Here is a 288,358-nt window from a genome sequence, read left to right on the forward strand (position 1 = left end):
GGTGTCTGGCTTGCAAGTTCATGCATCGTTTCACTTCTGTAGGTATTGACAGAGACATATATATACACATATATATGTCCCTGGTATTGAGCAGTGTACACGGCCAATAACTTATAACTCTCCAATTTGAATTATCAGGTGTATAATATACATCTCTGTCTTGTGTGTCCGTAAGTGATATAATATACTAGTCATTACCAAACTCATACGCTTGTTTATAAAAACATTACAGGTGTAAAGAATATTATTTATAGAAACTTGTAACAAGCAAGATTAGATGAATAAATATTATTATGTTGTTAAAAAAAAGAAGAATATTATTAATAAAAATATAAATAATACCAAAAAAAAAAAAGATTTGATGAAATAAAAATTTATTTACCCTCTTTTCCAAGGTTAAATATGGGAAGATGTAATATATACTCGAAATCGTTGTCAATAGTAAAGGACAGATTGGAACATACCAGAAATATTGATTTAAAAAAAAAATTACGCACTTGTCGACGATTCGTTTCTACGCCTGGATAGAAAGTTACGGAGCTATATCGCAATTTAAAATATATACACGTATGCCAACAAGTATGTACCGGTAATCATCGAATTTGATAGACTATTGTATACCAAAAGAAGAATAGGACAAATTTGATTTAAATACAAGTCGATATAATACTTGCTTCGGTTCATCAAAGTTATGAACATAGTAAAATCACAAATTTATAAATCAATTAGATAGTTCTCGAATAAAGGAAGAAATTCGACATCATGACATCACAATTGTTCCGACATTCATGTAAAATATATGCAACTGGACGTACACTAATAAACTCCAAGGGATGTGAATATTTTCTAGAGGCTATTGAGTATTTAAGTTTCAAATTAATTTCGGGATTTATTTTCTTTCTTGATATTCAATGACAGCAATTTAAAGAACAAACTGCTTGTCCGCTTTATGGGTATTCTTGCCAGTTGAACAGACTTAGTATTACCAGAGACATATGTATATATGACATATGTATATATGTCTCTGCTTAAGTTTAACTACACATTCAACATTTACTAAGTGTCACAAATTAATACACATTTTATTTCCACAGTACAAGCAAGTGAAAATGTTTGCTGGAATGAAGCAAAAAGTTCAGAATACAAACATGTAATTTTTAATACACTATCAATCGTTTCAGTTTCATATATTTGTTTAAAGTATTTGAAGAAAAAAATCATAAAAATGTTCTATTGTATTATTTACTTCAAATTACTAGAATTCGTACACAAATCCTACAATCTAATTTGAAAAGTTGCATGGCTATCACTTACTTTTCGTTGGTTAATAGCTACACCAAATGTTGTTGATGCGCTTTAAATAGCGTAATTAGTTCGTTAACAAACAAGACTTAAATGAGATTAATTTCACTCCCAGCATGCTCAAAGACTTGTAACACGTCACATAAGTCAGGAAGTTTGAAAAAATAAAATTAATTATTCCCAATTTTCTTCTTTATTACTTTTCACATCGAAATAAAACTTGGTGAATATGTTTTTTTTATGGTATTATGAACATAATAAGATTAAAAGTGAAAAATCGCGAATTACCCCTTTAAATACATCATAAAATATTAAAATGTAAAAAAAGTGCTTGTTATCACTGAATGGTAAAGATTGTTTTAATTTATCAGTTGGTAGTAAAAGTGAATATACATTGTATATTGTATAAAAACAATGATTTAAGTTGATTCAACTACTATTCTTGACAAAGAAAGATAACTCCAATTGAAAATTTCTTGCTATTGCACAATATTGTGCAATTAGATATTTCTTGCTATTGCGCAATACTGTGCAATTGAAGATTTCTTGCTATTGCGCAATACTGTGCAATTGAAAATTTCTTGCTATTGCACAATACTGTGCAATGGAAGATTTCTTGCTATTGCACAATACTGTTCAATTGAAAATTTCTTGCTAAAGCACAATACTTAATATAATAATTTTGGATCCTGATTTGGACCAACTTGAAAATTGGGCCCATAATCAAATATCTAAGTGCATGTTTAGATTCAGTATATCAAAGAAGCCCAAGAATTCATTTTTTGTTAAAATCAAACTTAGTTTAATTTTGGACTCTTGGACTTTAATGTAGACCAATTTGAAAACGGGACCAAAAATTAAGAATCTACATACACAGTTAGATTTGGCATATCAAAGAACCCCAATTATTCAATTTTTAATGATATCAAACAAAGTTTAATTTTGGACCCGATTTTGACCAACTTGAAAACTGGGCCAATAATAAAAAAATCTAAGTACATTTTTAGATTCAGCATATCAAAGAACCCCAAGGATTCAATTTTTGTAAAAATCAAACTAAGTTTAATTTTTGACCCTTTGGGCCCCTTAGTCCTAAACTGTTGGGACCAAAACTCCCAAAATCAATCCCAACCTTCCTTTCATGATCATAAACCTTGTGTTTGAATTTCATAGATTTCTATTTTCTTATAATAAAATTATGGTGCGAAAACCAAGAAAAATGCTTATTTGGGCCCCTTTTTGGCCCCTTATTCCTAAACTGTTGGGACCTAAACTCAAAAAATCAATCCCAACCTTCCTTTTGTGGTCATAAACCTTGTATTTGAATTTTATAGATTTCTATTTGCTTATACTATAGTTATGGTGCGAAAACCAAGAAAAATGCTTATTTGGGCCCCTTTTTGGCCCCTTATTCCTTAACTGTTTGGACCTTAACTCTCAAAATCAATCCCAACCTTCCTTTTGTGGTCATAAACCTTGTGTTTAAATTTCATTGATTTCTATATACTTACATGTATACTAAAGTTGCGAAAACCAAAAATAATGCTTATTGGGCCCTTTTTTAGACCCTAATTCCTAAACTGTTGGAACCAAAACTCCATAAATAAATCCCAACCTTCCTTTAGTGGTCATTAACCTTGTGTCAAAATTTCATAGATTTCTATATGCTTAAAGTTATAGTGCGAAAACCAAGAAAATGCTTATTTGGGCCCTTTTTGGCCCCTTATTCCTAAAATGTTGGGACCAAAACCCCGAAAGCAATCACAACCTTCCTTTTGTGGTCATAAACCTTGTGTCAAAACTTCATATATTTCTATTCACTTTTTCTAAAGTTAGAGTGCGAAAACTAAAAGTATTCAGACGACGACGACTCCAAAGTGATACCAATATACGACCAAAAAATTTTCAATTTTTGCAGTCGTACAAAAAGCATGCAGTACAGTACAGGGTGTAAAGAAATCCGTCAACTGTTGATGACTATTTTGACATCTAGATATCTTGTTTGAGGGGTACCAGTCTAAACTTTTCAATTGTCTCTTACTTGCACTTTTCTTATGGGGGACTCTTTGTAAAGACAGAAAAAGGTTGATTACATATAGTTCTTGTTTTGAGGAGCACAAAGTTTAAGCCTTAAATTTAAACCAGATTGAAAATTGTGTTTAATCTATAAACAGACAACAAAATAGTCTTTATATTCCAATTCGTGGCACAATTCATTGGATTTAGGGGAATGATGATGTGCTATTCTAGGATTGTCATGTGAGATTCCATACTTACTGAGCCTTTAACAACTTTCATAGATGGCATGCAAGCATACAGCAGCTGGTTTTACTAGTAGGGGTCAAATCGTATTTCAGAACAAACATACTGACTACAAGCTACCCTTAATTACCATCTTGTGCAATGTTTAAAGAATTTAAAACAAAATATTTAAACAAATATTGTTACATGTTTTTCATATATTAATCAACAATTAACTTTAAAACAAAAGTACATAATAAATCTCAAATAAAAATAAATATTGTCTGTTGATTCTCTTTATATCATGTTCTTCTCCGGAGCTTGTTTATGTGCTATATATAGAAATCCTATACTGGACAAGGCACTGACCAAGAATATCACATCAAACCATCGGTGATAAAAATTAAACTGTAAATCTCCTAATACCTGTGTTATAATTGATCTGAAATTGAATTTAAATAACAATTTTAATTCTTTTAGTCTTTAAGGGTTATTTCAAATTTTAAACATGTACATGTTGGATTAAATAAACATCACTTGGCCATTTTATTTACATGTATTGCTCTTTTTTTTTTTATTCTTTTGAGCCAAACTACAAGAATCTTAAAATATGTGTTTTTTTCTCACAGAATGGCATTATTTTTTGATTTGTAATTAAAGTTTAATCTTATTGCTTTATATGTTGTCTTTTTTAATTTCAAGTCTTAGAAACACTGATAAAAACATCTGACATATTTAGTTGTTTTTTATTGTAACTAAAATTTGGTTTAAGTATCTAAAATTCATACCTGTATTCTAATGGCATATTCATTCTTATTAACAAAACTGATGACACAAAATACATCCCCTGTAAATAAAAGTATACTTTCATCTTTGTTGTAAATTTCAAAAGCTTCCAGCTAATTATGATAACATTGATAATTCAATATAGAATCATTATATAGTTAACTCTTGTTGTCTCCAACTCAGTGGACTCGAAATTTCGGCCAAGTCGAAGTTTTACTGTGGTTTGAAACTTTGTTCCATATAAATGATGTATTTTGACTCCTGATGAGTTGAAATTGGATGAGTTGAAATTTTGGTTGACTAACTTAAATTTATGATCACCATGATAAATAATTAGTGGTTCATTGTTAAGAGTTTATGAACAATTAACTGTAATAATACAGTAATAAGATTGTTTGTGTATTGGGTAGGGATTTAGACTTTCGTTGATAATCAACTGAAAAACTACTCAATAGGCCGTTAAAAACTTTTTGTTTTTTACTCAGATTTTCTTTTGAGTCAAACTACAAGAATCTTGAAATATTCCCTGGTCCAGCAAACTTCCAGATAACAAGAATCGTATATCTAACTTAACAGATAACAAGAATCGTATATCTAACTTAACAGATAACAAGAATCGTATATCTAACTTAACAGATAACAAGAATCGTATATCTAACTTAACAGGTGACTGCACAACTATTTTGAACATTTTTCCAAGGAAAGATATTTGAGAAACAAAATGTGAAAACAAACTATAATAATTGCATGTAGTCATCTGTTAACTTAAGTATTTTTTTAGAGGAAAGGATTTTTAAAGTTTACAATAAGACAACACATGCAATTGATTGAATTTTCTTATCTGAACATTATTTTAGTGTATTCTATTGAATTATAAGAAATAAAAGTTATTTTATATTAGAATAAACTCTGCCTTTCTCTCACTAACTTAAAAGTCTCTAAAGTTTGTGAGTCAGTCAATTTTACACATTAATGACCACTTTCAAAATAACCATAATTACTATAATAGGTACTAAGAATGGCCTTCCCTCTGCACTATGCATGGAAGTTATTTTGTTGAAACTAAATAATCAATAAAATTAGACATTTTCTTCACATACCATGATTTCAGCTATAGCAAGTACAATGATATTTGATGATTTACTGCTGGCTATGGCATAGAAAAACTGAAATATAATATATCATTTGAATTACATGTTTATAAAAGTGAAAGAATTAGTATAAAACCTGTAAGCAGAAATCAAAAGGAGATAAATTTTTACAATGCAACAAGGTACAGAAGATTTTTATTGAAATACAGTCCATTTTAAAGGGGAAGTAGGAAACACAAAGTGCAGGCAGACAAACATAAGACAGGAGAAGAAGTGTTTGTTTTGACACAAACATGTAAAAACACCTCATCAAAGATACCAGGCTGAAAATTGTGCATGCCAGACACATTTTTTGTCTATGAAAGTCTTAGAAGTGATGTTGAAATAAAAAAATTAAAGGCCAAATGTGTATGAAGTTGACGAGCATTGAGGACCTAAAATTGAGAAAGCTTTTACCAAATGAAGCTGTCCAACTAGAAAAGGACTCCAAAAATCTTAAAATATGAACATGTTCTGATATCAAAACCTATTCCTTAATATTTCCCCAACAAGTAAAAAAAACATATCCATAAATTGCAATGGAAATGGAAAAAATCAGTATCAACATAAATTAAATAAGTTATTACTCAAGAAAAATGACTAATTTAATTTAAAACAAGAGGCTGTCAGAGCGACGCCAAACCTGATTTATTATTATCTATTTTTCAATATCACAAGAACCATAACTCCTGAATGGTGAAAGTGAAAATCATCAACATCAAATTTGACCTCAGTAACAACATATCAAAATTTGAAAAGCTTTGATTAAATGGTTCATAAGTAAATGCAACAACATGACTGGAAACACCATTTTTCAATCTTTCAAGAACCATAACTCCTGAAGAGGAAAAGTGAAAATCATCAATATTGAACTTGACCTCCATTTTGTCATCAGTAACAACAAACTAAATTTAAAATGCTTTGGTTCAACAGTTCATGAGTTAACACAAGACACGACTGGAAACACTATTTTTAAATCTTTCAAGAACCACAACTCCTGAACGGTAAAAGTCAAAAATGTAATTATTGAATTTGACCTCCATTTTGTCGTCAGTAACAAAATCTATTTTTAAAAAGCTTGGGTTGAGTGTTTCAGGATAAATGCACTGAAAACATTTTGCTGCCATCAGCACTGACCTGCCGTCTGCCATACATCCCCAAATCAATAATCAACATTTTTGTCAAAAATCTGGTTAATAAAATGAAATACAAATGCAACTGTTGTTAAACTGAATAGGAACGAATCTTTCTAAAAAATATATAAACTTACCCTAGTAAGAGTCAGTAGAAATCCTCTAATAGATGTGATGATGATAATACCAATCAGAATAAAAGATATCTGTTGGGACCAAAATTTTATCTGAAAATAGATCAAATTAAAAAAAATATGCTTTCATGTAGTTTCATTTGGGATAATATAAAAGTGTTGACAAGGTATCGTTTGCATAATTGATTGATTGGTATTTAACTCCATTTCAATACTAATGTTTTATTTTCATGGTGGTCAGTTTTTCTTGGTGGAGGAAGCCAAAGTCCCCGGAGAAAACCAAGACACACAGAAGAAAAATTGACAATCCTAGTCAATTATAACTGCAGTTGAGCACACCTGCAACCTGTGGGATTTGAACTCACAATAAACCAGCTAGTGATATAGTTGATAATCAACTAAGAAAACTCCTCCACCGAGGTACCCTATTTCATATGAAGCTCATCCCTTAAAATGTGTGCATTACTTAAATAACACACAACTTCAACAGCACTTTTTAATTCAGTAGCCCTTCAATTTCTTTTCGATATCAAATGTTCCAAATCATTTATTTAGTGTTAATTTTTGCAGCAACTAAATTTTCAAAATAGCTCGTAGTATATGCATTGTCTAAACTGAGTATGAGAATTTTCTCGGTTTAATTATTCATATTTAAAATCATTTGAAATTATGTTATTTGATGTGTTTTACCAACTGCCATAATGTGACTCAATCATTTGTTAATATTTTTATTACTTACATCGAAATCAAATCCAAAATAATTGACGACTATGTCTATTCCTCGAGTTATAGGATCCACTTTTCCTACTCTGTCAAATACTATGTTAACTGTTGACTGTAATATAAATATATACAGAATAATTCTTTTGTCATATCAAACAAAAAATCTTTTTGCAATGATATTAGACGTGTTTTTTTATTTCTAATAATTGTTTGAGCCTATCCATTTGTGACGCTTTGAAGAGCAGAGGACCATTGAAAAAAGGAGCCAAAACAATGAAGTTATCGAATGTTTGTAAACAAATCAATTTCCTAAGATTTTTTATGAGAAAATAGGGATTATTGTTTCACCTGTAGACTCTGCATCATAAACATTTTGGGGTATAGAAAGTTGTGGTAATTGAATCTCATATTGTACCTGACAATAAATTAAACCATGTGCGTGAAAATATCATAACCTTAAAAAGAGCAACATACATATCCAAATTTACTATAGGGAGATAGGAATTTAAAAACATGTTACTATAACCTACTTTCTGAAATAAATTACACATATATTTTCTTTAGTTAAACTTAAAATTCTATAATTTAAATAAATATTCATTAAAAAAATAATTCAAAACTTGATAATGTCTTTGACAGTGAATATCCTCAATAAATGCTTTTTATAATAATTGGGTTACTGATTTAAAAAAAAATATATATAAATAGAGTTACAGCAGTGAATATGAATAAACGTATATATGTCATTGAGAGAGCAATCCAAAATCAAAGACCACAAGCACATAAATCATGTGAATAGCTATTGAACACTCTTCAACAATAGACAGGTGTTTAATGTCAAGATCTAAGTCTCACAAAAGTTGTGAAAAAGTTTAACAGAGGCAAACAAAGATCTACGTGTACCATTAAAATCCAAAGCCCCAAATAATAAATCAAAGAGCTGTAAGCACTGTAGGCAGTTAACCAAAAACCAAGGCAAACATAATTATGAAAACTGTGGCAATGTTGCTTCAACTTTTTTTAAAAAGATTTAAAAGAACAAACATTAAACATTTATATATAATTCTGCATTAATGTTCATTTAATGAATTAAACATTAAGGCAAATAATTCATATTTCATCAAGGTTTTCAATAGCAACGCACATGACCACGAATGAGTCTTTCATGAGTCAGCAGTGGTACAAATTTGCAATAATTGCAGTTCTTCTAGTTGAGCATAATTGTTCGTATTAGTTGACTGTTAGTAGTTCAAGTTGACTTTAGTACGAGCTTGTAAAAGTATGAATGGACTTGCTTCCCTGGAAAGAAAACTGAGTTTGTGTTTTACAGTACAAAAGTTATGAGACACAAATCAGACAAATGTTTACTACTACAGGGATCAATGGTGAGGTCTGACTGACCTGTCCATAGTAAATATAAATGACTCCCACCTTCACCCCAAGTCCATGATGTCTAAGTTTGGAATAAAATGACAGGTGTTAGGGTCTAGCAAAGTGGTATGCATATGTGTCGCCTATGAGATTGACCTTGTATGTCATTCAATCTTTTTGAAATGAAAAACAGGAATGAATATGGTTTAGGCGTTGGTATCTAAATCTTTTACAAGTTCTCAAAACACACACAAGAGGGTGTGGGGTGACCCTAGGGACTACCCCTATTTTTCATTTGATTTTTTATATTGTGCCATACATGAATATATATGGTTTATGGGTGGGGATCTCGACCATTATCAAGTTTTCAAACAGGAGGGGTGGGGGACCCCAGTGACTTCCCCTATATTTCATTTGATTTGTTAAATTATCCAATACATGAATATATATGGTTGAAGGGTGGGGATCTCATCTGTTTCTAAGTATCAAACAGGAGTGGGTAGGGTGACCCTAAGGACTCTCCCTATATTTCATTTGATTAGTTCTCATACATGAATATATATGGTTTAATTTAAAGGTGGGGATCTCGACTGTTTCCAATTTCTCAATCAGATGACTGCAGGGACTCCCCCTATATTTCATTTAATTTAGAGTTGGGGATCCCAACTGTTTCAAAGTTCTTAAACATGAGGCGTAGGGTGACCACAGGGACTTCCCCTATATTTCATTTGATTTATTTAAGAAATAATTCATGGGGGCTTGAATATATAGTGATTTTACCACGGGTTGGCCCTTTATGACAAATATTTTACCCTGAGCGATAGTGAGGGGTAAAATATCGGCATAAAGGGACAACCCGTGGTAAAATCTAGATATATTCAAGCCCCCATGAATTATTTCGATTCTAATAGGTCAAATACGGCAATTCTTTTGGAACGATATTTGCCATTCCCAGAAATAAACACACTTTTAAATTGGAGTAAAAGAACGGAGCAAACTGAATTAGTGACATGCTTAAACTACTATTTAAAATAATGTATATAAATAGTTTAGAAATAGTTTAAATGATAATTTACTTATATGTCTTAAATGTTTAAACAAACATGGCTTATAACACATTTTAGCATCGTTTGTTTACGTTTCCATGTTGTGATGATTTTCGTTAATACAAGCGTGTATTTTCCCGTAAAATGCTCATATTCGTACGTCATCGTTTTATGACGTCGCAAACTCATTCATACAAAAGCATATGACGTGGGAGTACGATCGGAACAGCCCATGCAATATATTCAAATTTTACCACGGGTGTATACTCAAAGCGTTTGAAGGACGTCATGTTAGAATTTATAATCTTATACATGAGTATATATGGTTAAGGGGTGATGATCTCGAATTTTTCAAGTTCTCAAACATAAAGGTGTACAGTGACCAAAGGGACCCCCTTATAATTTATTTGATTTTTAATATTGTCCCATACATAAATATATATATTGTTTAAGATTGTGGATCTCGACCGTTATAAATTCTCAAACAAAAAGGGGTAGAGTGGCCCCACGAACTCCACCTATTTTTCATATGATTTGTTATATTGTCCCATACATGAATATATATTGTTTAGGGGTGGGGATCATGACAGTTACCAAGTTTTGGTCATTTTGGTTTCTTGTGGATAGTTGTCTCATTAGTAATCATACCACATCTTTTTTTTTATATATAAGAAACTTCAGCTATTTTAACTGACCTATTAAAATTGAGAAGAAAAAAATACCCCTTGAAATTGCAGTAATATGTTTAACTTGAAAAGCATTTAACATGCATTACCAACATTTATCACTGATAAAAAAATATAATGTTACTAGGAAAGCATATATTGTTAAATAAACTGTTCCCAGCTGTCACTTGTATTGGATTTTGACATTAAAATTGGTGTACAAAATATTTTCTTTTTTTTCTTTCTTTTAAACAGTTTTGATTTTCAATTCTAGTATTTATATTTATTTACCATGCATAGCTGTATTTCATCACCTGTCTGGATTTCTTTAGTTGATAGCCCCAAAACCCTGGATTACCCTTATCCGCTTCCAGAATCGGAGCCAATATTGTAATCTCGCGGCAGCCATTTTGTTTACAATGTTGTTTTTGACAGAAAGTGAGATACGATTTTACTCGGATTTACACATTATTTATCCGCGATTTTCTGTATAAAGCTAGCGGTTGAACGATTTGAACATAGCTGTCATGAATAGTAATGATAGAAATAGTTTGAGATCGTTTTTTAGAACTTGGTAGACATGTTTGCAAAGTTATTTTTTTGTTTTCTTTCAAGGACCGTCGGGCGTAGCTAGTAATTAAGTAATTAAGTAGAAAGTCCGACTGCAAAAGTGGAAGGTCACAGACCCCGGATCACCACTAATTTGAACTCCTGCGTCCAAATTAAAAAGATACGAAAATTTCGTCTTCTAATTCAAAATTGCCGCCAACAGCGTGATTAGTTGAACTTATATACGTAGTTGACTACGTATTGACGACAACCAATATTCCTACGAGTTTTGCAATTTGGGAAATCTTAACTACTTGTCTTTAGAGATTTTCGGCGATGAAATATTTCATACATTTGTTCTTTGACATCTTAGCCAAAAGCTCAGGGGATAATAAACTACATAAAGATTCCTCATGTGCTCTACTTCCTATGTGCAACTTCAAAACTTTTGGGAAAATCAACGATCATTTAAGTTTTTTCCGGTCATATTTTTTGTAATCCAGAATGTAAAGTATGAAAAAACTGATAAATAAGTTATAAATAATATAGTAGCCAGCTAGATGATAACAATGACACGTAGATCAGCATTTATTGGGTAGCACACAAATCCAGGGTGCTCGCATAAGGCAGCTTAACTGCCTAAAAATCCTTAACTATACTTACAATAAATATTTTCCAGATACAGTATCCAGAAAAGAAATATCCCAAAAAGTTGAAATATTTTCCTTTAAATGTAGCAGCATAGGCTATTCTTTCCTGTAAACAGATAGTTATAATTATGACGTCTTGTAAGGCTATTTTTATTTTTTTGCTGTGATGCTTTCCTCTGACAAGTAAACAGACAAAATAATTTAAATGAGACATATAAAGCTATCCTTCCATCTAAAACAAAAAACTCTGCAATGATAATACTGAAAATGTCAAAAACATTTTTATTTCATTTTATAATTTAAAACAGCATTTCTATGTCCAAATGATATGCTCTACTATACTAGGCATCATATACACAAAATGACAATTGAATTTCTTATTTCTCTCGTTTGGTCTTTTTTTCTATGACGGGAACATAATAACATCTTCAAATTGGTCATGAATTAGATATCATCAGTAACCAAACACATGTACTGTCAGTAATAAATATTCCGCTAAATATATAACATACGGCCTATATCATCTTCATACAAATATGCTTATTTCATTATTAAAACTTTCTCGTTTGTTTTTTTCAAATGAATTCTTGTAATTGACTTTAAACAGATAAACATTTATGGAAATCATACTAAGAATTTCCAGGTAAACTAAACAATGAAAAGTTACCTGCATATTATGCAAATCTGCTGATTCCAGAAATAGTTGTCTACTTAACTCTTCATAAGCCTCTACCTCCTGTTTTAACTGACCAACATCTTGTAAATTATTAAGGAATTATTTGTCAATCAGCAATGTTGGTTTACATGAATAGTCATATTTCAGTGATAAGATATTCAAGAAGAAAAAAACAATCGACAGTATAGATAAACACCCTAGACGGAATTACATACCGGTAATTTGTTTTTAGTTATGAAAGTTCTTAAAATCAATTTTCATGGTGTTTAAATTACATGTAAATCTAATATGGTTATGAAACTGCAATATATTTGAAAACTTCCATAGTCTAATAATAAAAACCTGAATGCACAATTTATTCATTGGTAGGAATATGCCCTTAAGTGTTGTCCAACTTGAAACAGTGTAAAGTTCAAAGAAAAAAAATAATTTGCTTAAATAAAAACAACCCAGAATAAGTGATTCCAGCAACATTGCCAAATTAAACCTTTTAAAGACTGTCTTTTTTATAAACTACAAAATACTAGGACATAGACAAAATAAAAGATATTTAAACTTATTTGTTTCAGTGACAATACAAGATACAGAACACAAATTAAAACATTCGTAGAAGACCTACATAAAGCTACTGGAATCAGCTATAAAATATATAGAGTTTTAGGATACTTTCTGTTGATCCTGAGCTTGATCCAACATTCCTCAACATTCCCCAGAATCCTCCTTGATTCTTGGTTAAACTGGCCTGCTTTAAACTTTCTCTCTTGGCTATGGCAATTCTAGATAATAAAGTTGTTACCATGTAAAATAATACAGAATACTTTCAATTAGTAGTTTTAAATTATGATGGGATTCTTTTATTTAACTATATTATAATTTTATTCATCAAATTTTGCTTGTTACAGAAACTATCAAGATTCTAAGCTTGTTGGAATTCTTATGGCATTTATCAATACTCAATTGAAATTGTGAGTTGAATTATCTTCCATTCATATTTCAGAAATGGTTTATTTGTGATTTTGTTACTATAAAAATTGAGCTATTTTGTCCTCATTAGAAGGAGTAAAATAGTTTGTTATTATTGCATTTTCATTCACAGTTTTTTAGATATGTTATTATTTGTTCACATAGATCAATTGTTTTAGTGGATGTGTGTGGTTTGTGTTTGCACAATTGTTGTCAGCAGTTTCTATCTAGTAGCATTCATTTGCAACTTTTGCTCCTGAGTTTTGGCATTGTATATTTGAAGCTTCAGTAAAGTTAAAGTTTAGTTCTACTAAAAGCTTGATGGGTCAGTTAAAATCGTTTCTGTTAAGGTCATATGTTACAGTTACAGGGAAGGTAATGACGTTGCTTAAGGTAACACGATACCGAATGACGTTACGCCACGAGTTATCGTTCCTGACGTTATCGAATAACGTTCACACTTACAAGTCAATGCAGCAGGTTCTGACTGCAATCACAAAGTGATTAAATAATAATAAAAAATATTTTTTTGATAACTATGTGACATTTTAAACGGTAATATTTGCCGAGAGTTTTAATGCAATACGTTACGGTTAACAAACTTTCCAATGGTGATGATAGATGAACAATTGCTTTATCGTTTTCCGGCAATTTTTCTGCTCATTGTTAACCATTTAAAAAATGTATTACTTTACTTTTATTTATATTCTGGTTCTTTAATATTTAAGCATCTGCACGATTTATCTTTATAATTATGTTCTTATACAAAATTATAGACTGAGTTTTATCACTTTTATTTTATTCTTAGTTTATTTATGCAATAAATACTTTTGCATGATGCACGCCGTATTCCCACGAAATTTTGTTTTGAAAATAGAAATCTTATATCTAAAGAAACTTAGGATGATGTGTGAAAAAACGGGGAGTTGTCCAACTATCAATTCGTGTGAATATGCTAGGGCAAAATGAAAAAAGGAAATTTATCTGGATGAGAATACGGATAGAATAAGGCGTAAAAAGCACAATACAAGCAGACTTTGAAACTCATATATATATACAGAAAATAGTTTGTTAGTATAGAATGAAAAAAAGGGGTTTAACTTGGTTATTTTGCAGAAAAACATTCCAAGTGTAAACAATCTCATTGGTCTGTACAGAGTAAATCCGATATAGTTTCGGAAACATTTAAAAAATAAAGTGCTAGCTTTGTAATAGTATAGACTAAGTCTACACGGGACAGACAGCATAATATATATACCCTCATTTTTCAGTGTCAGTCCAAATTTTCTTTAACATTCGTCACTTGAAACTTCATTTGTTAAAATTTAAATCATTGCCTCTAAATTTCAAAGAAATTGACAAAGTTTACGAATATTTACGCCATTCGAAATATCTACGTTACTACTTGCTAATTATGAAAGTGGGGTAGCATGAGACTTTATTTGTAACAGTACAAGTACAAATAAAACAACAAAAAATAGTTGTACAACAGTTGGCTGTCAGAATGATAAATAGAGATATGGGGTATGTATTTAACGACATCAAAACCAAAGACATCAAGCAAATTGTGACTTATTGTAATTAGACGAATATCTTTTTTTTCTAATTTGTTGTTTTAGTAAACGTTGGTCCCCTAAATTGGAAAATATTTCAGTCTCCTTGTACATATGTGTTAAACAATGTTAAAGTCCTACAATCTTTTAAAAATCTGTTCTTCTAGAGAAAATTTTAATCATAATGAAATAAGGAGGTGCGTTGAAATTGCCAATTAATCAACTTTCCACCAAAGACAAAATGACGGAAAGGTTACCTTACTACGTCGTTATGTTTCATTTTAGATCTTTAAATTACCATTCCGTTATATGAACTGCATATTCAAAAATACGTATGTCACCATATTGTTTCATCCGTGTCTGTTCTACCGCCAAACCCGCACTTGGCGTATATAGGCTTTATACGGCTTTTTTTGGAATACAGTCTTTTTGCGTCAGGTTTAAATTATGTACATGGTATTACTACTCATATTAAAGGTGCACATATTGTCTGGATTTTCGTCATTTTTTGTTCATGACAGGTTGCTGGATAAGGCGTTTTTAAAAATATGAAAGGCACACAGACTCCGACTTACATCTCCTACGTGTGGCATTTTAAGCTGGAACTTTTATATTTCGTATATTTCGTCTTTGCAGTTTGTTTTACTTATAAAGAATGCAAGATTTGTTTCGTAAATAATTTTCAACAAATGACACTGTTGAACGTTGTGAAATTTTGAATACAGTTTGCATGCAAGGTTTGTCCCACTTGCTGAGCAACCAACTCATACATTTACAACTCGCAGACAACACTAAATTAATGTATATAGCAAGTCAAGAAAATGACGGCTGTTTATCATTTTTTTATATGTATTCGTCATTTGATAAGTGACTTTTAAATTTTGAATTTTTCTTTGAGTTTTTTTTTAAGAATGTGTATTTTATCAGGATCATGATTTTTCCTCACAATATTCACAACTTACAGAATCTTAAACCTTTTTTGACTGATGCATCAAATGTGTCTTTTATTTTAACAACTGTTTCCAAACTTGTATTGTATCGTTCCGAACATGCATGAACTATTCGCCACTGAACGTTAAACAACCATAAAAAACCGAGCAATTCTAATTCTAAATTAATAATTCTAAATTCTAAAATTATTTTTATGCCCCACCTAGTACGATAGTAGAGGGGCATTATGTTTTCTGGTCTGTGCGTCCGTTCGTCCGTCTGTCTGTTCGTTCGTCCGTCTGTCTATCTTTCCGTTCGTCCGTCTGTCCCGCTTCAGGTTAAAGTTTTTGGTCAAGGTAGTTTTTGATGAAGTTGAAGTCCAATCAACTTGAAACTTAGTACACATATTCCTTATGATATGATCTTTCTAATTTTTAAACCAAACGAAACTTTTGACCCCAATTTCACGGTCCACTGAACATAGAAAATGAAAGTGCATGTTTCAGGTTAAAGTTTTTGGTCAAGGTAGTTTTTGATGAAGTTGAAGTCCAATCAACTTGAAACTTAGTACACATGTTCCTTATATGATCCTTCTAATTTTTAAACCAAATTAAACTTTTGACCCCAATTTCACGGTCCACTGAACATAGAAAATGAAAAGTGCATGTTTCAGGTTAAGTTTTTGGTCAAGGTAGTTTTTGATGAAGTTGAAATCCAATCAACTTGAAACTTAGTACCCATGTTCCTTATGATATTATCTTTCTAATTTTAATGCCTAATTATATTTTTTATCCAATTTCATGGTCCATTGAACATGGAAAATTATAGTGCGAGTGGGGCATTCGTGTACTTTGGACACATTCTTGTTTTAAAGTACTATATTTCTACATGGATGAAGCAACGACACCATCATTGTCTTAAATGATGGAGTTAAAACCTCAGTAGTTCAAAGGAATCACACGTGAAATTTTTCATGTTAATTTCACATGAACTTTACAAAAATATGAAGGTATTTTTCATGATTTTAATGAAATTTTAGAATAAAGATATTATGTGAATAATCTTATTTTAAAAATTTGCGTATACTTAACGTGTACCAAACTCCGGTGATTTATGCATGAACTATTATCGTATATAAGATTCCCGTGGAACCAACCAGTTCAAGATCGTTTGGTGTAAAAATCAGACGAGATTAATAATGTTAATTCATGTGAGTGAAATTTCCAGATGCAGGAAGAAATTGATTATATCAGCAAAATGCAAATTGCATTACGGGCATTACTAGGAAATTTACGAAACCAGACAGCGGAAATGAAAATAAAATAAACACCATTCAGATCCGGACACATATTTTTTTTTTCTATATCTCTGATCATCTCTGAACGTTACATTCTGCATTCAACAACGTCCCACATTTTCGGTCCATTTCTAAGGGTATCAATCTACTTTGAAGCCATTTATCTCAAAAACAAGGATGGTGACCTATGAGTTTCTATACGTGTATGGATTCAGTATGCAATTCTGGATATTGTGTTAGTTTTTTGTTTTTCTCCGTATATTAGAACATAGCCATTCATTGGAAAATATAAAAAGGAAAGCCGAAAAAAGGGCATTTCCCCTATATAACTAGGTAAAATTCACGCCAGAACTGACGTTTTCTTATGAAAATACCAAGAAAACAAAAATGGTGACCCCCATTTTTTATTACATATTCCGATGTAACTCGATAAAAAGAACACGTGTGCCAAAAAGTTTGGAAATCGGGAGATATGCCATTCGGTATCGTGTTACCTTAAGTAAAATGTTATTTTCAGGACGTCAAACTGTGACATACTGGGAAAAGATGCTTTTTTTGACTGATTTTTATCATTCAAACTGATTTAGTTTTTAAACGAGTTTATAGACCCCTCTTTAATGTCATTTGGTTTGATTACATATGAAGATTATTTGTACCTAATTTCATGAAAAAGTCAATGATGCATTTTTTTAAAATTTGATGAATATACAGCAAAAATGGCATTTTTTCTTCATTCATGAACATCTGATAAAGAAGTAGGTCCAGTAAGACCCCTTTTTGGCCCCAAAATATAGCAGTTTTACAAAATTGTTGAAATGTAAAGTTTTAGTTATCTAATGGACAGTAGAATGATTCTGCTACATTATGATATGGACTGTTTTTGACAATACAATGCACATATATCAGGTACTAGCACCAATAAGTCATGCTAAATTACTAAAATCTTCATAATTCTAGCTTTTTAGTTAAATTTTAGACGGTTTCCGTGTAAAACGAAAGTGGCCGCATTCGTGTTCATCCAAAATATTGAAATGTTAGTTGTATTTGATTATTATACATAACATATATAAAGGTTGAGGATGAACACGGATGCGGCCCACTTTCATTTTTGACTAAAAAAACGTAGGAAAAGTGACACTTTTCGGCATATTTGGTAGATTTTTCATATTTAAGCTTGAATTGGAACATTTTAAATGACTAAATTAGTTAAAATCTTCCACATAAATTAATTGAATCAAATGAAATAGGCACTTTTAAAGTGTTTAAAAAGTGGTCAAAATCTTTCGTCATATGAATCTGAAATTTGAGGCCAAAATCGGTCCTTACCTTTTATTTATTTAAGAAATATATCGTGATTTTACCACGGGTTGGCCCTTTATGACAAATATTTCACCCTGGCATAAAGTAGCAAACAGAATAAATGACATGCTTTAACTATTTTCAATAACATATTTAGATAGATTTGGATGAATGTTAATGATAATTTACTTATATGTCTTCTAAGTATATTATATAACAAGTCAAAAAGGGTACAACATCACCATAAAATAACTATAAAATATACAAATATTAGATATTTCAGATAACAGATATCCTTCTTCAATAATAGCACGATGTCAAATGAATCTTGTCAATTCATATTGAGGCTCTATCAAAATCTTGATTTATACAATTTAAGCGAACGCTGGAACAATTTTAAAATTTCCAAAAACACCGCAAAGACTACAGAAATATGCCAAAAATAAAAATAGTTATTTACGTTGTGAAATGGCACAACTTTAGATTTCCAAAGGATGTGACAGTTGAGATGTAATAACTGCATTGAGGGCAGTCCTCAAACAAAAAATCAAAATAATCAAAAATGTCCTTACCGATCCAGGATGGTATAAATTAGACAACGGTAGGGAAATTACAACGGAAACTTCATATAAAAGCCTTCCAAACGAATATCAGTCTAATAGTGATTGATAAAATAAGTTTTGTATAATGAGGTAAAATAATTGAACGTGGCAACATACTTATACATCATCCCGAATCAATGAAAACCTGTAATTTAAACGGTTATTTTAAAAATAATTTCGAACTGTAAAGCCAGTACTAAATCCGGCGTTGTTTGAAACAGGTGGTCACAGGAAAATGAGGGACTCGTTCTATGTTTTTTCATTTATGCCCTCTGGGGAGACTGTCCGTAACTTTCTTATCCAAAATCTTTCCCGAGCGACTCTGTCGACCTTCGACCAACACTCGTTGTGGTCTATGATCGTAATGGTAAGGTTTTTGAGATCAGCTTGTTTGTGTCCAGGTGATCTCAAATGACGACTTACGGGTAGGTCGGGCTTGCAAGTGTAGTCACTTCGATGACCATTCATGCGTTTGTTAAATGGCTGCTCTGTCTCGCCAACATACTGCATGCCTAAGTATATTATACATTCATAAATTTATAGGATACTCATATAAAAGAGAACTTATAAATAATTTAACAAAAACAGCTTGTGTTTTTCTTTTAAAACAAAAAAGTTATGCATTTTAGTCAGGCTGACAAATACGTCCACTAATCCGAATTTTCAGCAAATATCTGAAATTTTCTACCTCATTTTACTCCAAAAGAGGCACACAAAGGTATATTATTTATAACATATTTGATTAAAGAAGGTTAAAAATAGCCTATAAATTTCATAGGAAAAAATTCTCACAGTAAGAAATAAATCGTTGGAAGGTGGTACAAAATACCTTGACTAAAATTAATTTGGCTTGTTTAATTTTCATAAAATTTTGACAAAATATTTAATTTGACCCTTTGACAAAAAATATCTTTAAAAATCTTGAACCACTATTTTATCATAAAATTTAATTGGATATGTATCAGTTTGATATTGAGAAGCCTAATATTTCCTTAAAAATAGTATGTGATTAAAGTGTTCAACTGATTTTTACAGAGTTATCTCCCTGTAGTGTTGTATTCAACCTTAAGTAAAAATGATTGTTTGCCTCTACATTATTCATTCTTTTGATGAATAAATGTCTCATTTGGAATCATATCCCATGTTTATGTATTTTTTTTATGTACCTTGTTCTTTACAAATGAATACAAATTATTAAAAATGATTAAAGTTTACAGAGTTATCTCCCTTTAGTGTTGTATTCAACCTTAAGTAAAAATGATTGTTTGCCTCTACAATATTCATTCTTTTGATGAATAAATGTCTCATTTGGAATCATATCCCATGTTTTTGTATTTTTTTTATGTACCTTGTTCTTTACAAATGAATACAAATTATGCATAGGACAGTTTTATTCTAGCTTTGTAAAGTAGTCATCAAAGGTACCAGGATTATAATTCAGTATGCCAGACGAGCGTTTTGTCCGCATAAGACTCATCAGTGGCGCTCATATCAAAATATTTATAAACCCAAACAAGTACAAAGTTGAAGAGCATTGAGGATCCCAAATTCCAAAAATTTGTGCCAGGGATAAGAAAATCCTTCGTATTTCGAAAAATTCAAAGTTTTGTAAACAGGAAATTTATAAATGTAATGAGATCCATAAAATTTTTCTTTTAAACATACAACATATTACTAATAAAAACTGGTAGAAATATCTCTGCACTCTCCAGATAATATCACTTCCAATATTTCCTACCTTTTCTTTTTCATCAGGATCATATCCATGGTCTGCATCAGTCTTTTCTCTATACTTTGTATATCACTGTCCTTAACATCCCTGACAATAGAAAAACATTGCAGCAATGTACTGTATGGTGACTGGATTAGGCTATTTCATCTTGTCGCATTTTAGTGTTTTCTCTTTTTACTTTGCAAACCGGAAATCGGAAAATCGATAAAGCAAGAAAGCGAAAACAAGAAATTGAGAAATTGGGAAATAGAGAATAAGGGAAATCTAGAAATTGGGAAATTAAGAAATCAAGAAATTAAGAAAGCATAAACACTAAGCAAAATCGCAAACTGAATTTCTCAATTTCGCTTTCTCAATTTCTTGATTTCTTGATTTCTCAATTTCCAGATTTCCTAATTTCTCCATTTCCTGATTTTTCATTAGAAAAGTGAAAGGAGAAAATGTGAAACATGAAAGGGGAAATGGCCGCATCCAACCACCATAGTATGTACATGCACAAATGATTTTTTTTCTAATCAGTGATAGCAATGATTTTTTTTCATACAGAATTTTTTTTAAACTTATAGAAATTTTAGAAACAAATGAATAAGATCACATTAAACTTTTAGGAATAAAACTTTCAAAATTTGAATATTAAGAAAACATTACAAAATAGTTCAGTTGTATAAAATTTTGACTTGTTTAAAAACACTGGTTTTTTTCATGGCCCATCTTTAGTGAACTATATTTGTTGTCTTGCATTGTTAGATTGTTGACTTGTTTACATTTACTAGTAATCTTTTATGTTTTACCTTATGAAGACAAACATAGATGTATATGGATAATTTACCTTATAAAAACAAACATAGATGTATATGGATAATTGACAGCACCAAATCCTGATAACAGAGCCATGATAGTCACACCAATCACACCTATTCTTCCTATACACTGCTCGATGTCAAATATTCCTGTCAAATAAAATAAATGTCATTGTAAATTTCTGATTCACCATCACTTACAACTCCCCTCAGTGCCATGTGTTGCATAGGGCATGAATGATTCACCATGATAATCATTAATAAATATTTTAACAAGAACTTTCATGTTTTTTAAATCTCTTGGAAAGAAAATGTCTTTCATATACTGAGGACAAGGGACTCTTAAAATATTTATTTTTATTGTGTATATTAATGATCTTGTTGTTATTTTTTATTTTCATTTTGTATTGTTGTATCACATACTATAAATATGTAGTTTGAGGGCAATAAAGATTTGAATTTGAGTTTGAAAAGTACAATATGGTTTTATTGGAAATTCCTGTGATGATTATATGAACTGCATAATTTGTTATCAAATTTATAGTACACCTATTATTTTGATGTTGAGATTTTGTATTAAAGAAAAAATCATATATTGGTTTTGCCGACTAGGTGGAGTCTACTGAATAACCAAATAAATCAAACTTGAAGGTAAATTTATAAAGGTAGAAGTCAATAATAACTGACAAAGTCAAACTTGAGGCTTTGTCAACCAATCTATCAACAGAAAAACAACTACATAATCCTGACTTGGTACAAGCATTAACGATTTTCTTTTTAAAAGCAAACTTACCATGTTTAGGACTGAGAATAGGAAATGGATCCCCAATCTTCCAAAAGAAATAAGTAGATATACACCAAACAGCAAATGTCAATAGTACTCTCACGTGTTGTTTCTGAGGCACTGAAAAAAAGATATCATAATGTGATACAGGTTCAATTAATAGTCATACCTGCCAACTGTCACTATTTGCGGGGGATTTCCCCCATGGAGGCTCCCAAATTGAAATTTTCAAAGAGCATTTTTGTCCCCAATTTTAATCAAAACAGTTAATTTTACAATGCCATTAGGCTTAAAAAAAGTATGAAGAAGCAAAAAAACAACATTAAAACGTATTTGAAGGCCCCCTTAAAGGGTTTTAAGGACTATGACAGCCATCTTGCAAGCAAAACCTCCATGGGCATTTTGAAAAGTTGGCAGGTATGAATAGTTGTTTAGAATGGTATATTGTGCATATTCAATATATTTATAGATTATCATGGATCATCTCAACGAGATTGATTATCTCGTTTGAGCCAGCCAGTGGTTAAAGTGAGAAAAGCAATAGAGTTGAGATGAATAATGATTATCTGTTTATTACTATTTTACCTATGAGAGCTTTGTAAATTTCATGTCAATTTCATTATCAACGCCACCTGTTTCCTTAGTTTCTAGCGATAATTTTCAATCTCAAGCAAGTAGCATGATATGAAAAATTATCACAAAAAAAGATCAAAGGAAAAATGCACAAAATAGCAATATATAGTAACAAATTTAATTCACTTTTGTTGTAACCATCTTAGCACTCTTACTATATATAGGTCTGGAAATACAAACTAAAATCTCTTCAATCTGATTTTTCTATTTTTTAAGACAAATTATTTTGTCCCCTCCTGTCGCCCCAAATAACAAAAAAAAATTATATTAAAAAGTTTAAAAAAATATCTAAATATTTCAGTCAAATGTACAGAGCTGGTTTGATTTTCATAACATTAGCACAGTGGTGAAATATTACTAATATAAAAGTAACACACTTATGCGTGAGCTAAAAAAATGAACAAAATTGTGTACTAGAAGTAGAAGAAAATATGATTAGTTTATCTTCTGAGGAATTAGTTTAAACATATTTATTTATAGTGGATTGGGAAACAAGTTTTGCAACTTATATTAATCCCTCTCCACTTTGCGGGTGCGAGTGCTGCCTTGTAGCGGCATATTAGCCTACTCTTTTTCGAAATCTACAAGGGTGTCTTTAGCGTGCAAGAGATGTGGCTCTCTCTTCACACGGGTCAGCCATTTATCGTCCCCGTCCGACGGACTATCATCGTTTCCTCAAGACCATAATCGCAAATGGTGTCAACGGAGAGCCGAAAATTGAGTTCCTGAAATTTTCATCCCAAACGGGAATCGAACCAGGAACCATTGTGTTAGTAGTCCGATACACTAACCACTACACCACGGCTCTATTCTACATAAAGTACAATCCAATACAGATAAACACATAAGGATAACATTCTATATCCATTCCAGTATTTCTCAATACATATACTGTGGATTCTTTATTATTTGTTGAATACCAATTCTCTGGAGTTTATCAGTTACAGGTTAACCACAAATTCAAATATTCAACGAATTTCAAGTTTTTTATGGGCTTTGGCAAAACGAAATTTCCACCAAATTGTAAATTTTCTTCAATCCACAAAAATTGATACCCACCAAAACAGTACTCTAATAGATTTTCTAAGAGTCCATATTCTCATTTTGATATTTTTCCCCCAGGAACCCAACTAACTATCTATCAAGCATTCATCAATCAAATGTGTAAGCACTTTTACTTACCAAATCTTAAATTACAAATGATGAAATAAGCAATATAGAATGGTAACACTACAATCAACACTGATAATATGGCATAGAGTCCTAGTTTCCAATGGAAATATCTGGAGCTGTAATACACACACAAAAAATCTGTATTTTTTCCTTTTAAAACATGAAATATATTTAAGATATAAAAAAGAAGATGTGGTATGATTGCCAATGAGACAACTGTCCACAAGAGACCAAAATGACACAGATATTAACAACTATAGGTCACCGTACGGCCTTCAACAACGAGCAAAGAACGTATTTGATGCAAAGTTTAATTGTATACAATGATCTGTTATTCAATTTTCATTCTAGTCAATAAATTCCTTTCTTGTGATGTGTATATTATTAACCATTGTGTTAAGTGGTAACAATGGGGCATCAAATGTTTAGCATTCCCAAATAGTTATCTCCCCTTCAAAATCAATTACTATTGCAAGTAAAAAGATTAAAAATAAGGGGTTTGTTTATAGGTAAATTTTGAAAATTAGCAGAACATATATATGGTTATATTATGGTACACAATACATTTCATGGATTTATTTTTCACCAATCTGATTTTATATTTAGTCTGACTTGCACATAATTTTTTTTACATTAGATTAAACAGTACATGAAGAAATAATAGATCTGATTTTTTGTCAAGACTTACCCTGCATCAAGTACTCCAAGAATTTCAAATATGATTAATTCAAACATGGTACAGGATAACGAAAATGTCACTGAAAACACTAGCAGTACTACAGAGTGATGGACCTGAAACACACAATAATAGGGACAATAAGTTCTTGGTTCTCCGGTTCTAGGTTGTCTCATGTGCAATCATACCATACCTATTTGTATATAACAACAATACAACTAAATGATGGACCCTATGTCGTATTATCAAAAAGATACTAAATGAAAGATTAATTTTTATATGAGTAAATCAAATGGCGTATATGAATATTAAAACCAAAATGAAGCTACATGTACAAATAACACTAGCAGATATGTCAACTTGTGGTAACAAACTCTTTTCTAATGACAATGTGTGTGGTTACAACATCTGCAATTATGTCAATGTGTGTGGTGACAAAATAGGCAATTATGTCAATGATTAAAGTGACATAATAGGCAATTATGTCAATGATTATAGTGACATAATAGGCAACTAAGTCAATTTATGTGGTGACTAAATGGACAATTATGACAATGAGTGTGGTTACAAAATGGCAATTATGTCAATGATTGTAGGGACAAAAAAGGCAATCATGTCAATGTGTGTGGTGACAAAATAGGCAATTATGTCAATGATTGTAGTGACAAAATAGGCAACTATGTCATGATTGTAGGGACAAAATAGGCAATCATGTCAATGTGTGTGGTGACAAAATAGGCAATTATGTCAATGATTGTAGTGACAAAATAGGCAACTATGTCAATGAGTGTGGTGACAAAATAGGCAATCATGTCAATGATTGTAGAGACAAAATAGGCAATCATGTCAATGTGTGTGGTGACAAAATAGGCAATTATGTCAATGATTGTAGTGACAAAATAGGCAACTATGTCAATGATTGTAGGGACAAAATAGGCAATCATGTCAATGTGTGTGGTGACAAAATAGGCAATTATGTCAATGATTGTAGTGACAAAATAGGCAACTATGTCAATGAGTGTGGTGACAAAATAGGCAATCATGTCAATGATTGTAGGGACAAAAAAGGCAATCATGTCAATGTGTGTGGTGACAAAATAGGCAATAATGTCAATGATTGTAGTGACAAAATAGGCAACTATGTCAATTTGTGTGGTGACAAAATAGACAATTATGACAATGAGTGTAGTGACAAAAAAGGCAACTATGTCAATGATTGTAGTGGAATAATAGGAAACTATGTCAATAGTGTGGTGACAAAATAAGCAATTATGTCAATGATTGTAGTGACAAAAAAGGCAAGTATGGCAATGATTGCAGTGACAATGAATGTTATTATGTCAATTTTTGTGGTGACAAAATAGGCTATTATGTCAATGATTGTAGTGACAAAAAAGGCAAGTATGGCAATGATTGCAGTGACACTGAATATTATTAAGTCAATTTTTGTGGTGACAAAATAGGCAATCATGTCAATGATTGTAGGGACATTATAGGCAATTATCTCAATGTGTGGTGACAAAATAGGCAAGTATGTTAATGATTGTAGTGACATAGAAGACAACTATGTCAATTTATGTGGTGAAAAAATAGGCATTTATATCAATGAGTGTAGTGACAAAATAGGCAATTATGTCAATGATTGAAGTGAAATAATAGGCAACTATGTCAATGATTGTAGTGACATAAAAGGCAATAATATCAATGAGTGTAGTGAAATAATAGGCAACTATGTCAATGAATGTGGTGACAAAATAGGCAATTATGTCAATGATTGTAGTGACATAATAGGCAGCTGTGTCAATTTATGTGGTGACTAAATGGACAATTATAACAATGAGTGTGGTTACAAAATGGCAATTATGTCAATGATTGTGGTGACAAAATAGGCAATTATGTCAATGATTGTGGTGACAAAATAGGCAATTATGTCAATGAGTGTAGGGACAAAATAGTTAATTATGTCAATGATTGTAGTGACATAATAGGCAACTATGTCAATTTGTGTGGTGACAAAGTAGACAATTATGACAATGAGTGTAGTGACAAAAAAGGCAACTATGTCAATGATTGCAGTGACATAATAGGAAACTATGTCAATTTGTGTGGTGACAAAATAGACAATAATGTCAATGTGTTTGGTGACAAAAAAGGCAATTATGTCAATGATTTTATAAGCAATTATGTCAATGATAGTAGTGACAAAATAGGCAATTATGTCAAAGTGTTTGGTGACAATATAGGCAATTATGTTAATGAGTGTAGTTACAAAATAGGCAATAAAGTCAATGTGTTTGGTGACAAAATAGGCAATTATGTCAATGAGTGTAGTAACAAAATAGGCAATTATGGCAATGATTGTAGTGACAAAAAAGAAAATTATGTCAATGTGTTTGGTGACAATATAGGCAATTATGGCAATGAGTGTGGTGACATAAAAGTCAATTATGACAATATATTTGATGACAACATCTGCATTTGTGTAGGTTCAGTTAATTTGATCTAAAAGCCTGTGTTAACATGACTTGTAACCATGTCAATAAATCTGGGGACAACATCTAGACCACATTGGTGTTAATGTTTTAGGTGACAACATCTACTCATATGTCAAGATATTTAGTTATACAGCAATCAAACTTATGTCGATATATGTTCCAGGTGACTATATTTACCATTGTGTTGCTTGAGGTTATCTGTTTGTCACTACTGACATGTTAATAATGGGTGAAAGAAAACAGAGAGTTGAAAGATTGTTTCAAAAATAGCGCTGCATTAAATCATATCTTATTCTTACCTCATAGTCCTTGAATAATTGCTTTAGAAAGAAAACCCAGCCTCCACCAAAAAATAAGACCTAAAGAAAAAAGACATAATATACAAAACATTAAAATTAACATAAATACAAGTAACTGTATAATGAGTTTTTATTTTTAGTAACCCTTACCATGTGGGGACTTGGCCAAGAAAAAGAATAAAAAAACAAAATTGACAATTCTTGCACCAGATGACTAAGTCACACCCTAGTCACATCTCCTTTTTTATATAAACTGCATATATGATAATGACAATATTACCATAATCATGATAATCTTTATTGAATAAAATTACTTTTAAAGACTATTTTTTGGACAACATATACACTAAAGGTCTTTCAATGCTATGAGTATGAAGTGCATTTTGTAATAGAATTCTTTCTTGTGATTCATACCACATCTTCTAATTTACATAAAAATATATATCTTAAAATCGGCCTTTAATTTTTATTATTCCAGCCTAACAGATGAGTTTTTAATTAGATCTTAAAATAAAACGAGCATTTGTGGTTAAAAAAAATTTAGTCAGGTACATCTACATGTTGGATGAGTTTATTGGTCAGTGGTTGTTACCTTGAATGACCAAAGAACACTATTATTATTTGAATAACACTTGTCATGCTTGTAATGAACAAATAACAATATATGCTCATATTTAATTATTCTGATAATAAACATGCAGTGTTATCATTGGTTATTCAGTCATTCATGTTACCCATCAGTGGTTGTCATCTTTAGAGTCTATTCAATTACACTTTTTTGGCCTTTTCAGCTACTGGTAGCGTAAAATTGGTTAAAATTTTACCATGATTCCTCAAAATATCCTTATCAGGATTCGTCAGGGGTCTCCAAAAATTATCGTTCCCGTCATTTTCCAGGAAAAGTAAATGTCATTCATCAAAATCAGTCAATTTTTAAATCGTCTAAAAAAGTGTACATTTTTTATCGATATGCACGGAATACACCTTACATGCCTTATTGCTATTTGTCCGCCATTACTGGTATCACACAGGTTCCCGAAAAATTTTGACGTCATAAAACAAAATGTCTGACGCCACAATGGAAAAGTGATGGTTGTATGCGTCAAAAGGTCAAGCGGCCGGGTCAGCCGGCCGAGTAGGCTAGTAGCAATAAGGTGTATATTACCGTTAACATCATTCAGCAAGAATTTAGACCGTTATTCGTCATTAAGGTACCACCATTACCATCCTCTGGCATAGATTCTAGTCCATATAATTATGACAGCATTCCAGAAAAAAAAAATAGCCTTGCAAGACATCATAATATTTGGACTAGCATAAGTGATCATAAGTACATAATTTTTCAAGTTGTGATGTACATTTTGTAATCTATATTCAATCAACAAGTGTAAAGTTTTATCATAAAGATACTTGTAACCTGTGAAAAGAACATCAGACAAGAATCCACTAAAAAAGACATGATGCTGTGGCTGTAGACTTGGGATCTCCCCTCTGTTCCAACGTCAACATAAACACGTGTCTTTGAACGGTGACACAAGAAAGGTTCCGAACGGTTTAATTATTCCAAATTATAGGAATAACGCAAATTGTGATTGGATATTGAGCGAACGTCTTATCATTATCCTTTTCGTGTTGTATTTTATTAAAAATCGTCGTTTAAAGAACAATTTGTGTTCGTTTACAATAGAATTATTTTACTTTAAGGTGAAGATTTGAATATAAATAATTTAGACTCTAAAAAATTCAGGAAATTCATATTTTTCTTTGTTTCGCCTTAAGAATATTGTCCAATGAAAACATGTCTTTCAAAAGAATCTAAGCATCCATTTGGGGAAGCCCCTACAGCAGCCATGATAATCACGATGGGAAACTTGCGACTGTCAACATTGGACATGATTTAATGCATACATGTTTTATGAGCCAAAACTATATATTTCATTTGAAAGAGATTTATTCAATATTGTTGTCCTATTGTACAAAAGATATTTCAGTAACATTAATGGGGAATTAGCTGAATGTTTTGCTGTGTCTGAAAACTTGAGACAAATTCTTGTCTATCAGAGGCAAACTTGAGACACACGTGTGAACTATGACAGTGAAACAACCACCATTGCCTCAACCATGTCATTCACAGGTCAGGAGTTTTTTCAGGAAATCTTACTTTTTTATTGAATTATATCAGTAGAGCATGCTCCTCCTTATCAAATTATAAGGAAATTAACAACTTACCTCTATGTGATTATGGCGTCATATTTATCTATGATCCACTCTCTAGCTAAGGTTAAAAAGTGCGTTACTAGCTGACTGATTATGGCTGGCTAAGTATCTATTACTCAAGTGAATCCGGTCACGCTTTCCCCTTTTCCCACCTGGAGCAGATAGAGTCATTCTGCTATCTGGTCTGTTCGATCCCAAAACATTTTTGCATTCGCACTCTACATGTTCAGACCTGCCAACTATCCTGATTTTCGTGGTATCATCCCGATTTTTACCCCTCAACCCGAATCCTGATATCAGGATTGTAAAATTAGCCAAAATCCTGATTTTCAACAAATATACCCGAAAAAATTATTGTTTACCGATTTTGAAGTTTTTCTGATCAATTTTACCTGGGGACATATTATGACAAGTTAATGACCCTATGCTAATCAACAGTCACAACAGGTGTCATAATTAGTGGTTGAATGTAATCAGATTACCTAATGGGTCGTAACAATCCTCAAAATTAATTTGTATAAATTTGGTCAAACAGCCTTTCAATTTTAATCAATTTATCATACAAGGACAAACTGCAACATTTGACGTAGTTCCACAGCAAAAACATAATTAATTGAAAGATGAGAACTGTAAAGAACTCTCAAGAAAACATCGTTTATCTTGAAATTTGTTTAATTTTTGAAACCAGACATCGTGTGTCTGTTCCATACCTGCCAACTTTCACGATTTAGGCGTGTACTACACGATTTTGACCCTTTGACACGATTGCACGATCGTGTTCCTGAAAAACCCTCTAAAACACGATTTGGTGAAAATCTACACAAAAAATATTGTTGTTCACGATTTTGAACTGTGTGCAATGGAGGAAAATCGTGTTCAGCCAATCAAATTGTGTGTTTCTCATGATCAAATTAATCAGCCAATCAAAAACGTTTTCTCTCAAGATTGTTTTAACATGCTAGATATTGAACTTGTGTTGTATTCCACTGTTTGTTGATGTAAAAACGTGAACATGGCAAATGATTTTTCAACTGCAAGGAGGTTCTTACACAGAATAAGAATACAAGCATGGCTGATTGACAAACTTTAATGATGCAGTACTACCATGAATATAATAAATAGTAGTTTATTCACTAATTTATTGACATAACAGTAACTGTTGCTGTAACATAATTTCATTAATGTATTCAATCATTTAAAGTATATATAATGTACTATTTATTATTTTTCACATAGACCCCCCACTCACATCAACATGAGGAATCCCTTAAGGTGGTACCTAACACTACAGGGAGATAACTCTGTAAAATCAGCTAAACGTTTTAATTACGTTGTGTTGTCAAAGGAAAATTAAGCTTCTCAATGATCAAAATTGATGTTTGTCAAACTGCTATATAACCAGTGTAATTTTTCCGACAAAACGGTTGGTTAAACATTTTCAAAATTTTTATATTTTTGTTAAAGGGTCAAAGTAAGTACTTTGACAAAATTTTATGAAAATTAAACGAGCCAAAATAATTTTAGTGCAAGTGTTGGGTACCACCTTAAATGAGGGACTACCCTTAGTCAAGGGGTCACTCTTGTAAAAAATAAAATAGAAAAATGTAGATTTATTTACTTTAAAATGGGAAATTCTGACATTATATTTGGAACAGCTTTTCTAAATGAAGAGTCCTATTATTATGAATAATAAAGAAGATATAAGGCCAAGAACATATCAAAAATTCTTGGACATGTGTTGATCATATAATACCAGATAGATCATAAGATGTATAGTTCTTTGGGAAAAGTTTCTTCAAATAATATGCATATGAATGTGTGCTCATTTGTACTTAAAAAGTGGGTTTTAATGTCCTAACATTGAGGGGAAATCCCTATGTGTTGTTCCCAACCTGATAAAGGTCCTTCTTTGTGTATAATTTTAAATTGGAAAAGTCAACAACTATTTAGTATCCTTACACATGAAAATAATTCCTGGTCTTAAAGCTACATGTTCATATTTTCTGCTGATATAATAACTAGAATCATGCAAATAAACTTAAAAAAAAGGGATGTAAGCTCATCTTACAAATCATGCAAATATGACACTTTTTCTAGACTACAAAACAGCAAGCACAAAAAAGTCGTCGCAAAGAATTTTAAACTTTGAAATTGTTGTCGCGCGCTAAAACCCCCATGGGCATTTTCAAAAGTTGGCAGGTATGCTGTTCATCTTAAATCGACGCCATTTTGTTCACATTTCTACTGTGTTACCTCCGCAGGTAAGAGCACCTCTGAATACAAAGAAAGATAAATCAAATTTAATCCATTTTCTCATTGATACTGATATAAAGACCATGAGTAAGAATAAATCAAAATCTGTCTTCATTCTTCTTACTTTAGGACATGTAGTTTTAGGTGTTTTGAGTCAAGGTTCATAGATGAGAAGGTCTTTGGAGGGGGGAAAGGGGGGTCTTTACTTTGAATCCTTTATTTTTAATGCCATTTTCTCTATTCCTCAGTTATTTTGTCAATTTTTAATTAAATATTACAAGAATCATGCAAATAAAAGTAACCAAGGCCTACAAGCTCATCATTAGTATACCAAAAGAAAAAAGAAGAGAACTTAGACTATTTTAGGACTAAAAAACAATGCTCACAGAAAAGTCGCTAAAATTGTAACCCTTAAAAATCTTGTTGCGCACTAAATCCCCCATGGAGATTTTCAAAAGTTGGCAGGTCTGCATGTTCGCTCCCAATTTTAGTTCAAATTCCAGTTGAATAATTGGAAATCATGATTGTTGTTTTAAATTGCTTAGGTTTAAATACTGAATGTATTTAGCTTGGTATGAGTAAAACATGATACAAATTATTCAGCACACAAAAAAAAACTTATTCAGAATCTCACTATATTTTGAAACAAGTCTATGATTGAAACAAAGTTATAGCGATACACTTACCAAAACATGATTAAGAGCTATTCAACACGAAATAAAACGTTGACAGAATCCCACTTTATTTAGAAAGGATTGTCATTTTTTTAACAATACACTATCCAGAACTTAGATAAGATTTATTCAACACAAAAAAAAAAATGCTGTCTCACTTTATAATGAAACAATGACAACAAAAATATATTTATAGGAATACACTTGCCAAAACTTGATTACAAAGTTATTAAACACAAAAACAAAACAAAATGGACGTGAACATGTAGGGTGCGAACAGACTTTGGGTGCGAACATGTAAGGTGTGAAAGTCAATGGGCGCAAACAGACCCGGATTCAGTCATTCTGACCTTAGGCAGTTCCAAATCTGCTGACACTTATCATCAATTATGCACCAAAGACTTTCCAATTTGTACACTTCCCCTTAAATATCCTAGCTATGTCTAAATGTTTAAACAATTACTTCAGAGGCGGATTTAGGGGTGGGGTGGGGGTAGAGGGCCCAGGTCCCCCTTTTTGAGAAAAAATTTGGTTGCTTATTAAGGGAATCACTGGAGCGGGCCCCCTCTTAGGCAGTCAATGGGCCCCCACCTATGAAAATTTCTAGATCTGCCAGTGAACTTCACAGTTAGACCTCTGGAACACATGCATTAATGTACTTAAGATTCATCATAACAACTGGACAAATATGGCTGTATTTACATGCCACAAACTACTCTGCGTTCAGACTTACCTGTGAAGTTGGAAAGTTAATGTCTAGCATCCACTAGATATATTAACGCATTTTGTGATTCAGAAAGATAAAATCTTGTTTTGATTTTGATGGGCATTTTTTTTCCTTTATGCAAAAGGTGTCAAAATTAACTAAGTTGTGGTGCAACTTTGAGATGCTCCCTCAGGTAAAAAAACAGTTTGTATTGTTTTGATTGTCCTTAATTGACATGGACAAGAGGTATCTTCACAATTATAGGTGAGTTAAAGATTTTATCTGAGTGAGTGGACAGAATCAATGTTATTCAGGTGTTTGTTTATTTTTACACCTTCTACCAAAATGAAAAAAAATGCCTATTAAAAACCAAGAATGATTTTGTATTTTTTAAACACAAAATGCATTTAACTTTTATATATCTAGTGGATGCTAGGCCTTAAAACTTTCCAAACAGCACAGGTAAATCTAAACACAGAGTAGTTCTTTAGGTGAAAAAGGCCATATTTGTCCATTTGTCATGCTGAACTTTAAAAAAAACAGAACTCAAACCATGAATAGATATCATCTTTTACAACGTATACATATACTAGTATATCCACATCGTTGTGTACATCTACATTGTTAACTTGTAGACATGGTAGAGGGTTGTTGCCCCATGGCTCAATTAATGTTATACTGAAATAGTTCATAGTTTCCCTTTATAGCACTAAGTATAGTACCAAACATCATATTACTGAGAAAAGTTGCTCCCTGCATGATGAATAAATAACCCTTACCATTATTATTATTATATTGCAGTGAATCATTTGTTATTAGTATCAGACTTGGGGTCAATTACATTGGAATGTAATTAATTAAATTACACATTACATTGCAAAAATAGTCAATTACACTAATTACACATTACACAGATTTTGAAATGTAATTCATTAAATTACAATTACTTTACTAAAGTAATTAATTAAATTACACATTACATTTCATTATGTTATTTTTTAACAATATTTTACATGTTTATATAATGCATGTGTAAAATATTCATGTAAGCATAGTTTAAACCTTGCATTTGATAATCTTTAAATATAGTTATTTTAAGGTTTTGTCAGTAATAGTCTGAATCTTCTGGTCTGAAAACAGCAATTGTGAATAGTCTTTCGACAGGATCTAATGTAACATGTGCAAGATATTGCTCGATCACTGGATATGGAAGTTTTATGATTAGAATATCATTATATTGATAGGAGAGGGAATTTGTTCCTGTGAACTTGCCAATACATCAAGTGGTATTTTGACATCTCAGAAATGAACTCATTTGAATTAAACATAATATGAATAAAGAAATTATAAATGAATTTAAAATATTTTTTTATTTTACTTTAAAAATATTAAAAAGTGTGCTTGTCAAAATATTCAAAATAATTTTTAGTACAAACAATGTATATGATGTCTAAATATAAGCAATATTTTGCTAATTAGATAAAATACATGTAATAGTGACATTGCCCCTAGATATTTTAATCTGATTAATTGCTGTTTGTTTTTACAGCTGTTAATCTTTATTTCTATAATCCTTTTGTGTATACTAATTTCATAAAATGATTGTATGCAGTGATTTTAAATTCTAAATGAACTGTCTCAGAAAGTTGTTTCACAGTGACACATTTTATTGTTTTTGTTTAACAAGGTGTTTATTACTTATCGATCTATTTAGTTAAAAATCTTTCTTAAAAACTAGAACAACTCCTTTAAATGATTATCACATTTTTTATACGACCGCAAATTTTGAAAAAATTTTCGTCGTATATTGCTATCACGTTGGCGTAGTCGTTGTCGTCGTCGTCATCGTCGTCGTCGTCGTCCGAATACTTTTAGTTTTCGCACTCTAACTTTAGTAAAAGTGAATAGAAATCTATGAAATTTTAACACAAGGTTTATGACCATAAAAGGAAGGCTGGTATTGATTTTGGGATTTTTGGTCCCAATATTTTAGGAATTAGGGGCCAAAAAGGGCCCAAATAAGCATTTTCTTGGTTTTCGCACTATAACTTTAGTTTAAGTTAATAGAAATCTATGAAATTTTGACACAAGGTTTATGACCACAAAAGAAAGGTTGGGATTGATTTTGGGAGTTTTGGTTTCAACAGTTTAGGAATTAGGGGCCAAAAAAGGGCCCAAATAAGCATTATTCTTGGTTTTCGCACAATAACTTTAGTTAGAGTAAATAGAAATCAATGAAATTTAAACACAATGTTTATGACCACAAAAGGAAGGTTGGTATTGATTTTGGGAGTTTTGGTCCCAACAGTTTAGGAATTAGGGGCCAAAAAGGGACCCAAATAAGCATTTTTCTTGGTTTTCGCACCATAGTGTTAGTATAAGTAGATAGAAATCTATGAAATTTAAACACAAGGTTTATGACTATTAAAGGAAGGTTGGTATTGATTTTGGGAGTTTTGGTCCCAACAGTTAAGGAAAAAGGGGCCCAAAGGGTCCAAAATTAAATTTTGTTTGATTTCATCAAAATTGAATAATTGGGGTTCTTTAATATGCCGAATCTAACTGTGTATGTAGATTCTTAATTTTTGGTCCCGTTTTCAAATTGGTCTACATTTAGGTCCAAAGGGTCCAAAATTAAACTTAGTTTGATTTTAACAAAAATTGAAACCTTTGGGTTCTTTGATATGCTGAATCTAAAAATGTACTTAGATTTTTGATTATTGGCCCAGTTTTCAAGTTGGCCCAAATCGAGGTCCAAAATTAAACATTGTTTGATTTCATCAAAAATTGAATAATTGGGGTTCTTTGATATGCCAAATCTAACTGTGTATGTAGATTCTTAATGTTTGGTCCAGTTTTAAAATTGGTCTAAATTAAAGTGCAAAGGGTCCAAAATTAAACTAAGTTTGATTTTAACAAAAATTAAATTCTTGGGCCTCTTTGATATGCTGAATCTAAACATGTACTTAGATTTTTGATTATGGGCCCAGTTTTCAAGTTGGTCCAAATCAGGATCTAAAATTATTATATTAAGTATTGTGCAATAGCAAGTCTTTTCAATTGCACAGTATTGTGCAATGGCAAGAAATATCTAATTTCACAATATTGTGAAATAGCAAATTTTTTTTGAATTAAGAGTTATCTTTCTTTGTCCAGTATAGTAAGCAAGAAATATCTGCAAGAATTTTTTTTAATTGGAGTTATCTTTCTTTGTCCAGAATCAACTTAAATCTTTGTTATATACAATATACAATGTATATTCACTTTTTACTACCAACTGATAAATTTAAATAATCTTTACCATTCAGTGATAACAAGCAGTTTTTTTACATCTTAATATTTTATGATGTATTTAAATGAGTAGTAATTGTTGCAAACTCCATTAGAATATTTTAACTGAAATTAGTTTTGGAATAAGGGAAAGGGGGATGTGATTAAAAAATTGGGTTCAATTTTTCTCATTTGAAATTTCATAAATAAAAAGAAAATTTCTTCAAACATTTTTTTGAGAGGATTAATATTCAACAGCATAGTGAATTGCTCTAAGAGAAAACAAAATTTTTAAGTTCATTTGAATACATTCATTCTGTGTCAGAAACCTATGCTGTTTCAACTATTTAATCACAATCCAAATTTAGAGCGGAATCCAGCTTGAATGTTGTGTCCATACTTGCCCCAACCTTTCAGGGTTCAACCTCTGCAGTCGTATAAAGCTACGCCCTGTGGAGCATCTGGTTAAACTATAAAATATAAATAAAAAATCTGTAGGTCAAATAAATGATATAAAACTTCAGAATAAATTACAGACTTCATATATTAAAAAAGTATGTGATATTAATATTTGAAAAATACATATAATTTTACAATTTATATTATTTAACACAATCCTTAACTGTAACACCATAAAAGTACATGTAATTGAAATGTAATTCAAAAGTAATTGAGCATTACATGCTTTTTTCAATGTAATTAATTAAATTACCATTACATGTAATTTAAAAAAATGCTCAATTACACATTACATTCAATTACATGGAATATTGTAATGCATTACACATTGTTACACTTAATTACCATTACATTTTTAATTACCCCATCCCTGATTAGTATACTTTTTTTTTGGTAATTATCTTATATTAATATTTATATAACAGTTTAATATATATAGCAGATCTATTATTCCGCATGTGTTTACACAAAATTTAGGTATTCATGATTTATTACTGATATATATTTCTAATGGCAAAACATTTCCATATCATTTATTTAAAAGACTAAGTTCTAAAAGCTACATTATGTACTATACAGTGCATTATAATATATAAGATCACCTGGTTATGTGACAGTGATATCAGTGTACATGTACAAATGTATCATGATAATAGCCAGTTTTTGTGTATTTCAGGGTAGAAAGCAGGATGAACTTTTGACAGTGTGTAACCAGATTAAGGAAATTACAGGAATACATGATGAAAAAGTGATAAAGAGAGCCATTGATGCTTGTCAAGATGAAAATGGACAATTTAATGTAGAAAATGTGGTGGCAATGTTAGTGGCTGAAGACAGCCACGTAACCAACAGTCCTCCTAAAAAAGTAAATATTTATAAAAAACAAAAACATTTTTTTGTAATAGCTGTTTTGTTTGAGCCAAGGGTTTGTATTGAATACCTTATTCTGACCTATATTGGTTTACTTTTACAAATTGTGACTTAGATGCAGAGTTGTCTCATTGGCATTCATACCACATCTTCTTATAGCAATTCATATGTTCATAGAAACTTAACATTGGAGCATAAACTTGAAAGAATTTGTTTTGACTATCAATTATTTTGAAATACAATAGTTGTTCCTGTTGCATACCGATAATTAAAAAAATGATAATGCAATTTTACCACATAAAGGACTACATCAAAAAATCAATGAAGGATAAAAAAAACTTAATTCAAATAGTTAGGGGGTTGGGGGTCAAAATTGCTGCAACTTTTGTTTCATTTACATCGACTTTACTCATATCCTTATTGGTCAATCAATTTTTCCTAAATTAAGTTAAGAGTTTGATGTCGCCCCTAATTACTATCAGTAAATGTTAACCAATATAACAAGTTATAACATATATTCACGACTTTCTTTATACTTTAATTGCAGTCAACTGTGAATCCGTTACCTCCTAGGACAACAGCTGCAGATACACTAGATGCTAAAGGGAAACCAGGCACTGATACTACTGCTACACAGTCAACAGAAACACAGTCAACCAGTACAAATAAAAGTCAAGGTCAAATTAGCTTCATTTTGTTTTGTTATTCAAATTTTATTGATTTCAATCAAAAAATTAAAAAGGAAATTAATATATAAGGTACACATCTAATTTATTAGAATTCTATTGTGTTATTGAAGAAAAACAAAGCAATTAACACCATGCAATAGAATGGTGGAGAGAACGATATTTTTAAATACTCATGGACTAGCACAGCCATCACTTATACATGTGCTAGCCATTTCTGGTAATCTCTAAGCAAATATTTGTTTGTCTGCAGGACTGTTAGTTATTATAAATGACTTTGACAAGAAAATCTTAAAACTTCTTATAATTAATAAAACTTCTTCGAAAGTCATAAAACTTCTTCGAAAGTCATAAAACTTCTTCGAAAGTCATGAAACTTCTTCGAAAGTCATAAAACTATCAAAACTCTGAAGTTTCCAAAATTGGGGTGTTCAGTTAGCTATGCAATCTTATTAGCTAATGTTTTCTTATAATAAAGATTTTTGATAGGTGTACATCTAGGAAAAATATTAAACTTATAAAACAAATTACATGTACCTATAGTATGAAGATGCTTTATTGTGACATATATATTTGATTGTGAAATCTATTGATAAAGGTAATATGATTAGCAATTAATATATCTTAGAATATATAGATTTATATAACACTAAATTGGTATGTATATGTATACCAGATTTACAAAAATATATACATGCTTTGAATTTAAAACTCTTCTTGAAATTCAGGTGTAATAGACTTGACAACAGAAACAAATGAAAGTGACGAATTACAGAAAGCTATAGCTGCCAGTCTTCAAGATACACAGGGAATTCTGGGAGGTCAGGTGTCGAAGGAAGAACAAGATATTAGCAGGTTATTTATGAACTGCAGCAGAAATCTATTATTCAAATAGGAAGTTAGGTTGCTGTCTCTTTGACACATATGTCTCAAATCTCTATTTATTCATTCTTCTCATTATAACTGTAAATTCAGAAATTATTGCATACAATTATTATCGCGATTTTTCAAGAATGGACAAAAATGCATGTTTAATGATCAGGAATTCGAACAAAAAATGCACTGATCTAAGTTTCAGTTATCCGAATTTGAGTTCTTATAATGGTGATACCCATCCCACCTGTAATCTGTTGTTGTTTTGATATGAATGGTAAAATCTAAATTTCAATGGATTCTTTTTAATAGCAAAATGTTTACATTGAATACTGAAGTTATTAGATTGAAGAAACCTGTGTATTGTAATAGTTTACATGATTCTTTCTTGTATTTTTTCAGAGTGTTAGAACAAAGTTTGATAGAAAGTAAAGCTGGGACTAAAAGGAAGAGAGGTGATATATGGTTTGTTGATCCACTTAATCCACATGAAAGGAAGAGGCTAGAAGAATGTCCTGTTGGTTTAAAGAATGTCGGAAATACGTGTTGGTTTAGTGCTGTAATACAGGTAATCATAGTATGCAGGTTATCATAGTATACAGGTAGTCATGGTATACAGGTACAGGTAATCATGGGGTACAGGTAATTATAGTATACAGGTAATCATGGTATACAGGTAATTATAGTATACAGGTAATCATGGTATACAGGTAGTCATGGTATAAAGGTAATCATAGTATACAGGTAATCATGGTATACAGGTAAGGTAATCATAGTATACAGATAATTATAGTATACAGGTAATCATGGTATACAGGTAGTCATGGTATAAAGGTAATCATAGTATACAGGTAATCATGGTATACAGGTAAGGTAATCATAGTATACAGGTAATCATGGTATACAGGTAAGGTAATCATAGTATACAGGTACAGGTAATCATGGGGTACAGGTAATCATGGTATACAGGTACAGGTAATCATGGGGTACGGGTAATCATAGTATACAGGTAATCATGGTATACAGGTAGTCATGGTATAAAGGTAATCATAGTATACAGGTAATCATGGTATACAGGTAAGGTAATCATAGTATACAGGTAATCATGGTATACAGGTACAGGTAATCATGGGGTACAGGTAATCATGGTATACAGGTACAGGTAATCATGGGGTACGGGTAATCATAGTATACAGGTAATCATGGTATACAGGTAATCATGGTATACCGGTAATCATGGTATACCGGTAATCATGGTATACCGGTAATCATGGTATACAGGTAATCATGGTATACAGGTAATCATGGTATACAGGTAATCATGGTATACAGGTAATCATAGTATACAGGTAATCATAGTATACAGGAAGTTTTGGTATACAGATAATCATGGTATACAGGTAATCATGGTATACAGGTAATCATGGTATACAGGTAATCATGGTATACAGGTAATCATGGTATACAGGTAATCATGGTATACAAGGTTATCATGGTATACAGGTTATCATGGTATACAGGTTATCATGGTATACAGGAAGTCATGGTATACAGGTAATCATGGTATACAGGTAATCATAGTATACAGGAAGTCATGGTATACAGGTAATCATGGTATACAGGTAATCATGGTATACAGGTAATCATGGTATACAGGTAATCATAGTATACAGGAAGTCATGGTATACAGGTAATCATGGTATACAGGTAATCATGGTATACAGGTAATCATAGTATACAGGTAATCATGTTATACAGGTACAGGTAATCATGGGGTACAGGTAATTATAGTATACAGGTAATCATAGTATACAGGTACAGGTAATTATAGTATACAGGTAATCATGGTATACAGGTAATCATGTTATACAGGTACAGGTAATCATGGGGTACAGGTAATTATAGTATACAGGTAATCATAGTATACAGGTAATCATAGTATACAGGTAGTCATTGTATACAGGTAATCAGGTTGGAATTTGAAAATGTCTGAAATACTTGTTGGTTTATTGTTGTAATACACATATTCAGATTATACAAGTTATTTGTCGTGAAATCTTTCTTTCATACCTCTACCTGAATTGTTTTTTGCTGTTCTTTAAAAACCTTCGGATCTTGTTTGTTATCTGCATGTTTAAAGCATTTCTTTTGCTTTCCAGGCTTTCAGCTCTTACCAATTTAGATGAAGATTTATCTAGGAAACCACATGAAAAACAAAGAAAAAATTTCAGACATTATTTTACAACAAAAAAAATGCAACCTTTTACTTGAATTGTCTCAACTTAACATTTTGAAATATGAGTGAGAATAGTTAACATTATTCAATATTGTATAGAGTTTTGAGTATTAATAAACCAGAAGAAATAAACTAGTCACTTTTTCACTGTGATTAAGTGAGGGATAAAATTTGGTAACACCAACATGGTTGTATTCAACATCCACATTAGGAAGATCCAACTGTGGGAGCAAAATCCACCATACAGAAACGATTTGTACTCTGGAAAGCTACTTAGTTTAATTTCTTATTATTAGTATGAATAAAGTGATAGAAATATATTCATTTTACTATTTCAGTCTTTATTTAATCTTAGAAGATTTCGACATTTGGTGCTTAACTTCAAACTACCTAAAGATCCTGCACAGGTAAGGCCACAATTAAAAATATTTTGGTTTGCCCAAACCCTACCCAAAGGTTGAGACAGTGGGTGGGTAGGTAGGCATTTTCTTTTTTTTTTTCAAAAAGAGAAATTGAAGTATCAGGTGTTTATTATTCTTCATGCCTATTTGATTAAAAAAAAACTTCTCCAAATCAGGACAATAAAAGAATTTGAGTAGGCAGCTTTTTTCTGGGTAGGTAGCGTTTGGGCAAACAAACCTATTATTTATTATGGCCCAAGACAATTGATTATGAAATCATAATGGGAATCAGTCCTTTCAAAAGGGCTAGTTAAAGATAGAAATAATTAAAGATTTATTTAAGATATGAAAAAAAAATAGATGCAGATGTTTTGGATAAGAATAGTCATATATCACCTTTTTACCTTTATTGGCATCGTGTTGACCAATCTCTAATAAAGTGCACATGTTATTCATTCTGTAGTTGTTTCAAGATCAAGAAAAATATATGTGTTTATCCTTTTACAGAACTTAAAACATTGTAATTAATGACTAATGTGAACTATTTTTCTCTATTTTACAGCAGGAGACAAGAAATGTGAGATTTATGTGTGAACTCCGACGTTTGTTTGCATTAATGGTTGGTTCTAAGAGAAAATATGTAGATCCTTCTAAAGCTGTAGATATTCTTAAAGAAGCCTTTGCTGCTACAGCAGCTACTGGTGTGGGAGACAGTCAACAGGTAACCAGTCATTTATTTTGAATGAAAGGAGATATTTGGTGTAGTCTACTGAAGCAGCAAGTTAAAAACATGTTGAAAAATTAATCAAAAAGTTTTTGTTTTGTCTAAAAACTAAACATGCAGTACTCTATATTTAAGATTACAATTGTGTCTATGACTTAATAAAATTAAAGATGCATAAACCATGAAAACCATAAACTACAGCCTGCACTTTTACAGTGATGAAATCTAGGTTTGTACTGATGTCATTTATACTATAAAAAACTATATTTTACATGTTAAAACTTTGCAAATAATAGTATTATGTCAATAAAGAAGACAATTATTTTCAACCTTGTAAATTCTAAAAAGTGATGTTCTGATTTTTATTCATGTTTGTAATTACAGAAATTTTGATAAGAACTGACTTATCATGCATTCAGGTACACACATTAGAAGTAAAGATTTCTCAAACAAGGTGTGCATTATACATGTTTGCCTTATTGTTTTTATGTTCTATAGGATGTCAGTGAATTCCAGCACAAGTTATTAGAATGGTTAGAAGATGCATTTAAAACAACATTCAGACCTCCATCCCCTGAAACAGGGTAAGTCAGCTGATAGCTATCACACACTAGGCTAAGTAAGATTCATTGTAATATGACCTTGAGACAATATCACTTGAGGGACATTTATATGACAATAATTTGTGAAGGAACAAGATAAGAGACATTGAGGATGTGGCAGTTGCTCTGGTTTATATAAAATTAAGTACCTAACCAACTGACAACAAGGGAATGGACTCTGTGGAAAATTTATTTAAATGCTGACATCAACACCAGTTTTCTAACTGCATTAAAACATGAGACTTTAATAATCTACTAATAAGATTCCACTTGACATAGGTATGGCAGATATATTAAAACCTGAATCATTAATATCACCAGTGTTTGGATCATAAGAAAAAACAAATTTACAGTTAAAGTCATATTATTTTTAATTTTTCTTTGTATCAGTCTGGGATTCTTTAAAGTTGTAAAAGTAGGTACAAAAAAAATCCTTTGAAAGCATTTATGTTTTCTGCAAGTGATTATGACCCTATTTAGTAATATGTTTTTTTTTATTTACATTTTGGAAATATCAAATTTGTAATAATATATGGTTTTTAATTGTACAGGGCTGGAGAATCTGGAGAAACAAAAAATCCAATGGTAGAGTTATTTTATGGCCAATATAGAGCTGAGGGTGTCAATGAAGGTATGTTACTGTGTTGCAGACTTATTTTTTCTTCCTTTGCAATTGACCAAGTTTTCACTACCAGGCTGTAGAAAAAGACATAGGTATAGGAAGATGTGGTATGAGTGCCAATGAGGCAACTCTCCATCCAAATAACAATTTATAAAAGTAAACCGTTATAGGTCAAGGTAGGGCCTTCAACATGGAGCCTTGGCTATAACCAAACAGCAAGCTATAAAGGGCCCCAAAAATTAGTAATGTAAAACTATTCAAACGGGAAAACCAACGGTCTAATCTAATGCATACCAGTTCAAGAATTGAAAGTTTTTTGAAGTGTCAAATATAGATATTGCATGTATTGGTAGGTTGGCTTTTAATTGCCTTAGCTTTATGTTCAATTTGCTAAATTTTATCAATAAGAATTTGTATCTTTTTCTAGGTAAAGGTTTTAGCAATGATGAGAATTTTGGTCAGTTTCCATTACAAGTAAATGGTTTTCGTGACATCCATGAGAGTTTGGAGGCTGCCACAGCACATGGAGCTATAGAAACAGTCAGTAATGATACTACACAGCAATCAGGTCAAGAGGTCAGTGTTCTGTCATTCAAGTGTTTGTACTTTATTTTACCTTCTCTATAGGGCCAATAGGAGAGTTAATGAAAAGTTGTGGAAAATCCATTTGAGGGTTGAAAAAGTTGTATCATGTGACATTTTTCTATGCATTGGCTTAATTTTGGGGCACATGAGAATTAATCAATTTGAGTATTTTTTAAAGATTTCCACTTATAGATATTTCACCCTGAAGAAAACCTTCTGTAAGGTAACATCACTCATAAGCTGATGTTTATATGCAGACAACATGGAAAATAATAAATTTGAGAAAAAACTACTTATTTTGGAGTTATTGTCCCTGAAATATAACATTTGTTGCTTTATTTCAGTTGTGGTTTACTAAACTTCCTCCAGTGTTGACCTATGAACTTTCCAGGTTTCAGTTTAACCAACAACTTGGACGCCCTGAAAAAATTCACAACAAAATAGAATTTCCTCAAGTGATATATATGGATAGGTAAGCCAAGATTATTTGACTCATTCTATTATTGTTGGTGAGGTTTTTCAAGTATTTAATAACCTTTTCCTACATGTGAAAAATACTTTGCTGAAAATACATTTTCCTGATTTGAATACTTGACCAAATTTAGTTTCTCAAAATAACATGGCTAACATCTGAGATTTTTTTTTACAATTGTACAGACGTAACATGCAATCATTAAAATCATATTTTCACTAATATTAAGAATATTGATATTTGAATAATATCGCACTGGATGAAGATTCTTTTGTTATATGAAAAAATAACATTAGCGTTATATTTTTTTTTCTTCAGATATATGATTGGTAATAAATTAGAAACCAGGCAACGAAGAGAACAAGTGAAGAAATTACGAGAGGAATTATCTGTGTTGTATTCCAAGTTAGATAAGTGAGTTTTAGTGTCAACTGAATAGTAGAACAAATACAAAGTGATCAGTATCCAGTGGCAAGACCTACCTATTGTATTTATTGTGAACTTGTTCTTGTCCTGAATATGCATGAAATATTTGCCACTGGACGTTAAGCAACCAACAATCAATCAATCAATGTAACAGAAGTTTATATTTTCCAATAAAAAAATACATTCGAACAAAGTTGTAAAATTGCAATTTTTTAGGGCCAAAAAAGGGTCTTACTGGACCTACTCCTTTGGACTAAAGGCCTATCAATGTTTCAAAAAGCAATAATCTACGGAATACAGGCTATTATTTTCAATTTTAAAAGATATGTGATTAGACATTTAATCAGTGGAATTGAGACCACCAATTTAACAAAGTTGATTTGATTATTTCAGATTTAACCATTATGGCAGTGGTAGTAAGAAAGTTCCTCTTCAAGATGTTTTATCCTATGCTTTAGAGTTTGCCCAGAGTAAACCTGAAACCCAGTGTCTTTCATTAGATGTAGAAATGGAATCTCCTAAACCTCATACTAGGTAATGTTAAATTTGTTCTATATTCAGAATAATTTCACATAAAAAATAAAAAACCAACAGTAAATATAGAATTGTGAATATCAAATGTGAATTCTATGTGATATTAGACAGTATTTAGGAAATAATCTTTATGCAATTATGCTATATAATCAAGAAATTTATCTTAATTTTTTATATGAATTATTACACCAGAATAGTTCATCTCATAGCAGAAATGTAAATTTCTGTACAGAGTAAAAAATAAAATAAACATAACTTCTATTTATTATTAAAATCTAAAATTTCTATTATTTTATGGTAAACAGTGCAAAAAAAGTGCCATATTTTTTGTTTTGACAACCATCTTTGTTTATTTGCAGTATGGTAACCGATACACCGACAGATGTTCCTATGACATCAACATCACCCCTGTCATCATCACCAGCCAAAAAAATAGCCACACCCATCAAACCTCATCGGACAAATGTCTTAATTAGTAACCCTTCACCTAAACATGTAGAAGATTCAGAATTAAAAGTTTTACAAGAATGTTTGCGGAGATGGCGAACTGAAGTAGAACAGGATGTAAGAGGTATGACATAAATTGAGAATGGAAATGGGGAATGTGTCTCATAGAGACAATTATTCAATGAATACTGATAACACTGGTTTTATTTACTGAAAATCAATTTTCATTTTTTGTACCACTTTTCTTTGATTGAAAAAAATCTGTTCTTGGATAATAGATTTCGTTGTTCAACTGTACCCATGAAATTAAAGTATATTAGTATCCTACCAATAATTATGTAGCCAATGAAATTCAAGTAAATTAGAATCCCTTCAATTAAAATAAAGCCAATGAAACTCACAAAAATTATAGTTTTCAACAAATAACAATGTAGCCATAGTATGGGAAACAAACTTGGCATTGTTAGATAATGTATACATTCATTGTAGATACAGATACATCCCACGTCAATCCGACAACATTCTGGACTATTTTGATATGAAGTATTTAGTAAGATTGGAAAAGATTTGGTTTGACATAATAAAACATATTCACTACATAAATTGTAAATGTTGTGTATATTTTCCCCCAAATCTTGCTTTTTTATCCCTGTTTTATTTTCATCGTATGTTAAACAATTGAAGAACTAATTTATTTGGAATATTTGTAGGATTACAAGAAAACATAAATTCCTTAGAAGAAGCTATAAATAGACAGTATGGTGATGAGGCCATGAGAAAGGTAAATTACACAATTCTATTATTGAATTATTCAGATGACAGTGCTTAAGGAAAGGAATCAGGTGCCTATCTGGTACTAATACCACCAATAAAAAACAAATCCTTTTGTTTTGGAAATATTAGGAATGAAACTTTCATAAAAACTTGAATTGAAATCTAACCTATTTGAATTATTTGACATTTGATCATGATCATGATCTGATAATAATGTTGAGTTGATAGTGTTACCCATGTTTAGATCTGCAAACTAGGCAGTCATTTCCTGTTTGACAGGAACTTTTTGTCAATTTATAATAATCAGTGGGGGTTTACATTGCTCGAAGTTTTTAGCCATATTGAGCCTGCTAATTTAGAATGCACATTTTATTTTTCAGTGTCCTTATCATTTACATGCTGTACTCGTCCATGAAGGACAGGCTGCTTCAGGACATTACTGGGCATATATTTGGTCGTTAACAAAATGGTTGAAATTTAATGACATATCAGTTACTGATGCATCTTGGGACGATTTAGTGAAAGAAAGTGTGGGTGGATTTCATAACGCTAGTGCTTATTGTTTAATGTATGTGGATAAATCAAAATTAGAGGCAGAAGGTAGGATTCTTAATTGTAGAACCTTTATACATAAATACTAAGACATAGGAATTATAAGTTTTACTTATTGACAGTTTAAAAACATGGTAAATTGGTACAGAGAGCATGCTAATATAGCTTAAAAATGATAAATTCAAAAAAAAGTCAAACAGTTAGATGTCTTTCAAGAATCAATATAAAAATAAGATGTGGTACTATTGCCAATAAGACAACTATCCATCAGAGTTTAAAGGAAGTAGATAAATACAATTGTAGTTCACTATATGGTCTTTAACAACTGATAAAACCAAAACTGTATAGTCAGCAATAAAAGCCAGACATAAAAAATGTGAAACCATTCAAACCAGAAAAATAACCACCTAATTTATATCAATACAATTTATAACAAAAAATATAACAACCCCTGAATAACAGGAAGCTAACTTGGTACAGGTATATATAGAAACTTGTGGGGTTTAAACTTATTTATGAGTGCTCAACCCTCTACAAACTGTGGACATTTGTGTAACAGCACTGCATAATAACACTTAAATTTTGGTTTTCGTTCTCTTACTTAAGTTTGCTTCAACCAAATGTAATGAAACTTATACACAATGCTTATTACCTCAAAAATAAGATCAATTACAAATTTTTATAGCGTCACTTTTACAGTTCTTGAATTATTTTCTTTTATTACAGTATATATTTTATATATGCACCCTGGGCATAGTCTTTGTCCTAAAATTGATTAGAATGTATTGACCTGGCCTTACAACTAATGCTCTTATTGTGAATATTTTTACAGAAGAAAGCTGTGATAATGATGTTCTACCTGATGACTTAAAGGAACAGGTGTTAGAGGACAATAATAAGTTTGACCAGGAAATAGACGACTGGGACAAGGAACAGGCCAGAAAAGCTCTAGGTGCTGGTGATGGGGATTGTACTATAACTGGGGAGACAAAACCTGGTATGTACCAAGGATAGGGTAGAAATTATTTCTATAATTGGGGAAACAAAATTAGGTGATGGGGAGGATAGAAAATATCAAGGAATTGGATATTCTTTTTTTAAACTACAACTAGGGAAACACAATCTGATAAGGTAACAGTGACAGGCTAAAAAGTTGAAGGTGATTGGGATGCTTATTGCACTGTGACTAGAAAAGTCATTTATAACAGAAGAAAACTTGATAATTGTCAGGAACAAGCAAGGAAATAAATGTTTGCTGTTAAAATATCTTATGAAACAAACATTATATGCATTTGTATACATTAAGGATGTAATTGAGTTTTTTTCATCCCTTCCAGGTCCCAGTACCAGTTCAGTAGCGACACAGACTCAGGTTCCTAGCAATAAAAATTTTAACCAGGAAGTAACATTAGCTGTGACTCATGCTTTTTTATCAGCGAATGAAACATACCAGGCTGCAAACACAGCCTTAGGTCAGGAACCCATTCAGTTTGATGGCCCAGCTGTTCTTACAATTGTAAGTTGATATACTGATCCTAGTATGTTAGGAATCTGATTAACAGACTGCATTCCTGTTCAGATGAAGTAATAGTAAAAGCCTCAAATAATAAGGGAGATAATTATGATAGTCTCCCTTTAAATATCAAGTAATTGATATTTAGGGTGCTATAAACAGTTTCGTATAAAAAACTAGGGGTTATTCCCCGACTAAAAATAACCATGGAGGGAAACCCCTGTTTATTAACTCTATTGGTGCAAAAGTATCATGTTTTTTGTGTTTGATTGTAAAAAATAGTTAATAAGCTTTCAATTAAAACAGGTTGAATGATTGAAATAATTTTAAAAATTATATTAACTTTACATGTTTTGAGGGGAGACAACCTTGTAAACATCCTGTTTTTTTGGCAGTGAAAATTGAAAACTTATTTGCAGCCACTGTAGCTCTTTTCGGAGCAGGAAACCGTACCCTGAAACAAGATTTTTTTTAAAGGCCAGGTAAAAACCTACAAATTTCATACAGTTTCGATAATGAAAAATGTGCATGGATCATGTCTTCATGGCTGTGCACATGACCTGGTTTCAAGTTTTTTTCTGTCAAAATTAGAACTTTTTCCCCCCATGTTCATTGGATGGAATGTTTTTAATATATTAAAACTACACATTATTTTTATTTCATTATAAACTAGAGAACATTCTGATTCCAGTGATATCTAGTTTTATACAAGTATCTTTATTAATCAGTCCACCACTAAGGGTCACTTATGCATGGTCCCTCAAAATGTGACGTCATAGAAAAAAACTGTTGATTGCACCCTTAAAGGGACAAATATATATTATAGTGATGTTTTAGCATAGAAATGTGCATGCGAATGGAGTAAAATAATTCTGAAAAATATTGTACGGCATGTATACTTGAATTTAAAAGCATCAGTTTGGTATATTTAATGCAAATATTACAGATTTGTACATAGCAACCAGAAATGAGAAAACCAGACTCTGCGCGAATATTGAAGTTTTTTGCATCTTTTTGCGACGTCATGATATTTTATTTAATCTCTCATATATTTGGAACCAAAGGTTGCACATGTAAAGTGTAGATTTTTTCTACTTTGACCTTTACTACTGATCAGTGTGACATAAATTTTAATTCATTATATTATATATTTGGTACTTTTTATAGTCATATAAGGTACATGTGCCATTCCTAAGAAAAGCACTATTTCCATATTTTTCTCAACTCAGCTATAACTTAGTTCACATAATACTAGGGACAAAATATATTTCAAGTAACTTTATTCATGCTTATTTCACAGTTTTTATTCTATTTATTCAAAAGAAACCCTATTTTATGAATTATTTTCTTTGTAAAACTGATGAAAATGAGATACAGGAAATGTTTGGAATTTGCTGGTTAAACTGTTTGCCACTGGCCAATATGCCAGTACTACGCGACATGAGAAAAGAGCTGTATTTTCACTATTCGTGGTCACAATCCTTAAAGTAAGACATCATTTTAATCGGTATAGTGTACAGATTCAGAAAAGCTAAAAAAAAATAATATATTGAATATAAAGTTTTGCCTTAAAGGGACAAATATATATTATAGTGATGTTTTAGCATAGAAATGTGCATGCGAATGGAGTAAAATAATTCTGAAAAATATTGTACGGCATGTATACTTGAATTTAAAAGCATCAGTTTGGTATATTTAATGCAAATATTACAGATTTGTACATAGCAACCAGAAATGGGAAAAACCAGACTCTGCGCGAATATTGAAGTTTTTTGCATCTTTTTGCGACGTCATGATATTTTATTTAATCTCTCATATATTTGGAACCAAAGGTTGCACATGTAAAGTGTAGATTTTTTCTACTTTGACCTTTACTACTGATCAGTGTGACATAAATTTTAATTCATTATATTATATATTTGGTACTTTTTATAGTCATATAAGGTACATGTGCCATTCCTAAGAAAAGCACTATTTCCATATTTTTCTCAACTCAGCTATAACTTAGTTCACATAATACTAGGGACAAAATATATTTCAAGTAACTTTATTCATGCTTATTTCACAGTTTTTATTCTATTTATTCAAAAGAAACCCTATTTTATGAATTATTTTCTTTGTAAAACTGATGAAAATGAGATACAGGAAATGTTTGGAATTTGCTGGTTAAACTGTTTGCCACTGGCCAATATGCCAGAACTACGCGACATGAGAAAAGAGCTGTATTTTCACTATTCGTGGTCACAATCCTTAAAGTAAGACATCATTTTAATCGGTATAGTGTACAGATTCAGAAAAGCTAAAAAAAAATAATATATTGAATATAAAGTTTTGCCTTAAAGGGACAAATACATATTATAGTGATGTTTTAGCATAGAAATGTGCATGCGAATGGAGTAAAATAATTCTGAAAAATATTGTACGGCATGTATACTTGAATTTAAAAGCATCAGTTTGGTATATTTAATGCAAATATTACAGATTTGTACATAGCAACCAGAAATGGGAAAAACCAGACTCTGCGCGAATATTGAAGTTTTTTGCATCTTTTTGCGACGTCATGATATTTTATTTAATCTCTCATATATTTGGAACCAAAGGTTGCACATGTAAAGTGTAGATTTTTTCTACTTTGACCTTTACTACTGATCAGTGTGACATAAATTTTAATTCATTATATTATATATTTGGTACTTTTTATAGTCATATAAGGTACATGTGCCATTCCTAAGAAAAGCACTATTTCCATATTTTTCTCAACTCAGCTATAACTTAGTTCACATAATACTAGGGACAAAATATATTTCAAGTAACTTTATTCATGCTTATTTCACAGTTTTTATTCTATTTATTCAAAAGAAACCCTATTTTATGAATTATTTTCTTTGTAAAACTGATGAAAATGAGATACAGGAAATGTTTGGAATTTGCTGGTTAAACTGTTTGCCACTGGCCAATATGCCAGTACTACGCGACATGAGAAAAGAGCTGTATTTTCACTATTCGTGGTCACAATCCTTAAAGTAAGACATCATTTTAATCGGTATAGTGTACAGATTCAGAAAAGCTAAAAAAAAATAATATATTGAATATAAAGTTTTGCCTTAAGGGTGCTATAAACAGTTTCGTATAAAAAACTAGGGGTTATTCCCCGACTAAAAATAACCATGGAGGGAAACCCCTGTTTATTAACTCTATTGGTGCAAAAGTATCATGTTTTTTGTGTTTGATTGTAAAAAATAGTTAATAAGCTTTCAATTAAAACAGGTTGAATGATTGAAATAATTTTAAAAATTATATTAACTTTACATGTTTTGAGGGGAGACAACCTTGTAAACATCCTGTTTTTTTGGCAGTGAAAATTGAAAACTTATTTGCAACCACTGTAGCTCTTTTCGGAGCAGGAAACCGTACCCTGAAACAAGATTTTTTTTAAAGGCCAGGTAAAAACCTACAAATTTCATACAGTTTTGATAATGAAAAATGTGCATGGATCATGTCTTCATGGCTGTGCACATGACCTGGTTTCAAGTTTTTTCTGTCAAAATTAGACCTTTTTCCCCCCATGTTCATTGGATGGAATGTTTTTAATATATTAAAACTACACATTATTTTTATTTCATTATAAACTAGAGAACATTCTGATTCCAGTGATATCTAGTTTTATACAAGTATCTTTATTAATCAGTCCACCACTAAGGGTCACTTATGCATGGTCCCTCAAAATGTGACGTCATAGAAAAAAACTGTTGATTGCACCCTTACCCACATGTTTGCAAATCAGGGATCAGATCACACTTCATATTGATATAAATGTATTTTACTAACCATTTACAGTGGGGATTATTCATGAATTTTATATATCCTGATATGAAATAAAATAGAACCAGTCTGATATTATGTGCTTACCACAATACTAAAAAAGTTCCTAATATATAAAAGAAGACAGCTCTCGCACAAGCAAAAAACCCTTAACTGTAAAAAAAATATAAGGGCATACACTACAGGCAGCATGTTTTATCTTGGAGTATACCAACATTATTCCAGTAGTTAAGGAACAAGCTATTATTTTCAGTAGTTATTCATATTGAAGTTACAAGCATTTCATAAAAAAGAACTGACACATTATTTCTTTCAGTTGGTCAAAATTTTATATATTGCACAAATATTTTTTAGTTGTTTTTCCACAAAATTGTGAATTAATAAAATAGACAATTGAAAAATGATTTAATGATAAACTCTTTTATTTTTAATAATCAGATGTGATTTAAAATACATGGCAGTGTAGTAAATCAACATATTAAATGATTTGTAAAATTTGTCCAACTTGTAAGACTTGATTTTATTGCATCAGTGATAAGAGAAATATACTATACCACACATATTTATTTCTATATTAAAAACTTGTATTAATTTTGCAGGTGATAGAAAATGAACTGCAAAGACTTGATCAAATAGTAAAACAGTTACCCAAGTTGTTACCTAAAGATGATCAACGATTATTGCATCCTGTGATTTACCTTAAAGCATGCCATGCCCCGAGGGACGTGGTACACAAATTTATGCTGGAACAGTTTTCCCTTTGTACACTTTTAACACAAAATGATAAGTAAGTTTGAAAAAATTCCTTTTTATACGACCGCAAATTTTGAAAAAATTTTCGTCGTATATTGCTATCACGTTGGCGTCATCGTCGTCGTCGTCGTCGTCGTCGTCGTCCAAATACTTTTAGTTATCGCACTCTAACTTTAGTAAAAGTGAATAGAAATCTATGAAATTTTAACACAAGGTTTATGACCATAAAAGGAAGGCTGGTATTGATTTTGGGAGTTTTGGTCCCAATATTTTAGGAATTAGGGGCCAAAAAGGGCCCAAATAAGCATTTTCTTGGTTTTCGCACTATAACTTTAGTTTAAGTTAATAGAAATCTATGAAATTTTGACACAAGGGTTATGACCACAAAAGAAAGGTTGGGATTGATTTTGGGAGTTTTGGTTTCAACAGTTTAGGAATTAGGGGCCAAAAAAGGGTCCAAATAAGCATTATTCTTGGTTTTCGCACAAAAACTTTAGTTAAAGTAAATAGAAATCAATGAAATTTAAACACAATGTTTATGACCACAAAAGGAAGGTTGGTATTGATTTTGGGAGTTTTGGTCCCAACAGTTTAGGAATTAGGGGCCAAAAAGGGACCCAAATAAGCATTTTTCTTGGTTTTCGCACCATAGCGTAAGTATAAGTAAATAGAAATCTATGAAATTTAAACACAAGGTTTATGACTATAAAAGGAAGGTTGGTATTGATTTTGGGAGTTTTGGTCCCAACAGTTAAGGAAAAAGGGGCCCAAAGGGTCCAAAATTAAACTTTGTTTTGATTTCATCAAAATTGAATAATTGGGGTTCTTTAATATACCGAATCTAACTGTGTATGTAGAATCTTAATTTTTGGTCCCGTTTTCAAATTGGTCTACATTAAGGTCCAAAGGGTCCAAAATTAAACTTAGTTTGATTTTAACAAAAATTGAAACCTTGGGGTTCTTTGATATGCTGAATCTAAAAATGTACTTAGATTTTTGATTATTGGCCCAGTTTTCAAGTTGGCCCAAATCGAGGTCCAAAATTAAACATTGTTTGATTTCATCAAAAATTGAATAATTGGGGTTCTTTGATATGCCAAATCTAACTGTGTATGTAGATTCTTAATTTTTGGTCCAGTTTTAAAATTGGTCTAAATTAAAGTGGAAAGGGTCCAAAATTAAACTAAGTTTGATTTTAACAAAAATCAAATTCTTGGGCCTCTTTGATATGCTGAATCTAAACATGTACTTAGATTTTTGATTATGGGCCCAGTTTTCAAGTTGGTCCAAATCAGGATCTAAAATTATTATATTAAGTATTGTGCAATAGCAAGTCTTTTCAATTGCACAGTATTGTGCAATGGCAAGAAATATCTAATTTCACAATATTGTGAAATAGCAAATTTTTTTTTAATTAAAAGTTATCTTTCTTTGTCCAGTAAAGTAAGCAAGAAATATCTGCAAGAATTTTTTTTAATTGGAGTTATCTTTCTTTGTCCAGAATCAACTTAAATCTTTGTTATATACAATATACAATGTATATTCACTTTTTACTACCAACTGATAAATTTAAATTATCTTTACCATTCAGTGATAACAAGCAGTTTTTTTACATCTTAATATTTTATGATGTATTTAAATGAGTAGTAATTGTTGCAAACTCCATTAGAATATTTTAATTGAAATTAGTTTTGGAATAAGGGAAAGGGGGATGTGATTAAAAAATTGGGTTCAATTTTTCTCATTTGAAATTTCATAAATAAAAAGAAAATTTCTTCAAATATTTTTTTGAGAGGATTAATATTCAACAGCATAGTGAATTGCTCTAAGAGAAAACAAAATTTTTAAGTTCACTTGAATACATTCATTCTGTGTCAGAAACCTATGCTGTGTCAACTATTTAATCACAATCCAAATTTAGAGCGGAATCCAGCTTGAAGGTTGTGTCCATACTTGCCCCAACTGTTCAGGGTTCAACCTCTGCGGTCGTATAAAGCTACGCCCTGCGGAGCATCTGGTTTTATTTTCCCTACATCTTACCTGAGTTTAATTGATGCTACTGGTTGAGGAGCAGTTAATGTCGGTTAATTTGACATACTGTTTTTCAGAAATTACAGCGTGAATTTATTATTGCGATTTTTGTTATTTTTAACAGACTTAAATGCAATTTTTAAATTTTGGCATTTGACATGAAGTAAAATAATACCATATAGAGCAGCAGCATTATCAAATGTAGGAAATGGTGGATTGAACCAGTTATATAGCGCCAAAGCTTTCACTTGTATGACAGTCCCATCGAATTGCGTTATTTTTACAAAGATGTGTGAACAAAACAGACATGATTGGTAAAATGGTCAAAATATGGTTACAGCAGTCATCACTGTGTTACAATCTCAAAACAAACAAACATTTACAAAAAAGCATCTTTCAAAATTAAAAACACATTCATTGTTTCGCATGTTTTGCATCAGAAAATTTAAACATAACCCAGGAAGAAATTTGTCGTTCAATGTTTATTTAAAACAATTATAATTTCACATGGAGAATGATGGTGTGCAGGGTTTAAAAATCAAAAGTTAAGTTAGAATTAATTTCAGAAACAGAACGAGATCTAAAATTATCCAGAAGTTCATTAGTTTCTTGTTCAAAGTTTTATCAAATTTATAATAGAACAATAACATTATGACATATAATAGAACACTAACATAATGTGACTTATAATATTTGTATATTCAACCTTTTATTTTATTTTCAGATGTAAAAGATTATTACTTTCAGCGACTGCAGAACTTAAACAAAGACAGAAAGGTTTAGAAAAAGATGAAATCATGATTTTGGTTGGTATTATTCTTATATCTAGTGGAAAAAATACCTAGATTTCTACATTGCAAAGTTGTTAATAGAATACAATGATTATTAACAAAGACATCTACATCAGTGATGATTATGCCTTTAAACATTGCACATGTGGTGCAGACTATCTGATGTCATTGATGACAATAGTGCAGTGGGCCATCTGAGATAAATTTGATTTATCATTTTATCCAGCTTTTACATAATATAATAAAACATTAGATAATAGAAAAACTGTGACACTAGACATTGCTAGAGAAATATTCTTTGCAAAAGTTTGTAAAATTTGAAAAATGTAGACTTGCAATGAAATCACTTTCTTTAAAAAATGTATGAAATTGCTGTTTGAAGAATACTTCCTTCGACATCAGTGATGATTATGCCTTAATCATGTTAATACATTGCACATGTGGTGCAGACTATCTGATGTCAGTGATGACAAAGTGCAGTGGGCCATCTGAGATGCATTTGTATGTCAAATTTATTATTCAGAGAGTGACATATACATGTATTAGTGTTGTCAAACAGTTTTGACTGACTACGGTTGTTTTTTTGAAAATCTTTTGCCCAATTAATAGTTCAACCTGTTCTTAAAGTTCTTAAGCTGATGTTTTGTAGGTTTTCAGTTAGTACTCTACAAATGCATGGTCTATAGAGCATTTTGACGGGGGTTGGGGGCTACAGAATAGAAAAAATGGACTTAAATTTAAAGAATAGGGAATAATGGAGTGAAAACATTCACATCCTCTTTCATGATAAGAAGAATTCATAGGTGGATCCAGGAAGGCCCTGGGAGGCTGAAGTCCCACTTTCAAGTGGAAAAAAAACCTGGTTGATTATATTGGGAATCTCTGTCAGTCAGTCTGAAGTATGACTGTAGTGGGTCTCCTCTCGTAGCAGTCAGTACACCCCCCCTTTTCCTTTCTGAATCAGTCACTGAAATTTGATGCTTGGGCATTATAAGGCTAAACTTTGAGCAGTCCTGGTACTATAGCATTTGTAATAACTTTAGATTTAGAAGATAAAAATTGTCTTGATCTCTGTGAACTGACAAAAGTTCTTTAAAGTACCTAATCATGCGAATAGAATAAAATAAATTATAAACAAAGACATCTACATCAGTGATGATTATGCCTTTAAACATTGCACATGTGGTGCAGACTATCTGATGTCATTGATGACAATAGTGCAGTAGGCCATCTGAGATACATGTAAAAGTTGTCATTTCATATATATATCTTTTTAAATCAATCCATCCAACAGTCAAACATATAAATAGTATGACAATGCAAATTCTCAAAAAATGAATCAATTATAAACAATAAGTATTGTTACCTTGCTGTCACATTGACATATTTCCACCATATGTTAATCTTGCATGAGCTACAAACACAAACACTGCTACAAAACACAACAAATAGTGAATTATAAGAGAATGTCAGAAGTTTACTTTAGCAATGTTCGATGTTCATGTAGAAAGACCTTTATAGAAGTTGTGTTATATTATTTCTGGAGTTTGATTTTATTGTATTATTTCAGTGGCATGACAGATTTCACCAGTTTAGGAAAATAGTTTATTTCTTTGTAAAAGGATTATTATTATATAATGACGAAAAGTGAGTATTAATGTCTACTACTTGTCTATGTTAAAAAAAAGATTTGAGTGATCTTTAAAAGTTGACCTATGGTGTTGTAGTGAAACAATTTCTTGGCATAATTACAAGCAATTATAATGCATAATCACCTTTTTACCTGGTTGTCAAAATCAGAAATCTGAAATTGTAATTTCCTTTCAACATATGAAGTGGTGTGAATCACATCGTACAATGCCGTCACCATGACATATAGTGGTACCCTTTATACATCCTTTGGACCGCCTAAAATGCAATAATTTCATTTTCATGTAATTATCACAGAGTGAATATTGGTATGACTTATTTTTCACGCAGAAATGACCATTTAAATTAGGTACCAGGTTTTGGCATTTGTATGGTCTAATTTTGTTTTAAAAAGATCAATGTTTGCCGAAATTGATATACATGTTTTGATATCATCAATATTTTAACTTTTAAAATCTGACTTGATCCAGTTGCACACCTAACTATGTAACTGATGAAGAAATTAAATAGAAGGTTCTAGGACAGATATTGCTAGTAAGCGTTCGGTTACTGTTTATAATACATTTGTATTTGAACATTAATTAGATCATTATTATTCAGTATAAATTTGACTGTTTCTGAAATAGAAAATCTCTCAAATATGTAATATATTATACCATGTACAACCAAGTCAATTTGATGTTTTGTTTTAAAAGAAGATAACAAAAAAAGAATCATTATAAGAGATTGCAATGTGTCAAAAAAAACTATTATTTCAGAAGTACTAGAAAATATTTATTTATGTATTTCATTTGTTATGTAATTGCTCTCTAATTTCCAATTGCTTGTTGTTTTTTCTTATAAAATGTGTTATTGTGTTTTTCAGATATGATAAAGCTCTCCCTTATTTGGTTCATACATATACTCTTAATACAGCTCTTAAAAATCAAGTGACAGTCGATATGGGATGTTTATCTGTTAGTTTATTAGGATTTTATAGAAGACAGTGTTTATTGGTAAGTTTAACATAAGACATAGAAAAACATTGATTGCAGTACTTTTTTCAAGCAAGAAGTGACAATTCTTTGGTGCATTACTGTATATGGGATAGCCTAATTTTTTCTAGTTATGTTTAGGTTGTAATTTGGGCAAACTGAAATCACTGAAAAGCAGTGAGAGTGTTATTTATGTAAAAGTTAATTGATTGAAATGAGAATAGATAAAATGGTTTTAGATTTATGGAAAATTATTAAAGTTGGGAAAATACTGGTGTTTGTTTTCAGTTTTATGGATGAAATATTTTTAGTTTGTTTCAATCATAATTTTGATATGTCTGCTGGTAATAATATAGGGTTATTGCATGCATATTGGGGAATAGAGTCCCGAGTAGAATCTTATATTGCCCATATTAAAAAGCCCATGCTCTGTAAATTGTTTATTTTAAACTTTTAATAATTTGGATAAATGTTTTACATTGTTATATATCAAATATGACAATTAGAGTCAAATTGGTAAACATGAATTTGAAAGCTAGTGTCCCTTTAAAAGAATTGTTTTGTGTGAAAATTACTTCAGATCTTACTTACAATTTTTTATTAACAATTGACTGTAAAATATTCTGTAAATGAAATGAGTCAAAGCTTTAAAGAATCTAAATATAATTCCATTTTCTTATAATCTCCCTTTAATATTTCTCAGCATATGAACGACATGCTAACTCACCAGTTTGAGAATCTTGAGGACATCACAGAGACGATGGGTATTATGAATAACTACATTGTGCCATGTCTGCCATGTTTACTCCAGTCTGGCTACACTGATGACCAAAGTGCTGCAGAGGAAATCAGAGAAAAATGGTGCTCATTTCTAGGACAAGAAATTGGTGGTATGTCTCCTTCAAAAGGTCAGAATATTTCATTAAATTGTTTAAGAATTTAAAGTCATCTTTGATATAAAGTGCTTTTTGTTTTAAATTTTAATGGAATAAGTGATGTATTCTTTATTTTGTCTATCCTCTCACTTGGTATCAAGAACTTCTCCCTAAACAGCTTATTCATAAAAAATTGTTTTCAGGAAACCTACAATACAATTTTTTGGATGAATTTCCACTAGCAAGTTGTAGCCTTTGATATAACTATACAAATTAGGGAAAGGATGACTATAAGCTTTTATTAAAAATGAGAATATGTTGTATGATTGCCATTGAGACGGCTCTCTACCAGAGACCAAATGACATTGATTTTTGTCCAGTGTTTTTGAATTTGAGTTCTGAGAGCACAAAGTAATTAGTTTATGAAGCATTAAAAAGTTTAGTTGCATTTTGTGAATTTTAAGAAGTAAAGTGTAATTATGTAATATCAGTTCTGAATTAGCTTATTCACATTATTTAATATTTCGATTACAGCCAAATAACTTGAATGTATAGGTGCAAACAAAATCTTTTGTAAGCTTGCTTGCTAGCTGAGCCGCGAAGTAAGTATTAGGTTAGGTATATTACCCTCCTTTAAGAGTACTGTAAATTCAGAAATTATTGCGAGGTTTTTATTATTGCGAATATTGCGACTGAGTTGTAAACGCAATAATTAAAACTCGCATTTTGTAATATTTCAACTGAACTAAGCATGACTTTTCTCAACATCGTAAAAATTATAATCGCATTCAAGTGTAAAATGACAAAATCGCAATAATAAATGCACGCAATAATTTCTGAATTTACAGTATACTAGTCCGACAGATAACCAATCTATCTGTCTGTAGGACTAGACTTTACTGAAAGGAGAATAGTATATCTAACCTTATAATGATTTCATGGTTCAGCTAGCAAGCAAGCTAACCAAAGATGTCACCTACACACTCAAGTCATTTTGCTATAAAGTAACAGAAAAGTATGCCTAAATCATAATAAAAAAATATTTTGTAATTTCAGCCAAGAAAGTTGAAATGTTACAAGACTTATTATCCAAGTTATTTGAGCCACCAGGTGATACAAGTGTCACAAGAATTCCAGCTGTGATGCATGCAGAACTTAAAACATTATATAATGAATTCCAGAGGTTAATGGACATAGCTGATGAGGGAGGCTACTTAGAAAAAGCATTTCAGAGTAAATGAGGATATTATATCATCTCACATATTAAAGTCCTACTTCATTAACATACTAGGTTACCATGCTTTCTGGTTTGAGGTCTGTAATAGTTTAGAAAGACAAACAGGAAACCAGTTTAAAGAATAGATATCAAAAAGCAAGAGTTAAATGTTATACTTGATGTCACATATTAAAGTCCTATTTCATAAAGAAACCAGGTTGCCATCCTCTCTGTTAATATTGTATTATCTAAAATAGTTATGATATACAAACAGGAAACCAGTACAAAGAATAGATATCAATGATGAGAATTAAATGTTATATTTGATAGTTAGATAATACACAATTTGACATGTTTTCATTTTAAACACTGCAAGAATTCAAAATAAAAGCATAATGTTTGAATCTTAAAAAAGATATTCATGAATTTTTTTTTAATTTGTACTAAATTTCATCAAAATTACTGGCAAAGTAAAAATATTGAATGAATGCAAAATGATGGTAAATCATAATGATTGCTGCTGATGAAAACCAACCCATATTGGGCATATTCACATTAAGTTCAAAGGTTGTACTTGTAATGTACTGTAAAAAAGACTTAGCTACTATGAAAGATAGTTACTCACATAGGATTTTGATTTACTCATACATTATAAAAAGCTTTTATTTTTAGACCATAATTTTACATATCGCAACATTTATAAATATAAAACTATTTTAGTTAAAAAAATAAATAAATAAATTGTAAAGCAGCTTCTTAATTGTTTATACCATTTCTCAGTAATTCATCATATTTTTTAAAGATTTAAGTATATATATAATAAGATATTGAATTGACATTTGAAATTGAGAAAAAAGTGTGGCATTTTAAAAAGTCAACACTTCTGATCTAAACTACTTTACACGGATATTGGTGCAGTGTTTATGAATTCCAAATGTAGCTATTATGTGTATCAAATGGCTTTTAATTCGATTTCTGGCAAGTTTTTATTGTTCATGTTTTCTGCACAGGTTAAGTGATGGACAAGTATTTTTGTCCTATCAGTTGCCCCTTTTAAATGCAGGCAGTAAATATTGATGTTCAAGCCCTAATTAATAAAATTTTAGGATTATTGTAATATAAAATTTTCTCCAAGCCATTATGTTTTCCCTTTTTCCTCTTGATTTTCTCTTCATTATAAGTTATCAATATCATTTTGTTATCTGACACTGTAAATTAAGAAATTATTGTGTGCATTTATTATTGGGATTTTTGTTGAATTAACAAAAATACAAGTTTAATAATTGTTGTTTAAGGAAAAGCTTTATACATATATATGTACCATGTATCAGAATGTGAGTTCTTGTTATTGGGATACTCAAGGAGTCACATTATTCTCATTTATAAAAACCTTCCATTAATTTCTGAATTTACAGTAGTCACTGAATAAAGTCTTGTTAGTGGTGCATTTCTGATACATTTTGCTCAAACTCTGTCCTTATACTACTCTCACCTTATACTACTACAATGCTCTTCCTTTATACCACCCCTGGTCTAATATTGTAAATAAATCAACTGAGTTGATACTTTTTATGAAATTTACTGACCAGAATGTATTAAAGGTTACTTGAATTGTATTCGTTAAAATTTCTGTATTTCTCATCATATCATGAAATTCACATTAATAATGCATAGATAGAGTTGCTTGCATGATTTTACATGATTTTAATTTATTTCACTTTCAATGCATAACCCTTCAGATGGAAGGATTTTAATAATTTATTTTTAAGAAGTACAATGTCAGCTTTCTATAGTGTGTACATAGCTTGTAATATATGTAATATATATTGTATATACTGTAAAAATAAATATTGAATTGTTATGGTGGTTTGCAGAAAAAGATTTTTGCAACTGGTTTTTTTTTCAAAGGAAAAGAAATAAATAAATTGAGACACATTTATTGGTTGTAATTTTTCTTGCCTACAAGAAGTCACAGAATTTGAAACCTAGCTATTTTAGTATGATAGGAGCAATGGTATAATGTCATTTAAAGTAAGATTAATGTATTTATATTTAATTGTCTTCTGCTTCCTTGTTGCATATTTCATATCTCTGAACCAATTCTCCTGGCCAACTAAATTATTGCTTTGTATGTTTAGTTTTGAACAGTAACTCCAACTATAAGCAGTCAGTCAACTTAAAAAGTTAAATAACCTAAATACCAAACTCTGAAGAAATTTCAAAACGAAAGTCCCTAATCAAATTGCAAAATGAAAAGCTTAAACTGAACAATTGAACCGATAACAACTGTTATATTCCTAACTTGTTACAGGCATTTCTTATGTAGAAAATGGTTGATTAAAATTGGTTTTATAGAAAGCTAAACCTTTCCCTTGTATATTGGGGTATAAAATTCCATTATATTGACAATTATATGTGAACAAAAAAAACAACATAATAGGTAAAAATGTTAAAAATAGGGGTACTTGTTTATAATCTTAATCACTATAAACAAACAAATATGTCAACAAACACTAAAAGGCATGAAGACCAGCACATTAGCATAATAAACTCTTCATAGATATCAGGATTAAGTTTTATATTTACGCCAGACGCATGTTTCATCTACAAAAGACTCGTCTGTGATGCTCGAAAACAAAAAATGTTTAAAAGACCAAATAGAGAACGAAGTTGAAGAGCATTTAGGATCAACAATTCCTGAAAGTTTTGTCAAATACAGCTAAGCCAGGTAATCTATTCCTGAGGTAGGAAAGCCTTAGTTTTTCAAAAATTCAAAGTTTTATTAACAGTTGATTTATAATTATGAACATATCAATGATAACTCAAGTCAACACAGAAGTGCTGACTACTGGGCTGGTGATACCCTTGGAGGTAACAAATCTCTCCACCAACAGTGGCATCAACCCAGTGGTTGCAAATAAACTTATCAAAGATACAATGATTAAATTTTATATTTCAACAGACTTGCGTTTTGTCTACAAAAGACTCATCAGTGACGCTGATCATCAATAAAAAAATGGCCAAATAGAGTAAGAAGTTGAAGAGCATTATGGACCAAAAATTTTCCCAAATGCAGCGAAGTTATCTATTCCTTAGGTAGAAAAGCCTTAGTTTTTCAAAAATTCAAAGTTTTGTTAACAGTTATGTATAATTGTATGAAAGACATGAATACAAAATTTACAATTACACAATAACACCATAACAGGATGCATAAGTACAATGCCAGATCAAAAGGATATTATTAGAAAAATATTAAACAGTAAAAGCTATAGTCTTTTAAAGAATCACTGTAGAGTCTAACAGGAAGTGTTGACCTACACTTCAGTTCCTTGTTGAGGGATAAACATCTAGCTTTCTTGTTTTGGTAAGTTTCTAGGATAGTAAATAAAAGTAGTCATCTGTGTTTTATTTTAAGCATCACTTTTTAAAGGTAAAATATAAGAATAAGGAGATGTGGTATGATTACCAACGAGACAACTACCAAAGTTCAAAACAAGTGGCTGTAAGCAATAATAGGCAACTTTTGATATAGGTCATCTGACTTTGATTATCAGGGTATAAGTATATGTGAGAGAATAACAATCCCTTTCTTCATGGTTTTAAAAGTACTGGTAATTTGTATGCAGAGGTTTATTGTTATTCGCAATCAGTGACCACTAATTGATTGATGGTGGAAGAATTTGTACATCTTGCCACTCTCAATTGAAAAATTGACTACTTCTCTCTTGAATAGGGGTGTTCTACTAAAATGTGAAGCGTAGACACATATTTCAATAATTTGTGAAGAACTACAATGATTTCCACAACAATTACACTGACGATAATATCATCAAAATGTTGAACTTTTTAATCGACAAGTTATATTGAGTTGAGTGAATGAATATTTCGGTATTCCAATTAGTACTTAGTGTGCATCATAACTGACGTGTTTGTATTTGTACTCGTATGGGTAATTATTCATACAGAACCATCTCAAAGACAACAAGAACAAACTTGTTGCAAAGGTCTTTAATTTCACTTTCAGATATATTTTGTCACTCAATGTGAAACTGAGTCGTAATATTATAAGAATAATTTATTATGCTGAAAATACTAAAAAACGAGATTTAAATATTCCGAGTGTTCAAATGTTCACAGTGATCAATTGGTGTTTCTGATATAAATGAACTCTGTATTTTGCAAAACTTTATGGAATGTTTAGTCCTCAATACTCTTCAACTTTATATGGCCGTTTTATCATTTTTTTTATTCGAGTGTCACTGATGAGTCTTTTGTAGACGAAGCGTGCGCGTTTGGCACACAAACTTAATTTTAATCCTGGTATCAATAATGACTTTAAGGAAATGCACTATTTGAGTACACATGCATCCGGAGTGTCTGGGGAAGGGTATTATTTCTTCTTATCTAGTATTTTAAAACGTTTGTATCTCAGTCAGATTACCTTAGCCGTATTTGGCACAATATTTTGGAATTTTGGATCCTCAATGCTCTTTAATTTTGTACTTGTTTGGCTTTATAAATATTTTGATGAGTGTCACTGATGGGTCTTATGTAGATGAATCGTCTGGCGTACTAAATAATAATCCTGGTACTTTTTCACCACTAAGTCGATGCCACTGCTGATGGACGTTTCGTCGCCGAGAGTATCACTAGCCAAGTAGTCAATAATGTGGTTATTTTTATAAATTTTCTATTTACCAAACTTTGAATTTGTCGAAAAACTAAGGATTTTCTTATCCCAGGGATGGATTACCTTAGCCGTATTTGGCCCAATGTTTTAGAATTTTGATTGAACTTGTTTGGATTTATAAATATTTTGATATGAGCGTCACTGATGTAGACGAAACGCGCGTCTGACGTACTAAATTATAATCCTGGTATCTTTGATAACTAATATTCATTGTTCTATATAAATGCTGTGGACATCTATATGTTGACTACTGTTCTCATATATTTGACATTTTTACCTATTATGTCTTTGTTTTGTGCACACATCGTTGTCAATATAATGGAATTTTTTGCGACTGTTAAATCAGTGAGAGGTTAAGCTAGCTATTAAACCATGTTTAATTCACCATTTTTTACTTTAGAAAATGCCTGTACCGAGTCAGGAATATGACAGTTGTTGACCATCCGTTTATTTACGACCACTGGGTCGATGTCACTGCTGGTGGAGTTACAATTCCCTAATAGAGGTCTTCTACAAAAACCTGAAACGTAGACACATACTTCAATACTGTTGTTTTTCTATGGTCGGGTTGTTGCCTCTTTGATACATTCCCCATTTCCATTCTCAGTTTTATTTGTAAAGAACTACACTGGTTTCCACAACAATTACACTAACGATAATATCATCAAAAAAGGTTCTACGCTAGACGCTAGTTTCATCTATAAACATACCTTCCATCGTATGACCTTGAAACGGTACTGTTGTGCATGATCACACTTTACGAACTTTATTTACACGGCTGAGCTCTAAACACAAGCACTGTAATATGGATTAACAACTGAAATCGACACTACACAGGTTTATGGCACCTTCACTAATCGGTTGACCGGTACGATGTGTCGGTGTCTCAAGTATCTAGCGACATATTTTAATATCATTAAATTACTACAGCCTTCATTTATAATAAAAAAGAATGGCCAAAGAAGATACAAGTATCTTCTCTCAGGAAGGGATAAATCCTACTTTGTAAAGGATCACTCTGATTCAAACAAAAATTCTCTGAAACTGACATTATCAAGATGCTTGATTTCTTGATTGACATCATATTTCGTACGTTCGGAGGAGTTTTTCAACAGACTATCGGCATTCCAATGGGATCGAATTGTGCCCCTATTCTTGCCGACTTGTTTCTTTATTATTATGAGGCTGACTTCATTCAGGAACGTCTTAGGAAGAAGGATAAGAAGTTAGCAATATCCTTTAACTCTACTTTCCGATATATAGATGATGTTCTTTCACTAAATAGTTCAAAAATTTGGTGACTATGTCGAATGCATCTCTCCAATTGAACTAGAGATAAGGGATCAGATACAGATAAGTCCGCCTCATGTCTTGACTTACATGTAAAAATTGACAATGAGGGTCGATTGGAAACAAAACTTTACGACAAAAGATATGATTTCAGCTTTCCAATTGTGAACTATTCTTGTTTAAGTAACAACATTCCAGCAGCACCTGCATACGGTGTATATATATCTCAATTAATACGATATTTGGGTGCTTGCATTTTCTATCATGATTTTCGTAATAGAGGTTTGTTGCTCACAAGGAAGCTCTTCAATTAAGAGTTCCAAATATTGATGTTGAAATCATCTCTCCGTAAATTTTCCGAGTTAGTTGACCGTTATGGAACAATCGTTTCCCAAATGATGTCGGATATTTTCCTTAAGTAATAACTACAATCCCATTCCCTTTCATGAGTGACCTACCGAATTAGACTATTTACCGGAGGTGTTATCTCATAAACAACACGACGGGTGTCACATGTGGATCAGGTTCTGCTTACCCTTCCGTAGCAACTGAGATCAACCCTAGTTTTTGGTGGGGTTCGTGCTGTTTATTCTTTAATTTTCTATTTTGTGCCATGTGTACTGCTATTTGTCTGTTTATCCTTTTCATTTTTAGCCATGGCGTTGTCAGTTTATTTTCGATTTATGAGTTTGACTGTCCGTATCTGTCGTCCCTTTTTTTATACACATGTTTACAAATTTAAGAGCATTTTCTTATGTAAAACACAATCAGCTTTAAGTCTATATTATTTTAGATCTTGCAAATACAGGCAAACTGACTTTAAAAAAACTATCTAATTTCTGAGATTAAGCAAATACTTAATCATAAAATTGAGAATGGAAATGGTCAAAGAGACAAAAACCCGACCAAAGAAAAAAAAACAAACAGCAGAAGGTCACCAACAGGTCTTCAATGTAGCGAGAAATTCCCGCACCCGGAGGCGTCCTTCAGCTGGCCCCTAAACAAATATATTCTAGTTCAGTGATAATGAACGCCATACTATTTTCCAAATTGTACACAAGAAACCAAATTTAAAATAATACAAGACTAACAAAGGGCAGAGGCTCCTGACTTGGGACAGGCGCAAACATGCCGCGGGGTTAAACATGTTTGTGAGATCTCAACCCTTCCCCTATACCTCTAGCCAATATAGCAAAGTAAACGCATAACAGTACGCACATAAAAATTCAGTTCAAGAGAAGTCTGAGTCTGATGTCAGAAGATGTAACCAAAGAAAATAAACAAAATGACAATAATACATAAGTAACAACAGACTACTAGCAGTTAACTGACATGCCAGCTCCAGACTTGAATAAAACTGACTGAAAGATTATGATTTCATCATATGAACATCAGTCCGATACGCCACTTTGGCTTTATCGGCTACAATAACATGGTATTGTTTTATCATTCAGATTTAATTATGAGTTCACCATATCAGGACAGAATTTGTTTGGTACAATATCATATGGCCCAGTTCGTCAGACCCCTCCCCTGATCTGAATCAGCGATAGTTATCTGTTTATCTGATTGCAAAAATATTTTCCCTCTTTTCAGTTGTTCTTTTTGCGATTTTATCCATTTATAGTAGGGCATTATATGAAAAACCGTTAAGTGTGCAGAACTAAGATGCTTCACAGTTTATATAGATCTTTTAAATATTATACAAATAAGAGGTTAAACTAGCTATACAACCCGGTTTAACCCATCATTGTTTTCGTAAAATGCCTTTATCAAGTCAGGAATAAGGCAGTTGTTATTTTTACTTGATCTGTTGATGGATAACGTTTGATTGTACCGGATTTATGGATTTCTCTTTTTTGAAAATGCCTTGGAATTCGGTGTTTTTGTTTAACATTTTTTGCATTATATGTTAGCTAATTTTTTGTTAACACGTAAAAATGCAATGTTAAGATTTCATGTTTACATAGCTTCTCATTTATACTAAATTTTAAAGGTTTTATTGTCATGTTAGAAGAATTTTAATTAAAACAGCTTTGATGTTAAATTACATTTTTTCTTGAATGTCATTATTCATGTCAATTTTTGAAAAAAATAAAGTATTATGTTGGCAACTTATTTATAACATTGAAGACAAAACTTCATGAACTTAATGCACGGAAAGAGCTAATATTGAATTACCTTCAAAGGTATTAGGTTCCTGTATCGCATTTTACACTTCAAAGATAATTCTTTTATTTGGTTTTAGAAAAAACCTAATACCAAAATAAAATAAAGAGATGTGGTATGATTGATATTGAGACAACTATACACCAAGAATCAAACTTAAAAAACATAAAATAGTAATGGATGCTACAAGGAAGAGATTTGATACCACCAAACTGCAAGGTCCAGAAGTAAGAATAGCATTTTCAATCGAGCTTAAGAACAGGTTCCAACTCTTAGACGAACTAGAGGACATAGAAACATCCTGGGAAGGAGTAACAAAATGCTATAAAGAAACAGCAAGTAAAACCTTAGGTTTCAAAGAGCGTGGGCATAAGCCCTGGATCTCCAATGAGTCATGGAAACTTGTAGACGAGAGAAGACAACTAAAGGAAAGAACAAACAACAGTAGATCAGAAAGAGTCAAGAACAGTTTAAATGCCAAGTATAGCGACAAAGACAAGGAGGTAAAGAAAAGTATGAGAAATGACAAAAGGCAATGGACAGACAACTTAATTGAAGAAGCAGAAAAAGCAGCAAGCAATGGTATGATGAAAACAGTATATGAGGTTACTAGAACAATTTGCAATGAAAAACAGAAACCACATCAAGTCATCAAAGACAAGTCTGGAAATTTATTATCAACCCATGAAGAAAAACTTAAAAGATGGAAAGAACACTTTCAAGAAGTCTTGAATAGGCCTGAACCAGAAATAGCATGTATTTGGTTTTGATGTTATATTTGTTATTCTAATAGGATTTTGTCTAATGCTTAGTCCGTTTCTGTGTCTGTTACATTTTATTGTTGTGTCGTTCTTTTCCTCTGATATTTAATGCATTTCCCTCAGTTTTAGTTTGTTACCCCGATTTATTTTTTTGTCCATAAATTTATGAGTTTTGAACAGCGGTATACTACTTTTGCCTTTATTTACTCATAACTAAGTTGAACCAGTTTTGTGAAAGACGCAAACCAATATTAATAATGTAAATCTACGAGTGTAACATATTAACTGAGATATGTAAAACGCTATACGATAGAGCGGATGGTATCGATAGCCCGAAATTGGAAGTCGACAAAGTAAAATGAACTACCCGTTGTAAATTAAATAAATCAAAATGTGTTTTTCTTTCAGAGGTCTTTTCATTGTTTCATTGTGATGTAGATCTGACACTTCACTATCAGTGACACCAATCCATAGTTTATTAAAAGAGGGACGAAAGATACCAAAGGGACAGTCAAACTCATAAATCTAAAACAAACTGACAACACCATGGCTAAAAATGAAAAAAAGACAAACAGAAAAACAATAGTACACATAACACAACATAGAAAACTAAAGAATAAACAACACATACCCCACCAAAAACTAGGGGTGATCTCAGGTGCTACAGAAGGGTAAGACTATGCGACTAAATACTGCACATGCGCAGAAATTAACAGGTGGACTTCATAAATTTATTGCGTCTGAACCACTTCTATGGAGTTACTTCATCACGAACGATCTAAATCCAAGAATTTGAAATCTTGGAAATCAGTACACACGAAAACTATGAGAAGTATAATAAATTTTGCGGTTTATTCCCTTAATTTAACCGATTTTTCTATGTCGGTGCATTTAAGGTGCTTTACATACCAATCAAATGATCTTGTTTCCTGCACATTGTGGTTTTGTCGATATTTTTATCAAAATGAGAGAATTATGAAAGATTAATTTAAATGACATCAAGCATGAAAATATGCACGATTACATAACAAAACGCTATATATTCAGGATATGATGTTACTATATAAACAACAAACACTCAGTTGAAGATTGCTTCTACATTCAACAAAATATTTTCAGCAACTTAAGGTAAGTCGTATAAAATGTTTAACGTTTTAGTAGCTCCTAACTTTAAGTTTATCTGGCTGCGTGTGACTTATTATTGTTTCAATATTCCTTTTTATAAAATGTTTTTGTTAGATACTGCATATAAAACATAGGCTTTTGGATGATAAAGCATATTTTAATTATCGAAACTGCATTTTGATTTTGACGCAGATTGTTCCTTACTTTGTACTAATCTAACATTAGACAATGGACATGACCAATGCTTTACTTATAATTTGGTGGTGTGTTATAGTTCGATAAATAAACTCATCATAGATACCAGGATTAAAATTTTATATTTATGCCAGACGCGCATTTCGTCTACAAATGACTCATCAGCGACGCTCGAATAAAAAAAAAAGGTTAAAAGGCCAAATAAAGTACGTAGTTGAAGAGCATTGAGGACCAAAAGTTTCTAAAAGTTATGCCAAATAAGAGTCAATTGTCCATTCGATATTGCGTGATCCCCTTTCACTTAAGGATGTACACCTCTGAGGAGCCAAACATTTCTAGAATTAAATTTTTTTCCTTAACCTGATTTTTGGGTTTAAAAGACTATAACAAAATAATTGGTGAAGAAAAAATCATAAGGTGGTGCACTTCTTTTTTTGCTACGGCCCTTTGAAAATGCCCAATTTTGATGATTTTCCCATTTTCATCAAATTTTACCTATTTTTGATCTATTATTGTGAAAAAAATAACAGTTCCACAATTAAACTTTTTTTCATACTTTCTATAAAGATGAAGTGGATCAATCTGGAATAATTTTACTTAAAAAAACTATAGGTAGCTGTTAATATAAGAAAGTTTTATCATATTTTGACGCTTTTTTATGTAAAATTTACCATGCTGTCAATTTTCTATTTTTGTGATTTTTCTCAGTTTTAAGAACAAAATGCATATTATTCCAACTTTTTTGTTATAAATGATTGATAACATACATACCTAAGAAATTTGAAAAGACCAAAATGATATGGGATGTACATGATTCTTGTAAAATAATTTTTTGTATCCCACACCCATTTTCTCAATCTTTTGGCTAAAAATGCTGACCTGATTGGTCGTAAAATTTGAAAACTGGATTACTCAAAAACAGTTCACTGTAAAACACAATTTTTTCACAGAGTTATGTTTGATTAATATATTTTTAAAAAATCATTGATATTTTCCACTTGTATCACATGTTTTGGAAATGATTCAAGAACGAGACTGAACGAGACTGAAAAGTCAGAAGAATACATCCTTAGTATAACTATATTCTATATGATTATCAAGACAGGTGCAACTAGTGAAATAGTCGTGACTCCTCCGGAAGACATGAGTTGAACCCATCATTTTTGGTGGGATTCGTTTTGTTCAGTTTACTTTTTATGTAGCGTTTAATGAGCTTTGTTGACTTTCAAATGTTTGGCTTTGAGAGTTCCTGATGAAAGTAAATCCAGAAAATCGCTTCGGACGCATGCAATTGTTGTTTTCAATTCATATTTTTCTCAGTCATCTTCCATTTTTGCCATGACGTTGTAATTTTTCTCAACTTGTGAGTTTCGGATGTCCATTTTGTATCTTCTACATATTTATATTTTCGTGTTTTGATACCATCCTGTTGTGACTACGTCTCGCGTTGATATGATTCTAATTTATTACACAGAAGGCTTTTTCTGATTGTAATTTGTCCAACGATTATCGGTATTTTACTTTGTTATTTACCTCTTTTAGAAATAAAAAGATGAAATTGGAAATTGTGGTTACAACTTTACTCCTCATCATGGCATTTGGTAAGCATCTCATTAATGATAATGTTAATAAAACAGGAATCACATCATACATTATTATTTGATTGGAATCTTTAGTAGTGAAAATCTAAACAACAATTTTCATACACACAATTTCAAGCACAAAAAACACATATTTTTTTTTTAGTTTTATCAAAAATAAATGTCACAGATGATGAAACATAAAAGAAATTCTTAAGAATAGTCATTGAATAGATAATAAAAAAACTTAAGCTTGATTAAGCCATTCCATTTTAACAGGAAATGATCCAAGATTGTATAACTAATCATCTGATATTTCAAATGACAAAACACGGTAATATGAAAATATAATATCACCACCACTCCGATCAACGCCAGTTTTCATAAGTCACTAAAACCACATACAAATGTTAGAAGTTGTGTAATATAAGGTAGAAACTAATACTGGAACATGAATACATTTTACCCTCAAGTTATATACTTTTTCAAACGTGTATAATTAACATCGACATGGTTTAAAATCTTATCTTTACATTTTTTGTAAATATTCAACTTGTAATTATTTTACAACCAGGCATACAGACATCTAGCCAAGCGTCGTGTACGGCTTTGTGTACTGACTTCAACCACGAACGTTGTTATGGCTGTTGTCATGCCAAAGACTGCTTCAGGGGTGGAGATTGCGATACGTTGACAAAAAGATGCGTTTGTAATGGATGCATGGGTAAGATTAAATTTTTGTTTACATTTTAATGTTGTGTTTTTGTTGTGTCGTAGTTATCCTCTTATATTTCATGCGTTTACCTCAGTTTTAGTTTGTAACTCGGATTTGTTTTTTCTCAATCGATTTATAAATTTCGATCAGCGGTATACTACTGTTGCCTTTTATTTACAATAATATTCCAGAAAAGCACTTTAACACACGAAAGTGAACAAGTTGTTTTAGCTACATTTTAATAAAGACTAACAACATGAAGGCATTTAGCTTGCAGAAACAACTACTGATAAACCGCCAAAAATATACTGTTCTCTATGTTTGTGCTTTTTCGCATTTCCTGACCGGTGTGAGAAAAATCCGTTCCTTGCAAAATGTTTGGTTGAAATTAATTGAATTGTGACGTTAAATTTTCTCGTTTTCTTCTGAATTTTCTTATTTTGACGTCATGAAAATAGGCGACCATGTCTGATGACATCATATCAAAAGTACACAACTTTCCTCAAATCTTTGAAAAGGAAGGATAAAAATCATAAGAGAAACAGATTCCACCACTGTAACTCGTGTATTACGATATTTCTCCACTCTCAATAGTTAAATTTTAATTATTTAAAAAGCTCGGCAAGCCTCGCGCTTTGAATATTAAAAATTAACTGTCTCGAGTGGAGAAATATCGTAATACACTTGTTGCAGTTGTGGAATCTATATTTCCTTTTATACAACTTTCACGCAATTCTCTGAAACGTGGAAAAAAAATGTTATGTTCATTTATAGCATTGGGTCGATACCACTTCTGGACTGTTAGGGTTACATCGGCTTAAGTAATGACAATACTTTTAACATTTTTATTTCTTAGCTTCTCAGTTGATAAATTTAAGACACTATCGAAAAACTAAGATCAACCCACCTAAGGCAAAGTTTACCTTAGATACATTGGCTATTATTTTAAGTTTCTTTAAATCACATATCTCTTAATGTTTCTGTCCATTTATATACCCGTTACTCTCAAATGTGTAGGCTTGAGCATCCATGTTAATATTAATCTCTGAAAGCGCGTCAAACAAACAAAATATAAGAAGTCTTATTCTTATTTTGCTTTCACTTTGTAAATATCACTGCTGTTAAATAATTAAATTGTTGAAATTTGTACTATTTTAAATATCAAATGCATTTTTTTTTAAGATTTTCATTATTTTCAACATTGCTGATGTTTTCAAAATTTGACTTTCATTGACTGTTCGGTATTTTCAACATTAAAAGGGGATGTGTTTTTAAGCAAGAATTGTATCACTCGGCAGTATTTTCAAATAAATTAGATACAAACTAAAAAAGAGAATAAACTATTACATTTATTTCATATCCTCGTCTGTTCGATAATAAACCGATATATATTCTTTGTATTTCTTTTCAGGAATGAAAGCTGCAGGAGGAAAACCTATGTAAACATTCTTATCAATATCGTTAGTTTAAAAACTTGCGAATAAACTTATCCGTATAAGGAATTGGTGTCTTGTTATCATTATTACTCCATTTGATTTGCAGTTTTTTTACAGCTTGTACAAGATATTGGTAACAGGGGTGGGCACGATTACTGACAAATGTAATCGATTAATAATCGATAACATGAAGGATTTTCGTGCAATCGATTAATAATCGATTACACTTATTTTAGTATGTAATCGATTACAATCGATTAAGTAATGTCAGTAATTACATTACTTTTCGATTACTGTCGATTACACGCTTAAAAAAATGAACAAAGTTTAAACACAACTATGTTGCTCAACTTATTTAGAACGATTACACGCTTACAAAAAATGAACAAAGTTTAAACACAACTATGTTGCTCAACTTATTTAGAACATTAGAAAAACAGCTTTAAAAGCATGGTTAATAAAATGTTATTTTGACAGTTGTTTTCCAGATGGAAGCTCTTTCAGAGGGTTTAAACTATATTAAAATCTTAAGTGAGTGATGATCAACATGAGAACATGTATATGCAACCATTGCATCAACTGCTTCTTAATATTGCAGTTAATTTTCTCAACGGTTTGCAAAGTTTTTCTGTTATAAAGACTTCATTTTGATATAATAATAACTTATTATTATCAGATGTATTTGAATAAAATTTAATCTTGGCAATGAGAGAGGTTTCCTTTCTATGAATATATATATAATATATATAACTCGTCTAAACATCAACCCAACAATGTTAGACCTGTAAATTTGATTTTTCAAATTTTTGGTTCTTACCTCGCCGGGATTCGAACCCATGCTACTGTGATATCGTGGTATATATTATAAAAAAAAAAAAAAAGTTAAAAGATGAAAATTTATAATTTATAATAAAATGAATGAATTATCATTGGATAATCCCCCTAATAAAACTGTCAATGGAGAATAATTTATAACCTAGGGGCATATATAGTGAATAAATCTCTCAATTATATAATTAATTAGACTTAATTGATATCAAAACAAAGTCTGTGTCTCCTTGATTAGAAGCCTTTGGTCATCTGATTAGTAAAAACAAGAAGATTGTTGAGATTTCAAAATCATAAACAATATACATTTTAGTGGCAAAATTTGAATACATGTATCTATTACTGAATAAAAAATTTAATGCATCGGTTGATTATCAAAATGATTTTATATTCTTTCCTTTAGATCCACACTGATTTGTACAACAATCGACTGTTTATGAAAATTTCTCTATACTTTAAAAGTTTACAAATATCTCGAAGCTTCATGCGAATTCAAGTATAAACACTAATATATAAATTTATTTGATGTCATACCATTATGACGAATCAATGGTTATCTATTCTAAGATAAATTGATTGATTAATTGTTGGTTGCTTTTCGCTGCATTAGCACAAAAATGCTATATCGTGGCAATAAGATATATCGTAACTCTTATTGAAAATTAAGCTTTAAGGATGTCTGCTGCTCTAATTTAAAATAACAAGGATTTCATGTGGTTGCTTAAAATGAAAACAACATTGATATTTAAACAAAATAAAGTAATAAAATCATTAATCTCGTGTGTAGTTTTCAAAATACGAGACATTTAGAAAATGGCGGGAAAAAGGCTTTCTTCAGACTTTACTATTTGTTAACATTGGAATTGTTTTTTACCCTTTAAACCAAGAAAAAATAACAAGGATTTCATGCCGCCGGAATACTAAATCTTAAATGATCTATTGAACAGATTTATGAAGACAAAAGTGGGGTGTCGTGTAAAAAAAAAAATTAATACATTTAGATGGATAAAACCTGAGAAAATCGAAAATATGACAAGAATTCAAAAACATGACCAGCAGACATCCTTAAGGAATTTTATAACAATTACACTTACTACTTCCATGCAGTACATAACAAAACTTAAGACTACATGTGTTTTCCTATTTTGAATTTATTTTTAACTTTTTTGTTTAATTATATAAAAGGTCTAGAAGTATTGACAAACATTAAAAGTCTTTTATTTCAAATGCTAGAAATATAGTAAATGTGTAAGAAGATCTGGTTAATCTTATAAACTCTAAGTAATATTAATACACTCTATTTTATCAGTACTATAAACTGATGAATACATGCAGTTGTCTTTTTTAATTTCAATTATAGGTTTTATTTTATCAAACTATTTTAATAAAGTAATCGAAATGAAATCGAAATAATCGATGATTACATCATAATTTTTGCTGTAATCGATTAAATTACGATTACATGTAATAGAAAATATGGTCGATTACAGATTACTGTCGATTACTTGAAAAAATGTAATCAATTACAATCGATTACGATTACAGATTACGATTCCCCATCCCTGATATTTGGTAAAGAGACCTTTTCAAGATTCACTTTCTAAAAATAAAATTGAGGTTTAGAAGCTAATTAAGACAAGAATTCAACAAAATCAAATCTCTGAAAATAAACAAATACAAGTCAAGAGTTTTTTTGATAACTAAGTGTTACAACATTGTGGTTCTCTCCACACACAAAATGTGGTAGTAGGAACATTTAAAAACTCAAAGCGTCATGACGAAAAAAACGAACATCGACAAACAAACCTACAAAACACAACATAGAAAACTGCCTACAGGACAACAGAAAAAAAAACAACAAAAAAGTGGGGGTTACCACATGTGCTCCGGAAGGGTGAGTTCTTACTGCTCTAGTTGTGGCACCCGTTATGGGACTTTAAAAAAAAAAAAATGTTACATAAAAACTGTGTTACCTGTTTTGGACTGTCGCTAACTGTATGAATTGAAATTCTGATTTTACGTTGAACGATTTTCATAACTGGAATGACTTTGATAAAAAAAAAAAACTAAGGATTTTCTTATCCCAGGCATAGATTACCTTAGCCGTATTTGGCAAAACTTTTTGGAATTTTGGATTCTCAATATGCTCTTCAACTTTTTACATGTTTGGCTTTATAAATATTTTGTTATGAGCGTCACTGATGAGTCTTATGTAGACGAAACGCGCGTCTGGCGTACTAAATTATAATCCTGGTACCTTTGATAACTATTTGATACCAATTTCCCAACATCAAACATAAAATAAGATTTTCTACTGTTTTTATATCACTTAAGCAGGGAGAAATGTGCAATAAGTTGTTTAACAAAAGATGTTTTAGTCTATCAATTTATAATGATTGCTTCAAATAATGCTATGCAAAGTGTTCAGTGTTATATAACGAACAGTTGCCTAACGGCTGAAAACATAACAGTAATGAAATCATAAGATTTTCGTATTGCATGACTATCTTGAACACATGCAAAGATTCAAACAAATAATGATATCGCTAAATTTGCTGTTAACTTAACTTTTGAATTTTTGAAACACTAAGGCTTTTTTACCTCAGGAATAGATTACCTTAGCTGTATTTGGCAAAACGTTTAGGAGATTTTTATCATCAATGCTCTTCAACTGCGTACTGTTTATGTCCTTTTTAAGTTTTTCAATTTCGAACGTCACTGATGAGACTTTTGTAGACGAAACGCACGTATGACGAAAATACAAAATGTAATCCTAGTATCTATGATGAGTTTATTTATTTTTCATTTTTATACGCTAAAATATATTGGACAGGAACTTGAAACGGTGTATATTTGAAGTTCATCACTCGCGATTGTGGATGTATTGAGAATAGGCTAAATATGCTTTTCAAAATATCTTTATGATTATAATAACACTTTTTATAGGAACAAAATACATCAGTAGAATATACACATATAGCTATAGCCCCATAAAAGAAAAAAAAACAATGATTTGATAGGAAATAAAAGGGAATCGGAAAAAAAGACGAATGATTTGAAAAACAAATTAAACTAATACTAGTTAACAAAAATAAACTGAAAACATAATGGCAAAAAACGAAAAGATCAAAAGACAAACAACGGTAACAAAACACGACATAAAAAAGTTTAAACTCTGAGCAAACAGAAACCCCACACAAACCTTGTTTACAGGAAAAGCTGATCCTGTTTCACATGTAAGTAGTGATATAGTTAATTTTGATTATTATATGACTATAAATGATCTATTATCTCATTAGCTAAATGAAGGCAACAGTTGTATACGCTGTTCAATAGTCATTAATCAATTGAGTGAATACAAATCCGGGTTACATAGTAGAACCGAAAGAAAAACATCAACTATAACAGGAACACTGACCTGCAACAAAAAACGCCAGCATACATAGAAACGAACTTTTATATGGCATTTTTTAATTTTATTCATAAGGGCGTCAATGATCAGTATATTTACAGACAAAACGTGCGTCTGAAACAAATACAAAATTTCAGTTCCGGTATCGACGATGAGTTTTATCATAACAACTGCCATATCCTGTGTGACTTGGACTTGGTACAGGACATTTTAAGAAAAAAAATTGTTGGTTGAACCTGGTTTTATGATATTTTATGACTAATTAAACCTCTCGCTTATGTGGCAATGTTAAAAATACCACATCTTTAATGACAACACTACGGGACAGGAATACAGTACAAACAAGCACAATAACACTCCGCACAGAGAAATACATAAATAAATGATATGATAAAATATAAAAAATATGACAGTACATTACGATCGCCAGTACAAGCAAAAACAAGAAAACCTAGCACAAAGATATACATAAATAAATAATATAAAATTACATTACAATCCAGAATTACAACGAGAAAAAGCAAAAAAGCAAATGAAATCCTCTTTGAAGAAACATTATATCTATTGCGGCTAAAATGACGTATGATTGATATAACATGTGCATCATTATAACAAAAAAGTTGCATATCGTTATTTGCCACTTTATGTCAGACTGCATGCGATTGACTGACCGTTTTCCGTAAGCCCTGGTAGAATAATGTATCTATATATTATCTAAGCTGTAGGTTTTATTATTCTAAAAACAGCAATCTTAATCTGACAGAAGCTTTCACTTTCACGACTCAATCTTTACTTATCATAGCAGATCCAAGTATGAACATTCAAACTTTAAAATTATGAGACATGAACGCCGGCAAGGTACTTTTCCTTTCATTAATCAACAAACGCGAAAAACAGATGTTATGATAAAAAATGATAATGTATGTATAATGTCGTTTGACATAATTTCTCATTTAGATAAATATAACAAAGAATTTTACATGTAGCTTTGATGATTGCATATTCTAATTGACCTAATTATGAACATGTGCATGTCGTTTACTGAAGACACTCCTTCCTTGTGGTTAAAGGGGTATGAATACCAATGAGGCGTCTATTGGCTGTGTGGGATGCATACATTACTAAATTATTAAAACATTCGTGTCCAGCCGGAATAGGGACGTTTAGTTATATACCTCGTGGTGTAATGATCGTCCTTCCCATATGTCCTTTACAGAACACTCGGAACAACATTTTGCGAATTTACTTTTTTCATGACAAGTTTCTCATTCTTTAAATGTAACACATGATATACCCGTTTGTATCATTTTCAATTTTCATCAGTTGATATGGTCTATTGTTGTATTCTTTATATCAAGTTCGATGAGGTAGATGCATTCAATGTAGTAACCAACTTTTGAATTATTAAGTGGGGGAACATCATCTTTATAGTGGAAAGTGAGGTTAAAGGATGCTACTAACGTCTTAGAAGTTCTTGCATGACGTTAGCCACTTATAAATAAAAAACACGTCGTTTTTCAAAAATAGTCCATAATGCTTAACATGTATATTAACCATGTGTTACTATTGTTGCCTTTATTATGAATCAAGAAATTAAGTATCTTGATGTTTTGTTTGAATCGGAGTTATTTCAACAATGTTCGATTTATCCTCCATTAGAAAAGATATTTGTATCTACGTTGTCCATTCTTGTTTATGAAACAAAGTAGGACCAACTGCTTTTGTCTTTTAGTTCAAATATGGAAAACTTGTGTAAAGTGTAGAAAAGTCAAATGAATCAAGAGTCTTATATTTTATAACGTGCGTCTGGCATATTAAATTATAATTCTGGTACCTTTGATAACATTGTACAGATAATAGTATGTTGGTTAATCAATTCATTGAATTCACCACTTCTCTAAACTGTTTCATCCATTCCTTACATGTATGATGACATTTCTATTTACAGTTTAATGTACTATTACAATACATATAGATAAATGATATGTGTGTATATTCAATAGTTGATATCAACAAAATGACAACTTCAATTCGGAGGTTTGTGCATTATTGTGATAGATAATTGCACGATGATACATGTTATCTACAGTACAGATACAAAGTTCACCGTCAACAGTAAATGACTAATGTTAGACAGCATGTGGATACGTGGAGTAAATTATAAGTTTACAAAATCAAAAACAAAGGTACGGTTTTACTTTTCAATGAAATTTCAAAAAAAATGCAATACGTATATACTTTCTTTAATAAAAAAGCAGTTAATGTTAATATTATTTTATACATGAATGTAATAAAAAGCAAAGGAGTAGGTTCAGTAAAAACCCTTTTTGGCCCAACAAATATAAGATAAAATTGTGAAAATGTAATCGTCACGATATTTATTGGAAAGTAAAGTGCTTCCACTACATGAATAATGGCAGTTTTTTTACAATACAATGCACATATATCGGGTACTAGCATCATTAAATCATGCTAAATTACTGAAATCTTCCAAATTTTTGCATTTTAGTTAAATGTTAGAAGGTTTCCGTCTTAAATGAAAGTGGCCGCATTCGTTTTCATTCATAATATTGAAATGTAAGTTGTATTTTATGATAAGACATACTATATATAAAGGTTGAGGATGAACACGGATGCGGCCTCTTTCATTTTTGCCAAAAAGCATTTGAAAAGTGACGATTTATGGCATATTTGATAGAATTTTCATATTTCTGCTTGAATCGGAGCGTTTTTAATGACTTAATCAGTTAAAATCTTTCATACAAAATAATTTAATCATTTGAAATAGACACTTAAATGTTTAAAAAGTGCCTAAAATCTTTCGTTAGATAAACTTGAAAATTTGGCCGAATTCGGCCCTTACCGGACCTACAAAATAATGAAATCAAAACAAAAAGTCCTTTATCAAATGGCAAAATCAAAAATCAAGCACATCAAACGAATGGATAACAACTGTCTGTCATATTCCTGCCTTGGTTTATGTAGTCAATGGAAAAATATTTGGTCAATAAGATGCTACCATTCTTACGAAAAAATATATGCCAAAAAAAATAACAAAACGTCTTCAAGTAAGTGTACGATCTCCCTCACAAGTTTAACATGTTAAACCTAAACTTAATTCAAAATGACAAATACTTTTTTGTTATTTCAGGAAAAATCACTATGCATACCATGACATTGTATCCAGTCTTTGTAATTGTGGCTATTATCATCGACATTACCACTGGTTATGATCACATCTGTGCCGTCAAAGACACGAGTCTTGACTGCAGAAACAGAAACTTGTCATCGGTACCTAGTTTTGCTAACCTGCCAGATACTATTACACATTTAGATTTTTCGTTTAATAATATAAAAACTGTCAACAAATTTAACATATCACTGTCGTCTTCTATTGTTGAAATTTCATTTGCGCATAATATAATTACAACAATTCAGAAAAATGTTTTTGAAAACTTTTCAAATCTGGAACATATAGATCTTTCATACAACAAAATAGGCAAAGATTCAATTAAAAATAAAGATTTAGATACGGAAATGGGACGTGCTACACGTCTTACGCTAAAGGGTAATGATCTTGGATCATTAGAAGATCTAACATTTATATCTTTTTATTTTTTAAAGTTGGAATATCTTGATCTCTCCCATTGCTCTTTGAAATCTTTACGAGCTATGTCGATTGTTAATCTAGTAAATTTGAAATTTCTAAATCTGAGCTATAATTTCTTATCCGATTTTGATGAAGATTTTTTACAAGGAGAAATGGGCCTAGAACAACTTGACATAAGTTACAACAAAATAACAACCGTTAAGAAAGTGCCAGTGTTGATGGAATTGAAAGTATTACATATGGATTATAATGGTATAGATTTTATTAAAGACGGTGCATTTTCAACTTTACTTGGACTTGAAGTTCTGTCACTTGTTGGGAATAACATGAAAACATTACGTCCCTTTATGTTACCACTGAAGTCTATTTTCTCTCTCAAAGAGATCAGACTGGATAAAAACCCATGGCGATGTGATTGCAACATGAAATGGTTACTCAATGATATGGACGATGATTTTAACTTTAAAAACTTTACATTAATGTAAGTATATTAGATATTGTAATTGGAAACTTTATTGTAATTGGAAATATTCTGTTTGATTTGAAAACTATAAAGGTTTTTGTCTTGCTTTCAATTGTCGTCTTTTGAAGTCGTTAAAACTTCGGGATAAGGATTCGTGAATTAATCCAAAATTCGTTCCATCTCATGCTACAAACGAAGAAAAATAAGAAGAAAACTACAATTATTTTATAAAATTCAGAATAATAATGCCCCTGAATATTTATGTAACCTTGTGCCCCCTATAATTCAAAGTACAACACAGTATCCCTTGCGAAATGGACAAGATATCATTTTACCATTTTGCAGGCTGACACTGACTTCCCAATCCTTTATCCCATCAACAATTAAAATTTGGAATAATTTGAACATATCAGTTCGAAATGTAGACTCGTTATCAAATTTCAAAGTAGAATTAAAAAACTACGAAATTCGAAATGAGAATCAATCTAACTTAAAACATTATTTATATGGTCCAAGAAAATTGAACATAATATTAACCCAATTTAGATGTTCGTCATCGTTCTTGAATTGTGACTTGTTTAGAGCTACCATTATATCTGATCCAACATGTGGTTTGGATAGTGAGGACATGCACCATTTTTTCTTTGATTGTCCCTTCTATCTAAATGAAAGGGCTATTCTGTTTAATGGTCTCAGCTGGCTTCCCGAAGGCTGCGATTTGGACTAAACACTACTGGTTTTTGGAAAAGGATCTCTTTCCTATGATCAAAATGTGCAAATTGTTAAACAAGTATTCAATGTTATAAAGAGATCAAAACGATTCCTCGTAGTATAGTATCAACATAGGTAAAACGCACATCATCATCATTATCATCATCAACATAATCTCTGTCGATCTTTCCTCTACCCTCTACTTTTTTTCAGTATAGATAAGTAATATTTATGTTGTTTATATTATATGATGCATGCTCACGTTCAATTTGTATTGTTATATATATTGTATTGTGGAGAAGACTTTATAAGTATGTTTTACTTGTGTTTGATCCTTTTTCGCTTTGAGCAAATAAAATATGTTTAAACTTAAACAAACAGGGTTTACAACGTCTGCCAGAGATCTGATCATCAAACTCTCAACAGGAAACAAACACAATGAAAAAATTGACTATGAGTTGAAAAGTATAACAAATGCAGCCAATATAGTGGCCAACCGCGCTCAAGACAGACGCATTAACATTAACCGAATAAAGTAGACTTTTGAAAGACTTAATCCTATCCCAGCGTTTTTTTTAATTCATTTGTGTTAGTAATGTTTTTGTACTTCGTTTGCAATATCAATGAACTGATGAAATTGGTTATTTTTTTCCTCAATACAACAATCCTTGACTTGTATAATGTAGGCATTTGCATGAATCGAGAATTAACCTGTTGCCGAAAAAAACCCCATTATATTTCGTTAACCATATCAAATGTTAGTTTTCTGCTAGACAATGTTAAATTGAAATAAACAAAATACACACCAACTAAAGATTACACAGGCAAATTGGTTCAGCAGATTTCTGAGATTTGTGAAAAATCATACACGTAATTGCTATTAATTTTGGTCAATTTGGATTTCTTTCTTAAATGTATTGTTTTTATTTCCCTTTTTCAGTGACATCTGGTCTAGAAGAAATATTATTTTGAAAGTGGTAGTCGAGTTCCAAAAATTTGCAATTTGTTGCTGAAAAATTCTTCATGTATCTGTATTTTCTTTTTCAGATGTTCATTTCCTTCAAGACTTCGAGGAAAGAATATTTTTACTACATCTAGTAACGCGCTGACATGCAGGGCAGAATATTCCAGACTTACGTATATATTGATTTTATTTTTTTCCGCGAGTTTCATGGTGACGGGACTAATTTATGCAATTTATATCAAACGGAAGTATTTCAATTGTTTCAAGTGTTGTGAGCAGAAAGGAGGCGATTATGTCGCCGTATTTACAAATGACAATACCAATGCCGACGAAGGAACGAACGTCAAAATTACAACTGCAGACGATGAATCATTGGTTAAAAATGAAGAGAGGACGGGAAATGGACAAGTCCATTATTTCGATGTTTGATTTGTGGTTTTTGCGCTCAATAAGAGTCGTTAAATCTTACTGAAATTTTATTTTTTGTCATAGCCTCCTTCATTGCTTTAAACGTTTGGCGGTACCACTCGTTCAAAAGTTTAACTACCATTACATGGATAAGATTGATCGTTATACGATTGATGTTGGTAGTATTTTACTGCTAAATTCCTTGTGAGTAGTATGAAAAAATACTAAAAAATAAATTATTGAGTGATCTACAGTGTACGCGTGTGATTTTACAACAAATATGAGTGTGACGATGTGTTATTATTGCCAATGAGACAACTGTTAAAACATCGATGTTTAAATTTGTCCCTATGCTTATTCGGAACCTTTGATAAAATCATCTCAGAATGATGTTGCATTTTTCAAAGTATAATTGTATCATTGTACTTATAGCGCTGTATTTATAAGCTATGTTGTTTTGAGATGATTTTCAATGTTCCTTAGTTTTTGTTTATACCAACGGGTAATACCATGTTCAGACACTGTCTATAGGAGCGCCTTACTTGCCAATAAAGGATAGTTTTTTTTTTACTACATTTCGGTTGGAACCTTTGCTTGTAAACGGTCATTTCCCGGAGGACTAATTTAAGTGAGAGGTTTAGCTAGTTGTTAAACCAAGTATTATCAGCCATTTTCTGCTTAAGAAAATGCCTGTACCTATTCAGCCAAATGACAGTTGTTATCCATTCGTTTGATGTGTTTGAGCTTTTGATTTGGTCATTTGATTATGGGCTTTCCGTTTAGAAATTTTTCTCGGAGTTCAGTATTTTTCGGATTTAACTTTTTACCTTTTTATAGGCATTATTTGGAACAGTCATGATTTGAATTATTAATATTGTATTGCAATGTCATACAGTCCTATTGTGAAAATTCCTAATGGATGACTTTGACACAATATCGTTATCATTTGTTCAGTGATTCTGATCAAAGAAAGCAAATATGTATTTTTATACTTCAAAATATCTGTTCATAGACATATCCGAAAACTGGCTGCTAGCGTAGTGGCTGCTAGCGAATGGCTGCTAGCTTGAGCCTGGTGTTCAAAAATTTGCTGATTGAAAAATAGAACGTTTAAGTTAAAGTTTATATCAAAACAACTGTTACAGTATATAACTTCATTATCTTTGGTATCACTATGTTATCTATGTAAAGACAGTTGATATAAACAAACTTGCACAATCTGACTAAATACGGGATAACCAAAAAAAATCTGTCAAAACCGAAGTCCAAATTGTATACTCAACGAGAAAGAAATATGCATTTGATTGTAACCTAAAATTATTTTTCTATCTACCCGTTTATTAGTTTATGTTTTGCCTTTTTTACTACTTTGTTTTAAAGTGATTATTATAATTAAAATTAGAATAATTCAAACACCATAATTCCACGGAAAGGATAGTTCGCCCGTAATATTATATGGCTACTGCAATTATTTTCGACGTTATCAGTGACAAAAAAATGTCCGTTTATAAATCTATAAATTAGAGAGGCTCAAATACATAGAAATGTTTTTGGCTGAGTTTTTTTATGGCTTCTTTATTCATATAGGCTATTAGCTCTTCAATAATTTCGATTATTATATATCCTTGGCTTTCGAGTATTCGACCGATGAAATTTAATCCAGAAAATTTCTTCGGACACAGACGATCATATAAGCATAGTTTTCATTTCCACAGTAACTCGCCTGTACAGCCGCTGGTGGTCTGTCAGTCTTAGAGAGTATCATCGGCTTTTGATACTGACATGATATGGTAGCATTTTATTCTAAAATCGTTCGTTTATACATTTATAAATTATATAGAAACTACGTCTCAAATCCGTCAGGAAAGTTCACTGCAGATGCTTTTGGCTCGAGTTTTGTAATCCTTTGTGTTCATATGGCTCTTCAACGGTTTCTGCTCTTATACATCTTTGGCTTTTGAATATTCGATTGTGAACCTTTGGTGAAGGAAGATTAAGAAAAGCTCTTCGGACACATACATGGATGAAAGCGTTGTTTTTTTAACGGCACAGGGTCGTTACCTCTTGTCAGACTCAGTTTCCGCGAGCCTTGTAATCTGTACTTCGATATTTCGATACTGATATACAATTTTTTATCATTTGTTCGTTTATGTTATATGAAAACTAAGGTTTGAACTCCCCCAGGGACCACCAGTTGAAGCTCAATTCAAAAGGCGCTTCGGATTCATAAAATACGAAACTCAATAATACCGAGGATATAAAAGTGTTGTTTCCATTTTTAAACCTTAATTGTCTTTTGGTTAGTGTATTTTTGTATTTTGGTTGCTGTATCATAAAAGTATACCATGAATCTTTGTTGTTTGGTAGTTGATTCATATGTTAATACGGTGGTGGCACACCGAGCAGCAACATATATGTGTTTAATTGTATGTAAGCATTTGTGCTTCCATCTGTCGTTCCCTATCGTTTATAGTTTAGGTGTATATAAATTCAGGTAAACATGAGATGAGGACTTTGCGGATAACCTCAAGTTTAACCTCACTTGGACATTGGGTTCATTCAAGCATCTTATGTAAAGCATTCGTTGTTTTTCACAGATTCACCAGTTATAAACGCAAAAGATTTATATGTCTTTTTTTTATTAAACAAAAAAATATCATAGGAAATACAAATTCATAAATAAACCAACAAAATCGGAAAAACTGGTAATGCAGCTGTTCAACAAATTTGATTGGAGCAGGTTTGACTGAATGTTTTAATGTCTGATCCAAACGAATCTCACAAGGCTTCTGACAAAACCCATCAGTTTATGTTTATTCACTGGTTTCCTCTCCCCTACAAAATAAATATTGAAAATAAGCATTAAGTAATGTATATATATATAGTCATCCGTTTTCTTAATCATCACAAAAAATCTTAATATTTGAAACAAGCTATTCATATTGCTATATTTCGTTATAAGTCGATTTGAAAATAGCGATCATTGGAATCAATGATGTCAATACATGTTGTTCAAAGTCACAACTATTAAAATGTAATTTAAAATACTGCACAGTTTTGTATATATTACCTGTAACCATTTTCTCTTGAAATTCCTTTGATTTAAGATTTTCGTTTAGCTCAGTTTCATTTGCTCCACGTTTGCGCTTTCCATCAAGTTCACTGGCTTCAGCTAATCTTTTCTCTTGTAGTTTGTTTGTTTTGACCTTTTCTCTCTCATGGGATTCTTTAGTTTTCGATTCTTTTTTCTCCTTTAGTACCTTACCATTGCGTTCCTTTGAGTCAGTTATAAATGTTTCATAAATAGATTTATGTAACTTGTTTTCTTTTTTGTCGTTTGTTTCTGGTTTCCTTTTTTCTTCAGAACCATTTCGATCAACTTTCTTTTCTTGCTTAGATTGCTCTGATATAATTTTTTCCTGGGACGATTTCATTTCTTCTTTTCTTTTCTGTTTTGACTCGTATTTTTCTCCCTTTCTTACACATTTTTCATATCTCTTTTGGTTCTTAGCTCTCTTTTTATCCATCTTTCTTTTCTTCTTAATTTCCTTTTCTTCTCGTGTTTTGTTCTCCTTAGATTCTTCAGCCTCCATTTTTATTTTATTTTTATATTCATTTTCTTCTAGTTTGCCTTTCCTTTGAGTCTCACGTGCTTCCATTTTTCTTTTCTTCTTTACTTCTTTTTCTTTCAGTTTTCTTTTCTTCTCAGATTCCTTTGCTTCCATTTTTGCTGTTTTCTTTGCTGCTTTGAAGAGATCTTTGATTCCAACCTTGCAATCTTTGGCCTTTTCAGATGATACGTATTTGTGATCAGTTTTATTTATTTTAAGTTTGTCTTCTGTCAACTGAAATCAATCATGAAATCAAAAAAGGTTTAAGTCTTCAATCACTGATGTGTTGCTAAATAAACGCAAGCAGCATTAAGCATGCTGCAGTATGAAGCATAACGCATGCTGCACTACCAAGCATAACGCATACTGCAGTATCAAGCATAAAGCATACTGCAGTATCAAACATAACGCATACTGCAGTAACAAGCATAACTTATACTGTAGTATCAAGCATAACGCATGCTGCAGTATCAAGCATAAAGCATGCTGCACTATCAAGCATAAAGCAAGCAGCAGTGATTAGCATAAAGCATACTTCAGTATCAAGCATAACGCATACTGCAATATCAAGCATAACTCATACTGCAGTATCAATCATAATGCATGCTATAGTTTTAAGCATAACACATACTGCAGTATCAAGCATAACGCATACTGCAGTTTTAAGCATAACGTATATTGCAGTAGCATAACGCATGCTGCAGTAACAACAATAATGCAACTTACGTTAAAAATGGTTTCAGTACAGATTAAAATGTAAATACAAATCATGAACAGCTTTTTTATCATTTGACTTTATTAATATTAATTAATGATGAAATACAAACTAGAATGATATCAAAATGTTCACATGAAAGCACCAAAATATGTGTATGAATAGAATATATAACTATAAAAATGTTCCATTAATAAGAATCATTTTGTTTAGCTTGAGCATATACTGTGCACTTATACGGTATTTATGTGTTTTTGACAAATCTTTACACATTTGTTTATCATTCCGTATTGAAGATTTCGCAACATACGTTCAACTTCTTATAAACAAGAAGATGTAGCATGATTACATATATGAGACAACTATCCCTCAGATATAAAAGAGCAAAGCTACAAGCAAGCATAAGGCACTGCACTGCCTTCAGTAATGAGCAACCTATTAGTTTGTTTAATACTAGTACTGTTTTGGTGTTTATTTCTCGTCGACCTTTAGCAACCATCTTTTTTTCAACACATTACGTACCTGTAAAGCTCCATGGCTATTGCTATCTTTGTTTTCAAATAAACTGATCAGAGATTCACATCCTTAAAAAAATAAAACGATTATAAGAAAAATTGATTATACGTGTTGTTTGTTCTTTAAGTTCGATCTTTTAGATATATGACTGAGTATCAATTGAGATATCACATTGGTAAAGTGAAGCGGTAAGATTGCCAATCAGACGACTTCTAGTTTCAACCAGCGACAAAAAGACGTTGATGTTAGCAAATAGAGGCTCAAGGCATAAGGCGTTAACAAACAACCCCATACTGTATCTTAAAAGATATAAAAGGCATATCCATGATAAAATGTGAAATAATAAAGAAGAGTAAGCAAACAATAAGCTGCGGAACCGTAGCTCTTAGGTCCTTATGTTATTTTTTTTGACTATTTAATAGTAAAAAAAAATGGTCCGCAAATAGTCAAAAAAATAACATAAGGACCTAAGAGCTACGGTTCCGCAGCTAGCAAACAGTATGCTACAAGGTTAACAAAAAACAAATATGGCAGACGGAGAAAAAATCAAGATGAAGAGTTGAATACATGGTAAAATTAAAATTATCTCTTGAAATTATGACATACCATCCTACATTGAGATAGAATGGTGTTCACGTGCTCTTCATATTTTTTTAATAATTGTTTATTATACCTGATATTTACTCTATCAGTATTACATAGATTGTTATTGGTTTCTTTTCTATAACTTACTGGTAGCGTTATGATTGAAGTCATGCTCCATGCCATCACTAAGAAATATAAAATCCTTTTGAGTCAAAAGTATATCATCCCCTGCTCCATGTTCCATCTGAGGTATTTGGAATGTAACTGTATGTTCTTTTAAAACCTTTTCTTCGTCTGCTCTTTCTCTAGCAGCTGACTTCTTTTGAGTTATTTCTTCTTATATATATATATAAAAAAAAAAAGAGTATATGAAATGATTGTAATCATAAAACAAACATAAGGTGGTCACAAAAACCTGTTGATCAGTAATAAGGTTTTATAGTTATTTGTAGCCTTTCTCTCCGTAGTTTTGTTGTTTATTTCCATGTTATTTTTTAAACGAATTCATGTTGTCCTTGTTTGTGTCCTCAGACTCCTGTTTAAAAGATATGACTTCTGAGCAATGGGAGAACATTTTTTTTACAACCCTCAAAACAAAAACAAAAATCAAACGATACAGACCAACATTTAAAAAAACAACATATGATAATACACCTTTAACTGGTCAATATTATATGTACTGTTATCGAAAAGAAGGGATTTGATGTATTAATTCAGGAAACAAAATTACTTCATATACATAAAAAGCAAAAGCAAAGGAAAAAAAGCCTTTATTGGCGCTCTTCATCTGAAAATTTTAAATCACGTTTTTAACATAATCAGACATTACTCTTAATAAACTTGTGTGTGCATACCATCTGAAATCTTTTCATCTGTTTTCTTGCCTTTTTTCATATTCTCCCCCTTGACCTGCTCTTCGTCTGTTAAAAATATTGACATGACAATAAAAAGGTTAAGTAATACCTACGTATCTGTGCTCCTAAAATTGATAGTAGTTTCATTTAAAGAAAAAATCGTATTTAATAAAACATAAGAAGAAAATACAAATAGTTCTAGTACAAGTATGACTAAACAGATATGTTCGACATTAATTTTTTAAGTAACGGTTGTGAATTGTCCGTTTTGAATTTCATAAAAAAAAAACGAAAATTAAAAAAAAAAAAGTGGTATGATTACCAAATAATTACCATTTAGTCACCAAAGATTTTTTAAAATGCTCAAATCAGCTCATTAACACTAAAATACCTCTCCTCCATGTACTCTGTGTATTGACTTAGCTCACCTGTCGTTTCTCCTGATGAACTGTCCTCTTGCGAAAGTGGATAATTGTCCCTCACAATTTCCATTCTTTTCCAAAATTCAAATTCTTGAGCGGACTTTGCATTTTCTTTGAACTCCATAATAAGCTGCCTTTTCGCAGCCTCTAACTGCTGGAACGGATTATCCACGTCAACCATAGCTACAATAAAGGTTTAACATGTGTGAATTAAATCAAAGGAGATGACAATTGGAACAAGATTCCTCCTCTTTACTTTCTTGTTTTTAAGTCCTGTTTCGGTTATTGGTGGAAAACATGTACGCTTTTTACAAAGAATGCCGTTACGCTTGATCACGTATAAAACACAATGAAAAAGTTTGAAATCTATTCGTGTGCATGGTTTCCTTGTTTTACAAATATTGCTATCATGGCTTTTCTTTCTTAGTGTCCTCTGTTGGTGTAATGCAATACGATATTGACTGATTTTGGCGTTAAAATGTATTGTACGGACAACACTAAAGTATTGACAGAATAATTTAAAAAAACTATCAGCTTAATCCTTTTATGCACATTTCATTTTCAAAGTGACCTGATATTTAAATTGAATTAGTATTTCGTGAATTCTCATTTCCGTCGCATTTATACAAAATCACGAGAATGCAATATGTAATAAAACTTTTTTTTCAAGAATAGAAAATATCTAATCTTTAACTTCTATACATATTTTATACAGTAAAATCGACAAAGAAAATAGATTTCATTTGTTTTCTTATTTTCTTACCTTGCTATCTTCAATTCTGTTTTATAAACCAGAATGAATCACTTCTTCGATTGTCTAGATATTGCTCTGTGAGTTTATCGATGAGATTCTTTCCTCAACGACGATCTGTAACCACGATCGAACTGTGACGTCGTCATCATTGTTACAGCGATACCGTGACTTCCGTTTATTTTTTCGGTCCCTACTATGTCAATTTAACATTTTGAATGATCATAACTCGATCGTCAATGCAAATATTTTTACCCCATATATGCTCCCCCGGGTAGAAACTTTCAAGCGGGTGTTCTTCGACAAGTACCTTTTTAATATGCTCTATTTTTAAAATTATAAGATGTTTCATCTCATTATTTGTGACGAGTTAGTCAGACTTACTCTTCAGAATCGCATGACGTTGTTGTGAGGTCCTTACAAACCACCATTATATATGAATATAATGGTCATGGTTTAGTTGTGTAATTTTTTTGATATGCTTAAATTTTTCATTCTTACCTGATCTTTTCTATGGGTCTGAACGCCTGTCTGGGCTCATGGTAGCTTTCTTGCCTCGAGTTCGATAGGGTGGAGGTTCAGACAAAAGACTTTAAAATTGCAACCGAGTGGTATATAGTAGTAAGAGCAACAACTGGTCGGCTTGAAAACCAAATATATATCCCATTAGGGAAACATAAACCTAGGCGATAGTTATCTGATTAGTTAGTACGTTGATAACTAAACGCAGTGTGTCAATGTTAGCGTCTTGAATGTTCATTTAATATTTGCCACTGGACATGTAACAAGAACAAATAGAGCTATTACTTTATTATACTGATACGACATTAAAATTATAATAAGGTATTACTAGTAAAATATAACAAAGAATTCGTTATTATATTTATCTATATCCACTGTGTCTAAACCACACCGGCAGTATTTGATCCGACTCGATGGTATCTAACGTCCGGCGCAATGACGGAACAACAATAGACAGAAGAAAGATAGGTTTCTCCTTATTTTCTGATTTTTTTAATGATATCGAAGAATATATATACATATACAACTATTTTCTATTGTGAAATGCAATATTTTCTACAACCGTTCTATATTAACGGAGAAATAAGTCAAAATGCATGTCAAAATGACGAATTGAGTGAAACTTGCCTCGAAATTGTTTAATTCTCTTTAATTTGTTCACATTGTACGGAAAGAAAGGTACGGGAAGATAGATATTGACACGAAGATTGCAAATTTAGTTATTATGAGCATCTCAATAATTGTAACTCTGTGTATGGAACGAAAGAAATGGGTCATGTCAAAATGGAACTGGCCGGTTTCGTCAATGTATACAACCCGGTTTCGTCATAGATTTCAAAATGCATAACCCGGTTTGGTCAAATAAAAAAAATCATAATCGCATTACATTATAATTGATTATTTAATTTCAGAGTTCAAAAGGAGTTTTGTGGGTCGTTCGAAAACAAGTTCGTTCACCGGACAGCGGCTTATTATTTAAATGAGTCTCAGATTCAAATAAATAATAAGCAAATTCCTACTCTTATAGAACTCAAATATTTTAATTTTACTTTGCATTCCGAACTTTTTTAACAGCATATTGAGATTAAAGCTCTTTAAATATGCGTTTTCTATATGAGTTATGGGAGAATATGTTGAACATGTTTAAACTTGAAATTAAAGTTTACGGTCTTAAAAATCGAAACACACAATTGATATGTGATTTTCTCGCACAAAAGAATGGACACCTTTATAAGTAATCTAATCATTCCATGTATGTAATCTTTTCTACCATCGTTAAAAATAAATCTTCTTAAGGATAAACGTTGATGATAAGACAAATGTATATGCATGCATAATCGACATAGAATGTAGGATTACAACTAGCTACCATGCATTAAAATAAAATTTATTTATCACTAATTGTAACTATACTGCTATGTACAAATTAGTATTACTCTATTTATTTCACTTGACTGGGCGGAGTTTCACCAGTTCGCTCATAACAAACCAGTCCATCTATGAATAGGTGTTTTAGGATAAAGTCATTTATGAAGTGTCCAGTTATTCTTTAGTAAATTACTTTGATAACACTGATAGGTGATTAGAAATCAGTAATAATTATAACGGTAATCATCCTTGCCACACACATCTTCAAATAGACTGTCCTTATGCAAATTAAAACGTAAGCTCCGCCCGATCAGTTTAAATAACATTGGTAATATAATAGTCTCAGGTCATCGATAAAATTCAATAATAATTATTTTGTTAACATTATTAAAAAAACGAGTCTGTACTGTCGCCATTGTGTTATGATGATCGTACACTGACGTTGGTCAATATATTTTGACAATATATACGGACAGACGGATTCAGTTTATTTCAAAGTGGGCGTATTTCGAACAACTTGTACATACCGCCGAGCGTAGCGAGTCGAACAATATTTTGATTATTTTTTGCTTTACAAAATCGTTAAATACGGGAATCAATATAGTTTTGGCAACCGAAGGTGGGGTCGGGGCGTGCAACCTATACGTCATCTAGATTCGCCACTTATCTTATAAAGTGTATAACGAATTAAAATATTGTAAGAAATGAGAAAACAGGGACACCCGGGAAATCGGATTATGTGAGTTGGATTATGTTTATTATAATAAATGCCGAATATCAAGTTCTTTTTATCGATTTCTATACATTTTTCTCAAGTATATATAAAAGTTATATAGGAAAATGATAAGGCAGACAAATATACAAATAAATCGACTTGGCCGATATCCTAATAAAACTTATTGACCTTTAATTACGATTTTTTTTCATTTCTTTGCGTTTTTACACGCCCATCCCGACAGGACGTATTATTGTATACACCCGTCTGTCCATCCGTCCTTCCATCCGTCCGTTCCTTCATCTATCAGTCATTTGGTCCGTCCGTCCGTCCGTCCGTCTAGCTATCCGTCTATCTTTCTGTCCAGCGTAAACATGTCGCACCGTAACTTGAGAACAGCTTATCTAGTTTTCATGAAACTTAACAAATTTATTTCGTGAAATGGTCAAACGATTTGTAAACCTTTTAGTGAAAATCAAATTAAATCTTTTTGAGTTACAGAACTTTGTAAGTAAGTGTTTTTTTTAACATGTCGCGCCATATCTCAAAATGGTTAATCATTATTGCATCAAACTTTACACACTTCTTAGTAATATAAATCTTAACTTCTGCATACTTTAAGGTGATGTTTTAAATTTTGTTTTTTAAGCGTTAATTAGGTTTTCTTTGTAAAAAAAAAAAGGGGGGGTCACATACTGCGATGTATCTCAAAACCTATATAAAAACCTATATATTATATATATTTTAATAATAATGTTAAAAAAATAATTAGATATCAGTGTTTGCTATTGAGTATTTATATTCCATTTAAAATTAGTTTGAAGATCAGTGAAATAACGGATACGACTTTCATTAGGAAAATGTGTAGTACTATAATTACCTATGTAAATAAATGTAAACACGCAAAGTTTACTTTATAATACATATATATTTAAATTCTTTCGAAAGACAATGTTGAGATCCGTGTTAACGTTGCTTTTCATAAATTGTTGGTTTTAAAAAAAATATAAAAAAACCGGGTGATATAATAGACGAAACCGGGTGTTGTGTAGTAAACAACAATGACGAAACCGGTGTATTTTTATTTGACATGACTCATTTCTTTCGTTCCATACACATAAATACAAGTATTGAGATGCTCATAATGACTAGTTTTGCAATCTCTGTGTCAGTATCTATCTTCCGGTACCTTTCTTTCCGTACAATGTGAACAATTTAAAGAGAAATTAAACAATTTCGAGGCAAGGTTCACTCAATTCGTCATTTTGACATGCATTTTGACTTATTTCTCCGTTAATATAGAACGGTTGTAGAAAATATTGCATCTCACAATAGAAAATAGTTGTATATGTATATATATTCTTCGATATCATTAAAAAAATAAGAAAATAAGGAGAAACCTATCTTTCTTGTGTCTATTGATGTTCCGTCATTGTGCCGGACGTTAGATACCATCGAGTCGGATCAAATTCTGCCGGTGTGGTTTAGACACAGTGATATCGTTATCTTATAATATACATGGTTTTGTGTGACTTTATAGATGATTTGATATGGTTTATTTTTATGATCTTTTCCAAGGTTAGAACGCCTGGGTAGACTCGAAGTAGCTAATTCGGTGTGTCAATGTTTTCATCCTGAATGTGCATTTTTAAATATTTGCAACTGCACTAGACAATTTAGCATGAATGAATAAATCAGAAAGTTCAGTTTACTGTTACGACATTTTGTATTTTAATGACACTATTACTCCTTACTTTACAGATTTGTAGCTTAACTTTATACATGATGTCATCATAACTTTTTAAGACCTTATTTAAGGTTTATATGCAAGGTGATAATAAGGTATTACTAGTAAAATCCAACAAAGAATTCGTTATCATATTTATCTTTACCTATATCGTAATGCGGATGATACAAAGTTCGATTAACATTGAAATACCAAGTCACAAATGTACGCAAATAAATCTCTGATAAAAATATATGTGTATAAACAGCAGCACATGACGGTTAGTTTCTTTTTCTTATTCTTTTTGCTTTTTAGTTAAATTCTGTTCCGTAAAAAGAAACCGAAAAAAAATGGGAAATCTCTGTAATATTTTGATAAATAGTTATCAAAGGTACAATTGATAGAACACTGTAGTTTATCACAGCTACTGTTTCTTTTTCTTATTCTTTATGTCTTTTTGGGGGTTAAATTCTGTTGGACGTAAAAAAGAAATTGAACAACATAGGAAATCTCTCTTAATACTTATCTTATAAATCGCTTGCTTTTATATTTCTACACGTATCAGAATTATGTATTGGTGTGTTCATCCTGGAAACAGTATATATTCTAATATATATGTTCCTGGTTCATCACAACAACTAGAATTTGAAAAAAACAATGATATACAAACACTAAGTAATTAACAAAAAGAAGTTATGCTTGTTGAGTGGTGGCAGGCAACAATCTTTATATATTCTTTGTTCAAAAGAATTATCAACATACACTTATTCTTAATATTTACTGTTGTACGATCAAATAAATACTGATTTCTCATTTATTGTATATGATTAGATGCAAATAACACAGTTAATCAATTTGCATATGTTCTTAGACATTCACAAATAATACATGTTAGATTTTCTACTTTATTGTAAAGAAATAACAGTCAACCTCAAAGTTAAAGTCTGCGCCATATTTGATATCATTTCTGCACAGCTCAATAGATTATAAAGTCGTGCTATATTTACCAAAAAAGAATGTACATGAAAAGAATAGCCAAACTTACCTGCAAACTATCAACTGTATTTTATCAAACTGTTTATATATCTGTTGGCGCTAACAGAAGACCGCCCAAGTTACCATAATGAAAAAAAAGAGAACTATCCTCTTCTGGAAGGGTGAACTCAAATTTAATCTTGGTATCTATTATGAGTTTAAACTTTACTATACAATGGACTCGATGTTATATTGAAATCATAAACACTTCTGATTAGATAGATTTCGATTTGATTTAAGATATTGTTTTATTTTCAGAAACTCAACCAGTGGACATTTCAATCATGATTAAAATTCTACCAATACTATCTTTAATAACATTTGTGATTGGTACAACTAGTCCCAGTATATGTAGAAGAAATGAAACATTCTTGGACTGTAGAAACGCAGGCTTAAAAGACATTCCTTACATACTAGAAGTCCCAGATACTGTGACACATTTGGATTTTTCTTTCAACAAGATCAGAGTGGTCTACCCTTTTAATCTACCACGTCCGTCCTCAGTGATAGAGGTTTATTTGGCGCATAATAACATCGACACAATCGTGAGAGGTGCATTTGACGACATGACAAGACTTGAAGTTTTAGATCTGTCATATAATCAAATAAACGGCTCGTCGTTACACATTGAAACGTATAAATATGAAATTGGACATTTTGAAAATATAAAGCGGCTGATTTTGAAAGGCAATCATTTAGGAAAACTGGAGAGACTTACTTTTACAGCCTTTGGATTTTCTACATTAGAATACTTAGACCTATCGTCTTGTTCTTTAGAGACTCTTGAACATTTGTCGATTGATAATTTAGCCATATTAAAACATTTGAATTTAAGTTTCAATCATCTTTCGAAATTTGAAGCGTTGTCACTAGAAGGTCTTTCAGAGTTAGAAGTGCTTGATTTAAGTCATAATGAGCTTTCAATATTAAACGAAATGTCACGTTTAGTATCCTTGAAAACTTTGTATCTAGATAGCAATAAGCTTGAAGCTATTAAAGAGAATATATTCAAACCATTGTTCAATTTAGAGATTTTGTCGCTGAAAGGGAACATGTTTAGAACTTTGTATCCATACTTACTTCCCTTGGATTCTCATAAAATGAAGGAAATACGATTGGACGAGAATCCCTGGCATTGTGATTGCAGAATGCGCTGGTTGGTGGAAGACCAAACTGATGAAATCGTCTTCAGGGATTTCAAATTAAAGTGAGTATAAAGATACCAGTAATTTAATGTCATCAACCAATCAATTTATTTATTTAAAAAAGGACTTTCCGTTTTGAATTTCCCTTTGAGTTTAGTATTTTTGTTATTTTACCTTTTAGATAATCTAATTCTAAACCATTTCTCTCCGATGTCAGTTGGTCGGATTTTTTTTAAACTGTATTTCCTTAACTCTTAAGTCAGATAGATGATGGCGGGTAAACCTTCTGTTCGGTGTGAGTTAAGGCTGTCGTATCTTTTATGGTTTACTTTTACCAATTGTGACTTGGATGGACAGTTGTCTTATTAGCGCTCATACCACATCTTCGTATATCTATTGTGAGCTACATGTGTAAACACAATGTGAATGTCTACATGAGTCAGCTACAACAAGATAGAACAAAAATACAGCGATTTTATTATCGTCTGAAAATATCCATAAAATAATTCCCAAAACACAAAGTTCTGTGATGTAGCTTTTCATGTAAATTGACAAATTACCAGGGAAATCGCACCAAAATTAAAATTCTTAAATACATGTAGTTCATTTTTTTTAAATTGTCGTTTAGGTTCATATAAGGGTTGTTCAAATAGATAGGTCCATGATTATGTATAGACAAATAGAGAGTTACAGGATTTCCTATACTAGTAGTAGATGATGTTTAGAGAGAACTACTACATTTTGTTTTAATTTGAAAAAAACAATATTTGTTTGGTCCCTTAAATCATAACAATTAAACTAATTCTCCAAACTTCTGTGTCAACATTTCAAATTGTATTAGATTATTCAAATATGGTAAAAATGGCGTTATACATGTCGTTATATATAGACAGTGATTATAGATAACTTGTTTTTTTTTCAGGTGTGAGTTTCCCTCTAGATACAGGGGAAAGAATGTTTTTGACATCCGAAGCAAAGACCTGAACTGTTTTGCAGATTATTCTAGACTCATTTTACTATTAACATTATTCATTATAGTGTGTTTCATGTTAGTTGGGATCGTGTGGTTTATTCGTGCAAATCGGAAATATTTAAAACATTTACGATGTTGTGATAAAAAGGGGGGTGAGTACGCGGCTGTTTATCACCATGAGGACCCGGATGGTAATGGAGATAGTAAAGATGAACAAGTGAATATCATAATCACGACGACGGAAGACGACTCACTACTCAATAACGAAGAAACTACTGCTACGGAAGATGTTAAATTGCAATATAGTGATGACTGAATATATATAGAATAAAGAAAGTATAAAAAAGAAGATGTGGTATGATTTCCAATGAGACAACTGTCCACAAGAGACTGACCAAAATGACAGACATTAACAACTATAGGTCACCATACGGCCTTCCACAATGAGAAAAGCCCATACCGCATAGTCAGACCAACTTGAAACGCCATTATTCTTACAAATTTTGTTAGTATTTGAGTTTTTTCAAAAGATTAATTTTTTTGAAAAGCTATTAAAAAATTACACAAAAGCCGTGGTTTTCCATAAAAGAACGATAAATAATGGGATAAATATAGCAACTTGTCCTAATAAGACACACAGTCAAAAATTATTCGCAATGCTTTTTATTTTTTCATTTTGTTGGAGTGTGCGAGATTGGTAATTTTTTCATGTTGCTTTTATCTGCTATGATATTTGTTGTAATTTAAGCAATATTTTAAGATATATTTCATTTTACATGTATACTTCCTAGACTATTTTTACTTTTATTTGTCATCTTAATTTTCTTACCATGTACTGAACGTTTGAAACTGTGTTGTTTTCATGATTTTGTGTATTTGTGTACATATTTTGTTATTCAGTCGATTTTAAAAGCTCATTACACTTTATGTTTTATGCAGTTTACTGAATTTCGACTTTAAATAAAACTTTGAATTGAATTAAATAGATAATATGGTTGCTGTCCCCTTAAACAAAATTGATCCCAAGATCTGTTTAGTATCTTATTGACGTTGTATGGAAAAATTTCCCCAAAGAGTGAAATAATTCCACATTCCGTTGACCTTATCTGGATTTGGCTATTTGTTTTTGGCCATTAGTTTTTGGATGTTATGTTTTGGCCGACATCAATCATATAGCTCTTCATTTGTTTCGGTTCTTATAGACACAAGGAGATGTGGTATGAGTGACCTATGAGACAACTCTCCGACCAATTCATACCTTGTATAAGTAAACCATTATAGGTCAAAGTACGGTCTTCAACACGGCGCTTTGGCTCACACCGAAAATCAATGCATTAAGGGCCCCAAAAAATAGCTAGTGTAAAACCTTTCAAACAGGAACACCACCGGCGTTAATTTATGTTAAAACGAGAAACGAGAAACACTTGTGAACCACATCAATCAATGACAACCACTGAACACCAGGTGCCAAAAAATACATTTTTTTTTCAAATATTCGGCCCCGAGAAAACAAAATCCAGACAAAAATGCTTCGAACGCAATATATCTAAACAAAAGTTTTCATGTTTGACAATACCGGGTTGACACAACTGCTGGCGAACTGTTAGTCCCCAATGTAGCGAAAGCAACAAAAAACGTCAATGTCTGTTTAAAATTTCAAGAGCCGTTTTCTGTATTTAGGTATCTTAAGAGACAAACGATACATAGTAACTTATCGTAGCCTCTGAGTATAAAAATAAAAGCAGCATTATATAACGAAGCCATAATTCCTTGAAACTACACAAGTATATGCCAAGTAAGAGATAGGCGAAAAATCTATCAAAGGAAAAGAAACTGACAATGTTATAGCAAAATAAGAAAAGGAGACAAAAAGACAAGGACAGTTTACAAAACACAACATAGAAAACAGACGGAGCAATAGGAACCCTACCAAAATCTGGGGATAGTCCTTCTCCACATGAAGCACCTCTTGTGTTGCTCATGAAAGCCTACAAACCCAATGACAAGTCTACTTTGTGTAGATGGTGTATACAGTTATCTGTAATAAGAGGCTGACGGAGCGCGGCATTCAAAATAAGCTATTTCTAAATGTTTACGCGTATTTCGACTTTTATGTCCTCTGTTTCTCCTCTTATAAGCGGTGCGGAACAAATTGATTATAAACCTTTTGTTCCTCTATTGTTAAGCTCGTTTTATTATCCCCCAAGAACACCAACATTCGCTTCTGATTATTCATGGAATGAGTGTTATCTATTTGATATTATATAAATCAATCGTCGCTACACGGGATTCGAACAGTTGCCCGGTTTTGAGCTTTGATATGAGCATCGTTTGTAGAATCATCATAGATACCTGGGGCCGTGTCAATAAAAGTATCCTAGGTTATGTCCTAAGATAGGTCTTAGGACGTGTCTGAGAGATGTCTTAGGATGTAAAACAAAGCTGTCCTAGGACTGTCCTAACTACGATGGTCCTAGGACCATCCTAACTCATTTATTTAATTGAAAATATATGTAGAGATTTGTATGACATAGATTGGATTGTATTTTATATGTAAAGAGAGGGAGGATGACTCTTATATTGAAAACAATTAACGCAAAATAAAAGTTTAAGTTTTTACGGAATACTAATAAATACGTTATTAAATATGATAAAAGAAATAAATGAATTTAATACGAAAAAAAAAGTAAATGGTCACAAAACTTTGTGATATTCGTGGTGCAATTTTAGTACATAAACTAGTTTTGTCCTTAGGTCCACTCGATTTTATTACATGTATCGAATCAGGATTAGGTAAAAAAAAAAGAAAAGTAAACTTTTTCCCATATTTGAATTATTTAAAATATGTTGCTTATGAGGATAGTATTGTTTAGGCTTCAAAAAAGGCAGCACAAAATAATTTAATATAATACAATTAATCTTTAACAAACATTAAACAATCTTTTTTATTATTAATTTTATCTTATGATAGTTTAATATTGTATTAGTATTTTTAGTATTGAGTGTATGCCGTATTTGTTGTTTTTATTACATTTTAGGACATCGTAACTTTTAGGACTATCCTAAGACACCTAATTGTATATCTTAACTTTAGGACCAAGTTTAGGACATATCTTAGTTTAGGAGACTTTCGTTAACCCGACTTAGGACTAAGACGTGTCCTAAGACCATCCTAAGACCTGTCTTAGTCCTAGGACAGCTTCGTTGACACGGCCCCAGGACTAAATTTAGTATATACGCCAGACTCGCGTTTCGTCTACAAACGACTCATTAGTGACGCTCGAATCCAAAAAAGTTAAAAAGGCCAAATAAAGTACGAAGTTGAAGAGCATTGAGGACCAAAATTCCTAAAAGTTTTTCCAAATACAGCTATGGAAATCTATGCCTGAGGTAGAAAAGCCTTAGTATTTCAAAAAATTTAAAATTTGTAAACAGTAAATTTATAAATATAACCATATTAATGACAATTCATGTCAGCACAAAAAGTGCTGACTACTTGGCTATTGATACCCTGGCCTCAGTGGCATCGACCCAGTGGTTGTAAATAAACTCATCATAGATACCAGGACTAAATTAAGTAAGCGAGAGCCTTGTCCCCAACATTATCATTTGGAAAATCAAGCCATTTAAACTGTACTTTGAAAATGATAGAAATATATGTAATAATTCATTAAAAATCTTAATATAACAAGGGGGCTGAGCATATAGCTGACAGCTTTAGGATATGAGGAAAAGAAAATGTGTTTTATAAATCAGCAGTCTACTGCCAATAATTATGCTCACTTTTTTTTAGAATTTCGTAATTTTTTCGTTTTCGTACCTTTTCACATGGACTGGCTCATATAACAATGTTATAATTTTCAACGTCAAGAAAGACAATGATAACTATTTCAGAGTTTTCCTGGTTTTGATGTTTTCTTAATTATGTGCAATATTGGTCTCAATACACTGGTTTATAAGTACTTTAAAATATATGAAAATATATTGTAACTTTTCGTGCTACCTATATATATAAGTTAGAAAGGCCACTACCATTTAGCAAACATGAACAAAAATAATAAATCTGTTTGTTAATTACAACAACGAAATCATTTAATGTGCGAACACCATTAGATAACCCAACATTGTGCATCATAAAGAAATAACAGTTAATACATAATATATACCTAGTTTAAGCTCTTTTATGGTAAGGCACATTCGGTAAATAAAGGCGTCAAAAGTATAAATTAAACGAAAGGAAAAACAATTGTAACAATTAGTAAAAACATATTAAAAATGTTGAGTGTGGCGGTCATTTTTCATTTTTGTTGTTTACACAAATCGAAGCGATGACACCAACCATACCCTAAAGTACACGAAAATTCTTACATAAATATTAAGTTCAGAAGACCCCTAATGTAGGCATTCCAAACTTAGTGTCAAAAAGTAGCAAGAAGTCATTACATGTGACTCCAAATAACAACATGGAAATGCGTAACTAATTATTGTTTTTAATTTATCAAAATTTTATCATTGATGTTAGGTATTAAAATAACAAAGACAGGAAGGAAAAAGTGATGGGATTTACTTAAGTAATTACAAAGTAAACAGCGCATTCTATTCCATAGCAGATCATCTTTTATGTGCTTTTACGTCGGAACATTACGTATGAAGTATTCCCGTTTCAAAGATAGTGTAATCTGTCCCCCTTCGTAAACAAAGCCCAGCCTCCGCTATATAAGAAAGATGACAAGGGTCGCGGCGGTAAAATCTCGGCGTCCGTGTTGCTCCCAACAAGGTAAGAGGATCGTGTTCCATAGCGACTTGGACTACTATGTCACAACATCAAAGCTAACTTACAGACAATAATTACTTTTATGTTTTGTGTTCTATAAAAATTTAATTTGGGCTACTGGATCGCAAAATTAACTAATTATTGCAAAAGTTTCACAATTTTATTGTAAAAGTTATATTAATGAATGAGAATTGCATGAAATTTGGGTTTTTTTTCAATAATTTCCCTGACTTTAGTTGGCTTTCGTTTATCAACATTCTTGGAGAAAAATACCAAATACTGCAAAATATTTTGACATAACTGAGAAAAAAAACCCATCTTTTATTTGAAACAAATAGGAATATCATAAATACTTACATTTAATTGACGTTTTTGAAGGAGAGTTAAACTAATTTATATTGCATTTGAATTATTCTTTTTATCAATGCTTTTTATTAAATTACAGATGAAGTTCTCAATCATTTTTCTTTTTTCTTATTATGACTTTTTTTAAGAACTTCTTTGATCCATGCATTTTGTTTTATTCCATTTATTCTCTAAACCAGCTCTTATTCATTTATAAACTGATGTAAAACCCGACCTGGGACTTTTGCGCTCTTTTTATATGACATTTGGCGCTTTTATAATGTACGTTTGCTCTTTATTTGTTTGGGATGTATGCTCTTTTTAAAAAAAAAGGACATTAGCACTTGTTCTAAAGGACATGGACATGATTCGAATTTAATATCCACAAATTGCATAAAGCTGCAAGAAAAACTTAGGGCAACATTTGAAAGTTCTATTCAAAAACAGAATCGTTTTTTATATCGTTTACCACACACAATACTTTTTTTCTGATTTCTTTTTTTGTATCGGCAAAATTTAAATGAATGTTTGAACATTGACAGGGAAATCGTTTTGCAAATTTGTTAAGATTTTTGAATCCAAAAAAAATATAACGCTGTTTGATCTGTAAAATGCGAAATTCTAGTTCTTGCGTATCAAGCATTCAACTGTAAATTTCCATAGTGTTTGAAGGGCAAATGTTTTTTGGTTTTACAGGTGAAAAAAGCGCAAACCTTCACCCCTCCGTACAACCTTTGATGCTCATCTATAAATCTACACGTAATTTCAATTTGTACATTTTTTAACATTTATATACACGTAGATATTGTATACGAAAACTATTATTTGTGTCCATATTTGAGAAAATGGTTATCAAAACTACCCCGTCTCATTTCATTATTGAAGAAAAACCTATTTCAATGTCATGATTTATATTCAAATACATTAAGTATTATGCAATAACTTCATTAAGATGAGGTAGATATATGTGTTCTTGTTTTAAAATTAAGATAAAATGTATAGATCGAGACGAACAACCGAAGTTAACATCTTCCCTTACTTCTAAATTCATTTAACCCACAGAAAATTTATTGAACAAAAAAGACCGTTATTTTTTATTTTTCACATTCGAAATAGAAATCAGTATAATGCAGGACGCTATACCTTAATGTGCACCTTTTTACTATATGTATACATGAAAAAGAATATATAATGTTGAATAGCAATCGGTAACCTTTACACATGACATGCGGGTTTAGCGCTGTGAATATCAGTTTTTGAAATTTTTCTTACGACTGATATGAATAGTATTATGCTCTGAATATCATAAATTTTCAAACATTTGTTTAAGTGAATTTTCAGTTTTAATCAAAATCGAACTCATAAAGAAAAATCACCTAAATAATTCTGAAATGGAATTGTTTTATTCATTTACATTTTGTTGACTTTTTTGTTTAATTTTTTTTCCTCATGCCAGATCTTTGGCATTATCAATTTTAGCCTTTTCCGACACTTTTTTTTATTTTGGGGTTAATTTGCATTTGCTCATTTTTTCGAGAGTTGATCATTTTTGACCATTTTCAAAAGAAATTTTACAAATTTCTTGACAATAACAGTAATTAATTTTCTTTGCATAAAATTATTTTTGTTGATCTTACAGCAGGTGTTCCTTTTTTTTTTTGCTTTTGCTATGATCGTATTTGTAGCTCATTGGTGTAACTTAAAAAAAAATCTTTCTCGTTTGACCTTTAAATTTTACACGCGCTACTATTTCTATTTTTTTTTTCAAATGAAGGAAATCAGTACTATTTTGATTCTGTTAGTTTTTATACATTCTTTTTCAAAATAAGAATATCCCATCTGCAGCTTTTCCTTCTATTTAAATATTATAGACTGTTCAGTTAAAAGCTATATTATGTTTTATTTTATTAACGACAAATGGTTTTTCATAGCAGAACTTAATTTTGTGGATACCGGGTTTGAATTCGTGCATTGTTGAGCTATGAGTTAAAACAATTTTTTTTTTATTATTTTCTCTTCTTTTGTTGCATAATTTATCTTTGTCTTTATTATATTTGTTTATCGAAATTGAATGAAACTTTCTAACTAATTCAAATCGTAACTAAAAGGTAACCAGATAATTAAATGCATTACTTTCAGACTGTACACGATAATGGTTTGATAGACTTAAGATACTCCAAGATGATAGATGTTCGGAAGCTGTTAGCAGTTATCTGTATATTAAGTTTGTCTTTCGGGCAAGGTAAGTTTACCTTGTTTACCTGTCACTGATATAAAGTGTTCAATTATCTCTATTTAATCTTTTTTCCTGCGTAAACCGTAAAACATTGTCTAGTAAGCTGTGAAGAAGTCATCCAATGACACGCGCCTTATTATCAACAATCGTTTTATCAAAGAACAAACTTGTTGTCAACCGACGTTTTGTTATATCATCTGACAAATTATATGCATCAAACTGATATCACAGCGCCAATGATATAATGACTTAAAAAGCTGCACCTTATAACATTAGTAGTGACAATAGACAAAAGCAGAACAGAATATGGTCAACTTAGACTGTGTTTCATCAAGGTTTCGAGTAACGTAAAGAAAAAAAACGAATAAAAAAAAGAGAAGAAACAAAAATTAAGAAAACTTGACAGTGCTGTAATAAGCCTGTTCTTTCTTAAAAGACATAGAACATATTCTGTGTTTTTTTATATTTCTCTAGACCGACTAAATCTAATTGACTTACTTATTATTCACTCTCGAATTCATATTTAAAACGAATGGGTATATAAACAAGTATATAAACATTATCATGATAAATATACTGTTAAAAAGTAAAAGTAACACTAATCTAAAACAATAACGAATCGCTAAAGATACATTAATAAACAAACTTGGTATCATGAATAACATAAAAAAAATAATTATAAAATAAACCTTTGAAAGAATTGTTTGATTTAATTTCTGGTTTCTTAACGTCTAATAGCAAATATGTAGAGGGGATATTGAGTAACTTTATGACCTGAATGTAATTACCTTATATTTTGATAAATTTAATGTAATAATTTACATTTTGATAAATTTAATGTAATAATTTACATTTTGATAAATCTAAAGTACTAATTTATATTTTAATAAATTTAATGTACTAATTTATATTTTGATAAATTTAATGTAATAATTTACACTTTGATAAATTTAATGTAATAATTTTCATTTTGATAAATAGGTCCTCCTGACAACATAGGAAGAGAGTTTGTTGTGTCTTTTATGGAGAATGATGAATACGGCAGTGTTTTCCCTCTCGAATTGTATGTAACTACATCAGAGAAGCATCCTGTCCATGTAACAATTACATCACCAAAATGGACCAAACCTTCAGTAACAGAATCCGTCACTGTCACACCCGGACAGGTAGTCAGGGTCAAGATAAGTGACGAGTTCCGTATGAAGGGGAGTTTGAAATCCTCTAAAGTACTCCTTGTTCAGTCAGATGGTGACATTGCAGTGTATGGAGGAAACAAAGAGGACTATTCAAATGATGTGTTCTGTGGTATTCCTACTGATGCATTAGGGAACGAGTACTATGCTATGTGCTACGGACCAGCGTTTCGTAAAACCGAACTTGGAGTAGCAGCAACACAGGACAACACTGTGGTTAAAGTAACGCTTCCCAAGGCTCCAAATATGACAGTCAAATACAATGCAAAGACTTACCACGGAGGAGATATGATAACTATAAACTTAGACAAATATGAAAACTTCCAGCTGCAAAGTATCGGTGATTTAACAGGTGCACACATCGAAGCCACACATCCTGTGTCGGCATATAGTGGTAATATCAAAACAAACATTGGAACGGGGAAATATCAAGACCATCTGGTAGAACAGCTTACGCCTGTTGATACTTGGGGTAAAAAATTCGTAACAGCTCCAATTCCCAAAAGAACCGTCGGGGACTATTTTCGTGTTGTAGCGAGTGAAGACAACACTGTAGTGAATATCGCTGGCATGCCATCCTTCACCCTTGCGAAAGCAGGTGACTGGAAGCAAATTACTCTTCCATCTAGTTCTTACAAGTCAATAAATGCATCAAAGCCTGTATTAATGGCACAGTTTGTGTTAAGTCAACTGGGCCCCATGGAACCGGCTGATCCGTCCATGATGATAATTCCACCCTATGAATTGTTTAATTCCGGATATACTTTTGCTACACCAGAATACTCACATCCTGAATATTTCAAGTATGAAAATCAAGTTTTGCTGGTCATCGAATCTTCTAAGAAAGACGGACTACTACTAGATGGAAAACCTTTACCAAAGGGAACAAAATGGAACCCAATTGAAGGAACCACTTTAGTCGGAACGTATGTCGACATACCTAAAGGATCACATTCAGTTGTTCATAAAGATTCCTACACAATATTTGGAAGTTATCTATATGGTCATGCCTACCATGAATCCTATGCTTTTCCAACAGGAATGAGATTAGCAAAAATTAACGCGGTAAGACTTAAGAAAACAATTTATTCATATTCTTCTTAATTTTGTTTTCCTATTTTTTTTTATTCGTCTGCATATTTTATGTAATTGTTTGACTGATTTATAATACTGATGTTTTCTACACCCAGGCATAATAGATGGCCTAAGTCCATTTTAATTTTTTTTTGTAATTTTCTGGTTTACTGATTACAGTAACTCGTCAAATTGATTTGGTCTGTTAAATTGATTTGGTCTATAAACATGATGTTTTTCCATTGACAAACAAGATACAACCGAAATCGATTTTTACATTCTTAAAAGATTTATAAGAAAACGTACATATAACGTTGTTCACGATGTTCCTGCAACACGACATGCTTTTATATATAGTAGGCCCAGAATATTTGTAAAATCGTTATCCATTTTCATAAAAAAAAGTGTATTTCTTCATTATATTTTTCAGCCATGTACACCTACGAAATCAGTTGATGGTGATGGTTTAGATAACGACTGCGATGGTAAAATAGACGAAGAATTATGCACAACCGATAACAAAAAACAAGGCAAGTGTCTTCGTAGTGTCAAAATCCTGTTCCTTTAAATGTTCTTTGAAATATCGATGTGAATGATTAGGGTCTGAATGGGGTTTACAGAATAGTGAATAATGAAAAAAAACTTAGTGCATAATAAAGGCCTAAAAAGGGGCAACTTACGTAAAAAATAGAAAATAATGGGGTGTTAGAATTTAACTCTTTACCATTCGGCAAAAATTGCACTATTTTTGACGCAGAGGAACGATCAAATTTCAATCATTCACAACTTTCTTATTATTGTTAGTAGACTTATCAACTAAGACTTTTTATAGAAAATTGTTTTTCAGTAATATTAATGACAGGTTTTTTATATTTTTTTTATCATGTTTGATCACGTGATAATCAGTCCAATGTCACGTGACAACAACAAAAAAAATCGGAAAATTGTCAAATTTCGATTCAAAATGGCCTTTTTTGAAGTTTATTTATGGAAATAGTATCAGCTGAGCATTCAAATACAATGTCAGGAATAACATCTCCACGAAAAAGAACCCTCAACGGTCTATTTGTGTTAAAAACAGCAATTTTTATAGCCAAACATGCTATGTGGTGATTTGGGTCAAAATTGCTATTTTTGAGCTTTCTGGGTAAAAAACGTAGCTAAACTGTGCAACTGAAGTGCATCTACACGTTTATCCCTACAATCATTTAAAAGACAAAAAAAAAAAAAAAGTCTGGCAGCCTCAGCATCCCTTAGTTACCAATTTGTAATAGATTATCTGAACATGTATGTCTCTATTATTCTATAAACGACTATAGCCAAAAGACAGACAATCAACTTTGTCACAAGGAAAAAAGCATTTTCAATTTGAAATTAGAATTAAATTAAAGTCAAGTCAAGATATTTAATATTGGTATTGTTTTTTTTCAACCGTACATTCACCCTTACGGGATGCGAACCCGGATCGCTTGATTACTAGCCTTAGATGCATCCGCAGCTGACTAACGTTCTCGTCAATTTATTTCCCTGAGAAACAATTTCCCCGGGAAACAATGTAATTTTAATTTTTTTTAAATCCATACGCACAAAATAGTTCAACATACATCTATTTTCGCAGACACTGACTCTCTGTATATATACATACTGGTTACATTACGTAACACAAATCACAGATAATTAATTAATAATGTTTAAATTCTAAGAAAAGGGGTCATATTCATTTTTCATAGAATGATTAACTATTTTCTTAATGATTCTAGTATATAGTAGGGGAAACATTGTTTATGTCAAACAAGTTTGCATTCACTAGTGATCACTAGTTTGTCATTCCATCCGTCAGGACAATTTTCCAAACATTTTATCCTCATGTTTGAATATATTTATTAGATATGAACTATGAACATTTCATGATATTTTTAAGGGGTTGGGGTTCATTTTTTTGTGTGTTTCCAGTTGAAACATTTTTTTGTGTTTCCAGGGGAAACATTTTGTTATGTTTCCAGGTTTGTCTAAAAGAAATTAACTACTTCATTTTTTTTTTACTAACATAAGGCCGTTAGTTTTCTCGTTTGAATTGTTTACATTGTCTTATCGGGCCTTTTATAGCTGACTATGCGGTATGGGCTTTGCTCATTGTTGAAGGCCGTAAGATGACCTATAGTTGTTAATGTTTGTGTCATTTTGGTCTTTTGTGGATAGTTGTCTCATTGGCAATCAAACCACATCTTCTTTTTTATATTGTCAATGTTTTCTTTCTCCTAGTATGGGGTTATCTTAGACAATTTTCATGGTTCCAAGGAACCCATTTCTTAAGTACTTCCACAGTTGTCTAGTAATTATTTTTTACCTTCTTGTTAATTTATGATTATGTCGCCTAGCATGGGTTTTCTTAGGAAATATATCATTTTTATGTTCTCAAGGGACACATTTAATTTTCGTGTTTCCAGGAGGAATAAAGTCAACAGTAGTATACCGCTGTTCAAAACTCATAAATCCATCGACAAAAAACAAAATCGGGGTAACAAACCAAAACCGAGGGAAACGCATTAAATATAAGAGGAGAACAACGACACAACACCGAAACGTAACACACACAGAAACGGACCAAGCATCAGACAAAACACCACGAGAATCACAAATATAACATGAAAACCAAATACATGAATTTGGGATAGGCAAGTACCGTGCCACGTCTTATCTAAAAAATAAGAGAAAACACAAACGACTCAACGTTAAAATGCAACACACACAGAAACGAACAATAATATAACAATGGCCATCTTCCTGACTTGGTACAGGACACTTTTAAAGGGGAATAAAAGTGGTGGGTTGAACCTGGTTTTATGGCATGCCAAACCTCGCACTTTAATGGCAAAGTTAAATATAACATTGAAATGACAACATAATATTACAGGACTACAATACAAATAAGGAACATTTTTTTTGTGTTTCCAGGGGAAACGTTTTTTGTTGGTGTTTCCAGGGGAAACTTTATTTTGTGTTTCTAGGGGAAACATGTTTTTTGTGTTTCCAAGGGAAACATGCTTTTTTGTGTTTCCAGGGGAAACTTTTATTTTTGTGTTTCCAGGGGAAACTTTTTTTTGTTGGTGTTTCCAGGGGAAACTTTATTTTGTTGGTGTTTCCAGGGGAAACTTTATTTTGTTGGTGTTTCCAGGGGAAACTTTATTTTGTGTTTCTAGGGGAAAAATGTTTTTTGTGTTTCCAGGGGAAACATCCTTTTTTATGTTTCCAGGGGAAACATGCTTTTTTGTGTTTCCAGGGGAAATTTTTATTTTTGTGTTTCCACGGGAAACATTTTTTTTAATGTTTCCATTTTTGTCTTGTATTTTTTTTTTAATTACTTAGGAAAGATTTCATTCCATGTTTCCAAGGGACCAACTAAAAAATGTTTCCCCTCGAACCCCCCCCCCCCCCCCCCCCCCAAATGCTTCCCCTGGAAACACAAAATAAAGTTTCCCCTGGAAACACCAACAAAAAAAGTTTCCCTGGAAACACAAAAAAAAATTCCCCTGGAAAAACACAAAAAACAGTTTGCCCTGAAAACACCATAAACAATGTTTCCCCTGGAACACAAACGCAAAAATGTTTCACCTGGAACACAAACAAAAATGTTTCCCCTGGAAACACAAAAATAAATGTTTCCCCTGAAGAAAAAAAAATGTTTCCCCTGGAAAAACAAAAAAAAATAGATTGCCCTGTAAACACCCTAAAAAAATGTTTCCCCTGGAAACAAAGAAAAAATGTTCCTCCTGGAAACACGGAAACTGATTAGAATTAAATCTGTCCTTAAAACATGAAAATTAAATCTTTCAGAAGCAGAGAAACCAATACTAGACGACATCATTATAGATTAACAAGTAGTTAAACAATAATTACTAGACAAGTCTGGAAACACAAAAAAAAATGTGTTCCCCGTGCCAAACACATAAAAAAGAATGAAATGTGTTCCTTGGAAACACTAAAAATTTCTGAGATAAATTAGTCGGGGGAAACATTGACAATTAGTTAAAAAAAAATCCAGACAAACCCTGGAAACATAACAAAATGTTTCCTCTGGAAACACAAAAAAAATATGTTTCCACTGGAAACACAAAATATGACCCCCTCCTAGTAATATTATGAGAGTTCATAGTTTATATCAAATATCTAATAAATATATTCAAACATGAGGATAAAATGTTTGGAAAATTGTACTGACGGACAGAATGACAAAATAGTAATCACTAGTGAAAGCATACTTGTTTGACATAAACAAAATTAAAACATTATTAATAAATTATCTGTGATTTGTGTTACGTAATGTAATCAGTATACAGTGTCTGCGAAAATAGAATAACGGTGCACTATTTTGTGCGTATGGTTTTAATTTTTTTTTAAATTACATTGTTTCCCGGGGAAATTGTTTCTCAGGGAAATAAATTGACGACAACTTTAGTCAGCTGCGATGCATCCCCTCGGCTACGGAAGCAGACGGTTAAATTGGATTAAATTCATACTTATTTTCAATGTTGTTTATGATATTTATTTTTAAGTTGACCTTTAACATACAAATATTACATTATAATAAGGAACTTAGAAAGACGTAAAAACTGCATTTTTTACATTTTTAAAAGAACACACCATGTGGAATGGTGTGTAAACCAGGGGAAAATAGGGGAGAGGGTGGAAAGGGGGGGTACTAATGATTTAATGTCAAAACCAAGTAACACAAGTAGTAAGAAATGCATTTTATTTATACTATTTGGCCTCTGGAACCACAATATGCACGTTTTTACTGGTATGGGCAGAAATTCTAAGAAATTGTTGCTGAAAGTTACTGACATGTTGACAATGTTCACTGTTTGTATTCGTTTTTCGTAGAAATTAATAATAGGAAAGCTTATTGAACCTACATTTGATAAAGCCCAATACATAACTGAAAGAAAAAAATCCATAATGAACCGATTGTTGCGGTTTATAGAAACCAAACACTATGATTTGATAATTCAAGATTTACACAATTCTACAGTTTTTTCTGTTAAATTTTAGCTGATTTTTTTAAAAACGTTGATAGTTTAATTGCTTTATTTTACCATAAAGATCAACCCAAAAATACACAACTGGCGTTTTAACGTGTAGCTGAAACTCACAGGTTTCATTTAAGCCCTTGGTGAAATCTGTTGATAGTCAAATGACAGAGAACTTAAGGTTTGAATCCAAATTTTACACAAAAAAGTGCTTATGACCCGAATTCGGGTGATAGGAACGGTAAAGAGTTAAAGATTAGAAAACAGACAACGATGAGCAAAAAATATAAAGAAATGAGAAATAATTACATTCTTTCCTGACACTCTATCGTGACCATCAATTATCTGAAATTATATGTGGAAGGTTTTCAGTCCAAGGTGATAAAGCAGACCATCTTAGATTTAAACAGACATTTTGTATTTGAGAAGACTTTTTGCAAGAAATTACCGGTTTTACAGTTATTGTTAATAATTATTTTGTCGTACAGATGATGATGGTGATGGAAAAATTGATGAAGATTGCACCGATCCTACTCCAGGTATATAATATATATCATGTATATTGTATTAATGTATTTATTTTGTATTAAGGGTGAGACATATCACAAAACATTTAAGCATGTCATCCTTTTTTTATTGTTATATAAAAGCACATATAAGACATTAAGTCAAACAATCAATGGCGAACTTAAAATAATGTATGGAATATTTCAGATATGGAAAAGGAAATTTTAAAACGATATTTATAAAGTATTACGGTAAATTGTCATATAGTGTATGCTGCTAGTGGAATTTAGTCGTACAGAGCACCTGAATTCCCCTTCATTGGAATTCTTTTTTGTTAATTCTTGGACGTGTGAAGTGGTGGTATATTATTATCACAATGTCTGTTAGGTTTGCTAACCCATACAGATAACCTGCCCATGAGCGAACCTTTAATAATGAGAAATAATGAGGTTTATGATGCTCAGACTTTTACACTTTCCTTACTAAAGAAGCGGTATATAGTATATGGTTTGACAGTTATGCTGTTCGTCTGTCTCTCATGACTCTCATGTCCGTCTGTCCGTATTTTTTTGGGTTTTCATTCGTCTGTTCTCACAAATATAACGAAAGAAAACATACTGGATTTCAATGAACATTTTACAGAATTCTTGATATGACTTTAATTGTGTTGTGTTTTATTTTTAATATGATTTTGTTTGCTTTTCTTAGAATTGTGATTTCTGACTATCACCTTAAAAACCCGTTAATTTCTACTTAATTTATTTTAGTTGACGGTCTTTGGGGATCATGGGGTCCATGGTCTGGTTCTTGCTCTGTGACCTGTGGCAAAGGTGTACTGTTCCGAAACAGGTCGTGCGACGATCCAGCACCATTATATAACGGAAAGAACTGTATCGGCGGCAGTGGTCAGGACACCAAGCCTTGTGACACAGGAGTGAATTGCCAACGTAAGTAAACACATGTAACATACTTTGTGGTATATATGATATCAGCTTCTATGTTTCAAATTGAACCGACTGTCTATCAGACTGAGCAATAACTTTTAAAGTTTTTCTCTTGTAATATTAGCAAGTAATCTTCATATTTGAATTTTGTAACATCCTACAACGCTATTAATTTCAAATGAGTTTTACATAACTTAAAATACGTGACTTCTTATATTTCCGACTAAAAAATAAAATTGTTTTAAAGTGTTAGCTCTTATATTCTTGATTCAGTAAATCCTGTATTTCTCTTTAAATCGTAAATATTTATAGTTCGGAACAATGAGTTATTTATGCATTTCTAGTTGATCCATCTGTGGCATGCAAAAACAATCCACACCAACTGTTGGCCAATCCTGTTGACTGTGCACAGTATTACGACTGTAGTCAGAAAACATCTTCCATGGGACATGACTATCTAAAGGAATGTAAATATCCAGACCTGTTTTCACCGGTGACCAAAAAGTGTCAAGATTTCCAAACGGTTAAGTGTGACAAAAGACCTGAACCACAGGCTCCTTGTAAGTATACATTAATGATACGTGGGCCTTTTATAGCGTTTGTTTATAAAGTTCAGGACGGAATGTTCTTAGCATTGTGCCAGATAGAAATTGTCATCTGCTATCATTAGAAACGGATTCGGAGTCTCGTGTTGTTCAATCTTTGGCTTTGCATAGTGTTTTCTAGACTAGTGTTTGTCTGTTTGGCAGTTTCCAGATTTCATGTCATCTATGTTGCTTCTCATTGACTCCTTATAACTATCGGTCATTTCGTGATAACATCTTTATAGTTTTAACTTAATTCCCATGAAATCATGTACAAATTGTCTTTCTACCACTATGTCTGAAAATTTGAATAATATATTTTCCTAGGTGAATACGACCAAAACAAATGTAACGGAACTGACCCTACATGCAACTGCCCAGCACGTCTACCTAGCTGTATAGGGAAAACAGACGGACATCAGGAGTTTCCTGGTAAAAGAGGCGAACCTGATTACATAACTTGCTTCAAGAATAGAACAACGGTAGCCAAGTGTAAACCTGGCTATTTTTTCGAACCAAGAGGAAAGATGTGTAGACCGATGAATGCAGGTATAAAAAACGAGTAGGTCATAGAATACAGGTACGAAAGACGTGTAGGTCAATTAATACAGATAAGGAAGGGGTATGGGAAATTTGTCATAAAAATGAACGACTTTAATGAACACAGGATTACATCACGAATAAAAAAAATGCACGACATCTGAAATTGTAAGCGATCATTGGAATAAATGACTAACGAATACAGACATAAATGACGAACTAATGCTAATAGATGCCAAAAAAAACAACCTTATAGACCAATGAATGTTAAATGTAGGTAATTCAAGAGTAGATACGAGAAAGTTTCTTTTCCGTTTTATGTGTATTTAATATCTAATGGCTCATTTTAGTTTATTATTTTTTTCAGCGGTTTTGCGTTTTTTCTGTAAAGCACATTCAGCAGATAAAGTACCAGATCTTCACAATTGTGCTAAATACCAAGACTGTTCTAAAAATCCCACAGCATCGGAATGTTCATACCCTGATCTATTCTCAACTGTCACAGGCAAATGTGAAAATTTCACCACAGTCAATTGTGAAAAACGAAAAGAACCTCAAGCTCCATGTAAGTGAAGCATATTTATATTTGTAGACATGAGTATACAAACTTTGTATCATTCAATTCAAATAATCAAGGATCTAAAATATACTAGAACAACCACTGTCGTGTTATCTTTTTTAAAATTGGTAATATAACATCAGAGAAGTTATTTTTATGCCCCACCTACGATAGTAGAGGGGCATTATATTTTCTGGTCTGTGCCTCCGTTCGTTCGTCCGTCCCGCTTCAGGTTAAAGTTTTTGGTCAAGGTAGTTTTTGAAACTTAGTATACATGTGCCCTATGATATGATCTTTCTAATTTAAATGCCAAAATAGAGTTTTGATCCCAATTTTACGGTTCACTGAACGTAGAAAATGATAGTGCAAATTTCAGGTTAAAGTTTTTGGTCAAGGTAGTTTTTGATAAAGTAGAAGTCCAATCAACTTGAAACTTAGTGTACATGTTCCCTTTGATAACATCATTCTAATTTTAGTGCCAAATTAGAGAATTTATTCCAATTTTCACGGTCCACTAAACATAGAAAATGAGTGGGGCATCCGTGTACTGTGGACACATTCTTGTTTTATTCTAAAAAAAACACCTAAAAACATGGGATGTACGTCAATGGCACAACCCCTAAAAGATATGTCTTTGTTTTTATTTTACAGGTGAATATGACCAAAACCTTTGTCCAAGTGGCAACGCAACTTGTCAGAAATGTCCAGAAAGGTTGCCAAGTTGTATTGGTCTGCCTGATGGAGATAACCCAATACCCAACCACAAATGGACAAGCAGATATATAACCTGTTACAAAAATAGGACCCTCCTTCCAGTTCACAAATGTCCTGCACCAAAGATTTATCACCCAATCAAAAAACTATGTACAGAGGATATTCAGCCTAGTAAGTAAATCTGCCTTTCATATGACTATTTCAATAACTGCTCGATAGAGCGTTCTGGTACTGCAATATGATATGTATTTATTTATGGAAATTTATCTATAGCCTGTTAACACTGAGTTTGTGAGTTTGAACCTCGCTCGTGGCAGGTGTGTTTCACTCTGATCTTTATAGACTAGAGTTATCCTGTCGAAAGTTCGTAGTGTTCTCCGATGGTAATCCGGTCTCATCCATTTACAAAAACTGAACGCTACGATATAGCCAAGAGTATTGACAGTGGTGCTCAGTAACACCAAAATATTGCACCTGATTGTAGAAGAACTTTTTTCCTTTGATATAGATATAGTTATTTGATTTTCACAAGATCGGTCTCATATTTGACGACCGTATGTCCCCTAAGCCTTTCTTGTCATATCATGGGTATATTTGAACTTTTTTGACCTACAGTATACTGACGTACATATGTATACATGTCATATGCTCATGGTTTGTATTGGATCTTGTATTTCAGCTGATGTTCAGTGTTTTCTATAAAGCTTCAACTTCAATCTTAATGACGTCATACAATTGATCTCAAACTAACTATGGAGATTATACTGAAGTGAGGTAAAATCAAAACCTCTTCACTTAAATTATCATCCTTCGTTATATACACAATCTCGTGTTTGAACTGGTCAAATTTCTGTCAGATTGTAAATCAATTTGTGATATATAATTACCAAATGCATATAACCATAAAGTTTCAGATACTCCATATGCAGAAAAAAAAACTAAAATGGACCATTTCACGTTTGCTTCAACGGAAAGTTTCATGAATCACATTCCATCATTCATATGTTTATAAATTTTAAGTTATCTAATATGAGTTATAAAGGTGAAAACTCAGTATAATCCCTTAATAAATTACCAAATGTGACATTGATATACTACTATGGCCTGTGTCCCAAATTAACGCAAGTTGTGATCCTTACAACAAGGCATCTACATCTACCTATTGGTCTGTGCAAAGGCCACAGGAGTGCCTGTGGCAAAGGCATATTGATAGCATTTAACAGGTTCAAAAGAGGGCTGTGTGCTAAATTTTATTATAAAAAGCTTCTAAAAAATATTCCCGAAAAAGACGAGCAAGACAATACAATTATGTTTCTGTATATAACACAGTGCATGATCCAATCGCGGATATATGTGCACTTACAGGAGAGCGGGTTGGTTATTCCGACCGTTAGAGGGCAGCCGTGAAACCCTTAACTGTCTTTTGACATGCAATGTCCTCGTCCAGATGGTTCCACTATTGTTTTCGGAAAAAAAGGAAACAAAGAGTTCTTTCTGATGTCCGTTTTGCAGCCAATCAATTTATTTTGATCTGCTATTTCTGGTTTCTTGTCTTTCTACGATGTTTGTGCATTGAAAGTCAATAAAGTTTTTTGCCTTGACTTGGCGTTTGTATCTGATCTCTTGTAAGTAATAAGTTGGATCGATAGCCGGCAACAATTCCTCAACCACTTTGTAGAACATAGTCAGCCGCTGGTTTCTTTCATTCTGGGAGAGGTGGTAGTTTCAGCCGTTAGAAAGCATATTTGTGACGCACCCGGTGTCTTTGGATTTATAGTCGTGCAGGATGAAACGTGCTCCTCTTTTTCTATTGTCCCTTTTTCACTGATGGTGAATATGTTCCAGATGACTGCACCGTATTCTAGTACGGATCATCATCTTACCATGTGTACGTAGGCTAGTTTTTTTAACTCTTAAGGGGGGGGGGGGCACTGGTGTAGTTAGTTTCTTCTCAGGAACCCTAGTGTACAACTTGCCTTGCTTGTTGTTTTCCCGATGTGGCCGGTCTATTTTCATGTCATCAGATATATTAAGACATATGTTAGCTAAGTATTTGTTTGTACTTGTTCTAGTATGCGGTTAATAACTTGTCTAGTTTTTTCCAGTTATCTAAATTTAAATTAAAATTCTTCTTCCGTTAACACCCATATACCAAAACCACTGATAATAATCATACTAATAAATAACAAAAAATAGTAAAGTGCAATACCACACGACAGAGCCGAGGGCTGGTTTAATAACAACCATTAAATGATATTTATTGTATACAAATTTCGAATCAGTACGAAAAGTCATCATTTATATAGATATATATACAACTCGTCTAAACATCAACCAAATTAGATCTGTAAATTTGCTTCCGCAAATTCTTGTTCTTCCCTCGACGGGATACGAACCTATGCTACTGAGATATCGTGACACCAAATCGCCTGCACTCTAGCCTCCCGCTAGATATATATATATATGTATATGTATTAGTATTTCAATACACACAAACATTTGTTAACAATCGATCTCTTAATGCATGATACAAACTAATATCAAATAGCATGGATGTAAAAATTAACGTGACCTATCGAGTAGACCCTGTCGTGCCGAATGATTTAACCGCCAAAGCACACAAACCACTTAACCTAAACGCCACCTATATGGGCAGACAATTCAGAAGAAAATAATTTCATTCTAATTCATAAAATCAACCGACTGAAATTATATTTCTTCTTCCGTTAACACCCATATACCAAAACCACTGATAATAATCATACTAATAAATAACAAAAAATAGTAAAGTGCAATACCACACGACAGAGCCGAGGGCCGAAAACACAAAGAACGGGAAAATTTTAAAAAGGTGATCTATATTATGTAATAAAGATCTGAAATATAATGCTAGAAATTATCCAAAGAATCCTTCACGATAATATCGCTTACCGTTTCGGAACACCATCTACCGTGTCTCTATAAACTTAAAACCTGAATTAGCACAAGCACTAGCACCTTCAGACCTAAAACTGTGAAACCCATAACACTTAATATCAAGAACATACGACAGAAAACTTCAATAAAGAGCTCGCGCATCCAATAGTATGACACTGGCGTATTCTTTTACGTAAAACATCAACATCTAAACATTTGGAAAAATTCAAACAAAAAGTAGAATAAAATAAATAAATAAGTTACCCCATCAAAATAGCTAGAAAAATCAGCCCAATGCAGAAATAAATCAAATGTTTCACTGACACTTATACGAATGACACTGAATCGCCTTCTCTCAATCTGTATACGCTTGTTTTGAAACGTTAAATGATAATAGACATATAATGATCTAAAGTAACTTAAAATAATCACTTCGTCGAATAGATAGCAACTCAACTCGCACAAGCACTGAAACACGTACAAATATCAAATACGCTGATTATACAAGTCATCAAAAGAAAACATAACAACCCACATTATATGCACAGTGGCGGATGCAGGAATTTTCGAAAGGGGGGGTGCTAGCCCAGGGCAAAGGGGGGGTGCAGGGGGGGTGCAAACATATGTCCCGATTCAAATGCATTGATCGGCCAAAATAAAGGGGGGGTGCGGACCCCCGGAACCCCCCCTCTGGATCCGCCACTGATGCAGTAATTCTAACGAAACAGGCTCCTTTATATTCGTAGGAGTAGGCAAGCTACGCCTCACATCTTCTAGTAGGTTAATTACTAAAGACGAATTCGTCGGTAAACATGATGATCCAATAAGAGAATGTATCCACTGTAAAGAGTAAAACGGTTGTTCAACTGGACTAACAGTATTTCTCGAATGTGTCAATACAGCTAAATATAAACCAACGTAAAAAGCTTTTGCTGGTACAGTATAACCATTTTCAATTCTGTTTGATCCAGCGTAAAATACTCAGATAATATCCTTTATAGTCGAAACTGCTAAGATTCCTACATTAGTTCTGAGAGAAAATTCACTTTGCTAACTAGTGAAGCAGGTTAATTCTGCAATTCTTCCGGTGAGTGCCTGCAAAAATATATTTGTAATTAAAAAATAAAACATAACTAATAAAAGCAATCTAAAATTATAACTTTCAAGTAAGTATTATGCATCTAATTATCCACAAAATTCATATGAAATCTCAAATCAAAAACTGAGATTCAAATCTAGTAAAGCTAGTAATCTATACATAGAGATCAAGAGAGATCTATCATATACATGCAAGAGATCAAGAGAGATCTATCATATACATGCTCACATCAAAGTGATCTATAATACATGCTCACATCAAAGTGATAGCATACATGCTCACATCAAAGTGATCTATAATACATGCTCACATCAAAGTGATATATGACTGGATGAAAAATCCATCATTAATGCTATTAAATATGCAAATGTTAAATCAACATTGCCAAATATGGTCTTTTTACTCTACCAGCTATATAAGCATGTCTGTAAGTAGAAAGATCCATAAATTTTGTCACTTCATAAAAGAAACCATCACCATATAGAAAAACCATCACCATATAGAAAAAGCTTTAGCCAAAAAACCAGCAGAGAGCCAGTATAGAGTAAAAGTTTAATTTTCACTGTCGAAAATACATTAATTCTTGTGGGAACAAAGAAATAGGTGAAACGAACAACCCGTTAATCCCTCGCCAATCAACCGTGAAAGCGTCAATACCTGGCGAATTCACATTCCAAAATCTGGAATAAAAACTATCAATTTAAAAATTGTAACCAGCGGTAAACTAGTCAACCTCATGAGGTCCCCTAAGGGATTCAACTATCTGAAATACAAATTCAGAATTAGCCTGTAGCCAATCATCAACTATCTGAAATACAAATTCAGAATTAGCCTGTAGCCAATCATGTTAATCAACAATCCGACTAAGATAATCTGCTCTCTTATCCTCAGTACGTAGACTCACTACCATGTCAATAATAAACATTGTGCAATATATATGTGCTAAAATGTCTAAAATCAACTTTTGCAATACTGATGTCGTGCTCCTTTCACTAACAACATTTTTAAATGTGGTTACTAGTAATCTTATATTGTTGCAAGCTAAAAAGTTTATCAACGACAAAAATACATTTTTCACTACTGTGAACTCCTTCCATTTGGAACTTGTAGAAACCTCACATTCTACAAACCACATATCGTGAACAATATTACATGGGTTTTCACTGTACGCTATAGTCTGCCATTTAAAAGGTTTAATATTGGCTTCATGTGCATTTAAAACCTTAAATCTTTTTATTAATAAGACCAATACTGTCTACAGATAAATGTATATTACTGCTCCGGTATGAATGAACACTATTTATATCATTAGACAAATGTTTTGTCAATAAATATACAATATTGCCTATAACTTGAGAAATAGATATATTAAGCTGTCCTGGCTGCCAAAGAAGCTATATCTCCCTAACAAATACTTTCCGTTTTAGCTAAACACAAATCAATGTATGAAATGATATTCATTATATTGTGTATACAATTGTCAGGAATAGTTAAAACTCCTTTATCTTAGCCCCTGAAATTATAAGGTTTTAATAGTAGTCCACAGACGTCTCAGCCTTGGGTATAAAACCGCTACTTGTAGTATTACATAATTCCTCATCGTCATGTGTACCGAATGCATCGTCTAAGTACATAATAATCTGCTTATTTTCTTCTCTCCATTTTAATGAGATATTCTAGTAAAACTATAACAAGCAGAAACACCGTTAAAGTCCCATACAAATCATACTAGATATTTAGCATGAGGTGGAAACATATAGACTAATGTATAACATACTTAAACGTATATGAATTGGTATAAATGTAATGTTTTGCAATACGCATATCTTCAAAGTTTACACTTGTCTTCCGCAAATACCTGTCATATTCTGTCTCAAATCTGATTTTTAACGTGTTGTTTAACTGAACAGAAACAGTTAACGGATTCACAACAAAGTGAATATTTGACATCTCTACAATTAAATCATAGCTTATAAATTAGTAATCGCTGATTTAACAAAAGAGGTATCTTAAAAATAATAAATTATTTGACAAACAATAATCGATATTGTATTTGAATAGAAAGGTAATATACAACCATCTCTTATAGTATCTATAATAAATATAGGCGTATCAATATCCATCTAAAATTGAATGTTTCTGCTAAGTATATCCTTAACAATAATATCAGATTGACCTACTTGATATTCAATAAAATCATTGGTCAAATTATAACCAATACAATTATCTATTATAGCTAAAATTTATAGATAATTTAAATACTCATCTTTCAAAATTTCACTGAGGCCAGGTTTGGTGGGTGATTTACTACTGTTCACATACGGACTGCTGGACCTGAAGTGTGTGTAGGACCCACAAGAGTAGTATGTTCCCTTTTTCTTTTCTCTTCACCTGGTACTCCATCAACTGATTAGCACACTGTAACTTATCCAAGTCCACCAAATTTCTCTCTACCACCAATAATTGCCGACTCAGTACCTCTACTTTGTTAATTTAAAGCAGTTAAAACAGTTCTCAATGAAATATCGGGTTCACCTTCATAATCCAAGACTAAATTCGAACGTACTAATCGACTAACACAGCTAGAAAAATTAACGTGACCTATCGAGTAGACCCTGTCGTGCCGAATGATTTAACCGCCAAAGCACACAAACCACTAGTCTCGATCATCCAGCCGCTTTATTTTTCAAAGTAGAGCGTCTGGATGAAAAGTGATATAAAAATGGTAATTTATGACATTCGGAATAGTATCGGCTCTTTTAGCTTGTTTTTAAAGATAATGTCCAAGACGAATAACCAAGAAGTTGGTTATTGACTTCGGAAGAAATTATATTAGGATAATACTATTGAAAAGCCCGAGTGTACCGATTGTTGTTTAAAGCTATTTATATTTTTTTTTGTGACGACATACAAGTCGTGGAAAACACCAGACAGCATGGCTTCCGTGACCGCGAAGGAAAATAACAGCACATCAAACCTTGGTAAGATGATATAACAACACAAACTGTTACATAAATTTTAATGCAACCTGAAACATCGAGTAGTTATATTCTTTCATGCATGTCTGTGCATCGCAAGCAAGTTAATAATCATACAATAAATGGCAATTTTTGTATTGACTGGGACCACTCGAACAGTCGTCTGTACGCTATAAATACATTTTGGGATTGTTAACTTTAAAAATACTTGATGGAAAAGGGATATGACGCCGAAATATGAACTTCATCCAAGATCAGTTTGTTGTATTTATTTGTAGTGTATATTAAAGGGAGTTTGCATCTTGATATGTGGAAAAAGGGGGGAGAGGAGAAATGCGCAATGCTGTACACATTTGAAGGAGGGAACGCAATTTATATGCAGAAGAAAAACAAACAAAGTTTATCTAGAAGATGCCACTGATTTTGTACATACACCAAACGATAAACATGATTTATGCTCGATTTTTTTTTAAACAAATGCATTTAGCTTATACCAACACATAAGACGTGGGACACCTTGTTATGAAAAGTAATTTAAATATACTGTTAGTAAACAAAGTATTGACTGGTCAACTTAAAAAAGAAAAATACTTTTTTGCACTTTTAAGAGGCATTTTTTCACACTAAAAAAAAGTCCATAAAAGAATACAAATGTTGTCAGTGAATATATACCAATTGGCTATATAAACCTTGAAACAAAACCATGGCATGAGGAATACACTGAAAATTCGTTTTTATGCAAAACAATAGACAGTAAAACAATAGATGCAGCATCAATGAAAAGAGGTGTCAATGAGGCAGCAACCTGTGAACCCAATGACATACATTACCAAAAGTAGACATCAACATGATTAAAAGGACAAACCGTTGACAAAAACAAAAATTGAGCATAAAAGTACCAAAAGATCAACATTATACTTTTAAGAACATGCGGTATGAATACCAGTGAGACAACTATCCACCCCAAGTTCAAATGAGGTGGATGAGAGCATGTATATGCAACTGTATGGCCTTTAACAATAATAAAAATCCATGCATGATTTTGATAGAGAATGCAAACAGGGAATGTGTCAAAGAGACAGCAACCCGGCAAAAGAGCAGGAAACAACCCAATGCCACGAATGGGTCGTGTCATCACCACAGCGAGATAATTTCGCATCCCGTAGCGCTCCAAGACATTTTAATGTATATTTCTATATAATGTTTTTTTCCAAAAATTTTGTTTTTCATATATGCTATGCTGGTGACCAAACATTAATATGATTTTAACATTTACTTTATTTTGTAGACAAACCAATGATGATATCGAGACACAGATGTTATGTGTAAAATGTGAAGAATTTAAAAAAAATCTATATAAATATTCGAATTTTCATTGTATCATACTGCAATCATTATAAATAAATCACAGTATCAAAAATGATGGGTTAACATTATTTTGACAGCAACCAAAAAGCGAAAAAAGGTACACAGACATATATTAAGTAAATAAAACAAACACCAAGAAACACATTGTTGTCAGAGAATTAAGATTTGTATTAACAAATTAAAAATCATGTAAACAATTTAACAGTTTTCATGTTTGCGTTGTATCTCATTTACATGTCTGGCCCTTCTCAGTTTACTATATGGTATGAAGTTTTCTTAATATGGAAGGCAGAGCAGTGGTTATATTTGCGAATATCCATGTCATTTGAACTCTGCTGGTTTGTTGCCTCATTTAAAACAATCATACCAATCTTCTTATGTTATATAAAGGTTCACATGTACAGGAGAATTCGAAGTTGTTGTTTTTGTGAAGCTGCCCTTTAATACATGATTGATATTTTAATAGTTTGTAGTAGGAGAATACACTTTTCAGTTATTTTTTGTACAAGTTATCATGCAGTATGGGATAAATACAGTCCATCTTTTCCATGTGATTGATTCAAACATGTATTCAAAGAGTATTGGGTTTCATCAATGACTAGTAAACTTCTGTATTTCTTAATAGACACGGAGACTGTCAAAGTGGTATTCTGTGAAGGTTGGTCCCCAAATGTTTTCTTCCCAAAAGGATTAGGCGATTTGGATTATTGGTGAAACATTCATACTATACTATCGTTAGCAATTTAAAATGAGTTAATTTTGTAAATAAAAATTGAGTTGACTTATGTGATATCACTGATCTGCCAGTGATAAGTTGAGCAAGGTTTTCACCATTGCAATCATTTTTGTTGTTTTTCTTTCCATAAACGTAACTTGATGTGTGCTTTTCGAGTAAGGTAAGTGCGTCAGATATCTGAAAGATTATTATAAAAAGGAAAGCATAAATTAAAACAAGAATTTACAGAAATAAGAATGAGCCAAAACTAAGAAAAATGGATTAAAATTAAAAATAAGGGATACAGACTAACGTGGCTACAATATACCGACTGTTGGTTGCTTCAGTAAGGTCAAGTGCAAAATATTTCATGCATGTTCAGGACGATGTGGATACAATATAAAGAATAGAGAATATATATAGTGGTGTTCTTTAATATCAAAATAGAGAAAAATGGTAGTTTATAGTATGAAGATAAGAGACTATTAAACGTGGTGTGTTATAATGTGAATTCAAAATAGATTGACTTTTGGGTTGCTTGGTTACGTGGTAAATAATTGTAATGTTCAGGATGAAAAAAAAATAACAATAATTATAAAGATGAGGTCCTAAATTATAGCCCGTTTCGGGTGTATGTTCGAGAAATTATAACTCGCCAGAAAATTGAGGTATATTGTATTGCTTTATGTACAACGATCCACCTACGGATCCCTCTCTTAGTGGCGTGTAATCCTCTATACGCGACCAGTGGCGGATCCAGAACTTGTTATAAGGAGGGCACTATACAGTCATGCTACAGTGTTTCCTTATATAATCAACCAAATTTTTCGTACGAAAAAAAATCGTCTTTCTTAATTTTTTTTTACATGTGTACAAAATCCAGACAAAAAGATCATTGCACCGCTAATTACAGCTGTTGATCGTTCTTTTAAAATTGCCTATCTGCAAGTTGGGCAACATAGGATCAGCCACAGGGGTTTGTTCAGTTGTGGGATCAGCTACAAGAATGTCAGTTTTAATAGTCACATATACATGTACACTGTTTACTGTTGTTATTTTTAAATATAATGGGGATAACGGAAGTGCTATATTTAGATATGTTCTATATTTAATTATTTGTTACGCCCCCTATAAATATCTGACCAGTCCGGTTAATCACCCCAGACGCTATATTAAAATATGCGTCTGGGTTATCGAGACTAACAAACCACTTAACCTAAACGCCACCTATATGGGCAGACAATTCAGAAGAAAATAATTTCATTCTAATTCATAAAATCAACCGACTGAAATTATATAAATTCCAATTCGAACAGTTTCCAAAAAGCTAGGCTTCTAGTTAGAATCAAGGATGTATGTTAGTTATACGTCCTTGTTATAATAAATTTTATCTTATAAAGAAATAAATCAGTGAACCAAAGAAAAAGAAAAAACTCGGAAACATACCACAATCGAATTCATCCTGAAAGGCTCGTTACTTTCCCCTTTTTGCAATGTCTCATTGTTGAAAGTTCAAGACTGCAGAGATAACATAGCCCAGATTTACTGTAAATGACGCATTATTGACGAAGATGAAGGTAACATACATCTACTCATTCAATATGTGTTTTTTGGTGGGCGCTCTGAACACTGGACAACTTCATGCAATGTATGTTTGTTCGAGAAGTAGATCGAGAATTAATTAGGTCAATATTCATTCCGTTAATTCTGTTAATGCCCATCAATGTAGGTGCTTTTACGTTAATGTTAAAATGTCAGTGGCGGATCCAGAAATTTTCATAAGTGGGGGCCCACTGACTGACCTTAGAGCTCAAGTCGCGCTTCAATTATCCCTATATAAGCAACCATTTTTTTCCCAAAAAAAGGGGGGCGGGTCGTCCCCCTGGGCTTACCCCCCTAAATCTGCCTCTGAATGTAAGTCATGTATAGGAAGTGTTGGTAGATAAAATTATTTTATTTAAAAAAAATAAAAATATCAAAGATAAGATCCATCCATAGGCAATTAGGCATGTATATCGTGTATATAGATAGTCGATCGCCAAATGAAACCAATGCCTGTGGATTTAGTATTGCCTCCCCTTTTCTAGATATAAACTAAAAAAACAACATGTAAAATTCTCTACTACCTCTCACTTTGGGTCTTGCTCAGAATTCAATTTGGCCCCCATCTTCTTGTATTCATATTGACAACATTCTCAAGTTGTGACTCTTATCAGGTGAAACAGAAAGATCATATTTTTTGAACCAGTAGTAATCAAACCAAATATTTATAAATTTCTTCCCATAAAAGTTGTGGTTTGTAAAACATCTGTAAGTGTATTAACAAAGTTTGACATACAATGTAAAAGCCTGAATTAATATTGTTTCAATTTGACCCATGATATATTACCAGAGACTAATCATTTTTTGGGGAGGGCCCACCTTTTGTGGAAAAAAATTGTTTGCTTATATAGAGGTGGGTTAGGACCTTTATCGTGACTTCGGGATCAGATGGTTTTAAGCTTGGGATTTCGGGATTGACCCTTTCTGGATCAGGGAATTATTTTTTTCAAATTTCGGGATGTTAGGATTCAAGTTATTTAAATTTCGGGACCTCAGGATTTTGTGTTTTTAAGCCTGGGATTTCGGGATCAGGACCCCTCCTATCCCCCTCTATATAGGGAATCACTGAAGTGTGACTGGATCAGGCCCCTTTTAGGCAGTCACTGGGCCCCCACTTATGAAAATTTCTAGATCTGCCACTGATAACATCAAAAAGTAACCATCCATCAATCAAACTTAACAAGAAAGTAGATATTCTCGTTAGACCTAGAATAAAAAAAATATTTTATATTTCAGAGGAAGTACCAGATTTTTGTAAAGCCAATCCGACCGCAGTCATACCTAGCCTTACAAATTGTGCAGAGTTCTATAACTGTTCAGATGGAAACAAGGCCCATGAATGTCAGTACCCAGACCTCTTCTCTAAGAAATCTCATAAATGTGAAAACTTTACTGGTGTACAATGTAACAATAGGACTGAACCACAAGCTCCCTGTAAGTATGATTTTTTAATTGTGGATATGAAATATAATTACAAAAATGTATATATCTTTATAATTAGAACAGATGAATGTCTTCCGCACTTATTAGTTTCCTCATAGAAATTTTGCTGATGAAAGATAATTTCTTTTCATACAAAATACAATCCTGCACATACATGACATATACACTCATGAACACTTTTCATACATGTAAGTTTTAAGACATTTTAATCATTCTATCAGCATGTTTAATAAAATAATACCATATTTTTTAACAGCTTTAAACATCCAAAGAAATACCCTTAATCGATATCACAGTAACAAAAAAAATATTGAATTATATTTCTGAAATTTTTATATTTTCATTGTATGGATCATAATAATACAGGTGAATGTTTGACTTCGCTTTTCTATTTTAGGTGAGTATAATCAGAACTTGTGTAATGGAAAACCAGGCTGTATTCAATGCCCCAAAAGATTGCCTAGTTGTATTGGTAAACCAGACGGAAGTCAACCATTCCCTGGTAAACTATGGATGGAGGATTATGTCAAATGTTATAAGAATAGGACTATGTCAGTGGTCAAATGTCCTAAAGGACAATACTTCCATCCTAACGAACAGAAATGTAAAACAAAAGTAGATAAAGGTAAACCGCTGTTAATTTTGTATCCATATTTTAGATAATTGATGTAAAAAAAGGGGTAAGGGGTTTTACAATGTAAATTATGAAACAAAATTTCTACACATTGAAAATCTAGAGAAAAGAACAAATTTATTTACTGTCTTCAAGTCACAGTGACTCCCAAGCTAAAAAGGTCCAGAAGAACTGCAGCACCGTAGTGGACGGAGTGATTCACTTGAAGTTGATGAGGATACATCAAGAAGAAAACAAAGGAGAGATAATATAAACCAATTCTGTTCAAGAATTTAACAAAAACATGTCATTTGTGATATACAGATGAATAAACAGTGTGGGATTTTCTCAGATGAATATACAGTGTGGGATTTTCTCACTTTGCTGAAGACCCATTGGTGGCCTTTAGCTGACTGCTCTGCTCTGTGGGATTTTTGACACATTCCCCATTTTCATTCTTTATTTTATTCCCTTTACAAGGTTATTTGGAAAATACTTTATTCTTTCAGACCAAGATAATTGAACATTGCGAATTCATCAACTTATCACATATATTCATTATATTTCAGTTGATGTACCAGATTACTGTACAGCCCATCCCAGTGTCATTTTACCAGACCCAGATAATTGTGCTCACTACTTTAACTGCTCTGATCCCACAATGGCCACCATAACCAGAGGAGCAGGTCAGACTCCAGGAAATTACAGGAAAGAGTGTCATTATCCAGACTTATTTGATGACAGTATTAAACAATGTAATAACTTTGAAATGGTCAACTGTAGCAAGAAACCGGAACCACAAGCTCCTTGTAAGTTATTACAACTTTTTTTTAGTTGAATATTTAGTTTGGATGAAAAAATAATTAGACGTTTACATGCATTCTTGTGAAATTTACACCTTAAATAAGAAATAAATAACTTAAAATTAAAAAAGAAGGATGATGAAGTAAGCCCATGATGGCAAGTGACAGAAACAACTTAAAAATAGTTTAACTTCTACAATACATGATATTTTGAAACAAGGTGAAAATAAATTGGTTGCATTATTTGTCTGGATTTTGCGTTCATATTTTCTGTTATTTGATTTTAAGGTGAATATCAACAGAACTTGTGTCAAGCTGTCAACAAAACCTGTGATCCATGTACAAAGAGACTCCCATCTTGTGTGGGGAAATCTGATGGATTAAATCCCATCCCTGCCAAGATGTGGCAAGCAGACTATGTCAGATGTTATAAAAATAGAACAATGGCTGTCACCACATGTCCAACTGGAGAATACTTCAACCCTAGACTGGATAAATGTATGAAAGTTGTACAACCAGGTCAGTGTTAATATGTTGTTTCCCATGTATACCCTTGTGGTAGTATACTGCAAAGCATCAAAATTGTGACTTTTAAAACAAATACAGGTATTGCATGTATTATCGTTAATACTTAAATTTATTAAATCAAAGTTAAAAAAACAAGGTGATTGCTTTTTGTACATAAATGTAAAAATTGTGACAGTTTATGTACAGATCTAGCATTCTAATTTAGAAATACAGCTATAAAAGTGGGGAAAATTTATTAAAAACCACATTAATTATATAGCTTTCTTACAAAACAATCTGCTTAAGATTCTGTTGTTTTAGGAACATATTTTTATCAAGGCAAAAAAAACCCAACATATTATATTACAAAACAATGGTCAGTAGGTTGGCAAAGCTAAGCGTAAAAAAAATTGTTATGTTTAATCACCAAACAAGGAAATATAAGTAACCTTATCTGGAATCATAAAGTCCAGAATATTGTGAGGTTCACCTTTAGGTATAAATACATTATTTTTTTTTCTATTTCAGTTGACATCCCAGATTATTGTAAAGTCCACCCTACAGCCATGATAGCAGACTCTACAAACTGTGCCAAATTTTACAACTGTTCTCAAAACATGGCCACTAAAACAGCTGTAACATCAGAATGTAAATATCCTGACCTATTCTCTGATGTTTCCCAGAGTTGTGAAAGATTCCAGAATGTGTCCTGTAAAACAAGAAAGGAACCACAAGCTCCTTGTAAGTTACATACTTGAGGAGTTGAACAAAAGTCATTTGACTTTACTTTCTATGTGTATTGTGATTTCTGGAGTTTTTACAATGTAACTGTTCATTTGATATCTACTTCATGCCATAGTACAATACATTTAAAAAAAAAAATTGTTAATGTATTGATTTTGTTGTAAAAGCAGAAATGTATCATTTTAGTTAGAAAGTGAATCACTACAGAGTTATTATAAAAGAATATTTTCAATGTACTTGACTTTGCATTATAGGTTTAAGCTCATTGTTGAAGGCCTATACTAAATTATCATAAACTTGGACCTGTAGTAGCTAACCTTCTTCATCAATTGGACTTTGGTGGATCGTTGTCTAATTGGCATTCAACTTTATATTTATAATGCAGACATACATTGTATTATTGAATTTAATTCCTCAGGTGAATATGACCAGAACTTGTGTAAGCCAGGAGATATGAACTGTGAAGTATGTCCTAAACGTTTACCCAGTTGCCGTGGACTACCTGATGGTGACGAGGCTGTCCAATCAGCTCTCTGGACAGATCTCTATGTCACATGTCTGATTAATAGGACCATGGCTGTCCGTCACTGTCCTGTTGGTCAAGTGTTTGATCCTACTCAGTTACACTGTGACAGTAAAATACTTAAAGGTAAATGTGTTGTAAAAGGTTAAACTTTTGAAACATCTCTTATTTTTGTCTCTTTTGACAAATACAAGCAAAATGTAAAAGTTTCCTGATAGTTTGCTAAAACTGTCTCTGCAACCATACAATTTTATTGGATCGTATGTGATCTTACAGGTTATAGAGATTGCTAGGAAAGGTGTACGTTGCACTCATATTATTGATCGATTTATAATATTGGTACAGCTGCGTCATGATTACTTTCCAATATCAGTTACTATTATTATCTCTGTTACTAAAAAAGAACAATGGCCAGCATGTTGATGTTATGCCGTCCTTATAATTTTTAAATGAAGAAAAATAAAAAGCAATGATGATCTATCTAACCTGACATTTTTTCTAAAGAAAAATCACGAATTGTATTAGAAGATTAACATGGATTTTTTTTCAGGAAACATAGATGCCTTCTGTTTAGCTAACCCCACATCTATAGTGCCACACCCAGACACTTGTGGTCAGTTCTACAACTGTTCAGCCATGTCCAAATATGGTCATCATCTCCAGGAATGTCAGTACCCAGATCTGTTTGATGATGTCAGTTTGACGTGTAAAAACTTTGAACAAGTCAAATGTAACAAATCAAAACATGAACCAGAGGCCCCATGTAAGTACTTTTATAGAGCATTAAAATAGAGAATGGAAATGAGGAATGTGTCAGAGAGACAACAAATGTTAACCCAACCAAAAGACAAAAAAAGAGCTGATGGCCCAAATTGGTCTTGATAACTTGAAACAACAACTGATCTTCACAATAGGAAATATTAATTTGAGTTTTCCTGAAGTTGTTTTTGTGTTCAATTCATAATTCAGAAAAGAAAATAACTATATTTTTTAGTCACCTTTTTAGTCTTTTCATTTGTTTATCAACTAATTAATATATATGTTAATGTAATAATTGTTTTCCACAGGTGAATATTTACAGAACAGATGTAATGTATCAGATCCAAGTTGTCTCCCTTGTCCTAAACGTCTGCCATCTTGTGTGGGACATCCTGATGGAGACAACTCATTCCCCAACAAACTGTGGATGTCTGATTACATCACCTGTTATAAAAATAGAACATTGAATGTGACCCACTGTAGTCATGGTTACTTCAATCCAAGGACAGCAAAATGTCAAGATAATGTTCCTAAAGGTAATATTTAGGGATTAATTAAGGGAGAAGGAAACCAAATCCATATTTTATTATTTAGAGAGTCTGTTACAAGTAAAATGTAATAAAACTTCTTTTAATTAAAAAAATGTCAGAATGCTATTAATTTGGTATTATATATTAGTTAAAAAAAGCTATTTTAAATTCCCTCCCAAAAAAGGGCATTGATGTATTTTACATATATGTGACATCATTTCTTTTATTCTGGTTCCGCATTGATATTAAAAATGTTCACCAATTTAACAAGTTAAAAGAAAAAACCTTCAATTTCATAGAAACAGAGTCCTAGAGCTTTAAAACATTGTTATGATAACCTCTTGAACTTTGAGCAAAACATAATTGTTACATTAATAAGCATGTAATCTTTGGGTGTTTTTCAGTTGATCTGGCTTGTTCATCAGAACCAATTTTATATTATAGTTGATGTACCAGATTACTGTACAGCACATCCCAACGCCGTTATAGCAGACCCAGATAATTGTGCTCACTACTTTAACTGCTCTGATCCCACAATGGCCACCATAACTAGAGGAGCAGGTCAGACTCCAGGAAATTACAGGAAAGAGTGTCATTATCCAGACTTATTTGATGACAGTATTAAACAATGTAATAACTTTGAGATGGTCAACTGTAGTAAGAAACCGGAACCACAAGCTCCTTGTAAGTACACTTGAACAGAAAAATAAATCTTGGCTCCCTTGCTTTCTGAACAGATATATCATGTTATGGAGGGTTATAGGCCAAAAATACAAGTCAAGGGACTGTAAAATTTCCTTAGTCACCAGGTGAGGGAAATATGTCCCAAGACTGGTATTTTTTCGCAAATACTCCTCTATAACATGATATATCTGTTTAATTACACTGAATAGATTTGGATTGAAACTTTCGGTACAGGTGAAGATAATTTTTTTTTACTTGAAAGCTGTAATTCATTATTATGTTGACGCATAATTTTGAGGATAAGAGGATATTATCATAGAAGCGCTGGAATTATACATGTTCTAATACGCGTCAGCTCACTTTTTTTGGTTATGTCATATCCGAAAAAAAAATTGGCGGGAAGATACTCGAGAGGGTAAAAAAGGAAAATCCAAAATAGCAAATTCACTGGCAGTGGTGAAAAACATGCAAATTCTTTTGAAATGAGGAAAAAATATTAGAATATGCCAAAAATTCACTTGGTATCAACTTATCAAAATCTGGCTTTCTTATATAAGGTGTAATTATATTATAAATTCACCAATTCTGTTGGCCTTTATAGCAATTTTTCAGTTCATATAAAGTGACAAAATATTACCTAACCTGGCTTGGCCTGAAAAATTTAACATAATTGTGATTGCATACAAGAGTCAGTTGGTTCCAAGATGTTTGTTAGTACATAACAGGAAAAATATACATGTACCTAGCATTAAGCTTTCATTTCAAACCAAAATTGGCAATATATTTTACCTACTTTGAAAGTAATGGCTATGCTTTTTGGGAGAGTTCTGTGCAAAACATTTACACTCACTTGTATGTTCTTCCTGGCTTGGCTTAAATAAATTGTTCTATATCCATGAAATGAGCATAAGTTAATTACCCCCAGAAAAATAATGAATCCACAGTTAGTTTATACATGTTACGTCTCAACTTTCTATTAGCATTTCTGTCATTTCCTGACTTCAAAATTTACAGTACAGTAGAAAAGAGTAGTTATGTTTGTAAGTAAGTATTTTGAAAGAATTAAGAGATTTAACATAAATACAAAAATTATGTTCAATTAGGTTCAATCCACCATTTTCTACATAAGAAAATGCCTGTACCAAGTCATGAATATGACAGTTGTTATCCATTCGTTTGATGTGTTTGGACTTTTGATTTTGCCTTTTCATTTTGGATTTTCCTTTATGAATTTTCCTCGAAGTTCAGTATTTTAGTGTTTTTACTTTTTATGTACAGTTGTTGTGGAACTATATCAAATTTCTTGTTTTTTCATTGTAATGTATTTATTTGATTTTTAGGTGACTATCAACAGAACTTGTGTCAACCTATCAACACAACCTGTGATCCTTGTACAAAGAGACTTCCATCTTGTGTGGGGAAATCAGATGGATTAAATCCATTACCTACCAAGATGTGGCAAGCAGATTATGTCAGATGTTATAAAAATAGAACAATGGCCGTCACCACATGTCCAACAGAAGAATATTTCAACCCTAGACTAGATAAATGTATGAAAGTTGTACAACCAGGTCAGTGTTTTCTATAAAACATCAATTGAAATAATCATATTTGTGTGATAGGATTGCTTCCCTTTGTTGTAGTCTATTAGATACTTGGTCAGCCATAGTGGTCAAGCTTAGGAAGTACTTATTTTTAGCTCAGTCCATATTTAGCTGCTATGAAGTACATAGGTGCTGGGTGAGAGCCCTTGTGGAGAAATAAGTGATTTTTCAATAGAATCATGCTCTGTTGTTACAATTGCAAATATGAAAAAGTGTTGAAAATTGAATGGCTCAAGATTGAACCAAAAATGACCTATAATGAAAATTCATTGATATGGGTCTGAGGTTAGCATAAGTTTAACTGAGCATAGTTTCTTGGATATTGTCTGATAAATTTGCATAAACTGGTATATATCGCATGTTAAATTTGAGATTAGGTCACTTTCACCATTTTTACAAGACCCAGATAATGTGCTCGCGTGATTACAACACTTCAGTTTTCTATTTCAGTTGACGTACCAGATTACTGTACAGCCCATCCCAGCGCCATTCTACCAGACCCAGATAATTGTGCTCACTACTTTAACTGCTCTGATCCCACCATGGCCACCATAACCAGAGGAGCAGGTCAGACTCCAGGAAATTACAGGAAGGAGTGCCATTATCCAGACTTATTTGATGACAGTATTAAACAATGTAATAAGTTTGAAATGGTCAACTGTAGTAAGAAACCGGAACCACAAGCGCCTTGTAAGTATATGAATGAAAAACATGAGAGTAAAATTAAAAATGCTTGATTAATTATTTTCTGTAACCATATTTGTGCATTTTTGTGTGAATTGATAGATGTGGAAATAAAAAAAAATCTTATATGAATGCCAATAAAGACAACAACATGTATTCACAAGAGACTAAATGATATGAATGTAAGCACCTATAGGTCACAGTTCACGCCTTCAACAATGAGCAGAACCCATACTATTTATAGTTGACTATAAAATTACCCCTCGATGACAAAATGTGAAACAAGAAAACCAATGTCCTGATTTATTAAAAAAGAAAAATGACTAACAGCAACCAACAACAATCTCAGAATTTATCAATTACAGGCTAATGATGAAACCCATTCAAACATATTCTTATGACTTTTTTTCGTCAAGTCTTTTCATTATAATATATATACAATTGAATCTTAGCAACAGATTTTGAAATATTAAGACTTTCTGTTAGTAACTGTAAACAATGGCAGAAATTATATCTTGGTTGGATGTACTGCTGAAACTGAATGAAAAAGCAAAAATATAAATTAGCCAAAACTGTAAGTGCTAAAATATAGTGTTTATTATCACCTGTTTGAAATAAAGGAGTAGGTCTGGTAAGGACAGATTTTGGCCTCAAATTTAAGTTTCATCTGACGAAAGATTTTGATCACTTTTTAAACACTCAAGTGTCTATTTCATTTGATTCAATTAATTTTTGTGAAAGATTGAACTAATTTAGTCATTTAAAATGCTCCGATTAAAGCTCAAGTATGAAAAATCGACCAAATATGCCCAAAAATGTCACTTTTCAGATGTTTTTTGTCAAAAATGAAAGTGGCCGCATCCATGTTCATCCTCAACCTTTATATATGTTATGTATTATCATCAAATACAACTTACATTTCAATATTGTGGATGAACATGAATGCGGCCACTTTTGTTTTACATGGAAACCGTCTAAAATTTAACAAAAATGCTAGAATTGTGAAGATTTCAGTAATTTAGCATGACTTTATGATGCTAGTACTCTATATATGTGCATTGTATTGTCAAAAACAGCCCATATTTATGTAGCAGAAGCATTCTACTATCCAATAAATAACTTAAAGTTAACATTTGAACAATTTTGTAAAACTGCTATATTTTGGGGCCAAAAAGAGGTCTTACTGGACCTACTCCTTTAGAAAAACCAAACATTCCAAATAGCAGTGTGCTATCTTTTGTTCTCAAAAAAAGAAAAATATAATACTGTCTTTACAAATAAAATTAAAAAGTTCAAAGAAATTATGAGAGATGATAAATGTATGTTAAAACAGTTTTTTTTTTTTTTAAATGAATACATGTAAGCAGCAATATACCGGTAGTGATTTTATGAATAATTTGTTTCAGGTGACTATCAACAAAACTTGTGTCAAGCTGTCAACAAAACCTGTGATCCGTGTACTAAGAGACTTCCATCTTGTGTGGGGAAATCAGATGGATTAAATCCATTACCTACCAAGATGTGGCAAGCAGACTATGTCAGATGTTATAAAAATAGAACAATGGCCGTCACCAAATGTCCAACTGGAGAATACTTTAATCCTAGACTGGATAAATGTATGAAGGTTGTACAACCAGGTCAGTTTTAATTCTTTTGAACTTTTTTCAAAAAGCTCAGTCCATATATAATTCATAGTGTAGATTTTAAATTTGTTGTTTGTTTCTGACTTTGCAGACTAGTCTACAAACTGTGCCACACTAAACATATGATATTTTTTGTCTCTTTTTCAGTTGACATACCAGATTATTGTATTGTCCACCCAACAGCCGTAATACCGGACCCAACAAACTGTGCCAAGTATTACAATTGTCTACAGAACTTGGGCACTAAAACAGCTACCATATTTGAGTGTAAATATCCTGATCTGTTCTCTGATGTAACCCAAAGTTGTGAAAGATTCCAGAATGTGTCATGTAAAACCATGATGGAACCACAAGCACCTTGTAAGAATTATAGTTAATTGAATAAAATTGAGTTCATTGATGATATTTTTATTACAATATTTGCATTTTAAAGAGTTTTATATATACATGGTACCTCAAAAGATATTTGAAAAATTCATATTTTTTTTACCAATATTTTGCTTTTTCTTGTGAATGTCATGCTATTTTTTTAAGTTTGACCAACTGATTGTTGGTCTCTGGACATTTATGTGATATAAGGTCAAAACTTTTCAACAAAATAAAAAAATATCCATACAATTTATATTTGTTACTATGAAACAAAAGGTAATTTAATAATATAATGTGCTAATTTATGTCAATGAGAAAGCAACCAAACAATGCAAAAATGAAAAATGATATAAAGAGGTCAACATACAGTCATATATCCTTAAAACAATAGGCATGTCTTTACAATATGTTGAATCTGAATCTTCCAGTGTCTAGAAAAGATATGAATAAATAGTGACTTTATTGCTCAGGTGAATATGACCAGAACTTGTGTAAGCCAGGAGACATGAACTGTGAAGTTTGTCCTAAACGTTTACCCAGTTGCCGTGGATTACCTGATGGTGACGAAGCTGTCCAATCAGCTCTCTGGACAGATCTCTATGTCACATGTCTGATAAATAGGACAATGGCTGTCCGTCACTGTCCTGCTGGTCAAGTGTATGATCCAACTCAGTTACACTGTGTCAGTAAAATACCAAAAGGTTAGTTACTACCTGGTGTTCTATAAGTATTGTACTGATGTTGTGAAAAGTGGTGGTTCTGAAGGTTTTGACCACCAAAATTTTACAAATTACCAACATAATTTAATTTTTTTTCAATAGAAATAATTTGAAGACCAGCTGATTTTCTATATAATTCCACCTTTTGTGATATTCCTGTATTTTAATTGGATGAGACATGATATTTTTAACCATTTTCTACCAGTATGTATTAAGATTTTCTTTTCTCTGCCAGTTTATTTGTCATTAGAGAATTCCATCTGTTTGGGTATTTGCAAGCATCCTATTAAATTTCAGGCAAATAACATTAAAATGTGTATTGCACTTATAAAATTTAGTGGATTGTAATATATCGCAATAGCAATTATCTGAATATGTTATAAACAAAATGTCCTTGTGAGTTAAAGTTTTATTGTATTTTTTTCAGGAAATATGGATGCCTTCTGTCTAGCTAACCCCACATCTATAGTGCCACACCCAGACACTTGTGGGCAGTACTACAACTGTTCAGCCATGTCCAAATATGGTCATCATCTCCAGGAATGTCAGTACCCAGATCTGTTTGATGATGTCACTCTGACTTGTAAAGACTTTGAACAAGTCACATGTAACAAATCAAAACATGAACCAGAGGCCCCATGTAAGTACTTTAACCTATATGTCCAAATATGGTCATCATCTCCAGGAATGTCGGTTCCCAGATTTGTTTGATGATATCAGTCTGACATGTAAAGACTTTGAACAAGTCAAATGTAACAAATCAAAACATGAACCAGAGGCCCCATGTAAGTACCTTAACCTATATGTACAAATATAGAGATTCATTCACATATATGCATAATTTAAAAGATCCAACAAAACCTTAGAATCATTATGTCATCAAACATTCAAAATAATGTCTAATTTTGTTAAAGCTAAACATAGTTTTTAATTAAATGAATACATGAATTCTTTGATTTGCAAAGCAGTTGTAACATGCTATAGCAACACAAACATTGTGACACACGATAAACAGCAGAGAACAATATTATAAGATATTACAATAGACAAATGATCAACAGTTACTTATAAGCTGTGTTCTAATCTGCCAGCTATCAAAAAGTTACACAATTATCCGACTAAAGATCTACATTTTGAAATTAAAAGAAGCACAGAGATTTGACAGATATTTTATTAAATATTTCTGGACACAGAAGGTGTACAAAGTACTAGAATATCAAACTGAAAGATTTGTTGAATACAGATAGGTATTTAAAAGAAAGACAACTTCTAGATGATTAAATTTTTGAACTTTCATGGCATCAGGTGATTTCATGTTTTGATATTCACATGTTTAACTATGCATGTCTAAATGTGCTGTAAATTCTTTACTTAAAGACAAATTTCTTTGTGACAGGTGAATATTTACAGAACAGATGTAATGTATCAGATCCAAGTTGTCTCCCCTGTCCTAAACGTCTGCCATCTTGTGTGGGACATCCTGATGGAGACAACTCATTCCCCAACAAACTATGGATGTCTGACTACATCACCTGTTATAAAAATAGAACATTGAATATAACACACTGTAGTCATGGTTACTTCAATCCAAGGACAGCCAAATGTCAAGATGATGTTCCTAAAGGTAATATGTAAAACCACTTCTCATTGCTTTCAAGCACTAGCCAGTCAACACGGGGGTTGTGAGTTTGAACCCTGCTGGTGCAGGTGCAGTCGAACCAAATATTAATTGACTAGGATTGTCAGTTTTCCTATCTCAGTTCTGTGTTTTTCACGGGCACTTCAGCTTTCCTCCACTAATAACAACTGGCCACAACAAAATAGCCCAAGAGTGGAAAAAGAAAGTAAAAGATTTAATTTAGTAATTACTTTTAATTCAGTTAGAATGTGTTTTGCATGCATTGTTCTTGAAAATTGATCTCAAAATGCACCTTTTTGTCATTTGATTTTCAATAGCATAGGTTCAGATTATCTGATTGTTCTATTTATAGTTAACCTTATCTACTCACTGATTAATCAGTCTCACTTGCGGACAAACTTATCCCCTACTAGTAGTGTTACTGTATTAAACAAACAATTATTATAGGAAATATGAAATAGTAACTTTTTAAGCTTTTATAATTTCAATTAAATATTATTTAGTAAAGACTGATTCAACATCTTTTTATAACTAGTATCATTTCTGAATGCTTATATATAACAAATATATACACTTTATAAAGGCCATTCCTTGTTGTCTATATAGAAAAAATAAGTATGAAAGAATATTCTTTTTTGGTTGAAATATTAGTTTAAAATAGTAATGGTAAGTACTCTTTGAAAAGAAACCCATACAAAGTCCTCTTACATAATTCCCTATATATATAAAAAGAAGAAAAAAGTACCCTTTGCAACAAAATTTTCTACAAACTCTCTTTTAAAATTTTCTATAGGAGTCTATTTTAACTTACCATGGAAGAATATTATAGATGAATATTTATAGTTTAGAGCCCAAAAAGGACAGCATTTTATAGAAAATGACATATATGTATACAATTTTATCAATAAGACTCATTAAGAAAATACGCAGAATCAATATACTCTGAATCTATTTCACACAAGAGTCCTTCTCAAATAGTTTTTTATTCTTTATAATTACTCAACTTCAAAGTTTTACAGCTTCGTTTATCATGTTTATGTTCTTTAGGATTCTTACAATAAATTGACATTTTCAATAAAAAATAAATAATAGACTTAAGACAACAGAAAACCGCAATTTTGAAATGTTTTATCAAATTTTGAGTATTCATCCCAAAAATGTATGAGAAGGACCTTTTCAACCGGATCAACAATGTGTTGGAAGTTTAAGTTTTTAAAAAACAAAAACTGGATAGAAATTAATTTTGATTTTAGTTTGAGATATCTATTAAAATGATTGATGAAATATAGTACAAAAACATGTAAAATTTGCAATATCATATCAAAATGGTTTCAACAGCACCTAACATTTTCAACATACCAAAGTGCAAAAATTGTTGTAAAGTATTTAAATAGCCCATCCCAGCTCACCACTGAGCACGAATGTTAGGCCCGGTGTCATATGGTATTTTGAACCCCCTAAAAATTGAACCCGGGGTCAAAATACCATGCGGTAAAATGACCCCGGGGTCATTATACCGCATGGTATTTTGACCCCGGGGTCATTTTTCACATATGGTATTTTGAACCCCCCTGCGGTATATTGAACCCCCCTGTTTTTAAGAAATAGTATTGCAGATAATCTAATTTACAATTTATTGGCTATTATTTTTTTTTATTAGAGGTTATGAGTAGGGGGTTCAATATACCGCAGGGGGGTCAAAATACCATGGCTATATAAAATTTTGCAAAATATCTTTTCCAGTATGCCAAATACATATAAACTACTTATTGGAGTATTATAACTATGTGAAGGAGTTAGAATAGCTTGGATTTTTGAAATTCAAGGTCTATAGTAGGGGGTTCAATATACCGCAGGGGGGTCAAATTACCATGGCTAATTAAAATTTTCAAAATATCTTTTCCAGCATGTTGAATACATACAAATTACAATTTGGAGTGTTATTACTATGTTAAGGAGTTAGAATAGCTTGAATTTTTGAAATTCAAGGTCTATGGTAGGGGGTTCAATATACCGCAGGGGGGTCAAAATACCATGGCAAAGTAAAATTTTCAAAATATCTTTTCCAGCATGTTAAATACATACAAACTACTTGTCATCTTGTAGGAGTATTATAACTATGTTAAGGAGTTTGAATAGCTAGAATTTTTGAAATTTAAGGTCTATAGTAGGGGGTTCAATATACCACAGGGGGGTCAAAATACCATGGAAATTATTTTTTTTCAAAACATTTTTTCTAGCATTTTAAATACATACAAACTACTTATTGAAGTATTATAACTATGTTAAGGAGTTAGAATTGCAAGAATTTTTAAAATTTAAAGTCTATGGTAGGGGGTTCAATATACCGCAGGGGGGTCAAAATACCATGGCTAAGTAAAATTTTCAAAATATCTTTTCCAGTATGTTAAATACATACAAACTACTTGTAGGAATATTATAACTATGTTAAGGAGTTTGAATAGCTAGAATTTTTGAAATTTAAGGTCTATAGTAGGGGGTTCAATATACCGCAGGGGGGTCAATATACCATGGAAATTATTTTTTTTCAAAACATTTTTTCCAGGATGTTAAATGCATACAAACTACTTATTGAAGTATTATTACTAAGTTAAGGAGTTAGAATAGCTAGAATTTTTTAATATTAAGGTCTATGGAAGGGGGTTCATTATACCGCAGGGGGGTCAAAATACCATGGAAATTATTTTTTTTCCTAATATCTTTTCCAGCATTTTAAATACATATAAACTACTTATTGGAGTATTATTTCTATGTTAAGGAGTCAGAATAGCAAGAATTTTTTAAATTAAGGTATATGGTAGGGGGTTCAATATACCGCAGGGGGGTCAAAATACCATGGCAAAGTAAAATTTTCAAAATATCTTTTCCAGCATGTTGAATACATACAAATTACAATTTGGAGTGTTATAACTATGTTAAGGAGTTAGAATAGCTTGAATTTTTGAAATTCAAGGTCTATGGTAGGGGGTTCAATATACCGCAGGGGGGTCAAAATACCATGGCAAAGTAAAATTTTCAAAATATCTTTTCCAGCATGTTAAATACATACAAACTACTTGTAGGAGTATTATAACTATGTTAAGGAGTTTGAATAGCTAGACTTTTTGAAATTTAAGGTCTATAGTAGGGGGTTCAATATACCACAGGGGGGTCAAAATACCATGGAAATTATTTTTTTTCAAAACATTTTTTCTAGCATTTTAAATACATACAAACTACTTATTGAAGTATTATTACTAAGTTAAGGAGTTAGAATAGCTAGAATTTTTTAATATTAAGGTCTATGGAAGGGGGTTCATTATACCGCAGGGGGGTCAAAATACCATGGAAATAATTTTTTTTCCTAATATCTTTTCCAGCATTTTAAATACATATAAACTACTTATTGGAGTATTATTTCTATGTTAAGGAGTCAGAATAGCAAGAATTTTTTAAATTGAGGTATATGGTAGGGGGTTCAATATACCGCAGGGGGGTCAAAATACCATGGCAAAGTAAAATTTTCAAAATATCTTTTCCAGCATGTTGAATACATACAAATTACAATTTGGAGTGTTTTAACTATGTTAAGGAGTTAGAATAGCTTGAATTTTTGAAATTCAAGGTCTATGGTAGGGGGTTCAATATACCGCAGGGGGGTCAAAATACCATGGCAAAGTAAAATTTTCAAAATATCTTTTCCAGCATGTTAAATACATACAAACTACTTGTAGGAGTATTATAACTATGTTAAGGAGTTTGAATAGCTAGACTTTTTGAAATTTAAGGTCTATAGTAGGGGGTTCAATATACCACAGGGGGGTCAAAATACCAAGGAAATTATTTTTTTTTTAAACATTTTTTCTAGCATTTTAAATACATACAAACTACTTATTGAAGTATTATAACTATGTTAAGGAGTTAGAATTGCGAGATTTTTGAAATTTAAAGTCTATGGTAGGGGGTTCAATATACCGCAGGGGGGTCAAAATACCATGGCTAAGTAAAATTTTCAAAATATCTTTTCCAGTATGTTAAATACATACAAACTACTTGAAGGAATATTATAACTATGTTAAGGAGTTTGAATAGCTAGAATTTTTGAAATTTAAGGTCTATAGTAGGGGTTCAATATACCACAGGGGGGTCAAAATACCATGGAAATTATTTTTTTCCTAATATCTTTTCCAGCATTTAAAATACATATTAACTACTTGTTGGAGTATTATTACTATGTTAAGGTGTTAGAATAGCTAGAATTTTTGAAATTTAAGGTCTATGGAAGGGGGTTCAATATACTGCAGGGGGGGGTCAAAATACCATGGAAATAATTTTTTCCCTAATATCTTTTCCAGTATTTTAAATACATACAAACTACTTGTTGGAGTATAATTACTATGTTAATGAGTTAGAATAGCAAGAATTTTTGAAATTTAAGGTCTATATAAGTAGTCAAAATATTGAACCCCCTGAAAAAATATTTTGAAGAAAAGAATATTTTCATGGTATTTTGACCCCCCTGTGGTATAATGAACCCCCTACTATAGACCTTAAATTTCATAAATTCTAGCTATTCTAACTCCTTAACATAGTAATAATACTTCAATTAGGAGTTTGTATGCATTTAACATCCTGGAAAAAATATTTTGAAAACAAATAATTTCCATGGTATTTTGACCCCTGCAGTATATTGAACCCCCTACCATAGACCTTAAATTTCAAAAATTCTTGCTATTCTAACACCTTAATATAGTAATAATACTTCAATAAGTAGTTTGTATGCATTTGACATCCTGGAAAAAATATTTTGAAGAAAAGAATATTTTCATGGTATTTTGACCCCCCTTTGGTATATTGAACCCCCTACTATAGACCTTAAATTTCAAAAATTCTAGCTATTCTAACACCTTGATATAGTAATAAGACTTCAATAAGTAGTTTGTATGCATTTAACATCCTGGAAAAAATATTTTGAAAAATATTAATTACCATGATATTTTGACCCCCCTGTGGTATATTGAACCCCTACTATAGACCTTAAATTTAAAAATTTCTAGCTATTCTAACTCCTTAACAAAGTAATAATACTCCAACAAGTAGTTTATATGTATTTAAAATGCTAAAAAGATATTAGGAAAAAAAAAAATTCCATGGTATTTTGACCCCGCAGCGGTATAATGAACCCCCTACCATATACCTTAATTTAAAAAATTCTTGCTATTCTGACTCCTTAACATAGAAATAATACTCCAATAAGTAGTTTATATGTATTTAAAATGCTGGAAAAGATATTAGGAAAAAAAATAATTTCCATGGTATTTTGACCCCCCTGCAGTATATTGAACCCCCTTCTATAGACCTTGATTTTCAAAAATTCAAGCTATTCTAACTCCTTAACATAGTAAAAATACTTCAATAAGTAGTTTGTATGCATTTAACATCCTGGAAAAAATATTTTGAAAAAAAATAATTTCCATGGTATTTTGACCCCCTGCGGTATTTTGAACCCCCTACCATATACCTTAAATTTCAAAAATTCTTGCTATTCTAACACCTTAATATAGTAATAATACTTCAATAAGTAGTTTGTATGCATTTGACATCCTGGAAAAAATATTTTGAAGAAAAGAATATTTTCATGGTATTTTGACCCCCTGTGGTATATTGAACCCCCTTCTATAGACCTTGATTTTCAAAAATTCAAGCTATTCTAACTCCTTAACATAGTAAAAATACTTCAATAAGTAGTTTGTATGCATTTAACATCCTGGAAAAAATATTTTGAAAAAAAATAATTTCCATGGTATTTTGACCCCCTGCGGTATTTTGAACCCCCTACCATATACCTTAAATTTCAAAAATTCTTGCTATTCTAACACCTTAATATAGTAATAATACTTCAATAAGTAGTTTGTATGCATTTGACATCCTGGAAAAAATATTTTGAAGAAAAGAATATTTTCATGGTATTTTGACCCCCTGTGGTATATTGAACCCCCTTCTATAGACCTTGATTTTCAAAAATTCAAGCTATTCTAACTCCTTAACATAGTAAAAATACTTCAATAAGTAGTTTGTATGCATTTAACATGCTGGAAGATATTTTATAGAAAAAATATTTTTGTGGTATTTTGACCTCACCCCTCCCCTTTACCATGGTATATTGACCCCCTACTATAGACCTTGAATTTCAAAAACCCCAAGCTATTCTAACTCCTTATTATAGTTTTAATACCCCAATAAGTAGTTTGTATGTATTTAACATGCTGGAAAAGATATTTTGAAAATTTTACTTAGCCATGTTATTGTACCATGGTATATTGAACCCCCTACTATACATCTAAAGACCTTTCATGTTAAAATATCTTGCTACTGTAACTCCTTTAGATATTTATTATACTCCAATAAGTAGTATGTATTTATTTTATTAGCTTGAAAAGATGTTTTGAAAATTTTACTTTTTAGATTAACTGAGCCATGGTAATTTGACCCCTCCCCCTTTTTTACCATGGAGAATTAAAATTTAAAAGTCTACCATTCTATATAAATATTTTTAATTTCAAAGAATTAAAGTGTCCAAGCTACATTGTTTGGTTTTAATGCTTTAAGAAGTTTTTTGAATGAAATTTTGTTGGTTAAGACTTCAGAGCGTTTATACCAAGCAAATATTTTTCTTTTAACCAATCATTGAAAATTGACCTCCCCTTTTTGTATTAATGATTTTTAATATTTGATTAGCTTTTATATAATGTTAAATTTTTTATTAATCATCTAGAATGAAAAAAACAGGGGGGTTCAATTTACCATGGGGGTTCAATTTTCCATACAGGGGGGGTTCAATTTACCATGGGGGGGTTCAATTTACCATAGCGGTATTTTGACCCCGGGGTCATTTTACCATGGGGTTCAAAATACCATATGACACCGGTGTTTCTGCCTTGTTTGGGGAAAAGATCCCTGAGTCCGGCTTCATCAGTGGTCAACTCAATAAGTTGTGTATTGGTGTATTATTTATGATTTTTGTTTTATTTTGTATATTATATTGGACCAACTTATTGTGAAACTTATTCATTATAATAGTATGGACTGTAAATTGGTTTACATTTCCAGCAGGTAAAAATATAACAATGAAAAATAAAGTAAAATCTGTTCTTTAAAGAGGAAAATTAGAAAAAGGAAATTTTTGTTAATATTGATAATATCATGAATATATAAGTACATTTAATTATTAATATAAAACTCTGAAAATCTATTCAACTGTACATTTTGTTAGTTTTTTTGTTAATTCATTTTTATTGTAATATATTAATAAAGTTAAACACAATGTAAATGTTTACTTTCCAATTTTACAAATTGATATGCATTACTGCTGTACATGTTATAAGTTAAAGTAATACAATCATGCTGAGTGTTTGTCCGCAACATCCGGGTTTTCAGAGATAAGAATAGCTATAAAATCTGCATCTCATTAAATGACGTGTAACATAGGGGAATCTGATCCTATGCTATTGATTTTCAGTTGATGTACCAGATTACTGTACAGCACATCCAAGCGCCATTCTATCAGACCCAGATAATTGTGCTCACTACTTTAACTGTTCTGATCCCACAATGGCCACCATAACCAGAGGAGCAGGTCAGACTCCAGGAAATTACAGGAAAGAGTGTCATTATCCAGACTTATTTGATGACAGTATTAAACAATGTAATAACTTTGAAATGGTCAAGTGTAGCAAGAAACCAGAACCACAAGCTCCTTGTAAGTATTTGACAAACATATGATCATCACAAAATAATGTCTTTTCTTCTGTTGGTGGTCAGATACTCTTGGCTGCTTCTTCCTCATCCCAAGAGAATAAAGGCAGACTAACTTTTATTTTGCAAAATTTTCCATGAAGAGTCAGTGCTCTTTTTTCTGTTTCAAAGAAAAAATGAAGAAGAAAAAAAAGTAATTGTTTTAAAAGAAAGCTAAAAGAGAGATAATTCATATCTGTTTTGTAAAAAAGCCTTACTGTTTACTGTGGATTCATTATCATTTCTTGAATTCCAATTTTGTGGATTTCCTAAGTACAAGTGAACCACAAAATTAAGTGTTCAAAGAATTTTATTTTTTTATGCCCCGCCTACGATAGTAAAGGGGCATTATGTTTTCTGGTCTGTGCTTCGTCTGTTCGTTCGTCCTTTCGTCCGTCTGTCCAGGTTCAGGTTAAAGTTTTTGGTCAAGATAATTTTGAAGCTTAAAAAAAAGATAATTTTGAAGTCCAATCAACTTGAAACTTGGTACACATGTTCTTTATGATATGAACTTTCTAATTTTAATGCCAAATTAAAGTTTAACCCCAATTTCACAGTCCACTGAACATAGAAAATGATAGTGCGAAGTCAGGTTAAAGTTTTTGGTCAAGGTTGTTTTTGATGAAGTTGAGTCACATCTACCGTACTTGAAACTTAGTACCCATGTTAACAATGATATGAACTTTCTAATTTTAATTTCAAATTAAAGTTTTGACCCCAATTTCAAGGTCCACTGAACATGGAAAATGATAGTGCAAGTGGGGCATCTGTGTACTATGGACACATTCTTGTTATAAGATAATATGCAGACCTTGGCAAAACCACCAAAACAAATATTCATAAAAATGCAAGTTTTCCTCAATTGGCTAAAATTGGTTAGCACGAAAATAAATACATAGAAGTTAATTATGTAAATTTGTTGTATAGTGTCAGTTCTTGTTACTATAAAATTGCACACCAATGAAATACTCTATATTATAGGTGAATACCAACAAAACTTGTGTCAAGCTATTAACAAAACCTGTGATCCATGTACTAAGAGACTTCCATCTTGTGTGGGGAAATCAGATGGATTAAATCCATTACCTACCAAGATGTGGCAAGCAGATTATGTCAGATGTTATAAGAACAGAACAATGGCCGTCACCACATGTGCAACTGGAGAATACTTAAACCCTAGACTGGATAAATGTATGAAAGTTGTACAACCAGGTAAGTCATTACAGTTTAATCCAATTTGTTCAATTAGCAGCTTACTGAAAACAGGCTGATAAAACGTTTTTGGTTTGACACGGCTAATGGTTGATCCAAAGATCTATCACACTCAAGTCCAGAAGGTAACCTTTTGACAACTGAAGCACTTTTAACACATAATGTCCTGAGAAAATAGGATACTAAAACATAATAATTTTGCATGATTCACATGCTCAATTCTCACTATAATCATGGACACTACTTTTTAATATTTCAGTTGATATACCAGATTACTGCACAGCCCATCCCAGCGCTGTTCTTCCCGACCCAGATAATTGTGCTCACTACTTTAACTGCTCTGATCCCACAATGGCCACCATAACCAGAGGAGCAGGTCAAACTCCAGGAATTTACAGGAAAGAGTGTCATTATCCAGACTTATTTGATGACAGTATTAAACAATGTAATAACTTTGAAATGGTCAACTGTAGCAAGAAACCGGAACCACAAGCTCCTTGTAAGTACATTACTTTCACAATAAGTGGATAATCATAACAAATTGTAACATGATTAAAAATTGAGTATTATTAAAAGTGCTGAAAGATGGTGTTTTAACCATTTGTTGAATGAAGAATCAAAAGAAGGCATTCTTTTGGAGCAAGATGATTACCTTCATCCTTTCAGAGATATATTTTTTTCGAATGAGTCTACCTAAAAAACTTCCAAATAGATAACAGTAGATAACAGAAAACAGGCTATTATTTGAACTTGGAATTATTTTTAGGCAGTTAAGCTGCCTTATGCGAGCACCCTGGATTTGTGTGCTACCCAATAAATGCCGAAATACGTGCCATTGTTATCACCTAGCTGGCCACTATATTATTTATAACTTATTGGACAGTTTTTTCATACTTTTCATTCTGGATTACAAAAAATATGACCAGAAAAACCTTAAATGATCGTCGATTTTCCCAAAAGTTTTGAAGTTGCACATAGGAAGTAGAGCACATTAGGAATCTTTATGAAGTTTATTATCCCCTGAGCTTTTGACTAAGATGTCAAGGAACAAATGTATGAAATATTTAATCGCCGAAAATCTCTAAAGACAAGTAGTTAAGATTTCCCAAATTGCAAAAGTCGTAGGAATATTGTTTGTCGTCAATACGTAGTCAACTACGTATGTATACGTCAGTAGTCTATTAATAGAAATTCAACTGATCATGCTGTTGGCGGCAATTTTGAATTAGAAGACAGAATTTTTGTATCTTTTAAATTTGGACGCAGGGGTTCAAATTAGCGGTGGCCGGATGTCTGCGACCATCCAATTGTTCTACTTGGTTACTAGCTACGCCCAGCATGCCCAACGAACCTTGAAAAAAAATTAAAAATATTAATTTGCAAACATTTTTACCAAAGTTTCCTATAAATAGAGATCAATAATCGATCTCAAACTTATTTTTAGCTCACCTGGCCCGAAGGGCCAAGTGAGCTTTTCCCATCACTTTGCGTCCGGCGTCGTCCGGCGTCCGGCGTCCGTCGTTGTTGTTAACTTTTACAAAAATCTTCTCCTCTGAAACTACTGGGCCAAATTGAACCAAATTTGGCTACAATCATCATTGGGGTATCTAGTTTAAAAAATGTGTGGCGTGACCTGGTCAATCAACCAAGATGGCCGCCATGGCTAAAAATAGAACATAGGGGTAAAATGCAGTTTTTGGCTTATAACTCAAAAACCAAAGCATTTAGAGGAAATCTGACACGGGGTAAAAATGTTTATCAGGTCAAGATCTATCTGCCCTGTAATTTTCAGATGAATCGGTCAACCCGTTGTTGGGTTGCTGCCCCTGAATTGGTAATTTTGTGGAAATTTTGCTGTTTTTGGTTATTATCTTGAATATTATTATAGATAGAGATAAACTGTAAACAGCAATAATGTTTAGCAAAGTAGGATTTACAAATAAGTCAACATGACCATTTCCCCTAAGGAGTTATTGTCCTTTTATAGTCAATTTTTAACAATTTTCATAAAATTTGTAAATTTTTATTAACATTTTCCACTGAAACTACTGGGCCAATTTCATTATAGATAGAGATAAATGTACGCAGCAAGACTGTTTAGTAAAGTAAGATTTACAAACACATCACCATCACCAAAACACAATTTTGTCATGAATCCATCTGCTTCCTTTGTTTAATATTCACATAGACCAAGGTGAGCGACACAGGCTCTTTGGAGCCTCTAGTTATCATTACTATTCATGACAGCAATGTTCAATTTGTTCTTTTTACAGAAAATCACTGATAAATAATGTGTAAATCCGAGTAAAATCGTATCTCACTATCTGTCAAAACAACATTGAAAATAAAATGGCTGCCGCGAGATTACATTATCGGATTCGATTCCGGCAGTGGATAAGGGTAATCCCTGGTTTGGCTATTACTAGTAACTAAATAAATCCAGACAGGTGACAAAATAGATCTTTGCATGGTTAATAAAATTAATATAAAAACTAGAATTGAAAACCAAAAGATATATGCTGAGACCACTATAACATAGTAGTCTCAGATATATGTAAAAGAAAGAAAAAGCAGAAAATATTTTGTACACCAATTTTAATGTCAAAATCCAATACAATGTGACAGCTGGGAACAGTTTATCTAACAGTTTATTTTTTTTATCAGTGATCAATGTTGGTAATGCATGTTATATGCTTTTCAAGTTAAACATATTACTGCAATTTCAAGGGGTATTTTTTCTTCTCAATTTTGATAGGTCAGTTAAAATATCTGGAAGTTTCTTATTTCAAGGTATATTTTTTTCTTCTCAATTTTGTTAGGTCAGTTAAAATAGCTGGAAGTTTCTTATATAAAAAAAGATGTGATATGATTGCCAATGAGACAACTATCCACAAGAGATCAAAATGACCAAAACTTGGTAACGGTCAAGATCCCCACCCTAAACCATATATACATGTATGGGACAATATAACATATAACGGTCGAGATCCACAATTTAAACAATATATATTTATGTATGGGACAATATTACAAATCAAATGAATTATAAGGGGGTCCCTATGGTCACTGTGCACCTTCCTGTTTGAGAACTTGGAAAAATTCGTGATCATCACAACTTAACCATATATACTCATGTATAAGACTATATAACAAATCAAATGACATATAGGGGAAGTCCCTGTGGTCACCCTACCCCTCATGTTTAAGATCTTTGAAACAGTTGAGATCCCCAACTCTAAATTAAATGAAATATAGGGAGAGTCCCTGCAGTCACCTGATTGAGAAATTGGAAACAGTCGAGATCCCCACCTTTAAATTAAACCATATATATTCATGTATGAGAAAAAAATCAAATGAAATAAAGGGGGAGTCCTTAGGGTCACCATACCCACTCCTGTTTGATAACTTAGAAACAGATGAGATCCCCACCCCTCAACCATATATATTCATGTATTGGACAATAAAACAAATCAAATGAAATAAAGGGGAAGACACTGGGGTCCCCCACCCCCTCCTGTTTGAAAACTTGATAACGGTCGAGATTCCCACCCATAAACCATATATATTCATGTATGGGACAATAAAGTAGAGTACAAATGAAAAATAGGGATAGTCCCTAGGGTCACCCCACACCCTCTTGTGTGTGTTTTGAGAACTTGTAAAAGATTGAGATACCAAAGCCTAAACAATATTCATTCCTGTTTGTCATTTCCAAAAAAGATTGAATGACATACAAGGTCAATCTCATAGGCGACACATATGCATATCATTTTGCTAGACCCTAACACCTGTCATTTTATTACAAACTTAGACATCATGGACTTGGGGTGAAGGTGGGAGTCATTTACATTTATCAGTCAGACCTCAGCATTGATCCCTGTAGTAGTAAACATTTGTCTGATTTGTGTCTCATAACTTTTGTTTGTACTGTACAACACACACTCAGTTTTCTTTCCAGGGAAGCAAGTCCTTTCATACTTTTACAAGCTCGTAATAAAGTCAACTTGAACTACTAACAGTCAACATATACGAACAATTACGATCAACTAGAAGAACTGCAATCATTGCAAATTTGTACCAATGCTGACTCATGAAAGACTCATGACCATTTGTGGTCATGTGCGTTGCTATTGTAAACCTTGATAAAATATGAATTATTTGCCTTAATGTTTTTTTCATTAAATGAACATAAATGTACAATTATATATGAATGTTTAATGTTTGTTCTTTTAAATCTTTAAAAAAAAGTTGAAACAACATTGCCACAGTTTTCATAATTATGTTTGCCTTGGTTTTTGATTAACTGCATACAGTGCTTACAGCGCTTTGATTAATTATGGAATTTGCATAATTTCTTGTGTTTAATTTTTTTTAATTAATTCCATGTTTATTTGGTATTATGATCTTTTGAGCTTTTAATAACACTTTCCATGCAATGTATTTTGGTTAGATAATAATGTTGTGCACGGCACAGTACATTCTATTGAAAATATACTATTTTCTTTGTAATAGAAAGTGTTGTGCACAGCACAGAACATTTCAGTACAGAATAAGCATGGAATTTATTAAAAATTTCAATAACAAGAAATCAAGCAAATTCCATAATTAAAAATAATTGCAAGTTCAAATAATAGCCTGTTAGAAGTACAAAGAGGGGAGATAACAAAAGTACTAAGAGCTGATATCAAAGGTATAATAAGGGAGATATCAAAAGTACAAAGAGGAGATAACAAAAGTACAAAAGGGAGATATCAAAAATACAAAAGGGAGATATCAAAAGTACAAAGAGGAGATAGATAAAAAGTACAAAGGGCGCAAGTTCCATATCAGGAATGTCGCCTTCCAAAACATCAATATTGTAACAAACCGCCGCCACAGGCCGAGTAATTGTGGAAGGGTCTGTTGACAAGTTTTGGGGCTCTCGTCAGGAACATTCTGCATCTTGGGGTTTTTCCTTTTTCTACCTCTACAGACGAATGGATGCCAGGCCATGCACTCATATTACTCAGTCCATAAACGATAAGTTCGAACGTATATTAAATTTATTATTACATGTTCATATATCATATATATACACGGACAAATGCAAACATGCAGACGCTTAATCAGTAATCAGTTTTCGGGTCATTTAGGTCACTCAGTGTGGTGGGGGATAACTGCCGCTATATTTACATTTCCTTAAAAATACTTCATCTTATATTATTAAAGCATATTAACCTGGTAGGCTTTTCTGTTGGGCTAGGTCTGGTAAAGATAAACTTTCAGGTTGTTACTTAAGCTACTAGTTAGGCTTGAGCTAACAAGTTATCCGCCATTTCACTGAGTGGAACCTTATTTATATACTTTTGAGATCCCTGAAAGCCAATCGAAAATAAGGGATCTAGCCAGGGATCCCTGAGGGCCAATGAGAACCCTGTCAGGACTGACAGGAAAATGTCCGATAAAATAGGGGCTTGACAGGAAAACCAGCACATTTGAAAATCACACGTAAAATGGACAGTAAATTGCCTGTTCTTTAATTATAATACAAATGAGCCAAAGTCCTAACTTTTCCTTTATTTAAATTTAGCAAAAGAAGCCTAAAACTTCGTTACTAGACTAGTTTCCAATTTCTAGCCGTGCGTAGGACTAGCAGACGCCGTGAGTACTGATACTAAATTCCAGCAGTAAACTGGTTACAATATAATCCCTAAGAAACTAATCTTTAACAGATATAAATAATGGAACCTTAATAAAACCATTAATGTGATGACTTATTTGTTACTCTTATAGAATACTTAAGAGATTTTAGATATATAATGACAACGACAAAAATATTTCCTACTGCGGTCACATGACCTGTAAAATGGCTCTTCACGGAGAAACAACAAAAATGGTTTGGACCGATAGAAAAACTTAAACATTTCCCTACTGAGACACTTTCAGGACTTATAATGGGTTGAACTATATCAGGTATATGCATATTTGTGCCAGACACCTTACAATCTATGAAAAATATTTTATACAGTAAAACGAGTTTGGTAAACAAGTGGAAGGGGCACTTGCCAAACAAAATGCATAAAGTTAAAAAGTTGCAAATATAATAGTATGTCCAATTCAAATAAATGTTCATAAAGTCAATAATATTTCTGTTGCAGGCCATCATCCAATAAAGTTTTCATTCATCTGTAGTTGACTTATTTCTTCTGTTGGCATAGTAAATTCCAGGTTGTAAATAAATATTAAATGTTATATTTGTCCAGTTGTTACAATATAATAATAATACAAAGAGATTACAGAAGTACAGAGAGGAAAAAACAGATGGTACAGAAGTATTACCACAAAGATGTTGTATGATAAGATGTGCAAAAAACTTTTTAAAGAAAATGTATAAAAATTTTAATCTATTTCAGGTGACTATCAACAGAACTTGTGTCAAGCTATCAACAAAACCTGTGATCCTTGTACAAAGAGACTTCCATCTTGTGTGGGGAAATCAGATGGATTAAATCCCATCCCTATCAAGATGTGGCAAGCAGACTATGTCAGATGTTATAAGAATAGAACAATGGCTGTCACCACATGTCCAACTGGAGAATACTTCAATCCTAGACTGGATAAATGTATGAAAGTTGTACAACCAGGTCAGTAATTTCTGTTTATATCTGGTGCAATTAAAAAAAGTTGTTTTTATGTAGCTATGGCCTACAAACTATACAAAGTTCTACAACTGATTACAGAAAATTTTAGCATTTGATATATAGATTCAACCATTGCACCAAATATGTTATGATATTTCTCCGCCTTAGGCAGATTTTACAATTTGAAATGTGAGGCTAATTACCAAGCATTTAAAATCATTTAAAATGTAAATTTAAGAGTGGAGAAATGTCTTAATACATGAGATGTAGTTGTGGAATCTGTTTCTCTCTAAGGAATTTCAACCAATAATTTTCCAAGAACAAAGATTTCTTAGAGATTGAAAAAATGTGACAATAGCATGAAAATTAGAGAAATTTAGTTTTTCAGTCAATACATGTACCAGATTGTTGTTAACCCCAATTTGAAGGCTGTATGTTCCATTTTATTGAAATTAAATTATAATCTGTAATGATTTGTTTCATTTTCAGTGGACATACCAGATTATTGTAAAGTCCACCCAACAGCTATGATACCAGACCCTACAAACTGTGCCAAGTTTTACAACTGTTCACAGAACATGGCCACTAAAACAGCAGTTACATCAGAGTGTAAATATCCTGACCTATTCTCTGATGTTATGCAGAAGTGTGAAAGATTCCAGAATGTGTCATGTAAAACCAGAAAGGAACCACAAGCACCTTGTAAGTTTCATACTTGAGAAATTGTTCTGATTGGGAATTTACAGAAAATTTGTGAATGAAAGATAGTTGGAAACGATTAGAATGCATTATATATGGTTATCAGGCTAAAAATCAGTTATTTAAGATGACAGATACTCATTGTAACACATTAATTCAGATTATGAGGGAGGAATTACTTTCAGCACCACCACCCTTATCATTTCTTAAATGTATTAAAGTATAGTATTCATAGATATTTTGGTTCCCAGATATAACATGGGAAAGTTCCCAGCTTAAGTACAAATGCATGATTTTTGTGTAAGGGGCAAAGCGAGGGGAGGGGTAGTTTGAAATTTTAGTATAAGTTTAAACTTTTAGAAGTTTTTGGCATATAAATGTTGAAAATATGCCACACAGCCTTTGTTTAGACCTAAAAGTCTTTTATTGCTCAGGTGAATATGACCAGAACTTGTGTAAGCCAGGAGACATGAACTGTGAAGTATGTCCTAAACGTTTACCCAGCTGTCGTGGACTACCTGATGGTGACGAAGCTGTCCAATCAGCTCTCTGGACAGATCTCTATGTCACATGTCTGATTAATAGGACCATGGCTGTCCATCACTGTCCTGTTGGTCAAGTGTTTGATCCTACCCAGTTACACTGTATCAGTAAAATACCAAAAGGTTAGCTATACTTGTTCTTGTCTCTATTGATGATATAATAAAAAAATATGAAAACCATGAATAAATTAAAATAACATTTACATATGTTTTACTTTTATTTTTCCTTGTAACCTTTTTAGAACAAATGTTGCTAAAGTAAGGTAGATGATAAAAACCTCCAAATTAAATCTAATTAGATGACTAAAAACAGAAAAATTAGTGAAGTCATTTGTTTGAAAAGCATGGTCAAAAATGTTTGCTAGGTAAAGTAGTCGAAGATGTTTATTAAAAACAACTGTTATAGAAATTATTGGTAACATTACTTTATGAAGCACCAATTTGAAGCAAACTAGATGTTTATAATTGAATTTTAAACAGAATTTATCTCATTGCAGCTCAATATAATTAGTTCTAAATCATTGCTATACCTCTATTTCATACAATTCATAGCTGCAGCAGCTGTTAAGATTTATAATTTTCCAGAAAACATTGATGCATTATCTCTTAAGGAAAAATAGAGAATTATATAATAAAACTTGCATGGAATATTTTCCAGGAAACATTGATGCCTTCTGTCTAGCTAACCCCACTTCTATAGTGCCACACCCAGACACTTGTGGTCAGTTCTACAACTGTTCAGCCATGTCCAAATATGGTCATCATCTCCAGGAATGTCAGTATCCAGATCTGTTTGATGATGTCAGTTTGACGTGTGCAGACTTTGAACATGTGAAATGTAACAAATCAAAACATGAACCAGAGGCCCCATGTAAGTATATAGTAATTTCATCTATTATTTTTCTTTGTCAGAAATGAGTATATATCTTTGTTATGAACTTGACAGAAAGAATTGCTCAATAAAAAATAATAAATTAAGAATAGAACAAGTTTTTTACCAAGAATATTTGTGAGTGTTCAATTTTAATGTACTACACCTCACAACCTGCTATGTATAATAAATGAATAAGGAGATATATATGGTATGATGGTCAAATTAAAACATTTATCGGAAAACTCCAATAATGGCTCAATAGTTGACAGTGGCACACATAGAATATTTTACTGAGCTTGCTTTAATATAACAATGCGTGTCTGAATTTAGTATCTAGACTTTACCTTTGTATTTTCAGGTGAATATTTACAGAACAGATGTAATGTATCAGATCCAAGTTGTCTCCCCTGTCCTAAACGTCTGCCATCTTGTATTGGACATCCAGATGGAGCCAATCCTTTCCCAAACAAATTGTGGAAGGCTGATTACATCACCTGTTACAAAAACAGAACATTGAATGTGACCCACTGTAGCCATGGTTACTTCAATTTAAGAACAGGAAGATGTCAAGATGATGTTCCAAAAGGTAGGAATACAAAGTACAAAGGTTTTCTGACTTAAAGTGGTATATAAATCTTCAGGGAGACAACTCTTTACAAATCAGCTAAACATTTTGATCACGTTCTATTGTTGTGGAAATATTAAACTTATCAGTGATTAAAATTGGTGTTTGTCAAACTGCTATATATCCAGTCAAATTTTTCAGATAAAGTGTGATTCAAGTTTTTTGAAATTTTTATATTTTTGTCAAAGGTCAAAGTAAATATGTTGTCAAAATTTTTTAAAAATTAAACAAGCAAAACTAATTTTTGTTAGGGTGTTTGGTACCACCTTAAATCATCATTTTGGAAAAATTTAACAAAAGGATTAAATGTGAAGAGCTAATATTTTGCCAGAAAGAATGAAAATATACTGACTTTTTTTATACAAACAAAAAATAACATGAACAGGAATAACCCATAAACAATATTTTAGAATTTTAGAGAATTCTTTTACCAAAGCTTTGATATTAAAGTACAAAAATATACATTTGACCTTTTTGAACTTACAGTTGATGTACCCAAATACTGCCAAGCAAATCCAACAGATATTTTACCAGATCCTGACAACTGTGCTCACTATTACAACTGTTCTATTGCTATGGCTACGACCTTCAGAAGTGGTACTCCAGTAGTCGTGAGTCAGAAACAGATGGAATGTCCTTACCCAGATCTGTATGATCCTGTACGGAGAATGTGTGCTAACTTCTCATCTGTAGACTGTAAACAACGAAAAGAACCACAGGCTCCATGTAAATTTTTATCAAAGCAGAAAATTTGGTTTTATTTTCAAACATTTAGTTTATATTTGCTATTAGATACTGACAACTGAAAATTCAGAAATTATTGCTATATATTTTTTTATTAGGGCCCCGCCAAAGGTGGGTCGCCCTATAGTGATCAGTCCGTCCGTCCGTCCGTCCGTCCGTCTGTCTGTCCGTCCGTCCGTAACACTTTCGTGTCTGCTCCATATCTAGAGAACCATGATGATTTCATACTTAATACTTAACATGATTATTAACCAACACCAGAGGGTGTGTCATGTTGTATGTACAACTTTCTAGGTCAAAGGTAAAGGTCAAAAACTTTGGTTTCAGTTGACAACCCTGTGTCCTGTTGTGAAGATCGTGTCCGCTCCATATCTAGATAACCATTATGATTTCAAAGATTATACTTGTCATCCATTTTAACAACCACCAGAGGGTGTGTCATGTTGTATGTACAACTTCCTAGGTCAAAGGTCAAGGTCAAAAACTTTGGTTTTTGAGTTGACAACCCCGTGTCCTGTGATGAAGATCGTGTCCGCTCCATATCTAGATAACCGTTATGATTTCAAAGTTTATACTTGACATCCATTTTAACCATCACCAGAGGGCGTGTCATGATGTATGTACAACTTCCTAGGTCAAAGGTCAACGTCAAAAAAACTTTGGTTTCAGTTGACAACCCTGTGTCCTGTGGTGAAGATTGTGTTCGCTCTATATCTTGAGAAATGTTATGATTTAAAATATTATACTTGACATCCATTTTAACCAACACCAGAGGGTGTGTCATGATGTATGTACCACTTCCTAGGTCAAAGGTCTGTCTGTCTGTTGGTCTGTCCATCGCTAACAAATTTGATCCACACTATATTTTGATTGGACAGCTGTTATTATTTCATACTTTATACCTGACAAACATTTTCAACTTAACATATATATTAACCAACACCAGAGAATGTGTCATAATGTATGCATTCTAGGTCTAAGGTCAGTCTGTCGGTCTGTCCATCCGTTCGTTGTTCTTAACAAATTGTGTCCGCTCTACCTCTCGAGAACCGTTAATATTTCATACTTTATACTTGGTGGGTCATAATATATTGAAGGCATAATTCTAAAAATATGTGACAAATATCAATTTGGCAGCACCTTTAAACATATTGTTCAAACATCAATCCATATATCCAGAAGTCACCTTAGATTAGTCAACAATGAGTTCACATGATGCAGTCATATCACTATTATACTATGAAAGTAAGATGAGAATATTTATCAGTTTTAACTTAAAATCTTAGATCAAAATCACACATGAGACTATGTAATAACTTCAAATAATGCTTCATATCAGATTATCCATGCAACTTATTTACCCCATGTTATTGACAGCGGGGCCCACAGAGATGGCTCCCATCTCAATGATATCTAGTTATTGCGCAAAATGCAACAGGGTAAATTGCAATAATTTAAACTTGCATTTTGAAATTTTTTTCATGAATTCAACAGGATTTTTTTCAATATTGCCAAAATTAAAATAACATTTAAGTCTTAAATGACAAAATTGCAATAATGAATGCATGCAATAATTTCTGAATTTACAATAATCTCAAGGTTTCAATATGCACACACATTGCATGGGACTATTAGATAGCTTTCTTGCACTTTGGTATAACATTATTCTGATGGGGAAAATGCCCCTTTTTGCTCTTTTGAATTACATATCTTGTGATTATACAACTGTCTTTTATCTTTCAAGGTGAATATGAACAGAATCTGTGTAAGCCTGGTGATGTCAGCTGTCCCCCTTGTCCAGACAGACTTCCATCTTGTGTTGGCATGCCTGATGGTCCCAACATGTTTACAGGTAGAGAATGGAAGGCTGATTATGCTATTTGTTATCAGAACAGAACTTTGGAATTAAAGAAGTGTAGTACAGGATATTTCCATCCAATAACACATGTTTGTACAGAGATTATAAACCATGGTGAGTACAGATTGATAGTTTATATAATTTGTTTTGATAATTTCTGATTTCAAAAGTTTGATTTAGTTGGTTAAATAAACCTGATTTCTTTAAAAAGCTCAAATTTTAGTCTTACTAAATGTATCACAATACTATTTTGATGTCTTGGAAAGTCAAGTTACCTTTAATTTGAATCAAATATATAAAAAAAGAAGATGTGGTATGATTGTCAATGAGACAACTCTCCACAAGAGACCAAAATAACAGAAATTAACAACTGAAGGTCACCATACAGCCTTCAATAATAAGCAAAGCCCTTACCACGTTGTCAGCTATAAAAAAAATTGAAATGGAAGTTTAATTTATATCAATGTGGATCTTTATGTCGTTGACAAAAGTTTTGGGAGTAGGAATGATATACAAGTTGAAATATCTACATCATTCATATTATCTACTCCAACTAACTCAGATATTTTGATTGAAATGAAATGAATTATTAAAAAGATAGATAATTTTTATGTTATATATTATATTATAGTTGATGTACCAGCATATTGCAAAGCCAATCCAAGGGAGATAATACCAGATCATGATAACTGTGCACATTATTTTGATTGTACAAAAGTAAACCAAAAAAGAACCACAAGAGCCATGACCACAGGTGGCGTGTCCGAGTGTAAATATCCTGACCTGTTTGATGCCCAAACGTTGACATGTCAGAGTTTTACAACAGTGACATGTCATGATAGACCAGAACCACAAGCACCTTGTAAGTTAGACTCATAAAATACAAAGATGTAAATGATTTGAAAAAAATTGATAAAACAAAAACCTAGCATTTGAAAGCTCTTAATCAACATCAACATAAAGATGTCTTCTTGAATTCTTCATCAGAGGTAACTTCTGGAGCTTTCAAGACATACCCTAAACAGAAATGTATACTTTTATAGGATATAAAGTCCTTATCACTGTTGATTGTTATTATTGACATGCAACATCTGTTTGACAACACTATGTAGGTGCCATGATAGCATTCTTCATTTATTTTCCTGCTTCATGGATTCTGAATGAACATCAATTATTTGATTGATAATACAAACATACTAAATGAGGACCAGATTTCCTGTCTCATCCCCTTTACATTAGGGCTTTGGGTATTTGAGCATCCTCCTTAATTGTATTTTCTTTGATGATTTTTCAGGTGATTATATCCAGAATTTATGTAACCCTGGTGACAGTACATGTGACAAATGCCCTAACAGACTGCCTAGCTGTGTTGGTCATTTGGATGGATTCCAGCCATTCCCTAATCACCTGTGGGAGGACAAGTACATACAGTGTTATAAAAACAGAACCATGAAGGTTGACCACTGTCCACTCAATCAGTTCTTCAATCCTAGAACACTAAAATGTGCTGATAAAGTTCAACCAGGTATAATTTTTACACAAATTGTAAAAATACTAATGTGATATTAAACTTTCAAAGTTTGAAATACATAAAAAAAAAAAAATGTATAAAAAATGTATCAAGAATATTTATGATTTCTGCCACCATCAAAAATGAGTAAACAAAAACGTGTTAAAATTCTAACAAAATTTTAATTGTATGACTAAAAAAAATTAAAAAGGCTACTAACAAAAACTAAAAGAATATTTACCATTTCAGTGGATGTGAAAGATTACTGTACTGTACACCCTACCTCTATGATACCTGATTATCAGAACTGTGCCATGTTGTACAACTGTACTGATGGTACACATACAGAATGTACCTACCCAGACCTGTACAATGTACAGACACAGATGTGCCAGAACTTCTTGACAACCAGATGTGATGGCAAACAAGAACCACAAGCTCCTTGTATGTATATATTTTTACAAATTATGTCTTGGATAGAGGAATGTCTCATTGGCACTCATACCGTGTCTTCTTAAATCTATATACATTATACTAATTTTGTTGATTTAGTACCTTACTGATGAAATTTGATAATTCACTTGATGATGTTTTTTAATGAACTACAAACTTGCTGTTTCAAAGTCTCCCATTAATAGATAAGTTTGTGAAGACCAAGTATTTTATTATTAAAATTAAAAGAGATGTAGGATAAACATCATTGAGACAGTCACAAAAAATGTAATTTAATCCCCACCCAAAAAAAAAAAAACTAACAAAAAAAATAAGGAAAAAAGTACTGTTCACATTAAACAAAAAGTATTTTTGAAAGTTGAGATATTTAATTATAAAACAAAGGCATAACTTTGTATGATCTGTCTACTTGTTTGACTCTTTTACTTTTTGTTTTCAGGTGAATATGATCAGAACTTGTGTCCAGCAGGTGACCAATCCTGTAAACCTTGTCCTGAACGATTACCTAGTTGTCGTGGCTTACCTGATGGAGACCGACCAGTAGCCACAGCCCTTTGGACCAATGTTTACGTCACATGTTTACATAATCGTACAATGGCTGTCAGAAATTGTCAACCAGGGTCTGTCTTCAATCCAGTCACTCTACAGTGTATGTCAGTGGTGGCTAAAAGTAAGTTACTTTATTGTTAAAAATTGAATTAACACATTAAAAAATGAAGTCTATCGTCTAGGTCCACCTAAAATAAATAGCGCAAGATATTGAAAAAACATGATCAATATTTTGGAGAGTTTTCATGGATTTGAAATATACAGGAATACATATTCTATCTAAAATTGTCATACTGGCATGAAAAAGGTGAATGCAGTATCTGTCAGTGAATAAACTATCTGTTAAGTGGATTAATATGCAGACTAAATTTTACTTAATTCCTCATTTTATTTAGGCGAAATAAATGATTAAATACAACTCTCTTCAATTTAAAGTTACCTACAGAATACTAATTTAAAGTTAATGCTGATTTTCTTTATTTATGACAAGGAAACACATTGTTATGTCAGATTTCTACATGGTAATTAAATAATAACTTTCCATATCTTTATTTTCTTGTTTATAATTTCAGGTAATGTAGATAATGTTTGCGGAGCTAATCCAACGATGATAAAACCAAACACCAATAACTGTGGTCAGTATTATAACTGTTCCGCTGTTACTCAGTATGGTCACCATCTGATGGAGTGTACATATCCTGACCTGTTTGACCCTATCACTGGTCAGTGTAGAGAGTTCTATAATGTACAGTGTGACCACAAACATGAACCAATGGCACCTTGTAAGTTTAATCATTGAAGGAGGAATACTCTCAGCTATTTATCTTTGATATATATTAATACTGACATATTCACAAATACCACATTTTTACAGCATTTTTTTTAAGATGTCTTAACTATAGTATGTAAATGGTTTGTTGTATTGATTGGACATGGCAAAATGTTAAAACTGATAGCGAGATTGTCCACAAGTAACATTCTAGATCAAAGGACAGAGTGTAATCTTAAGAATTAGGAAGTTTGACATTATTTTAATCTGAATAATAATATTTCTCAATGAGCTTTTATATTGGTTACCTTTCACATTTATTAAATCTTAACGACAAACTCATTATATACTATATAAAATGTTGTACATATACAAAAACATTTGTGTCTGAAATGTCATATGACCATTTTGGATACTGTGAATTCATTAATATTCATTGGGAACAAATACTTGTTTATTTCTTACAAAGGAATTAGAATTAAAATATTCTATTTACATATATGCAGACTTAGATACATAGTTTCTTCTTTCCATGAAAATTGGTACCCACTAAAAGATAGATGAATATCTCATATGAGAAGAATTTAGGTCATACAAAATTTTGTGCTCTCATTTCATTATTTTCCCTTTCAGGCGAATATCTACAGAATTTGTGCCAGCAGTCTAACACAAGTTGTGCCCCTTGTTCTACCAGACTACCCTCATGTGTAGGATTACCTGATGGTACTAACCCATTCCCTGGGAGAATGTGGAAGTCTGACTTTATCAAATGTGACAGAAATAGGACTGTTGAAATAACACATTGTAAATCGGGATACTTTCATCCCAGGAAAATGATATGTACTAAGGAAGTTATTCCAGGTAATGGAGCAAAGAATATTTCTTTGATTGTAATTTATTGTAAACTTTATTTAAATGTATTGCACTTTATGGCATACTCATAGCCAGGGGGTTCGGGGGTTCGGACGAAACCCCCCTTAAAATCAAATAAGCACTGTTTAAGTCAACAGTTTGTTCAAATTGTGACTGTTAAAGTCGAGTTTATTAGTCCAACGAACCCCCCTCCCCACTCCCCCCCCTTGGATATTCCTGGCTATGGGCCTGAATGGGTACTTCTCAAACTAGCTGAATGATGGAAGTTTATGCTTAAATATATCATTGGAATCCTACTCTTTGATTTTACTAATGTAAGGAATTAAATCTCATGCACATATCCCAAACATACACATTTTAAAACACAGAACAAATAACATTCATGTTAACAATACAGGGAATTGTTTGGCTTCCACCATTTGTTTAACCCATATTGTAAAGTCTGCTGTAAAATGCTCTATGATTAAAACAAAATGTGAAACAATTCAGATCAGAAAAAAACCAAATGGCTAATATGCATGTATTAATATTTTTGATTATGTTGTTTGTTTCTACTTAACAGACTAAATATATTCTAGTTATATATTTAGTTATAGTTGCTTGAATATAATAAAAATGGTTAACCTGTTTAATATTAATTGATGTAAAGTTTCTACTCTGGTTCAGACATTTCATGCATCATGTATAACTTCAGTTGATATTCCTGATTATTGTGGAGCCAACCCAAGTGATGTGTTACCTGACCCAGATAATTGTGGTAGATATTATAACTGCTCCATGTCTCCTGGTCACGGCACCAAAAGGTCAATGTCACCACTAAAGATATCAGCCTATCACATAGAATGTAGATATCCAGATTTGTTTGATCTAGCAACCATGCAGTGTGCTGGGTTTGAAACTGTTAATTGTCCAAATAGGAAGGAACCACAAGCTCCATGTAAGTATTTTTTAAAAATGTCCATAATCAGATTTATTATAATTCTTTCCAATTTATATATTATGTATAGTTTACTGCTTTTGTATTACAGTCTGAGCACATGATTACTAAATTATAAAAAAGCTAGGATTATGGTGAAGTCATAATTTAGCTGAACAATATATTTCAGTTTTGAAATAAAGGTTTCTTACTTAAAAAATGTTTTCAAAATTTGTGTATGTTATTTTAATTGAGTTCTTATTTGAGATCTTGATATTTTTTTTGGCTAATAAGAGAACTTTTTAAGCTGGCATGAAGAAGATGTTAGCGAAAACAATCCCACCTCTTTAGTCAAAATAGTTGCTGTGATTTAATATAGATACATCTATTCATTGATTTGAGAATTATTAGAATGTAAAAACAAAAACTAAACAAACTTATTTACATGCATGTACTTTGTGTCTAGGTGAATACCAGCAGCATATATGTTCACCCGGAGATCTGTCCTGTACTAGATGTCCAGATAGACTACCAACTTGTGTTGGGTTATCAGATGGACCTCATCCAGTACCCACTAAGCTCTGGATGACAGGCTTTATTGTTTGTTATAAGAACAGAACTGTCAATGTTACAAACTGTGCTACCCATGAATATTTCAATCCCAGACTCAATAGCTGTATGAAGAAAGTTATTCCAGGTAACTTATTAGAATTTTATATGATATATAAAAAGGAGATGTGGTATAGTTCCTATTGAGACAACTTTCCATCTAGAGTTCCTATACCAGTATGTGGAAATTAGCAATTATAAGACTGTAGAGCCTTTAACAATGAGAAAAACCATACTTTATGGTCCACTAAAAAGGTCTGTAATGAAAAATGTGAAACCATTGAAACAAGAAAACCAATTTCCTTATTAAAAAAAACAATTTATGAAAAACAAATAGTAACCGAGACAACCACTGAAATTACAGGCTCCTGACTTGGGACAGGCACATAAAGAATCTGGCAGGGCTAAACATGTAAGTGAGAGCTCTCTGGTTTTATTGCATAAAAGAATTGATGTAACTGAATTGAAAATATACTTGCAGTGTCTTTTGAGGTTTTGATTTCTCACAAGAACTCTGACCAGCTGAAAAACGACAAGTCACAATTGACTCTACAACATTGTATTTATTTGTTATGTTACAGTTGATGTTCCTGAGTACTGTAAGGCCCACAGGACAGCTGTGTTACCAGATCCAGATGACTGTGCTAAATATTATAACTGCTCGTCTACAAAACATCAGGAGTGTAAATACCCTGACCTTTATAATCCCTCAACATTGTCATGTGACAAATTCACATCTGTATCATGTGATAAAAGACAAGAACCACAAGCTCCATGTAAGTATTTATATAAGACTATAATCAAGTCAATCAGTTTTCTCTTACTCCTCAAATGTGTGTGCAGTAGCAAGTTCCAATTTTAAAATCATGGCTTCAATAGGAGGTAATTAAAATCATGACCTTTTGTATTCAAGAGAATTATGCTATTACAAGAATAGTAAGGTTGTTAGGTTTGAAGTTATAAAAAACATTACTGTACAGGCAAACCAGATTGAAAATATAGCTGCAACACTAATATTTATAAATAATGTTTGTTTTAAAATCTTACTATTGATGATTTTTATACCCCTCACTTTAAAAAAGGGAGGGTATACTGTTTTACCTCTGTCTGTCCTTCCATCAGTCAGTCAGTCCAGTCCATCAGTTCGTCAGTCAGTCCATCCGTCCGTCTGTCCGTCCCATGAATATTTTTCGTCGCATTTTTCTCAGGAACTACAATACAAGGATTTCTGAAATTTGGTTTCAGGGTTTATCTAAGTCAGCTATACCGGGTGATGCGTTTCAGATTGATCACTTGACAACTTCCTGTTTACTGAACACTTGTATGATTTTACACCTGATAGCCAAGTTGAAAATTTTCGTCACATTTTTCTCAGGAACTACAATACAAGGATTTCTGAAATTTGGTTTCAGGATTTATATAAGTCAGCTATACCATACCGTGTGATGCGTTTTCAGATTCATCACTCGACAACTTCCTGTTTACCAAACACTTGCTTATTTTTACCTTATTAATATTATCCACTTGCGGCAGGGGAATCATCAGTGAGCAGTAGCTCGCAGTTTCACTTGTTGTGATATTTAATATAATGGTACTTTATCAATAGGTCAATATGACCAGAACAAATGCCCAGCTTCAGACCCCAACTGTAAGCCATGCCCAAAGAGACTACCTAGTTGTATAGGATTACCTGATGGACTGAATGTGTTCCCTGGAAAGTTATGGAAGACTGATTATATACAGTGTTATAAGAATAGGACCATAGATGTTAAAGTCTGTACTACAGGGTACTTCCATCCAGGACAGAAGATGTGTCTCACAGAAGTCAAACCTGGTAATATATTTATTCTTTTATAATGATTTTTGTTTTATATTTTTTGTTTTATATTGTGTGTGTTTTTTTATGTTTAGTTTTTTGTTTTGTTTATGTCAATTGACATTATTTTCTGATCCCATCATTTGTTATATCTATTCTGTTATTTTACTGATTATGTCCTATTCCCAGTTATTATATTTTGACTGCATGTTAGTTTGCATGGTGCCTTATACATGCATACACATGTACCCTAGCAATGTATCTGATCTGGCTCATTTTGAGTGCATGTAATTCCCTCAGATTTGTCTGTTACCTTGACCCTTTTCTTCAATTTCCAATATTTGAACATTGCTAAGATACTATTGCCTAAACTTATAAAGTTAAATCATTAATTTGAGCAATAAACTATTTTTATGCCCCACCTACGATAGTAGAGGGGCAGTATGTTTTCTGATCTTTGAGTCTGTTTGTTTGTTCGTTCAACCAACTTGAAACTGAGTACACATGTTCCCTACGATATGATCTTTCTAATTTTAATGCCAAATTAGAGTTTTGACCCCAATTTTACAGTCAACTGAACAGAGAAAATGACAGTGCAAGTGGTGCATCCGTGTACTATGGACACATTCTTGTTCTTTATTCAATCTGCAATCTAAGCTTAAATGTTTTTTTCTATTTTTCAGTTGATGTAAAGAATTACTGTAAAGCCAACCCATCAGACATTTTACCTGACCCAGATAACTGTAGTCATTATTACAACTGTACTCAGGTTAACCTGTCTACTATGACCACTAGTACAGAATGTGCCTATCCTGACCTGTTCTCACCTGTAACACAAAGGTGTGAGATGTTTACCTCAGTGAAATGTTTGAAACGTCCAGAGCCACAGGCTCCATGTAAGTACTGTTATTTAGGCATTTGCTAACAAAAAAATAGAAAAATTTAAACAGACATATATGCAAAAAAGTGGGTACTAGTTGCATATGTATTGTCACTATTGAAAAGAATGACAGTTTGAAGTATATTCAAATAAAGTTGTATGGTAGAAGAGAACTGTAGAAAATTATAATAAAAAAGGGATCAGTTTTGATATTGTGTATTGTACTGTTTAAGCAATTTGCTGTCTACATTATCATGTAAAAATAGTATGCATTTTATTTGTAAAATTTAAACCAGTTTTAACAGAAATTTTATCAGTTACACAAAAGGACAAAATCATGAATTCACCTGAAGTCACATGGTCAGTAAGAGATACATCTCTCTTAAAACTGTTAATTTGTTTTATATTTCTGAAGGTGAATATGAGAAGAACCTTTGTACTGGAACATCCTGCCAACCATGTCCTAACCGACTACCAAGCTGTGTAGGACTATCTGATGGTAACCATGCTTTCCCCGCTCAAATGTGGAAGTCAGGATACGTCACTTGTTATAAGAATAGAACCACCAATATCAGGAAATGTACGACTGGATACTTCCATCCAAGGAGACATGTGTGTATGGTTGATGTTGTCTTGGGTAAGCTATCTGTTTAGAGATATTCTTCAAGTTTTTGTATGGTGGTAGATGTCAGTTGGTTAGATCTAATGGGATACAGATGTTTCTTAATTTCAAACTTACAAAATAACTTGTGTTCAACCAATCACAAGTAACATTTTTGTTTCAAATTATGTATACTCTGTGTTAATTTGTTGCAGATATTGCTTTGTAAAATTCTGATTTAAGAAAAACAGGAAATACATGTATTGGTTTTAACTTACAGATATTGCTATTTAAAATTCAGATTCACTTAAAAAGAAATAATAGTTTTTAATTGTGAACAACCTTAAAGAATATGACTGCGCGTCTGGCATACTAAATTATAATCCTGGTACTTTTGATAACTGCATAACTTTCATGCCATTTCATTTAATGTGCCAGACTGATGTAAGAACTATCATAAATGATATTATCCAAGACCCTGATATATGTTACAAATGTTTGAATGCATTCCCCTTTCAGTTAATGCCCCTTTCTTTGGTAAGGCCAACTAACATGATATTCAGAACATTCCAGAGTTTATCTGTTTTATGTGTTGCCATTTCAGTTGACATTCCTGAGTTCTGTAAAGCCAACACAGCTGCTATTATCCCTGACCCTACAAACTGTGCCAAGTACTATAACTGTTCTGATCCTACCAGACAGTATACAAAGGAATGTAGCTATCCTGACTTGTTCTCCACAATAACACAGAGATGTGAGAGGTTCCAGATGGTGGGATGTAGAAAGAGACCTGAACCACAAGCTCCATGTAAGATAACATTTATAACATTTTAATTTCTAAAAAAAGGGAAAAAATCTAGTATAAAACGTGATTCTATAAAATTAATTTGCAAGCTTTTTAAATATTTTCATTTCTGAAAAAGGGGGAAAAATCTAGGATAAAACATGTTTCTATAAAATTAATTTGCAAGCTTTTTAAATATTTTAATTTTGAAAAAAGGGAAATAATCTAGTATAAAACACGTTTCTATGAAATATATATGCAAGCTTTTTAAATAAAGACTCTTGAATTAATATATATTCAGAGACCTTGTTGGTCTTGTCAAAAATTTTATCAAATACAAAGCATTGTATGAACTTACTTTTAAAAATCTTTATTTAGGTGACTACAACCATAATCTGTGTACTGTAAATGACCCCAACTGTCAGCCCTGTCCATCAAGACTTCCTAGCTGTGTTGGTATACCTGATGGTGATCGTCCATTCCCAGCACATCAGTGGACTGACCTGTACATTACTTGTCTGACCAACAGAACTATAGCCATAAGACATTGTCCATCAGGGTCAGTGTTTGACCCCAGTAGACTGCAGTGTGTTAATAGGATTGAACAAGGTACAAGGCAATTAATTAAAGTCAATAGATTTCAGCTTAAGAATTTCCCCTGTTCAGTGTCATTTGACAGTTATATGACAATGAAAGTTAAGTTTCATTTTTATGCTTTATTACTTTGATATAAAGTCATTCTGACATGAAGACAAGCTATTTTGTTTCATTATAAAGGTGTCACACTATCGATGTTTTAAAGTGTCCTTGTTTCAATAACAGATGACAAAGATTGATGCATATCCTCAATTTAAACAGATATTTAGGAATACACACTATTTGTTCTTTGAGAAAGAACAGATTGGTTAAGCTGCTATCTGATAGACAAGAAGTTTTATGTATCCCATTAGTGCAAAGATAGTGATTTTCTCATATTATCTCATATTTACATTTTGAATAGAGACAGATATTTTTGTTTGTCTTTTTATTTCAGTTTTAGGTTAACTGTATCATATAATTTATTTGCAGGAAACTTGCAGAGTTTCTGTACTGCCAACCCAACAACTAAGAAAAGACATCCTACAAATTGTGCCAAATATATTGACTGTTCTACCAAATCTTCACCCTATGGTGACTATATAAAGGAGTGTACCTATCCAGATCTCTTCTCCAGAGTAACATTCAAATGTGAAAACTTTTCTACAGTTAACTGTATACCTCTACAGGAACCTTTAGCACCTTGTGAGTAACTTTAGCATTTTCCCACTTGTTATGCACCCACCGTAGTGGAGGGGCCATAAAGTGTTGCCCTTGTGCATCTGTATGCCCCAAAAATAGTTTCCATTCTCTACCTTCAGTTTACCACAACCATTTGTTATGACACTTATACTTATTGCTTATTACCAAGAAAAACACAGATCAAGTTTGAATTTGAATGGCATCAGTTTTTTTGTTCTAGAGTTATGCTCCTTTACAAATGGAAAATTGCTATATTTTTCATTTCCAATCTTTAACTTGAATCCAGTGTTATAAAACTTATTCACAATGCTTATTACCACACAACTCAGATCAAGTTCGATTTTGGTGGGGTAACTTTGAACTGTTCTGGAGTTATTTCCCTTTTTAATTTTATCTGCATGCAAGGGCATCATCTGTGTCCCATTGATACATTCTCCATCTATATTATCTGGCTCCTAACTGAAATTTTGAATTTTTAGGCAGTATTTTTAGGAAGTGTGCATTTAGTAACTGAACTCGATAAACATGATAAAGAATTTAATTCCTTTTGGACATCTTGTATTTCTTCCTAAATATTATGAAAATCATTCAACTTGACCTTGTTTTGTTATATGTTACAATATAATTTTTTCATGGCTAAAGATTTATAATTGAGCCTAAGGATCCAGGATTTTACTGTATTGAAAGTAAGAACTTCTCTATTTTCAGGTGAATATGAGCAGAATTTATGTAAACCAAATGATGCCAACTGTAAGCCATGTTCCTCTCGCCTACCAAGCTGTGTAGGACTTCCTGATGGAGTCAACTATTTCCCTGGGAAGCTTTGGACTGACTCCTTTATCAGATGCTTCAGGAACAGAACCATTTCTGTGGAGAAATGTCCTGATGGTTATTTCCATCCAAGACAACATCTCTGTGTTAAAACAGTAGACAGAGGTACTTAGATTATAATTTTCATACACTGTGTTGGTTAAAGTAGAAGGCTTATGTATTGTTGTGTTTGTTTGTTTGTTCAATGTCAGTCAGCTTTTTGTCTGTGCGGCTATACTGAAAACCAGTGATTGGTTTTCCATAAAACATTAATAAATCTTCATTACATTATGAACATTTCAACCTTCTATTTTTAAAATGGTTTCCTACAGCAAAACTAAGACTTTGCCATTATCAACGAAAGGGATAGGAGGGTTTTTCAACTTCTATTGATGATATTGAAAAATTCAAGAATAGGACTTCTGATTTCACTTTTTGAAAAAAAATTATGATATGTTCTTATGAATTATTTATTTTTATTGTAGATTGTTTTTCAATGTTCTATAGTTTCTAATATTGAAAAAAAACTTAAATCGGTGTTTAAGCCAAATAAATATCAACTCATAAGTACACATGAAGTTTATGTTGTCTTGTAGTGGACACCCCTGACTACTGTCAATCTCATCTTGATGCTGTGTTACCTGATCCTACCAATTGTGGACACTATTTCAACTGTAGCTTCTTAGCCACACACAGATCTATGGAGATATCAGAATGTAAATACCCAGAACTATTTTCGGTCACGAGCAGGCGATGTGAACCTTTCTACAATGTCCAGTGTCAAAACAGATATCAGCCACAAGCACCTTGTGAGTATTCTTAAAACTTGTAAATATTTTCAAAAATAATGTCATAATGAACATGTGGTAGCAATAGCTTTTTACTATTTTTAGAATGTGTTGATGTATTTAGATAAGAGAAGACCCAGTTTGAAACATCTTGGATAATTTTGATATGTTAACATTATTTTTCTGTTTGTGAAATTGTGTAAATAAATTGCTTGCTTAACAGGACTTTTTTTTATTGAAAATCTTATAGGAATGTTGATTTACAGTTGTTAAGTTGAATAAAATAAAAGTGTTTTTGTTTAAAACTTTGTACTTGATAATGATTATGAAGGGCCTTACGTTATAAAAGCAACAGGCTGCAAAGCAACATGAAATCTTCACAAAAAAGTATACCATATTAATCTTGAATATGAAGCATGAAATTTTGATTGTGCACATGTTTCATTAAGATTGTTTACTCCATTTTAGGTGAATATGTACATAACTTATGTTTGACCTCTAACGTGAATTGTATACCCTGTCCTGGTAGACTGCCTAGCTGTAGAGGTTTACCTGATGGTCTACACAGCTTCCCTGGTAGACAGTGGATGGAGGATTATATCAGGTGTGATAGAAACAGGACAGTGGAAGTCAGTAGATGTCAGACTGGATACTTCAATCCTACAAGCAGAAAATGTACAACTCAACATGGACCTAGTAAGTATACTTCCAATGGTGGTTGTAAAAAACAAACTTTGTAATATTATTCTATTAAAAAAACGTTAAATTCAAATTATTTTTTTATGCCCCACCTACGATAGTAGAGGGGCATTATGTTTTCTGGTCTGTGCATCCATTCATCTGTTCGTTCGTCTGTTCATTCGTCCGTCTGTTCGTTCGTCCGTCTGTCCCACTTCAGGTTAAAGTTTTTGGTCAAGGTAGTTTTTGATAAAGTTGAAGTCCAATCAACTTGAACCTTAGTATACATGCGCCCTATGATATGATCTTCCTAATTTTAATGCCAAATTAGAGTTTTTACCCCAATTTTACGGTTCACTGAACATAGAAAATGTTAGTGCAAATTTCAAGTTAAAGTTTTTGGTCAAGGTAGTTTTTGATAAAGTAGAAGTATAACCAACTTGAAACTTAGTATACATGTTCCCTTTGATAAGATCATTCTAATTTTAATGCTAAATTAGAGAATTTATTCCAATTTCACGGTCCACTAAACATAGAAAATGATAAAGCGAGTGGGGCATCAGTGTACTGTGGACACATTCTTGTTTTACTTTTAAGTTGCTGTATGTAAAAAGTACTATTATTAAAAAAGAGTGAAAAAGTAACGCAACCAAGAAATGTATGTTTTGGGTATTTTGGGATGACACTTCTGTATTTCTTTAATTCTGACTTGTTAGCAAAATGCTGAAGGATATTTTCGTTTTCTTTTTTTTGAGAAATAAGACGTTAATGAAGGGAGATAATCTGGTCCTATATGTTTAAATTTAACTGTTATAACCACAAAATGTGTACTTCAGTTTTATTTCATGTATATACTTGTGTTGAAGACGCCACATTTGCTGGCAAAACATATAGACAAATAGAACTATTGCCATGTGGTAGATAATGGAGTGTTGTCTTTTAAAGCAGCATATTCTTATTGCAGTATCCACTTATTTTTACCATAGAGCCAAAATATGGAAAAAAGCACTCTTCACAATATATTTTAAATAAAAAACCACACATTTTTTGTAAACAATTTGTTTTGAATATCAATTCATTCTTCTATTATATATATTTTCAGACACAGTACCAGAATATTGCAAAGCCCATCCTACAGCTGTTTTACCTAAGGGAGATAACTGTGTCCAGTATTACAACTGTTCTGTAGGACTGACTAGATATGGTAGAAATGTGATGGAATGTACCTATCCTGATATGTTCTCCTCTGTTACTAGTCAGTGTGAGAGGTTTACATCTGTCTCATGTAAAGATAGACCAGAACATCAAGCACCTTGTAAGTTATATATAATCCTTGTAAATATTATTTGTTTCAAAATGAAATGACTCTTTAAAGTAGGATTATTTCAAGTTGTTTCCCTTGTACAGAATTGGCACTTTATAGGAATTTACATTAAACAATCTCAAACATATAAAAAATAATTGCCAATGAGACAAATCTACAACATACCCAAATGACATAGAAGTTTACAACTATATGTCACTGTACGGTCTTCTACAAATTTTGCATAGTAATTTCTTAAGGCTTGAAAGGACAAATGTAAAGCAATCAAACAAGCCTAATGTCCACATACGTGTATATCCATATAAATGTTTAATGATATTTGTCACTTTAGGCTTAATTATAAATCTTTAACAATAAAAATGATTTTGTAGCATATGCCAAAACAAAATAAAAGATTAAAGGATTTGTGAAATAATTTGGAAAAATAAACCCAAGATGTCCTAAAGGGAAAAAACTCTTTATGAATTATCAGTTTGATATCTATAACCAAATGTTTGTTTTTAGGTGACTACACACAAAATCGTTGTTATAATGACCCCACTTGTCAACCTTGCTCATCTCGCCTTCCTAGTTGTATTGGTCAACAGGATGGACAGCAAGCATTTACTGGACAGTTATGGACTGATCTGTACATCCAATGTCAACAGAATAGGACAGTAGCATTAGTACACTGTCCAAAATACCAAGTGTTTGATCCTCATAACAGGCATTGTATCAGTGCTAGAAATATCAGTAAGTTATTAGTAGGGCAAATGTCACAATCTTATCTGTAAGATAAGGGTAGAAGTGAGTTATTGTGACCTGCAAGTAAAATTGTGAAATCCTTATTAAGTTAAGTTGCTTCAGAAATTTTTATTTTGAAGTAGTTAAAACTATGTAGCATACCTTAGCCCTTTGCCTTGTGGTGCCTTGTCAAACAAAAATAATTTAATACCACTAAATTGACAGCAATACTTTAAAAGTAAACTACAGCTTCAGAACATTGTTACTAGGTTGCTCTTAAAGTCATTGGCATTACCATTCACTACAAACTGCTCAGAGTCTGAATTGACCAGTTTTTGTGCTCGACCAGTAAAATCGAGCACACATTTTACTCGACTAGTCTCGACATTGTCTCGACTGGACTTAACTGTACTTAAGTGTACTCGACTAGGTCTCGACTTTACTTAATTAGTCTGAAATGGTCTTGACCAAGGCTCGACCTGTCTCGACCTGTCTTGACTAGTCTCGACTCAGTCTGAACCAGTCTCGACCTGTCTCGACTCAGTCTGAACCAGTCTCGACCTGTCTCGACTCAGTCTGAACCAGTCTCTACCTGTCTCGACTGGTCTTGACCTTCAAATTTAGTTTTGACTGGTATAAAGAAGCCCATCTAACTAAATTAAATATTGATCTTACAAAGTTCTAGCTTATTAGGTAGTTTGATTACTGGCTGTGAAATAAAAAAAAATTTTTTTTTACCATAGGTAAAAATAAAAATTATTATATAAATTCAGATAGGCATCTTTAAATTTTCTAATAACTTTTTCAAATCAACTTGGATTTTCATCAAACTATGCACCTATCTAAGATATATATCAAGCTTACTGAATCCCATTTCATTTACTTTTTTGTTGTATAGCTATATGAAATTGAAGAATTAAAGTCATCTCTGTAAAAAAAAGCTAGGATTTGCAATTTGGACAAAATAGAGATAGGCATCTTTAATTTTGTTAATAACTTTTTCTACTCAACTTGGATTGTCATCAAACTATGCAGTTATCTTAGATATATATCAAGCTTACTGAATCCCATTTCATTTACTTTTGTTTTGTATAGCTGTAACATTTAAGAATTAAAGTCATCTCAGTAAAAAAAACTAGATTTGCAATTTGGACAAAATAGAGATAGGCATCTTTAATTTTTTTAATAACTTTTTCAAATCAACTTGGATTGTCATCAAACTATGCAGCTATCTTAGATAATATATCAAGCTTACTGAATCCCATTTCATTTACTTTTTTGTTGTATTGCTGTAAAATTTAAGAATTAAAGAAATGTTGGTAAAAAAAACTAGGATTTGCAATTTCGGACAAAATAGAGATAGGCATCTTTAATTTTTTTAATAACTTTTTCAAATCAACTTGGATTGTCATCAAACTATGCACCTATCTTAGATATATATCAAGCTTACTGAATCCTATTTCATTTACTTTTTTATTGTATTGCTGTAAAATTTAAGAATTTTAAAGAAATGTTGGTAAAAAAAGCTAGGATTTGCAATTGGACAAAATAGAGATAGTACACTTTAAATTTTCTAATCACTTTTTCAAATCAACTTGGATTTTCAAACTAGGCAGCTCTCTTAGATATATATCAAGCTTACTGAATCCTAGGTTATTTTGTTTTTTTGGTGAATTGCTGTCAAATTTAAGAATTTAATTAATCTAGGTCAAGAAAGCTAGAATTTGCAGTTCAAACAAAATAAAGATATATAGTACACTTTAATTTTTTTAAAGTCAACTTGGATTTATTCAAACTATATAGCTACCTTGTTGATGTATTAATCTTACTGAATCCCAGGTTGTTATTTAGTTTGGTGTATTGCTGTCAAATTTAAGAATTAATTTAATCTGGGTAAAAAAGCTAGGATTTGCTGTTTTGACAAAATAGAGATAGTACACTTTAAACTTGTTAATAACTTTTTCAAATCAACTTGGATTTTATTCAAACTATATAGCTACCTTGGTGATGTATCAGTCTTACTGAAACATAGGTTGTTATTTAGTTTGGTGTATTTCTGTCAAATTGAAGAATTTAATTAGTCTAGATGTGGGTCAAAAAGCTACAATATTAGATATATATCTTTCCTCATAATTTTGGAAAAAGTATATATAAATTAGTTATATAATTCCTTTAATGTTTTATTCCTTTTGATATATATATCCTATAAATATATCAAAAAGCAAAGAAAAATTAAAGAAATTATTCAAATAGTTCTTCTGATTTGTGGTGATTTATAAGACAATACCTTCTGCTTGGGGCAAACTTATTAAAAAATCACATCTACCAGAGAGTTTTAAATTCTAAATAACATTTATTCAAAGTTGCAACATCCTGTTAAATCTAAATCGCAAGGCTTTTTTAATTCCCTTGATAAGTAATACACGAGTTTAATAAAAGTAGGGCTTTCTTTTTACCTGGAAAACTCAGGTGTACTGATGTATTTAAAACATGTATAGTGCCATGTCATTAAATTTGACAAAAAAATATTTTAAGATTTGATTAAAATAAATTTTTACTGTAACTTTGGAACACATTTCTTTTTTTAAAAGGTTTTCAAGGATTGTTATGAAAGTTCATGATATTAAATTTTTGTTTTACTACAAAAAAAAGGGGTTTATTTTGTTTAAGCTGATTTGAAAAAGATATGAAATCTTAAAAAAGACACCTTTTTTTAAAACAAAAATTTAATATTTTTATTTAAAGAAAGATATATTTCTAATATCAAAGCTTTTTGACCTACATGTACATGTGGACTGAGACTACTATAACACAGAGATTGGTCACTACCGATTTATCGTGTAGTGTGAGTCTCCACCTTTTCAGCTACGTTAATATAACGTAGTTTCGTATTCAATCGTAGTTTCGTATTTATCAGTAGCAGACGACAAATTTCATCACCTAATCACCGAGACTACTAATTGTCTATTTCAGTATCGGATATAATTAAAAATAAATCATAAAAAAATTGAATTAGAGGGAAAAAGAAAATAAATTATTAATATTTTCGTTTAACTATTCATATCTAGATATTTTTAATCAGTTTATAGTTCGTTAATAAATTTTAATTATGCGGCGAAAATGCAAATGTGATTAATCTTATCCATCTTAAAGTTTGGTACATTGTTTTGCTACAGGTCCGTTAATTGTATCTAATAAACAAGTATTTTACCTGTAAAGACAGGTAGTCTCAATAGCATGGGAGGTGAATTTGTTTCACAGCTGGGTGCCCTCAAGATACACGAGGCTCCGTTAATTGCAATAAACTTGTATACTTGTACAAGGTATTTTTACAGCTCACTACGAGTACCCATGTTACATATTTATTGCAGTAAACCTTGTCAATTACCATCGTTGCACTGGAGGTAGGATTCAGGAGGGTATAAACGGGGTTTTACAATATTCAAAAAACATGTAGAGAATGGAGAAAATGGACCGTCAAATAAAGAATAGAGACTAGAAACTAACTCGGTGTTACAATTTAAAGAATAAAGAATAATTACACAGAAATAATCAAATCAAATATTTTATTATAGTAAATAAAGAAACCCCACCAAGAACCTCATTCAGATTATCCTACGTAAATTTTATTTTTGAACCCATATTTTTTTTCGGTTTCAACCCCTTTCTCTTATGTCTTTTTTTTTTAATTTTCAGTTTGATAATTAGGTGGTGCGGTTTATTTCTGATCACATATAGTCATTGCTTTCTATTAAAGATTCAGCTAATAAGGATGCCTTTCATAGTCAGTAATAAATGATAAATCAAAGATTCCTTATTCAATCAATTTAGATAAAGATTTTGCAAACAATGTATTTTGCGGCAAATACATTAAAAACACAAAATTTCATTATAAAAGTCAAATGAATAATTTACTTGGGTAATAAATCAGAAAAGAGTTAGAACTTCACATAAGCTAAACTGGACCCCTGCTGTTGTTTCAATCTTCGATCATGTCGAAGTATCAATCAGTATGTGGCCAGTTTACACATAAGCCATAAAAATTAAAATTATGAATAAATGTTCCCCCAAAATCGTCGTCATTTTTATTTTTCAAATTCACAATGATTTTTTTTATCTTGGGATGATTGAAATCGATCTCAATTCTTGATCTTTAACGGAGTGATTATACTGCATCAGATATTGAATCTGACAAGGATAAAGTCTCTGCTGCAAAGACTGCAAAAAACTACAAAAGAAGCAGCAACCGCAGTTGCTTGTCAATCGAAACGACAAGCTATATATCAGTGGCCCGAGTGTGACAATACTTAATGTTGAAGGCCGTACAGTGACCTATAGCGGTATATGTCTGTGTCATTTTGGTCTCTTGTGGTGACAGTTGTCTCATTGGCAATTATACCACATCTTCTTTTTTATATTATTCTTCCGTTTCTGGTTTCCATGGCTATTTAAGAAGAAAAAACATTCTAATCAAGATAAAAGGTAAGTAATAAGTCTCTCCACAGAGACCAAACAACACAGAAGTAAACTTCAGGAATTCCGAAATCAAACTGCCTAGAACAATGGCCAAAACCAATACCATAATGAACCATATAAAAATGGTATATTTTTGTTTCAAAATCTTATGTTTAATGGCGACATTTCCAACGAAATGCTTTTTATTTAACAGGAATTGTCTAGAACAAAAACAACATTTTTGAATTAATAATGAAAATCCTGTTTTCAATTTGATCAGTGAAAAGTATGGTGAAGGATTGTCAAATTTCAATTTCTAAGCTACATGAGAGCACCAGTGGCAAATATTTCTCGAATATGGGGTTTATTGCGTTTTTACAAAATCCTTATGAGATCTTATGACGTACGTTATAATTTTTTGTACCCTAGTGATTGAGGTTGTATGAAGTATCTAAAACTCAATTAAATTTGTAATATCACATTGTTTTCGTTGACAATTTCCAAATATTACCACGCTTCAACTGAAGAAGTATTTTTGGTGACTTGTATTTCTTGGTGTAACAAATCTAGTTATATACCATTTAATGTATAGTGCAGTTCCAGGTTTAATGACACAAGATGTTCTATATGAAGAAAGCTTCCAGGTTGCACGACTAAATGATCAAAATATCATACAAATTATATGTGTGAGCAAAAACATTGCAGAATTTATAAAGATGAAGCAGGGTCAGATCTAAACAAGACTATAAAATATGATAGTATATGATGATGTCACTCTTTCTGTCAATTAAAATTCAATTCACAACTCATCTGTCAATGATGAATATTTTATGTACAGTCAGTCTGATGATCCCGCAATGAAACATTTTTCAACATGTTTAAAGTTAGTTCTGATTGTGTTGTTTCACCTATGTCTCAAGTCAGCATACTGTATTTCAGTGGTTGGGTGTGTTTCATGTCTGTCATATCTGATTTTTTGGTAAATTGCTTTGTTATTGTAGACTATTCGTTTTCTCTACTGTAATATACCAACATCTCCTCTTTAAATAGTATTAGTACATGTATTGCTTAAAGTCGCTTTAATATATCAAGATGTGTGGTTACTTGTGTGTTTTTTAATTGACCTGTCATTCAGACTAAGCATGTATGTAAATTTCTGCAATTCAGTTGTAGAAATCATCAACATATAAATAAACATGTATATCAAAATTCATAAATATTTATTTCTCCATATACTGAGACAAGCATAACAATATGACAATGAAATTTTAAAATAATAATTATTTTTTTTCACTTTGTTCAGTAGACTTCAACGTTCTTCCAAATCCAATGCATGATTTCTTTCTGGGATAATCCTACAATAAAGAATATATTATCAATGAAAATGTATAGAACCTTTATCATTATAAGATCTCATAATTTAAAAAGAAGATGTGGTATGATTGCCAATGAGACAACTGTTCACAAAAGACCAAAATGACACAGAAATTAACAACTATAGGTCACAGTACGGCTTTCATCAATGAGCAAAGCCCATACCTCGTATCCCAGCCTCGTATTCAGCTAAAAAAAGGACCCGATAAGACAATGTAGAACAATTCAAACGAGAAAACGAACGGCCTTATTTATGTAAAAAAAAAATGAACGAAAAACAAATTTGTGTTACACATAAACAAACTACAACCACTAAATTACAGGCTCCCGACTTAGCTAGGACAGACACATACATAATTAATTACTCCGAGATCACTCTGACGTCCGACTGCTGTTTTGCAAGACAAGCTGGGGCCGTAGGACGTCAGAGCTCTCCAATATCAAAAAGTGGATATTTGCCTACCCAAAATAGATGCGCTGCTTCATCGCTTCTGGAGCCGACTGGGGACATTGGAATTTTATAAATAGGGCATCCATCTCTTCATTTATGTAAGTTCTACCTGCCAACCTTTATTTTTCTTTATTTTAAAAATTTTCATAGTGACCCCTCCATTTTAGCATTTTAAATAATGTGGCTGGGTTAAACATGTTTATAGCAGGATCCCAACCCTCCCCCTGCTTTTAAAAGACTGCTTTTATTTTATTAACAGATCCAAATATAAGTCTGAATTTCTTAAACTAACAATATAAATGAACCTTTCATTCGTTATCAGACCTCATGTTGTTTATTCACCTTGTCACTCGAACTTGTCACGTGTGATTCTTAATTATGAATCGGAAATATCACGATCACAAAAAAACGGTATTTCGTAAAATTACAAATTTTACATGAGTACAAAGGATTATAACCAAGGCTTGTACTTAAATATCAGGGAAACAGATTGTTCATCTGAACTATAAGTGATGATCGAATTTCTCATTGACCCAGTCCCATACACTGGTAAAAAATGGAGATTACCTTCCGATTTAGTCAGTAAATTCAAGTATATAACTGCATTTTTTTTCTATTTAAAGTGATAATAAGCAAACAATAATGATTATTTCAATGTTACATTCACACTTACCAAAATATAAACCTCTTTAAACATACACATTCGCTAAATAATTATTTTTCTTCAGCAGTCAAAGATGGCGGATTTTTCCATCTTGTCGAACCCATCATGTCACGTGACTCAGATGTTATCGATGACACAAAAATAATCACGATTTGACTGGTCAGTACAGGAAGTGACCAATCTCTGTGTTATAGTAGTCTCAGATGTGGATTAATTAAATTCTTAAATTTGACAGAAATACACCAAACTAAATAACAACTTATAGTTTAGTAAGATATTAAGCAAGAATATTGCAAAGATAGTTATAGAGTTTGATGAAAATCTAAGTTATGAAAAAAGTTATGAAAAAATTAAAGTGTACTATCTCTATTTTGTCAAAACTGCAAATCCTAGCTTTTTTACCTAGAATGCGTTGATTCTTAAATTTTACAGCAATACAACTAAAATCTAAATAAACTGCCTAGCTTGATGACAATCCAAGTTGATTTGAAAAAGTTATTAAAAAAATTAAAGTGTACTATCTCTCTTTTGTCCGAATTGCAAATTCTAGCTTTTTTACCAACATTACTTTAATTCTTAAATTTTACAACAGTACAACAAAAAAGTAAATGAAATGGGATTCAGTAAGCTTGATATAAATCTAAGATAGTTGCATAGTTTGATGAAAATCCAAGTGATTTTGAAAAAGTTATTAAAAAAATTAAAGATGCCTTTCTCTATTTTGTCTGAATTGCAGATCCAAGCTTTTTTTACCGAGATGACTTTAATTCTTAAATTTTACAGCAATACAACAAAAAAGTAAATGAAATGGGATTCAGTAAGCTTGATATAAATCTAAGATAGTTGCATAGTTTGATGAAAATCCAAGTGATTTTGAAAAAGTTATTAAAAACTTAAAGATGCCTATCTCTATTTTGTCCAAATTGCAAATCCTAGCTTTTTTTTACCGAGATGACTTTAATTCTTAAATTTCATAGCTATACAACAAAAAAGTAAATGAAATAGGATTCAGTAAGCTTGATATATATCTTAGATAGGTGCATAGTTTGATGAAAATCCAAGTTGATTTGAAAAAGTTTTTAGAAAATTTAAAGATGCCTATCTGAATTTAAATAATAATTTTTATTTTTACCTATTGTAAAAAATTTTTTTTTTTTATTTCACAGCCAGTAATCAAACTACCTAATAAGCTTGAATTTTGTAAGATTAATATTTAATTTAGTTAGATGGGCTTCTTTATACCAGTCAAAACTAAATTTGAAGGTCAAGACTAGTCGAGACAGGTCGAGACTGGTTCAGACTGAGTCGAGACTAGTCGAGGCAGGTCGAGACTGGTTCAGACTGAGTCGAGACTAGTCGAGACAGGTCGAGCCTTGGTCAAGACAGGTCGAGCCTTGGTCAAGACCATTTCAGACTAATTAAGTAAAGTCGAGACCTAGTCGAGTACACTTAAGTACAGTTAAGTCCAGTCGAGACAATGTCGAGACTAGTCGAGTAAAATGTGTGCTCGATTTTACTGGTCGAGCACAAAAACTGGTTAATTCAGACTCTGAGCAGTTTGTAGTGATTACTAACTTATAGGATCTGATTCCTGTTTTAAAATTGTAAATTTTTTTCAGAAAATATAGATGAGTTTTGTAGAGCTAATCCAACAGTGATACAGGAATACACTGATAGCTGTGCCATGTACATCAACTGTTCTAGAACTGGACATTACCTTGTGGAATGTAAATACCCAGATCTATATTCCCCTGTCTCTAAATCATGTCAGTCATATAAATCAGTCACATGTGGGAAAAGACCAGAGCCACAAAAACCATGTAAGTTTCTTAAAAAGGACCTATTATGTTCATCTTTTAAATACTTAAGAAAATTTACAAGGCAAACAAAATTCCAACATGTACTTGTGAAACCTGTTTTATAAATAGATGGAAATCTTCCATTTATAACTAAATAAAAAATTGGAATTTAAATTTTATTACCCTCTCATGTTTTTTAGTTACATACTGGATAATATTTTAAGATATTGGTTTTACTCATTATTGAAGACTTTCAAAACATCACACATGCTTTTGATATATGGTTAAATCTGCATATTTATTTTTGTATAATTTTGTTTCGAGTATATTTGTTCTGTACTTTTTCATTTGAATAAAAGTAAATATAGAAACATTAAAGATGAACAAAACATTAAAACTTCTTTCAATTTCAGGTGACTACAAACAGAACCTGTGTATGCCAGGAGATATGAACTGTCAGCCCTGTACAGAACGACTACCTAGCTGTGTAGGACTAGGAGATGGGTCTAAACCTCATCCATATCACATGTGGGGGATTGAATACATTGTCTGTGATAAAAATAGAACTATTCATGTGGACACCTGTAGTCAAGGATATTTCAATCCTAGGACTTTAACATGTACTGTCACAGTACCTAAAGGTACTTATATCTTTTAGTATTTTTGAAAATTAAGATATTTTCCTATCTAATTTAGTCTATTTGCTTTATTTCAATAAGCCATTATTTATGATATCTTTTTAATGCAGTTTTTATGACGGTACCAAAAATTAAATCTTTTTACTCAATTTTTAGATTTAAACCATCTAATGCTTTTATTTTAAATTGTTTATGAAGAGAACTAAGAAACAATATAAAATTTGAATTACAAGACAGAAAATTATCCAAGTTCAATATCGAGGATAAAATGAGAGTTGATAAGATTGAGAAAGAGAAGAATTGCCAAAGTTATATGGGACTCTACCAACCAAAAATAATTAACAGTCAATATCTTTATGTCATCAATATTGTGTTTACTCAAATATACAGTTTAGTTAGAAATAATTCAACTTCTGCAGTAAATTTACCAGAGATATTTAGAAAAGATGGATAAAATATCAGTTTGGATTGAAATGTGTTTCAGTCATTTGGATGAATGTAAATGTTTTTTTTGTACTTTTTTTCAGTTGATGTAATTGATTATTGTAAAGTCCACTCTAATGATGTGTTACCAGACCCTGACAATTGTGCCAAGTATTATAGATGTAGGGATCAGATGTCAAAGGTTATAGGTCAGACAGGAGACTGTTCATACCCTGACCTTTTCTCTACATCCACTAAAGCCTGTGAATCCTTTACAACGGTCAACTGTGGAATGAGAAAAGAACCTCAGGCTCCTTGTAAGCTATCTTTTCTTTTCATAAATTTTAGTATTAACATTTCATCACTTTATTTTGACAGTGTATAAGTTAAAGTTGAAAATAGACAAAATTCAGTCATATATGGAATTGGGGTTTGGCATTTAAAGGACCAAATTAATTATTCTTCAAATTTTACTGAGGAATGTATTACAAAATTTTCAAAACTTTTTGACACTTTGCTTTAAATCTTATATATATGTAAATAAGGTTTTGAAAAAATGGACAAAAATGTGAGATTAATTGTTTCGATTTCAAGAAATTTGTTTACCAATATTTACATCATATATGAGGACAAGTTCTTGTTATTGTGATCATAACCAAGTCACATTATTCTCATTAAAAAAAAGCACCCTCAAAATGTTTTCAGAATTTACAGTTATATTTTATGGGTCACCTTTTCAATTGTATCTTGTAAATTCCTAACTGAAAGTTAAGTGTTGGTTTGTCTTTAAAGGGCAGAGGCAACATTGTTTCCAATTGAATGTGGAAGTCACTATTATTTGAAAGTCAAAACACATAAGAATTTTGGCTTACATTAATGTAATTTATTTATTCTAATACTTGTTAATTTATAGGTGAATATCAGAAGAATATTTGCAGCCGTACAGACCTTACATGTGTTCCATGCCCAGACCGTCTGCCCAGTTGTATTGGTAAACCAGATGGCGCCAATTCTTTCCCAGGAAAACTATGGTCACATGATTACATCACATGTCTTAGAAACAGGACAATCACTGTAACTCAATGTCCACAGGGTCAATTCTTTAACCCAGACACTAAACAATGTATCAATCAGATCTCTACCAGTAAGTCTACATTTGACATTCTACACTGAAATAGAACTGGTTTTACTTTAAGTGAACACATTTTGCCATTTTTCCTTTATATGGATATGAAGGTCTAATTAGAACAAAAGCATATGATTTTTTAGCAGAAATCAATCCCTGAAAAGATGCAAGTCCATAATCATATTTAAAATTTCCTTTTATAAATGATTCACATAGTTTTTCATGTGTGAAATGTAGATGAACTCCACACAGTACTTTATAAAAGAGTAATTAATACTTCATGTATAGTTCAAATTTTATACCTGAAAAATGCATAAAAAAACTTGATTACATTCCACAAAATTTGGTATTTGAAAAATGCATAAAATTTAATGAATTATACTATTTCAGCTGATATAGATAGTTTTTGTACTGCCAATCCTACATCACTGAAACCACACCCCTCCAACTGTGCCCAGTACTACAACTGTTCAGATGTCAACTCTAAATATGGACGTTACCTTGAGGAATGTACCTACCCAGATCTATTCTCTCCAATAACCATGAGATGTCAGAACTACCAGACAGTGTCATGTGATGCCAAGCATGAACCTAAAGCTCCATGTATGTTTTTAGTTTTGACTTTTTTATGTTGATTAGATTTGTATATTGGATAAATCATCCTGTTTAGAAGATGGTGTTTGCAGATTCATTTTCTAGTCGGTGTATACCTTTTAAAATAGGTTGATTTAAAAAAAAAACTCATTATATTTATCTACCTTTTAATGCCTCACCAAGGGGCATTATGTTTTTTAGTCTGTTTGTTCTTCAGTCCGTCTGTCCCACTTCAGGTTAAAGTTTTTGGTCGATGTAGTATTTGATGAAGTTAAAGTCCAATCAAGTTGAAACTTAGTACACATGTTTTCTATGATATGATCCGTCTATTTCTAATGCTGAATTAGAGTTTTGACCCCCAAATTCACAGTCCACTGAACATAGAATATTTGAAAGGGGCATCAGTGTACTATGAACACATCCTTGTTAATAAGTAAACAAAGGACTAGGGGCTATAAGGGCCATTTTTGGCCCCACCCCCAAATTCCATTTAATTTGTCATGTTGTTAGTCTATACCATAGACCTTCTGAAAATAATCGAATTTTGGGTCTAGCTCGTTTATTCTGTTGCCTAGCAACCACTAAAATGGCGGAGTTAAACTCATCAAATATGATTATTATACAGCTTTAATATATCTATATTTGAAATTGAACCTGTTTAGCACGTAGTGAACTTTACACTTGTACACTATTTCCTTAACCTTAACCTTAATTCTCTCCGAGCCAGAAGTCACATAAGGCCTCCACGCTGTTTTTCCACCCTTTTCTATCTTTTGCCGCTGTTCTGGCTACGTTCCAACTTGTCCATCCTTGTTGGTTCCTTTCTTTCTCTGTTGTTCTTCTCCATGTAGTTTTTGGCCTTCCTCTAATTCTTTTCCCTTCAGGTGCCCATTGTAGAGCTACATAGCTGTTGTTGTCTCTTTCACGTCTTAATGTATGTCCTATCCATGTCCACCGTCTCCTTCTGATTTCGCAACTGATGTTTCTGGTGTTAGCTATTTCATTTACTGTTTTGTTCGATGTTTTACTTTGCCATCTTATTTTTAGGATCTTTCTTAGGCATTGGTGTTCTACAGTATTTAGTTTCTTTTCTTCAATGTTTGTTAATTTCCATGTTTCGCATCCATACAATAATACAGGTCTTACTAATGATTTATATAGGTGTATTTTTGTTTTTCGGCCAATTCCTCTTGCATATCATATATTTCTTAGGCGATGGAATGTCCCTCTTGCTTTCTGTATTCTGTTTTTGATGTCACAACTGCCTCCTCCCTCTTTGTCCATGACTGCTCCCAGGTATGTGAATTTGTCTACATCTTCTATTTTCTGATCGTATAACGTTATCAATTCTTTATTCTTTGTTTGCTGGGATCTCAGAGTTTTACATTTTTTGGGGTTAAGTTTCATTCCAACTCTTTCAGCTTCAGTTGTTAATTTCTGTGTTTTTTCATCAAGATCGCTAAATTTTGAGGAAAGAAGTGCGATGTCATCAGCAAAGTCAAGATCTAGAACAGTATTAAAGTTCCATCGTATCCCTCTTGCTTTGTCTACAGTTGTTTTCCGCATGATCCAGTCTATGACTAGAAGGAAAAGAAAACCTGACATTACGCATCCCTGTTTCACTCCTGATTTTATCTCAAACCATTCTGATGTTTCTCCCTGATCTATGACAGAACACTTAAATCCTTTATATATCTCCTTTATGGTTCTTATTATCTTGTCTGGTATTCCATAGCTCTTCATGATATACCATAGACTCTCTCGGTGGACAGAGTCAAATGCTTTTTCGAAGTCTATAAAAAGTATTATTAAAGCTGCCCTCCATTCATTTGTTTGCTCAAGTATGTTTCTAAGGATAAAAATCTGTTCAGTTGTTTCTCTTTTTGGTCTAAATCCTGCCTGCTCATTCCTCAATCTCTTGTCTATTCCTTCCTTTATTCTTTCTATTAACATTCTGCAGAAAACTTTACTGAAAACAGGTAAAAGAGTCACTCCCCTCCAGTTGTTACAATCTGTCATATCTCCCTTCTTAAAGATTTTACAAATCAATCCCTTTCTCCAGTCTGATGGCCAATTTTCTTCTTCCCATAGGCTGTTAAATATTTCTGCCATTTTCTCTGCTGTAAGGTCGATGTCTGCCTTTATAAGCTCTGGTGTTACACTGTCTATTCCTGCTGACTTCCCATTTTGTGTCTTCTTTAGTGCTCTTTTAACTTCAGCTACTGTCCATTCTCCTAGATCGATCTCCTCTATTATAATTTCTGCCATATCTACATCTTCCTCTGAAATTGGATGAAGAGGATCTTGCCTATTTAAAACTTCACTAAAATGTTCTACCCATCTATTCAATATATCATTTCTTTCACTTTTCAGTTCTCCTTCTTTACTTTTTACTCCTGTGTGTTGCCTCTTTCTTTCACCTGTTAGTATTTTAGGGATGTTATAAAGCTCTTTGCTTCTGCCATTTTCTGCTGCTTTTTCTGCATCTTCAGCCATCATATTGTACCACTTCCTTTTATCCTCTCTGGCACTTTTCTTAACCCCTTTATTTTTCTGCTTGTATTCTTCACTGAGTCTCACTTTTAATCTTTCTGATCTTGTTCCTTCTAATCTTTTTTTAATTTCTTTTCTTTCATCAACCATTTTCCATGTATTGTTGGTTATCCATGGTTTACTGATCTTTTTACTGCTCCCCAATACCTGTTTAGCTGCCTCAGTGTATATCTCTACTGCATCTTCATATTTCAACACTGGATCTTCGATGTTACCTTCTTCTAGTACTTGGAATCTGTTTCTCACTTCAATATTGTACTTTTTCCTTACATCAATACTTTTTAGCTTGTTTAGGTCATATCTCTCTCTTTTGCATTTGTTCTTGTCACCTTTATTTCTTGCCAGTTTGAGTCTGATCTTAGACCTTACTAAGTAGTGGTCAGTATACACATCTGCTCCTCTCATTACTCTTGTATCCAATACTGATGTCCTCATGTCCCCTCGTACCATTATATGATCTATTTGGTTTGTTGTTTTGCCATCAGGGGATTTCCATGTTACTTTATGTATTTCCTTATGTGGGAAAATGGAGCCTGTTATGATGAGGCCGTTGATTTGGCAGAAATTACATAATAATTCACCATTTTCATTAATTGTCCCACATCCATGTTTTCCTAACACCTCTTGCATATGGCTATTGTCTTTGCCTACTTTTGCGTTCAGGTCTCCCATAACTATAAGCATATCATTCTTATTGCAGGATGAAACATTGTCTTGTAGTTGTTGGTAAAATTCTTCTTTCTCTTCCTCTTTTGCGTCATTTGTTGGAGCATATGCTTGAATTACTGTCAGTTTCTTATACTTTGAATAGAATCTTGCCTTTATCATTCTCTTGTTGATTGGTGTCCATTCCATCAATGATTTCTTAGCTCTTTCATTCATCATTATGGCTACTCCCTTGACTTGATGTTCATCATCACCAACATAGATCACCGTGTCTCCACTTTGAAGCTTGGTTTCACCTGATCCTTTCCATCTACTCTCACTGATACCTAATATGTCCATACCATAATTTTTCATTTCCTTAGCTACTTGTGCTGCTTTTGATATGTCTGCCATTGTTCTAACATTCCAACATCCTATATACATATTTTTTTTTGGCGCTACTATGGAACCGATCGGCTTTTGGGCTTCCTTTTGGCTTTCCCCCAAATGTGTCATGTTTGGTTCCTCAGCAGTACACCAATCTTGGGTTTCTTCAGCGTTTCTGGTTTCTGTAACAAGTTCTTTTTTACAGAGTTGGGTAGTTAGCCCAACGTCCAACCTCCACTCTGGTGGGCCGGGTTTTCTCTCTGGGTAGTCCTTCCCGTAGATGATTGCATTACCATGCTAACAAATTGCATCTGTCCGGATTTCTTTCTGGGTTGTCTCCCATAGCCTTTGACTTTCCACAGTCACCCACAAGGCAGTGGGGCTATTTTCCCATAGCTGGGGGTTTGGTTTGCAGGCACCAGGGCGTGTCCACTCACCGGTGGGCCTAGCATGCCGTGCATCTAGGGGCCAAACCTCCGAGACCTTGTGGTTTTGCCTGGGGCCGTGAGGTGCCCAGTTTCCATCTATCACCTCGTGGAGGATCCCATATCTGGGCCACATAGGTCTTACTGCATGAGAGGCTTTAACTGGCAGGAAAGACTTACGCACTCGGCTCTCCTTTTCACAGCAAGCTGCTAGCCAGTGATGAATGCTGAAAGCGAGAGTGACAAGCACAGACACAACAACACACATACAGGTGCGCATCACACAGTCATTTGACAGACCTTGTACACTATTTAAATATTACATAATTAATTGCGTATTTTTGCCAATTCACTGTTGTTTCTCCCTAGCAACATATCTGTGCCCATGGCAACCGCGATTTGTTTTCTATTTACAAGATTTAATTTTAAATATATTGAAACAGAAAGGCAATTTAAGATGTAAATTGTAAAAAGAAACAAACTCCAAGGTAGATATTAGGGGGGAAAGCAATATTGAAACACCAACAAACAAAACAAAACACCGGGTATTGCTGATATATACAGATTGTGCATCTGATGCTGGGTGGGGTCTCACTTATCAGCGACAAGAAGAATAATATAAAGACAAAACACATTTAGCCCTTAGAAATCTTAATATTGATTATCTTAAATAAATAGATACAGACACATGAATTAAAGGGTGTTTTCAAAAGTCAGTGTATTTCCATGACAGTAGTTATGTTTCCGGAAGGGGTTGGGGTTGAAGGGGGCACTTCTATTTACACCTTTTTAAGCTTTAATAAGTGAAAAGTTGAGAAAACTATCAGCTATATATGATATAACTTTTTTTCCTACGCAATTTATGAAAAGGTATATATGTTTAAAATGTAAAACTGGGTAAGTTGACAAAACAGCGGCACCCCCTATCAATTAAGTATTGAAGTACACCCCCTCCCAACCCCACCCCTCTAGACTTATGTAAAGGATAGTTACGGTTGTTTTTTTCATCTTATTTTTATTATCTATTTCAGTCGTCCAGACTTATAACCGTATCATTCTATAGAATTACAAAACTGGGACATGCTACTATATCAAATAAATCTGTAGTCTTAGATTTTTTCTATATTCATTATATATATACATATATATATATATTATTTGTTTTATTGTAGTTTTTGTCAATGTGACTATAGTTTACTCAATTTCGCCTTCACTAATCTTAGCGTCGTATGACTTGGTCTTTGATCATCATGACAATATTCATTATATATTCGTCAAAATTATTGAAAACAAGAATATGTCTTTAGTACATGGATGCCCAAATCGCAAGACTAACAATGGCCAGGAAATCCTAGGTTAGGACAGGCCCAAAAAATCGGCAGATTTAAACATGTTATTTTTGCGATCTCAGACCCCCTCTCTCTTTACCTCTAGGCAAAGTAGAAAAAAATCAAACACAATACACACAGTAAAATTTACTTAAAAAAAAGTCCGAGTCTGATGTCAGATTAAACTACCTTGACCAAACACTTAAACCTGAAGCGACACACAAGGACAATCAGACGAACAGACTGACATACGCACAGACGAACAGACGCATAGACCAGAAAACATAATGCCCACAAATGGGGCTTAACAACAAAGCCGGGTCACATTTTAAAATTTACACTTCATTTTTACGCATGATTATAAAGCTATTCAAATTATAACCTTTCAAAAGGAAACAGACATGTAGCATGCTTACAGACTTCAGGCTCTTGTTTCTATGCATGGAAAGGTCAATTATCCCTATATATATATATAACTCGTCTAAACATCAACCCAACAATGTTAGATCTGTAAATTTGCTTTCGCAAATTTTTGGTTCTTCCCTCGCCGGGATTCGAACCCATGCTACTGTGATATCGTGACACCAAATCGCCTGCACTGCAGCCGTCCTGCTAGACCACACGACCACCTGGGCTCTCAATAAAAGAGCTTTCGGTGGCCATATGTTACCTTTCTTCGTCAGTTTTAATCTAGCGATGTACTATATATATATATATACATTTGCAAATTTACAGATCTTACATTGTTGGGTTGATGTTTAGACCAGTTGTATATGAATAATGTACACAGCCATGTATCACCATCACTGCTGGTGATCCAATGAATAAATCTGTTGTAGAGTTGTCACAGGCTCAGGCGTACTTATATAATAATATATACATGTTTATACGGATATATGGATAGTCTACATTATGCCGTTTCCGTTTTTTTACCATCAAATTTTATAGAACTTGTTCTCTATACACATTACCCACAAAGACACATCCAATTGGAATATAGGTAGTTTCATTTTTCGAAATAAATATCGTGTTTCTCGCCAATTATGGAAATTTAAGTAAAATACCCCCCCCCCCCTTTTCGTTACATTAATCATGGATCTGACCCTAATACCAGAGAGAGAAGATTACCCTATTCAAACAACAAATTTTGAATTTATAATTAGCAAAAACATCAGAAATGTACAGATTTTGTTATATTGAAGGTCTATCTAAAATTTCATAATTGTCCTCAATGTTGTTATTGACTCCCTTACACATGAAGTCTATTGCTGTCGGATTTTTGAAAGAAATTTAACTAGATATACGGAAATATAATTAGGAATACACTTAACATTCATAAACAAAAAAATAAGTTTCTATAGGTATAAGAATGTATAAACTAAACTTTGTCAGATGAAAAGGTCCAATTTGGACGGCAAATTTCAGCTTTTTATTGTTCCGCTTGGCTATGAAAAATATAAAATAAACTATCGCACCAACCTTGCACCAAAAAGATTTTTTATCCGAAGTTTGATATGTATAAACTTGTCAAAATGTTAAAATTTCTAATTGGTGCAAGCATGGTGCGGTGGTCAAAATTTAGAAAAAACATCAAATTTTCGGTATTTTTACTTATTTTCCCAATTTTGACGTCATTTGCACCTACCATTGTGACTTCATTGAACCTTTGTTAGTTAAATAAAAACATTTTTTTTAAATAATTTACTCATATTCTAATAATTTATGGAGAAAAATCTGCTCTGTTAGAATGTTTTATTATCTTGTAAATCTGGGGTCATTTTAGGCCATTAAAGCCCCTACTCCTTTTGGTGATTTTTTTTTTATTTAGGAAAGCAATAAATTACCTTTAATCACAAGAAGTTTACAAGTTTTATGATTGATGGCTAAGGTTAAGGGAAAGATAAGATTTTCAATGTTTCCTTTTAAACTTCGTTACTTGATGTGATTTTATTTAATTAGGTGAATACAGAGCCAATGTATGTGATGGTACTTCATCTGTGTGTACACCATGTCCTGAACGTCTACCTAGCTGTATCGGTCAGACAGATGGACATCACATGTTCCCTGGACGGTCATGGTTGAAGGATTATATAGTTTGTATCAAGGAGAGGACAATAGTACAGAAATGTAACTCTGGTTACTTCAATCTACGTCTTCATCAGTGTACTGACAATGTTGGTGTCAGTGAGTAAATTAATAGTCATTTAATGCAAAAGGAAAATGCTTTGTTGATTCTAGTTTATGAAACTAATACTATGGAATTTCAAAGCAATTTAGACATTGCTTCCTTATAATATAAGAAAAATTGATAACATACTTTGAAATCAGTCTAATTGTAATAGCTAGTTTAAGTCTTACATGTTTATTTAGTTGATATATATTTAAACATCATTTTTTTTTAATTTTGGAGTAAAAATTTGGTTTGCTAAAAGCTCAATATCTCAAAATTTTGTTTTCAAAAGATTTTACCTCATATAAATGTTTTTCAAAAACTACTCTAAATTACAGTGGTATGTATGTTATGTTGTATTTTCATCTTGATTTATTTATTTCAGCTGACATCCCCTCCTACTGTAGATCTTACCCAGGTTCTATCCTTCCCCACCCTACTGACTGTGCCAAGTACTTCAGATGTCCGACTAATAAGTTTGATACCATTACTTACCAGGAGGAATGTACCTACCCAGATTTATATTCCACAGTGTCACATTCTTGTCAGAACTTCACAGCTGTATCTTGTGGTAACAGACAGGAGCCACAAGCTCCATGTAAGATATCTATATAATTGGGGAAAAAATGATGGGATGCAGTCTCAAAGAACACTATCAAAAATTAAAATATGGGCAAAAGAATAATGTCAGGAAAAGATTGAATTTGGTAATGACCAATGGATATTTTAGAGACCCTCTCTGTTATGCAATAATATATATAGCATATTTTATTGAGAGCATCTGTTAAATAAACATATTTGTTTTTTACTTGGGTGCGATTTTGACTCCTTTTCATTGAAACAAGAATCCAATATTTTATATACATTCTTGGGACCTTAATAAAAATTCCGATGTTAATTTTAGGTGAATACAGCCAGAATCAATGTCAGCCAGGCGATATGAATTGTCTCCCATGTTCACAGAGACTGTTCAGTTGTAGAGGTCTACCTGACGGTAACAATGCTGTCACTGGTCATCGCTGGTCAGACCAGTACGTCACATGTTACAGAAACAGGACAGTCAAGGTCAATAAGTGTGCCTCAGGAATGTTTGATCCTCTAAAGAGAGCATGTGACAACCAGATTGATAAAGGTATATAAAAGCAGAAACAGAGCAAATCATTTAAATAAAGTTTGTACAACTGAAAAAAAACAGACATACTAAACAAATCTTTCTGAAAAAAAAAGGGTAAAGGTTTGGACCAAATTAGATATGATGCTTGTTAAATTATAGAATCTCATTTTGAAAAGTTAATATTTATGAAAGTATGTAATTTAAAAAAAAAAGAAGAACCATGAAAAACAATACGATTTTGTATTTTAGAACCATGTATTGAAGGACAGACAATTCTATTGCAAAAAAAAAAGAAAAAAGAAAAAACAGTATTTCTTTACATTACTCAGGAAACTAAAAAGCTGTACAAAAGCTGTACAATGACCTAAAGTTTGTTGTATCTTCATTTGAACTTTGGTGGGAAATTATCTCATTTACAATCCTACCACATCTCCTAATTTTTATAAAGATTGACTCACACAAACACCATAAGTATAAGGATTAACCTCAAGTGATCAAGAAGCCGTTCCTGTTCTAGTAATGACTGCTGTCCAGCTGCTCATCACCTATAAAAGTTTGACTATTATTTGAAATTGTCATAAACAACAAGATGAGGATGGGCTGTGGTAACTATTTGGAAAGTAGTTTGAATCCTGGTATAATTTCATGGAAATATATAAACTATGAATTCTATTTCAGACAATATAGATGAGTATTGCAGGACACACCCAACTTCTGTGTTACCCCATCCAAACAATTGTGCTCAATACTTTAACTGTAGAGACAGAAACAGCAAGTTTGGCCATTACCTAGAGGAATGCACATATCCCAAACTGTTCTCATCTATAACAAAGACATGTTCTAACTTTACCACTGCTAGATGTGAAAAAAGATTTGTACCTCAAGCTCCATGTAAGTTATTTCAAACTGTCTCTATTTTGCTAATTCAAATATTGATTCTATGAACCTTAAGAAAAGATTGAATCATAACTGTTCACTTGCACATTCTTAACCATAGAGCACAAATGTTGCCCTAAAATATATACATATTACTTGCATATTGTGTGCTCTATGTATGATTTTAGTTCAATATTGCTTCTAAAACTATCCTTTTCTTGTTAAGGATATGAAAATGGCCCATTTGAAGTCACATTCAAATTATATCTTCAAAGCATTGCAAATATTCTTATTTTCTGATAGACTTATATTCCTTTGAAGCTAAAAGAATTGGATTGTTTTAAATTATGATCATGCAATGTTTTCCTTTTTATTGTATTAATTGGGCCCAATAGACCCTAAAATATACCTTCTTCTTTTTAAAATTATTACAAAAGTATCTTTTTTTGTAGGTGAGTACATGCAAAACCAAAATATTGGATCAATAAAGCAGACAGTTTCCTGTCCTGAGAGATTACCTTCTTGTATTGGGTTACCAGATGGAAGGAACATGTTCCCTGCCAGGAAATGGAAGTCAGACTACATCATGTGTTACAGGAACAGGACACTGACTGTATACCATTGTGATTCTGGTTACTTCTTTGATCCTTACACAAGGATCTGTGTCAAGTATATTGATACTGGTATGTATTCCTCACCATTAGATCTTATTTTACTTACAAATATATATATGTGAAAAGAAATTCTTGAAAAATTGCAGCTGCAAAAATCAATAAAAATGGGTTGGCAATTTTTCAAAAACTTCAATGGTTAATCAAAAATATATTATATTGATACCTTTATAGATATAAGAAGATGTGGTATGAATGCCAATGAGATAATTCTCCATCCAAGTCACAATTTGTAAAAGTAAACTTTCAAAGGTCAAAGTATGGTTATCAACACAGAGCCACACTGACCTGCCCACATTAAAGGGCTCCAAAAATGACTAGTGTAAAACCATTGAAATGGGAAAACCAACAATCTAATCTATATAAAAAATGAGAAACACTTATGAACCACATAAAAAAACAACAACCACTGAACATGTGGTTCCTGACTTATAAACTACACTCAGATATCCTATTCAAAAAGTGTCCTGAAGTTCTGTTTATAAGTGATTTTGATATATTTCAGTACACATGAAGGAGTTCTGTCAAGCCAATTCCAGCAGTGTGATGCCCTCCATGACTAACTGTGCCCAGTACTACACATGCCAAGACTACATGAAAGGTTCCATGCTGAGAGAATGTAGTTATCCTGATTTATTCTCTCTTAGTACCATGTCTTGTCAGAGATTCTCATTGGTTAATTGTCAACAACGACCACAACCACAGGCACCATGTATGTAAAAAGGGGACAAAGTTCCCTATAATAGAAGAAAAATCAATAAAAAAAAATATATATATATAATTTCCAAAGTACTAATGAACTCAAAATTCTGAACTTTTTTTTTCTAACTTTTTTATATTCCAGTATTTGCGCAGAAATAATTTCGTTTTTGTGGTCTCGTTTTGTCATGAAACTTTTAGTATTCCTTACAACAGGACCATTATTGGAAAGGGTACGGTAATTCGTTTCTTTTTGAAAAGTAAAATATGTTAGAATTAAAAAAGAATAATTGACACAGACTTCGTTCCCTTTCACAGGTAATGACTGCCTTATATTAGTACATATATCATGTCTTGTCAGAGTTTCTTATAAACTAAATATGTATTGCTATAAGGATATTAAAACATTAGATCCTACATTTTGTTGATATTTTGTACTTTTATATTGACATCGCACAAGTGAATGCTTAAACTGTTAATGAAGTCTTAATACTAAATCCTTTGGATGTGTACTGATTGATACTTTATTCTGTGTAAGCATGATTTATTTAATAGTTTCAACTGGCTTTAAACTTGCTTTCAGTAAATGCAAGTACTCTTTGACTGTACTTTGTGTCTTTTTTTATTGTTATTTTTTTTGTTGTGCTTCATTCAAATCTGATGATTTAAGCCATTTACTACTTAAAGAACAAGCTATTGCAAGAACATTTCGTTGAATAAGGTTCTTCTTTTATGTAAAAGTTTTTAATTTAAAAGAAATTTTTTATGATAACTACTTTTAAATCAAGCATGAATCCAAGATGTCCTCTCTCATATATTGGTTACTTAATGGTTAGTTTAACAGTGGGCATCATCAAACTTAATCAGTACTTTAAGGTAGGTAGATATAAGAAGATGTGGCATGAGTACCAATGAGACAGCCCTCCATCCAAGTCACAATTTACTAAAGCAGACCATTATAGGTCAAAGAACAGTCCTTAACACACAGCCTTGGCCCACACCAATCAGCAACCTGTAAAGGGCCCAAAAATAGCTAGGTATAAAACCATTCAAACGGGAAAACCAATGCTTTAAAACCACTATAAATTTTCTGGATAACTTTACAGGTGAATATACAGGGAACCAGTGTAGATCTGGAGACACCAATTGTAAACCATGTTCTCAGAGACTGCCAAGTTGTGTTGGACGACCTGATGGAAATGTGCCTGTGATTGGTCAATATTGGTCACCTGACTACTTGGTGTGTCTCAGAAACAGGACAATATCAGTGACAAAATGCCAGAGAGGATTATTTGATCCTGTTAATAGAAGATGTACTCTGCTTATTGATTTCAGTAAGTTTGTTAATAATATAGGGTTATTGCATGAATATTGGGCAATATTGTCCCGAGTTGAATTTTATATTACACGAGCTTGCGAGTGCAATATATGTTCTATGAGGGACAATATTCATGCAATAACCCTTTTATTGTATAGCAATATAATATTTGAAAGTAAAAACTTGTTTAAACTAAGATTTTGTCATTGATGACGTCATGAATTTTAAAGATTTATTGCACTAGTGCAATATTAAAATTTATTGCATGCTAACTTTTGGTTACTTTCTGTGGGAAATATTATATTGCTATGCAATGAAATTAGATATTTTAGAAAGATGTCTGATAAAAACATATTCATAAACTGTTACACTTTCACCAATACACTTTCAATGTTTATAAAGAATAATACATCCCTCAGAATGTAAAAATATGTTACTCCTAGATGATTAAAGTGAAACATGTTTTAAACAATCACAAGTCAATTATTTACTGTTTTAGTACTTGGAAAATAAGTTTTAATTGAAAGTATAGGTAGCTCTTTTAGATTCATATGAGCTACAGTACAGGTAGGGACTTATTTTTATGGAAGCCTTAATCCGTCTAGATGTCAGACTGGTCGGACAGTTGTCCCAGAGTAATAAACACCTGCTGTGCAATATCCAAGTGGAAGGTCGTAAATCAATCTGTACCAGCTTGATTAGAATTAAATTTTACCTGTACAGATATATTTGTATTTATGGAGAATAGATAAATGTAAAATATTGTTTTGTATTCAAAGAGAAAGAATTGAAATTAAAATTAAATATAAGAATTTAAATTAAAAATGGAATATTTAGAATTAAAATTGAAATTGAATATCATGAATGTTGGATTTTTTTTTTTATAATTTGAAAATGAAATAAAGACGATTTTTAACAATTTATTGTGTTGTCAATTATTATAATAGTTTTGTGCCAATAAACTATTTTGTATTTGCATTTGCATTTGTAAACCGTAAATATTTCATCTAATTCAAAATAATAAGCCTAATAACAACCAAGACTGTTTTCAATCGAAGTTTAAATCAAATTGTTGAGACATCAATCCCGTAAATTATACGAGTTTTCATTGATGGTTATATTATTTTCCCCTTTTAACGTCCTGTTCCTTTATATGTTATTATTAGAAAGACAATTTTAAGTATAATGCCAACATATCGTATTTATAAAATATGTATAGGCATTGTGAAAGTTATTTTCCTTTTGATACAACTTTCCCCGTCGGAGCCTCTACATCAATTCACACCTGTCAATCATTTCTCGCAAGTAAAACATTTTGGTCAGACAGATCACTCGTGCTTTCTATTTTGACATATTTCCCGTTTATCTCTTTGAAAGTCAAACAATTGGTTTCTTTAAATACAATATTTATAACGCCGTGATCATATTTCGATTCCTATTTTTTATTTAACAAAAAATTGTTGACAATCGAAATATTGCCTTCTATTTTCATGTCTCAGTCGACTCTTTTATGAAAATCGCTGGTGTTTTTATTATAAATATATTTTACGAATCGATACACGAAAATCCAAATTTAACCTTATATAGTTTATTGAATAAATGCACATTTACACCCCAATGGGGCTGAAGGTTAATCGTACTATTCATGATCAGCTGTCTTTACTTTTTCGTCGTACTTCTAGTCATTCTATAGCTCGCGCAGTCCGTAAGAATTTTTAAATCGATGTTGTCCGAAGTTTAAAGGAGTTCTCCAAAGTAGAATATTTAAATGGGAATCCGGGAAATGACTGATAAAAATAAAACAAAAAATAGTTAAAAGAAGACTAAATCTTGTTTTGATTTTACATGTATGTAAATCGATTAAATTTCTATTCTGGTCAATCGATCAAGAGCCTCAAAACTAACGCACAATACTGTCAATCATTCCACATCAAATTTAATCATGAATGGATTTTTCCACGGTCGTTCAGTAAGGTCACCTGAGTTTACTGTAACGACATTTCCCGCCATATAAGAATCTCGTGCAGTGGACAAAATCGATCTTTAACATCTTTTATTAGCATTCAATAATATTGTGAGTGGAGTCAAGTTAAAGTTCAACCACGTGCACACGCTGTTAATCACTAATATGTGTATCATGCAATTATCTTTTCACGGCAATTTTTTCTTAACAAATTGCTGTTAAAAATATATAACATACAAGTTTCCTTTTTTACATGGATTGTGCGTATATTAATATTACGCAATTAATTTAAGTTCGGGATTTCGGGATTAACACTTCGGGATCTGGGAATTCTTTTTTTCGCGATGTCGGGATTTTGATTTATTTAAATTCGGGACCTTGGGACTTCGTGTTTTTAAGCCCGGGATTTCGAGATCCGGACCCTATTTACCCCCTACCCCCAAATGCAGATCAATTATATAAATTTAACATAATGAACAAACACGGAAATCTTAAAATAAACTTATGTCCGGGAAGAATCAATATCTTCTTCTAGTGTTATTATTTGCGTTATATTTTATTGATACATCTCCAACTTTGAAGTTTCGGACAATAAATTGTTTACAGTAAAAAGTAAAAACTACAAAGAATCAGCAAGCTACTAAATAATATACAAGTATTGCTCACTGTAATTATTTTTTATATCTCGGAATTGAATATTAAATACATATTATAGAAATATTTTGCATGTGGCCGCGTCAAACTAACCCTGGAGACAGCATTCTGCTAATGGATTTACGAGTAAAACAAAAATAACCGTAAGCTTCCAGAAATAGAATACATGTAAAAATATTTATGTTTGAAATTTTATGCAAACAAATAAGAAACAGATACAGAAAAAAAAAATAAACAAGAAAGAACATAGAACAAAAATAATTTTGAGGAACAAATTAGAAAATAAATAGCAGTTGAAATATAAAAACCATAATTAAAAAAATAGGCTATTTTTATTAAAACAAAGTTTTCTCCAATACTTCACCTGTAAAAATATTTTATGTCAAAAACGATGTAATCAATAAAGTGACTGAGAGGTTAAAATTACAGGTAACCTGATTCTGAAATCAGTGAACCGTAATTCTAGCAGCACGGATTAAGATGAAAGGACACATATATTGCCAATCACACCTGGATTTGTTGATTAATGACCATACTACCTACCATAAAAATGTCCGATTATTGATATCCGACTAGACGGATTAAGACATCCATAAAAATAAGTCCCTACCCGTACTGTATATTTTGCCTTATTAGTACCAGAAACATATTGTAAGCAACGACAGTGTTAATTGATGTATTTGTATTATTTCTCTTCAATTGTTTATACTTTTTGTGCTCTGTAGGTAATATTGTAAGTATATGTAAAGCCAACCCAACTCTAAAGTTTGAGAATCAGCAGAACTGTGCTCAGTACTATGACTGTTCCAAACCCAGCACAGGATATCTAGTGGAATGTAAATACCCAGATCTCTACTCTACTGTATACCAGGGATGTAGAACTTATAGAGATGTTAACTGTGGGAAGAGACCAGAACCACAAGCACCTTGTAAGTGGAAAACAAAGATAAGAGGCATTTTGTTTTTTATGATTTTTGGTTGAAAATAAGTTTATGTTTAGATTAAAGTTTATATTTCATTTTGTTCTCAGGGTTGTATAAAACAAATGAAACCGGTTTGATATACAATACATACCATTCAGTTCTTTTAATCTGATCACTGCAACACTAAGGTCGAATATTTTCATTGATAAAACAACCTTTCATAGATCTTATGATCCACAGTTAAATTTTCAAACTATCATAGAAAAACATCAGATAAATTGATTACTTTGAATTTAACACAGCTCTTTTTATAAGCTAGTTTTACAATAATTGAATTCTCTGTAGGTGAATATAGTCAGAACTTGTGTAGACAAGGGGATACAACGTGTAAACCATGTCCTGAGAGACACCCAAGCTGTGTAGGACTACCTGATGGACGTAATGCCATCTTACCCTGGACTGATCATTATGTAGTATGTCTGAAGAACCGTACTGTGTCAACAGGCAGATGTACTTCTGGAGTATTTAACCCAGTGGAAAGACTTTGTATAGTTAATCTACATCCAGGTAAATTGAATACTTTGTCATATGCTTGAAAAATTTTGACAGAAAATATTATTGAAACAGAATTTTCTTTTCTTTTCAAATTAGTTATATAGTTGACTTTGTTTAGGGTGAAATTGTATAATATGGACATTTTGTATGTTAGTAGATATATCTTTATATTGAGAATAATTGAGTTTTTCTAATAACTTGTTTATATTTACAGGAGACCTACTGAAGTATTGTCAAATCAATCCTCATGGTATAATAGCCAGTTCCCTGAACGCTGCTCAGTACTTTGATTGTTCTCAATACAACTCACCAAATGGTCATTATCTGATGGAATGTCCTTACCCACAGCTATTCTCCACTGTCAGCTATAGATGTGAAGAATTTGTCACAGTAACACCAGACAAAAGACCTATACCACAAGCTCCATGTAAGATACTATTTTACTATATCAAATAAGGAGATGTGGTGTGATTAACAATGAGACATTAGACAATAACTATGATTATCGGTCGTCCCCCGGTCTATATCACTCTGTTCAGCTCTTAATATTATTCCATATCATGTCTTTGTGACGTCAAATACGTTGACCCGGCCTTAATAACTTTGACCCGGACATATCAGCGACGTCATAATGTTTGAACCGACGTTAATAACTTTGACCCGAACTTATCAAGTCATCTTCTGTTTGCTGGTGAAACAAAGAAAACACTTCTGAAACAAGCAAATATAGCCCGATAAATCGATTATCAGATTATCTGCATAATGATATTGTAAAATATCAGCTGCTTGGCATTATATGAAGGCTTTTTGATCTCGTTCGCTACGCTCACTCAACAAAAAGCTTCATATTATGTCTCGCAGCTGATATTTTACGATATCAACATGCAGATAACCTGATAATCGGTACATAGTTATAAGTTTCAAATGTATTCTTTGTTAGTAAAATGTTATTGGATACAACCTGCTTGTATGAATTTTCAATAAATATAATGGATGCCATTAAGCTGGTTTGGCTAATACAAATATTAATTGTCTCATTTTGTGCATGGTCAGGATAAGTTTTTAATTATTGCAGAGGTCAGCAGCTCTTTAATCAAGGTCACTAGCAGGATGTAGTAAAAACTTGCATTGACAATTAGGACAATAGGTATGACATTGTTCAACTTCCTGTGCAGTTGGCACCCAAATTTTGACCCGCTAGCCCCTTAAATAGAATTGCTTTTTGGCTTATTTAGTGTTATATCTATTTTTTATTCGAAGGTGAATATCTCCAATATCACTGTCGATCAGGTGACCTGACTTGTACTCCATGTGACACTGTCCACCATTCATGTATTGGTGTACCTAATGGGGACCAGGCTATTACATACAGGAAATGGCAGGCACAATATGTTAGATGTTATCAGAACAGAACATTAGAGGAGAAGGTCTGCCAACAGGGTTTGTTTGATCCTGTGAGGAAGACATGCTCAGATACTGTAAACACAGGTATATTGTTTGGTTTATACAAGGTGTTAAATCCTTTATTGCATTTGTATGTGTAAATTTGAGAATGGAAATAGGGAATGTGTCAAAGAGGCAACATTCCTAACAAAGAGCAGATAACAGCCGAAGGCCACCAATGAATCGTCAAAGTAGTAAGAAAATCCTGCACCCCAAAGTGGGCGTCAGCTGGCTTCTAAATAAAATGTGTACTCTTTCAGTGAAAATGGACATCATACTAATCTACAAGACATTTATGTTAATTAAAAATGAAAAACATACAAGACTTACAAAGACCAGAGGCTCCTGACTGTGTGTACATGTTTGTGTGTTTTTGTAACATTGATACTACCTCTGAAATCACATAAAGAAGACATTACAAAACTCTATTTCTTTTGGACTTTTGATTGAATACCAATTTTATAACTATTTTGGTTACAACTAGACAGAACTTCTTATGAATGATAAAGCTATAAACCTCACTAAAACTAATATAAACTAATTTGAATATTAAGCAGAATCACAACTCTTTGTGTCAAAAATTCCAATAGGGAACATATATTACATTATTGTCATAATAAACCAATTTTCACAAAATTTAGTCGTGGTATCTATGATTAGTTTATTTTCAAGACGTTTTGGCCAAGAGGACCAATGGCCAAAACGTCTTGAAAATTAGTTTATTACTACATTAATGAATCACAACTGACTAATCTGAAATTAAACTTATTTATAACGAACTGAATTATCTTCAAAGTATTGCAATGTCAGGATTAATTTGTGATGTCTCATAAGATAAACTACAGTAAGACCAATTTGCAGCAAATATGCAATACCAATATGACTAACACAATAACTATAGCAATTTTATTTATATTTTAGATCAAATAGATGTTTACTGTCAGCAGCACCCACATGCAATAGTAAAACACCCAGGAGACTGTGCTAAGTATTATAACTGTGCTAATCTTAACTCACAGTATGGCAGATATATTGAAGAGTGTCATTATCCAGAACTATTTTCTACCTTAACATTAAGATGTGAACACTTTGGAAATGTTGTTTGTAAACCACGACATGAACCTCAGGCGCCATGTAAGTAGATAATTGACTCAGAGGTAACCAAGTGACTAACCTAGTGCAACTCTTACTCATAGGTTTATTTTGTAAAGTACATGGTGTCCTAAATTTGGTTATAATTATGTTTATGATAATTATCTTACTAATTTCACTATGAGTATGTTTATGATAATTATCTCACAAATTTCACTATGAGTATGTTTATGATAATTACAGTATCTCACAAATTTCACTATGAGTATGTTTATTGATTTTTTTCATTTATAGATTAAAACAATTGCTTTGTAAATAAATAAAAAAATATCAATAGAAACAATGATTTATAATAATCAGAGGCGGATTTAGGAGGGGCAGGGGCCCGGGCACCCCCTTTTTAGGAAAACATTTGGTTGCTTATATAGGGAATCACTGAAGCGTGACTAGAGCGGGCCCCCACTTACAAACATTTCTGGATCCGCCACTGATAATGATAAAAAAAATCATCATATTCACAAGTAAAACTGAAAATGAGGAAACCCAAATCATCATTCTAATAAATTATAACATGATTTCAAAGCAATATTTAACCTTGATAATGAATAGATAAACCAAAACTTTGTAATACTTTCACTGTTATTGCTCTCAGTAAAAGCTTTATTAGAATCATGGACATTCCAGCGCTTTCACATTTGATCTTTTATTTCAATCAAATAAATGGTAATTGTTGCCTGAAATTAATTATTTACTTTGGAACCTCTTTCATGTTTGAAACAAATTGTTGAAAGCGCTGTCATATTTGACCTTTTATTTCAATCAAATAATTATGGTATATGTTGCTTGAAATTGATTATTTGGAACCTCTTTCACATTTGGAAAAATTGTCAGAATTACTAATTCTTTTTTTCATCTGAAATGAAACTGCTTTTCAGTTGATTTTTGTTTGGTGTTGAAAAGTCCATAATTTGCAAATATGACATATTAAAAAGGATGAAGACTAACCAAAAAAAAGAAAATTTAATTAATTTGGCTTTACTATTTTTACTAAAATTACTTAAGCATTATTTTAGTCTGTCTGTATAATTATGTTACATTATAATTCATATTGAAGCTTTATCAGCATTAACCATGAGATGTTTAAAGAAGTTGATAGTTTTGCTGTAGTTATTCACTGAAATCCTCTCATTCTTACCATGAATTCTTTGTTCATCCCCGGGATCATTAACGAGGGGACTAAATCGGTAGATATTGTTTGTAAACATATGGTATCTTGAAGAACTACTTTCTATAGGAAATATAGCAGGGGAAATCAGATATGGTTGAAAAACTTGCTGGATACTCCTATAAACTGTCTGATATCCAAAATGGCCATCACCATAAGGTGACATTGATGCTTTCCTACTTCTGTACATGGTTGAAATCTCAACTCTTTTGTCATTAATGACTGTTCGGAAATGATTTATTACATCACTGACTGTCTGTGATGGATGGACATGTATTGTCACATGGGCAGTGACATTCTCAGCTATTTGATATTTCCTTATGTTCATTTGCTCAGTATAAATGTTAGTGACATTATGTACAGATCTAATCATGGCATTCATTTTTGGATTAATAGATAACATAGTTGTTATAATTGGTTTAAACAGCCATATATTGCTCCACAATATTTTAAACCATATATTCATGACAGGGGCCATCTTTTCCAACATTTCGTTCTCCGGTCCCTGTCCCAACATACTGGGATGTTTGTGATTTTCAATCTTGGCAACTGCCTTGGCTAATACACCATATGGAGTAGGTCCAAGACGTAAGGCAGAGTGACCACCTAAACCTCTGACGGTCAGAGTTAGATCTAGTATAGAGTTTTCTGTAACTCCAATAAGTGCTATGCCACTTACTTCACCAGCTACTGTAGAACCTTGATCGAGAATAAACTCAAGTTTTTTCAGTCCACGGTCTTGTAACAATTGGCTAGCTGCTGTGGCTCCATTTTGGCTGTCATTTCCTTTATCATGAGCGAAAGAAATATATAATGTCCTTGATGGCTTGAAACCATGTGCTAGTAAGTCATCCAAAGCTTCAAGTATTCCCATTACACCATTCTTAAAATCCATTGTTCCTCTGCTATAAATGTAGCCATCTTTTATCTTCCCTGAAAATGGCGGCAGAGTCCAAAAACTAGGTTCTGCTGTGGCAACATCTAGATGTCCTAATACCATATAAGGTGTCAAGCTTTTATTTGACCCAGATACTGTGTACAATAGACTGTAGTCTGCTACTATCTCCATGGTGACATATTTTGATTTATGAATTGTTTTGAAACTTTCTTGTAAGAATTTTATCATGTTTGAAAACTCTCTTGATTCCCCTAATACTGTTTTAAACTGCAATGCTTGTTGAAATCTACTGATAACTGTGTCACTAATAACAAAATCCTGTTCCTCTGATTGAATATATTTACATGGTTTAATAGATTTATATCCAATCGCCAATGTTCTAACAGTGACATATGTAATAACACCACAGCAAAATGTTAAAAGAATCAAAATAGTGGTATGAACAATATTCTCTAATGATGCATTATTCAGTAAGAAAAGTGGTAAAGATGATACAAATGGCAGAATGTCCTCCATGACAACCTGTTCTCTCTAACGCCCAGAAAATATTAAATATAGTATATATATACTATCAGGAAGCATGTTCTTAACGCTGATCAAAAGTAGCCCAAAGCATGTATCATTTTGATAGAATAAGATGTATAACATAAATAATATGACCTCTAAGAGTCCTACAACTAGTATGGTAATATTTGCCCTTGAACAGATTTATAATTGGGAATAGATATGTTTCATTACCAATTTCACTTTAATCAGTAAGTGTGGGACAGATGTTTTAGAGGTTATTTTCAAAAACACTACATGTATTTTAGAAGGAAAGAGTACCAGAGCAGCTAATTAGCAAAGGAAATTTCTTCTCAAGACAGATATTTTCACAAATATCTGATCTGAACATGATATATCTATTAAATACACCAAATATGAATACAGATATCATTAACTTAAACCTCAAGATGTCATAGGGTTGCTGTCACATTACTATAATGGTATAACCAACATCCCAATTTTATTTCTATTCTCTACAGGCGAGTATCAACAGAATTTATGTAAATCTACGAACACTGGCTGTACACCATGTTCTCAGAGGATTCCCAGCTGTATAGGACTACCTGATGGCTTCAATCCTATTCCAGGCAGACTATGGTCTAAAGACTATGTCCAGTGTGACCGTAACAGGACAATACATGTTCTACACTGTAAACAAGGATACTTTAGTCCTCAGGAGAAAGCCTGTGTTGCAGCTATCAAGTCAGGTATACAATTCTAATACACTGCATTTAAATACAATTTAAAGGTGTTTAAAGATGAAGAAAAATAGACTGTATATTTCAGGGTTTGACATTTACTTTTTTATCAACCTGACCCTTCAGCCATGTGGCCATGAAATTGTTCTCTTTTTCAAATGAGAATACTACTTGAACCAATATTTTTATACTTGCTTGAAGAAATTCTAAAATGTTATAAAGAAATGCAATCCTGGAACATCTTACCTGGAGGCTAAGATCAGTGATGTCAATGATTAAATGATAAATGTCATACGCACATGTGAGATAATGTTATAAGTCAAAAATCAGATTTTGCATGATGTATTAATTACTGTATGTTTTAACTAGATAATTTTTCTTAATGAAGAAAGTTTGTTGACAGATAAATTGGGATAAAAAAAGCTACAAATAAAAACACAATGTTAAGAGTATATTTTAAAAACCTTAAAAACAGAAAGTAGTAAAATATGTATGGTTATACTTATAAATGACTTTTATTTCTTCTTTCTTTATATTTGTTTTGAGTTTTGATATGATATTACATAAAAGGATAACATGAACTTCTGAAGACATTGGACAGAAAAATAGACCAAACCAACACCCAACTTCAAAAATCCAAAACACATACAAAAACTTTACATTAAAAAACCATTCATCTTAATCTCCTTATAATTGACCAGGAGATGGGAACCAGTTCTGTAATACCAATCCAAGGATACTGATCAGAAGTTCTGACCACTGTGGTCAGTATATTGACTGTAGATATACCAGACGGATTGGTGGCTATGTTAAAGAATGTCCTTACCCTGACCTCTTCAACCCAGACACATTGGAATGTGGAGAGTTTACAAAAGTCACATGTGGAAAAGTTCCAGAACCCCAGGCACCATGTAAGTCAAATATGTTGTGGTTATATGTTTTATACTGTTGTGAAATTGAAAGTTATTGATAAAAACTACTGTCAACCTGAAACATAATTATTGTAAGAATTTACTGTTAATCAAGTAGGGTGAAAGGGAGGATTTATATGCATACTTGTATAAGGGTTTGAAATTTTACAGTTTTTTTCCAAAGGCTTATAGGAAAATGAAGTTCAATGTCAATAGTTTCCATGACACTGTCAGAATAGAAACAGACATCTTAATTGACTTTTCTTGGTTCAAACATTTGTGTAATGAGTGTTGTCTCAGCTTGTTGAAAGATAGATAAAGATAGTATTAATAATTTTTGGTTTGAATTTATTGTATTTTTGTACTTGAAGAGGTAGATGCCCTACACATACCAACACTTGTTTTTTTTTATAGGTTAATCTTTAACTTTCAAGTTTTGTATAATTCTAATGTTTATTGAATAATACTTGGTAAAATATTCTTGAACCAATATTGTTATGTACAATATGAATTCTGTTTTATAATGTTCTTGAATCTTTTTTTTTTTTTAAATATTTATTGCAACATGTCCAGAAAGCATGCTCATATATAGACTTTTGAGCCACAAATGTTTTATTATATTTTTTCTCCAGGTTCTTATGAGAAGAACTTATGTTTGGATCCCTATGAGAAATGTACACCATGTCCAGAACGTTTACCCAGCTGTGTTGGTTTACCTGATGGTGACAATGTATTTGCAGGAAAAGTTTGGTCACAACATTATGTCGTCTGCTACAAAAACAGAACTAAAACCATTAAACAATGTAGTTCTGGTTTCTTTGATCCTCAAAACAGGAAGTGCAGTTCTCAAGTGGGAACAGGTAATATTTTTTAAACCTTGAATCCACCATCCCTACCCCCAGAAAAAGTAAAGTAGTTAGGTATGATGGTCATTATAATTTTTCATATGTTTATATTAAAAAGAAGATGTGGTATGATTGCCAATGAGATATATCTCCACAAGAGACCAAATGACATAGAAATTTATAGCTATAAATGCTAAAAATCTTGGTACCATCTAAGAATATTTAAAAAAATATTAGTTAAGGTTTACCTGGACTAAATTATTTTGGCCACACTTTCAATTTTCATTGGATATAAAGCAGTTTGACAAACACTTATTTTACTCATTGAGAGCTTAATATTTCATGAACAATAGAACATGATTACTTCTTTACTTCTTTACTTTTACTGTTATATTTTTGTTGTTGTAAAATTATATAAGATCTCATCATATTTTCCAAGCGTTTATCATTTGAATGCATACTAATCTGACTTTATTTTATTTTTAGACAACATTGCAACATTTTGTTCACATCATCCTGATGCTAGAATACCAAATAAGGTGAACTGTGCCCAGTATTATGATTGTTCTAATATCAACTCTATTTACCAACCCTATTTACATGAATGTACCTACCCAAAGCTGTTCTCTGTGGCTACTCTGAGATGTGAAGACTTTGAGCAGGTGACTTGTGGAGCCAGGACTGAGCCTAAAGCACCTTGTGAGATTTTAAAAATTGCTTAGTTAATCATGGGACAACTAAAATAATATGCCTTCAGTAAACTTGGAATTCTTTAAAAAGTTTATTAGAAAATATTTGCATAGTTTATTATTGTCAAAGGTCTCTATATAATTTCCTGCTAAGTATGTGCATTTTATTGACATAATCCAAAGGAAACAATAAATGGGATTTTTTGTTTTAAGCACTTAGATAAGAATGTTTGATAAAACCTTATTTGTGTAAAAAAAAAAATTGACTTAAAAGGCAATTCTTAGATAAATAAATTCATAACAAGTCCCCTTTGTTAAAAATCTTTGATAAATTCTTAGAAGTAAGTCCCTGTACATAGCTTTTATTGTGTGTGTATAGGTCAGTATCTACAGAACCAGTGTCCATCAACTGACCAGTCCTGTTTACCATGTCCAATGAGACTACCAAGTTGTTTGGGACTACCTGATGGGGACAATGCCTATCCTGGACACAGACATTGGACCAAATATGTCAATTGTTACAAAGAAAGGACTCAGGAAATCAAAGAATGTTCTATGGGATATTTTGATGAGCAGACAAGGCGATGTCTGGTAGAACAGCACACAACTCCAGGTATGCAACCATCTATTTACAAAATTAGTTAGGGATTTAACGTAATGTTTTTTAAACTGAATTCTGTTAAGTAGTTATGTAGAATTAAATATTTCATTGGCAGTGGCAGAAATTTTCATAAGAAGTGCTAAGAGGGGCCACACTCCAGTCATGCTTCAGTAATTCAAATTAGAACAAATAGATTAACCAAGCCCCTTCCCCACCCAACCCCACCCCCTTAAATCTGCCTCTGGACTTTTCATCTACATGTTGGTTTGTATCGAGTAATTGATGCTATCGGTCACCTTGTACAAAAGTACTAGAAACAATGACAGAATATTATTTCAATTTAGGTGTTTTGATCTTGCTGTGTGCAGAAAAGGAAACACAACCCCTTCATAAATAAAAGAAGAGGTTATTTTTTGTAGAATTCTTACAAACTATGGTTAAAATGAAAGTTTTATTTGTAAAGAAGTATTACTCTTATTATATCAAAACATTTACAATACCATGATGTAAATTACACTTTATGAATTTTTTGGGTCAGAAGCATTTTCTTGATTGTGCTTTATCAGTATGTTTAAACTCTTAGGTATGTAAGCCAAGCATGTATAAGACCTTAACACATACAGAGAAATATAACCAAAAGGATAGCCAAATTGGTTTGTTATGAACATATTTCAGCATGTAGAATTTTTATGAAATGTTTTTTATTATCATGATTATGTATCAATAGATATAAAAGTTGAAATGAATATTATTATTTTTTTTAGGGCCAACTTGTGGTGTAGATCAGTTTGAATGTGACAATGGACAATGTATACAGATCACAGACAGATGTAATAATCAGTTTGACTGTTCTGATCGCTCTGACGAAATTAATTGTAAGTTGACATTACCATAAAATCTTTAGTTTACTAATGTTTAGTTAATAGAATGTAAACTCATTTTGTTCTTATGTTCAAACAAATAGAGATCAGGGGACAGTATAAAAGTATTTACCGTGTATTTCTTAGTATTTGTTGGAAACCAATTTTTTTCTGGATTTTGTTGTTACCGTTGAATCACAAATTTAAATGTTAAACAAATTGAAATTTTTATATAAGTTTTTTTGGCACTGGAAATCAAATATCCATGAAAACAAAGGCATTTCTCAATCCATGAAAATTGGTACCCACAAAAATAATGAATCCCAAGTTGATGTAAAGGTATGCGTCAATTGTCTATTTCAGGTGTAGTTAAGTCAGTTTGTCCTGAAGGAGAATGGAGATGTGATAATGGACAATGTTTAAGTCCTTTGTCACGATGTGATGGTCGTATACAGTGCAGTGATAAATCTGATGAGACAGGGTGTCATTATAATACAACACCTCGTAAGTCTGATTTCATGTCGATACAAATCACTGTAAACAAGCCTCAGTTTATATGGATTCAAGACATATGGCTTTATTCATGAATAAAGCAGTTTAATTGTACAGAAATATAAATTACTATAGTTTCTTTAATTTTGTTGTTTTGCTAAATTTTATAAAATCCTGTTGTAAATTTATACTTCATTGAACATTTAGAATCATGATTTCCCTATATGTCGAAATCAACGAAAATTGGTAATCAAAATTATGATAATGAGTTCATAGTTAATTGATAAATGTCAATCACAGAAGAAAAGTGGACATTTACAGATTGTAATAAGATCTATGTATCTAAACTAAAGCGTATTAAAATTTTATTTTTTAACATTTTCAAAACAGCCATTATCAAATTTCAGGTCCAGGTAAATACATGAACATATGTCATAACCAACAGAATGGAAGAGCTCCACATCCCACTAACTGTGCTAAGTATTACGACTGTTCTGACAAGTATCATCCAGTTCTACAAGAGTGTCCTTACCCGTTCCTCTACTCATCACTTCATAGGTCATGTCAGAACTTTGAATATGTACAGTGTGGACAGAGATATGAACCACGAGCCCCTTGTAAGTTTTATAAGATAAACATATGATAAAATATCCATGCACACAATACAAGTTTCTGGAGTAATGTTGCACAGTAGCTAGTCAGATATTGAATAACACTTTACGTTGAATATTGTTAATATTTTACTGCTTTTTGATAGTTGTGTCCTCTTAAAACTGGAATCATCTAAAAAATAATGATCTTAGAATGAGTTAATCAAGGATATTTGGAGAGATAAGTAACTACAAAATGTAGTAAAATTGAGAAAGGAAATGGGGAATGTGTCAAAGTGACAACAACCTGACCATAGAGCAGACATAGTATTTACATAGGCGAGTAAAATAGATGCTCATGAAAAAGATGTCATTTATTTGTTGTTTATGTTTCCATTTAGATATCTATTTCTATTATTTCCATTCCCAGAGATATTAACTGGTTTAATTGAGTAAACTTCTAGAAAACTGAATCTTATACAAAACAAATGTTTCTGCTTGACCAATTTCCCCTGTTCTTTTTCAGGTGAATTTGATCAAAACAAATGCAAGGCTCTAGATAATAAATGTGAACCCTGTATAGAAAGACTTCCAAGCTGTGTTGGTCTGTCTGATGGACATCATCCATTTGCTGGACAGCTATGGACACCAAAGTTTATCTTGTGCCATCGTAACAGAACCATAGAAGTAACTGATTGTCCAGATAACAAAAAGTTTGATCCTGACAGAAGATTCTGTGTTAATCCTACAATTGTTGGTAAGTCAATTTTTAGACATAAGGGTCTTGATACATACCTGGATTTTGGCATTAATATATAATTCATGGTTGATCTAAGTGTCTTCTTAGTTCATTTCAACATATCCATTAGGTCATGGTTGTTTCAATTGAATTTTGACTGATTCGTTAAGTCATGGTTGTTTAAAGTGGATTTTGACAGTTTCTTTAAGACATGGTTGTGCCAAATGGATTTTGATAGTTTCTTTTAGTCATGGTTCTTTCCAGTAGATTTTGACAGTTTCTTTGAATCATGGTTGTTCCAAGTGGATTTTGACAAGCTTCTAAAATCATGGTTCCCGCCAGTAGATTTTGACAGTACCTTCAATTCATGGTTGTTCCAAGTTAGATCAACACAATATCACAGGATGAAAACAGTCTTTGCATATACACTTAATGCTTAGAAATTATTTTGGAGTTGTGTTCAATAAGATACTGTACCTTGAAACAAGATTTATAATGAAGGAGAGAAATCATGATTGGCATTAGATGGATCTTTTTTAAAGAAATTTCATGGATGAATTTATTTATACAAAACATTGAATTGAATGTCTGAGTGTAGTCTAGGACTAATACAGATTATATGGTTTTGGGTGTAGTGGTTGAAAATGTTTTAATTGATTGTGGAATGCCTAACTTTGAAGTCTTATTTTACTATTTATCATTAAAAGTTTAAAAGTAGTTATAAATTAAATTACAAAATCATTAAAATTATTAACCATTATCCATTTTCTTATTGAGCATATTCTAACTTTTACACTTTCAATTTTAGGTAATGTTTTTGACTACTGTAAACATAACCCCACAGCAGTCCTCCCTCATCCAGACAATTGTGGACAGTTCTATAATTGTAGTAATATTTACACTTTACTGGGAAGTTATATTGAGGAATGTCCATATCCAAAATTATTTGATCTCAGCACCAGACAATGTAAATACTATACAGAGGTCAACTGTGGACAAAAGAGTGAACCTAAGGGACCATGTAAGTATAGGCCTAGAATCGGATTCATTTTAGATAAACATAAACAGAAAAAGATGCACAAAAAAAGAAAAAGAAACAATCGTGAGAATAAATTAAATGGTTCCAGTATGAAAATGTCAATGGTTCCAGTATGACAATGTCAATGGTTCCAGTATGACAATGATAATGGTTCCAGTATGACAATGTCAATGGTTCCAGTATGACAATGTCAATGGTTCCAGTATGACAATGTCAATGGTTCCAGTATGACAATGTCAATGGTTCTAGTATGACAATGATAATGGTTCGACAATGTCAATGGTTCCAGTATGACATTGTCAATGGTTCCAGTATGACAATGATAATGGTTAATATTAGAATAATATTGATTCTTTTAACTTTAAATTCAGGATTTGTTTTATTAATTTTCCACTTAACTGAAAATCTTATTTTTGAACTAAATCTCAAATCTTTTTCACAGGTGAATATGAACTGAACAAGTGTCATACATCAGACTGTACTCCATGTGAGGAGAGATTTGTCAGCTGTGTTGGTAAACCTGATGGGTCAAATTCTATACCAGGTGTAGAGTTATCTGCCCATTATGTCATGTGTAAAGATGGCAGAACAATCACACAAGAAGTGTGTCAATCTAATTATATATTTAGTCCTGTGTCAAGATCCTGCATACAGGTTGATAAAGGTAAGAAAGCAATTCAGAAAAACACTGTTCTTTGCGTGTATATGAGGCTTTACAGATATGTTACTCCCCCTTTCCCAAATAAAAAAAGGTGCTGCCATTTCTATGGGTCCTCTGATATCTTTTTAGATGAAGAATATTACTAGGCAGGAGTCTACATACAGATCTATTTTATTTCTTAAACAGGACAACAAACATGTCAAGATTCATTTGCATCAAAGTGCTTCACACAAAGTAGAGAGTTTAGGGAGTTTCCAAGTTATAAAGTATGTTCAACTAAAAATTAGAATTAATATTTTATGAATTCAATTCTGATTTGATATTCATGAATTGAAAACAATCTTTCTTTCCTTTTGATTGCAATGTGTGGCAAAACTTGGTCTGAATAATAATAATCCTATTTGTTTGTTTTTAATCTCAACAACGTTTCTGTCTAAATACCAAAATGTGATGTTGCCTACTTCCCTCCCCCCTTTTTTCCCCTTAAAAAAATAAAATAAAAATAAGAATGGTACTTTTCATATATTCATGATTTGCATTTAAAAAAAAAAAGATATCTTCAATGCGACCCATTATGATATTACAAATATTAAAAACAGTGTCCCTTACATTAGTCTTATTTATATCCCGAGAATACATTTTGATGGAACACTATTTATTTTGTAGAATCTTTAGATGATGTATGTGACAAGTACCCAGGTATAGCCAGACCTCACCCATACAATTGTGCCCAGTTTATAGATTGTACAACTAAACGCCCAGGCTTTGCTGTCACTAAATACATCAAAGAATGTCCCTATCCACAGATGTTCTCTACAGATACTCTGGAGTGCCATGACTTTGAAGATGTGACATGTGACAAAAGACACCAACCATATGCACCTTGTATGTACCATGAAATATTACTTTAGTTTACTGTTAAACTTTCAATTTGGGAAGATTTATCTTGTTTATCTCTACATAGTAAACCAGTACATTCAAAAATCTTGTCAGTTTTAACAAAGCATATAAAGCTGGCAATTATTTTCTTTGCAATTGACCAAAATGCCACTTGTAAGGCTATGCATATAATTGGACAAATTAACATTAGATGAATGAGAAATGGTTTTGTGCAGGAGAAAAGTATGCAATTATAAACCGAATTATGGTAATAAGTGGTATGCAATTAAGTGGAGTCGAATGTATTTGTATTTAATTATATCAAGAGTTCCATATTTATAAAAATTTAAACAGGATTTGTGAAGGAAACTTCGCCTGACTCAAACTGTTTCAATTGAGCAGTATGGATTTCAATATTTAACATTTTTTAATAACGAATTCCATAAAATTTTCTTCAAGAATTTTTTTAACACTTTTTGTTATTCTCAGCAACAGCAACAAAAATCACTACTTATGGCTCTTGTTAACCAGCATACCATATCATACTTTTTATACCAAAAAAGTCAAACACAAAAATCATGAATTTGTTATTTAAGTTAAAACAATATTTTCAGGTGAATATCTACAGAATTTATGTAGTGGTACTGATCCTAGTTGTATAGAATGTGTAGAGAGACTGCCCAGCTGTAGAGAGTTGCCTGACGGCAACAATCCAATACCTACTAAAGTGTGGACACAGTCATATCTGGTGTGTCATAAAAACAGGACCATGTCTGTAGACAAGTGTACATCAGGAGTGTTTGATCCTTACAAGAAACAATGTGTTAATGGTATGTACTATGTCAAAGTTTTGGTATTTAGTTCACGCTTGAGTTTTAATGTTTACATTTTTCCATTTTATGATATCACATTGAAATTGAAAAAAGCTTTACAGAATGTGCAATTAGATTTTCTCTTGATAACACATATGGAAGTGTGCAATTACAAAATTAGAATGCATCCCAACATGATTAAATTACAACCCCATTGTAGCTTTGTAACTTACAAGTGGAAACCAAGGAGACATGAGATTGTTTATAAAACCAAATTCTAATTGACAGACAAATGTTACCTAGTTTTTATATTCCTCCTCTAACAGGAGCATAACTATTTGTACCCTTAATGCTCTAACCCTTACTTGTAGAGCACTCTTATAAAAGATGAGTGGTTGTTGTTTCATCATAGAATAGAGAACAACTTAATATATATGGAACAGGTTTTAACTCAAATTTGTGTTTGAACACTTACACAGTACTCAGCAATTTTTTTTATTTTTTTTTACTATTTCAGACAAGAAGCCATCTGTATGTAGTATCTCCTCAGGATTAGTAGCAAAGGGAGATAATTGTGCCCAGTACTACGACTGTAGTAGTCCAGTAACAGAGTTTGGACAGTACCTACTGGAATGTCCATACCCACAACTATTTAATGATGATACACAGCAATGTCAACATTTCTCTCAAGTGGAATGTACATCTAGATATCAACCAAAGGCCCCTTGTAAGTTTGTTAAATATTTAGATTGGTAATTTGAATTTCATTGTTACCAGCAAATCTACAAAATTAGATACCATCAAATTATAATGAATATATTGCTTTATTTAAACATACCTGCCAACTTTCACGATTTAGGCGTGTACTACACGATTTTGACCCTTTGTCACGATTGCACGATCGTGTTCCTGAAAAACCCTCTAAAACACGATTTGGTGAAAATCTACACGAAAAATATTGTTGTTCCCGATTTTGAACTGTGTCCAATGGAGGAAAATCGTGTTCAGCCAATCAAATTGTGTGTTTCTCATGATCAAATTAATCAGCCAATCAAAAACGTTTTCTCTCAAGATTATTTTAACATGCTAGATATTGAACTTGTGTTGTATTTCTCTGTTTGTTGGTCAGAATTGTAAACACGTGAACATGGCAAATGATTTTTCAACTGCAAGGAGGTTCTTACACAGAATAAGAATAAAAGCATGGCTGATTGACAAACTTCAATGATGCAGTACTATCATGAATATAATAAATAGTAGTTAATTCACTAATTTTTTGACATTACATGTACACTTGCTGTAACATAATTTTATTTATGTATTCAATCATTTAAAGTATAATGTACTATTCATTATTTTTCACATGGACCCCCACCCACATCAACATGAGGAATCCCTTAAATGAGGGACTACCCTTAGTCAAGGGGTCACTCTTGTAAAAAATAAAATAGAAAAATGTAGATTTATTCACTTAAAAATGGGAAATTCTGACATTATATTAGGAACAGCTTTTCTAAATGAAGAGTCCTATTATTTTGAATAATAAAGAAGATATAGCCCAAGAACATATCAAAATTCTTGGACATGTGTTGACCATATAATACCAGATAAATCATAAGATGTATAGTTCTTTGGGAAAAGTTTCTTAAAATAATATAAATGTGTGCTCATTTGTACTTAAAAAGCAATTTTTAATGTCCTAACATTGAGGGGGGATCCCTAGGTGTTGTTCCCAACCTGATAAAGGTCCTTCTTTGTGTATAATTTTAAATAGGAAAAATCAACAACTATTTAGTATCCTTGCACATGAAAATAATTCCTGGTCTTACAGTTACAGCTACATCTTCATATTTTCTGCTGATATAATAACTAGAATCATGCAAATAAACTTAAGAAAAAGGCATGTAGGCTCATCTTACAAATATGACACTTAAATCTTTTTCACAACTACAAAACAGCACGCGCAAAAAAGTCGTCGCAAAGAATTGTAATCTTTAAAATTGTTGTCGCGTGCTAAAACCCCCATGGGCATTTTCAGAAGTTGGCAGGTATGTTTAAATACACTGTCATGTTCATTTCAATAGCAGTTGCCATTTCTTGATGATTTATATGTGATAATGTTTCTTAGTCAATGATTAACACTAGACTGCAGTTCTCCCACCCATAAATCTGGTTTCATATGTTTAGAAAACCAACCTTAACATTATTGAAAAATATCAAACACACACAACATTTATATTATAAGAGTTTCATTTTTCAGTTTTGATATTAAAAAGGTTTTGCCATGTTGAAAAGATGCATTTATCTTTGACATTAAGACAAGTAGATATAGGAAGATGTGGTTTGAGTGCCAATGAGACAACTCTCCATCCAAATAACAATTTAAAAAGTAAACCATTACAAGTCAAGGTACAGTCTTCAACATGGAACCTAGGCTCACACTGAAGGTCCATTTTCATAAAAAATGCAAAGATTGATGTTTTCTTTAACCTTTCAGGTGAATACCTACAGACCCAGTGTATAGGAGTGGGCTGTGGTAGCTGTGAGAAGTCTCATCCTAGCTGTGTAAGTCTCCCTGATGGTGCCAACCCCTATCCTAACAGACCAATGACACCAGACTATATCATCTGTGATCACGGCAGGACTATATCTACTGAACATTGCAACACAGGATTATTTGATCCAAGTACGAAGACATGCAGGGCTTATTCACGTAAGTTACTTTATTAATTGTGCCTGACAGTCCCTATTTTTAAAATCTTGTCTGCTCTCAAGCTATAGCATATGAAAAAGATGACCATTGTTAGAAAGAGAGGAGAAAGTTATATAAGAACTCAATGGTTACTATTGACGTATTTACACTTGTATGCAAATTTATCTGCCATTAAGTAAAATCACACAGGTTCTCGTAAACTTTGACATCATAATTTAAAATATTTGACGTCACAATTTATAGTGATTGTTGATTGACGTCAAAAGGTGATTAGGAGTTGATCTAAGGTCATTCAAAGGCAAGATACAGCTAAATACCAAAAGTGTAAATACGTTTATTGTTAACATTGTTCGTGTCTAGAAAATTTTGAATTTGTCAATGTATAATCCACCTAGTTTTTTATGTACTCTAATTTTACCTGTACAAAAAGTGCCAAAATTTATGATGTAAATTTTTGTCACTGAACGCTATGTTGAAATATTCAATATGCTTTGTTGATGTAAAATATTACAAGTAATTTAAAAACAAATAAGTATGGAAGATAAAGGGAGGTTGTTCATATTTAACAATTTATGGAAAATGAAAATCACAAAACAATCCATATATTGAGGATTCATCATTATTTGTTGGATACCAATTTTCCTTTGTTTCGTGTGTATAGGTGATAAGTTAACCATGATTTCAATTGTTCAAGGAATTTCAAATTATCTGTAGACTTTTATTTAAAAATCAAATCAAATATCCACGAAAAATGCAAGATTTTCTCAATCCACAAAAAAGTGATGTCCTAAAAAATAGATGGAATCCACAGTACTGGTATATGGCTTTTGAACGAAACTGTCACTCCATCATTTAGGTGTATGTAGTTTTCTGTTAGTATGATGATACTTTTATTTTTTAGCTGACATGATAAACAGTTATTGTAGTAGCAATGCTAACTTGGTGTTACCAAGCCCAGATAACTGTGCCCAATTCTACCAATGTGGAGTCATAAATCACATGACAGGAACTTACCTCAGAGAATGTGCCTACCCTAAACTGTATGATGCCTCTACACAAACATGTAAACATTTTACACAGGTCAGCTGTGGACCAAGACATGAACCAAAGACTCCATGTAAGTAGTATGCACTTAGAAGATAACTAAATCAAAATTTACTTTTCATAGTTCTTTTGTTTATGAGTTGATAGCTTTATAGTCAAAACAAAATCTATTGAAATATTATCACAGACAGTTAGTTTAACATTACTTGAATGAAAATAAAAGTTTACCATAGTTTTGCTGCTAATAGAAAGCATTGAAATGATTTTTGCCGTAATTTCAATGATTGATACATTTTTGTCTAGGTGAATATCTTCAGAATCAATGTCATCAAGCCGATGGTGAGAATTGTCTCCCTTGTCAGTTGCGACTGCCTTCCTGTATTGGTCTTTCCAATGGACGTCATTGGCATCCAGATCCAGGAAGGATAACCCAGTACATCACATGTGAAGGGGAGAGAACTGTAGCTATAGATGACTGTCCAGAAGGAATGTACTTTGAACAGATTGTAAAGGATTGTCTCCCCTTGAAATACTACAGTAAGATATCACAAATATTAAAATGAACATCATTTCAAGAATATGAATGTGTTTTAAAATTAATAATGGTAATATAAAAACTTGGAAGTCCATTTTCATTAGAAAAGGTGGAATGATAGTTATTTACCTACTAATAAAACTTGATAATGAAAGTCTCGTGTTCGTTTCAAAGTCATCTTAATTTCGATCAGTCTCCTCTTCTGCAATTCCTTCTTCTAGTGTATGTATCATTTGCAGTGTAACTTTTTGTTGATAATAATGTACATTTTTATGGCTCAGCCACTAAGTGGTCAGGGACATATAGTTTTACTTTCCGAAATTCTGTAATTCCGTCATTCCGTCATTCCGTCATTCCGTCATTCCACAACAAACCATTATACAGAGTTATTTTCAAAAACCGCCTCAGATATTTGGCTGATCTATGTAATGTAAGTTTTCCATGATAAGTTACAAATTAAGTTTAAGTTTTGTTGCGCTCCGCTAATTTTTGCCAGAATTACTGGCTTTGGACTTCGATCAATTGTTGAAAATCACAGTCATACAGACTTTTTTTTAGCTCACCTGGCCTAAAAGGCCAAGTGAGCTTTTCTCATCACTTGGCGTCTGTCGTCATCTGTAGTCTGTCTAAAAACCAAAGCATTCTGAGCAAATCTGACAAGGGGTAAAATTGTTTATCTGGTCAAGATCTATCTGCCCTGAAATTTTAAGATGAATGGGACAACCCGTTGTTGGGTTGCTGCCCCTGAATTGGTAATATTAAGGAAATTTTGCTGTTTTTGGATATTATCTTGAATATTATTATGGATAGAGATAAACTGTAAACAGCAAAAATGTTCAGCAAAGTAAGATTTACAAATAAGTCAACAGGACCAAAATGGTCAGTTGACCCTTTTAGGAGTTATTGCCCTTTATTGTCAATTTTTAACAATTTTTCGTAAATCTTAGTTAACTTTTACAAAAATCTTCTCCTCTGAAACTACTGGGCCAAATTTTATCAAACATAGCCAGAATCATTATTAGGCTATCTAGTTTAAAAATTGTGTTGTGTGACCGGGCAAACCAACCAAGATGGCTGCTACGGCTAAAAATAGAACATAGGGGTTAGGGTTAGGGTTTTTAGATTTTTAGATGAATCGGACAACTCATTGTTAGGTTGCTGCCCCTAAATTGGTAATTCTAAGGAAATTTTGCTGTTTTGGGTTATTATCTTGAATATTATTATAGATAGAGATAAACTGTAAACAGCAATAATGTACAGCAATTTAATACTCAAAAATAAGTCAAAATGACCAAAATGGTCAATTGACCCCCTAAGAAGTTATTGTCCTTTATAATCAATTTTTAACAATTTTCATAAAATTTGTAAATTTTTACTAACATTTTCCACTGAAACTACACGGACAAGTTCATTATAGATAGAGATAATTGTAAGCAGCAAGAATGTTCAGTAAAGTAAGATGTACAAACACATCACAATCACCTAAACACAATTTTGTCATGAACTGTCTGCTTCCTTTGTTTAATTCACATATACCAAGGTGAGCGACACAGGTTCTTTAGAGCCTCTAGTTTCTCAACGCTTTCAGATATTTGGCTGATTTTTGGTTTGTGAGTTACTCCTGATGATAAATCATTTATGCGTAAAAGATCACTAGCATTTGCACCAATCTGCATTTCACTTGTGTCGATATTTTCTTTAACTTGCACATATTTTGTTTTTCATTTCCCCCCATCACTTTCAAGTAACTTACAGTTGTTTTTATTATTTTAAACATCTGTTTTGCAATTGTACATATGTTAAGAATTGTCAATTATTATATGAATATAAATGTTGTCCCAAGCCACCATGGGGAGGTGGAAGTAGGATTTTAGTAGAATGATGCAGTTCAAAAGATAACAGCACTCTGTTTACATCCACTAAAATCAGAAAAACATTCAAAACATTAAAATCCATAAAAAATGGTATGCAATGAATTAAAAATTGGTTCTTGCTGAGTGTTTACATGCTACACATCTGGTGTATTCTAATCCTCCCTTGTAATTTCATCTCTTCTATACTTGTTGTACTTGTCTTTATGATAAATAAAAAAATGATATTCTCTTGTATTTTACCTGTACATCATTGGCATGTAAAAAAGATTTTTTTTTTAAATCGGTGCAAATGTTGTACGCCTAAAAAATGATCTACCATTACAACTAAATTCAATATTAAGGGGGAAAAAAAATTCAATAATTACATGACTTATTTATATAAAATAAACACCGTAAGATGTAGAAATGTTTTTTTGTTAATTTGGCCATGATATTTTTCGTGCTCATTTAAATTTTCTAACAAGATGAACACAAAGAAAAGTTTTTCTTGAAAAGGTTGATAAATATCTTACCAAATGAAAATCTTAAAAATTTTCATTTGTATTTAACCTATCAAAAAATGAAAAAGAATGAATGAAAATTACTGTCAAATAAACAATAAAACTAAAGACAATTCAACATATTATGGTATCAATTTTATAAGAATCGTTCTTAAAGTAACTTGGTAATAGTTTTTGGAAAAATATTGATTTTATTTAGTGATAGGACATTTTTGGAGTGGGAACTCACTTTTGTCCTAGTACTGTATGGTGTGCAAGTTTAAAAAAGCAGGAAACTTTAATTATATTTTTTGTTTTTTGAAAATCAGAAAAATTTGTCTAATTATTCCATAAACCAAAATATTTAAAATTCCTTACCTGTTATACATATGAAATATTATCATTTAAATCGTTATAGAAATATTAATTATAACAAAAGAATGATTATCACAAGTTTTGATAAATTTTGGCACAAAAGTTAATGATAAACATGATAAATATTTCTATTGGGTGTATAAAAGAACTTAGATTCTGACAACTTTCTTATTAAGTGGAAATTTAGAAAATATTAGTCAAGTTAGATATGTTATATTAATGAATGCAGTCTCATTTAATCTTCCGTTGGCTTTTAAGATGGGTGTAGCACTCTTGACGCATTGTCACTTTCGCCATTCACGAAGAAATGAATTTCTATACAATTTTACGTCATTTTTCTATTTTCTGATTTTCATTTGGGTGTTCTGTTACTCCTTATTTTAGGATAAATAGTTTCATATGTATTTAATTGTTTGTGTAAACAAAGTAAACAAACTTATATCCATTGATAAGGAGATAGTCTTTATCAAATGACCATTTAACACTTCCTCTCATTTCAAATTTATCTGTTTGAATATCATCATAATTTAATAAATGGGTAATTAATTATTAAGGGAGGAAGCTTTCATCTTTGTAAATATCACAAGAAGACTATAAGACTAGAAGTTTTGGTTTGAAGTTCAGGTTTTCGTCAGTGTCTTAAGTTAGTTAAGAAGTAAAGCAGTTCTGTCTTTCGAAATATTAACAATGTTGAGGATTTTGTTCTTATTGGGTATGTTTGTTATTTATTTAATATCATGAGAAATATTGAATTTTAATTTATTTCATTTTTCTTTAGATTTTATAAAGATTTTACTGCAATTTGTTTTTCAAATAATTATATAAAATCAACATTTTGATAGACATTTAAAAAATAAATACCAAACTTGATTTTAAATTAACCTGAAATATTTTTAAAACAAACACCAGAATTAAAAAAAAAAGTGAATTTACATAGTTAATATAAAATTTTACATACTGTTTTTTCTTCTTTTTTTTTGCATTATATTGCCGCATTATGAAATTTTCTTGAAAAGATATGGTTTTGATCAATATGACAATGTTTGTATTTATTTTGCAGGTTTGTTGTTGGCTTTCAACAAAGGACAAGGTAATTATTTTACTTTCTTAAAATACATTATAATCTAGAATGATATTTTAGGGTTATCTCTTAAACTTTCATTATGAAACCAAATTCAAGTCTTCTTAAAAATAAGCTAAAATAATGAAAATGCCTTTCTTTTATATGTAAGTAAACGGCTAATGCTTATATTTACTTTTTAGTATCAAAATAATTTGATGTATATATATATATAGTTGATTTGCTATGTAATTTTAAAATCAGATGCAAATTTTGTTCGTTGGTAAAATTGATCGCAAAAAAATTTGATAATTGGCAATAACTTAAGTACAAAAGTTCTTTTATATTATGATCACAAGACCGTTAATAAATTTATGATAATGGTAAAGTCCTCTGCCATCTTGAAATACTGAATTGCATTGTGAAAATTAACTTATCTACCACAAAGTTCGTAAAAAGATAAGTGGACACCATAGAATGGGCGGAAACATATTATAGTTGGTATTTTTTACCAAAATAATGTAAAGTAAGTTCCATTTTGAAATTTATTCATGTACACATTTCTGTTGTGCATAAGAAAGTGTTTTACATGTTTTCTGAAATTATTTATATTCTTTATATTTTGAACATATAAACAGATTATTCTAAATCAGACATTACATGTATATTTTTCGTTTACATGTAATTTTTAATCCCTTTCACCAGATGTATGTAAGAATTCCTTGGTTTCGAGTGTAGCTGAAGACAAACTGACATCTTCTTCCCAGTTTGGTAGTGGTGATCCATTCAGTGACTATGGAGCTGCTAGAGGCAAACTTAATAACAAGGAAGTCATGGACAATACAGGCAAGACATTGATTGGAGCATGGGTCTCCGGTAAGAATGATGTGGACCAATATATCCAGGTAAGTCTAGTCCCTTCTATAGGTTGTTTGTAATGCTTCACTCTGTGGGTTGTTAAAAGGTTCAAATGTTTTCAAAATTCTATCAAGAATATTTAAATGTAGATAAAGACAACTTGTGAAAGCCAGGGAAAATCTCCTCTTTTTAGAAAACAAATTGTTATCTTTTGAGAAACTCAAAATAAGAGGTATGAGTTAAATATGAATAAGTTAGAGAATAAAAGTTATGATATGTTACAGGACTACTTTTATTGCTGTCCTTCATCAGATACCTCAGAAAAGTTCTTACTTTTTATTTTCCCTTTTCTTCATTTTGAATTTTGTTGATATTTTTATTCCCTTTATGGATGCTTTTTCTTTTCTTTTTATTAGTTGTCTTTTCCCCCTTGTGATATTTAAAGTTATCTTTTTTCTTAGAAACATATTTCTTAAAATAAAATCAGAATCTTTCATTGACTAAAGTATTTCAAGTCAGTAACGAATATGCAGCCCTATAAAACAGACAAAAGCATGTGAATTTTCATAGCAATACTATAAACATGAGTTTATTTGTTAAGGTTGAGTTACCAAGTCCCAGTTTAGTTAGAGGTATCACAACACAGGGCCGTGACGGATGTTGTAAACAATGGACTACTAAATACAGGGTCATGTATAGTCTGGATTGTAAAACAGACTGGAAACCAGTCGGACAACTTGGTACCTCTGATACTGTAAGTACAAATTTACTTTGTTCTTTTTTCTGTAAACATGAAAATTTGAGGGTTTGGTGGTTATTTTTGCATATTTTGTGATGAAGGTAAACGCACGAAAATTTCCTGTGCAAAATAATCTGTGCCATGTGAAATACCATTATTTAATTTGCAATTAAACTCCTTAAGAAAAGCTTCACATTGCCAGTAATATTCAGCTGTTGGAGGCTAAGTTTTAATAGGGATGGGAGAGGGTCCCCATACACCCTTCATGGAGTTTAGTTATGGCAAATCTCAATATTAGATTTTTTATGAGTTCCCTGGCATTTTTTTTTTCTTCAAAATCCTGGATCTGCATCTGAATTAAAAAGTACGAGCAAAGAAACAAAGCTCTGATTCTCCTATACTATCTTCTTATTGTAGAAGGTTTTTAAATAGAATGATATATACTTACAATATATACCTATAGGCTTATTTTACAACATGTCTTATACACATTTACAAACTACTGAACCTGATGTAAACAAAATTAAACCAGCAAGAAAAATGATGTAGACTATTATTGTCTGACTGCCTTTCTCTCTATAGTTAAAAAAAACTAAACTGTAAGAATATTGTTAATGATAGTAATCTATATGTTTTACTTTCTACAGTTCTTCAAAGGCAACGATGATGAGAATACCCCACAGAGTAACATGTTTAATTGTCCCGTAATCGCTAAGTGTATCCGTGTCAATCCACTGGAATGGAGCAATCGTATTGCATTGAGATTTGATCTGACAGGATGTGCTCTGGATTCTGGTAATTAGTCAGCTGCCATAAGTATTCGTAAAAACAAAATGGCTGCCACAAATGGGAACATATATAGTATGAGAGACTCCATTGAAAAGAACAATAAATTGACTTTATGTTGAATTTTTTGTTTCATTTGTTCCTTTGATTACAGTAATGTACCCTGTTTTAAATACACTTAACAAATTTGGGGCATATTCAATAATGAATCGAGGAATCTCACAGGCAGTTTTACATTTGAAGCAGCATGTCTATAGACATCTTTAAAAGACACGAAATAGATTACAGGTTTTACTCTTCTAATGATATGTTTGCAGGCCTTCCTCATTTCTAGCTAAATTTAGAATTCACGGTCATGTCTCTATGCAGGTCATTTCTGGAATTTTAAATAAGATTGATTTGTATTAAATCCCACACTTAGGACAGTGCCAGGTCATTCAGAAAACAAAAAATGCATTTATTATTGTGAAAAAGATAAATCTTTAAATAAAAGACCTGTTGGTGACCTTCTGCTGTTGTTATTTCTATGGTCGGGTTGTTGTCTCTTTGATACATTCCCCATTTCCATTCTCAATTTTATTCTATGATATTGGTTTATACCTGGAGGTGTATTTAAACCATTTGGAAAGACTTTTGGTTATTGATCATATCTCTATTCATTGTAAGGAAAGGTCTTTAGAGTTAAGTTTGTAAGACGTATAAGCACTCACTTTAAGCTTCTATGTTTAGATAAAGGACATCAATCAACTATTGGTAATTTATCACAGACTTATCTCCAAATATAGACTTACAAATCAGAGGAAATGCCTTCAATATCTATAACAGTTGTACATGATTTTTCTCTGCATTATGCAATTCTATTGACTTCGCTACTTCTTGGATTTAATAATATGGTTTTGATTTGTGAGAATAGGGTTTCATTTTATCCTCTTTAATGGAAGGTTGATTTTATCCATCCATCTAGATTTATTGTTTGTGTCACTTAAAAACCTTGTTGATTCTTTAGAAGTTTTGAAAAGTTCCATGTTTTCTGAAAATTTAAACCATTCTTTTCAAAATATTTGTATTCTCCCCCTTAAACATCTGATGGTTTTTTTTAAATTTTATAATGTCAATATTTTGAATTCTATTTGATTTAAATTCATCATTTACCTGTAAACATTGTTTATCAACTTTGCAGCTAATTAGATAGAATTAGAGCGTGTGAGAGATGGTGTTTGACAATAAGCCTCTTTTTCAATCGATCAATCTATAAGTAGGTCGGTCAATGTGAAAAATAACATCAGACGTAACAAGGATATTTATCACACCCTGACGTGGCAGTCATTGTTGGTTTTACTAATACCGGGTACTTGTCTGTATAGTTATAACTTTTTCAAGCAAAAGAAGATTCAGGACCGCAGATTTATAATAACTTAAACATTTTCTTAATAATGATGTGAACCTCTGCTTTGAATTGATAAAGATATGGATAAAGTAAAGATTTAAGTATGTAATATCAAAGATCTTACACAACCATTTATACAAGTGTGACAACTTCTAAAATCTACACCATTTACCAATTGTTTAGGATCATATAGAAAATATTTTAAAAGAAATGTATGTAAATATATATGGGAACAAATTTAATTGAATTTATTATTATTTGGATTTAGAATTGTTGCAAATGAGTATGACAGAGGAAAAAAAGTTAATATCCATAAAAAAACATTTTAAAGTCGTCAAATTAGGTATGATTGGTTTGAAATAATGACAAACACATGATTGTCCAATGAAAAATTATAAGAAATGAACTTACAAAAAAATAAGACAAAAAAAATAATTTACAAAAGATTAAACACTTTTATTTTCTTGTATAAACAGGTAATAAAACAGGATCTAAGAATAACAATGCTAAAAGTACATCAGCACCAACAGCTGTTCCCATGACAACATCATCACTTACTACAGCCATTCCCATGACAACATCATCACCAACCCAGAGAGTTACAGCTGCTGTTACTACACAGGCTCCTATTGCAGGTAAATAATCGGTTGATTGTTGACTTTTTAAATGTTCGATTAGCAGATAAATGAACACCAGAAAAAATAGGGAGTAGAAAGATGTGATTACATCCTTGCTTTATAAAAAAAACCTCAATTTTAAGTTTATTTCTTACAGTTTTTGCCAATGATTGTTATTTTGTGATGTGACAGTTAAACAGATAGGAAACAATCCGAAGTCATTCAACTGAAAGTGCCATTAAATGTGTTGTACATCAATATTGAATAGGTTTAAACTAAAAGAGGTTTGACAGCCATGTATCATTGGCTATTTGTATAATGTATACCGTATTCAATAATCAGGGACAGATCCAGACATCTTTAAAAATGGGGAAACAGTTCTTAATCCAGGATAATGGGGAGGTTCAAACTATATGCCCCCATTCAAATGCATTGGTCGTCAAAAAAATGGGGGGTTCAAACTTCTGAAAACCCCAATCCCCCTGGATCTGCCACTGATAATTTTCACATGTAATAAAGATTTAAATTTATTTTATTTTACAGTGGTGACAACAGGACAGAATTCACTCAGTGGCAAAGGAAAATTTGGTATGTATCCAAAGTTGAAATCTTTATACAGCTGACAATACCAATTTAATACTGGAAAACAAACCTTAAATTTTAATTTAAATTTGATTTAATATACTTTTTTACACCTTACAATCTCTAGGTATAAATGCATCGTGCGGCAATAGTAAAATAGTAACAGTTTAGATTCTCTTGCCATTAATAATTAATAAATTGTTTATGAACAATATTATATTCTATTGATTTTGGATGAAATATCCATTTGATATGCAGTTAAAAAACTGTATAAAATATTATGTATTGATTTAAGGTTTATAAATAGTATGAATGTCATTGTCGTTCTTATTACAATCCGAGAGAATAGCAACAAAATATTAATTATCATACAATTTATAAAGGAATAAAACTACTAAAACAAGCTGCATTGATTTGCGTCAAAGAAGGATATGACATTTTGGAAAGTATTTTCTTCAGTATATTTACAGTCTGTATATATTACATAGTAAATTGTAATTATTCTATGTTTCGTATTGAGGTTTAAATATACAATGGATAGTTTCAGAAGACTGTGTCCCCAGAAAATTAATAATAAAATTAACCAATTGTTTTAATTTTTTTTTCTTCAAAGCAATTAATTGAAAACAATTCAAGAAGACAAATAATAAAAATAACTTTCAACCTCATTTATGGTGGTACCTAACACTACATGGAGATAACTCTGTAAAATCAGCTAAACGTTTTAATTACGTTATGTTGTTAATGGAATATTAAGCTTCTCAATGATCAAAATGAGTGTTTGTCAAAATGCTATATAACCAGTGTAATTTCTAATACAACGGTTGGTTCAAAATTTTTTTAATTTTTATATTTTTGTCAAAGGGTCAAAGTAAATACTTTGTCAAAATTTTAAGAAAATTAAACGAGCCAAATTAATTTTAGTTCAAGTGTTGGGTACCACCTTAAAGTGTCTGGAATTAGCTGTTTTGCTTGTGCAACATGTTTCAACATCATGCAAGTTTGAAAAGCTTTTGATGGAATTTGAATTTAAGAGACTAGTGACAAGTGGATAGAATATTTGGTGGTCAACTTATTGACATGGTTGTATCAGAGTACTTTTCAGATCTGTAAGAGTCTGACATCCTGTGTATTATTAGTGGGGAGATGGGGTTGAAGGCATACATAAATCAACAAAATAAGTTTACAATACATCATAAAATCAATAAAAGAGCTAAACATTTTATACATATGTATCTATCATGCAGTTGTTGAGTCCACCCTCCTCAGTGACCATGACTTTTTAATAATTATGAGTGGGTCTGTTGGATATGCTTAGCCTACCACTCATGCAAATTCTTGTTTTAATTAGTTTCATATTTATAATTTCAGATTGTATTACTTCATGTAAGGGTAAAATCAGTGGATATTATGGTTCCTGTGATGACTGCTTTGGATATATAACCTGTAACTGGGGTATTACATACAAACGTAAATGTCCATCAGGACTCAAATGGAACAGTGATCTTAAAGTGTGTGACTACAAATCTAGTTGTTCCATACCATAAACATTCTTACTCAGGACTTTATCGTGTTTATATTGTTGTCTATTTATTGTTCGTTTTTATTATGAAATCTGCATGCTGGTTCTGTGACAGATTGTGAAATAAAATGGCAGAACTGTAATTGTTTGTTTGTTTTTATTGTGGGTCATGTTAAAATTGCTTCCATCTACGAACATTTTTATGCTACACCTGTTATAGTAGTGGGGCATTGTGTTTTCTGGTTTATGCATCACTTCATTTGTCTGTTAGTCTTTTCATTCTTCCGTTTGTCTGTCCCATTCCAGGTGAAATTTTTTGTCAAGGAAAGTTTTGATGAAGCTGAATTCCAATCAACTTGAAACTTAGTACACATGTTTCCTATGATATGATCTTTCTAATTTTAATTCAAAATTAAAGATTTGACCCCAATTTCACAGTCCACTGAACAATGAAAATGATAGTGTGAGAGGGGCATTCGTGTACTATGGACACATTCTTGTTAAGCACTATTTCGGGATATTATACTCCCTGTTGAAATAAAATCACTGTTTTACTCGAAAAAAATGAACACGTTTACACAATAGTGAATTTATCATGAATATGAAATGATTTAGGTGTCAGTAATAGTTAAGAACATCAAAAAAGAAAGCATACTTATAATCCTATTAGATTTTATGTCCAATACATCTATAATATCAGCTAATGGATGGATGTCAGTGTGTACTCTGCAGAGGCAGATTTAGGGGGGGGGCCCCCTTTTTGGGAAAAAAATTGGTTGCTTATATAGGGAATCGCTGAAGCGTGACTGGACCGGGCCCCCACTTATGAAAATTTCTGGATCCGCCACTGCTCTGTGTATTGATGTGTGTTTGTTTATTCTTCATTGACTACAGGTATAAGGGGAGTGTTGAGATACCACAAAACATTTTTTTAGTCTTGTATGTTTTCTTAACATTGGTTCATTTATGTTTCAGAGTTTAGTGTGACATCTATTTTCACTGAACTAGTAAATAGTTTTGTTTGGGGGCCAGCTGAAGCACACCTCTGGTTACTTAATAGGTTTGTGTTGAAGACCCATAGGTGGCAATGGGGCTTTTTTTGACATTTTAGATCACTCTCACTTCTTGTTCATTTTAAAGTTTCTCCCTTTCAATATATTTTCCAAGATAAATTGAAAAAAAACTAAATATGTATCATTTAGGGACATTTACACCTGTAAGAAGTTGAACAAATTTGTTCGATCATAGCTCTCAAAATAATAGCAAAAGATGAAAAGCATATGTGCCAATTAAAATTGAGAATTTGTGATTTGAAGTAATCTCATATGTGATGAGGTATAAGATTGCCAAGATGATAACTATCCACCAAATGAAGTTGATAAAAGCAGCTATTGTTTACCATATTAGCTTTCAACAATGAACAAAACAAATGTTGTACAGTTGTCTGTAAAACTTCCTGATTTAACCAAATGTAGAAACTGATTTCTAAAGAGAAAAAAAAATCCAGTATAAGTGACCAACAACAACCACTTCACTGAGTTACATGCTCCTTTCTGACTTTGAACCAGTACTACATTTGGACCAGCACACATTTGTGTGAGCAGAGTAACATGTTTGCATGTGAGCAATATCACACCATGGCTTTTGCCATCACTTGTCGTCTATCCACACTCATCGTTTGTTTGGTGTGAACTATTTCAACCATCTTCTCTGAAACTATTGAATCAATTCCTAACAAACTTAAGCTGAATGATCCTTTCCGTATCTAGAAAAAAGTTTGTGTTTAATTTGCTGTTTTGTCAACAAAAATGGTTGCCATGGCTAAAAAAACAACATACGGGTTTTGCTTATATCCCAAAAACCAAAGCATTTAGAGCAAATCTGGGGTAAAAGTGTTCATAAGTTCAAGTTCTATCAGCCCTGAAATTTCAGATAAATCTAACAATCTATTGTTGGTTGCATCCACTAAATTAGTAATTCTAAGGAAATTGCAATATTAATTAATTATTATCTTTAATATTATTAAGGATAAACATAAATTGTAAACAGCAAAAATGTTCAGCAAAGTAAGATCTACAAATAAGTTAAAATGACCATAATTGTCAATTGACCTCTTAAGGAGTTATTGCCCTTTAAGGACTTTTTTTCATCATTTGTGTATCATGTTTTCAAACTAAAAAAGATCTCATCTGAACTACTGAACCAAACTTCAGCTGAATGATCCTTAGGGTATCTAGAATAAAATTTGTGTTTTATTTTTTGTTTTGTCAAAAACATGGCCACAATGGCTAAACATAGAACAATGGGTTCAAATGCAGTATTTGGTTTATATCTCAAACATTGAAGCATTTAGGGCAAATCAAAGGTAAAATGTTCATTTGGTAAAGTTCTATCAGTCCTAAAATTTTCAGATGAATTTAACAACAAATTGATGAGCATTGTTGGGTTGCTGTCACTAAATTTGTGCATTTTAGAAAATTTTGCAGTTTTGGGTTATTATCTTGAATATAATTAATGATAAACATTTACTGTAAACAGCAAAAATTGTTAAGCAAAGCAAGATCTACAAATAAGTTTAATGATCAAAATTTTCAATTGACCATTTAAGGAGTTATAGCCCTTTAAAGAAATTAACAATTTGTTTATCTAGTTTGCTTACTTTAAAAAATTGTCTCCTTTGAAACTGCTGAAACAATCTCAGCTTAACTTGGGCGGATCCAGCCATTTTTAAAAGGGGGTTCCTAACCCAGGATAAAGGGGGGTTCCAATTACATGTCCCCATTCAAATGCATTGATCGTCCAAAAAAAAGGGGGTTCCAACCCCCGGAACCCACCCCTCAAAATCCGCGCCTGAAATGAGTTTCAGAGTATCTAGTGTAAATTTTGTATTTTATTTCCTTGTATAAAAAAACATAGCCACTATGGCTAAAATGGAACATATGGGTGCACCAACCAAAAAATAATGCCCCTATAGGTGGGCCATACATTGGTCAAAACCTTATCGGATAAATCCTAAGGTTTGGTCAATCCAAGTTTGGTTGAAGTTGAACCAATGCCAGGTGTCAGAGTTGGTTTTCTTTTACAGTGAAGGCCAGAGGTTATCTTAACTAAGAGCCTCTCAAGAGCTTGAATCGCTCAGCTGTAATGTATTGCTTAAATCTTTCTTCAATGATTGATTTTGCTTTTCAAATATATATAAAATAATTGGTGGCTAAAAAAATCTATTTTAATGTTCTTTGTATCTCATATCTGTCATATTTTCTTTAAAAAAAAATACCCCAATGTAGGTTTGTCTGTTCTGCTTCGGGTAAAAGTTTTTGGATAAATTTATCGGTCAAGATAGTTTTGATAAATTTGAATACAAACCGATTTCACGGTCAATATGGCTATAAATAGAATATAATGGTAAAATGCCAGAAATCATTATTGTCAATATCTGGAGAAGAAAAAAAATGATTGATAATAGCAGAGACATATATACACAGATAATAGATATTAGATAACAGTGTAAAAATGCAATGACCCTGAGACTACAGAATGACCTAAGATAAAATTTCCATTTACCCGCCAATCATTCTGTTTTCGAAATTAACTGATAACTAGAGTTAGTTCTTTTGGGAAGACACATTTAGATAGGTATAAGTTGGTGTGGTATGAGTGCCAATGAGACAACTCTCCGTCCAAGTCACAATTGATAAAAGTAAACCATTATAGGTTAAATTAGTACGTTCTTCAAAACAGAGTCAATGTGTATACAGTGGTTTTAAAGAATGAAATTATCTTGCCTTGAAACCCTCTCAGTTCAGGTTGAAGATTCTTCATGTAAAAGCTAATATAAGAGACATCATCTATAGCGGAAGATTTCTCATTACACACATGTACCTGTATTCCACCTTTGTTACTCATTAATTTGTGCATAGTGTAGATCTGCTCAGTCAATCCAATTTCACTGATTGTCCCAATGGGGGTATGGTTGTGCCTGTCCCAAACTAGGACTTAACCTGCAAACCGACTGCTGTGTTTCGTTGGTTGCTGCAAGTAATATATCTTTTTATGCATTGCTGTAGTGTATATCAAGCCGTCATTTTTTCTATTTAAAACTGTTCACAGTTTGTCATACCTTGGGTTTTTATGCCATACTTTACGTGGCCTTGTTTTTATAAGACCATCTGTTCATCGATTTTCAAATCATTGTCATTTCGTTGGTATAGATATCATTGTCATTTCGTTGGTATAGATATCATTATCACATCTGTCTAATCATTTTATTTTTATGCTTCTTTTTTTATCAGTCCCTCTCTTTTTGGCAGCCAATATTTACATACTAACTGTGTTAAAAGAGTTTATTATCCAGATGTTATAACTTTGTCTTATTGAATAAGGGAGTTTACACAATTTGGACAGCAGCTTCACCATAATTAAGATATAGAATATAAAAAAGAAGATGTGGTATGATTGCCAATGAGATAACTATCCATAGAAGCCGGCTGACTCAGAGAAATAAACATCTGGTTTCTCCATTTTACTGATAGTTTTTGGCGGCCAACATAATGTTTTACGCTGACAACAGCAGATACACGGGGTTCAATGGAACCATTGCAATTTTGTTTTCATTAAATTTGCTACATGGTCTGTGAACTTTTTGAAACTCAAATGTCTAATTACGGAGACAATAAATAGCGTCGACGATAGAAGCTATTTTTCAGTGATATTCAACTTTTGTTTGGCAAGGACAATAATATTTACATTTGCTACGCCAATCCGTCGGAAGATAAGTTAGCAACCATACAATGTATAGGGAATACTGTGATAAGAGAGTTATTTAACATACATTTATTTCAATATGCATCAGAAAAGTATGTCTATACATGTACAACAACATGCTATTTATGTCAAGGTCACCATGCCTTGTGTGGTGTTCGTTATATTTAATATCTCAATTTACGTCCAATTGCGGAGATGCCTGCGGGAGATGCAGAACTGCAATAAAAATGATGCCACTCTGGTGGTTGATTGAATAAATTCCACTTATTTTATTCATGTGAATATTTATGTTCAGTGTACAACTAACCCATATACTATCCTTTCCTATGTACTGCAAAGGTAAAAAAAAGTCGAAAAAATGCTAAGTCGGAAATGTTGCACATTTAATTTTGTTTAATTTATCTTTAAACTTCTATTTTTCGTTACAAATGAATGCACACTAATCTGTTATCGAGACTAAACATGCATATACAGATTAATCAAGTGTAAAAGAAAATGCAAATTCGACAATATATCATATGTATAGGTAGAGCGTCGAGTTAATTAATGTGGGAATCACCCGGAGGAAAAGGTGTACATCAAATATTGCCTGACCACTTTTTTTAAACCTGACTGTGTCAAACCAAAATCTGGTTAAAATATATATACATATGATATGGCCACGGATCGCTTATAAAGCCCGTTAGTGGTGAGCCATAAACACGTTATATTTATTTTAATCAAATTTGTTCAAACTTAAAATTTGATACCTTGCTCATGTGGCTTTGTAACATTTCTTACATCCAATATTACCATACAACTGACTACTGTTTGAAATGCGTGCACAAAGCTTTAATTAAGAAGAGGTGGTATGAGTGCCAATGGCACAACTCTCTATCAAAGTCACAATTTGTAAAATTAAACCATTTAGACATTATAGTTCAAAGTACGGTCTTCAACACGAAACATTCGCTCACACCGAACAGTAAGCTATAAAGGCTCACAAACAAAAAAGACTAGTGTAAAACCATTTAAACCAACGGTCTTGCCTATAAAAAAAAAACGAAAAACGAGAAACACTGATGAACCACATAAACATACAACAACTACTGAACATCAGACTTAGCAGGTTTAAACGTTTTAATAGGAACCAAACTCCCCTTATCTGAAACAATAGTGTGACTAGAAAGACACACTATAAAATATCAATTGAAACAAGGTTATTATTTTATAATTTTCAATTTGTTTTTTGAGGGAGAGGATAAAAATTATAGATCACACAAATATGAATGTGTCCAACTTGACCTTTGCTTACGAAACGTTGCAATGTTACGTGATTTTTTTATTATGATTATTTTTAGTTGTTACCTTCATCTTATTGACATTTCGCATACAAACAATTTATTAATAAAAGAGAAGCGAAAGATACCAAAAGAGGTATTCAAACATAAGTCAAAAATAAATTAAAAACGCAATGACTAAAAAAAACAAAAGACAAATACTTGTAGTATACAAAACATAACATAAAAAAACTAAAGACTGATCAACTCAAAAACTGGGGTGATCGGAGGTGCTCGGAAAGCAATCTAATTTAAATATTGATCTCTGATTTCGATTGCTCGGAAAGGGTACGCAGATCCTTCTTAACATGTGCCGCCCGTCGTGTTGTTTGTGTTAGTACAGCTCTGTTAATAAGTCTTATTCGATAGCTCACATTTTGGGAAAAGGTAACGGGATTGTCGTTACGGCATTTGGAACATAACATAGCATAATCAACGAAGCAGGTTGTCTTCAGTTGATCAAAATTTGAAATTTGGGAAGAATAAAAACAAAATAATGTATGTAACGAGATGAAGTTGGTTTTCATGTTTGAATGGTTGTTCACTAGTGAATGTTTGTGCCCTTTATAGCTTGTTGTTCGGTGTGAGCCAAGACAGTCCATGTTGAAGACCGTACCTTGAACTATAATGGCTTACTTTTATAATTTGTTATTTGGATGTAGAGTTGCCTCATTGGCACTCATACCACATCTTCCTATATCTATTAAGCATATTGTACCGACAACTCACATTGAAATGTATGTTAAAAAAAAGTAATATAACCAGAGCTAAAGGCATTTTAACCTAAGACCTTAGGTTGTCATATACTACATCGTTAACTAATATCTGTTTCTTTTATATGTATTTACTTATGGTTTCATTCACTGATCTTTGTTCGTAAACATTAATAATAGTAATTAAACATGAAAAAATAAAAGTTTTAACTCTTAAATCTAAATGATTATTTCGGACATTCCTTTATAAGTAACAAAATAATCAGCTATCATCTACATGTGATTTTTATCCACTTTATTGCTAGTCTCTTGATCAAATTCCCACGGTTTACTTAATAATAGAATAATAAATCTAAATCATTTTACGATACCTGTTGACTTTATACGTGCTTTTAAACATCCATCTGAACCACTGCCTAATATTTACTTAGGATCGCACTATGTTTTTTTTTAGAGATGTGACTAATCTATCGAATAAGCAGATTCATGGGATGGGTTTGGAATCTCCCTCTTTAAACAATCATACTTTTAAATTGGAGCATATGGTAGGATCCCCCTTTTTATCAGGTCCCATTTAAAAAAAAGCTGGATCCGCCCCCTGTTTTGCATGGATCATATACACTCCCTGGAGCTATGGTGGACAATTCTAGCCAGAAATTTAAACAATAATTATATAAGCTATATCGACTAATTTTCAAAAATAATTGTCTAAAAACATTTTAGTGACGAATACAATTATTTTTTCCTGAATTTCAGTCCTTGAAATGATTTACCGTGATTTATTGTTTAGTTCGTTTAATAAATGAGCATTAACTACGATTTTGATAAAAATTAGAAGAAGTCGTCGATTTTTGTTTCAGGTATTAATAAAAACTGAATTATAAATAATACTTAGCTATAAGTAGTCATAATAGCGTATACATATAGGAAGGTGTAGTGTGAGTGCTAATGAGACAACTCTCCATCCAAATAATAATTTAAAAAAAAAGTAAACCATTATAGGTCAATGTACGGCCTTCAACACGGAGCCTTGGCTCACACCGAACAACAGGCTATAAATGACCCCAAAATGACTAGTGAGTGTGTAAAACCATTCAAACGGGAAAACAAACGGTCTAATCTATATAAGAGAATTTGTTTACCATGTATTAGAATTAAAGCTCAACATGATTTCCATCGACATGAGTGAAGACTTTGTCCCCCGCAAAGTATGGATATAGTAATTTTGAAGCTGACAGTTCTCTAATGACAATACAATTTTGTTTTTTAAAGAAACCGATGATCATCAAAAATCACCTCGTGCTTTATGTGTTACAGTATGCTCAGTCTCTTTAATTTACAAGTATAGTCTTTTGATCGTTGATAAACTATCTCTTTTTTGTGCTACTTAATTTTCTCGCCATCGGTAGTTGGTTTGTTAAAATTGTCATGTATAATTTGTGCTACTTCATTTTCTCGCCATCGGTAGTTGGTTTATTAAAATTGTCATGTTATCTCTGAATAATTTGTCCTATTCAAACATGATTTTCTGTTCTCTAACATATGTCTTGATATATATGCCCCGTGGTTGTTCAAAAAGTTGTATTGTTTCTAGATTTTCTTGAAGTTTATGACTTTATTTTTAAAAGATGTCTTTGGTATATACACAGATTTTTAACATCTAGTCGGTAATTTTTAAATGCACATACTGTAGAGTATTCAACATCTAGAGAGAAAAAAAACTTTAAACGCGGTGTTCTTTTTCTAGTTTAACATTTTAAGCGCTTGAACTGGCTTAATTTTTTTTTAATATTTGCAGGATTTGTTCAATGATCAGTGTTAGAAAGGTTGTCGAGTAAGATTTAAAACAAGAGGCTCATAAGAGCCAGAATCGCTTATAATTGTGTTTAGATATGATATTATTTTTTTTCCTTTCGTGAAATTATTTATGCTGTTTTCGTAAAAATTGATTTTGGTTTTTTGTGTGTTTTTGTGTGTGTGTTTGCACAGTTTAAAAACCTATATAGTTTGCAAGATCCTTACATTAATAAAAAAAAATATGATCATCAGTTAAGGACAGCAAGTCCCGTAAGGAGTCATCTATTTGCCCGTCGTATATATCTTTTTAAAAATAGCTGATCATATTTGATACTGAATCAACATAAGTCTTAAAGAACAAACCATAGAAAACCCCAATTAATTGCATATATCTTATCGTAATTACTCCTGGTCATTTTCAGTGGCGGATCCAGAACTTTTCATAAGGGGGGCCCGCTCCAGTCATGCTTCAGTGATTCCCTATATAATCAACCAAATTTTTCCCACGAAAAAGGGGGGGGCGGGCCCCCCAGGCCACCCTGGATCCGCCTATGATTTTGTGTGGAGGGACCCATTTTCACCGGTAAATATTCCAAAAACATCATATGTACCATTATGCACACAGTATCATGAGTTTGTACTTTTATTATTTTAATTTTAATCCAATTCATGTATGTATAATTTGATACGGACGGTCTAAATAGGAGAATAAAAAATATGTAGTGAGAAATCTGATTTTCCACCTTTGCAGTCAGATGCACATTATAAAAAAGTTCAGTCAAGTCTGCAAAAAAAATTTAATAACAAAAAAGATAAAACAAACAATCATAATGCGAGTCATTTGCAATGCGTAATACCTAATCACTGTATTTATACAAGATCATGTCAATAACTGATGCATACCTGTGGTATTTTGACAGGTAATATTAATGCGCAAATTCAGGTAGACAAAAAATAGTTCTCGGAACTATAGCATATACGTCCACACATTTAGATGCTTTGTTATAAAGGAACATTAAGATATATGTTATAAACAGTAGTATTATCAGTAATTCAAAAATTAAACCATTCTAATAAGTACATTTTATATTTGTATTTCAAAACATAGGTGAGCTGGCTTGGTTTGTAATGACCGCCATTATTGAAGAGAAACAGGAAGCGAACAAGAAATAGAATATTTATCTCAACAACGCTGTGTATCATCATGTCGAACATATTATTTACATTATTATTAGTTTTATCACTTGGTAAGTAAATTGCATTCTTTAAACATACACAAAAAACCTTCAGATTTCTAAATGATGTGTGATCAGTGCTGATGTTGACACTAAAAGTAACTGCTGTGTTTATTTCAAAATTTAACAAGAACATAGACTAGGTTCTGACACATACTGTTGTCTACTATTGATACTGAAGATAACTGTTGAGTTTGTAATTGAGCAATGAAAAATTTGATTGGAGTTGGCATAGATGATTTCAAGTGTTGACCAACAAGGGGAGATAATTCAAGTTATTGATGTTTCCAAGTGCTGTCTTATCCAGTTGAACGGCAAACGATTTAATGGCTTCTAAGTTCAAGACATTGGTCACGTGATAAAAGGTCAGAGTTTACGATTTTTTTGAAAACGTGCATGCCTCGTGGTTTTTGGACTCGTATCGTCTTATTTGAACTCGTACATTAATAAAAACCAAAGTGTTCAATTCTAGATTGAATAAGCTTTCTTATTTTATATAATTATAATAAAAAAGTATTGTTAAAATGTTATAAATTCACGATTGAAGTGAAACTTTTTTTCTGAAAATTTGCGTAGGTCCACGGAAACTTCGTAATAAATCCTTAAATAGGTTTGGTAACGTGTTGAGGGGTATAAAATATGAAGTAAAACCATTTTTTGCTCCTACTATTACAATATCAGATCACAAAAACCCCGGATACGCAATTGTGTCAGTTTATTCGTGGCGAAGTGGAGATCAAAGGGAGATAACTCGGTACGCGCATCGTATGATATTGCAAGTTCACAACAGTAAATTTGAGTAAAATTAATGATTGCAGATCTATTTCGACGAGTTCTTGAATACCTTTCAATATTCTATGTTCCTCTACTGTTGTAACATTAAAATAGCCATGGAAAGGTTGAATATGACATTTTTTTTCAAGTTCTTACAGGTTTTTGAACACTTCCATAGAAGACAATTACCTACATTTTATAACAGACTGACTTTTTCTTGACAAAATACTTGAACTTATTGTATATATATATTCTCAAACACCCTTTTGGTAGATAGAAGGATAGAAGGATACAAGATGGGTTTATCAGTCATTTGTCAGAAGAACCTGTGTTACAATAGATGCAGAAGCAGAAGATTACATTTAAACAAAAATATGGAAAAAGGGAAATAGTCTTCAAAATTGTGAGCATTTAATACCATAGATTGAAAATAAAATCAATCTGCAGTGGCCAGAAGTACATGTACAATTTTTGTTTTATAAAAGCTGATTTAAGATACAGTTGCAGATCTCAGGGAGTCTGGTGATTGGAACCTCATCTTTATGGAAGATTAATGTATTTGAATGGGATCATGCATATAGTTGGAACCACCTTTTTATCCTTGTTATTATGGTTGAGAATACCACCACTTATGTTTTAAATTTTCTGGATTCACCCTGAGATAAGAAACTACATAAGTTGTACAAGTTCTGTTGCTTGTCTTAATCTGACAAGAGAAAAAAATCTGAACATTCAAATCAAATTCAAAGACCCAGAAAGGGATTTAAAACATAATAATCAACACAAAGATAACTGAACAAAAGCAGCATTGCAATCATCTATCCTGCAGTTATCATAAATCCTATTATATGTAATATTTGAAGTTTTGCTTTATATTTTTTCTTCTTTCTTATATTTGAATTCAAAAGTCCTGCAACCAACTAACCAACTGTAAGTCCTTTCAATTAAATTATTGATTGGATGATAACCTAAGCTGACCAGTAAATAAAGTTTGAAAATGCTTTGATGAAATAAAATAGTGGTATGATGTCATTAGATATACTGAATGACTTTAAATTTAATCCAAGTTCACATTTACCTGCTCTAAAATGCAGTCAATTGGACTACAAAAACCTGAGACTATACTTCAATGTATAACATAGAGATTGTGGTCACCTCCCATGTTATAGTAGTCTCAGACAAAAACAAAACTGACTTAAAAACAGTATGTTTAGAATTTTATTGAAAAAGGACAACAATGGGAAATTTATTATTCTGATATATCAGAAATAATCTCATAGTATCAAAGCAGAATGTCAGTTCTTTTAATTGAGATAACCAGTTTAATCACATTATTTATTTTTATAAAAAAAACTCATATTTATCTGGATTTACAATCATTGACTGAGCTTGTCATCAACTCACTGACTTTAAATGCTTTTAAAAGTTAACCTGTCAATACTAAAATAAAGAAATGTGGTTAAGACAAGATACTTTATTCCACTGAATTAAACACTGTTATAGGGCATATGAAGAGCAAAGTAATGTACATGTATTACAATGATTTATATATACATGTGTATGTATATATAATGGAACAATTATGTTGATATTAATCAGATAAATATGAAGATAACCAACTTCATTCTTAGATTTTTAACCACAGCCAGTGCAGAGCCACACATGTATTTGAAAAGGCAATTAACAATTATATCTTCAATTAACTGGCAAATATTCCTAAAGGCCCAATTAAACAATATATGTACTCTATATATTGATAGTTTTCTGAGTTCAAACCATTTATTTTAAATTGCAACACTTTTCAATGCCTCTAGGTTTTCTTGAATGAAAAGCCAATAAGATTTGGCCCTTGTGCTGAACTTTTCAAATTTTTTACAACTTGTTATTATATTATTATTAAATTCTTTTCTTAAAAAAATTAACTTATAAAGGGGAAACTGACATTTATGATATAGTTGCCAATGAGATAACAGTCTGGACACTTATTATCAGAGTCCAAGTATCTTTTAGCAGTGACAGTTAAATTACAAGTCACTTTACATACATCAACAATCAATACATTCAATTGTTTTAAGGCAAATGAGGAAAATAAGAGTAACAATAGCTTTTGCCTTACTACATGCACAAGAGAATATTAGAAATTAAAATATAAATAAGTAAATATCAGAGGCAAAAAAGACAGGACTTAGCCACTGGACTCTTAGTAAAGTATGACTTATCCTTAGGGGAGTTGATGTATACTAGAAAAAATGATGTTGATGATTTGACCCCATCAATCAGCATTTTAGCATTACATTATTGTCAATTGCTATCTGCTCTATTTGTTCCAACCTGTTATGAGAGTCAAAACGTATACCTAGGGTGGGAATTAAACCCATGTACGTTCTTTTACTTTATTGTTCTTTGTGTACATAAAATGTACATGTACATGAAATATATCAAATGCAAAAAAATGCTGTAATGTATCATTACACTCTCATTAGTTAAGGACAAAGAAAAGGAAGTCCCTGCGCCGACCTAGACGTATTTCTTGAGTAAGATTTATTATATTACTCTTGAAAGTATAACACGATAAAGGTTATTGGTAAGTATATAGTAACATCAACGTGTAATTCAGGTAAACAAACTGTCAAACATAAACAATCTACCACGTGTTTGTCTGCTGTGCTTGAATTCAAAACGACCCATCAGGCTTATTTACACGAATTGTTGCTCAATCAGACAGTTAAATATGTCCGTTTACCTTATGGGGTCTGTTAAGAATGGATTTGCTGTTATAAATTGTGTATGCATGGAAATATAAGGAAGATAACATTGATTTTTACCGTAACTTTTGAATTCACAACATTCCCAAGGTATCCCCACAAAACACATGGCTACTTTGTAACGACGGCTGGTAACGTGTAGCCACTTTCTAACGGCAAATGTAATTGGATGATATTTAAAGATCAATAATAAAATTGCTAATAAATGATTGGATACGAAATTGTGTCAGATTGTAAATAGGTGAAAAAATGTAAACATTGAAATCCGCCATCTTGACGTAGGAAACAAACTAATTTTCAGTCTTGGATTAAAGGACATTGCGCACATTGCCAGCGTATCATGCATAAACAGTCATCTGCAAATATATCTTTTAATTTGTATTTTACAATTACTTTTCTATGTTTTAGTTAATTTAATGTTTTAATTTACTACAGAATGGGACATCGTTCTCAAAGATGCCGTAGAAAAAATTATAGGTGGCGCTGTTTGTGGGCGTAAACATTTTACATACGGGTTCTTTTTTTGTCGACAAATTGACCTCTATCTGTCAGATTCAGGCGTTTGCCTTCCAACTGTATCATGACTGCTCAGTTCTTCATCAACTTGAATATGTGGAATCCATGACAAATCGCCCCCACTGACAAATCGCCCCACTTTTTCACAAACTTGCCCAACTTAAAAAAAAACGCCCCAACCAGGATAACCAAATCGCCCCACTTGTGAAGTGTGTTAAATCCGGTTAATATTACTCCTGCCAACTCGCCCCACTTAATGGAAAACTTTAAAAATCTAGATACATATTATTAACCAGGAGGAATTTAGTAATGCCAACTCGCCCCACTTATGGAAAAAGATATTATCCCGTTGTATATTTAAGTTAAATTCCATGAATATTACTCCTGCCAACTCGCCCCACTTAAAAGAAAATGATAATATCTAGATGAATATATTATTAACCAGGATGAATTAAGTAATGCCAACTCGTCCCACTTATGGAAAAAGATGTTATCCCGTTGTATATAAGTTAAATTCCGTGAATATTGCTCCTGCCAACTCCCCCCACCTAATGGAAAACGGTAAAATCTAGATAAATATATTATTAACCAAGATGAATTTAGTAATGCCAACTCGCCCCACTTATGGAAAAAGATGTTATCCCGTGGTATATAAGTTTAATTCTGTGTGTTGTTAGCAGAATAGTAGGGAAATTCTATTTGTGAGTTGCAACTGAGTTGGAGTCGGACAAACACTAAGCCTTGCAAATCATCTCCTATAAAAAATAAAATAATGTCTGTCAGACAGACACTTTTTACAGATAAATAAATTATGGGTAAAGTAATGCTTGTTTGATAAATATGAAATGCAAATAAAATTATTTGGGGGGCCAGTTTTTCAGTGGGTTGTTTGGCAATGCCGAACAAAAGAAATTTTATTTTAGGCCCAATGATATTATAAAGGATCGATGCTATAAACAGTTTCATATAAAAAAATGGGGGTTATGCCCTTGACTAAAAATAACCATGGAGGGAAACCCCCGTTTATTTACTTAATTGGGGATGAAATATCATGTTTTTTAGTATTTGATTGTAAAAATTAATTATTTCTAGCTCTCAATATGTGCACACCTTATCGCTATTTGTCTGCCATTACTGGATATCACACAGGTTCCCTGTTAAATTTTGACGTCATAAAACAAAATATCTGATACCACAATGGGATTGTTAAAGTGTCAAATGTTCAAGCAGCCAGGTCAGCCAGGATTAGCGATAAGGTGTATTAAAACAGGTAAAATGATTGAAATAATCTCAGAAATTAGTATAAATATACATGTTTTGAGGGGAGACAACATGGTTAACATCCTGTTTATTTGGCGGTGAAAATTTAAAACTTTTTTGCAGTCACTGTAGCTCTTTTCGGAGCAGGAGACTGTACTCTGAAACTAGATTTTTTTGAAAGGTCAGGTAAAAACCTATGAATTTCATCAGGTTCAGTGTTCTGCCAAGGATTTTTGGATAGCGCTGAGCCTGTGGTAAGCACGTGATTGTTAATTTTTGTAAATTTTTACAAAATGGTTTCTTCTGTAACTACTGGGTGAAATTCATTATAGATAGTCTAGACATGATAGAGATGATTGTAAGCAGCACATATTTTCAGTAAAGTAAGATCTACAAACACATCATCATCACCAAAACACAATTTTGTCATGAATCCATCTGTGTCCTTTGCTTAATATGCACATATTACCACATGTACCAAAGTGAGCGACACAGGCTCTTTAGGTCATCTAGTTGAATATTATGTAACTTATACACAATATTCATTACAACAAAACTCAATCAAGAACAAATTTGGGTAGCTTAGCATTTTAGTTCTTCACCCATGTTTCTGCACATGTATAATTTTATATGATATGCAAGCAGGGCCTCATCTGTGTCCCATGGATACATTCCTAGTTTATTTTAATTTAAGAAGGTGCAAAATAACCTTTGTAGATACACATTTTCTTATGAAAAAAAGAATTTACTTGACATTTCTAAATATGCTCATTTGATACATTTCAGGTGATTTTATATCTTCTCAAGATGTCAGCTTTGCTACTGCAGGACTTGTTAATTATAAACTACAAAAACTTAAATTTTCATGTAGTCCATCTGCTCAATCATTGTGGAATGGTATAACTCACATCACAATTTCACAGAATTCCTCATCAGGATTTCAGGATATTGTATCTGTTGTTTTTGACTTTAAGACTTTAAAAAACGTTACAATTTGGAAAAAGACAAGTTGGAGAAATCGTGCTACTATCATAAGAGAATATGTTGCTCCAGTAACAACGAACACAGGATTAGAATTTGATATCCCAGCTGAACAAGTACAATGTTCAGATGAAGGAACATATCGTTGCAAGATTATTGGTTCTTCCACCAACAATAACCAACCAATTGATATAGATAAATTTGGAACTGTTCAGTTAAGTGGTATGTATCGATGCGTTTTAACTTTCTTTTTTTTTTATTATTGTTTAGAGATATGGTTTGAGACAACTATGGATCAAAATGCATGATATTAATCTTAATGAAATTTTTTCAGAAGGTTCAATACAACAAAAGGAAGGTTGGGATTATATTTGGGGATGATGGTCCCAATCGTTAAGGAATAAGGGCCCAAACAAGCATTTTTGGCGGAAGAAGACTTCACGTCTTCTGAAGGCCTATGGTGCTGGCTGTAAAATCATTGAACCATTACTACCTCTGTAATCTGTAGGCTGTATCTGTTTCTGTGTATTACAATTTCATAACAACTTCCGATTCTTGACACTGATTTTTACACATGATGAAGCATCTGAATCATTTAATTTGTAAATAAGAATTGAAAAACGATCACTATCGGAAATATGTACCCTTTTATTTATGTAAATTATTATATGTCATCTCATCTGGGATCTCATTGGGGGGTTCTGTTCCCGTATCGCGCTTACTGTTTTGTCGATTCCCGTATCCCGCTTACACTATGTATGTAAGCAATTCTCATTTTTTGGTAATTTCCCATGTCCTGCTTAACTTCATTTCCTGTTTTTCACAGCACAACAATTTGACTTTCACATGTTATGCTTAAAAAAATCGGCAATCCTGCATTAGGCTTAGACCTCAATGAGACCCACCTCTTCTACATGAATGTTATTTGTTAACTTGTAACCAGATGTTTTTAATGTAGATGTTTGTAGTACACATGCATGAATTTGGTATTGGGTCAACTCACCCTGTTTATATGTTTGCCTTTGGTCTGTTTGTCCTGAGTTCTTTCTCCCATTTAGTATGTTTTCCTCGTGTTCATTCTATTTACTCTTATCACGGACGTTTTATAATACACCCTTGCATTTATTAAAAATATTAATATTAATGCTACTAGTATTGTTAAAATAACTCTAAACTTGTTTTTTGTGAAAATCATCTGTTCCTTATTTTATTCCTTGTTTTCAAAATTCAAATAGGGAACATACTTTATACTATATATTATAAATTGTATAAATAAACCAATTTTTCAAGACGTTTCGGCCATTGTTCAGTTCTTTATTTATCCTCTCAACTACATGGCTGACATTACATTCATATTTCCTTATTTTGTTCCCAAGGTAAGACAATCAAAAAGGGATGGTAAGAATTGTCTTTGGGAGTTATGGCTCAAACCATTAAAAATCAAGTAAAGTAAATAGCATAATTCAAAAGCAGTGTAAAGTTGGTAATTGAAACTCATTTTAATATCTCATCTAACTGCTCTTAAATTATGTACAATGTGTATTGGAAATTTGCCAAAAATTTTATTATTTTAAATAAATTCCATTGGAAATTTGCCAAAAACTTTAGTTTAATGAACTTCATTGGAAATTTGCCAATACAATGTATAAAATGTTGCATTGGAGTTATCTTTCTTTGTCAAGAATGGTAGTTAAATCATGTCTGTATGACATTTTATATTTTATGATGTATTAAAATGAGTAGATTTTGTTGAAAACTTCATAAGAAATTTGAATTGAGATCATTTTTGGAATAAGGGAAAGGGGGAGGTGAACAAAAATTGGTGGGGTTCAATTTTTCTTATTTCAGATTTCAGAAATGAAAAAGAAAATTACTTCAAATATCAAAGAATTAATATTCAACAGCATACTGAATTGCTCAAAAACAAAAACAAACCATTTTAAGTTCATAAGACCACATTCATTCTGTGTCGGAAACTTATGCTCTGTCAACTACATGTATTTAATCAAAATCCAAATTCAGAACTGTATGTAGTTTGAATGTTGTGTCCATACTAGCCCCAACTGTTCAGGGTTTGACCTCTTCAGTTGAATAAAGCTGCGTCCTGTGGATCATCTGGTTAATTATACAGCAGTTATTATTATGAGAATAGTACCCTAAAGACCATATTTCTTTTGCCTTTCTACAGCCAAATTTTTAAAAAGGTTTTGTGAAAGTTCTTTCTTTCATGCATGTAACATCTACTTATTCTTTGTATTTAGTGAAACCAACAGCTATTGATCAAATGACAGTCAGTCCACAACAACCAGAAGGAATTTATACTCCATATACCTTGGTGCAGTTGATGTGTACAGGAGAAGTTGGAAATCCTGCTCAATTTTTAAGATGGTGTTATAGGAGACCAACTGACCAAAGTTTTCTTGGTTGGTATGACAATACAAATATTGACCCTGGAACAGAATTCCTACAAGACTGCATGTACAGACGAACAAGTACTTTGAGATACAACGTATCAGCTGCTGACGAATACACAGAATTCCGATGTGAAACCGGTGGTGATTCTAATGTATGTAACCGTCCATCTTCAATATCAACTAATGTCACCATTTTTAGATGTGAGTTTTGTTTATTTTGATTGCTTATTTAACATGTAAATAGATGAGATATAGGAAGATGTGGTATGAGTGCCAATGAGACAACTCCATCCAAATACATGTAACAATTTATAAAAGTAAACCATTAAAGGCCAATTTGTGATCTTTAACAGTGAGCCTTGGCTCTCACTGAACAGCAAGCTATAAATGGCCCAAAAATTACTTGTGTTAAACCATTCAAACTGGCCTGGAATACCAACAGTCTTACCGGTATCTGTATTAAATATGAGAAACACTTATGAACCACATCAACAAACAACAACTACTGAACATCAGATTTCTGACTTAGGACAGGTGCAAACAATAGCAGTGGGATTAAAGCTTTTGATGATGCCAAACCTTTTCCCTTATCTGGAACAATAACATAACAACATAGAAATCCACTCTATAAAATATCAATTGGAATGGCTTAACTCAGTCCAAACAATCATAGCTGGTATTTAGACCAGATACAAGTAAAAGTTAAATAACAAAAATGTTTTCTTGTATTTTATGTGATAGGTAATTTATTTAAGAAGTAGAAAAAGTCCAAATTAATCATATATTAACTAATTCTTGGTCTTTGCATTGCTGAACATGCTGAAGTGGGATAGGATTTATGCTGTTTAATTTAAATTAAAAAAAATTACATTTAGAAAAATATATATGTAGTTATCAAAATAGATAATTTATCACAAGTTTGAAACACATAAAGTAAATTTGATTATAAAAGAATGTTACCTGTATTTTTTTCCAGATACGGCACCAACTCGAGACCCCCAAGGCCCTGGAGGTAGGTATTGGATAATTTCCTATGGTCAAATAATCTTAGTTGTAAAGGTTCTAGTCTATCCTTCTAATTTTTAAAAAACATATTCTACAAACATTCATATATAAAGAAATGTATCTTGAAAATAAAATGTTTATTGTAAAAATTGATTTCTGTGTAAAATTTTATGCATCTTTCTATTCATGTCTGACATGTCTGATTTCACTTTAATTTACATTGATAATTCATGATTAAAAAATCAACCATACCTTCATGTAAAAGAGTCATCATCTCATCAACAAATCGAATCCATCGAGTCAAAAGAGCAAAAAAAAAACTATTCGAGCAGTTTATAAAATAAATTCTAATTGTTAAATGTGGACACATGATAGCATTTTCAAGGTATTGTGTTATTATGCATTTGCTAAATAAATACACTGTGAAACCCTGTCTTTACTAGTTAGGCAAATTTAGGCATATAGTCATATGAATTTACTTCAGGGCCGGACATGTTTTAGAGAAACAACATGTCTTTTTAGTGCTAGAATGAATGAATCTTCATGTTGCAATTAAAACTCAAAATTAAAAGTTATGAATGTAATACTGTAAATTCAGAAATTATTGCATGGTTTTTATTATAGCCAATAATGGGATAGAGTTGTAAACGCAATAATTAATACTCGCATTTTGTAATGTTTATTAAGCAGGACTAATCTTAAGACAGTATAAAATTAAATCGCATTTAAGATTTAAATGTCAAAATCGCAATAATAAATGCACACAATAATTTCTGAATTTACAGTTATCATGAATATTTACATATATATATTTATTTTATTACACAGTGGAATTATGAAATTGATATCGTTTTTGAGAAATAAATTCTAATTGGTAAATGTGGACTCGTTTTTCCTTCTAGAAATGTCATCTTGTGAACTTAGCTTCTGCAATTTAATTGATCATTTATTTTTCATATTTTCTTTTTCCATTGATTTATTATAAAAATGAAAAGCTTCCTTTGTTGCTTATTATGCTTAAATAACAATGCAATTATAAGTTACAACTGTTTAGAAATAGATTGCCTTTGTTGTTTGAAGCTTAAAAATTATGTTTGAAGATCTAGATCGTAGTATTTAAAAAAATAATTGATGTTGCATTCTTTTTCAAAAACGGTACGTACAATAAACTTGTTTATGCTAAAATATATTAAATGTCAATGAAATTACTAATAAAGTGAGTGTTACGTGATAAATGAAACAATTGAGATTTGATAAAATAAAATTAAACTTGTCATGTTGTATATATAATTAACTGCTAAGAAAATTAGAAGAATTAAATTTTGTTAACTTTAGTTAGGGTTTTACTTTTGAAATACAGAAACTCCACAGTAAATACAATGTTTTATACATTATTCAGACACAGTTGATGCTGGAACAATTGCAGGAGCAATAATTGGATCATTCGTTGGAATCATACTCATCGTAGTTATTGTGTACTTTGTGGCCTTCAGAAAGAAGAACGAAGGAGAAACATGTATGTACTTTGTGATAAAATTTTTGAAGCCTTGAAGACATAAAATCATATGAAATAGAATGTTAGTTATTTTCACACATATTCATGTCAACAATGATTGGGAGGTCTATGGGCCATTGACATGATTGAAACTGAAATTATCATATCCTATTTAAACATATGAAAAGAGTTTAAGACAAATTTTTAGATAGAAAAAAGTAATTCAAGCATTATTCATGTATTCTGTTGCTAAAATTGCGTTAGTATATTATTATTGACTTTCCCTAGAATTATTTTTATGTGTATTTTATGCCCTTCTTACCATAAGGCATACATGGCATACACAAAGAATCTTTCTCTACCTTTAAGCATCTTAACTGGTTTAAAATTCAAACAATTTATCTTGTAAAAGTGTTCCCATATTCTATTGGTTTCAGCACATGGGACAAAAATATGTCCTAGTTCTGAAATAAGGCCAGAGTCTGGCAGAGTTCAGACACAACATACTAAAGCAACAGGTGAACACTGAATTAGGGCTATAAAGCTTTTGAATTGCATATATATACAGTGCTGAATTCTTAATTAACCTATAGCTGTACAATGTAACCTATGGGAGTGCAACCCGAGTATAAATCCCAATAACCGAAAATTATACCATAGCTATCCATGGTATAATTTTCACAATTATACCATGGTTTTGTTGTGTAAGGAATTCAAAAGAAATAAAAATGTCAAGACCTGACCCAGCCGCCTGAATTTTTGATAGAAACAACTAAGTTAGTGTGGGGACACTAAGCTAAACTGCCCGCTTTGCACCAGCTGAAATAAATGATTGCTTAGGGTGGGAATCGAACCCACATACACCAACTCTGTTGTCCTATATTTTAAATGAACCAAGATGTGCTCCTAGAACAAACCAAAAAGGTTTAAAAATATGTTGATTTTCGTTTATTAAATGGTAAACTTTCTATTGGCTCAACTGTACAGCTACATTTACATGAATCACATCTAACCATTTGTTTGGCAAGGAGGGTTAGTTTGTAGGGGTTGGGGGGGGGGGGACACAGGAATCACGCCCCTTTTTAAGAACTTTAAATATGGTAAACAAATTACCTATTTTAATTATATCGTCGCATGTCAATGAATTTAATCCGAGAACATTTTGAAATCCCATTTAATTAATGTATGCCATGGGCAAGGGTGGATAGGACCTTTATCGGGACTCCGGGATCGGGTTTTTTTTTTTAAGCTCGTAATTTCGGGATTGACCCTTTCAGGATCCAGGAAGTCTTTTTTTTTCGAATTTCGGGACCTCTGGATTTCGTGTTTTATAGCCCGGTATTTCGAGATTTGGTGTTTTAAAGCCCAGGATTGCGGGATCAGGACTCCTCTATCCTCCCTCATGGACTTCTGGTTTAAAGTTAAAAGTGGAATAATTCATACAAACTCTCAGACAAATTCTTGTGAAATTAATTTCCTCAAAATCATTAATATAAAAAAAATAAAACATTCGAACATTTTGAAAACAAATAATAAAATTTAAAAACCTACCCTTTGCAGTTCAATTGTACGTAAGTTTGCAGGGGATTGCAGCAATCTTCCAAAATATCAGAAATCTGTACTATAAAGTTCTTGTGTCCTCATCCAGAACATCTTAAACAGTTTTTTTTGTCACCACCGTGAAGATGCATCCATCGCTGTCGAAAAATCTTTTCAAACTGAATACCCGCTTTTTCTGAAGCCTGTGCTAGTTTTAAAAAGTAGGCGGAGCCTTAAGTGTAAATTCCGAAAAGTGTTATTCTACAGTTTCGTATTAAAATAATTTCGTTGTAAACAAACAAAAATATATGAAATACACAATTATTAACAGCGAAAGATACAATAGGTCAATAAAGTTATACCATAGCTTTTATTGAAACCCACGGCATTAACCTCACGAGACAAAGTGCCCTAAAAATAACACATAGTATTTATAATGATACAAGGCTAGGGTACCTGATGAGGATTTACGGCCTTGGTCAAAAATGACCTAAATGATATCCGAAACACCAGGTGCAGCTTTATCATTTTTACTTCACTGGAAATCGAAGACGTCAGTCTACTTGATTACCACACATCATTATAATCTTATAACCTCAGCTTATAACAGACACACAGCTTTCTAACAGTAATTATTTTACATAAGAAAGGTCAAATCAGGCTACGATGAAAATAACTACAAAATAAATGTATAGTTTACGCAATGCATTTTTGCAAAAAAAGTCTGTACAGGAAGCAATATATAATTCACTTATTGACAAAGGTATTAATATGTTTTGCTGGGATTGGTAATGGACATGAGTATTAATAAAAAGATATGAAATATCTATAACATATAAAATACAATCAGATCTTTGTGAAATGTCATCGTGAATCTTATTTTGTCAGGAAAGGGGATGTGGAAATGCTTAAGGGAAATAAATATTGAAAGTGTTGATACATCTTCATATCTCATTTGAGACTATTTTATTAGTGGAAGAAGACGTCAAGTCTTCTGAAGACTTAAGGGGCTGACCATTAGCATTGAGTCTCCGTATGCCGCATTCATTTCGTGTATTACAATTTCAAAACAACTTAAGATTCCTGACACCGATTTTTACACATGATTAGGCATCTGAATCATTTAATTTGTAAATTATGATTGTAAAACAATCACTATCGTAAATATGACCTTTTGATTTACGTAAATTATTAGATTTCATCTCATCCACATGAACGTTATTTGTTTACTTGTAACAGGATGTTTTAACTGTAGATATTTGTATTACGCATGCGTGAATTTGGTTTCGGGACAACTCGCCCTGTTTACAAGTTCGCCCTTGAAGTTACGAATTTGCAATCCTGCAGACAAGAAGATTTTGTTTTTATATTAATAAAAAGGATATATAAAGTGTTGTCTTTATTCATGGTTTTCCTTTGTCATGTGAATTAGATGCCCTTCGTAACATACATGTGAACCTCCCGACGGGAGTACACACTCCCGTTTTCAGGGGGTCTCCTCCCGTCCTCCCGTTTAAGAGAAAAAACTCATGAATGAAAATTTTCAGACGCCTTTTTTGATCATTTCTTACTACTGTACGGGTGTAATTGACACCTGTGTTAAATTTTACCTGAACATCAAAGAAGATGTATAATTATATGGCTTCACTTGACAGCTTGGGTGTCAAACATACGTAATCAACGATGTTTACCTCCGGCTTACTGCGGTTGTGTTATCAAAACGATGTGTATTGGGAATATTGAAATACTTTTTTGTTACTTCCCTTTGTTTTATCCTGTTTTCAGTTATTTTGCTTTTAAAAATGTAAATTGTAAAAAGACTATAAATGATTAATATTTTAATCAAATAATCATAAAAGGATGTTGATTAAATGAATTTAAATGATTTTGGACAAATAAAAAAATTAAAATTTTAAATTATTTTAGCAATCTAGACCTCCTTTCAAGGATTAAATTGAAGTTTATATCATAAATTTGTTTATTAATTAAATGTGCAACTAGACTAATAAAAGGTCTAGTAGTTAGATTAATTCCTAGTAAAATCTTTCAAATTTAAATTTGTAAATGTATAGTTAGTTCTTGTTTGAAGAAAAAAAATACATTTTAACGACAATGGAACAAAGCAGCCTGGGTAAGTGGGGCTGCTTTTATGGTAATTCAAGTTACCTTTTATTCACCTTCTTCCACTTCCGAGCTATCAGCTCTTTGATTTTGTTTCATGCCAAATTTAGACAAAAGTACATTGTAAAATCCCTGCTTAGCTTGAAAGTCAGTCTTGTCAAATATTTTTGGGAAGTTATGCTCTTTTGGGATGTAAATTATATGGATTAAAATTATCAGAGAATTCGATTCAGATATTCAACCTCAGGAACATTGCTTACCTACATGAACTTTGCATGTTGCTGGCATGATTTTGTATTGCATTGCTTGTCACTTCTGCAGACACAATTATATCATTTGAAGACCACACATTTGTTTATTGAGGTTTGTCAGGACATGTTATCAAAACAGACTGCACCAAATAGCCTCTAGTCTGATGCTCCAGACTAGTAAATATTGATATATGTCAAGATTTTATATAGCCATATAAGGACAAGTTTTGATAATTAGTTTCTGGACCAGTACATGTAAAGGTTTTTGACATCGGATTCAAGCATATTATCCAATCCCTGAACTTCAGGTTTCTATCTCAAAGACCATGGTAAATTGCAAATATTTTTCCACATAGTGAATACTTGATGGCTGTTTCAGTGTTCTTTAAATTTTGACTTGTAAGCATTAAAAATAACATTAGTTCTTTTCAGAGCATTTTACAGAAATGTATAACAAATCAATAAGATTTTTTTTCTATTTTTCAGATCGAACAAAAGAAGAAAACGGGTAAGATTTAATGTTGTTAGTAAACATATGGTGGTACATTTTTTTTTGTACTTCATTGTGAATACAGGCATATGAAAACACACATACATGTTTAGATTGAAAGTGTTTTAATATAACTATTGTAGGGGTTATATTGAAATCTGCAACAAAAAATCATTGCTCGTTTATTTTTATAATTATGGCATATTTATTCTTTTCATTTCTGGAATGTAAACTTTTGGGGTATTTTTATTGCAGTTCACTGTCTTATTTATTCTTAGAACACACATTAAAAAAAGAAATTATATAATTTTTTTATATTTCTATTTAAAGGGGGAAAAAAACATTAATTTTTTAGCTCACCTGGTCCGAAGGGCCAAGTGAGCTATTCTCATCACTTTGGGTCCGTCGTTGTTGTCTGTTAACTTTTACAAAAATCTTCTCCTCTGAAACTACTGGCCCTAATTAATTCAAACTTGGCCACAATCATCTTTGGGGTATTAAGTTAAAAAAATGTGTCCCGTGACCCAGCAATCCAACCAAGATGGCAAAAAATAGAACATAGGGGTAAAATGCAGTTTTTGGCTTATAACTCAAAAATCAAAGCATTTAGAGCAAATCTGACTGTGGTTGAATTTTAATCAGGTTTAGATATATCTGCTCTGACATTTTCAGAGAAATCAAACAATCCGTTGTTAGGTTGCTGCCCCTGAATTGGTAATTTTAAGGAAATTTTGCTGTTTTTTATAATTATCTTGAATATTATTATAAATAGAGATATTGTACAGCAAAGTAAGAACTTTAGAAAAATAAGTCTACATGACCAAAATGGTCAATTGACTTCCTAAGGAGTTATTGTCTTTTATAGTCAATTTTTAAACAATTTTCGTAAAATTCGTAAATTTTTACTAACATTTTCCACTGAAACTACTGGGGTAAGTTCATTATAGATAGAGATAATTGTAAGCAGCAAGAATGTACAGTACAAACACATCACCATCACCAAAACACAATTTTGTCATTAATCCATCTGGGTCCTGTGTTTAATATTCACATAGACCAAGGTGAGCGACAGAGGCTCTTTAGAGCCTCTAGTTTGGATAAACTGGTAACAGAAGAATGAGTTGATTTGAAGAATATTCACACTTATGTATTATGCCCGACTTGCTTTTAAAAAAATAATTATGTTTATTTTTTTGCTATTTTTAAGCAGAACTGGTAGTGCCCCAATAGATAATACTGTGTATAGTGTTCCCAACAAAGAACAAAGGCATGGAGATAGAGATAGAGTAAGTATAACACATTCTATACAAGAAAGTTTACTGCACTACTTTACGTCAGCTAAAGGTTTACCATTTGGAATAAGTACAGGGTTTTCAAATTTTATTAAAAGGGATAATTTCAGTAAGTTAAAACTGTAATTGATATAGTTTATAAAATTGTTGACTTATTTTTTGGCAACAGTTTTATTATTACTGTGATAAGATATTGTGAATTTATTCTAAACATCATAATAGAGCTGACAAGTTCTGCATTAACTTTCTGCATGTTTCAATACACACACTGTAGTGCTTTGGGTTACTGTAAAATAAAAATGGGCATGTAGGCAATTATTACACATTTTTATATTTAATTTCTTTATAATTTTATATTATTTATTTCTAAGAGTAGTTACAATGTATTTTTTGTTGAGTATGGGACACAATTCAAGCAAGCTCTGATCCTATATTCCATCATTGGTGTTGTCAAATATTAGAACCAGTGGGGGTTCAAGTATTTTTAGACATCACAACAGTAAATCTTGTTGCCCTTTGACAAGATTGTTACTGAGAAACACCTTCTAATTTGAAATGCCATCAATAATCTATTAAAATGGTATGAAAAGAACCAAATTTTAACAATATTTTGCTTTTTTATGGGTCTTAGTTTAACAGCCTTAACTTAATGGGTATTATATTGCATTTTTAATTTCACCATAAATTCCTGTCTAGTTTTTATTTGAATTTTTTATTTATATTTATGTATTCAATTTGATGTGGTTTGCTTTATTGGATGATTGATATTATTGTATGTGTATGTATACTGACTAGTACACTATATTACAGCACACAATGCTAGATATAGCTGTATAATTTATATTGTAAGTGAATGGTTTATATACATGTATGTGATATTACTTGTAATCTTGATCAGGCTTTTTTGGGGCCAATTTCTATAATAACCAAAAAGCATGCACAATACCTGATTGGTAAATCTATTTTAAAGTTATTTACTGTAAATATATTAAACATTTTTTTCAAAATGGACTATTTTTGGCTGTTTTCTCAAGCTCTTTTCCATTATTTTTATTTTTTTTGTCAAAACTGATATTTACTGCAAATGTGGTTTCAAATTATCATTTTATTTATTTGACCTTATATTTCTCTTTGATTAATATCAATAGCTAAAAAATTTTGAATTGCATGATTGCTTATTTTTGTTGCCATTTTGCATTGTTGTTTACATGACTTGTTATAAATGTTGGTATGTGTGCATGTTACTGCTCATAAGATTGGTGTTTAAGATTATTCAAAAGGAAAACTTATCAAGCATATTGCATGGCAGATATGAAATAAACAAGATTACCTCTGCTTTAACTTTAAGTTTGTCTCACGATATATTGCATTGTTATATCAGAACTTTATCAAGCACTGTTTTCTTACAGATTACAGTTGTAACAGGAGTAAGACATTTATTATTTATTAGTAGTCTCTTTTTTTTTCTTTAAAGGAATTAAAACGCTTAAACTTCAGGACATATTTATCTTTTATAGATCTTCGGGGTCTTGAAAGACCTTAAAATTGGGCAATCTTTCCCTAATCTATAAATTGATCTTTGAATAGGGTAGATCTGTGATTTCAGTAAGATTAGGCACAGCTATCAAAATCTTCACTGCACTGGGCAGAGCACTGTTGATTTTTGTTGCTTAGTCATTTTCCTCCTGACATATAATTGTCAAGTCTTATACATTTTGATCACTAAATTGATTGCTCCTAGCTAATGAACACCCCAAAATATTTTAAGAATTCATAAAAAAAATATGTTAAAATTGAATTTTTTACATATAAAATGAGAAAAATAGCTATTACTTTCAGTAAACATTAAGGGATAATGAAAATTTTTACAAAGCAAGAAGTTTCTAATTGATTCTAGTAAATGATGTATAGGCATTTATCTTGATTTACTGCTCTTTAAGGTAGATCACCAGTATATATTTTTTGAGACAGAATTTTTTTATAATTTGCCAAAATGAAGATTTTACTATGCTCTTTTCAAAACTTTAATAAAAAGTATGGGTCACCGTCCTATTTTTCAAGCTATGAGTCGTTGAAAATTGCCAAAATTTGGTTAGTTTGTTCATGAAAAAACACATTAGTATGCATAAAAAAAATTCTATGAGATAGAATTTTGAAATAAATTGCGAGAAGAAAGGTTTTATAATATGTTTTAAGAAAATAAAAAGAAAACATGGTGTCACCGAACTTGTTTTCTTGCTACAAGTAAATATAAAAAATTCCCCTATTAGCCCAGTATAAATTTTGTACTAAAAGAGTTATCTCCCCTTAAATGGCTCATTTGAAAAAAATGATTTTAAAACCAAAGAAAATGATGTTTGTTAAAATATTTTGTATAATACAATTAATTAACAAGTTGTCTTTAAATAGAAAAATTTTCTAACAATTAAATTGCAAATCTGTCTCCAAATTTGCAGATTTAGGCAAATAACTAGACCGATTTTGTACTGTGATTGTACAATCCAAGATGGCGGTATACCATCAATCTACCTTAAATAACATCCAGTGACAAATATTTTATGAATATTGAGGAATATGATAAACCTTTAAATTTCTGTAAATGGAGTTTATGAAATATATTTAGAAAATACATTAAATTTTAAGACAAAAACATCAATGTGTCTAAGGTCACGTTTTGATAAATATTCCAATTTTATCTGAAAGAAAAATCCCCCTCGCACTCGATAATCAAAATCATTTCATAAATTAATGTAGTGGTTTCTTTCTTGTAATAAACTACTGATCATTTTAACAAAAATCATATCAAAGCTTCTATTATTATTCTGAGATAACAATTTCTCCATATACTGCATTTATACTCAAGACATTTAACAAACAGGGCAAGCTTTTATGTAAAATTTAAAAAAGAGAAGAGCTTAACTTTTGAGGATTGTTAAATTGTTTTACTTAATTTCAATTCTGCTGAGATGTTTTCACTTTTTGTGAATTTTGAATAAAATTTAAAAAGTTAAAGTTTTGCAAAATTATGTGATGTGTTAAGACAGTTTGTTTTTAAGATAATAGAATATTGATTAGATTAATGTAAAAATTTTAAGAAATTATTAGATTAGCCGTTTACTAGTTGCCATGAGACATGTTAAGAACAAAGGAGTAAGTTCGATAAGGGACATATTTGGCCCAAATTATAAAGTTCATAGTTACAAGGTAATAAATGTTTAAAGTTGCCTTAACGACATGTTAGAAAGTTAAACAGAACTGTTTTTGTCAAAGTTTTATTCTAACACGTTGATTTTTACATCCCAAAAAGGTCAAATTAAGGGATTTTGGTGAAATGTGACAAAATCAGCTAGATTTCAACCAAATAAAGGACCAGGAAACATAGAGCGCAGGCGTCGACAAGCTTAATATTCAAATAAGACATGTGAAATGTCTTCACAAACATTATTTTAAAAGATCTTTGTTGTCGACGTATGCGCTCTATGTTTCCTGTCCAATAATCTATGGAAATTCGACCAATTTCGTTGATTTTTTCGAGAAAATTCAATATGAGTATAACTTGTGACGTCATAATGAAACGCAGGAACGTAAAATTTTCCACAAAATGGGTTATATCCTAGCTAGTCAATGTATTAGCTATAATTTATCGTGATATTGGTTGATAAATACGAATTTTAAATTTACGCTAAAAAAGGGGGCCATTTTGGGACCTTATCGAACATACTCCTTTGAATAAGATAAAAAAAAACAGGGTTTTATACTTAAATAGGTTGCAGAGGTAATTAAATGTGACAATATCTGCCATGCTTGATACATGTTGATTTAGATAAGTTTTCCTTTTGACTATTTCAGTGTGACGAGAACCTAATTAGTCAACAGCCACCTCCGCCTCCACGTCCACACAAACAGGAACTACATTACGCAGAACTGGATATTGCTTCTAATCCACCTGGAATACCGCCGCCAAAACCACTGAAACCTAAACCAAAACCTAGAACCAAAAAAGGAGAACCACCAACTGAATATGCTGTAGTAAAATTTGTGTGAACTGATTTTAATATTTAATAATTATTGGAAGGAGATGATTGGTGCAGATTAAAGTCTTAACAATGATCATGCATGAGTGCAGACAAATGTCTAAATGATCGTCATGCGTTGGTGCTAATATTGTTACTAAAACAATTATTATTTCATTGTTATGAGCTTTTTCATTTTGATTTTTTTTTAACATATAGGAAAGTGGAATAATATTTGGAATCTTTTTTGTTGATAATATGATTACTGCGTTCATTATCATTTCATCAATATTGTCATTTTAACTTTTTTATTAACTAGAACAATTTAATTTTAAATATATGATGTATTGGAGACGATGAAAAGAAAAAAAAAAATCTAAATTTATTTTAACTATTATACATCATTCTTTAAATTTAGAATATTAAGATGAAGCAGAATGCCATAGAACTTTTATATTTGTGATTTATTTCAAAGTATCCATGTCATTTGGTTAGTTGTGAAATTAGGTTGTTGTACCAGTGAGGTATATGTACCCCATATTAAATTAATTCAAATTGATAAATTTACATGTATTAAGGTAGTAAAAGTATTTTATCCATAATTAAAGAATAAGTTAGACAATTGAATAAATCTATGTTTGAAAATAAAAGTATAACAGGATACAAGATATATCTTCTCTAATATAAACATAATCTTCTTGACCAATCAAAAATTGTAGGGACAGTTAAAGTTAGATACTTATAGTGTTGTCATTATAAAAACTTGTATAAGAGGAAAAATTGTTATCAGTCTTGCACCAAATGTTTTCCGATATAAAAAATTAAGCTTTATTAAAAAAAAATATATTTGAGTTACAGAAATTTTATTTTATTTTTTACAAGGATTTTAGATCTCATTAGTGATTATATTTATTTTCTGTTGTGAAATATTGATATGTTTTTAATTTGTCCAGAATTATTTTTCATGGATTTGAAACTGACCTATAATTTTATATATATGCTGAAAATTAAATTTTTATCTCTTAAGTAAAGTTTTTACTCACTACAAATTAGTTGATATTGAAATAGCAGTGTTTTTTTCTCTTTCTGTAAACAAGGATATTTTGTAATGGGATTGCTTAATTATGCCCCCTAAATCTTTTTGGAGGGTGGTTACATACATGAATGAACAAATAGTGTGCCCTTCATACCAATATTTTTTATGTGTTTCAAATTTTTTGATCCTGTTATGTGATCATATTATATACAAAAATAAATATTACATTGAAATTTTATGTGACAGTTTTATTAGGAATTATGTGGGTTTTTTTTTTTAACAATTTACTGCCTGTCAAAGAGATCAAAGTTCATTTTCTATGTGCACAGCAATATTTTCTGAAATTAGGTTGTTATTTGCAGAAATTTAAATGTTTTTATAAAGCTAACCATTTATTTTTTCAATGATTGTCTCCCTTGCAACAAAGAGAGCAGAAGCTGAAATATAGGAGTTACATTTCCAGTTTTTTAAATATTTTTTCTTTAGAAAGATGATAAGATGCGTTTAAAATGTTTTTTTTCCACATAGGATTGTTTTGTTTTATTTTTAAAATTATGAATGCTATAATATTAGTATCAGTTTTTATGCCCAGTCTCTGATATGAGACATATGACTGGGTTTGTTTTATTGTTGTTATTTATCACCATTTCATTATGAACTCAATCATGTTTAAATTTTTTACAATCATGTTTAAAAAATAATCACAATCATTTAAATCATTATCATGATCATATTTATCATTATCACAATCATATTTATCATTATCATGATCAGGCTGTGATATCATGTTTGCTCATATTTTTTAAATCCATGCATAATCTTTGTTCAAGTTTATGCTGTTGGTAGTCCGTGGTGGCTGTCTGTCATATTTGTTTTTCATTGTTTTCTCATAAATTAGTCCATTTGTTGTTTTGTTTAAATTGGATCACATATAGAATGTTTAAATAACATCTCTATGGAAAGTTCTTTCAAAGGAAATCATATGACAATGTTGTGGAACATGTGACATTTATGTCTCAAAAGTGAGACGTAGAGATCATAGATTTTGTCTCCTGCATAGGCGTTGGCAGTGTCAATATTCAGGTTGTCTGGGTTAAAGGTGTTTTTTTTTTTAATTTTACGTAAATAAGTTTTTCAAACCTTTATAGAATTTTAGGAAATTTGGACAGAAGCTTTTTTATGACTAAAATACAGTATCAAAGGGAAAAGTTAGATTAAAAAAAGTTATTCTATTTATAACAAGTTTCTGTTGAGTATTTTTTTTAGGGGTTTAAATTTAGAGATTATGATTTACTTACCATTTTTATAGAGCAAAAATTTCCAAATTGTGCCATTCGTTATTATTATATTACAGTAATGACGTTGTGAGCAGGTTTCACTATATGTAGAATGTACATCGAAATTATGCAAATTTTTACTAACATTTATATTTTGATCAAAAAGTAATTATGTTCTGTGATGTTGCTATTATTGTGTAGATATGAATTATATTGCATTGTAATTATATGAATCTTTTGATATGATCTTAAAGTCATGTGATATTTAATGAGGACTTTAGAGTCCATTTGTGTAAAGGTATAGGTGGTTGTTAATATGTATTATAATCTATACGCAGAAATTTTGATTAAATTTTTTCCAAGAGGAAATATTTATTCCATGTTAAATATATGTATAGATTAAGAAAAAAACTAATTTAAGTCTGAAAAATTGGGATGTGTGCTAAAATTATAAAAAAAAAATTTGTATATAAAAGTTTCATTGCCATATTATGGACAAATTGGATGACTAGTATCTGAAGGTTCTATTTAGAGTAAAAAAGAACATACCATGTTACTCCCAATCATAAGGGACATAACTCTGTTTACATAAACGAAAATCTATCTATACTGGAGTTTGAATATATATGAATATATTTTTAATAAATTTTATAATTTAGAGCAGAGTTCTATTAGATGAAAATTAATTTCTGAACAAATTTTACTTGTTAATTTTGAACAGATTTAAAGACAACTATACAAATCATTACTTTAAAAGTAAAGGTAATAATAACAGTTGCCATCTCAGTACCTCAATAATTTACATTTAATATTTTGCTATGTTTAACTACCTCTTGTGTAGAGTTGTACAGTATTACCATTGTTGAAATCCAAGCTTTTAAAATTTGATGATGGGCAAATTAGTCTAGACGTATAATATGTAAATTTGCATAAGGAAATCAATTAAATCTAGACACAAGAATTATACTTTTGTTTAGGGATTTCAAATAAAGCTGACATGATTTGTTATGTTTGGAGTCTTTTAAAGCTTGCTATGCATTATTTTTTTTACTCATTGTTGAAGGTCCTATGTAAACTACAGTTGCTAACATCTACATCAATTGGTATCTTGTGGTTAGTTGTTTCATGGGCAATCATACCACATCTCGCTATTTTATATAAACATGTTGATTTTAAAAGGAGATCAAATTAAGATTGTGTATATTATATTTTTATACATCCCAGTTTTAATATGAGTCATTGTATTGTCTGATACTCATGTTTGTATTCCTCATCAACCAAGAAAATAAATTGTTATGTTGATTTTATTCTTTTAGTTCTTCTTTATCTATTTAAATTTAATTTCAGATTATTCTCTCCTTGTTTTTCAACAAATTTTTTCTTTCAACAATTTGATTTAAATTCAAAGCAATTATATGAAATTCAGCAAACATATAAAAAGAAGTATTATGTGTAAGGAGGTTACATGCATTCTTTTACATGATCTTAAAATAGATTATCATATTTTGTACATGTATTTGATTGTTTGCATGACCTAAGAGAAAAGTATGTAATGAAATAGAGTACTGAAAGAGCAATAGAGTAAAATACAAATTACCTCACTCAATAAAAACAGCAAATACAAAATTTCTTACCATCTTAAACAATTACTAGTCAGAAACTAAAATATACAAGTTGTCTCAACATTACTTTGATTTAGACAGCAGAATTTTAAAGGATAATCATGTATTATGGATCTAAACTACACAGATTTTGGTTCATGTTTCTTAAAGATTTTATCAAGCATAATTCAATCTGTACAACACAATAGGAATAATGTTTTAAAAACTTGAATGATTGATTGATTTTTGCCTCTTTCCACACTATTTACTGTTTTGTGGCAGCCAGTTTTTACTGGAGGAAGTCAGGGTGCTTAGAGTTTTAATAGTTGTTATACTTGCCTTTCTTTATAGCTGAATATTTTTAATACACTCACAATACAACTTCTTTTTAGATGGCAGATGAATTGATGAAAATATGCACCTATTCATACACATATATAACCATTCAATATTTTTACCAAGTTTATGTTGTGTTAACATTTTAAGATTTCTAAAAATGTATAAAGTTAAGAAGATAGAGATTTCCACATGGTAAAAATATTCACCGTTGTTTAACTAACATAAAGTATATCTGTGAATAACAAAAGTCATCCAATGAACAGGTAGAATAAACAGGTTAAACACAAATATAAATATCTATGTCTGAAAGGGGAAGAAACATATTGAAGTTAATTTTTAGTTTCTAATGAAAATAAAACTTTTCTTTTTCACAGTCACCAAGAGACAAGTCTCCAAGACAGTACGAGAACCGTGGACTGGATGAACCACACACGAAAGGCTACACCAATGATCCTAGAGGTCGTAGTAACCCTGGAATGGATAGGTCATTTGATGATGTCAGAGATGGTAACATGAAGTCCAGCCGAGGGCCAATGATGGGATCTAATGCCTCATTTGGATCTGCCGTGTAGAACGAAGATGTCATAGGATTTAACAATTTAAACTAACACAGAAGGATTATAAAGGGGATAGTAGTATACTAACAAAGATTGATATGGGACTACTGAGTCAGGCCAAGGCATTGCACAGCATGATAATGTTGATTTGGAAGTAATCTTTTAAATTTCAAGTTGGCCAGTTAGTCACTGCTATGTTTCTTGGACTACTTTCAATTTCTTATGTGAATTTGTAAAAAATATTTCGAAACACAAGCTGGCCATAATTTTGTTGGTGAGGCTTCAAAACTGTCATTCAATAATTGTGTTATTTTTTTCGTTAACACACCTTCAATTCCTGGTAGCAAAAATGAATTAAAGGAAAATCAGAATTTGAATACCTACAAAATTGGAAAACAGAAAATAAATTTTTGCTCTTAATTGTAAGATATAAAATTGTGATAATGACAAAGTAGGCCAGGCAAAGTCAGTATACTATCAGAAGTAGATTAGGTCAAACCATATGATTTACCGGTATTGTTGCTTTAGATTTATATTTGTATAATTTGTACAAAATTTCTGTATACCATGTACATTCCAGATATTTGTTTGAATCTTTGTTGAATCTTTGTTGATTGTTAGTGATTATGTTTCCATGGTAACATGTTTGATTGTTAAAACATTCCAATATTTGTACAAAACCATGATTAGAAGGCAGCAAAATGACAGGTGTAAATGTAAAAGGCTCATATCTATTTTATTTGAAATAGTTTCGTAATAAAAAAAATCCTAAAAGGGAACATTTAAGTGTATCCTAGCAACAAAAAACTTTGTTTATAAAGCAAAAACAAAGCATTTACTAGCTAGATAAATAACCTTGGCCAAAAATGAGCAATGTTAACAAAATTTTGAAATAACCTTCATTTGTAAAAACTCAAACCTGACATTTGTAGATAGCATAACTTGAGTGTCCTATTTATAGACATATCATTACCATAATTCTGCGGGTTGAATTTATTATATACATTTATTTACTGTACATTACTGGAAGTGCAATTAGAATTAACTTTTATGTAGATTTTTATCATTCCAATTAAGTGCTTAAAGAATTTTTATTTATTTTAACTTGATGGAGAGAAACAGACAGTTTGTTGCTCATTATCCCTAATACAATTTATATTTAGACATACTGTCTATTTTTCAGTTAGAGGTTAGTGCAAGGCCGTCTTACCTCATTATTTTAAAATTTGAGGACAAATATATCAAGACTGTTTAAAGGGCTATTCAAGATTTTCCTGTGCATTCCCAATTGTTATAATTCTGAAAAATGCTTTTAAGTCAATTATGAATTGATGTAGTTTCAATTCGTTGAAAGAGTCTTAGTTTTAAGATTTTCTTTGTTAAAATTTTTAAAAAGCTGTGTTGGTAATTTTACGGGTGAATTGGTATTTAATTTGAGATACTATAGATCTGACAAAAAATTGATTCTTTATATAATTCAAATTTTCCCATTTAGAAAAAAAAAGCAAAGATACATTTCAGTGCTTCTTTGAACCTTTAAATTTGTTAAAAATGGGGAAAAAATTATGTATTATACAAATATTTATCCCAGTTTTTTTACGTCCAGTGTAAAGGCCTTCATAATGTGTAATTATTAAAGCCTTGATTATGTTGATGTTATGTTAAAGAAACTTCTTAAAGGACATGTCAGCTTTTTGCGATTAATACAAAAATTTAATGAACATTTTGGCTAAATCAAAAGGTGCACATGTGTTACCTAAAAATATGTTATCAGTGAATACATTACAAAATGTACTTCCAATATTTATATCTTTCCCAGGATTGTGCCCTATCTTATTTCTCTATATGAACAAATTGGTCTAGATTTGACTGAATTAACTTTTACTTCATTAGTGTAATACACATTAAAGGGACATAATTCAAACCAAAACTGACATTAATCTGAAAAGTTTCATACAACTAATGTTTTATTTTTCAAATTGAAATATTTTTGATTGTATGACCAATTTGGCCCTAATCATGCATACTATGTTGCAATTAATTTAGATAAATATATGTCGGGTTGTTGTCTCTTTTACACATTCCACATTTCCATACTCAATTTTATATACATGAAAGTCTTGAAAATTTAACATATTGAAAGGAAAAGGGAAAAGTAGCAATCAAATACTAATTATGATGATAAAAATTTGAAATTGGAATATTAAACGGATGAATAAAAAACATAAGCAAGACAATTTGTCTATTTATAGAATTAATTTGAATTATATAGATTAGGCCTTCACTGTAATGAATGTAAACTACAATTAAATGTGTTATAAATATTATATAACAGTCGGTAATTAATTCAATTGATTCTTTGTATCTCACCACAATCAAGACACAATTATATTTTAGTAGCTAGACGTATTGGGTTGTGATGTTGTAATTAGCAAATCCATGTCATTGTATATAGAAAACATTATATCAATCAAATTTTTATATATTTGTATAATTATGTCCATTTATTCTGTGATTTATTTTAACATTATGCAACTATCTGATCATCTAAGTCATATTGACTATAAATCTATATATTTCTATGATCAATATTTCCCTATAAATTTCTTAAGGGGAGATTTGATAGGAAATAGTCTTATTTACAGGGAACACATCTCATATGCCTGTAAATATGCTGTATATCTATGTAGTATTGCATCTCCCATGAAAAAAAACATATTAACCCTGCCCTGTGAATAAGTTCTGCAAATATCTTGGTCCAAAAACATACATGAAAACTGCATTCACAATATTGTTACAACTTAAAACAATATTGTGAAAATATTTTCTCTCTTCAAGCTCTTTATTAGTAATCTAGCTTAGATAAGTTTGCAGAAATTTAACTTAGGTTTATTATAGCTTTGTATCTGCTACCATCTGATATTTTTTTATATAATTGCCAGTATATCCTAACGATATTAATTGATACTTCAAGAAAACGAAATGTTTCATAGATTTGATGTTACTATTCTTTTCCAAGAAGAAAAATAGTTTAAAAGCCCTTTTTCTGTCGTATATTTAAATGGATCAATATCATGAAGCTAAACTGAATTAAGAAGATAGTTGCAAAATGTTAATTATGAGGTTGTGAATTATCAAATTGTTGAAATTTATTTTTCTAGAAAATTCAATTAGCAAGATTAATGTATGAATGAAACATAAAATTCATTTGCATATTTCATTTCTGAATTTACCTAGGGGAAAGATAAAAAAAAACAGTAAATGGTCACAAAAGACAATAATAACGAAAACAATAGAATTGTTTCTACAGGTTTTACAATAGTTTTTCGGCATAAGAAGAAATTAATTACTCGGTTAATAGTAGAATATTTACTCAGGCAGTGTAAGAACAATACTCTTGCTTTTAGATTTGAGTAAAAGATTTTCAGAATAATTGATTTATTTTCTTTTAAGTGTCAAGAAATGTACACATGTGATGAACATAAAGTTTTGAACAGATCTCCTTTAAGGCTAACACCTTGATGTCAACTTAAAGGACACGGATTGCATTGATGCAGTTTAATATCCGTCATGTAAACCAAATATTCTACTTGAGTTGTAATATGCATTTCCAAAGAATAAGGTCTAGATTGAAATTGCTTTGGTAAACTATTTTTATATCAGAGAGAGAGGATGCTATTTTAGTTTGTTGAAAGTGCCAAAGATATCCACACGTAAACATGACTTAATGTCCAGTTCATCTTTAAGCTACCTGATATATTACATTCAAAAGTTGACTAGTAAGTCCTGAAATACACATTTTATGGTAGAAAAATCTCACGATATAGGTGAATATTTAAGACAGAAAAATAAGGAGATGTATATGTGCCATAATTAGAACCTTACATAGGGAGAAGGATTTGTATACTTTTATCATTAGTATGACTGTGTGTGTATGAGAGAAATTATTGTTAACAATCTATATATATATCTTTAATCTTGTTATGATTAGTTGAGAGGTTGTATTATATTTTAATTATAGAATGTGAAAAAAAAACACTTTTGAGAATTCAAATTTCTTTTATGTTTACATGTTTATTTTTTTTGTCACCAAAATTATTGAATGAGAAATGGTTGTGTAGATTTAGAATTTTATTCTTCCCTCTCTCCCTTTTCTTTTCCACATTTTATTAATTTTTATGAATGAAAGTGTAATTTCTTGTTATTTTGTACACTGCTTTTACAAATAAAATTGTAGCCAATCAGAGAAGATTTTTTTATTTTGCTGGCAAGAAGCTTTTTTGTTTAGCCTGCAACTTTTGTCACAGAAAGCTCGACATAGGGATAGTGTGCAGACGGCAGCGGCCTTTGCTAACTTCTTAAAAGCTTCATATTTTAGAAGGTGGAAGACCTTGATGCTTCATACTTTGTATATAGATACCTCATTTTACAAAGTTTTTGTCAGTCACATGTCCACTGTCCTTGACCTCATTTTCATAGTTCAGTGACTACTTGATGAATAAGAAGTTAACATTTTTTGTTATGTTTAATTCTCTCTTATTATAAGTAATAGGATAACTATATTTGGTATGTGCGTACCTTGCAAGGTCCTCATGCTTGTCGGACAGTTTTCACTTGACCTCGACAGCATTTGATAGATTGGTAAACAAGGTTAAGTCTTTGTGGTCAAGAACTATTGGTAGCAGAGAACTTTTATGATATCATGCCAGGCTATTGGTAGCAGAGAACTTTTATGATATCATGCCTGGCTATTGGTAGCAGAGAACTTTTATGATATCATGCCTGGCTATTGGTAGCAGAGAACTTTTATGATATCATGCCTGGCTATTGGTAGCAGAGAACTTTTATGATATCATGCCTGGCTATTGGTAGCAGAGAACTTTTATGATATCATGCCTGGCTATTGGTAGCAGAGAACTTTTATGATATCATGCCTGGCTATTGGCAGAGGCCAACATTCATGATATCATGACCAGCTTAAAAGGGGCACTAGCTACGAGATATATACGAGCTAATTCACTTGCAAGTGAAACAGTAATTTTCAATGTTTCATCACTTAATTTGACAAAATTAAACCATTTTGGCTGCTAAAAGTGAAATATTATTTCACTATTTCACTTTCATTATTGATTGAGCAAAAAAAATCTTACTTAAGATTTTTTTGCTCAATCAATAATGAAAGTGAAATAGTGAAATAATATTTCACTTTTAGCAGCCAAAATGGTTTAATTTTGTCAAATTAAGTGATGAAACATTGAAAATTACTGTTTCACTTGCAAGTGAATTAGCCGACCTCATTAAATCCATATTCATGTGAACTTCAATTTAACCCCTCGCTAGAGATTGACAACGCATGCAATATACGTGTACAGGTTTGATAATTAAAGAAAAAAGAATGTCAACAATGAAAGTGAAACTACGGTAAATCATTTGATTACTGATTCGATCTATATAAAATCATTCCTAAAAACAATGAGACACATAAATTTTCAATCTATGAGATAAAATCAAACAGACCTATAAAAATCCAATTGCACGTTTTGGTTTAATCTATTCATATTGTTATTTATGTTTACATCGCTTATATGGTCATCTGAGGTCAAATCAATAGTTAATTAGATGGCATCTGGACTAACATACACACGAAACGAACCTACATGTTATCTATGCCATGCTCTGTATCCTGTTTATTTTAGACTTTTGGTAGTTTGGATAAATGTTTGACATTGTTATAAATCAAATATGAGAATTTGAGTCAAATCGGTGACCATGAATTTGACAGCTAATGCCCCTTTAAGGCAGCAGACAACATTCATGATATCATGCCCAGCTGGTGGCAGCAGACAACATTCATGATACCATGTCCAGCTAATGGCAGCAGACAACATTCATGATATCATGCCCAGCTAATGGCAGCAGACAACATTCATGATATCATGCCCAGCTGGTGGAAGCAGACAACATTCATGATATCATGCCCAGCTGGTGGCAGCAGACAACATTCATGATATCACGCCCAGTAAATGTTAGCAGACAACGTTCATGATTTAATTCCAAGTTAATGAAGGTGCACTTTCTTCCTGGAGTCATGCCTAGCTAGTGATGGCACGCTATATGGCAGATATCTTGCCCTGCTTATGAAGGTACTCTAGTTTTAGGATAAATGTTTGCCATTCAAAAGAAACATATAAATAATTCGAAGCAGTTTATTTAAAAACAAGGAGCTGTAAATAGTGATATTAAAAATCATATTTTCTTTGAATTGGAAGAGAAACAACGAATATTCCTGTTATTGCTTAAGTTCTCAATTACTAATTTGCAAGACTTCAGTAATGCACACTTATTATACCCCACGCAACGAAGTGTCGTTTGTTACATGTTTAAAATCTAGGAATATTCCTGTTGTTGCCTGAGCTCCAAACAACATGTTTTACAGTACTTCAATAAGGACTGGGTGTTTATTGTATTCCTGTTGTTGTCTGAGCTCCAAACAATGTGTTTACCAAGACTTAATAAGGGCTGGCTGGTTGTTTGTTACTTGTTTAAAATTAAGGAGTATTCCTGTTGTCTGAACTCCAAACAATGTGTTTACCAAGACTTTAATAAGTGCTGGCTGTTTGTTGCTTGTTTAAAAATCTAGGAGTATTCCTGTTGTCTGAGCTCCAAACAATGTGTTTTCCAAGAATTCAATAGGGACTGGTTGTGTGTTACTTGTTTAAAATTAAGGAGTATTCCTATTGTCTGAACTCCAAACAATGTTTATAAGACTTTAATAAGGGCTGGTTGTTTGTTACTTGTTTGAAAATCTAGGAGTATTCCTGTTGTTGTCTTAGCTCCAAAAAGATGTTTTATAAGACTTGAATAAGGGCTTGTTGTTTGTTACTTGTTTAAAATCTAGTAGTATTCCTTTTGGTGTCTGGGCTCCAAATACCATGTTATCAGACTTCAATAAGGGCTGGTTACTAGTATATGTTACGTGTTTTGAATCGAGGAGTATTCCTGTTGTTGTCTGAGCTTTGTATAATATGATTTGCAAGACTTATTTTTTGTTTCATCTTTAAAATCTAGGAGTATTCCTGTTGTTGTCTGTACTCCAAACATCATGTTTTACCAGACTTCATTTTTTCCATAAATAAGGCCGTTAGTATTCTCTTTTGAATTGTTTTACATCGTCTTATCGTGGCTTTTTATAGCTAACGATGCAGTACGGGCTTTGCTCATTGTTGAAGGCCGTACGGTGATCTATAGTTGTTAATGTATGTGTCATTTTGGTCTCTTGTGGACAGTTGTCTCATTGGCAATCATACCACATCTTCTTTTTATATAGAAAAACCATTATATATAAGTAGTATATTATTTTCATATGTTTTACAAGGCTCTAGTACGAACTGGTTGTTTGTTATTTGAGTAGAATTTAGGAGTATTGATTTGCAAAGACTCCCCAAAGGACTGGTTTTTTCATAAAGACCATAGTATTTTTTTTTATTAAATACAATCTTCATGTCTGCGATCCTACACATTCAAACATACATGTACGTTTTCTGAATAAGCAGATTTCAAACTTATTAGATCCTTCATAATACAACTAGAACAAGTCCTTTAAAAAGCAGAATTCTTGGTTTGAGCTTGCCTCCTGCATGTGGTAAAGAATGATTCATAATTTAAGAATAAACCGATGACACAGACAAAAATTTATCTGACCTTTAACCTCATTTCAAAGTTCATTGCACAACGTTAACTTTTCATGATTATATATGGTCAGTGTTCAAACTCATACGGTACTTGGTGTAAAAAAAAACCCTCTACCCCCAGTAGCAGGTGGATAGTTGTCTCATTGGCAATCAAACCATATCTTATTTGATAAAGGATGTGTTCGTCTATCTCTCTCTGTTGCGTTTATCTTGACCTACAGTCAGATTCTTAGCCTCCGAAATTTATAGGTCAATAGATATAGGAAGATGTGGTATGATTGCCAATGAGACAACTCTTCATCCAAGTCACAATATATAAAAGACATTATGTAAACCATTATAGGTCAAGGTGCGGTCTACAACACGGCGCCTAGGCTCACATCTTACAGCATGCTATTTGGGGTGCAACATTACTAGTGTAAAGCAGTTTTCCATTCAAATGGGAAAACCAACGGTCTAATTCACATAAAAATAAAACGAGAAACAGAATATGAACCACATAAACAGACGACGACCGCTGAACATCATATTCTTGACTTAGGACAGGTGCAAACATATGCATCGGAATTAACTGATTTAATGATACCAAACCTTCTCCCTTTTATAAAACAATAGTATAACACCACAACATAGAAAGACATGCCAAATATTAACTACATTGAAACATTGTAAAAAGTAACATCACAAAAATACCAAACGCTGAGGAAAATTCAAAATGGAAAGTCCTTAATCAATTGTCAAAATCAAAAAGCTCCAACACATCGAAACTGTCACCTTTCTGGCTTGGTACAGGCATTTTCTTATGTAGAAAACGGTGGATTAAACAAGAGGTTAAATGTTATCTGATAAGGTCGTCTAATTTTAACCCAAGTTTCATCGATTGTTGTCAATTTAATTTTTAATTTTTATTTATACCTGCTGTAAGTTTTAAAAGACGAATCAGTCCTTATCAGTTGCGCAAAATTTCATTGTAAGCACCCGCATTTGTATCTGGGAACAGAATGTATATCTAACAATATTTATGTTTCTGTTGGTAAATAATTTTGTTTCGGATTATCTTAGTTATTGTTCAGTGTAAGAAACTATCATGAAATAAGTTTTCTCCCGCTTGTCATCTCTCTTTGGATATTTGTCAAGACTCTCAGTGTCACGCATTTAGTTTTTAATTGCATAATGAATTCATAGTTGCAGATTATGTGTCAGGGAAAATGAGAAGTGTTTCTCTGCATTGTCAGTTTTTATTTTTCTTCTTCAGTGACTTCAAAGTTTTTACATTGTTGGTATGTAAAGTGTGTTTTTGTTATTGTTGTTAGATGGGAATGTTGTACTTCATTGCATCATTCGTGCACTTCAGTGACATTTTGATTACGAGATTCCATCCTATATTCAGGACTCCATTCTTGGACTTACCATGGACTGTGGACCATACTGGAAAAGACTACACTCTCACATGTAATTCTTTTGATAAAACGCACTAAATTTTTATTTGTTTATATGTTATCTTCTTGTTTATTGTAAATGTACTTTTTAACTTTTTATCAATAATATATAACAAAATCTAACAGTAACGCAAAAGTCTCCAAAAATACACATGGGTGGCGTCATACGGATGTATTGCCCTGAAATGATGATTTTGGGTTCGTTTTACTGTCTTTGCATATTATCTCAAGAAAAATAAAAGATGGATAGAAAGATAAATCAATCTACAAAATTTGCCAATACAACCGTAACCATAAGATGGCCCCACAACAACCCAACCTGTAAAAAAAGATGTGGTATGATTGCCAATGAGACAACTCTCCACAACAGACCAAATAACCCAGACATTAACCAACTAGTTTGGATTTATGAAAGTTCCAATGGTTTCAGAAATGATGACTATCAAATGCATAACCACTAATATGCCATTTCGAAAATTGATGTCATGGTTAAGGAACTGCTTACCGCCAGTCATCACGTCAATGTTATCCATACGTTACGTTGAAACCACCACATGATATAAGTTTTCCCCTTTAAATTGGTGATTATACTTTATAAGTTCTCAATGGAAAATCAAAATTCTGATTAAAAAGGTAAAACATACATGTATTATAGTAACTATAGTCATCTTTAAAGTCCTTAAGGGGGCTTTCCAGATATAAGGAAGTGATTTTTTTGTTCATTAGGCCTGCAAATTTCGTCTGTATCCTTACAGTTTCAAACAAGACGTCGCCAGCATGCAGTCTTAAAAGTCGTCTGGTTTTTCTTCTTTCTTTTTGGCCACTTGTGAAGTCACCTTCTTGAGTGTTTGTCAACAAAATGTCGAGTTAATTTTGACAGAATCTCGTTTGTGACAGTTATTTTGTAGAAATCTGAATAAATAAATATTAAATGAGGTTCTGGTGATCGAAAACGTTCTATCATTAATGCCTTCACGTGTTCAACCAAAGTGTCTCCTCTCTTAAATGTCAATATTATAACAAAATTCTGATTCAGACAAAGCTTTTGTTTACTTTAGGAAATTTCTTTTAAAGACATTAAATAAAACTCTCGTGTGTTTGTTTACCTTAAACTTCAATCCATAAAAACATGAAATCTTCAGTAAATCATATTTTAAGTGCGTATCATTGTTTAGTAGTTACAATTGAAGCTCAGAATTGAATTTCTAGATACTGATGTATTTTTTGTTTAAATTTAAAATTACTGAATGAAAGCATTTGACAAATGAGTTTCTACACTAAACTGATCAAAAGATAGAAATTTTTTGTGCATTGTTTTGAGCGCATTTTTTTACGTGGACTGAACTGTGTCCCTACAAGTTATGTATTTGTAACAGAAGAACATATATCGTCTTTCTGTTGTTAAGATGCATTAGAAGATTTGGGTGTGTATTGTAGAGAAAAAATATTATTACACTGAGTTAGGGTTCGACCAGTTTTAGACCAGACATTTCAATTGGTGTATAAATGTATATTGAAGAATTGGACGTTAAAGAATGTTTCTGCTTTAAAACTAAGAACAGTCTACAATTTGGGACTTATACCTAATTATCTTTTGTTCCGTTCTACAATTGATGCCACAAAGGGGTGCCTATACATTAATAGACTCATATCGTTTTTTATAGAGTTTTAAATGGTTTTGGGTTGTTTTAGATGCATCCAATCTGTGTTATTGCATGCATGTGTGGATAATTTCGACCTTTTAATCTTTAACTTCGGAACCCTCTGTGTAAAGCACTTCACTAATAAATACAACAGACGGGTAATGTTTTCACTGGATGGGCATGACCTGTATCAACCCTTATATAGGTTTTCTCTTCGGATCCTTAATGGAAAACGTCAGAATAATTAATTTGTAGGAATATGGTCTATGAATTATGGATTCTAGTATCAAATGTCTCTATTGTTTGGCCTCATAATTAGAAATGACGTATTTAATTTCGGACGATATGGACAGATGGTCACTTTAACTAACTGACCATTAATATTTATTGACAGACAATTTATCTTATTATATAACTAAGTAATTACTACAAACGTGCGAAATACACAGAATGTAAATAACGAAAATGTCAACATGTAATAAGGCTATAATTGGTGGTAAGTTATGGATTATCATGACATCCGGGTTACGGCTGGTTTATTGTAACACTCCGGGAATATTCCCTTACACAATGAAGCCTAACCATTCAATAGGACTGACTAAAGGAAACCTTCAGCTCTCCCTGTTGGGAATGCATATTTAGGGTTATGCGATCTGTCATACGGGACTGGTGTAGACAATGTCAGTTTAGGTAGAAATTGACAAATTGGAATTGATTCTTCATATGACATGGTGTTATAATCACACTAAAATGTCAGCTTCACTTGATTATAATTAAGAAATGAACTACAATATCATATCGTAATCAAATGTAAATCCACCTCTCTATGTTTCAGTTACAGCAAGCGTCAGCCCGAAGTACTGTAAATATGTATAACAGGTCTTCGGTCACTGACTGTGATTCCTTTGACATTTTGAAATCGTTTTACAAATCACGTCATAAGGCACCGACCATTCTTCTTTTATGGAGACATGTTTTTGTTCCTGTATTTGAAAAAATAGATGCTGCTTAAAAAACTTCAGGGAAAATATCCATGCCCCTTAAAAAAGTAAACTTAGAAAAGTGGTGTAAACCTTAGCCTGATCCGTTAACAAAAAAAGGGGATGGTAGAAAGGGAATAGGTTTTTAAAACATAGAACAAAAAGATGAAAATGACTTCTGTGTTGTCTTTCGAAAATGTGATGATACTGCATGATGACCTTAGTGATAATACATATAGAAGAATGGCACATAAACTATCAAAGAGCTGCCGGTTGAAAAGTTCCGCATTTAGGTTATTGCTTCATTTTGATAAGAATTGTCCATGTTTTACTTTACATAATGTGTGTATGTTTTGTTTAATATATAATTATGGACACGCGCCCGCCACAATCGGTAAACTGACCGGAAAAATATCTTCCTTTATAAACAATCTTTCAAATGATAAGATATCATTTGTAAATCTATTGTTTGTTAGTTTTAAATAATGTATAACAAGATGTGTAACAAATGTTCTTTTGTACCTTCCATTCTTATTGATCTCTCTTCAGATGCAGTACAAAAAAAAACCAGTAGCTTGACCCTGTTAATAATAATACAATCAAGTTGTGCTTTAATTTCATTAATCAGTTACTTTTTTGACGTGATCACGTGGAATCAAATACATAATTAATGCTTTGGCGATTCATCTTAATGTCACTGATCCTTTGGATTTGTTTAGAGATTGAACGTATTTTTTACGAGCATATTTATAAACGTCCCCATGTGGCACCATCGTAATTGAGGACCAAACAAAACGCCGACCGCTCCACTGATTTACTAAAACAAATCTAATTTATAATACCATTAAAGAGACACATATTTTTTTGTAATGTCTGTCATATTAATTATTAAAGCACCCTTTTCATCTTAAAATCGATAGGCAATCTTTTCTAACTCGCGTTAAGCCCCAGGCCTAAAATGTGCATCTTCAAATATTTGTTGATTAAAAAGGCGCAATAAAGTGATTTATTAAAATCAGTGAGAAAACTTAAGTTCCTATGCTTTTAAAAGAAAAAAGTTTTAGATTGAATAGATTGGCGCCTTAATTTGTTTCTTGTTTATTACGCTTTTTTTCAAATTGTCGAAAAAGAAACAATTTATATTATTTCATAATTAGATTAATCTCACAGCTTTAAACAAGTATATGAAATGGGCGAGCACCTGGCTATTGAAAGCGCCATCTGGTGAGAAGGTAGATCGATGTCGCATTCATGATAGTGTACCGCATTAGAGATCAGAGCTGCTTAAGCTAAGCTACACTAATTTAGTTGTGAAAATAATGAAAAATATATAAACTTTATTATATATATATATTAATTGAATTGCTGGAAGACTTTTTTTAACGATGGAAAATATCTTGACAATTTTGACATTTTTATTTGGATTATTTAAACTAAGTAGTGGTAAGTATATGTAAATGTTTATATATCTTCTCTATTTACCGAAAACATTCAACACTTGATAGCTTTATTGTTTTTAAATACGGAAGACAAAAAGAATCGGTGACGCGGTTTATTGGCTATAAAATATAATTTATAAATTCCTCCCATGGGTTAATACCTAATGTTAGGAGTTGTCTAGGATGTTGTCATATATTTGTCACAGTAGAATTATAGTTTAAACGAGAAAACAGTTCATAATTTACGATCTCTATGTAAGTGAGAAGTTTTGAAGCCATTTTTTAAAATCATTTTGCATAAAATACAGTAAAATACCACAGTATAAAAAAATAAAATGCATAGCAATGTATATAATATATAAAGAAGAGCAAAGAGAAAAAAATCTGCAATTTTCATTTAACCATGACGAGATAAGGCGAGAAACTGGAAAACCAGTAAAAAATCATAGCATATAACTGACAGAAAAGACTCATATGAAATGAGCCAAGATATGTAAAGATATAACAATGCTATCTATATCTATTTTTTAAGTGTTTAACCCAGTCATGCCAAAAGGGAATAATTGATTGTCGGATCTTCATAGACAGACAAAGAGGCATCAAATTTTAATGAAGTGAGAAAATATATACCATTGATTTTTAGTGTCAGTTTTCCTATTAAATTTAGCATACCTGATTGTTTCTTCACAGCGGATGATAAAGGAAAATAATACATACGACATGTCATCAAATGGTCATCGTTTACTTAGCGGACATAAACTACTCTTAGTCATATACTTAACTTAGTATAATATTCTATTAATGATCATATACATCAAAGCACCTGACCAGTAAAAACTAAAGACGAAAACAAGCGAGAGATAAAAGTTATGGTACTATTCTTTAAGATATTTTATCACACACATGCATTAAAGTGATATTTATGGAACATGTACATTATTAGTACGGTACCTCTATTGAGATTGAAAAGGGGGGACCAAAATAGTTGGGGCCAGTAACGGAGTCAAGAGGAGAGGGTTCCGCCGGGTTGCAACCCCTTATTTGACAATCAGAGCATTTGAATGGGGATATATATAGGTGAAACCCCCTTTTATCCTGGGCTTGGAACCCGCTTTTAAAGGTGCTAGTGTCCGCCCCTGTGCTTTTAGTTGTAAAATCTATTGCATGCCGACATAAATGCAATATTCACTTATTGAAGTTACTTGATTGTAAGAACTTGTTTCGTCATGATGGCGTTATGATTTACGAGACATTAAAACATTAAATTAAAACACTTTAAAGTTATTAGAAGTGTTAAATTGTTGTTTTTGTTTGGATTGATGAAGTTCAAGATTAAAATACCGACAAGAACGGTTGAACGAATTTGACATCCATGACAATATGTATATTTACAAAACGCATACAATGTTAACAATTCCAGTCATTTTAATCTAATTAAATTGACGATCAATTTACCAGATAACAATTTCCCGCGATTGTAGGGAAACAAAAAGAACTATAATTTTGTAACCGTGCGTAGTAAATACGCACCTTTAACTACATTTACGAGGACATTATTTTTCTCGGGTTATTTTTACACCATCAGTAATTATACACAAATAGCATATGTAATTACTCTGTCTCCGCAGGGAGACTTAATTATTTGTTTTGACTTATAATAAATTTAAGAGGTATATAACAGTTACGTACAACTTCTGTATGAATGGAGGACTGAAAGAGATCTTATAAATGTATCTTTAAAAACATGTTCTATTGATGTCATAGCCAGTAAATTAAGTTGCTTTGACACCATACAACGCATGGATTCAAAAGAATTCGAAACCAGAAGCTGCTATTCATTAACCTGGATGTGAATACGAGGATTAGGATAATTATATTCGACACACATCTTTTCTATGGACATTTGTAATAAATGTTTCGTATAGACATTCATTAAAAAACACACTTATTTAATTTGCAGCATGTGGTCAGTTTTTGTATCTGTCCCTTCAAGGTATTGTACTTGATGAAGATATATAACGTGGCAAATGGCATTTTACATTTATATTGTGAATAATTACTCCTGTCCCAGGTTGTGAATCAGTCGTTAAAAAGGTTATATACGATTTGTTTTCATACAAAACATAACTTCCACAAAAAATATGTAAAGGCCAGTAAAGTTGTTTGTTCTCCTTGGTTGTTACTTGTTTGCATAAATGACGTCTTGATATAAAATGATGTGAATTTTGAACCTATCATTTTCTTTAGAAAAATAAATATACCAAGTCAGAAAATGACATCTATTTTACATTTGTTCCGTTGGTTGATATAAACGACCGTTTGAATTTTTTTTTATACTTTTAAGCCCCCTCCCCCTTTTGATTTACCTTGTAGATCGGGGATTTTGGTGACTACTTCTTTACCCAGGCACAGAAAAATCTGAAGGAGAGTTTTTTTTTTAAGTAGACAAAAAGATAAGATAAGAATAAGAAAAAAAAACATTTTATTCGGCATTTGTCAAAAA

General features: G+C 31.9%; 9 protein-coding genes and 2 long non-coding RNA genes across 19 annotated transcripts in view; 8 read left to right on the top strand and 3 right to left on the bottom strand.

Annotated features, from left to right (window-relative positions):
• Window positions 1-1,066: 1,066 nt before the first annotated feature.
• LOC134720654 (Golgi pH regulator-like) lies at window positions 1,067-29,385 on the bottom strand. 2 transcript variants are annotated; one of them, XM_063583044.1, is made up of 16 exons: window positions 29,060-29,385; window positions 27,643-27,702; window positions 24,861-24,964; window positions 24,182-24,288; window positions 22,376-22,486; window positions 21,650-21,732; window positions 21,574-21,611; window positions 20,789-20,869; window positions 13,073-13,182; window positions 12,398-12,486; window positions 11,744-11,836; window positions 7,466-7,561; window positions 6,730-6,819; window positions 5,430-5,495; window positions 4,332-4,390; window positions 1,067-3,985 (listed from the first exon to the last, which is right to left on the bottom strand). In XM_063583044.1, the coding sequence occupies exons 1-16, from the start codon at window positions 29,099-29,101 to the stop codon at window positions 3,841-3,843; spliced, it is 1,374 nt and encodes a 457-aa protein (XP_063439114.1). In that variant the 5' UTR covers window positions 29,102-29,385; the 3' UTR covers window positions 1,067-3,840. The 2 variants fall into 2 exon arrangements, with proteins under 2 accessions (XP_063439114.1, XP_063439113.1); XM_063583043.1 differs by lacking the exon at window positions 21,574-21,611 and having other exon boundaries at window positions 21,612-21,732; window positions 29,060-29,384.
• On the top strand, window positions 29,202-63,585 carry LOC134720653 (ubiquitin carboxyl-terminal hydrolase 25-like). 3 transcript variants are annotated; one of them, XM_063583042.1, is made up of 24 exons: window positions 29,202-29,346; window positions 37,898-38,086; window positions 38,639-38,768; window positions 39,506-39,632; window positions 40,053-40,218; window positions 42,225-42,293; window positions 42,850-43,008; window positions 43,510-43,595; window positions 44,165-44,244; window positions 44,663-44,811; window positions 45,165-45,292; window positions 45,611-45,706; window positions 46,112-46,252; window positions 46,612-46,823; window positions 47,410-47,480; window positions 47,854-48,073; window positions 48,858-49,022; window positions 49,363-49,541; window positions 53,960-54,147; window positions 56,869-56,950; window positions 58,506-58,582; window positions 59,451-59,580; window positions 60,263-60,467; window positions 61,491-63,585. In XM_063583042.1, exons 2-24 carry the CDS (start codon window positions 38,039-38,041, stop codon window positions 61,673-61,675), a joined length of 3,093 nt encoding a protein of 1,030 aa, XP_063439112.1. In that variant the 5' UTR covers window positions 29,202-29,346; window positions 37,898-38,038; the 3' UTR covers window positions 61,676-63,585. The 3 variants fall into 3 exon arrangements, with proteins under 3 accessions (XP_063439112.1, XP_063439110.1, XP_063439111.1); XM_063583040.1 differs by lacking the exon at window positions 29,202-29,346 and adding an exon at window positions 29,449-29,776; XM_063583041.1 differs by lacking the exon at window positions 29,202-29,346 and adding an exon at window positions 29,449-29,776 and having other exon boundaries at window positions 60,263-60,449.
• Window positions 63,586-71,535: 7,950 nt separating this feature from the next.
• LOC134723158 (uncharacterized) lies at window positions 71,536-75,670 on the top strand. Its single transcript, XR_010107995.1, has 4 exons — window positions 71,536-71,688; window positions 73,423-73,481; window positions 74,035-74,184; window positions 75,587-75,670. It is a non-coding gene; the product is annotated as an uncharacterized LOC134723158 (long non-coding RNA).
• A 6,242-nt stretch (window positions 75,671-81,912) lies between these two features.
• LOC134720655 (leucine-rich repeat-containing protein 38-like) lies at window positions 81,913-86,260 on the top strand. Its single transcript, XM_063583045.1, has 3 exons — window positions 81,913-82,037; window positions 83,003-83,942; window positions 85,683-86,260. Exons 2-3 carry the CDS (start codon window positions 83,014-83,016, stop codon window positions 86,026-86,028), a joined length of 1,275 nt encoding a protein of 424 aa, XP_063439115.1. The 5' UTR covers window positions 81,913-82,037; window positions 83,003-83,013; the 3' UTR covers window positions 86,029-86,260.
• A 2,409-nt stretch (window positions 86,261-88,669) lies between these two features.
• LOC134722287 (uncharacterized) lies at window positions 88,670-94,084 on the bottom strand. Its single transcript, XM_063585897.1, has 7 exons — window positions 93,963-94,084; window positions 92,717-92,893; window positions 92,289-92,354; window positions 91,582-91,770; window positions 90,856-90,917; window positions 89,078-89,852; window positions 88,670-88,842 (listed from the first exon to the last, which is right to left on the bottom strand). The coding sequence occupies exons 2-7, from the start codon at window positions 92,889-92,891 to the stop codon at window positions 88,763-88,765; spliced, it is 1,347 nt and encodes a 448-aa protein (XP_063441967.1). The 5' UTR covers window positions 92,892-92,893; window positions 93,963-94,084; the 3' UTR covers window positions 88,670-88,762.
• A 3,896-nt stretch (window positions 94,085-97,980) lies between these two features.
• On the top strand, window positions 97,981-102,005 carry LOC134720656 (chondroadherin-like). Its single transcript, XM_063583046.1, has 3 exons — window positions 97,981-98,072; window positions 99,086-100,034; window positions 100,895-102,005. Exons 2-3 carry the CDS (start codon window positions 99,112-99,114, stop codon window positions 101,259-101,261), a joined length of 1,290 nt encoding a protein of 429 aa, XP_063439116.1. The 5' UTR covers window positions 97,981-98,072; window positions 99,086-99,111; the 3' UTR covers window positions 101,262-102,005.
• Window positions 102,006-108,245: 6,240 nt separating this feature from the next.
• On the top strand, window positions 108,246-110,461 carry LOC134722288 (IgGFc-binding protein-like). Its single transcript, XM_063585898.1, has 3 exons — window positions 108,246-108,306; window positions 109,282-110,419; window positions 110,452-110,461. The coding sequence occupies exons 1-3, from the start codon at window positions 108,246-108,248 to the stop codon at window positions 110,459-110,461; spliced, it is 1,209 nt and encodes a 402-aa protein (XP_063441968.1).
• A 4,748-nt stretch (window positions 110,462-115,209) lies between these two features.
• Window positions 115,210-237,252, top strand: LOC134722290 (uncharacterized). The gene is made up of 92 exons (XM_063585899.1): window positions 115,210-115,219; window positions 116,083-116,133; window positions 116,869-117,048; window positions 117,390-117,605; window positions 117,957-118,178; window positions 118,537-118,734; window positions 119,380-119,613; window positions 131,357-131,554; window positions 133,268-133,498; window positions 134,015-134,227; window positions 134,649-134,879; window positions 135,304-135,516; window positions 135,821-136,048; window positions 136,487-136,726; window positions 138,067-138,297; window positions 138,781-139,020; window positions 140,421-140,651; window positions 140,805-141,017; window positions 141,497-141,727; window positions 142,173-142,385; window positions 143,142-143,369; window positions 150,904-151,143; window positions 152,160-152,390; window positions 152,650-152,889; window positions 158,783-159,013; window positions 159,500-159,712; window positions 160,144-160,374; window positions 160,910-161,122; window positions 161,484-161,711; window positions 162,237-162,476; window positions 164,239-164,466; window positions 164,984-165,214; window positions 165,647-165,877; window positions 166,112-166,306; window positions 166,755-166,985; window positions 167,437-167,646; window positions 168,267-168,494; window positions 169,201-169,443; window positions 169,889-170,119; window positions 170,613-170,807; window positions 171,638-171,865; window positions 172,531-172,743; window positions 173,143-173,364; window positions 173,933-174,136; window positions 174,491-174,721; window positions 175,181-175,393; window positions 176,099-176,326; window positions 176,797-177,009; window positions 177,457-177,684; window positions 178,769-178,981; window positions 179,495-179,722; window positions 188,277-188,477; window positions 188,870-189,097; window positions 189,622-189,834; window positions 190,431-190,661; window positions 191,034-191,246; window positions 198,535-198,759; window positions 199,131-199,343; window positions 199,650-199,877; window positions 200,538-200,750; window positions 201,188-201,418; window positions 201,912-202,118; window positions 203,212-203,439; window positions 206,766-206,969; window positions 207,309-207,530; window positions 207,733-207,945; window positions 208,779-209,006; window positions 209,883-210,095; window positions 213,202-213,429; window positions 214,122-214,331; window positions 214,964-215,191; window positions 215,663-215,875; window positions 216,245-216,478; window positions 217,231-217,341; window positions 217,690-217,830; window positions 218,226-218,435; window positions 218,935-219,165; window positions 219,956-220,168; window positions 220,629-220,850; window positions 221,514-221,732; window positions 222,341-222,556; window positions 223,056-223,265; window positions 225,036-225,251; window positions 226,153-226,368; window positions 226,599-226,832; window positions 230,619-230,648; window positions 231,324-231,523; window positions 232,078-232,230; window positions 232,863-233,010; window positions 234,865-235,023; window positions 235,549-235,593; window positions 236,959-237,252. The coding sequence occupies exons 1-92, from the start codon at window positions 115,210-115,212 to the stop codon at window positions 237,132-237,134; spliced, it is 19,137 nt and encodes a 6,378-aa protein (XP_063441969.1). The 3' UTR covers window positions 237,135-237,252.
• On the bottom strand, window positions 185,370-186,845 carry LOC134720657 (uncharacterized). Its single transcript, XR_010107774.1, has 2 exons — window positions 186,667-186,845; window positions 185,370-185,523 (listed from the first exon to the last, which is right to left on the bottom strand). It is a non-coding gene; the product is annotated as an uncharacterized LOC134720657 (long non-coding RNA).
• A 9,416-nt stretch (window positions 237,253-246,668) lies between the features above and the next one.
• On the top strand, window positions 246,669-276,912 carry LOC134720658 (uncharacterized). Of its 6 annotated transcripts, none has more exons than XM_063583053.1 (9): window positions 246,669-246,949; window positions 253,039-253,455; window positions 255,495-255,848; window positions 256,624-256,659; window positions 258,052-258,168; window positions 262,545-262,566; window positions 263,759-263,834; window positions 264,651-264,685; window positions 267,690-267,828. In XM_063583053.1, the coding sequence occupies exons 1-8, from the start codon at window positions 246,907-246,909 to the stop codon at window positions 264,675-264,677; spliced, it is 1,092 nt and encodes a 363-aa protein (XP_063439123.1). In that variant the 5' UTR covers window positions 246,669-246,906; the 3' UTR covers window positions 264,678-264,685; window positions 267,690-267,828. The 6 variants fall into 6 exon arrangements, with proteins under 6 accessions (XP_063439123.1, XP_063439121.1, XP_063439120.1 ...); XM_063583051.1 differs by having other exon boundaries at window positions 246,670-246,949; window positions 263,756-263,834; XM_063583050.1 differs by lacking the exon at window positions 264,651-264,685 and having other exon boundaries at window positions 246,681-246,949; window positions 267,690-271,473.
• An 8,701-nt stretch (window positions 276,913-285,613) lies between these two features.
• The window catches only part of LOC134720662 (uncharacterized), a 13,888-nt gene continuing 11,143 nt past the window's right edge, over window positions 285,614-288,358 (top strand). The window contains exon 1 of the mRNA XM_063583054.1: window positions 285,614-285,859. Coding sequence (XP_063439124.1) covers window positions 285,802-285,859 — 58 coding nt within the window. The 5' untranslated portion in view covers window positions 285,614-285,801. The remainder of the gene's footprint in view (window positions 285,860-288,358) is intronic.

The sequence above is a fragment of the Mytilus trossulus genome, chromosome 6 (genome assembly GCF_036588685.1).
Source record: "Mytilus trossulus isolate FHL-02 chromosome 6, PNRI_Mtr1.1.1.hap1, whole genome shotgun sequence".
NCBI classification, from domain to species: Eukaryota; Metazoa; Mollusca; class Bivalvia; order Mytilida; family Mytilidae; genus Mytilus; species Mytilus trossulus.

Bases quoted from the DNA above. Each gene is read 5' to 3' on its own strand.
- LOC134720653 (XM_063583040.1), top strand. From the start codon at position 29,732: ATGACAGTGAAACAACCACCATTGCCTCAACCATGTCATTCACAG. The intron at 39,633-40,052 runs GTTATTTATGAA...GTATTTTTTCAG, and splicing joins GAAGAACAAGATATTAGCAG to AGTGTTAGAACAAAGTTTGA. The intron at 46,253-46,611 runs GTAATGTTAAAT...GTTTATTTGCAG, and splicing joins TCTCCTAAACCTCATACTAG to TATGGTAACCGATACACCGA.
- LOC134722290 (XM_063585899.1), top strand. The intron at 140,652-140,804 runs GTCAGTTTTAAT...TCTCTTTTTCAG, and splicing joins TATGAAGGTTGTACAACCAG to TTGACATACCAGATTATTGT. The intron at 199,344-199,649 runs GTAAGATATCTA...TGTTAATTTTAG, and splicing joins ACAGGAGCCACAAGCTCCAT to GTGAATACAGCCAGAATCAA.
- LOC134722288 (XM_063585898.1), top strand. From the start codon at position 108,246: ATGATAGATGTTCGGAAGCTGTTAGCAGTTATCTGTATATTAAGTTTG. The intron at 108,307-109,281 runs GTAAGTTTACCT...TTTGATAAATAG, and splicing joins AAGTTTGTCTTTCGGGCAAG to GTCCTCCTGACAACATAGGA.
- LOC134720658 (XM_063583047.1), top strand. From the start codon at position 246,907: ATGTCGAACATATTATTTACATTATTATTAGTTTTATCACTTG. The intron at 255,849-256,623 runs GTGAGTTTTGTT...ATTTTTTTCCAG, and splicing joins TAATGTCACCATTTTTAGAT to ATACGGCACCAACTCGAGAC. The intron at 256,660-258,051 runs GTAGGTATTGGA...TACATTATTCAG, and splicing joins AGACCCCCAAGGCCCTGGAG to ACACAGTTGATGCTGGAACA.
- LOC134722287 (XM_063585897.1), bottom strand. From the start codon at position 92,891: ATGGTTGACGTGGATAATCCGTTCCAGCAGTTAGAGGCTGCGAAAAGG. The intron at 91,771-92,288 runs GTATGCACACAC...TATATATATAAG, and splicing joins AGATGAAAAGATTTCAGATG to AAGAAATAACTCAAAAGAAG. The intron at 89,853-90,855 runs GTACGTAATGTG...GATTGATTTCAG, and splicing joins ATAGCCATGGAGCTTTACAG to TTGACAGAAGACAAACTTAA.
- LOC134720654 (XM_063583044.1), bottom strand. From the start codon at position 29,101: ATGTCTTTTTTAGTGGATTCTTGTCTGATGTTCTTTTCACAG. The intron at 21,612-21,649 runs GTCAATTATCCA...TGTTTTTATAAG, and splicing joins TGTTATCAGGATTTGGTGCT to GTAAATTATCCATATACATC. The intron at 13,183-20,788 runs GTAGGAAATATT...TTTATTATCTAG, and splicing joins ATCCTGATGAAAAAGAAAAG to AATTGCCATAGCCAAGAGAG.
- LOC134720655 (XM_063583045.1), top strand. From the start codon at position 83,014: ATGCATACCATGACATTGTATCCAGTCTTTGTAATTGTGGCTATTATC. The intron at 83,943-85,682 runs GTAAGTATATTA...TTTCTTTTTCAG, and splicing joins TTTAAAAACTTTACATTAAT to ATGTTCATTTCCTTCAAGAC.
- LOC134720656 (XM_063583046.1), top strand. From the start codon at position 99,112: ATGATTAAAATTCTACCAATACTATCTTTAATAACATTTGTGATTGGT. The intron at 100,035-100,894 runs GTGAGTATAAAG...TTTTTTTTTCAG, and splicing joins TTCAGGGATTTCAAATTAAA to GTGTGAGTTTCCCTCTAGAT.